This window comes from Ranitomeya variabilis, chromosome 3, assembly GCF_051348905.1.
Source record: "Ranitomeya variabilis isolate aRanVar5 chromosome 3, aRanVar5.hap1, whole genome shotgun sequence".
Taxonomy (NCBI): Eukaryota; Metazoa; Chordata; class Amphibia; order Anura; family Dendrobatidae; genus Ranitomeya; species Ranitomeya variabilis.
In genome coordinates this window covers 775,244,561-775,532,918 of record NC_135234.1, presented here as the reverse complement: position 1 = coordinate 775,532,918, position 288,358 = coordinate 775,244,561, and the positions used below count along the sequence as shown (strand labels likewise).

Below are 288,358 nucleotides of genomic sequence, written 5' to 3'. Positions count from 1 at the left end.
TATGAGTGACCCCCTCCATGGATGAGAAGCCCCCACACATTGTGAGTGACTCCCTCCATGGATGAGAAGCCCCCACATATTATGAGTGACCCCCTCCATGGATGAGAAGTCCCCGCACATTGTTAGTGACCCCCTCCATGGATGAGAAGCCCCCACACATTGTTAGTGACCCCCTCCATGGATGAGAAGCCCCCACACATTGTTAGTGACCCCCTCCATGGATGAGAAGCCCCCGCACATTGTTAGTGACCCCCTCCATGGATGAGAAGCCCCCACACATTGTGAGTGACCCCCTCCATGGATGAGAAGCCCCCACACATTGTGAGTGATCCCCTCCACGGATGAGAAGCCCCCACACATTGTGAGTGATCCCCTCCATGGATGAGAAGCCTCCACACATTGTGAGTGATCCCCTCCATGGATGAGAAGCCCCCACACATTGTGAGTGACCCCCTCCATGGATGAGAAGCCCCCACACATTGTGAGTGATCCCCTCCATGGATGAGAAGCCCCCACACATTGTGAGTGATCCCCTCCATGGATGAGAAGCCTCCACACATTGTTAGTGACCCCCTCCATGGATGAGAAGCCCCCGCACATTGTTAGTGACCCCCTCCATGGATGAGAAGCCCCCGCACATTGTTAGTGACCCCCTCCATGGATGAGAAGCCCCCACACATTGTTAGTGACCCCCTCCATGGATGAGAAGCCCCTGCACATTGTGAGTGACCCCCTCCATGGATGAGAAGCCCCCACACATTGTGAGTGATCCCCTCCATGGATGAGAAGCCTCCACACATTGTGAGTGATCCCCTCCATGGATGAGAAGCCCCCACACATTGTTAGTGACCCCCTCCATGGATGAGAAGCCCCCACACATTGTGAGTGACTCCCTCCATGGATGAGAAGCCCCCACATATTATGAGTGACCCCCTCCATGGATGAGAAGCCCCCGCACATTGTTAGTGACCCCCTCCATGGATGAGAAGCCCCCACACATTGTTAGTGACCCCCTCCATGGATGAGAAGCCCCCGCACATTGTGAGTGACCCCCTCCATGGATGAGAAGCCCCCACACATTGTGAGTGATCCCCTCCACGGATGAGAAGCCTCCACACATTGTGAGTGATCCCCTCCATGAATGAGAAGCCCCCGCACATTGTGATTGATCCCCTCCATGGATGAGAAGCCCCCACACATTGTGAGTGATCCCCTCCATGGATGAGAAGCCCCCGCACATTGTGAGTGACCCCCTCCATGGATGAGAAGCCTCCACACATTGTGAGAGACCCCCTCCATGGATGAGAAGCCTCCACACATTGTGAGTGATCCCCTCCATGGATGAGAAGCCTCCACACATTGTGAGTGATCCCCTCCATGAATGAGAAGCCCCCGCACATTGTGAGTGACCCCCTCCATGGATGAGAAGCCTCCACACATTGTGAGTAATCCCCTCCATGGATGAGAAGCCTTCGCACATTGTGAGTGATCCCCTCCATGGATGAGAAGCCCCCGCACATTGTGAGTGACCCCCTCCATGGATGAGAAGCCTCCACACATTGTGAGTGACCCCCTCCATGGATGAGAAGCCTCCACACATTGTGAGTGATCCCCTCCATGAATGAGAAGCCTCCACACATTGTGAGTGATCCCCTCCATGAATGAGAAGCCTCCACACATTGTGAGTAATCCCCTCCATGGATGAGAAGCCTTCGCACATTGTGAGTGATCCCCTCCATGGATGAGAAGCCCCCGCACATTGTGAGTGACCCCCTCCATGGATGAGAAGCCCCCACACATTGTGAGTGACCCCCTCCATGGATGAGAAGCCCCCGCACATTGTGAGTGATCCCCTCCATGGATGAGAAGCCCCCACACATTGTGAGTGACCCCCTCCATGGATGAGAAGCCTCCACACATTGTGAGTGATGCCCTCCATGGATAATAAGTCCCCACACAAGTGGTCTCAGGAGGCTTTACTGTCGGCAGACACAGCACTCATGTCGTGGCCTTCTCTTCTCTGGACAATCCTCTTCCAGACGTTTCTACAGTGTGAGGGGCTTCATCAGATGATCACAGTCCTCACTATATAGCGCGACACACGTCCATTGAGTACCACCTATAACCTAATGTGTCCAGAGGACGTTATAACCCCCATGGGGCAGATGCTGATTGTGTGACATTAGGGGAAGGGTTCTTTCCCAACTCCACACACGGTGATCAGTAAACGAGTGACCAGAATTCCAAGGAATATGAATAACACGAATGATGGAATCTGCAGTTTAGTTACATAATGATGAAAACCGCATTATGGTGCAATGTGTCGCTCTGCTGCTCAGTTACTGTGAAAGAGGATACTCTTGTAGTGAAGACCACGCGGGCAGTGCCATGAAGAGTCTTTATGAGGGGACATCACACCAGTCCTTCTCCTGGGATTATAGTGTGGGGGGTGATAAAGTCACTGGCAAAGTACTGGAGGGGAGATATGAGATATGTATCACTGAGGCTATTAGCTTCAGTGATTCGAAACCTGGAAGTTTGTTCCAGCACATTCCCGCGGTGTCGGCTCTCGCTCTCCCCAGGACTGTGATGCGGTGGAATGACATGTGATGCCCAGCACCCAATCAGCGCTGGCGCCACTGTCCCCACCTATGGAGAAATCGAATATGAAGAGGCAGTCCAGGCTGCAGGTGATCTCTGACTTCCTCTTCATGTTCGACTTGTCCGTAGGTGTGGACACCAGCGTCACGTGTCACGACACCGCACGAGAGCCCCGGGGAGAGCGAGTGCTGACAAGGTGGGACCGACGTCGGCACGGGAGGAGAATATAGGCTTTATTATTTCATGAGGGCCAAGCGACGGGTATGGCAACTTCTTGGAGAACTTCTTTAAGTGAACATCTGAAGAGCGGGTGGGAGGCTGCTCACCATGTCTCCTCCCAGGGTGGAATATGAGAAGGTAAATATTCGGCCTTCTGAGTCATTCAGTGTTCAATGTGGCTGGAGCCGGCAGCTCCAGAGAAGTGTTTTGTATTCACCCATACTGCAACCGGTTGTGGGATCCTGAGCGGTGGATCCACGCAGACATATGGCCCGTGCTATACTTTATCTTTTGTTTTCCCATTATGCCAGAAAGGCCTTGCTTATTTTGTTGAAGCTGCAGTGGTTTAGTCTCAGGCCACATGTTCCTCACACTCCTGCGTGGCCTGAACGTGCTCCCATGGCTGCAGCGTCTCCAGACTTGTCTCCATCGTGTGCAGGGAGGAGAAGGACTTCTCCACCTCCACCTTCTCCCTGCAGACACTGATCTGTCAGTCATGCAGTTGTGGGCGTGATACCAGAGTGACCGCTCCTGCACTCGTCTGGGCATACACATGCCGACATCTTTATTGTCATACATACTGTAGTTTGCACTGGAAAGGGAGATGTCTGCCTCAAATAAACAAAATCAGCGCAAATTGGTGCAAATTTTGCGGCTTTGCTGATACGTCCTGTGTGGATAAACCCTAAAAGGTGTTCTGAGAAGGCACAAAAATAGCAGTGAAATGTTAGATGTCCACAGCTCCAGCACCGACGCTCCGATCGCCTCCGCCAGTCGTGTTCTTGGCTGCCCTGTTCTTCTTGCACCTTCTTTATAGCAGCAAAGTAAGTTATGACCGGCAGAGATATGGGAGCACTGGAGCCGGAGGGGCGCGGACAGGGTGGTCTGAGGAACGTGGGATTTTGCTGTATCGCTTTTCATTCTCTTGTTTGTTTTTACAGTAATTCTGCTGATGTTTTCTGTTCTTCTCTTTATGACGAACATTGTGCGGGATTAATAACAGGGACTAATAATAATGGCACAGGTCACTGCAATTGTAGGACCACTGCAACCATCCGCCAACGGCAATCATCCACCCATGGAAATCACCCGCCCACGGCAATCACTCGCCCACATATTTACATGACTATATTGAGTTTAGAACACTGAATAGACTGTAACTGCAGGTGGAGTAGTTCAGGATTCTGGGCCATACTTTACATTTCTCAATGGCCACAATGTGTCTAGAAGAGTCCATGTATGTATACACTAGATGGTGGCCCGATTCTAACGCATCGGGTATTCTAGAATCTGTATGTAGTTTATTTATGAAGTTTTCAGAATAATGCCATTTACAGACAGGATTCGGCCGGCCGCGAGCAATTAGCGAAGCGTGGTTCAAATTGCCACATAGTATATTGCCCAGCCACGTATTATATTACCCAGCCACGTAGTATATAGCACAGACACATAGTATATAGCACAGACATATAGTATATAGCACAGACACGTAGTATATTGCCCAGCCACATAATATATTGTACAGCCACGTAGTATATAGCACAGCCACGTAGTATATAGCACAGCCACGTAGTATATAGCACAGCCACGTAGTATATAGCACAGCCACGTAGTATATAGCACAGCCACGTAGTATATAGCATAGCCACATAGTATATTGCACAGCCACGTAGTATATAGCACAGAGACGTAGTATATAACACTGCCCATGCAGTTTATAACACAGGCCACGTAGTATAGAGCACAGCGATGTAGTATATTGCACAGCCACGTAGTATATATCACAGCCCACATAGTACATAGCACAGAGATGTATATATATCACAGCCCATGCAGTATCTAACACAGCCCACGTAGTATATAGCAGTGTGGGCATCATATCCCTGTTAAAAAAAGAATTAAAATAAAAAATAGTTATGTACTCACCCTCCGTCGCCCCCCCGGATCCAGCCGAGGCGTTTACCGATGCTCCTCGCGATGCTCTGGTCCCAAGAGTGCATTGCGGTCTCGCAAGATGATGACATAGCGGTCTCGCGAGACCGCACGTCATCATCTCGCAAGACCGCAATGCATGGAGCCGTCACCGGAGCATCGCGAGGAGCGGGTAAGGCCTCGGCTGGATCCGGGGGGGCAAAGGAGGGTGAGTATATAATGATTTTTTATTTTTTTAATTATTTTTAACATTAGATCTTTTTACTATTGATGCTGCATAGGCAGCATCAATAGTAAAAAGTTGGTCACACAGGGTTAATAGCATTAACAGACTGTGTTACACTGCGGCATAACGTGGTGTAACGCAGCCATTAACCCTGTGTGAGCGCTGACTGGAGGGGAGTATGGAGCGGGCACTGACTGCGGGGAGGAAGGAGCGGCCTTTTTGCCACCGGACTGTGCCTGTCGCTGATTGGTCGTGGCCGTTTTGCCACGACCAATCAGCGACTTGGGATTTCCATGACAGACAGAAGGACAGACAGAAAGACGGAAGTGACCCTTAGACAATTATATATTAGATTTACTAAACCTGCACACTTTTAAAAAATACCACGTCGTCAGAGACCTCACAGGGTGAAGGGTGAATTATAATGCAGATTTCCAACGAAACCTTACACAACACAGATCCACATGTGATGAGTGAGTGTGACAGAGGTTACAGGAAGTCACTGACTACAAGAGGAGCAGAAAACCGATCACACACAACATCAGAGAGTGCAGCTCTGGAGTATAATACAGGAGGTAACTCAGGATCAGTAATGTAATGTATGTACACAGTGACTGCACCAGCAGAATAGTGAGTGCAGCTCTGGAGTATAATACAGGATGTAACTCAGGATCAGTAATGTAATGTATGTACACAGTGACTCCACCAGCAGAATAGTGAGTGCAGCTCTGGGGTATAATACAGGATGTAACTCAGGATCAGTAATGTAATGTATGTACACAGTGACTGCACCAGCAGAATAGTGAGTGCAGCTCTGGGGTATAATACAGGATGTAAGTCAGGATCAGTAATGTAATGTATGTACACAGTGACTGCACCAGCAGAATAGTGAGTGCAGCTCTGGGGTATAATACAGGAGGTAACTCAGGATCAGTAATGTAATGTATGTACACAGTGACTGCACCAGCAGAATAGTGAGTGCAGCTCTGGGGTATAATACAGGATGTAAGTCAGGATCAGTAATGTAATGTATGTACACAGTGACTGCACCAGCAGAATAGTGAGTGCAGCTCTGGGGTATAATACAGGAGGTAACTCAGGATCAGTAATGTAATGTATGTACACAGTGACTGCACCAGCAGAATAGTGAGTGCAGCTCTGGGGTATAATACAGGATGTAAGTCAGGATCAGTAATGTAATGTATGTACACAGTGACTGCACCAGCAGAATAGTGAGTGCAGCTCTGGGGTATAATACAGGAGGTAACTCAGGATCAGTAATGTAATGTATGTACACAGTGACTGCACCAGCAGAATAGTGAGTGCAGCTCTGGGGTATAATACAGGAGGTAACTCAGGATCAGTAATGTAATGTATGTACACAGTGACTGCACCAGCAGAATAGTGAGTGCAGCTCTGGGGTATAATACAGGATGTAAGTCAGGATCAGTAATGTAATGTATGTACACAGTGACTGCACCAGCAGAATAGTGAGTGCAGCTCTGGGGTATAATACAGGAGGTAACTCAGGATCAGTAATGTAATGTATGTACACAGTGACTGCACCAGCAGAATAGTGAGTGCAGCTCTGGGGTATAATACAGGATGTAAGTCAGGATCAGTAATGTAATGTATGTACACAGTGACTGCACCAGCAGAATAGTGAGTGCAGCTCTGGGGTATAATACAGGAGGTAACTCAGGCTCAGTAATGTAATGTATGTACACAGTGACTGCACCAGCAGAATAGTGAGTGCAGCTCTGGGGTATAATATAGGATGTAACTCAGGATCAGTAATGTAATGTATGTACACAGTGACTGCACCAGCAGAATAGTGAGTGCAGCTCTGGGGTATAATACAGGAGGTAACTCAGGATCAGTAATGTAATGTATGTACACAGAGACTGCACCAGCAGAATAGTGAGTGCAGCTCTGGGGGTATAATACAGGATGTAACTCAGGATCAGTAATGTAATGTATGTACACAGTGACTGCACCAGCAGAATAGTGAGTGCAGCTCTGGGGTATAATACAGGATGTAACTCAGGATCAGTAATGTAATGTATGTACACAGTGACTGCACCAGCAGAATAGTGAGTGCAGCTCTGGGGTATAATACAGGAGGTAACTCAGGATCAGTAATGTAATGTATGTACACAGAGACTGCACCAGCAGAATAGTGAGTGCAGCTCTGGGGGTATAATACAGGATGTAACTCAGGATCAGTAATGTAATGTATGTACACAGTGACTGCACCAGCAGAATAGTGAGTGCAGCTCTGGGGGTATAATACAGGATGTAACTCAGGATCAGTAATGTAATGTATGTACACAGTGACTGCACCAGCAGAATAGTGAGTGCAGCTCTGGGGTATAATACAGGAGGTAACTCAGGATCAGTAATGTAATGTATGTACACAGTGACTGCACCAGCAGAATAGTGAGTGCAGCTCTGGAGTATAATACAGGATGTAACTCAGGATCAGTAATGTAATGTATGTACACAGTGACTGCACCAGCAGAATAGTGAGTGCAGCTCTGGGGTATAATACAGGATGTAACTCCGGATCAGTAATGTATGTACAGTGACTGCACCAGCAGAATAGTGAGTGCAGCTCTGGGGGATAATACAGGATGTAACTCAGGATCAGTAATGTATTTTATGTACACAGTGACTGCACCAGCAGAATAGTGAGTGCAGCTCTGGGGTATAATACAGGATGTAACTCAGGATCAGTAATGTAATGTATGTACACAGTGACTGCACCAGCAGAATAGTGAGTGCAGCTCTGGAGTATAATACAGGAGGTAACTCAGGATCAGTAATGTAATGTATGTACACAGTGACTGCACCAGCAGAATAGTGAGTGCAGCTCTGGAGGATAATACAGGATAGGTGCAGTAATGTTTATTATCCCGCACCATTTGCTCTATACCTAGTTCCTTTTGCAGCCATGATTCATACTTTTTGGAGAACGTCTTGTGTCACGCACTGTTTCGCGTTCCTGTCACCCCCTTCCATCTCCCCGCCTTCCTCCCGTCACTCCTCCTGAGCTCACGCAGGTGACCGGACTCCTGTGCTGAGTAATAACGGTCATGAGACGGTGCTGGGAAATCGACCTTTGATCAGAGAGCAGCCGGTGTCACACGGAGGAGCCGCTGGCATCTGCCGTCATCGTTGTCACACAGTCTTGGATTTGCTCAACAGTAATAATAAGAGCGGGATTTCTGCCTGGAAAAAGCTACAAAAACCCGTCCAATCTGCAATGTGGGGACGTCATATATTGTGCAACGGAGTAAGGCGAAAATACAAAGGACGTCACGAAATAATAGAAAATGAGGCGAGAACTGAACAGTGTGTCCCCGACCGAAACATCAACTACTAATAGGAATGGCGGAAACACAGAGGCGGCTCGCACCCCGACTACAGGAGCGGCCAGAATATAGAGACCTGTACCGAACCCAGAACAGAGGGGAACGTGGAGATAAGACCAGGAGCGAAGGAGGAAATCCCCGACATTAACTGGAAATCATCATCAGAGCAAGAAGAGAAAGAGAAACTGCAACATCATCCAGAGAATAAACACAAAGTCACCGCACTAATCCCCATGTTACAGGTCACATACAGAGTAAACCTCCAGAAACAGCGAGTGCAAACATCACTGACTGCGACTTCTGTTATACCCCAGAGCAGTACTCACTATTCTGCTGGTGCAGTCTCTGTGTACATACATTACATTACTGATCCTGAGTTATATCCTGTATTATACCCCAGAGCTGCACTCACTATTCTGCTGGTGCAGTCACTGTGTACATACATTACATTACTGATCCTGAGTTATATCCTGTATTATACCCCAGAGCTGCACTCACTATTCTGCTGGTGCAGTCACTGTGTACATACATTACATTACTGATCCTGAGTTACCTCCTGTATTATACTCCAGAGCTGCACTCACTATTCTGCTGGTGCAGTCACTGTGCACATACATTACATTACTGATCCTGAGTTACATCCTGTATTATACTCCAGAGCTGCACTCACTATTCTGCTGGTGCAGTCACTGTGTACATACATTACATTACTGATCCTGAGTTACATCCTGTATTATACCCCAGAGCTGCACTCACTATTCTGCTGGTGCAGTCACTGTGTACATACATTACATTACTGATCCTGAGTTACATCCTGTATTATACCCCAGAGCTGCACTCACTATTCTGCTGGTGGAGTCACTGTGCACATACATTACATTACTGATCCTGAGTTACATCCTGTATTATACTCCAGAGCTGCACTCACTATTCTGCTGGTGCAGTCACTGTGTACATACATTACATTACTGATCCTGAGTTACCTCCTGTATTATACTCCAGAGCTGCACTCACTATTCTGCTGGTGCAGTCACTGTGCACATACATTACTGATCCTGAGTTACATCCTGTATTATACCCCAGAGCTGCACTCACTATTCTGCTGGTGCAGTCACTGTGTACATACATTACATTACTGATCCTGAGTTACCTCCTGTATTATACTCCAGAGCTGCACTCACTATTCTGCTGGTGCAGTCACTGTGCACATACATTACTGATCCTGAGTTACATCCTGTATTATACCCCAGAGCTGCACTCACTATTCTGCTGGTGCAGTCACTGTGCACATACATTACTGATCCTGAGTTACATCCTGTATTATACCCCAGAGCTGCACTCACTATTCTGCTGGTGCAGTCACTGTGTACATACATTACATTACTGATCCTGAGTTACATCCTGTATTATACCCCAGAGCTGCACTCACTATTCTGCTGGTGCAGTCACTGTGTACATACATTACATTACTGATCCTGAGTTACATCCTGTATTATACCCCAGAGCTGCACTCACTATTCTGCTGTAACAGTAGGGACCATTGATGTGGACGATCCTGGGAGGTCTCCCTTCATCAACCATGTACATCGCTGCTCTGACCTACACATTGTACGAGACCCTCAGCTGTGTGAGCAGGACAAGACTTTCCTGTGCATTCTGCTTGGTGGTCGTGTCGAGGGCCCCTCTTTGCTTTGGGGTGTCGGGTGCGGTTTTTGTGGTCTCCCTCCCGCTGGTTGTTTCCCGTAGGACGTCTCTGCCGCCCGCACTCTTCTGGAATGTAAACAAGAAAAATAAATATTTGCTGCGATGTCTTCAATCCCCAGAAGGAAAATGTCGTAATTTATGGGAAAAATAACTGAAGCATTTCAGCACGACAGAAGGAGGCGAATCCCGGGGGTCCGGGGTGAATTCTCTGCGCCCCTTACATCTCTGCAACCTTCATACAAACAGTAGAAATTTGAATTTTTGGAGCAAAACAAATAATACTTGTGGATTTCACAAAATATTTCTGCACTGATGACAACGGGCAAATCTGCTGCAAAGATGTGATCTGATCTGCAACCGACCCCCGATACAGCCAGCGGGAAAGTCAGGGGACCTGGTGGTGCACATAGCAATGAGGGAAAAGCCCGTTCAGCAGCTGCGGGACCCCACCGCACTTCGTGAGGACGGCATCGTGACCTATCTCTTACTCATCACTGAAGGGCATTTTACTTTCTTGTTTGCATTCTCCCAATCCATTCAGCAGCACATCTCAACTCGTCAATTAGGCAGCACGTCTCCCTCTGTAGTACCACATTTCACCCCGCCCATTCAGCAGCACAATTTCCTCTGCAGCAGTACATCTCCCTCTGTAGCAGCACATCTCCTTCCACCCATTCAGCAGCACATCTCCCCTTGTAGCAGCACATCTCCCTCTGTAGCAGCACATCTCCCCCTGTAGCAGCACATCTCCCAATGTAGCATCACATCTCCCCCTGTAGCAGCACATCTCCCAATGTAGCAGCACATCTCACCCCTTTCATTCAGCAGCACATCTCCCTCTGTAGCAGCACATCTTGCCCCTGCCATTCAGCAGGACATCTCCCTCTGTAGCAGCACAGCTCACCCCTGCCATTCAGCAGCACATCTCCCTCTGTAGCAGCACATCTCACCCCTTTCATTCAGCAGGACATCTCCCTCTGTAGCAGCACATCTCACCCCTTCCATTCAGGAGCACATCTCTCTCTGTAGCAGCACATCTCACCCCTTTCATTCAGCAGGACATCTCCCTCTGTAGCAGCACATCTCACCCCATCCATTCAGCAGCACATCTCTCTCTGTAGCAGCACATCTTGCCCCTGCCATTCAGCAGCACATCTCTCTCTGTAGCAGCACATCTTGCCCCTGCCATTCAGCTGCACATCTCCCTCTGTAGTGGTACATCTCCCCCCTTCCATTCAGCAGGACATCTCCCTCTGTAGCAGCACAGCTCACCCCTTCCATTCAGCAGCACATCTCTCTCTCTGTAGTGGCACATCTCACCCTTTCCATTCAGCAGCACATCTCTCTCTGTAGTGGCACATCTCACCCCTTCCATTCAGCAGCACATCTCTCTCTGTGTAGTGGTACATCTCACCCCTTCCATTCAGCAGGACATCTCCCTCTGTAGCAGCACAGCTCACCTCTTCCATTCAGCAGCACATCACTCTCTGTAGTGGCACATCTCACTGTCACGGTTCACGGGAAGGAGACCTTTATCATCCCCACCACTCACACCAATTTGTCATGAACCGGGGTTGTTTAGTTGCCCCTGGTTCTTTCTGAAGGAGATTTATCTATATCCCACTTCCCAGTTCTGGTTTGGAACTTGCAGCTCTCTGGCGCCCCCTTACCCTCAGGTCAGTCAGGGTACTGCACCAAGGATAATTAGTCACCAGAAAGGCTGCCTTACTTTGTACTGGCTAATGGGTACACTGCAGTGAGGGCGATATAACTACTCCCACTCAGGTGGGAACAATAATTATCAACGCCGCCGTTGCTACAAAGCCTCCCAAATGCACAGGACAAATTCCGCTGCCACCAGCTCCGATTTCGTAATTATTAATGGGTCCGGAGCCAACCCAGATTAGTAGCGTAATTCACTTCAGAGGACGTGACCGTACGTTATAGAGCAAGGAGAGACAAAGCTAGTAATTTTATATATTTTACTCCAAAAAAGGTAGGCAGTGTTTACAGAAGTATAAAAAGATATTATAAAGAAGACAAGTATTGTATGTACAGTACAATTACAAACAAAATGGGTTTAAAGTTGAAAAAAAACACTTACATTTCGTTCAGATAATTTCATCTCTTGGCTGACCATGTGCTCAGGCGACACATCAAGATGCATATCACACATCTGTATAGCAGCTAGACCCCAGACAAAAGACTGACTCACAACTCAGCAGGGTTAAGATATGAAATGCACTCTTTTCTCAGAGTTATGACAAACCATGTTTATACATAGCTCTCTGTATGAACCTCGTATATGAACAACACAATGATCAGGAGGTGCACCACGTTGGGGGATTCTTTTAAGTGTAAACACGGCGTAGTTACACGTACCGCTTATGGAGAAACCCGCTCCTTGCAGTCGTTGGGTTTAGCTTCTAGCGATTTCAGGGAGTTATAGATCTCTCGATGGACATCCGGAATATATAATCCTTATATCTCTAGCCCTGATCGGTGCCAATATACATAACCTTAAAAGAACAATAGAATCCCATGCTTTCTGTACCAGTTTTACCCAGTATCAGGTGGGAGGGGGGATGAGGGGTTTAAGGAGACCTGCTTTCGCAGCTCAAAGCCATAAAAATTCTTGAAGGAGGGGGGAAATGAGGGGTTTAGGATTCCAGCCTTCTGCTGGCAGGCACAGGAAACTGCAGCTGAGAGCTCTGTATGTGTAATTGAAATAATCAGAACTTCTTCCTATTTCCTGACACTCACCTTCTGTAGCAGAACATCTCACCCAGCACATTTTCCTCTAGCACCAAAAAAAGCTTTTTCGTTTGGATTTTCTGGCTGCAGCCGCCCAATCAGTGGAGTCCGGACGGTGAATATGGGGATCAACCTTGTACATGGTTGGGTTTCATTTCAATAAATCATAAGCTGCTAAGACTTGGAAAGTAGTAAATCCCGAGCCTGAGGCAGCACCTAGGATTCCTTGTCCGGTCCAGTCACTCCTTACAGATTTCTGCTCCTCGAAGACATTGCAATTTCACTGCAGGTTCGGAAAGTTTGAGAAATCTCTGAGCATCCGAGTAATTATTCCTCCACAGACAGATGAAACGTCCCATGTGGTCTCGAGACGAAGTCGCCGCAGGTGATGACAAGATACGAGCACCCGACCTTCACCACGAGGAATAACAAGACAGAAACTATAAAACTACGTTACTTAACGGACAGTAAGCAGAGGTACCCGCGTCCTCATCTGACAATTTGTTACAATGTAGCAGTCTAGACCACTGTCGGACACAGAAAAGGGCCCCTGAGCAAGAACAATATCTGGGCCCTTCTCAGCCCGATAGCTCCTCAGAGTGCACAATTCCACCTGCTCTGGAGGCGGTAGTGGCCCCTCACCTCTCAGGCCCCTGTGCGGCTACACAGGTTACCCCAATGGTCTGTCCGCTCCAGGTCTACACAGTCCTGTGTGAGCGCAACATGTCAGCCATAGAAATGAGGGAATCCATTGGCAGGACCTGGGACCAGGCCAGAGCTGTAATCTGCAGCTGTTGTACAAGAGCCCTGTACACCGTCTCCTACCTGCGGCATCCTGGCTCAGTGTCATTATTGTGGCATAACACACAAATGATGTCCACTAAACAGCTGATGGTGGTGCTGACATCACAGCCTGGAGTGAGGAGGTGGTGGTGACATCACAGCATGGAGCGAGGTGGTGGTTCTGACATCACAGCCTGGAGTCAGGAGGTGGTGACATCACAGCCTGGAGCGAGGTGATCCTAGTGACATCACAGCCTGGAGCGAGGTGGTGATTACATAACAGCCTGGAGCGAGGTGGTGATTACATAACAGCCTGGAGCGAGGTGGTCATGACAGAGATAGATTTTAGTCTAAGAGAGGATTCACAGGTTCCCATACAGATGAAGACTTTATTCTAAGAGAGGATTGGCATTGTTAGGTCCTGGTAAACAAGAAATGCCTTATCGTGGCTACCAGGTACACATAAATTGGCCAATTTATGTGCTAAACTTTCTAAATTTTTCATATTTCTAGTGCAGTAATGCAATTCAGTTTTCATGTTTCATGTTTGCAGGTTTTGGAGCTACAGTGTGCTGCCTTATTTATTTGAGTGTATATGAGTTGGTGACTCTAGGTTAGCATCTGTTCACACCTAGTCTATGTTTGGATGTGATGGTCAGTTTTTTTTTAAATTTGTGATGACATCACAGCCTTGAGTGAAGAGGTGGTGACATCACAGCCTGGAGTGAGGATGTGCTGACATTACAGCCTGGAGTGAGGAGGTGGTGACATCACAGCCTAGAGCATGGTGGTGGTGACATCAAAGCCTGGAGTGAGGAGGTGGTGACATCACAACCTTGAGTGAGGAGGTGGTGGTGACATCACAGCCTGGAGTGAGGAGGTGGTGGTGACATCACAGCCTGGAGTGAGGAGGTGGTGGTGAAATCACAGCCTGGAGTGAGGAGGTGGTGGTGAAATCACAGCCTGGAGTGAGGAGGTGGTGGCATCACAACCTGGAGTGAGGAGGTGGTGGTGACATCACAGCCTGGAGTGAGGAGGTGGTGACATCACAGCCTGGAACGAGGTGGTGGTGACATCACAGCCTGGAGTGAGGAGGTGGTGACATCACAGCCTGGAATGAGGTGGTGGTGACATCACAGCCTGGAGTGAGGAGGTGGTGGTGACATCACAGCCTGGAGTGAGGAGGTGGTGATGACATCACAGCCTGGCGTGTGGAGGTGGTGGTCACATCACAGCCTGGAGTGAGGAGGTGGTGACATCACAGCCTGGGACGATGTGGTGACATCACAGCCTGGAGTGAGGAGGTGGTGACATCACAACCTTGAGTGAGGAGGCGGTGGTGACATCACAGCCTGGAGTGAGGAGGTGGTGGTGACATCACAGCCTGGAGTGAGGAGGTGGTGACATCACAACCTGGAGTGAGGAGGTGGTGGTGACATCACAGCCTGGAGTGAGGAGGTGGTGACATCACAGCCTGGAGTGAGGAGGTGGTGGTGACATCACAGCCTGGAGTGAGGAGGTGGTGACATCACAGCCTGGAGCGAGGTGGTGGTGACATCACAGCCTGGAGTGAGGGGGTGGTGACATCTCTGCCTGGAGTGAGGAGGTGGTGGTGACATCACAGCCTGTAGTGAGGAGGTGGTGACATCACAACCTGGAGTGAGGAGGTGGTGATATCACAGCCTGGAATGAGGTGGTGGTGACATCACAGCCTGGAGTGAGGAGGTGGTGACATCACAGCCTGGAACGAGGTGGTGGTGACATCACAGCCTGGAGTGAGGAGGTGGTGGTGACATCACAGCCTGGAGTGTGGAGGTGGTGGTGACATCACAGCCTGGAGTGTGGAGGTGGTGGTGACATCACAGCCTGGAGTGAGGAGGTGGTGACATCACAGCCTGGAGTGAGGAGGTGGTGGCATCACAACCTTGAGTGAGGAGGTGGTGGTGACATCACAGCCTGGAGTGAGGAGGTGGTGGTGAAATCACAGCCTGGAGTGAGGAGGTGGTGGTGAAATCACAGCCTGGAGTGAGGAGGTGGTGGCATCACAACCTGGAGTGAGGAGGTGGTGGTGACATCACAGCCTGGAGTGAGGAGGTGGTGACATCACAGCCTGGAACGAGGTGGTGGTGACATCACAGCCTGGAGTGAGGAGGTGGTGACATCACAGCCTGGAATGAGGTGGTGGTGACATCACAGCCTGGAGTGAGGAGGTGGTGGTGACATCACAGCCTGGAGTGAGGAGGTGGTGATGACATCACAGCCTGGCGTGTGGAGGTGGTGGTCACATCACAGCCTGGAGTGAGGAGGTGGTGACATCACAGCCTGGGACGATGTGGTGACATCACAGCCTGGAGTGAGGAGGTGGTGACATCACAACCTTGAGTGAGGAGGCGGTGGTGACATCACAGCCTGGAGTGAGGAGGTGGTGGTGACATCACAGCCTGGAGTGAGGAGGTGGTGACATCACAACCTGGAGTGAGGAGGTGGTGGTGACATCACAGCCTGGAGTGAGGAGGTGGTGACATCACAGCCTGGAGTGAGGAGGTGGTGGTGACATCACAGCCTGGAGTGAGGAGGTGGTGACATCACAGCCTGGAGCGAGGTGGTGGTGACATCACAGCCTGGAGTGAGGGGGTGGTGACATCTCTGCCTGGAGTGAGGAGGTGGTGGTGACATCACAGCCTGTAGTGAGGAGGTGGTGACATCACAACCTGGAGTGAGGAGGTGGTGATATCACAGCCTGGAATGAGGTGGTGGTGACATCACAGCCTGGAGTGAGGAGGTGGTGACATCACAGCCTGGAACGAGGTGGTGGTGACATCACAGCCTGGAGTGAGGAGGTGGTGGTGACATCACAGCCTGGAGTGTGGAGGTGGTGGTGACATCACAGCCTGGAGTGTGGAGGTGGTGGTGACATCACAGCCTGGAGTGAGGAGGTGGTGACATCACAGCCTGGAGTGAGGAGGTGGTGGTGACATCACAGCCTGGAGTGTGGAGGTGGTGGTGACATCACAGCCTGGAGTGAGGAGGTGGTGGTGACATCACAGCCTGGAGTGTGGAGGTGGTGGTGACATCACAGCCTGGAGTGAGGAGGTGGTGACATCACAGCCTGGAGTGAGGAGGTGGTGGTGACATCACAGCCTGGAGTGAGGAGGTGGTGGTGACATCACAGCCTGGAGTGAGGAGGTGGTGGTGACATCACAGCCTGGAGCGAGGTGGTGGTGACATCACAGCCTGGAGTGAGGAGGTGGTGACATCACAGCCTGGAGCGAGGTGGTGGTGACATCACCAGATTGGCCATAACTTCCAGGATTCTTCTCAGTGGCGTTCACAATGTGGTATAACGTTATATTTTTGGCAGACCTCTGCGCTGTTTCGTTGCGTCCCGTTTTAGACTTTTAGCGCCGCTCATTTTTCAAGTCAACGTCATTTATTGCAGAAAATGAAGCAGAAAATTGGAAATAAAAGCATCGAAGGAACCAAGACGCTGCGTCGTTGACTGCTGAGCCGTGTATCTAATCCTCTCCTGTGTGATACTGTCTGCTGAGCCGTGTATCTAATCTTATCCTGTGTGATACTGACTGCTGAGCTGTGTATCTAATCTTATCCTGTGTGATACTGACTGCTGAGCCGTGTATCTAATCCTATCCTGTGTGATACTGTCTGCTGAGCCGTGTATCTAATCCTATCCTGTGTGATACTGTCTGCTGAGCTGTGTATCTAATCCTCTCCTGTGTCATACTGTCTGCTGAGCCGTGTATCTAATCCTATCCTGTGTGATACTGTCTGCTGAGCCGTGTATCTAATCCTGTCCTGTGTGATACTGACTGCTGAGCCGTGTATCTAATCTTATCCTGTGTGATACTGTCTGCTGAGCCGTGTATCTAACCCTATCCTGTGTGATACTGTCTGCTGAGCCGTGTATCTAATCCTATCCTGTGTGATACTGTCTGCTGAGCCGTGTATCTAATCCTCTCCTGTGTGATACTGTCTGCTGAGCCGTGTATCTAATCCTCTCCTGTGTGATACTGTCTGCTGAGCTGTGTATCTAATCCTCTCCTGTGTGATACTAACTGCTGAGCCGTGTATCTAATCCTCTCCTGTGTGATACTGTCTGCTGAGCTCTGTATCTAATCCTACCCTGTGTGATACTGACTGCTGAGCTGTGTATCTAATCCTCTCCTGTGTGATACTGACTGCTGAGCTCTGTATCTAATCCTACCCTGTGTGATACTGTCTGCTGAGCCGTGTATCTAATCCTCTCCTGTGTGATACTGACTGCTGAGCTCTGTATCTAATCCTATCCTGTGTGATACTGTCTGCTGAGCCGTGTATCTAATCCTATCCTGTGTGATACTGTCTGCTGTGCTGTATCTAATCCTCTCCTGTGTGATACTGTCTGCTGAGCCGTGTATCTAATCCTATCCTGTGTGATACTGTCTGCTGAGCTGTGTATCTAATCCTCTCCTGTGTGATACTGACTGCTGAGCCGTGTATCTAATCCTATCCTGTGTGATACTGTCTGCTGAGCTGTGTATCTAATCCTCTCCTGTGTGATACAGTCTGCTGAGCCGTGTATCTAATCCTCTCCTGTGTGATACTGACTGCTGAGCTCTGTATCTAATCCTATCCTGTGTGATACTGTCTGCTGAGCCGTGTATCTAACCCTATCCTGTGTGATACTGTCTGCTGAGCCGTGTATCTAATCCTATCCTGTGTGATACTGACTGCTGAGCTGTGTATCTAATCCTCTCCTGTGTGATACTGACTGCTGAGCCCTGTATCTAATCCTCTCCTGTGTGATACTGACTGCTGAGCTCTGTGTCTAATCCTATCCTGTGTGATACTGTCTCTTGAGCCGTGTATCTAATCCTCTCCTGTGTGATACTGACTGCTGAGCTCTGTATCTAATCCTATCCTGTGTGATACTGTCTGCTGAGCTGTGTATCTAATCCTATCCTGTGTGATACTGACTGCTGAGCTGTGTATCTAATCCTCTCCTGTGTGATACTGTCTGCTGAGCCGTGTATCTAATCCTATCCTGTGTGATACTGACTGCTGAGCCGTGTATCCAATCCTCTCCTGTGTGATACTGACTGCTGAGCTGTGTATCTAATCCTCTCCTGTGTGATACTGTCTGCTGAGCTGTGTATCTAATCCTCTCCTGTGTGATACTGACTGCTGAGCCGTGTATCTAATCCTCTCCTGTGTGATACTGACTGCTGAGCCGTGTATCTAATCCTCTCCTGTGTGATACTGACTGCTGAGCTGTGTATCTATTCCTCTCCTGTGTGATACTGACTGCTGAGCTGTGTATCTAATCCTATCCTGTGTGATACTGTCTGCTGAGCCGTGTATCTAATCCTCTCCAGTGTGATACTGACTGCTGAGCTGTGTATCTAATCCTCTCCTGTGTGATACTGACTGCTGAGCTGTGTATCTAATCCTGTCCTGTGTGATACTGACTGCTGAGCCGTGTATCTAATCCTCTCCTGTGTGATACTGACTGCTGAGCTGTGTATCTATTCCTCTCCTGTGTGATACTGACTGCTGAGCTGTGTATCTAATCCTGTCCTGTGTGATACTGACTGCTGAGCCGTGTATCTAATCCTCTCCTGTGTGATACTGACTGCTGAGCTGTGTATCTAATCCTCTCCAGTGTGATACTGACTGCTGAGCTGTGTATCTAATCCTCTCCTGTGTGATACTGACTGCTGAGCCGTGTATCTAATCCTCTCCTGTGTGATACTGACTGCTGAGCTGTGTATCTATTCCTCTCCTGTGTGATACTGACTGCTGAGCTGTGTATCTAATCCTATCCTGTGTGATACTGTCTGCTGAGCCGTGTATCTAATCCTCTCCAGTGTGATACTGACTGCTGAGCTGTGTATCTAATCCTCTCCTGTGTGATACTGACTGCTGAGCCGTGTATCTAATCCTCTCCAGTGTGATACTGTCTGCTGAGCCGTGTATCTAATCCTATCCTGTGTGATACTGACTGCTGAGCTGTGTATCTAATCCTCTCCTGTGTGATACTGACTGCAGAGCTGTGTATCTAATCCTCTCCTGTGTGATACTGACTGCGGAGCTGTGTATCTAATCCTCTCCTGTGTGATACTGACTGCTGAGCCGTGTATCTAATCCTATCCTGTGTGATACTGACTGCGGAGCTGTGTATCTAATCCTCTCCTGTGTGATACTGACTGCTGAGCCGTATATCTAATCCTATCCTGTGTGATACTGACTGCTGAGCCGTGTATCTAATCCTGTCCTGTGTGATACTGTCTGCTGAGCCGGGTATCTAATCCTGTCCTGTGTGATACTGTCTGCTGAGCCGTGTATCTAATCCTCTCCTGTGTGATACTGGCTGCTGAGCCGTGTATCTAATCCTGTCCTGTGTGATACTGTCTGCTGAGCCGTGTATCTAATCCTCTCCTGTGTGATACTGACTGCTGAGCCGTGTATCTAATCCTATCCTGTGTGATACAGACTGCTGAGCCATGTATCTAATCCTATCCTGTGTGATACTGACTGCTGAGCCGTGTATCTAATCCTATCCTGTGTGATACTGACTGCTGAGCTGTGTATCTAATCCTCTCCTGTGTGATACTGACAGCTGAGCCGTGTATCTAATCCTCTTCTGTGTGATACTGACTGCTGAGCCGTGTATCTAATCCTATCCTGTGTGATACTGACTGCTGAGCCGTGTATCTAATCCTATCCTGTGTGATACTGACTGCTGAGCCGTGTATCTAATCCTCTCCTGTGTGATACTGTCTGCTGAGCTGTGTATCTAATCCTCTCCTGTGTGATACTGACTGCTGAGCCGTGTATCTAATCCTCTCCTGTGTGATACTGTCTGCTGAGCCGTGTATCTAACCCTCTCCTGTGTGATACTGACTGCTGAGCCGTGTATCTAATCCTATCCTGTGTGATACTGACTGCTGAGCCGTGTATCTAATCCTATCCTGTGTGATACTGACTGCTGAGCTGTGTATCTAATCCTATCCTGTGTAATACTGTCTACTGAGCCGTGTATCTAATCCTCTCCTGTGTGATACTGACTGCTGAGCTGTGTATCTAATCCTATCCTGTGTGATACTGACTGCTGAGCCGTGTATCTAATCCTATCCTGTGTGATACTGACTGCTGAGCTGTGTATCTAATCCTATCATATGTGATACTGTCTGCTGAGCTGTGTATCTAATCCTCTCCTGTGTGATACTGACTGCTGAGCCGTATATCTAATCCTATCCTGTGTGATACTGACTGCTGAGCCGTGTATCTAATCCTGTCCTGTGTGATACTGTCTGCTGAGCCGTGTATCTAATCCTGTCCTGTGTGATACTGTCTGCTGAGCCGTGTATCTAATCCTGTCCTGTGTGATACTGACTGCTGAGCCGTGTATCTAATCCTATCCTGTGTGATACTGACTGCTGAGCTGTGTATCTAATCCTATCATATGTGATACTGTCTGCTGAGCTGTGTATCTAATCCTCTCCTGTGTGATACTGACTGCTGAGCCGTATATCTAATCCTATCCTGTGTGATACTGACTGCTGAGCCGTGTATCTAATCCTGTCCTGTGTGATACTGTCTGCTGAGCCGTGTATCTAATCCTGTCCTGTGTGATACTGTCTGTGAGCCGTGTATCTAATCCTCTCCTGTGTGATACTGGCTGCTGAGCCGTGTATCTAATCCTGTCCTGTGTGATACTGACTGCTGAGCCGTGTATCTAATCCTATACTGTGTGATACTGACTGCTGAGCTGTGTATCTAATCCCTTGCTGTGTGATACTGTCTGCTGAGCCGTGTATCTAATCCTCTCCTGTGTGATACTGACTGCTGAGCCGTGTATCTAATCCTGTCCTGTGTGATACTGACTGCTGAGCCGTGTATCTAATCCTCTCCTGTGTGATACTGTCTGCTGAGCTGTGTATCTAATCCTCTCCTGTGTGATACTGACTGCTGAGCCGTGTATCTAATCCTCTCCTGTGTGATACTGACTGCTGAGCCGTGTATCTAATCCTATCCTGTGTGATACTGACTGCTGAGCTGTTTATCTAATCCTCTCCTGTGTGATACTGACTGCTGAGCCGTGTATCTAATCCTGTCCTGTGTGATACTGACTGCTGAGCCGTGTATCTAATCCTCTCCTGTGTGATACTGACTGCTGAGCCGTGTATCTAATCCTCTCCTGTGTGATACTGACTGCTGAGCCGTGTATCTAATCCTATCCTGTGTGATACTGTCTGCTGAGCTGTGTATCTAATCCTCTCCTGTGTGATACTGACTGCTGAGCCGTGTATCTAATCCTCTCCTGTGTGATACTGTCTGCTGAGCCGTGTATCTAATCCTACCCTGTGTGATACTGTCTGCTGAGCCGTGTATCTAATCCTCTCCTGTGTGATACTGTCTGCTGAGCCGTGTATCTAATCCTACCCTGTGTGATACTGTCTGCTGAGCTGTGTATCTAATCCTATCCTGTGTGATACTGACTGCTGAGCCGTGTATCTAATCCCGTGCTGTGTGATACTGACTGCTGAGCCGTGTATCTAATCCTATCCTGTGTGATACTGTCTGCTGAGCCGTGTATCTAATTCTATCATATGTGATACTGACTGCTGAGCCGTGTATCTAATCCTATCCTGTGTGATACTGTCTGCTGAGCCGTGTATCTAATCCTATCATATGTGATACTGACTGCTGAGCCGTGTATCTAATCCTATCCTGTGTGATACTGTCTACTGAGCCGTGTATCTAATCCTATCATATGTGATACTGACTGCTGAGCAGTGTATCTAATCCTATCCTGTGTGATACTGTCTGCTGAGCCGTGTATCTAATCCTATCCTGTGTGATACTGTCTGCTGAGCTGTGTATCTAATCCTCTCCTGTGTGATACTGACTGCTGAGCCGTGTATCTAATCCTACCCTGTGTGATACTGTCTGCTGAGCCGTGTATCTAATCCTCTCCTGTGTGATACTGTCTGCTGAGCCGTGTATCTAATCCTCTCGTGTGTGATACTGTCTGCTGAGCCGTGTATCTAATCCTCTCCTGTGTGATACTGACTGCTGAGCCGTGTATCTAATCCTCTCCTGTGTGATACTGTGTGCTGAGCCGTGTATCTAATCCTCTCCTGTGTGATACTGACTGCTGAGCTGTGTATCTAATCCTATCCTGTGTGATACTGACTGCTGAGCCGTGTATCTAATCCTACCCTGTGTGATACTGTCTGCTGAGCCGTGTATCTAATCCTCTCCTGTGTGATACTGTCTGCTGAGCCGTGTATCTAATCCTCTCGTGTGTGATACTGTCTGCTGAGCCGTGTATCTAATCCTCTCCTGTGTGATACTGACTGCTGAGCCGTGTATCTAATCCTCTCCTGCGTGATACTGTGTGCTGAGCCGTGTATCTAATCATCTCCTGTGTGATACTGACTGCTGAGCCGTGTATCTAATCCTATCCTGTGTGATACTGTCTGCTGAGCCGTGTATCTAATCCTCTCCTGTGTGATACTGTCTGCTGAGCCGTGTATCTAATCCTCTCCTGTGTGATACTGACTGCTGAGCCGTGTATCTAATCCTATCCTGTGTGATACTGTCTGCTGAGCCGTGTATCTAATCCTCTCCTGTGTGATACTGTCTGCTGAGCCGTGTATCTAATCCTCTCCTGTGTGATACTGACTGTTGAGCCGTGTATCTAATCCTTTCCTGTGTGATACTGACTGCTGAGCTGTGTATCTAATCCTCTCCTGTGTGATACTGTCTGCTGAGCCGTGTATCTAATCCTCTCCTGTGTGATACTGACTGCTGAGCCATGTATCTAATCCTATCATGTGTGATACTGTCTGCTGAGCTGTGTATCTAATCCTATCCTGTGTGATACTGTCTGCTGAGCCGTGTATCTAATCCTATCCTGTGTGATACTGACTGCTGAGCTGTGTATCTAATCCTCTCCTGTGTGATACTGACTGCTGAGCTGTGTATCTAATCCTCTCCTGTGTGATACTGACTGCTGAGCCGTGTATCTAATCCTCTCCTGTGTGATACTGACTGCTGAGCTGTGTATCTAATCCCATCCTGTGTGATACTGACTGCTGAGCCATGTATCTAATCCTATCCTGTGTGATACTGTCTGCTGAGCCGTGTATCTAATCCTCTCCTGTGTGATACTGACTGCTGAGCCGTGTATCTAATCCTATCCTGTGTGATACTGACTGCTGAGCCGTGTATCTAATCCTATCCTGTGTGATACTGACTGCTGAGCCGTGTATCTAATCCTATCCTGTGTGATACTGTCTGCTGAGCCGTGTATCTAATCCTCTCCTGTGTGATACTGACTGCTGAGCCGTGTATCTAATCATCTCCTGTGTGATACTGACTGCTGAGCCGTGTATCTAATCCCATCCTGTGTGATACTGACTGCTGAGCCATGTATCTAATCCTCTCCTGTGTGATACTGTCTGCTGAGCCGTGTATCTAATCCTCTTCTGTGTGATACTGACTGCTGAGCCGTGTATCTAATCCTATCCTGTGTGATACTGACTGCTGAGCCGTGTATCTAATCCTCTCCTGTGTGATACTGTCTGCTGAGCCGTGTATCTAATCCTCTCCTGTGTGATACTGACTGCTGAGCCGTGTATCTAATCCTATCCTGTGTGATACTGACTGCTGAGCCGTGTATCTAATCCTCTCCTGTGTGATACTGTCTGCTGAGCTGTGTATCTAATCCTATCCTGTGTGATACTGTCTGCTGAGCCGTGTATCTAATCCTATCCTGTGTGATACTGACTGCTGAGCTCTGTATCTAATCCTATCCTGTGTGATACTGACTGCTGAGCTGTGTATCTAATCCCATCCTGTGTGATACTGACTGCTGAGCCGTGTATCTAATCCTCTCCTGTGTGATACTGTCTGCTGAGCCGTGTATCTAATCCTCTCCTGTGTGATACTGACTGCTGAGCCGTGTATCTAATCCTATCCTGTGTGATACTGACTGCTGAGCCGTGTATCTAATCCTATCCTGTGTGATACTGACTGCTGAGCCGTGTATCTAATCCTCTCCTGTGTGATACTGTCTGCTGAGCCGTGTATCTAATCCTCTCCTGTGTGATACTGACTGCTGAGCCGTGTATCTAATCCTATCCTGTGTGATACTGACTGCTGAGCCGTGTATCTAATCCTCTCCTTTGTGATACTGACTGCTGAGCTGTGTATCTAATCCTCTCCTGTGTGATAGTGACTGCTGAGCCGTGTATCTAATCCTATCCTGTGTGATACTGACTGCTGAGCCGTGTATCTAATCCTATCCTGTGTGATACTGTCTGCTGAGCCGTGTATCTAATCCTCTCCTGTGTGATACTGACTGCTGAGCCGTGTATCTAATCCTCTCCTGTGTGATACTGACTGCTGAGCCATGTATCTAATCCTCTCCTGTGTGATACTGACTGCTGAGCCGTGTATCTAATCCTCTCCTGTGTGATACTGACTGCTGAGCTGTGTATCTAATCCTCTCCTGTGTGATACTGACTACTGAGCTGTGTATCTAATCCTATCCTGTGTGATACTGACTGCTGAGCCGTGTATCTAATCCTCTCCTGTGTGATACTGACTGCTGAGCTGTGTATCTAATCCTATCCTGTGTGATACTGACTGCTGAGTCGTGTATCTAATCCTATCCTGTGTGATACTGACTGCTGAGCCGTGTATCTAATCCTCTCCTGTGTGATACTGACTGCTGAGCCGTGTATCTAATCCTCTCCTGTGTGATACTGACTGCTGAGCTCTGTATCTAATCCTATCCTGTGTGATACTGACTGCTGAGCTCTGTATCTAATCCTACCCTGTGTGATACTGTCTGCTGAGCCGTGTATCTAATCCTCTCCTGTGTGATACTGACTGCTGAGCCGTGTATCTAATCCTATCCTGTGTGATACTGTCTGCTGAGCCGTGTATCTAATCCTCTCCTGTGTGATACTGACTGCTGAGCCGTGTATCTAATCCTATCCTGTGTGATACTGACTGCTGAGCCATGTATCTAATCCTATCATGTGTGATACTGTCTGCTGAGCTGTGTATCTAATCCTATCCTGTGTGATACTGTCTGCTGAGCCGTGTATCTAATCCTATCCTGTGTGATACTGACTGCTGAGCTGTGTATCTAATCCTCTCCTGTGTGATACTGACTGCTGAGCTGTGTATCTAATCCTCTCCTGTGTGATACTGACTGCTGAGCCGTGTATCTAATCCTCTCCGGTGTGATACTGACTGCTGAGCTGTGTATCTAATCCCATCCTGTGTGATACTGACTGCTGAGCCATGTATCTAATCCTATCCTGTGTGATACTGTCTGCTGAGCCGTGTATCTAATCCTCTCCTGTGTGATACTGACTGCTGAGCCGTGTATCTAATCCTATCCTGTGTGATACTGACTGCTGAGCCGTGTATCTAATCCTATCCTGTGTGATACTGACTGCTGAGCCGTGTATCTAATCCTATCCTGTGTGATACTGTCTGCTGAGCCGTGTATCTAATCCTCTCCTGTGTGATACTGACTGCTGAGCCGTGTATCTAATCATCTCCTGTGTGATACTGACTGCTGAGCCGTGTATCTAATCCCATCCTGTGTGATACTGACTGCTGAGCCATGTATCTAATCCTCTCCTGTGTGATACTGTCTGCTGAGCCGTGTATCTAATCCTCTTCTGTGTGATACTGACTGCTGAGCCGTGTATCTAATCCTATCCTGTGTGATACTGACTGCTGAGCCGTGTATCTAATCCTCTCCTGTGTGATACTGTCTGCTGAGCCGTGTATCTAATCCTCTCCTGTGTGATACTGACTGCTGAGCCGTGTATCTAATCCTATCCTGTGTGATACTGACTGCTGAGCCGTGTATCTAATCCTCTCCTGTGTGATACTGTCTGCTGAGCTGTGTATCTAATCCTATCCTGTGTGATACTGTTTACTGAGCCGTGTATCTAATCCTATCCTGTGTGATACTGACTGCTGAGCTCTGTATCTAATCCTATCCTGTGTGATACTGACTGCTGAGCTGTGTATCTAATCCCATCCTGTGTGATACTGACTGCTGAGCCGTGTATCTAATCCTCTCCTGTGTGATACTGTCTGCTGAGCCGTGTATCTAATCCTCTCCTGTGTGATACTGACTGCTGAGCCGTGTATCTAATCCTATCCTGTGTGATACTGACTGCTGAGCCGTGTATCTAATCCTATCCTGTGTGATACTGACTGCTGAGCCGTGTATCTAATCCTCTCCTGTGTGATACTGTCTGCTGAGCCGTGTATCTAATCCTCTCCTGTGTGATACTGACTGCTGAGCCGTGTATCTAATCCTATCCTGTGTGATACTGACTGCTGAGCCGTGTATCTAATCCTCTCCTGTGTGATACTGTCTGCTGAGCCGTGTATCTAATCCTCTCCTGTGTGATACTGACTGCTGAGCCGTGTATCTAATCCTATCCTGTGTGATACTGACTGCTGAGCCGTGTATCTAATCCTCTCCTGTGTGATACTGTCTGCTGAGCTGTGTATCTAATCCTATCCTGTGTGATACTGTTTACTGAGCCGTGTATCTAATCCTATCCTGTGTGATACTGACTGCTGAGCTCTGTATCTAATCCTATCCTGTGTGATACTGACTGCTGAGCTGTGTATCTAATCCCATCCTGTGTGATACTGACTGCTGAGCCGTGTATCTAATCCTCTCCTGTGTGATACTGTCTGCTGAGCCGTGTATCTAATCCTCTCCTGTGTGATACTGACTGCTGAGCCGTGTATCTAATCCTATCCTGTGTGATACTGACTGCTGAGCCGTGTATCTAATCCTATCCTGTGTGATACTGACTGCTGAGCCGTGTATCTAATCCTCTCCTGTGTGATACTGTCTGCTGAGCCGTGTATCTAATCCTCTCCTGTGTGATACTGACTGCTGAGCCGTGTATCTAATCCTATCCTGTGTGATACTGACTGCTGAGCCGTGTATCTAATCCTCTCCTTTGTGATACTGACTGCTGAGCTGTGTATCTAATCCTCTCCTGTGTGATAGTGACTGCTGAGCCGTGTATCTAATCCTATCCTGTGTGATACTGACTGCTGAGCCGTGTATCTAATCCTATCCTGTGTGATACTGTCTGCTGAGCCGTGTATCTAATCCTCTCCTGTGTGATACTGACTGCTGAGCCGTGTATCTAATCCTCTCCTGTGTGATACTGACTGCTGAGCCATGTATCTAATCCTCTCCTGTGTGATACTGACTGCTGAGCCGTGTATCTAATCCTCTGCTGTGTGATACTGACTGCTGAGCTGTGTATCTAATCCTCTCCTGTGTGATACTGACTACTGAGCTGTGTATCTAATCCTATCCTGTGTGATACTGACTGCTGAGCCGTGTATCTAATCCTCTCCTGTGTGATACTGACTGCTGAGCTGTGTATCTAATCCTATCCTGTGTGATACTGACTGCTGAGTCGTGTATCTAATCCTATCCTGTGTGATACTGACTGCTGAGCCGTGTATCTAATCCTCTCCTGTGTGATACTGACTGCTGAGCCGTGTATCTAATCCTCTCCTGTGTGATACTGACTGCTGAGCTCTGTATCTAATCCTATCCTGTGTGATACTGACTGCTGAGCTCTGTATCTAATCCTACCCTGTGTGATACTGTCTGCTGAGCCGTGTATCTAATCCTCTCCTGTGTGATACTGACTGCTGAGCCGTGTATCTAATCCTATCCTGTGTGATACTGTCTGCTGAGCCGTGTATCTAATCCTCTCCTGTGTGATACTGACTGCTGAGCCGTGTATCTAATCCTATCCTGTGTGATACTGTCTGCTGAGCCGTGTATCTAATCCTCTCCTGTGTGATACTGACTGCTGAGCTGGGTATCTAATCCTCTCCTGTGTGATACTGACTGCTGAGCTGTGTATCTAGTCCTCTCCTGTGTGATACTGACTGCTGAGCCGTGTATCTAATCCTCTCCTGTGTGATACTGTCTGCTGAGCTGTGTATCTAATCTCATCCTGTGTGATACTGACTGCTGAGCCGTGTATCTAATCCTCTCCTGTGTGATTCTGACTGTTGAGCCGTGTATCTAATCCTCTCCTGTGTGATACTGACTGCTGAGCCGTGTATCTAATCCTCTCCTGTGTGATACTGTCTGCTGAGCTGTGTATCTAATCTTATCCTGTGTGATACTGTCTGCTGAGCCGTGTATCTAATCTTATCCTGTGTGATACTGTCTGCTGAGCTGTGTATCTAATCCTCTCCTGTGTGATACTGACTGCTGAGCTGTGTATCTAATCTTATCCTGTGTGATACTGACTGCTGAGCCGTGTATCTAATCCTCTCCTGTGTGATACTGTCTGCTGAGCTGTGTATCTAATCCTATCCTGTGTGATACTGTCTGCTGAGCCGTGTATCTAATCCTCTCCTGTGTGATACTGACTGCTGAGCTGTGTATCTAATCCTATCCTGTGTGATACTGTCTGCTGAGCCGTGTATCTAATCTTATCCTGTGTGATACTGTCTGCTGAGCTGTGTATCTAATCCTCTCCTGTGTGATACTGACTGCTGAGCTGTGTATCTAATCTTATCCTGTGTGATACTGACTGCTGAGCTGTGTATCTAATCCTCTCCTGTGTGATACTGACTGCTGAGCCGTGTATCTAATCCTCTCCTGTGTGATACTGTCTGCTGAGCTGTGTATCTAATCCTATCCTGTGTGATACTGACTGCTGAGCTGTGTATCTAATCCTCTCCTGTGTGATACTGACTGCTGAGCTGTGTATCTAATCCTATCCTGTGTGATACTGTCTGCTGAGCCGTGTATCTAATCCTCTCCTGTGTGATACTGACTGCTGAGCCGTGTATCTAATCCTCTCCTGTGTGATACTGACTGCTGAGCTGTGTATCTAATCCTATCCTGTGTGATACTGTCTGCTGAGCCGTGTATCTAATCCTCTCCTGTGTGATACTGACTGCTGAGCCGTGTATCTAATCCTATCCTGTGTGATACTGACTGCTGAGCTGTGTATCTAATCCTATCCTGTGTGATACTGTCTGCTGAGCCGTGTATCTAATCCTCTCCTGTGTGATACTGACTGCTGAGCCGTGTATCTAATCCTCTCCTGTGTGATACTGTCTGCTGAGCTGTGTATCTAATCCTCTCCTGTGTGATACTGACTGCTGAGCTGTGTATCTAATCTTATCCTGTGTGATACTGACTGCTGAGCTGTGTATCTAATCCTCTCCTGTGTGATACTGACTGCTGAGCCGTGTATCTAATCCTCTCCTGTGTGATACTGTCTGCTGAGCTGTGTATCTAATCCTATCCTGTGTGATACTGACTGCTGAGCTGTGTATCTAATCCTCTCGTGTGTGATACTGACTGCTGAGCTGTGTATCTAATCCTATCCTGTGTGATACTGTCTGCTGAGCCGTGTATCTAATCCTCTCCTGTGTGATACTGACTGCTGAGCCGTGTATCTAATCCTCTCCTGTGTGATACTGACTGCTGAGCTGTGTATCTAATCCTATCCTGTGTGATACTGTCTGCTGAGCCGTGTATCTAATCCTCTCCTGTGTGATACTGACTGCTGAGCCGTGTATCTAATCCTATCCTGTGTGATACTGACTGCTGAGCTGTGTATCTAATCCTATCCTGTGTGATACTGTCTGCTGAGCCGTGTATCTAATCCTCTCCTGTGTGATACTGACTGCTGAGCCGTGTATCTAATCCTCTCCTGTGTGATACTGACTGCTGAGCCGTGTATCTAATCCTCTCCTGTGTGATACTGACTGCTGAGCTGTGTATCTAATCCTATCCTGTGTGATACTGTCTGCTGAGCCGTGTATCTAATCCTCTCCTGTGTGATACTGACTGCTGAGCCGTGTATCTAATCCTATCCTGTGTGATACTGACTGCTGAGCTGTGTATCTAATCCTATCCTGTGTGATACTGTCTGCTGAGCCGTGTATCTAATCCTCTCCTGTGTGATACTGTCTGCTGAGCCGTGTATCTAATCCTCTCCTGTGTGATACTGTCTGCTGAGCTGTGTATCTAATCCTCTCCTGTGTGATACTGTCTGCTGAGCTGTGTATCTAATCCTCGCCTGTGTGATACTGACTGCTGAGCCGTGTATCTAATCCTACCCTGTGTGATACTGACTGCTGAGCTGTGTATCTAATCCTATCCTGTGTGATACTGACTGCTGAGCCATGTATCTAATCCTCTCCTGTGTGATACTGACTGCTGAGCCGTGTATCTAATCCTCTCCTGTGTGATACTGACTGCTGAGCCATGTATCTAATCCTATCCTGTGTGATACTGACTGCTGAGCCGTGCATCTAATCCTCTCCTGTGTGATACTGACTGCTGAGCCGTGTATCTAATCCTATCCTGTGTGATACTGACTGCTGAGCCGTGTATCTAATCCTATCCTGTGTGATACTTACTGCTGAGCCGTGTATCTAATCCTATCCTGTGTGATACTGACTGCTGAGCCGTGTATCTAATCCTCTCCTGTGTGATACTGACTGCTGAGCCGTGTATCTAATCCTCTCCTGTGTGATACTGATTAGGAGTGTAGCCCTTTTTCAGCATCGCCCGTACAGTCACACGTGGGGGAGGGTCGGGGTTTCCTATGATGACGTGTCCCCGCGGTGCTCCTATAAGTCACCGTCACCGCTGCTGTCAGTCACTGTCATGCAGCTGCCGATGGGGAGGACGGAGCGCGGCTCAGCACAAGGTGAGACGTCTGGACTTAGCTCTCGCTGTAGTGGCTGCTGTTGACTGTAGGAGGCGCCATTGCTGTTAGCTGTAAAGAAGGCTACAGAAACTGAACAACAAAAATCATGGAAATCCGTCGCTGCTGGAACAGAATCGTTTTTTGTTGTTTGTTTTATTTGTTGTTGCCGTTTTGAGCCTCAGCTGCTGTTATCGGTCAGTCTGGAGCTGGAGTCCCATAGACAAACCATAGGGTTCAGTGCGATCTGCGACCTCGCACCGACCACCATGGACAGCAACAAACGAGGCGGCTGGGGGTAGTCTGTTCTAATGATTGAAAATCGGCTTCTGCCTCTTTATATTGCACAGACTTGTCTTATATTCTCCATTCACATCCAAAGCTGCACTCAAATCTCTCTGGTGGTCCTAGGAAACAGACTGCAGTTCATTCACACTTTGCCTTACAACCTAGCAGAACAGATGACATGGAGTTACCAGCAGAATTATGAATGCAGCTCTGGAGTGTCAGACATTAATGAAGGTCCTATCACTCTGCTGAGCTGGGGTTTTACTAATTAGCTTCATAAGCGACATTTCCTTCATGCATTGTCATTGGAGGCATCTAGTGATGTCTGGGCACAGAGAGAAGCTAAAGAGGCTACTGCACAGGTCCTAATATGATGCGAGGTCCACTGAATGTTTCCCTCTGTTACAGGTCTGGAGAGGATTCTTGGCTCGTCTCTATTCTCTACACTTCTGCTCTACACTTTAATCAACATGACAGTAGGTAAGAATCACCTGAAAGCTCCAAAGTGTAAGCTCCATTATACTGTGACCTGCAACATACAGACACCCACGAAAGAGATTTACAGAGATCCCTGTATACAGAGATACAGGATAAAGTCCTGTCTGCAGTCACCACTAGGGGGAGCTCCCTGTATACAGAGATACATGATGAGATCCTGTCTGCAGCCACCACTAGGGGGAGCTCCCTGTATACAGAGATACATGATAAGATCCTGTCTGCAGTCACCACTAGGGGGAGCTCCCTGTATACAGAGATATATGATAAGATCCTGTCTGCAGTCACCACTAGGGGGAGCTCCCTGTATACAGAGATACATGATAAGATCCTGTCTGCAGCCACCACTAGGGGGAGCTCCCTGTATACAGAGATACATGATAAGATCCTGCCTGCAGCCACCACTAGGGGGAGCTCCCTGTATACAGAGATACATGATAATATCCTGTCTGCAGTCACCACTAGGGGGAGCTCCCTGTATACAGAGATACATGATGAGATCCTGTCTGCAGCCACCACTAGGGGGAGCTCCCTGTATACAGAGATACATGATAAGATCCTGCCTGCAGCCACCACTAGGGGGAGCTCCCTGTATACAGATACGTGATAAGATCCTGTCTGCAGTCACCACTAGGGGGAGCTCCCTGTATACAGAGATACATGATGAGATCCTGTCTGCGGCCACCACTAGGGGGAGCTCCCTGTATACAGAGATACATGATGAGATCCTGTCTGCGGCCACCACTAGGGGGAGCTCCCTGTATACAGAGATACATGATAAGATCCTGTCTGCAGTCACCACTAGGGGGAGCTCCCTGTATACAGAGATACATGATAAGATCCTGTCTGCAGTCACCACTAGGGGGAGCTCCCTGTATACAGAGATACATGATAAGATCCTGTCTGCAGTCACCACTAGGGGGAGCTCCCTGTATACAGAGATACATGATAAGATCCTGTCTGCAGTCACCACTAGGGGGAGCTCCCTGTATACAGAGATACATGATAAGATCCTGTCTGCAGTCACCACTAGGGGGAGCTCCCTGTATACAGAGATACATGATAAGATCCTGTCTGCAGCCACCACTAGGGGGAGCTCCCTGTATACAGAGATACATGATAAGATCCTGTCTGCAGCCACCACTAGGGGGAGCTCCCTGTATACAGAGATACATGATAAGATCCTGTCTGCAGCCACCACTAGGGGGAGCTCCCTGTATCTCTATACATGATAAGATCCTGTCTGCAGTCACCACTAGGGTGAGCTCCCTGTATACAGAGATACATGATAAGATCCTGTCTGCAGTCACCACTAGGGGGAGCTCCCTGTATACAGAGATACATGATAAGATCCTGTCTGCAGCCACCACTAGGGGGAGCTCCCTGTATACAGAGATACATGATAAGATCCTGTCTGCAGTCACCACTAGGGGGAGCTCCCTGTATACAGAGATATGTGATAAGATCCTGTCTGCAGCCACCACTAGGGGGAGCTCCCTGTATACAGAGATACATGATAAGATCCTGTCTACAGTCACCACTAGGGGGAGCTCCCTGTATACAGAGATACATGATAAGATCCTGTCTGCAGTCACCACTAGGGGGAGCTCCCTGTATACAGAGATACATGATAAGATCCTGTCTGCAGCCACCACTAGGGGGAGCTCCCTGTATACAGAGATACATGATAAGATCCTGTCTGCAGTCACCACTAGGGGGAGCTCCCTGTATACAGAGATACATGATAAGATCCTGTCTGCAGCCACCACTAGGGGGAGCTCCCTGTATACAGAGATACATGATAAGATCCTGTCTACAGTCACCACTAGGGGGAGCTCCCTGTATACAGAGATACATGATAAGATCCTGTCTGCAGCCACCACTAGGGGGAGCTCCCTGTATACAGAGATACATGATAAGATCCTGTCTGCAGCCACCACTAGGGGGAGCTCCCTGTATACAGAGATACATGATAAGATTCTGTCTGCAGCCACCAGTAGGGGGAGCTCCCTGTATACAGATATACATGATAAGATCCTGTCTGCAGCCACCACTAGGGGGAGCTCCCTGTATACTGAGATACATGATAAGATCCTGTCTGCAGCCACCACTAGGGGGAGCTCCCTGTATACAGAGATACATGATAAGATCCTGTCTGCAGCCACCACTAGGGGGAGCTCCCTGTATACAGAGATACATGATAAGAACCTGTCTGCAGCCACCACTAGGGGGAGCTCCCTGTATACAGAGATACATGATAAGATCCTGTCTGCAGCCACCACTAGGGGGAGCTCCCTGTATACAGAGATACATGATAAGACCCTGTCTGCAGCCACCACTAGGGGGAGCTCCCTGTATACAGAGATACATAAGATCCTGTCTGCAGTCACCACTAGGGGGAGCTCCCTGTATACAGAGATACATGATAAGATCCTGTCTGCAGTCACCACTAGGGGGAGCTCCCTGTATACAGAGATACATGATAAGGTCCTGTCTGCAGCCACCACTAGGGGGAGCTCCCTGTATACAGAGATACATGATAAGATCCTGTCTGCAGTCACCACTAGGTGGAGCTCCCCGTATACAGAGATACATGATAAGATCCTGTCTGCAGCCACCACTAGGGGAAGCTCCCTGTATACAAAGATACATGATAAGATCCTGTCGGCAGCCACCACTAGGGGGAGCTCCCTGTATACAGAGATACATGATAAGATCCTGTCTGCAGCCACCACTAGGGGGAGCTCCCTGTATACAGAGATACATGATAAGGTCCTGTCTGCAGCCACCACTAGGGGGAGCTCCCTGTATACAGAGATACATGATAAGATCCTGTCTGCAGCCACCACTAGGGGGAGCTCCCTGTTTGCAGGCCACACTAATGCTGGTCTTGTATTATAAGGTGTGGGGTGATATATATGGTATACAGGTATATAATCACTATATCACATGTAGGTGCACTTTGCTTTTGTAATTTCCTCTCATTTATTGCAGCTTCTCCAAAGATTCTGCACCCGGCAGACAACACAGTCATCACCAAGGATGGTACGTGCTTCCATTAGATCAGACGGCGCCCCCCGTGGTCACACTGCTTACTGCTTGTATAATAATATTTGTGAGATTAATATTTATTCGCCAGAGGGTGAATTTCTATCTCCTTCCACGTTATGTTTCCGGTCCCTGGCATCGCCGCGCCTGTAAAGGCCAATTTACCAAAATATCAAATTATTCACCCAAATAACAAACACAATCAGGAGGGAAAAAGTTTAGAGTTTTTTTTCTGCTGCGGCTCCTACAAAAAAAATAATAAAAGAAAAAAGAAAACGAGCAAAACTCTGAATCTGCTCCAAACTGATGTGATCGAAACCTCAGCGCAATAGAAAAATAGAACCGTTTGTGTCTCACAAAATGGCGACAGAATAACATCTTTCTGTTTTTTTTTTATAATTTTTTATTTTTTTTAAAACTATTTAAATGTTAGAAGAATCCCGTCCACGTTTGGGGTCTCGGTGTTAGAGGATCACGTGACTCCACACAATGGACACCGAGAAACATCCACCGGGGGAATCCCGAGTTTTTCCCATTTCGATGGAGTTTTTTCTTGTATTCTGCAGTTAAATTAATGATCTCACTCAGAACTACAACTCGTCCGGCAAACGACGACGGCGCAGAAAACACAAGAAAAGCGAGGACTCCGGAAATAAAGAACAAAAAAACCCACAAAAGAGCAAAATTAAAAACCCACCCAATCACGAAGGGGTTGGAAAGTAAGTGATGGGGTCTCCGCCGTCACATATAACTTCCTGTGACGCTCCGGCCACGGTGCTGACGACCCCGCACTCCGGCATCGGATATTTCCGCAGATCTGGCTCTCCGGGATTCCTTTCCACCGGATATTTCCTTGTAACTTTCCGATAATTCAGCACTGAGGACAGAGAACAGTAACAACATAAGTGTAGAAAAGTAATCACGTATGTCAGACTAATCCTGCATATTACTCCAGAGCTGAACTCCTAATTCTGCTTCGTTTGGTTTAGAAACTATTCGTCCACATGTTGTGTTGTCTCTGGAGCTGTCGCTCGCTCCATTCTTGCGCTCACCATTTATTCTACTGTCTCCAGGAAAAAGTCTTCAAATCCTGTGCAGCGCGCAGACGAAGTACACGAGGTTCTACAATATCTACTGGCTGGTGAATAAAACGTTTGTGGAGGACGCCTACCCCGATGGGCGAGTGACCGAGCAGAGCGGAGCGTAAGTGACTACTCAGTGACCAAGGGGCAAGGAAGCAATACATATCATAATGATCTGTTCTCCAGAGCTGCACTCTGTAATCAGCTCATAAAGGAGGTAACTCAGGATCAGTATGTACACAGTGATTGCACCAGCAGAATAGTGAGTGCAGCTCTGGGGTATAATACAGGAGGTAACTCAGGATCAGTAATGTAATGTATGTACACAATGACTGCACCAGCAGAATAGTGAGTGCAGCTCTGGGGTATAATACAGGATGTAACTCAGGATCAGTAATGTAATGTATGTACACAGTGACTGCACCAGCAGAATAGTGAGTGCAGCTCTGGGGTATAATACAGGATGTAACTCAGGATCAGTAATGTAATGTATGTACACAGTGACTGCACCAGCAGAATAGTGAGTGCAGCTCTGGGGTATAATACAAGATGTAACTCAGGATCAGTAATGTATGTACACAGTGACTGCACCAGCAGAATAGTGAGTGCAGCTCTGGAGTATAATACAGGATGTAACTCAGGATCAGTAATGTAATGTATGTACACAGTGACTGCACCAGCAGAATAGTGAGTGCAGCTCTGGGGTATAATACAAGATGTAACTCAGGATCAGTAATGTATGTACACAGTGACTGCACCAGCAGAATAGTGAGTGCAGCTCTGGGGTATAATACAGGAGGTAACTCAGGATCGGTAATGTAATGTATGTACACAGTGACTGCTCCAGCAGAATAGTGAGTGCAGCTCTGGGGTATAATACAGGAGGTAACTCAGGATCGGTAATGTAATGTATGTACACAGTGACTGCTCCAGCAGAATAGTAAGTGCAGCTCTGGGGTATAATACAGTATGTAACTCAGGATCAGTAATGTAATGTATGTACACAGTGACTGCACCAGCAGAACAGTGAGTGCAGCTCTGGGGTATAATACAGGATGTAACTCAGGATCAGTAATGTAATGTATGTACACAGTGACTGCACCAGCAGAATAGTGAGTGCAGCTCTGGGGTATAATACAGGATGTAACTCAGGATCAGTAATGTAATGTATGTACACAGTGACTGCACCAGCAGAATAGTGAGTGCAGCTCTGGGGTATAATACAGGAGGTAACTCAGGATCAGTAATGTAATGTATGTACACAGTGACTGCTCGAGCAGAATAGTAAGTGCAGCTCTGGGGTATAATACAGTATGTAACTCAGGATCAGTAATGTAATGTATGTACACAGTGACTGCACCAGCAGAATAGTGAGTGCAGCTCTGGAGTATAATACAGGATGTAACTCAGGATCAGTAATGTAATGTATGTACACAGTGACTGCACCAGCAGAACAGTGAGTGCAGCTCTGGGGTATAATACAGGATGTAACTCAGGATCAGTAATGTAATGTATGTACACAGTGACTGCACCAGCAGAATAGTGAGTGCAGCTCTGGGGTATAATACAGGATGTAACTCAGGATCAGTAATGTAATGTATGTACGCAGTGACTGCACCAGCAGAATAGTGAGTGCAGCTCTGGGGTATAATACAGGAGGTAACTCAGGATCAGTAATGTAATGTATGTACACAGTGACTGCACCAGCAGAATAGTGAGTGCAGCTCTGGGGTATAATACAGGATGTAACTCAGGATCAGTAATGTAATGTATGTACGCAGTGACTGCACCAGCAAAATAGTGAGTGCAGCTCTGGGGTATAATACAGGATGTAACTCAGGATCAGTAATGTAATGTATGTACACAGTGACTGCACCAGCAGAATAGTGAGTGCAGCTCTGGGGTATAATACAGGAGGTAACTCAGGATCAGTAATGTAATGTATGTACACAGTAACTGCACCAGCAGAATAGTGAGTGCAGCTCTAGGGTATAATACAGGAGGTAACTGTGTGTCGGTGCAGTGTATGGACCTTTGTATCCTGACGGTGGCGCTGTGTTTTGCAGAGCATTAGCAGTAAACATGACTGTGAAACAAACATTGAACTTCACATCGTTGCAGCCTGAGGACTTCAGGACGACGTTCACTTGTTTGGTTGTGGATCCGTCGGGAACGGACATGAGACACTTTTCTCTCTTTCCGGAGAACGACGGAGACATCAGACTAATAGTAATAAGAGATGATGAGGAACCAAAACAGGAGAGATGATGAGAGCAGCAGCGACCGTCCAATGTCAGCTCTGCAGGACGGGGAGAGGCGATGCAGACGGTGACTACAAACGGTGCGTTCACACTAAGCGGCCAATCCAAAGCAACAATCAAGAAATCATCAAAGACCGGGAGCAGAGAACGGACGATCAGGGAGCAGCGAACATATAATGTACAGAGAGGTCAATAAACACTACAACCCCCATTATCCACTCACTGAGCGAGAGACCCTGCTGTGTATACTGGGGAGTCAGAGGCGTAGCTAAGGGTTCAGCTCAGGGGGGGCGAACCATCTGAGTGGGCCCCTAACCCTTGATTACAACTATGGTGGCACACTTTAATCATGGTTATAGGGGGAACCTCAGCAGATGATCCTGCTGTAATCAAAAATGTATAATGGCCCCCGCATTGGCCCCCACGTTGTATCTCCCTTGGATTCAGGTCTCTGTCCCTTTCTGTGGGCTGCAAATTGCAGAAAATAAAAACAACCAGTAAGTGCATGTAGAGTCCATCATATGGGAATAGGTCCCTGAATGAATCCAGGTAACCCTAAAAGGAATACTCTTGTCTGGACAAGACCCAAAAGAGGTGAACGGAAAGAAAGAGGAAAGCAGAAGAAAGGGGGAGGTAAAATATCACACAATGAAAGAATAAAGTGCGCCCCCCCGGATGTCATCTCTTCTTTTTTTCCCTTCTCCCCATTTGCGGGCCATGTTATTCAGACTGAGTATACATATGCATCTATATGTGATTGTGATTATCTATACTCACCTACTGGCTGTTCCCATTTTTATTCTATTTGGCTTTTCATCATATATATTTATACTCAACTTTATGGGGATTTTTATTGTTTATAAAAATAGCATTTTCATGTTTGTTACCTTGTATTTACTGATATGAGATTACACACACTGGACTGATAGGACCCTGACCCCAGCTACAGGACCACATTACAAGAGATAGAGAGAGACTGAGAGATAGACTGAGAGACAGAGAGAGCGAGACTGAGAGAGACAGAGAGCGATACCGAGACAAAGAGACAGAGAGACTGACAGAGAGACTGAGAGAGACAGAGAGAGACAGAGAGCGAGACAGAGACTAACAGAGACAGAGAGAGAGACTGACACAGAGACTGAGAACAAGGCTGAGAGAGCAAGACAGAGAGAGAGCGAGACTGAGACAAACTGAGAGAGAGTGAGACAGAGACTGAGAGAGAGAGAGACTGCCAGAGACTGAGAGAGACAGAGACTGAGAGAGACAGAGAGAGACTGACACAGAGACAGAGACTCAGAGAGAGACTGAGACAGAAAGACACAGAGAGCGAGACTGAGACTAACAGAGACAGAGAGAGAGACTGACACAGAGACTGAGATCGAGACTGAGAGAGCAAGACAGAGAGAGAGCGAGACTGAGACAAACTGAGAGAGAGTGAGACAGAGACTGAGAGAGAGAGAGACTGCCAGAGACTGAGAGAGACAGAGACTGAGAGAGACAGAGAGAGACTGACACAGAGACAGAGACTCAGAGAGAGACTGAGACAGAAAGACACAGAGAGCGAGACTGAGACTAACAGAGACAGAGAGAGAGACTGACACAGAGACTGAGATCGAGACTGAGAGAGCAAGGCAGAGAGAGAGCGAGACTGAAGAGAGAGACTGACAGAGAGACAGAGATTGAGAGAGACAGAGAGACAGACAGAGAGAGACAGAGAGACTGACAGAGACTGAGAGCGAGACAGAGAGAGAGCGAGACAGAGAGCGAGACAGAGAGAGAGCGAGATTGAGAGAGAGAGACTAAGACAGAGACAAACTGAGAGTGAGACAAAGACTGAGCCAGAGAGAGACTGACAGAGACTGAGAGAGAGACAGAGACTGAGAGACAAACAGAGAGAGAGCGAGACAAAGACTGAAACAGAGAGAGACTGCCAGAGAGTGACAGAGAGAGACTGACAGAGACAGAGACTGACAGAGAGACAGAGACTGAGAGAGTGATTGACCCTGAGAGACTGAGAGAGAGCGAGACAGAGAGTAAGCAAGACAGACAGAGAGAGCGAGAGAGCGAGACTGAGAGCGAGACAGAGTGAGCGAGATAGAGAGTGAGTGAGACAGACAGAGAGTGAGCGAGACAGAGAGAGACAGAGAGTGAGAGAGAGCGAGACTGAGCGAGACAGAGTGAGCGAGACAGAGAGAGACAGACTGACAGAGAGCGAGACAGACTGAGAGAGAGCGAGACAGAGAGCGAGACAGAGTGAGCGAGATAAAGAGTGAGCGAGACAGAGAGAGACAGAGAGCGAGAGAGAGCGAGACTGAGAGCGAGACAGAGTGAGCGAGACAGAGAGCGAGACAGACTGACAGAGAGCGAGACAGACTGACAGAGAGCGAGACAGACTGAGAGAGAGCGAGACAGAGAGCGAGACAGAGACAGAGAGCGAACGAGACAGAGACAGACAGAGAGCGAGACTGAGCGAGAGACAGAGAGCGAGACAGAGAGCAAGCGAGACAGACAGCGAGATTGAGAGAGCGAGACAGAGAGAGAGACTGAGAGACTGACAGAGACAGAGCAAAACGGATGCAAGAAACCTCAGGGACATGTCAGGAGGGGAGCAGTGTCCTGCCTCTTCCTCACTACACAGTGCAGTCACCTCCAGCCCCTGCAGCCTGAGCTCCTACGTCGTCCTGTCTCCTGTCCTGCTCCTGTATGCAGGGCTCAGGGAGGGAAGAAGCAGCGTCCTGAAGTCTCTTCAGCAGACACCACACAGCCGGCAATGTGTGTGCATCTGCAGTATGCTGGAGGCAGCAGGTACAGTGCCGGCACCCAGCGTCCCCGGGTACATGCTCCTCTACAGGACAGACCGCAGCAGAGCAGGGAGATTCTGTCCCTGCTCTACTGCAGAGCTCAACTATATTGGCGTGCAAGTAGGCTAATATAGTTAAGGGTAGCGTAGCTCCAGGTGGGCCCCTCTGAGCTCGGGCCCGGGGAGACAGCACCCTCTGCCCCCCTGGTAGCTACGCTACTGTGGGGAGTGTTATATAGATAATGACTACAGGGTGATATAAGAGGAGCGGTGATATCACATCTTATTACAGTACAGGGGGATATAAGAGGAGCGGTGATATCACATCTTATTACAGTAAAGGGGATATAAGAGGAGCGGTGATATCACATCTTATTACAGTACAGGGTGATATAAGAGGAGCGGTGGTATCACATCTTATTACAGTACAGGAGGATATAAGAGGAGAGGTGATATCACATCTTATTACAGTACAGGGTGATATAAGAGGAGCGGTGATATCACATCTTATTACAGTACAGGGGGATATAAGAGGAGCGGTGATATCACATCTTATTACAGTACAGGGTGATATAAGAGGAGCGGTGATATCACATCTTATTACAGTACAGGGGGATATAAGAGGAGCGGTGATATCACATCTTATTACAGTACAGGGGATATAAGAGGAGCGGTGATATCACATCTTATTACAGTACAGGGGGATATAAGAGGAGCGGTGATATCACATCTTATTACAGTACAGGGTGATATAAGAGGAGCGGTGATATCACATCTTATTACAGTACAGGGGGATATAAGAGGAGCGGTGATATCACATCTTATTACAGTACAGGGGGATATAAGAGGAGCGGTGATATCACATCTTATTACAGTAAAGGTGATATAAGAGGAGCGGTGATATCACATCTTATTACAGTACAGGAGGATATAAGAGGAGAGGTGATATCACATCTTATTACAGTACAGGGGGATATAAGAGGAGCGGTGATATCACATCTTATTACAGTACAGGGGGATATAAGAGGAGCGGTGATATCACATCTTATTACAGTACAGGGGGATATAAGAGGAGCGGTGATATCACATCTTATTACAGTACAGGGGGATATAAGAGGAGCGGTGATATCACATCTTATTACAGTACAGGGGGATATAAGAGGAGCGGTGATATCACATCTTATTACAGTACAGGGGGATATAAGAGGAGCGGTGATATCACATCTTATTACAGTACAGGGTGATATAAGAGGAGCGGTGATATCACATCTTATTACAGTACAGGGGGATATAAGAGGAGCGGTGATCACATCTTATTACAGTACAGGGGATATAAGAGGAGCGGTGATATCACATCTTATTACAGTACAGGGGGATATAAGAGGAGTGGTGATATCACATCTTATTACAGTACAGGGAGATATAAGAGGAGCGGTGATATCACATCTTATTACAGTACAGGGGGATATAAGAGGAGAGGTGATATCACATCTTATTACAGTACAGGGTGATATCAGAGGAGCGGTGATATCACATCTTATTACAGTACAGGGGATATAAGAGGAGCGGTGATATCACATCTTATTACAGTACAGGGTGATATCAGAGGAGCGGTGATCACATCTTATTACAGTACAGGGGATATAAGAGGAGCGGAGATATCACATCTTATTACAGTACAGGGAGATATAAGAGGAGCGGTGATATCACATCTTATTACAGTACAGGGTGATATAAGAGGAGCGGTGATATCACATCTTATTACAGTACAGGGGGATATAAGAGGAGCGGTGATATCACATCTTATTACACTACAGGGTGATATAAGAGGAGCGGTGATATCACATCTTATTACAGTACAGGGGATATAAGAGGAGCGGTGATATCACATCTTATTACAGTACAGGGGAATATAAGAGGAGCGGTGATATCACATCTTATTACACTACAGGGGGATATAAGAGGAGCGGTGATATCACATCTTATTACAGTACAGGGGATATAAGAGGAGCGGTGATATCACATCTTATTACAGTACAGGGGGATATAAGAGGAGCGGTGATATCACATCTTATTACAGTACAGGGGGATATAAGAGGAGCGGTGATATCACATCTTATTACAGTAAAGGTGATATAAGAGGAGCGGTGATATCACATCTTATTACAGTAAAGGTGATATAAGAGGAGCGGTGATATCACATCTTATTACAGTAAAGGTGATATAAGAGGAGCGGTGACATCACATCTTATTACAGTACAGGAGGATATAAGAGGAGCGGTGATATCACATCTTATTACAGTACAGGGGGATATAAGAGGAGCGGTGACATCACATCTGATTACAGTACAGGGGGATATAAGAGGAGCGGTGATATCACATCTTATTACAGTACAGGGGGATATAAGAGGAGCGGTGATATCACATCTTATTACAGTACAGGGGGATATAAGAGGAGCGGTGATATCACATCTTATTACAGTACAGGGTGATATCAGAGGAGCGGTGATATCACATCTTATTACAGTACAGGGGGATATAAGAGGAGCGGTGATATCACATCTTATTACAGTACAGGGAGATATAAGAGGAGCGGTGATATCACATCTTATTACAGTACAGGGAGATATAAGAGGAGCGGTGATATCACATCTTATTACAGTACAGGGAGATATAAGAGGAGCGGTGATATCACATCTTATTACAGTACAGGGTGATATAAGAGGAGCGGTGATATCACATCTTATTACAGTACAGGGAGATATAAGAGGAGCGGTGATATCACATCTTATTACAGTACAGGGAGATATAAGAGGAGCGGTGATATCACATCTTATTACAGTACAGGGTGATATAAGAGGAGCGGTGATATCACATCTTATTACAGTACAGGGACATATAAGAGGAGCGGTGATATCACATCTTATTACAGTACAGGGGGATATAAGAGGAGCGGTGATATCACATCTTATTACAGTACAGGGTGATATAAGAGGAGCGGTGATATCACATCTTATTACAGTACAGGGGGATATAAGAGGAGCGGTGATATCACATCTTATTACAGTAAAGGTGATATAAGAGGAGCGGTGATATCACATCTTATTACAGTAAAGGTGATATAAGAGGAGCGGTGATATCACATCTTATTACAGTAAAGGTGATATAAGAGGAGCGCTGACATCACATCTTATTACAGTACAGGAGGATATAAGAGGAGCGGTGATATCACATCTTATTACAGTACAGGGGGATATAAGAGGAGCGGTGACATCACATCTGATTACAGTACAGGGGGATATAAGAGGAGCGGTGATATCACATCTTATTACAGTACAGGGGGATATAAGAGGAGCGGTGATCACATCTTATTACAGTACAGGGGATATAAGAGGAGCGGTGATATCACATCTTATTACAGTACAGGGGGATATAAGAGGAGCGGTGATATCACATCTTATTATAGTACAGGGAGATATAAGAGGAGCGGTGATATCACATCTTATTACAGTACAGGGGGATATAAGAGGAGCGGTGATATCACATCTTATTACAGTACAGGGTGATATCAGAGGAGCGGTGATATCACATCTTATTACAGTACAGGGAGATATAAGAGGAGCGGTGATATCACATCTTATTACAGTACAGGGAGATATAAGAGGAGCGGTGATATCACATCTTATTACAGTACAGGGTGATATAAGAGGAGCGGTGATATCACATCTTATTACAGTACAGGGGGATATAAGAGGAGCGGTGATATCACATCTTATTACAGTACAGGGAGATATAAGAGGAGCGGTGATATCACATCTTATTACAGTACAGGGACATATAAGAGGAGCGGTGATATCACATCTTATTACAGTAAAGGTGATATAAGAGGAGCGGTGATATCACATCTTATTACAGTAAAGATGATATAAGAGGAGCGGTGACATCACATCTTATTACAGTACAGGAGGATATAAGAGGAGCGGTGATATCACATCTTATTACAGTACAGGGGGATATAAGAGGAGCGGTGACATCACATCTGATTACAGTACAGGGGGATATAAGAGGAGCGGTGATATCACATCTTATTACAGTACAGGGGGATATAAGAGGAGCGGTGATATCACATCTTATTACAGTACAGGGGGATATAAGAGGAGCGGTGATATCACATCTTATTACAGTACAGGGTGATATAAGAGGAGCGGTGATATCACATCTTATTACAGTACAGGGGGATATAAGAGGAGCGGTGAAATCACATCTTATTACAGTACAGGGTGATATAAGAGGAGCGGTGATATCACATCTTATAACAGTACAGGAGGATATAAGAGGAGCGGTGATATCACATCTTATTACAGTACAGGGGGATATAAGAGGAGCGGTGATATCACATCTTATTACAGTACAGGGGATATAAGAGGAGCGGTGATATCACATCTTATTACAGTACAGGATGATAGAAGAGGAGCGGTGATATCACATCTTATTACAGTACAGGGGGATATAAGAGGAGCGGTGATATCACACCTTATTACAGTACAGGTGATATAAGAGGAGCGGTGATATCACATCTTATTACAGTACAGGGGGATATAAGAGGAGCGGTGATATCACATCTTATTACAGTACAGGGTGATATAAGAGGAGCGGTGATATCACATCTTATTACAGTAAAGGTGATATAAGAGGAGCGGTGATATCACATCTTATTACAGTAAAGGTGATATAAGAGGAGCGGTGATATCACATCTTATTACAGTACAGGAGGATATAAGAGGAGCGGTGATATCACATCTTATTACAGTACAGGGGGATATAAGAGGAGCGGTGATATCATATCTTATTACAGTAAAGGGGATATAAGAGGAGCGGTGATATCACATCTTATTACAGTACAGGGGGATATAAGAGGAGCGGTGATATCACATCTTATTACAGTAAAGGTGATATAAGAGGAGCGGTGATATCACATCTTATTACAGTACAGGGTGATATAAGAGGAGCGGTGATATCACATCTTATTACAGTACAGGAGGATATAAGAGGAGCGGTGATATCACATCTGATTACAGTACAGGGGGATATAAGAGGAGCGGTGATATCACATCTTATTACAGTACACTGATATAAGAGGAGCGGTGATATCACATCTTATTACAGTACAGGGGGATATAAGAGGAGCGGTGATATCACATCTTATTACAGTACAGGGGGATATAAGAGGAGCGGTGATATCACATCTTATTACAGTACAGGGTGATATAAGAGGAGCGGTGATATCACATCTTATTACAGTAAAGGTGATATAAGAGGAGCGGTGATATCACATCTTATTACAGTAAAGGTGATATAAGAGGAGCGGTGATATCACATCTTATTACAGTACAGGAGGATATAAGAGGAGCGGTGATATCACATCTTATTACAGTACAGGGGGATATAAGAGGAGCGGTGATATCATATCTTATTACAGTAAAGGGGATATAAGAGGAGCGGTGATATCACATCTTATTACAGTACAGGGGGATATAAGAGGAGCGGTGATATCACATCTTATTACAGTAAAGGTGATATAAGAGGAGCGGTGATATCACATCTTATTACAGTACAGGGTGATATAAGAGGAGCGGTGATATCACATCTTATTACAGTACAGGAGGATATAAGAGGAGCGGTGATATCACATCTGATTACAGTACAGGGGGATATAAGAGGAGCGGTGATATCACATCTTATTACAGTACACTGATATAAGAGGAGCGGTGATATCACATCTTATTACAGTACAGGGGGATATAAGAGGAGCGGTGATATCACATCTTATTACAGTAAAGGTGATATAAGAGGAGCGGTGATATCACATCTTATTACAGTACAGGGGGATATAAGAGGAGCGGTGATCACATCTTATTACAGTACAGGGGATATAAGAGGAGCGGTGATATCACATCTTATTACAGTACAGGGAGATATAAGAGGAGCGGTGATATCACATCTTATTACAGTACAGGGTGATATAAGAGGAGCGGTGATATCACATCTTATTACAGTACAGGGGGATATAAGAGGAGCGGTGATATCACATCTTATTACAGTACAGGGGGATATAAGAGGAGCGGTGATATCACATCTTATTACAGTACAGGGGATATAAGAGGAGCGGTGATATCACATCTTATTACAGTACAGGGGGATATAAGAGGAGCGGTGATATCACATCTTATTACAGAACAGGGGGATATAAGAGGAGCGGTGATATCACATCTTATTACAGTACAGGGAAATATAAGAGGAGCGGTGATATCACATCTTATTACAGTACAGGGGGATATAAGAGGAGCGGTGATATCACATCTTATTACAGTACAGGGGGATATAAGAGGAGCGGTGATATCACATCTTATTACAGTACAGGGAGATATAAGAGGAGCGGTGATATCACATCTTATTACAGTACAGGGAGATATAAGAGGAGCGGTGATATCACATCTTATTACAGTACAGGATGATATAAGAGGAGCGGTGATATCACATCTTATTACAGTACAGGGACATATAAGAGGAGCGGTGATATCACATCTTATTACAGTACAGGTGATATAAGAGGAGCGGTGATATCACATCTTATTACAGTACAGGGGGATATAAGAGGAGCGGTGATATCACATCTTATTACAGTACAGGGTGATATAAGAGGAGCGGTGATATCACATCTTATTACAGTACAGGGGGATATAAGAGGAGCGGTGATATCACATCTTATTACAGTAAAGGTGATATAAGAGGAGCGGTGATATCACATCTTATTACAGTAAAGGTGATAAAAGAGGAGCGGTGATATCACATCTTATTACAGTAAAGGTGATATAAGAGGAGCGGTGACATCACATCTTATTACAGTACAGGAGGATATAAGAGGAGCGGTGATATCACATCTTATTACAGTACGGGGGATATAAGAGGAGCGGTGACATCACATCTGATTACAGTAAAGGTGATATAAGAGGAGCGGTGATATCACATCTTATTACAGTACAGGGGGATATAAGAGGAGCGGTGACATCACATCTGATTACAGTACAGGGGGATATAAGAGGAGCGGTGATATCACATCTTATTACAGTACAGGGGGATATCAGAGGAGCGGTGATATCACATCTTATTACAGTACAGGGGGATATAAGAGGAGCGGTGATATCACATCTTATTACAGTACAGGGTGATATCAGAGGAGCGGTGATATCACATCTTATTACAGTACAGGGAGATATAAGAGGAGCGGTGATATCACATCTTATTACAGTACAGGGAGATATAAGAGGAGCGGTGATATCACATCTTATTACAGTACAGGGAGATATAAGAGGAGCGGTGATATCACATCTTATTACAGTACAGGGTGATATAAGAGGAGCGGTGATATCACATCTTATTACAGTACAGGGGGATATAAGAGGAGCGGTGATATCACATCTTATTACAGTAAAGGTGATATAAGAGGAGCGGTGACATCACATCTTATTACAGTACAGGGAGATATAAGAGGAGCGGTGATATCACATCTTATTACAGTACAGGGAGATATAAGAGGAGCGGTGATATCACATCTTATTACAGTACAGGGTGATATAAGAGGAGCGGTGATATCACATCTTATTACAGTACAGGGGGATATAAGAGGAGCGGTGATATCACATCTTATTACAGTACAGGGGGATATAAGAGGAGCGGTGATATCACATCTTATTACAGTACAGGGGGATATAAGAGGAGCGGTGATATCACATCTTATTACAGTATAGGGGGATATAAGAGGAGCGGTGATATCACATCTTATTACAGTACAGGGGATATAAGAGGAGCGGTGATATCACATCTTATTACAGTACAGGGGGATATAAGAGGAGCGGTGATATCACATCTTATTACAGTACAGGGTGATATAAGAGGAGCGGTGATATCACATCTTATTACAGTACAGGGGGATATAAGAGGAGCGGTGATATCACATCTTATTACAGTAAAGGTGATATAAGAGGAGCGGTGATATCACATCTTATTACAGTAAAGGTGATATAAGAGGAGCGGTGATATCACATCTTATTACAGTAAAGGTGATATAAGAGGAGCGGTGATATCACATCTTATTACAGTACAGGGGGATATAAGAGGAGCGGTGACATCACATCTGATTACAGTACAGGGGGATATAAGAGGAGCGGTGATATCACATCTTATTACAGTACAGGGGGATATAAGAGGAGCGGTGATATCACATCTTATTACAGTACAGGGGGATATAAGAGGAGCGGTGATATCACATCTTATTACAGTACAGGGGGATATAAGAGGAGCGGTGATATCACATCTTATTACAGTACAGGGGGATATAAGAGGAGCGGTGATATCACATCTTATTACAGTACAGGAGGATATAAGAGGAGCGGTGATATCACATCTTATTACAGTACAGGGGGATATAAGAGGAGCGGTGATATCACATCTTATTACAGTACAGGGGATATAAGAGGAGCGGTGATATCACATCTTATTACAGTACAGGGGGATATAAGAGGAGCGGTGATATCACATCTTATTACAGTACAGGAGGATATAAGAGGAGCGGTGATATCACATCTTATTACAGTACAGGGGATATAAGAGGAGCGGTGATATCACATCTTATTACAGTACAGGAGGATATAAGAGGAGCGGTGATATCACATCTTATTACAGTATAGGGGGATATAAGAGGAGCGGTGATATCACATCTTATTACAGTACAGGGTGATATAAGAGGAGCGGTGATATCACATTTTATTACAGTACAGGGGGATATAAGAGGAGCGGTGATATCACATCTTATTACAGTACAGGGTGATATAAGAGGAGCGGTGATATCACATCTTATTACAGTACAGGGTGATATAAGAGGAGCGGTGATATCACATCTTATTACAGTACTGGGGGATATAAGAGGAGCGGTGATATCACATCTTATTACAGTACAGGGTGATATAAGAGGAGCGGTGATATCACATTTTATTACAGTACAGGGGGATATAAGAGGAGCGGTGATATCACATCTTATTACAGTACAGGGGGATATAAGAGGAGCGGTGATATCACATCTGATTACAGTACAGGGGGATATAAGAGGAGCGGTGATATCACATCTTATTACAGTACAGGGGGATATAAGAGGAGCGGTGATATCACATCTTATTACAGTACAGGGGGATATAAGAGGAGCGGTGATATCACATCTTATTACAGTACAGGGTGATATAAGAGGAGCGGTGATATCACATCTTATTACAGTACAGGGGGATATAAGAGGAGCGGTGATATCACATCTTATTACAGTACAGGAGGATATAAGAGGAGCGGTGATATCACATCTTATTACAGTACAGGGGGATATAAGAGGAGCGGTGATATCACATCTTATTACAGTAAAGGTGATATAAGAGGAGCGGTGATATGACATCTTATTACAGTACAGGAGGATATAAGAGGAGCGGTGATATCACATCTTATTACAGTACAGGGGGATATAAGAGGAGCGTTGATATCACATCTTATTACAGTAAAGGTGATATAAGAGGAGCGGTGACATCACATCTTATTACAGTAAAGGTGATATAAGAGGAGCGGTGATATCACATCTTATTACAGTACAGGAGGATATAAGAGGAGCGGTGATATCACATCTTATTACAGTACAGGGGGATATAAGAGGAGCGGTGATATCATATCTTATTACAGTAAAGGGGATATAAGAGGAGCGGTGATATCACATCTTATTACAGTACAGGGGATATAAGAGGAGCGGTGATATCACATCTTATTACAGTACAGGGGGATATAAGAGGAGCAGTGATATCACATCTTATTACAGTAAAGGTGATATAAGAGGAGCGGTGATATCACATCTTATTACAGTACAGGAGGATATAAGAGGAGCGGTGATATCACATCTTATTACAGTACAGGGGGATATAAGAGGAGCGGTGATATCATATCTTATTACAGTAAAGGGGATATAAGAGGAGCGGTGATATCACATCTTATTACAGTACAGGGGGATATAAGAGGAGCGGTGATATCACATCTTATTACAGTAAAGGTGATATAAGAGGAGCGGTGATATCACATCTTATTACAGTACAGGGTGATATAAGAGGAGCGGTGATATCACATCTTATTACAGTACAGGAGGATATAAGAGGAGCGGTGATATCACATCTGATTACAGTACAGGGGGATATAAGAGGAGCGGTGATATCACATCTTATTACAGTACACTGATATAAGAGGAGCGGTGATATCACATCTTATTACAGTACAGGGGGATATAAGAGGACGGTGATATCACATCTTATTACAGTAAAGGTGATATAAGAGGAGCGGTGATATCACATCTTATTACAGTAAAGGTGATATAAGAGGAGCGGTGATATCACATCTTATTACAGTACAGCGGGATATAAGAGGAGCGGTGATATCATATCTTATTACAGTAAAGGGGATATAAGAGGAGTGGAGATATCACATCTTATTACAGTAAAGGTGATATAAGAGGAGCGGTGATATCACATATTATTACAGTACAGGAGGATATAAGAGGAGCGGTGATATCACATCTTATTACAGTACAGGGGGATATAAGAGGAGCGTTGATATCACATCTTATTACAGTAAAGGTGATATAAGAGGAGCGGTGACATCACATCTTATTACAGTACAGGAGGATATAAGAGGAGCGGTGATATCACATCTTATTACAGTACAGGGGGATATAAGAGGAGCGGTGATATCACATCTTATTACAGTACAGGAGGATATAAGAGGAGCGGTGATATCACATCTTATTACAGTACAGGGGGATATAAGAGGAGCGGTGATATCATATCTTATTACAGTAAAGGGGATATAAGAGGAGCGGTGATATCACATCTTATTACAGTACAGGGGATATAAGAGGAGCGGTGATATCACATCTTATTACAGTACAGGGGGATATAAGAGGAGCGGTGATATCACATCTTATTACAGTAAAGGTGATATAAGAGGAGCGGTGATATCACATCTTATTACAGTACAGGAGGATATAAGAGGAGCGGTGATATCACATCTTATTACAGTACAGGGGGATATAAGAGGAGGGGTGATATCACATCTTATTACAGTACAGGGGGATATAAGAGGAGCGGTGATATCACATCTTATTACAGTACAGGGGGATATAAAAGGAGCGGTGATATCACATCTTATTACAGTACAGGGGGATATAAGAGGAGCGGTGATATCATATCTTATTACAGTAAAGGGGATATAGGAGGAGCGGTGATATCACATCTTATTACAGTACAGGGGATATAAGAGGAGCGGTGATATCACATCTTATTACAGTACAGGGGGATATAAGAGGAGCGGTGATATCACATCTTATTACAGTACAGGTGATATAAGAGGAGCGGTGATATCACATCTTATTACAGTACAGGGGATACAAGAGGAGCGGTGATATCACATCTTATTACAGTACAGGATGATATAAGAGGAGCGGTGATATCACATATTATTACAGTACAGGGGATATAAGAGGAGCGGTGATATCACATCTTATTACAGTACAGGGGGATATAAGAGGAGCGGTGATATCATATCTTATTACAGTAAAGGTGATATAAGAGGAGCGGTGATATCACATATTATTACAGTACAGGAGGATATAAGAGGAGCGGTGATATCACATCTTATTACAGTAAAGGTGATATAAGAGGAGCGGTGATATCACATATTATTACAGTACAGGGGGATATAAGAGGAGCGGTGATATCACATCTTATTACAGTAAAGGTGATATAAGAGGAGCGGTGATATCACATATTATTACAGTACAGGAGGATATAAGAGGAGCGGTGATATCACATCTTATTACAGTACAGGGGGATATAAGAGGAGCGTTGATATCACATCTTATTACAGTACAGGGGGATATAAGAGGAGCGGTGATATCACATCTTATTACAGTACAGGGGGATATAAGAGGAGCGGTGATATCACATCTTATTACAGTACAGGAGGATATAAGAGGAGCGGTGATATTACATCTTATTACAGTAAAGGTGATATAAGAGGAGCGGTGATATCACATCTTATTACAGTACAGGAGGATATAAGAGGAGCGGTGATATCACATCTTATTACAGTACAGGGGGATAAAAGAGGAGCGGTGATATCACATCTTATTACAGTAAAGGTGATATAAGAGGAGCGGTGATATCACATCTTATTACAGTACAGGGGATATAAGAGGAGCGGTGATATCACATATTATTACAGTACAGGGGATGTAAGAGGAGCGGTGATATCACATCTTATTACAGTACAGGGGGATATAAGAGGAGGGGTGATATCACATCTTATTACAGTACAGGGGGATATAAGAGGAGCGGTGATATCACATCTTATTACAGTAAAGGGGATATAAGAGGAGCGGTGATATCACATCTTATTACAGTACAGGGGGATATAAGAGGAGCGGTGACATCACATCTTATTACAGTACAGGGGGATATAAGAGGAGGGGTGAAATCACATCTTATTACAGTACAGGGTGATATAAGAGGAGCGGTGACGTCACATCTTATTACAGTACAGGGGGATATAAGAGGAGCGGTGATATCACATCTTATTACAGTACAGGGGGATATAAGAGGAGCGGTGATATCACATCTTATTACAGTACAGGAGGATATAAGAGGAGCGGTGATATCACATCTTATTACAGTACAGGGGGATATAAGAGGAGCGGTGATATCACATCTTATTACAGTACAGGGGGATATAAGAGGAGCGGTGATATCACATCTTATTACAGTACAGGATATAAGAGGAGCGGTGATATCACATCTTATTACAGTACAGGGAGATATAAGAGGAGCGGTGATCACATCTTATTACAGTACAGGGGGATATAAGAGGAGCGGTGATATCACATCTTATTACAGTACAGGGGATATAAGAGGAGCGGTGATATCACATCTTATTACAGTACAGGGGGATATAAGAGGAGCGGTGATATCACATCTTATTACAGTACAGGGGGATATAAGAGGAGCGGTGATATCACATCTTATTACAGTACAGGGGATATAAGAGGAGCGGTGATATCACATCTTATTACAGTACAGGGGGATATAAGAGGAGTGGTGATATCACATCTTATTACAGTACAGGGGGATATAAGAGGAGCGGTGATATCACATCTTATTACAGTACAGGATATAAGAGGAGCGGTGATATCACATCTTATTACAGTACAGGGTGATATAAGAGGAGCGGTGATATCACATCTTATTACAGTACAGGGGGATATAAGAGGAGCGGTGATATCACATCTTATTACAGTACAGGGGGATATAAGAGGAGCGGTGATATCACATCTTATTACAGTACAGGGGGATATAAGAGGAGCGGTGATATCACATCTTATTACAGTACAGGGGGATATAAGAGGAGCGGTGATATCACATCTTATTACAGTACAGGATATAAGAGGAGCGGTGATATCACATCTTATTACAGTACAGGGGGATATAAGAGGAGCGGTGATATCACATCTTATTACAGTACAGGATATAAGAGGAGCGGTGATATCACATCTTACTTACAGGCCGCTCTGTGTCGGGGAGATCAGTGCCGACGTTATAAGCAGCTTAGTAACAACCATCTTCCTGTTAGAGCTTTTCACATTTATTGACTTTTCAGCAGGTCCCAGATATCCCTTTAGGCCGCGCTCACATAATCAGTATTTTTACATCAGTATTTGTAAGGCAAAACCAGTAGTAAAACAATCAGAGGAAAAGTATTATAGAGACACGTCACTTCTGTATTTATCACCCACTCCTGGTTTTGGCTACAAATACTGATGTCAAATACTGACCGTGTGAACGAGGCCTAAGGGTATGTTCACACGTTCCTGATTTCAATCCTTTTTTATGAGGACTAAAACCGCAGCTCTTGGCAGAAAACGCAGGTGCGTTTTTGGTGCGTTTTTTATGCGGTTTTTGATGCGGTTTTTTTATGCAGTTTTCTCTGCAGATTGTCTGTGTTTGACACAAATAAAGCTTTAACTGCAGTGGGGGGAAAAAAAAAAAAGAAATGATGTAATTTCCTTGTCCAACCCTTTTCTTCTTCCATCCTCCATTTTGGGACTAAACACCAAAATGAGTGGACGTGTTTTGAATGACAGCGCTCCGCAGAGTGCTGAGCGTAGGCCAGATCACAGCCCGCGGATCCAGCTCTATCCAGCTATTTAAGTCTACGTTCACATTTGCGGTCTGCGCCGCAGCGTCGCCGCATGCGTCATGCGCCCCTATATTTAACATGGGGGCGCATGGACATGCGTCGCACTTGCGTTTTGTGCCGCATGCGTCCCTGCGGCGCACGCGTCCGGGCGCAGAGGACGCAGCAAGTTGCATTTTTGCTGCGTCCACAATCTATCAAAAAAAGGACGCATGCGGCGCAAAACGCAGCGTTGTGCATGCGTTTTGCTGCGTTTTTGTTTGCGTTGTGTGTTGCGGCGCCGACGCTGCGGCGCACAACGCAAATGTGAACATAGCCTAAGTGCCACGTATTTCAGTGCCACATATTTCAGTGCCACGTATTTAAGTGCCACGTATTTCAGTGCCACGTATCACGTATTTCAGTGCCACGTATTTCAGTGCCACGTATTTCAGTGCCACGTATTTCAGTGCCACGTATTTCAGTGCCACGTATTTAACTGCCACGTATCGCGTATTTAAGTGCCACGTATTTCAGTGCCACGTATTTCAGTTCCACGTATTTCAGTGCCACGTATTTCAGTGCCACGTATCACGTATTTAAGTGCCACGTATTTAAGTGCCACGTATTTAAGTGCCACGTATTTCAGTGCCACGTATTTAAGTGCCACGTATCACGTATTTCAGTGCCACGTATCACGTATTTCAGTGCCACGTATCACGTATTTAAGTGCCACGTATCACGTGCCACATATCACACATATATATAACGTATAACACACTGACAGGAGCCATAGTTCCTGTCGGTGTGTCACTGCGCATGCGCGAGCGAGTTTACCGGCGGTCATTGACCCCGGCACTCTCGCTTAACGGCAGTGCTGCGTGGGAAAGTTCAACGCAGCTGTACTGCTGTTAACCGAGACGCCGGAGCCATTGAACTCCGGAACAGTACGCGATACACTGCTAGGAGCTTCGCTCCTGGCAGTGTATCGCCGGAGAGCAGCCGATCGGCGTGGGACACTCGTTTTATGGATTCTGCGGACAGGGAGTATGGATTTGATTTTTTATTTTGGGATTTTATCTAGGGGATCGAGGGCTTCGCCTACCAGTGTGCTGTTGGTGAGTATATACTCTATGTTATGTGTTGTATGTACTGTGTGTCATGTATGTGTATTGTGTGTAGGTGTTTTGTGTAACTTTACAATTGTGCTAAGTCGCCGGACACAGGGACAACTCTCCCATCCTAATACCGGATGGGAGTAGTAGTCCCATACGGCGACTTAGCACAATGGTGGCACTAGCGTCGCATGGGGACACGCACACACACACGCACACACACGCATACACACACACATATATACACACACACACACGCACACACACACACATACACACACACACACACACACATACCAAATCAATCAAACGGCTGACACGATCCCCATGCGACGCTATGCCTCCATGTCTCTCCGCCCAAGCACTTCCGCCCTCGCACTTCCGGCCGCTTCCCCGCACTTCCTGCTGCAGTGGTTCTGCACCACAAACCGCAATAAAACCCGCAGATATATTTGTGATCTGCGGGTTTTACTGCGGGTTTGACCTCACAATGGAGGTCTATGGGTGCAGAACCGCTGCTGTTTCGGGCAAAGAAGTGACATCCTCCTTCTTTTTTCCCGCAGCTATTCAGCGCGGCTTTTTTTGGAAATTCAGGATCATGTGCACAGCGGTTCCTGTTTTCCATAGGGTTACATTGTACTGTACCCTGCATGGAAAAAAGCTGCGGAACCGCAGCGGCAAAACCGCTGCGGTTCCGCGGTAAAAAACGCACTGTGTGAACATGGCCTAAAGGGGATGAGACTTTTGATGGGAGGGTGTTTATAAAGAATCCCACGTTTCCGTATCCCTTTCTCTATAACGGGGTCTGTGTAGTTTCCATTAGGACGTCTCCCAAATGCTGGAGATAAAACAGCCCCCATTATAGATGTAATATTAGTTCCCATGACCGTCGGGGGTCTGACATTATAATATAGGGGTCCGGGATGAATATCGCAATGTATCCCCCGTATTGTGTAAATGCTCCACAGATAATGGCGGATTCCATCTCTAACATTGCAGGCGCTCTCAGAGCCGACCCCTAAAGGACATCACTTTTTTTCACTTTTGTTGGTATTTTTGGGTTAATAAGGGGAGACTTTAGGGGTCCTGTTACCTTAGTCTCTGACTCATTTCTTTACTGAGGGTTCATGGGAGCGGTGGGAGAGGGGGCCGTCAGCTTCATCTGCCCAGCGCACCATTACACTGTGTACCAGGCCTGCTCCAGTCACCCCCAGAGCTGCATTCTTACTGCTGCTGGTCCTCACTTCAGTCTCTCACTAAGCTGCGTCTTATATAGGCTGGAAGTTTCCCATAATGCTGTGCAGTAGACACCGACCAGCAGGGGGCAGCGAGAAATCAGTCATAGCATGAAGGCGTCAGTCGTGAGCGCAGCTCTGGGGCATGAATATATAAACTGCAGTTGTTGCGCAGTGATAAATGATAAAGCCGCTACGTACATCAGTACAACATGTAATGACCAAAGAGGACTAGAAGCCGTGTGTCACTGATCTCACACCTGTATAGAATATGAAGAGATTTTAATTTAAAACCAAGAGATCAAAACTCCATAAAAGGAAAAAACAGATTTAAATCCTAAAAAGGATCCACATATAAATATGAGCGAGCAGAGAAACAACAGGAGTAAACTGAGGCAGCGGCAGTGGGGAAACCTCCCACATTTCGCTGGTCAAGCAGCTTCATCAGGGGAGGAGAAGAGAAATACAAGGAGATGATCAACATGTATATACGGCGCCTTGCGAAAGTATTCGGCCTCCTGGAACTTTTCAACCTTTTCCCACATATCATGCTTCAAACATAAAGATACCAAATGTAAATTTTCGGTGAAGAATCAACAACAAGTGGAACACAATTGTGAAGTTGAACGAAATTTATTGGTTATTTAAAATTTTTGTGGAAATTCAAAGACTGAAAAGTGGGGCGTGTAATATTATTCGGCCCCTGTAACTTAATACTTTGTTGCGCCTCCTTTTGCTGCGATTACAAGTCTCTTGGGGTTTGTCTCTATCAGTTTTGTACATGGAGAGACTGAAATTCTTGCCCGTTTTTCCTTGGCAAACAGCTCGAGCTCAGTGAGGTTTGATGGAGGTCGTTTGTGAACAGCAGTTTTCAGCTCTTTCCACAGATTCTCCATTGGATTGAGGTCTGGACTCTGACTTGGCCATTCTAACACCTGGATACGTTTATTTGTGAACCATTCCATTGTAGATTTTGCTTTCTGTTTGGGATCATCGTCTTGTTGGAAGACAAATCTCCGTCCCAGTCTCAGGTCTTTTGCAGACTCCAACAGGTTTTCTTCAAGAATGGTCCTGTATTTGGCTCCATCCATCTTCCCATCAATTTTAACCATCTTCCCTGTCCCTACTGAAGAAAAGCAGGCCCAAACCATGATGCTGCCACCACCATGTTTGACAGTGGGGATGGTGTGTTCAGGGTGATGAGCTGTGTTGCCTTTACGCCAAACATATCGTTGTTGCCAGAAAGTTTGATTTTGGTTTCATCTGACCAGAGCACCTTCTTCCACATGTTTGGTGTCTCCCAGGTGGCTTGTTGCAAACTTTAAACAACACTTTTTATGGAAATCTTTGAGAAATGGCTTTCTTCTTGCCACTCTTCCATAAAGGCCAGATTTGTGCAGTGTACGACTGATTGTTGTCCTATGGACAGACTGTCCCACCTCAGCTGTAGATCTCTGCAGGTCATCCAGAGGGATCATGGGCCTCTTGGCTGCATCTCTGATCAGTCTTCTCCTTGTTTGAGATGAAAGTTTAGAGGGATGGCCGGGTCTTGGTAGATTTGCAGTGGTATGATACTCCTTCCATTTCAATATGATCGCTTGCACAGTGCTCCTTGGGATGTTTAAAGTTTTGGAAATCATTTTGTATCCAAATCCGGCTTTAAACTTCTCCACAACAGTATCACGGACCTGCCTGTTGTGTACCTTGGTCTTCATGATGCTCTCGGTGCTTCAAACAGAACCCTGAGACTATCACAGAGCGGGTGCATTTATACGGAGACTTGATTACACACCGGTGGATTCTATTTATCATCATTAGGCATTTAGGACAACATTGGACCATTCAGAGATCCACAATGAACTTCTGCACTGAAAGTAAAGGGGCTGAATAATATTGCACGCCCCACTTTTCAGTTTTTGAATTTCCACAAAAATTTAAAATAACCAATAAATTTCGTTCAACTTCACAATTGTGTTCCACTTGTTGTTGATTCTTCACCAAAAATTTACATTTGGTATCTTTATGTTTGAAGCGTGATATGTGGGAAAAGGTTAAAAAGTTCCAGGGGGCCGAATACTTTCGCAAGGCACTGTAGTATATAATAGCACAGTGCAGGCAATCACCATCAGCTGACGCTGGATGTCACTGGCAGCCATACAGCAGCCTCACTGGATCCTCCGAGTGGAAGTTTCAGAGCATTTGCGCGCGCTCAGTACAGACCTGAATATAGTGATATTATTTCTGAGTGTGTGAGCGCGCTCAGTAGAGACAGGTCGAGACTTATCACAAATGATGGACGTCGTCCTTATCAGACAGTCGGCATGAAGTTTGCCAGCACAACACGCTGCGGGAGCGAATTGTGTCTTATCAATGGTGGGATTCATTGTTATTAGACTCCCAGAATATTAATACAAAATGTACAGTCATGGACGAAAGTGTTGGCACCCTTGAAATTGTCCCAGAAAATTAAGCATTTCACCCAGAACATTATTACAGTTTCCCACGTTTTGTTATACTACTGTTTATTTCCTTTATGTCTATTGTAACAACACAAAAAAAAACAAACAGAAAAAAAGGCAAATTGGACAGAATTTCACACAAAACCCACAAATTGTCGGCACCTTCAGCTTAATATTTGGTTGCCCCCTTTGGAATCAATAACTGTGATCAATCGCTTCCTATAACCATCACGAGCTTCTTCCTCCTCTCAGCCGGGATCTTGGACTCTTCTCACAATCTGCTCCCGATCTCATATTTCGCCGTCTCCCAACATCGATTGTGAGATCTCTCCACAGGTGATCAGTGGGGTTTACATCCGGACTCATCACTGACACTTCTGAACTCTCCAGAGCTTTGCTTCCATCCATGTCTGGAGGCTTTTGTTTGGGGTCATTGTCCCATGACCTAGGACATAAACCCAGCTTTCTGACATTGGGCACTACATTGCCACCCAAAATCCGTTGGTAATCTTCATATTTCATAATGCCTTGTACAAAGTCAGGGCCCCCAGTACCACAGGCAGCAAAACAACCCCAAAACATCTGTGACCCTCCACCTTATCTGACTGTAGGTACTGTGTTATTTTCTTTGTAGGCCTCATTCCTTTTTCAGTAAACAGTAGAATGATGCGCGTTACAAAAAATGTCATCTAGCCACAAGAATCTGCGGTACAACCTTTTATCAGTTTTTCTCTGCCATCCACATCCAGGGAAATTAGCTACAGTGCCATGGGTTGTAAACTTCTTGATTATGTTGCGCACCGTGGACAAAGGAACATCAAGATATCTGAAGATGGACTTGTAACTTTGAGATTGTTGAGATTTTTGAACAATTTTGCTTCTCAAGTCCTCAGACCGTTCTCTTCTCCTCTTTCTGTTTACCATGCTTAGTGTGGCACACACAGACACAATGCAAAGCTTAAGCCAACATCTCCCCTTCTTATCTGGTTTCAGATGGGATTTCCATATTGCCCACATCTGTTACTTGCCACAGGTGAGTCTGAACGAGCATCACATGCTTGACGCAAAGTTGTTTACCCACCGTTTTGGAAAGGTGCCAACAATTTTGTCCGGACCATTTTTGGAGTTTTGTGTGAAATTATGTCCAATTTTCATCTTTTCTCGTTTTGTTTTGTGTTGCTCCAATACACACAAAGGAAATAATCATGTGGGAATTGCAATAATATTCTGGGAGAAATACTTTATTTTCTGGAATGATTTCAAGGGTGCCAAAACTTTAGTCTTTCGGCCCAGATTGTATATATATATATATATATATTTGTCTGCGGACGTCCCAGTGTACTGCGCAGGCATCGGACACAATGTATTGGTTATATAGAGCTTATTCACTCATATTCTTGGCAATGATGTGTCAGACTCCGGCGTTCCCACACAGCGATCAGTCTGCCGCTTTACAATGTCCATATACAGAGAAATAGGAGCGCGGGTAATAGAGTCCCTGATATGTGCACAGATACATAGGGGGCTGTCAGTCTGCAGAGGGCACACTGCCATCTTATACAGATAGGTAAATGAGACAACTGTGTACAGAGAGAAAGATGGCAGTCTGCACAGTGTGAACAAGGAATCAATCCAAGTGACGTCTGTGATGAGGCAACAGCCGCCATCTTGGACGGGCATACTAACAGAGATTGGCGTGACTCCATTTTGTCTCCTGGTCACAGGTCTGCAGAGAGGAGTGCTCCTGGCCCCACCTTTTCTAATGAATAAAGTTTCTTTCAGTATGTTAATGGGATGAGCACAATGTGGCAGGCAGATAGCATTTCAAAGCCTGAGTGAGGAAGCCACCCCAGCAGGGGACATAGAGGTGCTGGGGGCTTAATTAAAACACGCATGTCAAGTGGCCACAGGATACACATCTATTATGGCCGTCCAGTCGTCTCCAACATGGAATCGTGAATTAAGGACGCATCATCTGAGGCACCGGCTCATAAAAAATATCCCCCTCGCCCTAAAGAAATTGCGCATCTAACAGTGCGACTCCCGTGCAGCGCCCCAGAGTCCTGGTCGTTGCAGTACTGTGGCTCCGCCGCTAAGGGGGGCTATGGTACGTCTGATGGCACTGAAGGAGTTCATCTGACCAGGTATCACAGACACCAATACACAGTCTGGCCTCCAGGGGGAGCTAAGGGTGCTATGTATTAGGCCACTCCTCACAGTCTGGTAAAACTGGGGGTTAGGCAGGAAGTTAGACAGAAAGCTGGCTGGGTTGGAACCAGGCAACACCTTGTGGCAGAGGGTGTTGTAGGGGAAGATTCAGAGGGGTCCCTGTCAGGGGTGGGATCCTGACAGAGACCTAGCGAACAGAGAGAACGTTACGGGACCGCGCCTGCACGATATAGCGGCGGTACCCCAAGAAAGGACAAGAAGCGAGATTTATTGTGCTGAGTGAGAAACGAGATCAACGCAACAAGGAGAATACCAGTAGGAGTCGTGCTGTAAGACAAGGCAACATCCTATTGAGGCGCATAACCGGTGGCCGGAACGCCGAGGAAGTATAGAGCTCCAGGCCAAACTTCAAACCTATGGCAGGACAGTCAGTTACAGGCGGGCTGTCTCACCCAGACCCAGGAAGACACAGGGGGGTAACAACAGGAGTGGGTCGACGCAAGAGTCCCGGAAGAGCTCCGAGCCTCCCGTCATACGGGTGCGTCCTAACCGTAAGATCAGGGGGACGTAGAGGAAGAACATCAGAATCGAGTTGTGAGGGAACACGAGTAACAGACACAACAGTTGTGGGGTACTATCCCGTAAGTACAGCAGGGGAGGACCACAACACAAGCGCAGGAAGGTAGGCACAGATTTCCACCTGCAAAGGGAACTCTGGAGGTGCCTTCGGACCGGCCGGACTTGCGCTGCCCTGTTAACCGTATTCCGGATTGAGGACTCAGAAGCCTTCAGTAAAGAGGTAAAGAGACTGCAACCTGGTGTCTTCGTTATTTACTGCACCGCACCTCCACCACCATCCACATCTATTATTGTACGCCCCTCAGCAGGGTCACGGACTGGGTCTAGCCACCGTGACAACCCCAGAGCAGAGACTCAGAGGCCCGGTACCGGGTACCCCTCGGCCCTGCGGCAGTGGGGGCGCTACAACTTGGCGTCACAAACAGGATCTACTTAAGCCTGAAGAATCAGGTCATGTGTGCCTTGGAACTGTGATATATTATACTTGGACTGTGATTTATTGCAAAGACTGTGCCGCGCCACTTGCCGCCAAAATCCGCCATTACAGCGCTGAGGAGAGCGCAGGAGAAGAAGAGGGGCGTGGAGTAGGCGTAAACAGGCTGGAGAGCGCAAAAGACAATGGCCGCCCAGTCTAAATATTTCTGCACTGTGAGGACGTGTCCGTCAGCAGCTGAGATCCGCCTCCTAATCCTCAATGGAGGGCGGAGACAACAAAAACGAAACCGCCCACGAAGGAGAGAGCGGGAAAAGGATCAGGAAGTGACCCACGTGGAGGACGCCATGGCCAGCAGCTCGGAACCCGAACGCGGGGTGGAAGCAGAAGACTCCCCCAACTACCCGGACGAGCACCGCAGCCAATTCTCCACGGACAGCGCTGATTTCTTGCAGGCTGAGATGGGAGACTTGATCCACCAGCTCCTTCAGCTGAATGTGAAGGCCCAGGTTCCGCACCAGGTAGCGCCAGAAGAAGGCTCTCTGGCATCGGATCCTGTACCGCTACCGGAGTCGCTGCTGAGACCCTCGCCAACACAGCCAGCGGAACCCGCCGCAGAGGAGGAGCCTGCATCGGCTGGTGAGTCCGCCGACCCCGTCCCGCTGGCAGAGGGCTTGTTAGTGGGCCCCGTTGCAGCACCCCCTCTCCCTGGGACCCATAGACGCCAGCGCCTGTTACCATGGGAGGAGACAACGGGAATGGAGCACCTCCTGAAGGCCCCGATTCTGCCAACCACCCTGCTGTGTGAAGCCCATGCAGAGCGCACAGTATGCCGTTGGGTGAACCCAGGATCCAACCGTATGGGGTTCCCCAGGGTGAAGACACAGGAAGGGGAGATGGTGCAGGCCCTGAGCTGGGAGGAATACCAGGCCCAGCTGGAACAGCGGTGGGAGGAGAAGGAAGAGGCGTACCAGGCCGGGCTGGAGGCCCACCATCAAAAAGACCTGGCGGTTAAGGACCGGGCCCGCAAGGACCCCGCCGCTCACCAGGCCCCGCGCAGGCAGGGCACCATCACCACCTTCAAGCTCCGCGGAGGCTGGGGCTTCATTAAAGAGCCGGGCCTGTATGCGGAGGTGTTTGTCAACCGAAGGGACGTGGAGTCGCATCTCAGAGAGGGCCACCCAGACCGGGATCTCTACCCGGGGGATGAAGTCTCGTACACTAGGCACTTTGGGGAAAAGGGGTGGTTTGCCCTGAATGTCCGCAAGAGGCAGAACCCTGTGATACCCCCGATTAAGGTGCCAGTGAAGCCGACCCCTGTAGCAAAGGTGCCCCCTTGTGGTCAGCCCATGGTCATTACCAGGACCACCGAGGTCACCCCCACGTGCACTATGGTCAAGACCACGACATGCAGCATTGTCACCTCCACCACCCTCGTGGCCCAGGAGGCACCTCTTCAGGTGGGTGGTGCCCGTGCTGCTCCAGAACTGAAGACAGTGGGTACTCAGACCCCCAGATGGGACAACACGTCCCCTTATGCAGTACCAGGCGGTGCGCAATACCCTAGGGGGTTGCCTCCGCCGGTGCTACCTCCTGAGTGGTTCAAGTAACTATACTCATACACTACAGAAATGCTTTATTGATTGTACATAGTTAATTGTTTCCACTGTTTTGCTGCTAAAACCCGTAGGGGTTAGTGGTGAGTCCTCTTAGGAGCCATATAGAGATGGCTCAGTGATCTTGAACTGAAAGAAAAATGATATGTTCTATACTGTGTATAGTAGTGGAAGGACAGTAGGCCCGGGCTGAAAGGGGCAGTCCTGTATAGAAAGGAGAGGCAGTAGGTCTGGAGCAGTTAGGACAGGCGGTCCTGCAGATGTAAAGAAGGAGAATGCATAAAAGTTAATTAGCCTTATATGTGATATAAGAAGGTCTTTAGTGGATTTAGCGAGTACGTCCTTAAAGGCAATGTTAAATTATTGTTCAAAGATTTTGCACTTAGAATACCCGGTTGGGTAAGAAAAGTTATTTAAAGTATTTAACTATGTTTGTAACGTTCAAGTGTCCTCACCTCCCATAAAGGGAAGCTCTGTTAAAAAGTTGACTTGTACTTGCATTTTCAAAATTGTATGTCTTTTTGCTGACATGTATTGTTGTTTTCTTCCCAGTCCAGGAGTACTGGATTTAACCGGGGGGGAGTGCAGCGCCCCAGAGTCCTGGTCATTGCAGTACTGTGGCTCCGCCGCTAAGGGGGGCTATGGTACGTCTGATGGCACTGAAGGAGTTCATCTGACCAGGTATCACAGACACCAATACATTTCACAGTCTGGCCTCCAGGGGGAGCTAAGGGTGCTATTTATTAGGCCACTCCTCACAGTCTGGTAAAACTGGGGGTTAGGCAGGAAGTTAGACAGAAAGCTGGCTGAGTTGGAACCAGGCAACACCTTGTGGCAGAGGGTGTTGTAGGGGAAGATTCAGAGGGGTCCCTGTCAGGGGTGCGATCCTGACAGAGGCCTAGCGAACAGAGAGAACATTACGGGACCGCGCCTGCACGATATAGCGGTGGTACCCCAAGAAAGGATAAGAAGCGAGATTTATTGTGCTGAGTGAGAAATGAGATCAACGCAACAAGGAGAATACCAGTAGGAGTCGTGCTGTAAGACGAGGCAACATCCTATTGAGGCGCATAACCGGTGGCCGGAATGCCGAGGAAGTATAGTGCTCCAAGCCAAACTTCAAACCCATGGCAGGACAGTCAGTTACAGGCGGGCTGTCTCACCCAGACCCAGGAAGACACGGAGGTAACAACAGGAGTGGGGCGACGCAAGAGTCCCGGAAGAGCTCCGAGCCTCCCGTCATACGGGTGCGTCCTAACCGTAAGATCAGGGGGACGTAGAGGAAGAACATCAGAATCGAGTTGTGAGGGAACACGAGTAACAGACACAACAGTTGTGGGGTACTATCCCGTAAGCACAGCAGGGGAGGACCACAACACAAGTGCAGGAAGCTAGGCACAGATTTCCACCTGCAAAGGGAACTCTGGAGGTGCCTTCGGACCGGCCGGACTTGCGCAGCCCTGTTAACCGTATTCCGGATTGAGGACTCAGAAGCCTTCAGTAAAGAGGTAAAGAGACTGCAACCTGGTGTCTTCGTTATTTACTGCACCGCACCTCCACCACCATCCACATCTATTATTGTACGCCCCTCAGCAGGGTCACGGACCGAGGCCTAGCCACCGTGACAACCCCAGAGCAGAGACTCAGAGGCCCGGTACCGGGTACCCCTCGGCCCTGCGGCAGTGGGGGCGCTACACCCGTGTCCGTGGGAGGTCTGAAACCCGAGATATAGGGATCAGCCTCCCACAGGGACCGAATGGGTCCAGGTTTGATCCCAGTACAACCGGCAGAAAAAACCACAGGCGCTGGTACTGCCCGTGTGCTGATCCGATCATCCTGAGAGAAGTTATCCCATTTATTAGATATTGGAATAAATCTTGCAGGGAGGCAGAGGGGTGGAGATTGCTAAGCCCACCCAGCTACAGGCGGAGGGACACAGCAAGGTTTAAGGTCTGAGGACACTTGGAGAGTGACACACAGAAGAAGATGACTAACTAAGGAACTAAGGAACAGGGCATATGCCAGCCAGAGGGGGGAAGCACGCGCTTTCTGGGGGCTGCCCGGCAACTAAGCTGTCTACCTGTGGAGCGCAGAGCCCCCCGGTTTCCACAAGCGACCTTCAACCTGGTAAATTGACCTCCAGCTTTATACCTTTAAGCCTTGTATTATTATTGTTATATTGTACTCTGACTGTTACTCTTGATATATTGTGATTGTATATTTCTTGTAATTACCTAGTGCGCCCTTAAGGCAATTAAATCATAAATTAATTTTGGGCTGATCCTTTTACTCTGATTGTGAATCTTAGAATACCCAGCGTGGGTAACAGAGCAGTCTCCCCGGTGGCCGTTTGCTCCAGGTGCAGTTACCTTACTGACCTGAGAGACAAAGGGGGCGCCGGAGAGCTGTGCCTGTGTAGTGACGTCACGGATTGGTGACGTGGGAGGAACTGGGTTTCCCTCACATTGGTGGCAGCGGGTGGGATCAGCGTAATAGTGTGCGTGGGACCCCTACTCCCAGACACTAAAGGCTACCAGTGGTAACTTTCACTGCTGGGGTCTTAAGGTCAGCCCAGCACTAGACAGTCAGAGTGTAAATATAATAAATTGTGTGCAAGGTCAGGGTTACAGCTGTGTCAGTAACCAGAGGTTCCAAAGATGGCAGAGGGCACCAGGAGTGCAGTGAGGGCGCAGGCCAGTGCTATGGTCGATGAGGAGGTGGTGGTGGACTTTACTGTTCAAGGCGAGGGGGAGCTCAGCCCAGACTCCCCAAGGAGCCAGCCACCCGTGCTTAGTCCGGCAAGGGACTACCCACCACCTACCCGCCCCAGCCTGTCCACCTCAGAGGCCCTTGTTGCAGCGGCAGTGGCACGTCTCAAGGCGGGTAATGAAGACGCCTATATGAGACTCATGGCAGCTGCAGAGAAGGCAGTGGAGGCCGAGCGTGCAGAATGCCATGAAGCGGCGGAGCAAGAGCGTGCAGAACGCCGTGGGGCAGCGGAGCAGGCAGAGAAAGCTGCAGAGCGGGCAGTGGAGCAAGCAGCAGCAGAGAGAGCAGCGGAGCGCCAGCACCGACTGGAGATGGCTTAACACGGGCTCCCGCTGGACGCCCCAGCACCACCAGAGTCCAGGGCTTCCAAAGTCCGGGCCGAGGACTTCCCTCTGCTTGAGAAGGATGGAGACCTGGATTCCTTCTTGCTGGCCTTTGAAAGGACCTGCCTTCAACACCATCTGGCCCCGGATCAGTGGGCAAGATACCTGACCCCCCGTTTGAGGGGTAAGTCCCTGGAAGTTTTGGGGGACTTACCTGCCAGGGCGGAGCAGGACTACAGCAGCATCAAGCGGGCCCTGATCCAGCACTACAACCTCACCCCGGAGTCCTACCGCCAGAAGTTCCGGAGCCTGCAGCGGGGCCCAAAGGACACCTGGACCGACCACATGCGGGCGTTGCTGAGAGCTGCAGAGCACTGGACCTCGGGTCTAGTACTCACCACCCGCCAGGAGGTCCAGGAACTGTTCGTCACAGAGCAGTTCTTGTGGAACTGCCCAGAGGACCTCCAGCAGTTCCTCCGTGACCGGAAACCGAAGGGGGCTTCTGCTACAGCCGCCCTGGCAGATGAGTATGCCAATAACAGGGTGCCTGTGTAGGGGACGGGGACCTGGTGAGCCGGGCAGACGGGTGGAACCATTGTTGCCAGGAGTCGGGGTTCCGAGAGATGGATTTGAGGGGCGGAGGGGAAGCCAGGCTCATGTGACAGGAGGCAGGGTGACGCAGGGAGAAGGGAGGATAAAAGGCTTTACGCGCGAGAGCAAGGGGAGAGAAGCGCGGGAAAACTCTGAGGAGAGGAAACTGCAGCGCAGTTGTCGTGTGTGTGCAGGCCGCAGTGAGACTTGCTGGAAGCAGGGGGAAAACGTGCAACAGACACTGCGGGCAATTACCAGAGCCCCCAAAAAGAGGCGCATTCGTCGTCAGCGACCCCCCAGGCAGAGGAGTAGTGCTGATCAGCTCAGGGACAGTATTACCGCGCTCCCCGGGAGCATCTTGCCACAGAGTGCTCCGGATCCTCCTGGGTTTTTCTTAGCTGTGACTGATACTGATAATTCTGCTAATTCTCCTCAAAAAGACTCCTCTCTGGACATGGAAACGGTTACCCCGGATCAACGTCCGCCTGCGGGAGGTAACGCAGCACCGCAAAAGACATTCTGGACTCGAATCTACACCTGGGTTCGACGTCGGAGGACACCGCCTTCCCTCACCACTAGTACTACGTCGCTGACGGAGCCTCACCACCGGGACTACATCGCTGAGACAGCACTGATAAGTGAACGTTGTTGACTTTACCTTAGTAGGGGAGGTACTAGTGAGGCGCTGCCGCGTTCTTCGGGTATAGTTCAGGCCTCCTATATAGTAGTTAGGATTTACTGTGATATTGTATACTTGTACTCAAGTTCCCTGCGTGGAAAACTGTTGTTATATTTTTGGGTTGGAAGTTAAATGAAAAGTTAAAAAGGCTGTTTGCTTTCTGGCTCCCATTTGTCCCTGCATCCTTCTTTACCTGCGGTCTCTTCACCTGAGCCGAAGAAGCCTGCCAGCAGCACCTGGAGAGGGGGTAAGCCCAATCCTGCCCCTGTTTCCCCAGCCCCCAGAGTGCAAGGGGTGTACCCCCCTGCTGCCCTCTCCAAGCCAGGCGCAGAACCCAGACGTTGTCATCACTGCAACCAGCTGGGACACTTCAAGTCTGCATGTCCCCAGCGTCTTAAGGCCCCATCCCTGTCCCCGAAACCGTCCACTGTTTTATGTGTGGGAGGGGGTGGTGGGAGGTCCCTGGACAATTACCAACCCGTCACTATCGGCCGCTCAGCGGTCATGGGACTGCGGGACACAGGCGCTGAATGAACCCTGGTACGTCCTGAGGTGGTGTCCCCTCAGGACTTGGTGCCGAGGAGAACCCTTTCCGTCTCCGGAATTGGAGGCGTGGAACCGGCGCTGCCTGTCGCCAAGGTGTTTTTGGACTGGGGTGCCAGGAGGGGAGTGCGGGAGGTGGGAGTAACGTCAAATATTCCTGCTAATGTATTACTTGGGACCGATTTGGGGCGGCTATTGTCTCAGTATGTGGCCACTGAACCCCCAAGTTCGGCTCCCCAAGAATGTCATGACTCTACTGTGAATGTTGATGTGTTGAATGTGCCTCCAACAGTGGGGGAGGGAGTGAAACCTGAGGGTAATCCATGCACTGACACCACACACACAGGGCTCACAGGGAGGACAGGTGAGGAGACTGTAGGGGAGAGCTCAGAGGTGGAGGGAGGGGCTGCTATGGGCAGCGTAGGGCCCCTAAGTGAATCCAGCCTGCTGAGTCTAGGGCCCCTGCAGGAAGAGGAACAGGCCATGGGGGGAGGAGGCGTCCCAGGAGAGGAGCCACCAGGTAAGACCCCAGGGCAGGAGTTCCCCACACCCGGGATGTCAGGAGGGCAGGGAAGTCTGCCTGACCCGGCGACTTGGTCAGGAGCCAGGGGGAAGCAGGCGCTACCCGTGGGCACAGCGGTCGAGGCCGCTGTCACCAGAAGTGGGAGCGCCGGGGCCCAAGGAGCCTTGCAGAGGTCCGACGGCTTCCCCCTGTCTGACCAAGTGGCGGCCGAGTCAGGCAGCGGCCAGGAGACAGATCCTGGGGAGCTGATAGCGGGTGTGGCAGTGTCGTCCATTCTCGCCACATTGAGTCAGGGATTTCAGGCAGTGTTGGAAGCTGACGCTAGCCTGAAAGTTCTCAAGGAGCAGGCGGAACAGCCTCCCGGGGAGTCAGACCACGAGCGGGTGGTCTGGGACCAGGGACGGCTGTACCGGGTAACGGTCCACCAGGGTTCACCGGAGGCGTGGCCCAGGGACCAACAGTTAGGGGTACCCTATCTGCTCAGAGAGAGAGATTAGGGGGCAGAGACAGCCTCAGAGAGAGAGGAGGGGACAGAGACAACCTCAGAGAGAGAGGAGGCAGAGACAGCCTCAGGGAAAGACAGAGGAGGAGGCAGAGACTGCCTCAGAGAGAGAGAGAGGAGGGGGCAGAGACAGCCTCAGAGAGAGACAGAGGAGGAGGCAGAGACAGCCTCAGAAAGAGAGAGGAGGAGGCAGAGACAGCCTCAGAGAGAGAAGGAGGAGGGGGCAGAGACAGCCTCAGAAAGAGAGAGGACGGGGCAGAGACGGCCTCAGAGAGAGAGGAGGGGGCAGAGACAGCCTCAGAGAGAGACAGAGGAGGAGGCAGAGACTGCCTCAGAGAGAGAGAGGAGGGGGCAGAGACAGCCTCAGAGAGAGAGAGGAGGAGGCAGAGACTGCCTCAGAGAGAGGAGGAGGCAGAGACAGCCTCAGAGAGAGACAGAGGAGGAGGCAGAGACAGCCTCAGAAAGAGAGAGGAGGAGGCAGAGAGCCTCAGAGAGAGAAGGAGGAGGGGGCAGAGACGGCCTCAGAGAGAGAGAGGAGGGGGCAGAGACGGCCTCAGAGAGAGAGGAGGGGGCAGAGACAGCCTCAGAGAGAGAGGAGGGGGCAGAGACAGCCTCAGGGAAAGACAGAGGAGGAGGCAGAGACTGCCTCAGAGAGAGAGAGGAGGGGGCAGAGACAGCCTCAGAGAGAGACAGAGGAGGCAGAGACTGCCTCAGAGAGAGAGAGGAGGCAGAGACGGCCTCAGAGAGAGACAGAGGAGGAGGCAGAGACAGCCTCAGAAAGAGAGAGGAGGAGGCAGAGACAGCCTCAGAGAGAGAAGGAGGAGGGGGCAGAGACAGCCTCAGAAACAGAGAAGACGGGGCAGAGATGGCCTCAGAGAGAGACAGAGGAGGAGGCAAAGACTGCCTCAGAGAGAGAGAGGAGGAGGCAGAGACAGCCTCAGAGAGAGACAGAGGAGGAGGCAGAGACATCCTCGAAAAGAGAGGGGAGAAGGCAGAGACAGCCTCAGAGAGAGAAAGAGGAGGGGGCAGAGACAACCTCAGAGAGAGAGAGGAGGGGGCAGAGACAGCCTCAGAGAGAGACAGAGGAGGGGGCAGAGACAGCCTCAGAGAGAGGAGGAGGGGGCAGAGACAGCCTCAGAGAGAGAGAGAGGAGGGGGCAGAGACAGCCTCAGAGAGAGACAGAGGAGGAGGCAAAGACTGCCTCAGAGAGAGAGAGGAGGAGGCAGAGACAGCCTCAGAGAGAGACAGAGGAGGAGGCAGAGACATCCTCGAAAAGAGAGGGGAGAAGGCAGAGACAGCCTCAGAGAGAGAAAGAGGAGGGGGCAGAGACAGCCTCAGAGAGAGAGAGGAGGGGGCAGAGACAGCCTCAGAGAGAGACAGAGGAGGGGGCAGAGACAGCCTCAGAGAGAGAGAGGAGGGGGCAGAGACAGCCTCAGAGAGAGATAGAGGAGGGGTCAGAGACAGCCTCAGAGACAGAGGAGGGGGCAGAGACAGCCTCAGAGAGAGAGGAGTGGGCAGAGACAGCCTCAGAGAGAGAGGAGGCAGAAACAGCCTCAGAGAGAGAGAGGAGGAGGCAGAGACAGGCTCAGAGAGAGAGAGGACGCGACCATGGTAATGCTGACGAGTTGTCCCGGCAAGCAGAAGGTGCGGAAGGGCGCATGGGGGAATACAGGAATGTGATGCCCCCTAGTGCCCTCTAAAGCAGGGAGGTGTGATGAGGGAACAGCCCCCATCGTGGACGGGCATACTAACAGAGATTGGACGTGACTCCATTTTGTCTCCTGGTCACAGGTCTGCAGAGAGGAGTGCTCCTGGCCCCCACCTTTTCTAATGAATAAAGTTCCTTTCAGTATGTTAATGGGCTGAGCACAATGTGGCAGGCAGATAGCATTTCAAAGCCTGAGTGAGGAAGCCACCCCAAATGGGGACATAGAGGTGCTGGGGGATTAATTAAAGCACGCATGTCAAGTGGCCACAGGATACACCTCTATTATGGCCGTTCAGTCGAACCGTCTCCAACATGGAATCGTGAATTATGGATGCATCATCCGAGGTACCGGCTCATAAAAAATATCCCCCTCGCCCTAAAGAAATTGCGCATCTATGAGTGCAACTCCTGTGTCCGTGGGAGGTGTGAAACCTGAGATATAGGGATCAGCCTCCCACAGGGACCGAATGGGTCCAGGTTTGATCCCAGTACGACAGGCAGAACAAACCACAGGCGCTGGTACTGCCCGTGTGCTGATCCGATCATCCTGAGAGAAGATATCCCATTTATTAGATATTGGAATAAATCTTGCAGGGAGGCAGAGGGGTGGAGATTGCTAAGCCCACCCAGCTACAGGCGGAGTGACACAGCAAGGTTTAAGAGCTGAGGACACTTGGAGAATGACACACAGAAGAAGATGACTAACTGAGGAACTACGAAAGAGGGCAGGCCAGTCAGAGGGGGGCAAGCACACGCTTTCTGGGGGCTGCCCAGCAACTAAGCTGTCTACCTGTGGAGCGCAGAGCCCCCCCGGCTTCCACAAGGGACCTTCAACCTTGTAAATTGACCTCCAGCTTTATACCTTTAAGCCTTGTATTATTATTGTTATATTGTACTCTGACTGTTACTCTTGATATATTGTGATTGTATATTTCTTGTAATTACCTAGTGCGCCCTTAAGGCAATTAAATCATAAATTAATTTTGGGCTGATCCTTTTACTCTGATTGTGAATCTTAGAATACCCAGCGTGGGTAACAGGGCAGTCTCCCCGGCGGCCGTTTGCTCCAGGTGCAGTTCCCTTACTGACCTGAGAGATAAAGGGGGCGCCGGAGAGCTGTGCCTGTGTAGTGACGTCACGGATTGGTGATGTGGGAGGAACAGGGCTTCCTTCACTATAGTAGCCTGGCAAAACCCTTGACGGACCTCACCAGGAAGAAGCTACCCCACATCGTCAACTGGACCGATGGCTGTGAGGGGGCCTTCCAGGCGTTGAAAACAGCACTGTGCAACGCCCTTGTGTTGAAAGCAGTTGACAGCAGTCGACCGTTCTTGGTACAGACTGATGCCAGCGAGTTTGGCCTTGGTGCTGTGCTCAGCCAGGTTGACTCGGAGGACCAAGAGCACCCCCGTGTTATACCTGAGCCGGTAACTTTTGCCGAGGGAAGTGGCTTACTCCACCATCGAGAAGGAGTGCCTAACCATAGTCTGGGCCCTGCAGCGCTTGCAGCCCTACCTGTACCGCCGTGCCTTCACTGTGGTGACCGACCTCAACCCTCTGCTCTGGCTAAACGCCATGTGTGGAACCAACGGCAGGTTGCTACGCTGGAGCCTTGCCCTTCAGCAGTTTGACTTCACCATTAAACACAAAATGGGCAGGGAGCATGGAAATGCAGATGGACTGTCCCGCCGGGGTGAACCTGCTGAGGTGCGCATGGAGGAACACCGAAAGGTCCTGCCTCCGTAGCGCACACCACAAGGGGGAGGTGTCACAATATTGTATGAAATAATATAAGTTAGTTTCTCTTGCTAGCATGCTGTGGGCTAAAGCCCCCCTTCTTGGAGTGATTCTGCAACAGCTTTTATGGCTTTAGCTGCAAATTCCTGACTTTCAGCTCCCAAATCCCTCATACCCCTCCCAAAAGAATTATTACGATCGGGATAGATGCAAAGACAGTTGTACTAGCAGAAACTGGTTTCATCTCGCTTTTAAAACATGCTTTCCTTTGTCCAATTATTGTAAGATATTGGACCAATGATTTAAGGTAGGAAAATACCAAATATATTTTGCAAATCTCCATCGGCGGATTTATCAGCCACTCTAAGCGTGAGCTTCTAACTCCATCAGGTAAAAAGTTTGGATTTCTCTGTAATTATGCATCACAAATAGGACATATTTGATCTCATTAGAATGCCAACGTTAATACGAGATGAATGCTGGGTTTGCCTGGTTGCCTGCAATGCTCTGAACACATGTAAGTGTTGATTTCTCATGTGCTCCCTGTTTTTTTTATAATTACCTTGTACATATTTGCAATTGTCTCTTTTTGTAACATCCTGGTAATATTTTTCTATAAACACTGCCTAAACTTTATGGAGTATAATATTTAATACTAGTTCGTTCTTCCTGTTCTAAAACGTATCCTGTCTCCTGAAGAGAATTACGCTACTGTGTTGGGTTAGCTTCGGACCCGTTTAATCGAAGCTGGTGGCACCATACCGTGCAGGCCTTTGTGTGTTGTTGTAGCGACTGCGGCGTTGATAATTATTGTTCCTGCCTGAGTGGGAGTAGTTTATCACGTCGCTGCAGCGTGCCCAATAGCCAGTACATAGCAGGCAGCCTTTCTGGCGACTAATTACCCAAGGTGCAGTACCTAATCTGACCTGACAGAAAGGGGGGTGCCAGAGAACTGCAAGTTTTAAGTGGAACTGTAAGCGGGATATTCATAGATCCCTGCAGTTCATGGTATATTGAAGAGCAGTGGGATACCTAGAATAAGCCCCTGCTGTAAACTAAGAGGTCAATAGCCTTGTGTGTGTTTTTCATCACATTGTGGAGTGGAGGGATAACTAAGATAAGCCTCTGCACATGTGATATTCGTCTGTTGGCCTAAAGTCACCCCAATCTGTGACGTAGGGGTGACGGTCACCGTGTGAATCGTGACAATTTCTTCATCACTGAACGGTGCCCACCATCCTCTATACAGTATACTGCTCATATACACGTGTCCGTCCCTGACGAGTGAGGACACAGGTCTGTACGTGGGAATATCTCGTACCACCGATGGGTATGTATCAGCCATATATGCATGGACACACGTGGGCAGCTCTGTCCCGCAGGTTATAGAGCTGCGGCTATGGGCAAATCAGTGACCAGCCTCTATACAGGAGGACACTGTGACGACTGGATCAAGCTGATCCAAAATGGCCACTGCAGAGGTTAGCCTGGCCTGCTGGGTGTTCCAAGATGGCTGCTGCAGAGGTAAGCCTGGCCTGCTGGGTGTCCTAAGATGGCTGCTGCAGAGGTAAGTCTGGCCTGCTGGGTGTCCTAAGATGGCTGCTGCAGAGGTAAGTCTGGCCTGCTGGGTGTCCTAAGATTAACGCTGCAGAGGTAAGCCTGGCCTACTGGGTGTCCTAAGATGGCTGCTACAGAGATAAGCCTGGCCTGCTGGGTGTCCTAAGATAGCTGCTGCAGAGGTAAGTCTGGCCTACTGAGTGTCCTAAGATTAACACTGCAGAGGTAATCCTTGCCTACTGGGTGTCCCAAGGTGGTCACTGCAGAGGTAAACCTGGCCCACTGGGTGTCCCAAGATGGCCGCTGTAGAGGTAAGCCTGGCCGCTGGGTGTTGCAAGATGACAGCTGCAAATGCAATCCTGGCCTACTGGGTGTCCCAAGATGGCTGCTGCAGAGGTAAACCTGGCCTGCTGGGTGTCCCAAGATGGCTGCCGCAAAGGTAAACCTGGCCTACTGAGTGTCCTAAGATGACCGCTTCAGAGGTAAGATGGCCGCTGCAGAGGTAAGCCTGGCCTGCTGAGTGCATATCGAATACCAAGCATATAACACCATGTGTCAGATACCAGCAGGTATATAGAGCAGGTAATACGCTCCGAGGGAAGACCCTGGCAACGAAAAAGCAACGCCAGTGTGTCAACCAAACAGCATGACCGATATACTGTATATACCACTACACAGAGACGTCCGATGATGACACCAGCATAATACAGCACGGGATCGTCCAATATGAGTGGTCCTCCAATAGGAGGGAACGTCCAATATGAGGAGTCGTTTAATATGAGGGGTCGTCCAATATCAGGGGTGGTCCAATTTGAAGGGTTGTCCAATAATAGGAGTCGTCAAATATGAGGAGTCGTACAATATCAGTGGTCATCCAATATCAGGTGTCTTCAATATCAGGAGTCGCCCAATATGAGGGGTCGTCCAATAGGAGGGGTTGTCCACCATCAGGGGTCGTCCAATATGAAGGGTCGTCCAATATCAGGGGTCGTCCAATATCAGTGGTCGTCCAATATGAAGGGTCGTCCAATATCAGTGGTCGTCCAATATGAAGGGTCGTCCAATATCAGTGGTCGCCCAATATCAGGTGTCATTCAATATCAGGAGTCGTCCAATATGAGGGGTCGTCCAATAGGAAGGGTCGTCCACCATCAGGGGTCGTCCAATATAAGGGGTCATCCAATAGGAAGGGTTGTCCAATATGAAGGATTATCCAATACGAAGAGTTGTCCAATATGAGGGGTCGTCCACTCTCAGGGGTCGTCCAATATGAGGAGTCGTCCACTATGTGGAGTCATCCAATATGAGGGGTCGTCCAATATGAGAAGTCGTCCAATATGAGGGGTCGTCCAATATGAGGAGTCGTCCAATATCAGATGTCGTCCAATATTGGGGTCATCCAATGTGAGGGGTTGTCCAATATGAAGGACTGCATGTGTTGCATATCCTGAGTGTTCGTTTCTGCCTGTAGCACTGTGCACATTGCAGTCTGTCTGGCAGATGAAGGTCATTGTAGGACTGAAACGTTTCTTTATTTTTGGATTGCCTGCACAAAATAAAATTATCTGCTTACAACATTTACCTGAGTGCCAAGTTTTCTATAAGATTTGCATGGGACAGGATCCTACTTGGGCAGCATTCACAGCATTGTCGTAATTACCATTTTTTATACTATCAGGGGTCGTCCAATATGAGGGGTCATCCACTATCAGGGGTCGTCCAATATGAGGGGTCGTCCAATATGAGGGGTCATCCACTATCAGGGGTCGTCCAATATGAGGGGTCGTCCACTATCAGGGGTCGTCCAATATGGGGGGGTTGTCCAATATGAGGGGTCATCCACTATCAGGGGTCATCCAATATGTGGGGTCGTCCAATATGGGGGGGTCGTCCAATATGAGGGGTCGTCCACTATCAGGGGTCGTCCAATATGAGGGGTCGTCCAATATGAGGGGTCATCCAATATGAGGGGTCGTCCACTATCAGGGGTCATCCAATATGAGGGGTCGTCCACTATCAGGGGTCATCCAATATGTGGGGTCGTCCAATATGGGGGGGTCGTCCAATATGAGGGGTCGTCCACTATCAGGGGTCGTCCAATATGAGGGGTCGTCCAATATGAGGGGTCATCCAATATGAGGGGTCGTCCACTATCAAGGGTCATCCAATATGAGGGGTCGTCCACTATCAGGGGTCGTCCAATATGGGGGGGTTGTTCAATATGAGGGGTCATCCACTATCAGGGGTCGTCCAATATGAAGGGTCGTCCAATATGAGGGGTCGTTCAATATGAGGGTCCGCTGTTGGAATAACAGGTTGTAGGATGCCACAGAAATCTAAACAAGGTCAATAAAGGCCAGAGACAGCCGGATATTGCCTTGTGCAGGCATGTACTACGGAGGACAGAGAATGAACTTCAATCCCATATTGCAGCCAGCATGCAGCCAACGGATAAGGAAAGGGTGAATCAAACACCCGAAAATCCCGCCCCTATGGCTAAAGATTGTTCCCTCCAAATTCAGGTGACAGTGTCCCTTTAAGGCCGCTGATGAGGTATGCCCGGCCTGTTGGGTGTCCCAAGATGGCTGCTGCAGAGGTAATCCAGGCTTGCTGGGTGTCCAAAGATGGCTGCTGATTAGGTAAACACAGCATGCCGAGTGTCCCAAGATCCAAGAGGGCCGCTTCAGAGGTAAGCCCGGCATGCTGGGTGTCCCAATATGGCTGCTGCAAAGGTAAGCCCAGCCTGCTGGGTGTCCCAATATGGCTGCACCAGAGGTAAGCCCAGCCTGCTGGGTGTCCCAATATGGCTGCTGCAAAGGTAAGCCTAGCCTGCTGGGTGTCCCAATATGGCTGTTGCAGACGTAAGCGCAGTCTGCTGGGTGTCCCAATATGGCTGCTGCAGACGAAAGCGCAGTCTGCTGGGTGTCCCAATATGGCTAATGCAGAAGTAAGCCCAGCCTGCTGAATGTCCCAATATGGCTGCTGCAGAGGTAAGCCCAGCCTGCTGAGTGTCCCAATATGGCTGCTGCAGAGGTAAGCCCGGCATGCTGGGTGTCCCAATATAGCTGCTGCAAAGGTAAGCCTGGCATGCTGGGTGTTCCAAGATGGCTGCTGCAGAGGTAAGCCCAGCCTGCTGGGTGTCCCAATATGGCTGCTGCAGAGGTAAGCCCAGCCTGCTGGGTGTCCCAATATGGCTGCACCAGAGGTAAGCCCAGCCTGCTGGGTGTCCCAATATGGCTGCTGCAGAGGTAAGCCCAGCCTGCTGGGTGTCCCAATATGGCTGCTGCAGACATAAGCCCAGACTGCTGGGTGTCCCAATATGGCTAATGCAGAGGTAAGCTCAGCCTGCTGGGTGTCCCAATATGGCTGCTGCAGAGGTAAGCCGGCATGCTGGGTGTCCCAATATAGCTGTTACAGAGGTAAGCCCGGCATGCTGGGTGTTCCAAGATGGCTGCTGCAGAGGTAAGTCTGGCCTGCTGGATGTCTCAAGATGGCTGCTGCATCGTTAATCCCAGCATGCTGGGTGTTCTAAGATGGCTGCTGATTAGGCAAACCCAGCATGCCGGGTGTCCCTAGATCCAAGATGGCCGCTGCAGAGGTAAGCCCAGCCTGCTGGGTGTCCCAATATGGCTGTTGGAGACGTACGCCCAGCCTGCTGGGTGTCCCAATATGGCTAATGTAGAGGTAAGCCCAGCCTGCTGGGTGTCCCAATATGGCTAATGCAGAGGTAAGACCAGCCTGCTGGGTGTCCCAATATGGCTGCTGCAGACGTAAGCCCAGCCTGCTGGGTGTCCCAATATGGCTAATGCAGAGGTAAGCCCAGCCTGCTGGGTGTCCCAATATGGAGGTAAGCCCAGCCTGCTGGGTATACCAAGATGGCCACCGCAGAGGTAAGTCTGGCCTGCTGGATGTCTCAAGATGACTGCGAAAGAGGTAAGTCTGGCCTGCTGGATCTCAAGATGGCCACCGCAGAGGTAAGTCTGGCCTGCTGGATGTCTCAAGATGGCTTCTGCAGAGGTATGTCTGGTCTGCTGGATGTCTCCAGATGGCTGCTGCAGAGGTAAACCCGGCCTACTGGATGTACCAAGATGGCTGCTACTGATGTATGCCATGCATGCTGGGTATCCCAAGATGGCTGTTGCAGAGGCACCTTGGTGTCACAAGATGGTCACTGCACAGGTAATCCCAGATGGCTGATGCAGAGGCGAGCCTGGTGTGTTGCATGTCTCAAGATGATTGCTGGGCTGGGCATGTGTGAGATGTCAGATTCCCATGAGGTTTTCAGCATTTTAGCAGCCCAGTTACATCCAGGTCCTCCTCTCTGTAAGCAGAGGCAAACATAGAAATCATGGGGCCCCAAAGCCATAGCTCCCAACCGTCCCTCATACTGCGGGACTGTCCCGATTTTGAGGCTGTGCCCTGCCGTCCCGCACAGCCAGCAGAAGAAGCAGCCGACACGTCCCCTTGATTAGACCACACCCCCTCCGACTTCTCCGGTGGTTCAGAGAGGATAATCTGAGGTACGTGTGTGTGGTAGAGCAATCCCCTGCAGCCCGTTAGCCATAGGCACTGTATGTATATATATATATATATATATATCCTTTATATACTGCAGCGGTTATGGAGTGGAGCCAGTAGATAGTGGTGTTGTCTGAGTGCATGCAGAGTTTGCAGAGCTGGGCTACATTGCAATGTGCGGGATCTGTGAGGCAGCAGTGTGGACAGCACTGTGTGGCCATTATACAGTATTGAGCATCATGTGGGGGCCATTATACAGTATGGAGCACTGTGTGGCCATTATACAGTATGGAGCATCATGTGGGACCATTATACAGTATTGAGCATCATGTGTGGCCATTATACAGTATTGAGCATCATGTGTGGCCATTATACAGTATGGAGCATCATATGTGGCCATTATATACTATGGAGCACTGTGTGGCCATTATACAGTATGGAGCACTGTGTGGCCATTATACAGTATGGAGCATCATGTGGGCCATTATACTGTACGCAGCATCATGTGGCCATTATACAGTATAGAGCATCATGTGGGACCATTATACAGTATGGAGCATCATGTGTGGTCATTATACAATATGGAGCATCATGTGTGGCCATTATACAGTATGGAGCATCATGTGTGGCGATTATACAGTATGGAGCACTGTGTGGCCATTATACAGTATTGAACATCATGTGTGGCCATTATACTGTACGCAGCATCATGTGTGGCCATTATACAGTATGGAGCATCATGTGTGACCATTATACAGTATGGAGCATTGTGTGTGGCCATTATACAGTATTGATCATCATGTGTGGCCATTATACAGTATTGATCATGTGTGGCCATTATACAGTATCGATCATCATGTGTGGCCATTATACAGTATGGAGCATCATGTGTGACCGTTTTACAGTGTAGAGCATCATGTGCAACCATTATACAGTATGTGGAGCATCATGTGTGGCCACTATACAGTATGGAGCATCATGTGTGGGCATTATACAGTATTGAGCATCATGTGTGAGCATTATACAGTATTGAGCATCATGTGTGGGCATTATACAGTATTGATCATCATGTGTGGCCATTATACAGTATGGAGCATCATGTGTGGCCATTATACAGTATGGAGCATCATGTGTGGCCATTATACAGTATGGAGCACTGTGTGGCCATATTTTTTGTTTATAATTATTGTTTAAGAAACAGTGTGATCAGCAGTGCTAAATGGCTGTGGTTGGGGCGTGGATATGGGTGTGACTAGTTGTGAAATGGGTGTGGTCAGATGCGTGGCCTAAAATTTGCTTTGTCCCTCTTTGCGTTCTTCAAAAGTTGGGAGGTATGCCAAAGCAGAAGTTCTAATGGGACCCACTCCCAAAAAATAGAATTAAGAAGAGCAGATCTCACAACTCTGCAGCCTTAACAAAACAATATTCCTTCTATTGAAGCCCCTGGATTCCTCTTTCATTTTAACCATATGGTATGATGCCTACAAAAGTGCCCCACAAGCACAGTATGATACCCCCACACATGGCACTATGAGGACCCCACCTCTAAACCCCAGAAAATAGTCACCCCAAAACAGTGTAATCCCCCAACTGTGAACAAAACACATCCCTCCATGCAGTACTGTATGTGACTGCATACAGTATAATGTGCCTGTATAGACCATAATGGCCCCCACACCTCACCACACTGTATAATGGCCAGCACACCTCACCACACTGTATAATGGCCCCCACACCTCACCACACTGTATAATGGCCAGCACACCTCACCACACTGTATAATGGCCCCCACACCTCACCGCACTGTATAATCTCACCACACTGTATAATGGCCCCCACACCTCACCACACTGTATAATGGCCCCCACACTGTATAATGGCACCCACACCTCACCACACTGTATAATGGCCCCCACACATTGTATAATGGCACCCACACCTCACCACACTGTATAATGGCCCCCACACCTCACCACACTGTATAATGGCCCCCACACCTCACCACACTGTATAATGGCCCCCACACCTCACCACACTGTATAATGGCCCCCACACCTCACCACACTGTATAATGGCCAGCACACCTCACCACACTGTATAATGGCCCCCAGACCTCACCACACTGTATAATGGCCAGCACACCTCACCACACTGTATAATGGCCCCCACACCTCACCACACTGTATAATCTCACCACACTGTATAATGGCCCCCACACCTTACCACACTGTATAATGGCCCCCACACCTCACCACACTGTATAATGGCCCCCACACCTCACCACACTGTATAATGGCCCCCACACCTCACCACACTGTATAGTGGTGAAGAGAAAGTCCAAACACAATGTATGAAAGTCAGCCAGCCTAAGTAGAGGACGGCAGGTGGACAGGTGAGCCGAGTGGGTGTGTGCGGAGGATTCCTGTAGACTGAAGCAAAATGCTTTCTTTTTTGTCTGCATAGAATCCTAGAATATTAGAGTTGGAAGGGACCTCCAGGATCGTGTCCAAACCCCTGCTCAATGCAGGAGTCACTAAACCACCTCTGAACCATACTTCATAAGTGGCGATCTGACATTTACCAGTAATTTATAGGTTCCAGGTTGCTAGAAAGAAAAGAGCGTCGTCCTCACAGCCTGTGTCCTCTTATGTAACGTCAGTTCTGACCACTCCGATGACGAAACTCCTGAGGATATTTATATATTAATAAGAGCAAAATTCCTAAATTGATTAAAGTCGAGGACATGAGGCCATGACACAGCTTTCCTGAAATATGAGGGCAGATGAGGCCATCAGCCCGACTCCATGTCCAACCTCTCCTACGTGATCATCAGCCTTTCGCTCAATTGGGGAATAGTCATCATCTGCATTTTCCCCCAGTTCCACTAAATCCTCAGATATCAACAAAGATCAAAAATGACCAGGAGGAAGTCATTGCAGTTTTTTACTTCTGGCCGTGCAGGGCTTGGTGTCCTGGAGACTTCTCTGCTACAAGGACCTTCTGTATCTCCCCCACCCAACCCAGAGTATCTACATCTTGTGGCATGGAGACTGAGCAGCAAGTTCTTATGGATAAAGGAAGGTCTCTCCGAGGAGGTGATAGACGTTTTCCTGGCCTCTAGGTCTTCTACTCTCAACGTCTATTCTCAAGTGTGGCACAGCTTTAACGAGTGGAGCTCCTCAATCAAGATGAAGTTGTCACCACAGGTCTACAATTTCTTGAGGAAGTTGTCAAATATGTCGTCAGTCCAGTACACTGAAAGTAGACTAGACTGCCATTAATTCAAATGCAGGAGGAAGGTTCTCCTACATCTCCATCATTTCTAGATCCTTCTAGGTTCTTTACAGCTATAAGGAAATTGAGGCCTTCACTACATCATCCTCTGCCTTCCTGGGATCTGTCTCTGTTTGAACCTCTGGAAAATGCCAGTCTAAAGCTTCTATCAATCTAAAAAAAACTATTTCTTGTAGATATAACATCTGCAAAGAGAGTTGGGTAACTACAAGCTTCGTTCTGCAAACAACCATATCTGAGACACTTCCCCCAACTACTTGGTTCTACACACAATGCTAGGTTTCTACCTAAAGGTGCTTTCCTGTGCAAATCTGAGTCTAGAGATCTCTCTACCAGTTCTCCCTTCCGATTTAGGTAGCTTACACCTCCAGGATGTGAAGAGCTGTCGACTACAATATCTTAATAGAACAAGGACCTTTACAGATTCAGATCTTTTTCTACAATATTAAGGTCCTAATAATGGGGAAAAACACCAGTGAAGGTTCTCTGGCAGGTGGATGAAGGAACTTTGGGACTGTTACCTTCTAGAAGGTCTGGACCTTGTTAGAATTTCTCTGACTGTGAAGACCTATGTTCCTTCACTTCAGCTACTTGGTCATTGGCGTCCACCTTTGTGAAACTCTTACCGGTTCGATGTCTTTCGACTCTGGGGATTCAGTCTTCGGCAGAGTTAATGGAGGCATCTAAACCACTAGTCGTGCACTTGTTTTCTTTGTGCTGCCTGAGGACGATGAAGAAGTGGAAAATTTACCTGTAATTTTTGTTTCTTGATTCCTCGACCGCACATATCGCCCATGATAGTCGCTGCTTCGCCCCAGACGTCACCCCTTTGCTTTGGTGGTATATTTGCAGAGAGTATGATTTTATAGTTGGTTAATTCTAATTCAAAGTGTCATTAACCCTTTCATGTGCTGCCAAAGGATGATCAGCAGGGAAGAGCGGAGCCGACCCAAACTTTAGTCCAGACTTGAACCAGAACCCCATTGAAAACAATGGGGTCCCAATTTCTGTACATTGCAATGGATGCACAGAAGTCCGTGTTTAGCACTGGACTCTTAACTGTCCGGTTCAAATAACGAACTCTTAAGTTCAGGTTCACTCATCGCGATGAGGAAACCCAAATTTCAGGTACATTTTCCACATATTGATGATCTTGTCTTTTACTACCCCACCCCTGATGAAGCTACTTGACCAGTGAAACATTGTAGGTTTCGCCACTGCCGATCCCCCTGGCTGCTATTGATCCCATATTGTGGGTTTGATACATTGAATACTATAAAAATCATTAATCGCCCCATCTATATACATTACACAGCCGGTCACTTTGTCTGTGACCATTATACCAGATTTCTTTATGGGCCTTATACTGTGATTTATGCCTCAGTTTATTCCTGCATTGTTGTTTGTCTGCTCCTGTTTATATGTTGGTTTTTCACATATTATTAGCTGTAACGTCTGCACTTTAATAAGAGCGGCCCCCAATATCCGGCACATCCCTCATATACTCAGGGGCTATTCTAGAATATATCGTCCCCCAATATCTGTGGATGGGATTCATGTACTTTCCTTGTGTATATATGAATCTGTGTTGTGGATTTTCTTTTTATGGTTTTTTCAATAATTCATATAATATTCCCTTGTGCACGTCCACATTGTCCTGATCCTTCTTCGGCAGCGCTGGAGGCGTCGGGAGTTCACCCGGCTGCATCTCTTGATCTCATCCTCGCGGGTTAAGTCACATGGAGTAAAGCCGCGCAGAAGCCGAGTCACGAGCATATATAACTTTATTTACAAAAATACAAATGACAACAGCGGGAATCTCAGAGATTACACCAGGACGGACAACAACCCCCATCATCCTCAGCGCTGCCGCCTGTACAGGAGCATGAGAAACTAACATGTAGAAAAATATCAAAGTCCTAAATCTTTCATCAGATTTCACATGGTCTGGACGCCCCCCAGCTGCACCTTCATTGACAAGGGGTCATCACCATGGGCAAAAGGGGGTACAGACTAAAGTGGACCCTGCTGTTCCGCAGGATGGGGGCGGGAGACCAAACGTGGGGCCCCTTCAACTCCTCTCCGTGCTGTCCGATTCAGACCAAGGTCCCAGCGGTCAATGATGTGCGGTGGTCCTTACTCTACCCAGCCAGCCCACATTACAGGATGTGGGGGACTCATCTTAAAGGAACAGTAAACTTAGAATGAATGGTAAAAGCAAATGGAAGATAAATAGTGGTGGGTGAACGTGCTCGGATATCGTGTTATCAGAGTATCTCTGGCGGGCTTGTGTATTATGTTCGAGACCCTGCGGCTGCATGGTTCACCGCGGTTAGGAAATCCCTTCATGTGTTGTGGCTGGCTAACAAATGGGGAATACTCACGGGTGTGGTGTCTAACCGATGGGGAATCCTCGCGGGTGTTGTGTCTAACAGACGGGGAATCCTCGCGGGTGTTGTGTCTAACAGACGGGGAATCCTCGCGGGTGTTGTGTCTAACAGACGGGGAATCCTCGCGGGTGTTGTGTCTAACAGACGGGGAATCCTCGCGGGTGTTGTGTCTAACAGACGGGCAATCCTCACGGGTGTGGTGTCTAACCGACGGGGAATCCTCGCTGGTGTGTGTCTAACAGACGGGCAATCCTCACGGGTGTTGTGTCTAACAGACGGGGATCCTCACGGGTGTTGTGTCTAACAAACGGGCAATCCTCGCGGGTGTTGTGTCTAACAAACGGGGAATCCTCGCGGGTGGTGTGTCTAACAAACGGGGAATCCTCGCGGGTGGTGTGTCTAACAAACGGGGAATCCTCGCGGGTGGTGTGTCTAACAAACGGGGAATCCTCGCGGGTGGTGTGTCTAACAAACGGGCAATCCTCGCGGGTGGTGTGTCTAACAAACGGGCAATCCTCGCGGGTGGTGTGTCTAACAAACGGGCAATCCTCGCGGGTGGTGTGTCTAACAAACGGGCAATCCTCGCGGGTGGTGTGTCTAACAAACGGGGAATCCTCGCGGGTGGTGTGTCTAACAAACGGGGAATCCTCGCGGGTGGTGTGTCTAACAAACGGGCAATCCTCGCGGGTGGTGTGTCTAACAAACGGGCAATCCTCGCGGGTGGTGTGTCTAACAAATGGGCAATCCTCGCGGGTGTTGCAACTGTCTAAAAGTTGTGAATCATGCAGCTTCAGGGTCTCAAACATGTTACTCGAGCACACCCAATATACTAGAGTAACACCCAGGCATACTCACTCTCTCACCACTAAAGAAACTTTTCTCGGTCTGCAGCGGTCGGCCCCGGCCTCTCCTGCTGTTACCAGAAATTGGGCAAACCCATGAGAACGGCGTAAACTCAGGACTCTCTGGGCTTTCTCTGCAACTTCCACGCTGTGTGAATGACTTTTCTCAGTCAGCCCCCGCTGCTTACGATCCGCTGATAGAGCTGCAGTGGACGGAGGAGGACGGGCGACATGACGACAAGCTCCACTTGGAGGGAGCGGTGATCTGCAATGGTCTGGGGTACTACCGTAGGGTCCCGGATGTGCAGATATCAGGAGGGGCACAAATATTTTTAATAAATAGAAAAAACAATTAGCTAAATTACAGAAGCCACAGCAATAAGGCACTAAATGTTTTCTTCGTATCCACCGAGTAAAATAAAACTGCCGCACACCGGAGGCGGGAGCACGAAATGCAAGCCTTAGTCCAGGGATCGAGGCCACCGGTCCCGCTGATGGAGAGGACTGCAGAGTGAGGGGTCCGGGGGCACAAAGCAGACAGCGTGCAGTGATCAGACACTACAAGACGGCCATTCTCCAACCCAGGGAAGAGTCAGTCCAGAGACATGGAGAGCTACTCCGTCCACAGCCTCACTTGTTCTTTTTCTAGGGAGGGAAAAACAAAAAAAAAAAAGTGTACCCACATATCAGCAGAGGACGGCGTCGCCCAGGCCCCAGCAGAGGACGGCACGGCAGAGGACGGTATCCCCCAGTCACAGAAGACGTATCATTACAATCAGGCAATGCTTGCGCCTGCGACCTCCACCCCCCAATGATGGCAGCTGCTGATATCTGGTGAGGACAGCTGTAACGAGGGGCTACAGTAGTGACCCTGAACCATGCACCCCCATCCAGTGCAGACACCTCTCCCTCCACCGTTACCTCTGCATTAAGATCCGGAGACTCCTGTATGGGAGAAAACTGACATTACACCCTGAGATAGCAGGTAAATAGCAGAGAAAAGTGAGGGGTCCAACGCCACAGTCACAGCTGGATGGGTAGAGGCAGCATCGTATATGTGTGATGAATGTCTGACACCGATCATACATGGTGGGAGCAGTACACATCCATAGATGCCGAGTTTTCAGTGTCCCCCCCGGCTCTCACAAATGCCCCCTCCTCCCCCGGTGTCACACAGACGCCCCCAAAGTCCCACAATCGCCCCCCTGGCATCAAAAAGCACTGACCTTTGTGTTCTTCGGGGACTTCCCGGACCCCCGCGGAGACTTTCTGTTGGGAGACTTGCGGATGCCAAGGAGCGAGGCCTTGCTGCTGCCTCCACGTCCCTGAGGTGTAGACTTGGGGGTGGACATTTTGCTTAGACCCCTCTTCAGTAAGCTGCTCCCCAGCTTTTTGGGGGTATTAAGAATGTTGAAGGCCATGGTCTGACGGCGGCTGGTGAGCGACTAATGGAGAAGGGAAAGAAAACATCTTCAGGAGACGGCGCAGCCTCCACGTGTGCCGTACGCGGTGAATGGTGCGCAGCCTCCACGTGTGCCGTACGCGGTGAATGGTGCGCAGCCTCCACGTGTGCCGTACGCGGTGAATGGTGCGCAGCCTCCACGTGTGCCGTACGCGGTGAATGGTGCGCAGCCTCCACGTGTGCCGTACGCGGTGAATGGTGCGCAGCCTCCACGTGTGCCGTACGCGGTGAATGGTGCGCAGCCTCCACGTGTGCCGTACGCGGTGAATGGTGCGCAGCCTCCACGTGTGCCGTACGCGGTGAATGGTGCGCAGCCTCCACGTGTGCCGTACGCGGTGAATGGTGCGCAGCCTCCACGTGTGCCGTACGCGGTGAATGGTGCGCAGCCTCCACGTGTGCCGTACGCGGTGAATGGTGCGCAGCCTCCACGTGTGCCGTACGCACATGCGCCGTACATGGCAGCTGCCCTCCTGCTGCCCCCACTGTCTGCCGTACACCGGCCGGGACTCACCTGCTGCTGGCTCACGCCAGCTTTGCTTTCTGCGGCGGACAATCTTCGTGTCTCAGATTTTTCTTTTGGGGTCATCGGCCGTGGGAAGCAGCTGGCAGACTTCTTAGACTGAGGAGGAAACAGAAGTCGGGTCGTGTTGGAAATAAATTATAAAAGGGAGGGAAAATAACCAGGGACCCCCAAACTCCCCTGTTACCTCCGGAGTGTCCGGCCCGTAATGAGAGTCCTCGGACACGCGCTTCCTTTGCTGCCTCGTGGTGATGCTGCTGCCGGCCGACGAATGCTCAGTCCCGGTGGATGCCAGTGTCATCCTCCTCGTGCTGCCCACAGACTCCTGGATTTGTGCAGGCAGCAGCGTGGCCCGTCGCAGCGTCTCCAGGGGGTCGCCGGTCTTCACCTCTTCATCAGTGATGGAGGAGGCCAGGAGAGTCGTCTGTGACATAGGCAGCTTTGTATGAGGGGAATGCAAGCACCTGGCGCCACCATCACCATACTAGAGACCACCACTCAGGAGACACCTACCCTGGATTCCAGGGGGTAGCTGGTCTTCAGGTGCGGGGGGCAGGCCTGGTTCCGCTGCTGCAGTTCGGCTATTCTACTCCAGTCCTCCTGGGGGTCCGGCTCATCCTGGCACGTGTTCAGGTAGAAGCTGCTCCGACCGGAGGCTACATGACATGGTGACAAGTGGCAATACTGAGGATTGTGTGTGGCTCCCGAGCAGCAGATGGGTGGTCTCAGACCCCCCCACATCCTCTGCATCACTAGGGAGGATGCTCAAACACGCGCAGTGCGGAGCGGCTGGCACTCACCTCCTGCCTGGGACAGGCGGGCAGAGCTGCGGGTGGTGGGCCGGTAGCCGGGCAGACTCATCAGCACAGAGTTGTTCAGGCTGTCGTCAGACGACGTGAGCTCGGGCTTTACCAGTGACTCCAGCGAGGGGAGGCTGGTGAGGGCAGGAGCGGAGGTGGCAGGCTGCGGCTTCCCTCCGCGGCGGTGGCTGTCCTGCGGCTGCTGCAGGTTCTGGTGCGAGGGCGCAGAGCGCAGGCTGTAGAACGAGGTGTTGGGGCTTTCTGGTTCTCCTTCCTCCTTGGTTTTCTGTGGAGTAAGAGTTGTATAATGGCTCCCAGCAGCACTACTACCACCAACAGATCCCTACGCTGGCACTGAGAACATGTGCACGCTCCCGGGTCCATGTGCGGCCTCCGCTCACCTTTGTCATCGTGATGTTGATGACCTGGGTGGTCCGCCTTCGGGCTGAGCGCGTCTTCTTTGAGGAGTCCAGGGACAGGTCGGGGATGGAGCCGATGCTGCTGTCCAGCTTGGAGCGCGTGCGGGTGGGGATGGGGGTGAAGTACAGGCTTTCCAGGGACTCCACTTTCCTAGGGAGCCGGTTAGACGCGGCGGCCGTGGGGCTACTGGACTTGGCAGTGGATTTGGAAGGGAGCTGATGAGAGCGACCGTTCTTGCTACAAAGGGAACACGCAGAAATGAGGCTACAGTCCACCAGCTTTCCACATAGTAACTGTCCCCCAATGTTCCCCGCATTGTACAGAAGGATGAAGTGATCTGCAGCTGTTGTAGAGCCGCTGTCCGGCTGTCACACGTACCTGGTGGAGTTCAGGGGGTCTTCCTCCTCGTCGCTCATGTCCAGGCTGTCTACACTAACGTCCGCGTGGCTCCGGGTAACTCGTGGTGGGCGCAGGCTCTCCCGGCTCTTCATGGCCTCAGTGGGAGCTTGAGCCTTCGTGAGCTCGCGGAGCTGACGATTGGCGTCCTCCACCTGTGGGAAGAAGACACGTTCTCCTGATGGTGCACAACCGGCGAAACCACCCGCCATACAAGAAGCAGACACGGGCTGCTGAGTCAGGCAGCGTTCACATGAGCGTGCTGCACCCTCGTGGGTGCGTCCGATGGCTGTGACTATGACACCAACATGTTCTCGGCCGAAAAAAACAGTCCAGACGAGAGCATCCTGTGATTTGCACATGGACTCAGTAATGGCATCTATATGCCGCCTGTTATGTCACTATCCGAGTCATGGCGGACCACAAGTGGAATAGTGCTGTAATACACTGAACATCCTGCCCAGAAGCACGGCGGCCTCACCTGGGCCTCCAGGCTCCGCACTTGGTAGCTTAGAGTCTTGCTGGTTTTCTGGGCCTCCTTGTTCTGCAGCAGTGAGCGCTGTAGTTCCTTACTCGCCCGCTCGGACTCTGCCTTGAGCTCTGCGTTCTCCTTGCGCAGCGCCTCCTGCTCCCGGGTGACGCTCTGCAGCTCCGCGCTCAGCTGCTGGTGCTGCTGCTTCTTCACATCATAGTGAACCTTCGCTTTCTCCATCTGCAAAGGAAGGACCAGACCTGGGTGAGAAGCGATGGAGACCGGGGGAGACGAGACACCGGGGGAGACGAGACACCGGGGGAGACGAGACACCGGGGGAGACGAGACACTGGGGGAGACGAGACACCGGGGGAGACGAGACACCGGGGGAGACAAGACGAGACCCTGGAGGAGACGAGACACCAGACGAGACAAGACGAGACCCTGGAGGAGACGAGACACCGGACGAGACAAGACGAGACCCTGGAGGAGTTTCATCTTCAGTTTATATTTATGGCACACACTTCATCAGTTACTTCATGAGATGACGGATCGTGCAGGGGGTGGAGGGTGAATCTGCCTGAGACAGGGGTCCGGGGGGGGGGGGGGCATAGACCCCTTCCTCTCAGACATGCTGTTTATGTCTTACAGGACTGCACCAGAGTCTGCCGGGAGGCCACCCAATTTGCTGCCGAGGACCCACCTGTGCCTTGTAGTGCTCCGCAGCCTGAGCCCCCTTGTCCATCTGTTTGTTCAGATCATGGACCTGCAAAACCAAAAGTGGAGAAGACATCAGTGACCGGACCAGAGACATGGAAGCGAATCACAACGTGGCGGCAGGTGCACTCGTGTCAGCGGCAGATCCACACTTCTAGGCCAGGAAGACTGACGTCTGCACAGCCACTATCCCAGCAGTGCCACACTGTGCTCTGCAGAACTACTACCCCCAGCATGCACTGGTCTTCACATCCTTCGTGTAAAACTACAACCCCCAGAATGCACAGATCCAATATACTTCCCCAGCCGCTATCCTAGTGGTCTTCGGCCTGGGAACCTCCAGCTTTTGCAGAACGAGCAACCCCCCATGCAAAATTACAGTCTCCACCATGTGCAGGAACTACACAGCTGGAGCCCACCAGGCTGCGGACCACTGCACTGCCCCATCCCGTGTTACCGTGCCGCGATCCTACGCTGACAGGAGCGCACCGTGTCCGCAGCCATGAGATTAATGCTGCATGTTCCAGCAGCCCTGCGCCCACTCCCAGCATGCACTGCCGCCTCCCCCTCCCCAACACAGGGGCCATGCTGACGTCTTCATTGAAAACTGTTTGCAGGTTCGTGCACGATTCTGCGTCCCACGTAATGATCAGGTCCACACAAGGGGGAGCGGAGGACGGGGGGGGAGCAGGGGGGTTGTGAGCAGAGGACGGGGGGGGGGGGGGGGGGGGGGGAGAGAGCAGAGGATGGGGGGGGAGAGCAGAGGATGGGGGGGAGAGCAGAGGACGGGGGGGGGGGGGGGAGAGCAGAGGACGGGGGGGGGGGGGGGAGAGCAAAGGACGGGGGGGAGAGCAGAGGACGGGGGGGAAAGCAGAGGACAGGGGGGGGGAAGCAGGGGAGGTGTTCATTCTGACATCGCTCGGGATATGGGGAGGGTCGGGCACAAAGCTTGTGAGCGGCTGCGGGCTCAGAATTACACGGAGGAATCATGGAGCAGGCATTGTGTAACATGTACTAGATGCCGGCCAGCCGCACCGGCCAGCCTACAATTACAGGGAATCACAGGGAGGAGATTCACGGCTTGGAAGCAGAAGATGCCGAAGAAATGGAACTTTTCTAACCTGCGTGAGATTTGGTCATTGGAGTTTTTTCTCTCCACAGCAGAATTTATTCAACTACAAGAGCGGGAGGAACGGGCGCGGCACATTCAGCCCACGCCGCAACGGGGTCCCGTGTTCTGCTGCGGCCCCGGGGCAAACAGTTCGCAAGGAAAAACCGCTGCGGAGCGAGAGCCCAGAGATGGCGCAGAGCGGGGATGTTAGCGGCATGCACAGTCACCGTTTAAGGAGCTGGAGGCGAGAGGAGGTTACACCCGTTACCTGGTCAGACTGCTCCTTCTTCGCTGCCTCCAACTGCTCCACCTGCGACACGAAGGGAGAGGTGAGGACGAGCTCCGCCATAGTGACCCCACACTCACAGCTAAGAGGACCCCGAATCTACAACGCGGCATTGAAGACCCCACGCTCACATCTAAAGGGACAGGAGTCCACCTGCCCCGGGACCCCAGAATCTGCAACACAGCATTGAAGACCCCACACTCACATCTAAGGGGACCCTGAATCTACAACGCGGCACTGAAGACCCCACGTCACATCCAAGGGGACAGGAGTCCAGCTGCCCCAGGACCCCTGAATCTACAACATGGCATTGAAGACCCCACGCTCACGTCTAAGGAGACAGGTGTCCAGCTGCCCCCCCGGGACCCCCAAATCCACAACATGGCATTGAAGACCCCACGCTCACATCTAAACTCTAGGGGACGGGATTCCCAAATCCCCTTGCTCACACCTAAGCACTAAGGCACCAGAGTCCTGTTGCCCCGGGACCCCCGAATCCCCTTGCTCACATCTAAGCACTAAGGCACTGGAGTCCTGATGCCCCATGTCCGCCGAATCATTAATGTGGGATTGAAGACCCCAAGCACACATCAAAGTGTAACCCCCAGGACCTCCGAATCTACAACATGGCATTGAAAACTCCACGCTCACATCTAAGGGGACCCCTGAATCCACAAAATGGCATTGAAGACCCCACGGTCACATCTAAGCACTAGGGGAAGAGAGACCTGCTGCCCCCGGGACCCCCAAATCCCCAGCTCACATCTAAGCACTAGGGGATGAGAGACCTGCTGCCCCCGGGACCCCCAAATCCCCAGCTCACATCTAAGCACTAGGGGATGAGAGACCTGCTGCCCCCGGGACCCCTGAATCCCCACGCTCACATTTAAGCAATAGAGAATGAGAGACCTGCTCTCCCCGGGACCCCTGAATCCCCAGCTCACATCTAAGCACTAGGGGACGAGAGCCCTGCTGCCCCCGGGACCCCCGAATCCCCACGCTCACATCTAAGCACTAGGGGACGAGAGCCCTGCTGCCCCCGGGACCCCCAAATCCCCACGCTCACATCTAAGCACTAGGGGACGAGAGACCTGCTGCCCCCGGGACCCCCGAATCCCCACGCTCACATCGAAGCACTAGAGAATGAGAGACCTGCTGCCCCCGGGACCCCCGAATCCCCACGCTCACATCTATGCACTAGGGGCGAGAGACCTGTTGCCCCGGGACCCCCGAATCCCCACGCTCACATCTAAGCACTAGGGGACGAGAGCCCTGCTGCCCTCGGGACCCCTGAATCCCCACGCTCACATCTAAGCACTAGGGGACGAGAGCCCTGCTGTCCCCGGGACCCCCGAATCCCCACGCTCACATCTAAGCACTAGGGGACGAGAGACCTGTTGCCCCGGGACCCCCGAATCCCCACTCTCACATCTAAGAACTAGAGAATGAGAGCCCTGCTGCCCCAGGAGCCCTGAATTCACAACGCAGCATTGAAGACCCCACGCTCACATCTTAGGGTCCGGGCGTCCTGCTGCCCCCGAATTTACACAACGTGGCATTAAAAAGCGTACACTGTGCAGAGCCATCACTACCACGGTCCTTCCTTTTGTCAGGAGCAGGGGGCTGTAATCAGAAGTGGGGGGCTGATCCCCTATGATCAGGGGGCCATTCATTATCTTGACATCAGACCATTTTGTTGTAGGTGGACGTCCCCCTTACACCGCTACGTTCTGTAGCCGTCAGTCAGACTGAACGGACGCCCAGAGCATTTTGGCTTTATATAGATCTCAGGGGCCCTGGAGCCGATTCTTAATGAAAACAAAAATTGCTTCTTTAGTCCTTAAACAGCGCCACCCCTGCACCCGTGTACATAGGTGGTATTGCAGCCTGTTCCAATTCGCTTTAATAAAGAAAAGCTGCAATATCAATCTCAGCCTGTGACGGGAATGAGAGGATAAAGAAGCCGCCATGTTTTTCAAATCCTGGACAACCACTAACACCTGCAGAAGATGGGCGATAATGCCAGCAGTGGGGTTACTGGGAAATTACTGGGCCACGATGTAAAAACTTAAAAGCACCTCCCCCGCTCCCAAACCATCACAGAAATAAAGGGGCTTCTCATATGGGCTGAAGGGACCTTATGGCCCCCAGATAACTACGACCCTTGCACCCACTACAGTTTAGCCCCTGAAAGGCAGCCACATTGGCTGTCTGTAGCAGTGGTTCGTAGCCTGCGGCCCCCCTGTGCAGGGCATGCTGAGAGTTATGGTGGCCCCCGAGTGTGCGACACAGGGTGTGAGCGCCAGGACTCACAAGAAGGAGCAGGATACCTGAGTCAGCAGTTTCTGCTTCTCCTCCTGGAGCTTCTGCCTCTCGTCCAGGATCTGGGCTTTGGCGTGCTCATACTTGCGGCTGAGGTCCTGCAGCTGCCCCTCGCCTTCAGAGGCCTTCTTCTCATACTGCAGCCGCAGCGTCTCCAGTTCCTGCGTGTGCTTCTTGGCCATCTCGGCCAGTTCGGTCTGCACCTTCTTCACCTCCTGCTCATAGGCCTGGGACAGGGTCTCATTCTCTCCTGTCTGGAGCTTGATCTCCTCCTGCAGCGAAGCAATCTGCTCCCGATGATCCTTCATCTCCTTCTGCAGAGTCTCCAACATCTTCTCCTTCTGATCCAGGGCTCCTCTCAGGGATAACACGGATGCCGCCTCCGCTTTGCTTTTCTCCAGCTCCCGCTGTAAACTCTCCGCCACAGTCTGGTTTTGCAGACGTTCCTCCTGGTGTTGGCTTTCCCGCCGACTCTGCTCGGCCTTCATTTCTTGGTAGAGGCTTTGAATGGACTCCAGTTCCTGGAGCTGGTGCTGGACGCCGGACATCTCTGCCTCCTTCTGGCTGAACTTCTCCTGCCAGGTCTTTATATCCTTCTCCAGATTTGCGGTACTTGTCTGGTAGGACAAGAGGGTCTTCTGAAGCCCCTCGACAGTTGCCCTTTGCTTTCCGGCTTCATCTTGGTAGGATGACGCCTCTGCTGTTAGACTTTGGATGGCAGCTTGCTTGTCAAGAAGTTCCTTGGAAGACGCTTCCAGCTTTTCCTTGACTGTCCTCAGCTGCTCTGTAAGCTCACTGCTCCGACTGGACTCTCTGACGAGAAGTTCCTTGGCTTCTCCGGAGCTGCGCTCACTGCTGGTCAGCTTGGTAGCCATGTCACTCAGCTCCTTCTGCAGACTTTTGATCTGCTCCACCTTGCTCTCCGCTTCATTCTGATGGTGGGCAGCTTGCTCCTTGGTTTCAGACAGCTCCTTCTCGTATTCCTGAGCTGCAGAGCGGGCACTAGACAGCTCTCGGCTCGATTCACTCGATGTCTTCTGGCTTTGCTCTAATTCTTGAACTTTATGGAACAGCTCTTTCTTTAAAGCTTCCAAAGAAGCTTCGGTCTCAGTTTGCAAAGCTCGAGACTCATCTAGCTGCTTCGAGAGCTCGAGGGTCCTCTGCCGCTCCTGCTGCACCTCCGCGGCCAGCGTCTGCATTCCCTTTTGATGCTGCTCAGATGCCGAAGCCTTTTCAGATGCATTGGTTTTAGCTTCGGCTGCTTCCTTACGAGCGGCATTTACTGCGTCTTCCAGCCCGCTGCATCTGCTCTCCAGCTCTGCAATCCTAGACTGAAGGGCTTGCACTTCGCCAACAGTCGCCTGGTACTGCTGCTGCACAGAAGCCACTTCTCGCACTTTACTCTGAACCTCTTGTTCCAAACGTGTAACCTGTCCGTGTATTCCAGGGAGGGCAGCTTTCAAGCTGTTAGTCTCCGTCTCCGCGGCCTTCACCTTTTGGATATAGTGTTTGATCTCCTCATCCTGAGTGTCGGAGCGTTTTTTTAAGATGTCGACCTCCTTTGTGAGGCCGTCTGCTTTGAGTTTTCCCTGTTGTATTTCTTCCTCCCTGGAGGCCACTTCCTTGGTCAGTCTCTCCAGCTCGCTCTCCTTAAGTGCGATAAGATCAAGAGAGCGCGACAGTTCGTTCTGTAGAGCGGAGAACTCGTTTTTGTGGCCGTCCACGTATTTCTGGAGCTGGGCCTCGGCCTCCTGCTTGGCCTCCTGCTCGGTCTTGAGCTCTCGTAGGACTTTATCCCGCTCTCCTGCCAGGCAGCGATGCTCGTCCTCCCTCCGGAGAAGCTCCTGCTGGTGCTTCTCATGAGCCTCTCTGATGCATGCTTTCTTCTCCTCCAAGTCTGCGGACAGTTCCCGGAGGGATTGTTCACTTTGCGTCCTTGCTTTTCTCATTGAACTTATTTTTGACTCCAAAGCCGCGATCTTCTCAGATTTCTGTTCTTCCAGACGCTTTATTTCAGCCTGTAAATCTACCACTTTTTGTTTCTCAGCAGAAAACTCGTTGGAGAGGGCCTGAAGCTCCTGCGCTTTGTTGCTGCAGGTCATTTCCAGCTGGGAGACGTGTTCTGCGTCCTCCTGCTGAGCGGAGCGCAGCTTCGCCTCGGTGGAGCGGATGTTATGAAGCAGCTTCTGCTCCTGCGCTTCCTTCTCTTCGAGCTGAGCCTTGGCTGCTGAGAGCTCGGACTCCAGGCGACGCACCTGACCCAGCTGCGCGGAGTTGGCGGCTTCTATACTCGATACCTTCAACCTCTCGTTCGCCAGCTGCTGACAGACCTCATCGTGCTCTTTTTTCAAGCTTTGGGCTTGCGCTTCCACCTGGCGGGAGCTGTCGGCTCGCTCTTTCCAGATGCATATTTCCTTTCTCAGTTTGTCGATTTGGTCCTCTCGCTGTCGGGTGGCAGCAGAGGATTCGGACAGCTTCTCCTGCAGGCTCTCAGTTTTTGCTCGCAGTTCTTCTCCTAGTTGTGTGACCCGAGATTCGAGTTTTCCAACGGCAGATTTCTCCTTGTCGAGCGTAGCGATGGCCTGGTCTCGTCGTTCCCGTAAGCTTTTCACTTTTCCTTCCAGCTCGGCACTTCTCTTCCGCTCGCTCTCTAGTGAAGCAGACGTTTCTCTCTCCTTTTCCAACATTTCCTTCAGGGACAGGAGTTGTTCTTTCATTTCTGCGTTTTCTTTGCCCACCAGCTCCATCCGGGACACTTTCTGCTGGTAGATTTTCACCTGCGCCTCTTTTTCGGAGATCTGCGTTTTCAGCGCCTCCAGAGAAGCCGCGTGAGACTTGTCCTGTGCGTCGTTTTCTGCGTCCAGGTTGTGACATTTGGCGAGCAGGTCCAGAATGGTGGCGTCTAGCTCCTGCACTTTCAGGGCCAACTCGGCTTTCTCCTTCTTCAGCTCTTCCACCGCTACCACACTGGCTTGGTGATCGCCTTGTAAGGCCTGGCATGTCTTCCCCAGGGCGGTCACTTCTTCCTCCTTGGCCTTCTTATACTCGTTGAGCATGGTGATGGTGGAGTCCCTCTCGTCGGCACATTTATCCCGCTCCTGCTGTAGACTGAGCATCTGTTGGGTGTTGAGTCCCAGCTGCTCATTTATCTCCAGCAGTTTGCCTTCCGTCTGCCTCAGCGTGCTGCCGAGATGTTCGACCTGATGGCTGAGTTCTGCGATGCTCTTTTTCGAGGACTCCTCTTGCTTCTGCAGGACGAGCTCCAGTTGTCCTCTCTGCCTCCTCTCCTCTTCCACTTCTGCCTGGAGACCAGAAAGCTCCTGATCCTTCCGCGTCACGGACACCTTCAGCTTGGAGATTTCCAGCTTCAGGGTGGTGATCTGACAGGTGAGCATCTCCTCCTGGCGCCGGGCATCCTGGTCCTGCTTCTCCTTCTGGAAGGTGATCTCCGACAAGGACGTCTGCAGGTTGGTGACAATGTCCTGGAGCTGTATCTTCTCAGATTCGAAGCGTGACCTCTGTGCCTCGGCGTCCGCCCTGGCCACCTTCTTCTCCTCTTCCAAGTTGGAGATCTGAGCTTCAAGCTCTGAAGATTTGGTGTTTAGAGAGACAACTTCTTGCTGTAAATTTTCCAGCTAAAAAAAAAAAAGGAAAAAAATGGTCAGCGAACAGCAATATCCCAGGATGAGGACATAAGTGTGCACCCAGCTTCACTCGTCCCCCCACGCCTTCCATCATGCATGCAATATGTCATACCTTGAGGACATCCCCCAATCTCTCCCCTTTCTCGATTTCTCCCATCTTCTTCAGTTGATCTTCCAACATTGAGATTTTTTCTTGAAGAATCTGGTTTCGTTCCTCCAGACTTTTCTGTAAAAGGGAAGGGAAAAAAAAAAAAAAAAAAAGGCATAAAAGTACAAAACTGTGGAAAAGACAAAAGGAGCCATTGCTTTGTACTGCTCTCCCTGGTCAGAGCGCCTGTATTCAGCCTGCAGCTGCATAGATTCTTGGTGACGTGCCCAGGAAGCCATGACTGACACAGATGAGCTGTGAAGAAGCAGCCGGTATAGGTCACAGTCCCTCTGTGCCATAATGACATGACGTGGTCTCCATACACGAGCACGCAGCATTCGCCAGTACTGGGCTCGGCTCCGATAAGGAGGAGACTGTGGATGGAATCATACGCTGCAGAATTTCAATGTGGATTCACAATGAGAATCCCTGGCACAATTTAGCAATGGGGTTATAAAAACACCACCCACATGTACAAGAAAAGGAAATATTAATGTGACAACTCGGGTGACTCATGTGCCACTGACCGCCTGTGAGCAGTAAGAGTCGGGCGTCCCCAGTACACATCACAGTTTTTTACCTTCTCAGTTATTGCCAAGTTCAGCTCGGACTCCAGACGATTCTGCTGCTTCTGCCACCCGGCCACCGACGCCTCGTGCTCCTCAGTGGTTTCATTCAGAGCCTCCTGCAGCTCAGCTAAGCGACCAGAAAAGTCCCGCACCTGGGGAGATCGGAAATGTCAGCGCAGTACAAGATGCCTCCCCGACAGGAGGAGAACGTGGCCCCCAGACAGGACGTGCACTGCTCACTGCCTGGATCTAATCTAGGATTAAAGACAAAAGCTAATCATCTAAAGGGATACTCCTACTACACGGTTATGTCAAGTCCCCAGACGATGTCACAACGTCATTGGGGTCTCGGTCCACTGAGAATATCCGTTCAGAACAGAGCACCAAGCAGGCGGAGAGCAAAACACTGCGGCACAGCGCTCCCACTGCAGGACTATCAATAATGTAGCCTGGCTGGTGGATGACTATTGGAGGAGCCCAGACAACGATCGCACAGCTCCAGCACGTAACGGAGGAGCCCAGACCACGATCCCACAGCTCCGGCACGTAACAGAGGAGCCCAGACCACGATCTCACAGCTCAAGCACGTAACGGAGGAGCCCAGACAACGATCTCACAGCTCCGGCACGTAACGGAGGAGCCCAGACAACGATCTCACAGCTCCAGCACGTAACGGAGGAGCCCAGACAACGATCTCACAGCTCCGGCACGTAACGGAGGAGCCCAGACAACGATCTCACAGCTCCGCCACGTAACGGAGGAGCCCAGACAACGATCTCACAGCTCCGGCACGTAACGGAGGAGCCCAGACAACGATCTCACAGCTCCGGCACGTAACGGAGGAGCCCAGACAACGATCGCACAGCTCCAGCACGTAACGGAGGAGCCCAGACCACGATCCCACAGCTCCGGCACGTAACAGAGGAGCCCAGACCACGATCTCACAGCTCAAGCACGTAACGGAGGAGCCCAGACAACGATCTCACAGCTCCGGCACGTAACGGAGGAGCCCAGACAACGATCGCACAGCTCCAGCACGTAACGGAGGAGCCCAGACCACGATCCCACAGCTCCGGCACGTAACAGAGGAGCCCAGACCACGATCTCACAGCTCCGCCACGTAACGGAGGAACCCAGACAACGATCTCACAGCTCCGGCACGTAACGGAGGAGCACAGACAACGATCTCACAGCTCCGGCACGTAACGGAGGAGCACAGACAACGATCTCACAGCTCCGGCACGTAACGGAGGAGCCCAGACAACGATCTCACAGCTCCGGCATGTAACGGAGGAGCCCAGACAACGATCTCACAGCTCCGCCACGTAACGGAGGAACCCAGACAACGATCTCACAGCTCCGGCACGTAACCGAGGAGCCCAGACAACGATCGCACAGCTCCAGCACATAACGGAGGAGCCCAGACAATGATCTCACAGCTCCGGCACGTAACGGAGGAGCCCAGACAACGATCTCACAGCTCCGGCACGTAACGGAGGAGCCCAGACAACGATCTCACAGCTCCGGCACGTAACGGAGGAGCCCAGACAACGATCTCACAGCTCCAGCACGTAACGGAGGAGCCCAGACAACAATCTCACAGCTCCGGCACGTAACGGAGGAGCCCAGACAACGATCTCACAGCTCCGCCACGTAACGGAGGAGCCCAGACAACGATCTCACAGCTCCGGCACGTAACGGAGGAGCCCAGACAACGATCGCACAGCTCCAGCACGTAACGGAGGAGCCCAGACCACGATCCCACAGCTCCGGCACGTAACAGAGGAGCCCAGACCACGATCTCACAGCTCAAGCACGTAACGGAGGAGCCCAGACAACGATCTCACAGCTCCGGCACGTAACGGAGGAGCCCAGACAACGATCGCACAGCTCCAGCACGTAACGGAGGAGCCCAGACCACGATCCCACAGCTCCGGCACGTAACAGAGGAGCCCAGACCACGATCTCACAGCTCCGCCACGTAACGGAGGAACCCAGACAACGATCTCACAGCTCCGGCACGTAACGGAGGAGCACAGACAACGATCTCACAGCTCCGGCACGTAACGGAGGAGCACAGACAACGATCTCACAGCTCCGGCACGTAACGGAGGAGCCCAGACAACGATCTCACAGCTCCGGCATGTAACGGAGGAGCCCAGACAACGATCTCACAGCTCCGCCACGTAACGGAGGAACCCAGACAACGATCTCACAGCTCAAGCACGTAACGGAGGAGCCCAGACAACGATCGCACAGCTCCAGCACGTAACGGAGGAGCCCAGACCACGATCCCACAGCTCCGGCACGTAACAGAGGAGCCCAGACCACGATCTCACAGCTCCGCCACGTAACGGAGGAACCCAGACAACGATCTCACAGCTCCGGCACGTAACGGAGGAGCACAGACAACGATCTCACAGCTCCGGCACGTAACGGAGGAGCACAGACAACGATCTCACAGCTCCGGCACGTAACGGAGGAGCCCAGACAACGATCTCACAGCTCCGGCATGTAACGGAGGAGCCCAGACAACGATCTCACAGCTCCGCCACGTAACGGAGGAACCCAGACAACGATCTCACAGCTCCGGCACGTAACCGAGGAGCCCAGACAACGATCGCACAGCTCCAGCACATAACGGAGGAGCCCAGACAATGATCTCACAGCTCCGGCACGTAACGGAGGAGCCCAGACAACGATCTCACAGCTCCGGCACGTAACGGAGGAGCCCAGACAACGATCTCACAGCTCCGGCACGTAACGGAGGAGCCCAAATGATCTCACAGCTCCGGCACGTAACGGAGGAGCCCAGACAACGATCTCACAGCTCCGGCACGTAACGGAGGAGCCCAGACAACGATCTCACAGCTCCGGCACGTAACGGAGGAGCCCAGACAACGATCTCACAGCTCCGGCACGTAACGGAGGTGTCCAGACAACGATCTCACAGCTCCGGCACGTAACGGAGGAGCTAAGTGACGGACCCCCATGTTAAAGAATAAGATGGCTGCAGATCAGTAACATTCCTTCTAGTGGGGGACGGGCGCTATGATGGAGGACGAGGAGCTCACCTTGTAGGAGAGGTCTCTGTGCTCCTCGGAGAGTTGGTCGTTCTTCCTCTCCAGCTGGATCCGGTCCGTCTTTAAGTCCTGACATTGCTTCAGGGTGTCCCGGAGGCGAATCATGAGGCTGACGGACAGAGACGTACAGTGAACACTATATACCTGGATCCCATGACATTAACCTATTAATGACCAGCGTTGCTCAGGCGTTAAGAACGTACTTTTTATTATTATTATTTGGTTCTGCATTTATGCAGCTCTGACATTTGTCAGGGACCTCGCTCTATGAGGCCTGGTCTTACGAGACACACATATTAATACAAAAAGGTGACAGTCGGCATGGTTGAGCTAATGGGTCAGGACCAGAGACCATCGCCTCACCTCTCATTCTTCTCCCGCAGCTCCTCCATCTCTTTGGGCTCCTGCTGATCCTCTTGCTTCTCGTTCAGGAGCATCAGACGCTCAATTCGCTGCTGCATAAGGTAAATTTGCGCTTCTGGAAATGACAAAGGAACACGGGTGTCGGTATCGCACAGCCGATCATGGTAAGGAGGCAGAAATAAGTGATACAATTTGGACACCGTGATCTCAACCTTCTCACATACAGGACAGACAACGGCGCCCTCCTGAGGCTCCTCCATGATTTACCTTTTTCTGCCATCCGCTTTTTAGTCTCTGAGAGCTCGAGCTCCAGTTCATCCCGCAAGTCTCGTCCCTCGATGAGCTGCTTCCGGAGCCTCCGAATCTGGAACTGCGGCATGTGCAGCACCTCGCTCATAGGAGAGGACGGAGAGTCCAGGGGAAAACTGCAGAGGACAGGAGAGACGTCATTACAGGACAGGAGAGAACAAGGACTGAGTGAAACGTCATTACAGGACAGGAGAGACCAAGGGCAGAGCGAAACGCCATCAGAGGACAGGAGAGACCAAGGGCCGAGCGAGACGTCATTCCTGGACAGGAGAGACCAAGGGCCCAGCGAGACGTCATTACAGGACAGGAGAGACCAAGGGCCGAGCGAGACGTCACCACAGGACATGAGAGACCAAGGACAGAGCGAGACATCATTACAGGACAGGAGAGACCAAGGGCAGAGTGAGACGTCATCACAGGACAGGAGAGACCAAGGGCCGAGCGAGACATCATTACAGGACAAGAGAGACCAAGGGCAGAGCGACACGCAATCGGAGAACAGGAGAGACCAAGGGCAGAGCGAGACGTCATTACAGGACAGGAGAGACCAAGGGACGAGCGAGACGTCATTACAAGACAGCCGAGCGAGACGTCATTACAGGACAGGAGAGACCAAGGGCCGAGCGAGACGTCATTACAGGACAGGAGAGACCAAGGGCAGAGCGAGACGTCATTACAGGAAAGGAGAGACCAAGGGCAGAGCGAGACATCATTACAGGACAGGAGAGACCAAGGGCCGAGCGAGACGTCACCACAGGACATGAGAGACCAAGGACAGAGCGAGACATCATTACAGGACAGGAGAGACCAAGGGCCGAGCGAGACGTCATCACAGGACAGGAGAGACCAAGGACCGAGCGAGACGTCATTACAGGACAGGAGAGACCAAGGGCAGGGCGAAACATCATTACAGGACAGGAGAGACCAAGGGCCGAGCGAGACGTCACCACAGGACATGAGAGACCAAGAGCAGAGCGAGACGTCATTACAGGACAGGAGAGACCAAGGGACGAGCGAGACGTCACCACAGGACATGAGAGACCAAGAGCAGAGCGAGACGTCATTACAGGACAGGAGAGACCAAGAGCAGAGCGAGACGTCATTACAGGACAGGAGAGACCAAGGGACGAGCGAGACGTCATTACAGGACAGCCGAGCGAGACGTCATTACAGGACAGGAGAGACCAAGGGCCGAGCGAGACGTCATTACAGGACAGGAGAGACCAAGGGCAGAGCGAGACGTCATTACAGGAAAGGAGAGACCAAGGGCAGAGCGAGACATCATTACAGGACAGGAGAGACCAAGGGCCGAGCGAGACGTCATCACAGGACAGGAGAGACCAAGGACCGAGCGAGACGTCATTACAGGACAGGAGAGACCAAGGGCAGGGCGAAACATCATTACAGGACAGGAGAGACCAAGGGCCGAGCGAGACGTCACCACAGGACATGAGAGACCAAGAGCAGAGCGAGACGTCATTACAGGACAGGAGAGACCAAGGGACGAGCGAGACGTCATTACAGGACAGGAGACACCAAGAGCAGAGCGAGACGTCATTACAGGACAGGAGACACCAAGAGCAGAGCGAGACATCATTATAGGACGGGAGAGACCAAGGACAGAGCGAGACGTCATCACAGGACAGGAGAGACCAAGGGCTGAGCGAGACATCATTATAGGACGGGAGAGACCAAGGGCAGGGCAAAACATCATTACAGGACAGGAGAGACGAAGGGCCGAGCGAGATGTCATTACAGGACAGGAGAGACCAAGGGCAGAGTGAGACGTCACCACAGGACAGGAGAGACCAAGGGCAGAGTGAGACGCCATCAGAGGACAGAAGAAACCAAGGGCAGAGCGAGACGTCATTACAGGACAGGAGAGACCAAGGGCAGAGCGAGACGTCATGATAGAGAACCGGTCATCAGATTCTTGCTGCCAGTATCGCAGGTTTCAGAGAATACTCAAGGGATCAAGTGGGTGGAGCAGCCAGGTGCCGGCCTTGGACTAGCTGGAGAACGCATCGTGCTCGGACAGCTTTTTAAAGCATGTTTTCTCTGAAATTCCCGCAAACATATCCGGCTGCCATCACTCAGCCACAGTGATTTGTGCTGCTTGTGGTTTGAGCAGTGCAAATCTGATGACAGGATACCTTTAACTTTACGGGCGAATATTAAACAGGGAATATTACCTTTTCATGGTGGACGATGAGGCAATGCGGTGCAGCTCCAGGAATCGCACCTGTGCCTTCCTAGCGGTCACATTGGGGGACATGGTCTCATCGGAGCTGGAGGCGCTGTCACCGGAGGAAAGGACCCGCTCTGCTCGGAGGAGAGAGGACAACACTCAGGTCACAGACCCGGAGGAACAGATAACAAGAGCAGCTACAGGGCAAAAAATAAAGAAATACTCCAAGACCTGAAGCATAGTTCTGCCACGTATCCCGGGAGTGCAGCAAGTGTGATAGATCAGGGTGTGCAGGACACAGTATGGGGGACAGACTGATATTTGGTAGGTCGGACTGTCATGGACGCAGGGAGACACCGAATACGTTTAACCTTTTACATTTCTTTAATGTTTTGTTGGCGAAAGCGGTGGAGTAACTTTTATATATTCTTGTTTGAAGCTTTTTTTCTTTTAACCTACACTTTATTTTTTAGCCCGCCTAGGGGACATGAACCGTCCCTTGTGCCACGTACTGCAGTGCTTTATATAATTACTGACGCCCCACGAGCCTCTGGTAGACCCCCGGTAGTAATGGCCACACACACCGGCTCCTTATGATCTCATCTCAGGCGGTTCAAAGGCATCTGGAAGATTACACAATGATGCCTTTAAATGCCGTGATCAGAGATGGAAAGTTGCATGTACACGGCTAATCAGTAGTACTGACTGCACTACACAGCCCCGGGCCTCTCATAGGACACACCGGGGTGTGCTGTCAGGAAGGGGTTAAGCAACATGCAAGGTGCAGATCACCTTTCCCCAGGTATCATCAGCGGGCACACAGCAGAAGGCAGACCGCTCCGTCAGGATGTTGGCTTCATCACGAGGGACCCCGGGGTTTACATGGGGCTGCGGATCACCCGACTCATATAATGGGGCTGCAGATCACCAGACTCATATAATGGGGCTGCAGATCACCAGACTCATATAATGGGGCTGCGGATCACCCGACTCATATAATGGGGCTGCGGATCACCCGACTCATATAATGGGGCTGCGGATCACCAGACTCATATAATGGGGCTGCAGATCACCAGACTCATATAATGGGGCTGCGGATCACCAGACTCATATAATGGGGCTGCGGATCACCAGACTCATATAATGGGGCTGCGGATCACCAGACTCATATAATGGGGCTGCGGATCACCAGACTCATATAATGGGGCTGCGGATCACCAGACTCATATAATGGGGCTGCGGATCACCAGACTCATATAATGGGGCTGCGGATCACCAGACTCATATAATGGGGCTGCGGATCACCAGACTCATATAATGGGGCTGCGGATCACCAGACTCATATAATGGGGCTGCGGATCACCAGACTCATATAATGGGGCTGCGGATCACCAGACTCATATAATGGGGCTGCAGATCACCAGACTCATATAATGGGGCTGCAGATCACCAGACTCATATAATGGGGCTGCAGATCACCAGACTCATATAATGGGGCTGCAGATCACCAGACTCATATAATGGGGCTGCAGATCACCAGACTCATATAATGGGGCTGCAGATCACCAGACTCATATAATGGGGCTGCAGATCACCAGACTCATATAATGGGGCTGCAGATCACCAGACTCATATAATGGGGCTGCAGATCACCAGACTCATATAATGGGGCTGCAGATCACCAGACTCATATAATGGGGCTGCAGATCACCAGACTCATATAATGGGGCTGCGGATCACCCGACTCATATAATGGGGCTGCGGATCACCCGACTCATATAATGGGGCTGCGGATCACCCGACTCATATAATGGGGCTGCGGATCACCCGACTCATATAATGGGGCTGCGGATCACCCGACTCATATAATGGGGCTGCGGATCACCCGACTCATATAATGGGGCTGCGGATCACCCGACTCATATAATGGGGCTGCGGATCACCCGACTCATATAATGGGGCTGCGGATCACCCGACTCATATAATGGGGCTGCGGATCACCCGACTCATATAATGGGGCTGCGGATCACCCGACTCATATACACTGTGTTCCAAATTATTATGCAAATTGGATTTAAGTGTCATAAAGATTTAATTGTTTTGTTTTTCAAATAAACTCGTGGATGGTATTGTGTCTCAGGGCTCAATGGATCACTGAAATCAATCTTAAACACATGTGATAATTGGTTTTCCAGGTGATTCTAATTAAAGGAAAACTACTTAAAAATGATGTTCCACATTATTAAGCAGGTCACAGTTTTCAAGTAACATGGGAAAGAAAAAGGATATCTCTGCTGCTGAAAAGCATCAAATAGTGCAATGCCTTGGTGAAGGGATGAAAACATTAGAAATTTTCCAAAAACATAAGCGTGATCATCGTACTGTTAAGAGATTTGTGGCTGTATCTGAGCACAAATGTGTTTGTGCTGATAAAGGCATAATGAGGAAGATTTCTGCCAGGCAAGTTCATCGGATTAAGAGAGCAGCTGCTAAAAAGCCATTACAAAGCAGCAAACAGATATTTGAAGCTGCTGGTGCCTCTGGAGTTCCTCGAACCTCAAGGTGTAGGCTCCTTCAAAGGCTTGCTGTGGTGCATAAACCTACTATTCGGCCACCCTTAAACAGTGTTCACAAGCAGAAATGGTGGCATTGAGCCCACACATACATGAAGACTAATTTCCAAACAGTCTTGTTTACTGATAAGTGTTGAGCAACCCTGGATGGTCCAGATGGATGGAGTAGTGGATGGTTGGTGGATGGCCACCATGTCCCAACAAGGCTGCAACGTCAGCGAGGAGGTGGAGGAGTCATGTTTTGGGCCGGAATCATGGGAAACAGCTGGTAAGGCCCTTTAAGGTTCCTGAAGGTGTGAAAATGACCTCTGCAAAGTATATAAAGTTTCTGACTGCCAACTTTCTTCTATGGTCTAAAAAGCAGAAACGTGCCTTCAGGAGCAAAATCATCTTCATGCTGACAATGCACCATCTCATGCGGCAAAGAAAACCTCTCAGTCATTGGCTGCTATGGGCATAAAAGGAGATAAACTCATGGTGTGGCCACCATCTTCCCCTGACCTCAACCCTATAGAGAACCTTTGGAGTATCATCAAGCAAAAGATCTATGAGGGTGGGAGGCCGTTCACATCAAAACAGCAGCTCTGGGAGGCTATTCTGACTTCATGCAAAGAAATACAAGCAGAAATTCAATGGATGCAGGACTTGTGAAGGTGACATCAAAGAAGGCTCCTATGTTAACATGTAACTTGGCCTGTTGGGATGTTTTGGCGTTAAATAGCTTTTTTGTTCAGTGAATGTGACCTCCTAATGCTGCAAATTCCACAAATGAGCATTTTCAGTTCTTTAAAACATATCAAATGTTTAGAAATTCTACTGTGCCTAATAATTTGGAGCAGTGCATTTTGAGTTTTTATTCATTTTGGAGATTATACTGTTATCATTGGGAGGTTTCTTCAATAAAATAAGATGTATAATCTAACAGGTGATTACTTTTATTAGACTGACTGTCATTTGCACCGACCATTTAAGAAAATCTGATAAAAATGTAATTTGCATAATAATTTGGAACATAGTGTAATGGGGCTGCGGATCACCCGACTCATATAATGGGGCTGCGGATCACCCGACTCATATAATGGGGCTGCGGATCACCCGACTCATATAATGGGGCTGCGGATCACCCGACTCATATAATGGGGCTGCGGATCACCCGACTCATATAATGGGGCTGCGGATCACCCGACTCATATAATGGGGCTGCGGATCACCCGACTCATATAATGGGGCTGCGGATCACCCGACTCATATAATGGGGCTGCGGATCACCCGACTCATATAATGGGGCTGCGGATCACCCGACTCATATAATGGGGCTGCGGATCACCCGACTCATATAATGGGGCTGCGGATCACCCGACTCATATAATGGGGCTGCGGATCACCCGACTCATATAATGGGGCTGCGGATCACCCGACTCATATAATGGGGCTGCGGATCACCCGACTCATACAATGGGGCTGCGGATCACCCGACTCATACAATGGGGCTGCAGATCACCCGACTCATACAATGGGGCTGCAGATCACCCGACTCATACAATGGGGCTGCAGATCACCCGACTCATACAATGGGGCTGCAGATCACCCGACTCATACAATGGGGCTGCAGATCACCCGACTCATACAATGGGGCTGCAGATCACCCGACTCATACAATGGGGCTGCAGATCACCCGACTCATACAATGGGGCTGCAGATCACCCGACTCATACAATGGGGCTGCAGATCACCAGACTCATATAATGGGGCTGCAGATCACCCGACTCATATAATGGGGCTGCAGATCACCCGACTCATACAATGGGGCTGCAGATCACCCGACTCATACAATGGGGCTGCAGATCACCCGACTCATGAGCCCTGTGCTCATCTACCCTGCTCCATACAATGGGACACGTGACCTGCCGCCCCCTCCTACCTTTTCTCTGCAGGAAGCTGATCAGTTTATCATCCAGCGACAGATCGTCTTCATTATCCAGCACAAACCTCAGGATGGAGGCGAGCGCGGTCTGTGGGAGAACACGGGGGCGTTAGCATCAGCTCACACTCACCCCTACTGTACAGGGACGGCGACTCACCTGTGTCTTGTGATCGAACGTCTCCCACTCCTGAGCGTCCTTACTCTTCATGTTGGAGACGTAGAAAAGAAGAACAATGACCTGCAGAGAGGACGGAGGCGACAGAGTCAGTGCTACTCACAATCAGGAGAAGAGCGCCACCTGGTGGTCCTGGATACTATGTGGATATCTGCACACTGTAGAGCACAGCGCCACCTGGTGGTCCTGGATACTATGTGGATATCTGCACAATGTAGAGCACAGCGCCACCTGGTGGTCCTGATACTATGTGGATATCTGCACACTGTAGAGCACAGCGCCACCTGGTGGTCCTGGATACTATGTGGATATCTGCACACTGTAGAGCACAGCGCCACCTGGTGGTCCTGATACTATGTGGATATCTGCACACTGTAGAGCACAGCGCCACCTGGTGGTCCTGATACTATGTGGATATCTGCACACTGTAGAGCACAGCGCCACCTGGTGGTCCTGGATACTATGTGGATATCTGCACACTGTAGAGCACAGCGCCACCTGGTGGTCCTGATACTATGTGGATATCTGCACACTGTAGAGCACAGCGCCACCTGGTGGTCCTGGATACTATGTGGATATCTGCACACTGTAGAGCACAGCGCCACCGGGTGGTCCTGATACTATGTGGATATCTGCACACTGTAGAGCACAGCGCCACCTGGTGGTCCTGGATACTATGTGGATATCTGCACACTGTAGAGCACAGCGCCACCTGGTGGTCCTGATACTATGTGGATATCTGCACACTGTAGAGCACAGCGCCACCTGGTGGTCCTGATACTATGTGGATATCTGCACACTACAGAGCACAGCGCCACCTGGTGGTCCTGATACTATGTGGATATCTGCACACTGTAGAGCACAGCGCCACCTGGTGGTCCTGGATACTATGTGGATATCTGCACACTACAGAGCACAGCGCCACCTGGTGGTCCTGATACTATGTGGATATCTGCACACTGTAGAGCACAGCGCCACCTGGTGGTCCTGATACTATGTGGATATCTGCACACTACAGAGCACAGCGCCACCTGGCGGTCCTGATACTATGTGGATATCTGCACACTGTAGAGCACAGCGCCACCTGGTGGTCCTGATACTATGTGGATATCTGCACACTGTAGAGCACAGCGCCACCTGGTGGTCCTGATACTATGTGGATATCTGCACACTACAGAGCACAGCGCCACCTGGTGGTCCTGATACTATGTGGATATCTGCACACTACAGAGCACAGCGCCACCTGGTGGTCCTGATACTATGTGGATATCTGCACACTGTAGAGCACAGCGCCACCTGGTGGTCCTGATACTATGTGGATATCTGCACACTGTAGAGCACAGCGCCACCTGGTGGTCCTGATACTATGTGGATATCTGCACACTACAGAGCACAGCGCCACCTGGTGGTCCTGGATACTATGTGGATATCTGCACACTGTAGAGCACAGCGCCACCTGGTGGTCCTGATACTATGTGGATATCTGCACACTACAGAGCACAGCGCCACCTGGTGGTCCTGATACTATGTGGATATCTGCACACTGTAGAGCACAGTGCCACCTGGTGGTCCTGATACTATGTGGATATCTGCACACTACAGAGCACAGCGCCACCTGGTGGTCCTGATACTATGTGGATATCTGCACACTGTAGAGCACAGCGCCACCTGGTGGTCCTGATACTATGTGGATATCTGCACACTACAGAGCATAGCGCCACCGGGTGGTCCTGATACTATGTGGATATCTGCACACTACAGAGCACAGCGCCACCTGGTGGTCCTGGATACTATGTGGATATCTGCACACTACAGAGCACAGCGCCACCTGGTGGTCCTGATACTATGTGGATATCTGCACACTGTAGAGCACAGCGCCACCTGGTGGGCCTGGATACTATGTGGATATCTGCACACTGTAGAGCACAGCGCCACCTGGTGGTCCTGATACTATGTGGATATCTGCACACTGTAGAGCACAGCGCCACCTGGTGGTCCTGGATACTATGTGGATATCTGCACACTACAGAGCACAGCGCCACCTGGTGGTCCTGGATACTATGTGGATATCTGCACACTACAGAGCACAGCGCCACCTGGTGGTCCTGGATACTATGTGGATATCTGCACACTACAGAGCACAGCGCCACCTGGTGGTCCTGGATACTACATGAATATCTGCACACTACAGAGCACAGCGCCACCTGGTGGTCCTGATACTATGTGGATATCTGCACACTACAGAGCACAGCACCACCTGGTGGTCCTGATACTATGTGGATATCTGCACACTACAGAGCACAGCACCACCTGGTGGTCCTGATACTATGTGGATATCTGCACACTGTAGAGCACAGCGCCACCTGGTGGTCCTGATACTATGTGGATATCTGCACTCTACAGAGCACAGCGCCACCTGGTGGTCCTGATACTATGTGGCTATCTGCACACTACAGAGCACAGCGCCACCTGGTGGTCCTGATACTATGTGGCTATCTGCACACTACAGAGCACAGCGCCACCTGGTGGTCCTGGATACTATGTGGATATCTGCACACTGTAGAGCACAGCGCCACCTGGTGGTCCTGGATACTATGTGGATATCTGCACACTGTAGAGCACAGCGCCACCTGGTGGTCCTGATACTATGTGGATATCTGCACACTGTAGAGCACAGCGCCACCTGGTGGTCCTGATACTATGTGGATATCTGCACACTACAGAGCACAGCGCCACCTGGTGGTCCTGGATACTATGTGGATATCTGCACACTACAGAGCACAGCGCCACCTGGTGGTCCTGATACTATGTGGATATCTGCACACTACAGAGCACAGCGCCACCTGGTGGTCCTGATACTATGTGGATATCTGCACACTGTAGAGCACAGCGCCACCTGGTGGTCCTGGATACTATGTGGATATCTGCACACTACAGAGCACAGCGCCACCTGGTGGTCCTGATACTATGTGGATATCTGCACACTACAGAGCACAGCACCACCTGGTGGTCCTGATACTATGTGGATATCTGCACACTGTAGAGCACAGCGCCACCTGGTGGTCCTGATACTATGTGGATATCTGCACACTACAGAGCACAGCGCCACCTGGTGGTCCTGGATACTATGTGGATATCTGCACACTACAGAGCACAGCACCACCTGGTGGTCCTGATACTATGTGGATATCTGCACACTACAGAGCACAGCGCCACCTGGTGGTCCTGATACTATGTGGATATCTGCACACTACAGAGCACAGCGCCACCTGGTGGTCCTGATACTATGTGGATATCTGCACACTACAGAGCACAGCGCCACCTGGTGGTCCTGGATACTATGTGGATATCTGCACACTGTAGAGCACAGCGCCACCTGGTGGTCCTGATACTATGTGGATATCTGCACACTGTAGAGCACAGCGCCACCTGGTGGTCCTGATACTATGTGGATATCTGCACACTGTAGAGCACAGCGCCACCTGGTGGTCCTGATACTATGTGGATATCTGCACACTGTAGAGCACAGCGCCACCTGGTGGTCCTGATACTATGTGGATATCTGCACACTACAGAGCACAGCGCCACCTGGTGGTCCTGATACTATGTGGATATCTGCACACTGTAGAGCACAGCGCCACCTGGTGGTCCTGGATACTATGTGGATATCTGCACACTGTAGAGCACAGCGCCACCTGGTGGTCCTGATACTATGTGGATATCTGCACACTACAGAGCACAGCGCCACCTGGTGGTCCTGATACTATGTGGATATCTGCACACTACAGAGCACAGCGCCACCTGGTGGTCCTGATACTATGTGGATATCTGCACACTACAGAGCACAGCGCCACCTGGTGGTCCTGATACTATGTGGATATCTGCACACTACAGAGCACAGCACCACCTGGTGGTCCTGATACTATGTGGATATCTGCACACTACAGAGCACAGCGCCACCTGGTGGTCCTGATACTATGTGGATATCTGCACACTACAGAGCACAGCGCCACCTGGTGGTCCTGATACTATGTGGATATCTGCACACTACAGAGCACAGCGCCAACTGGTGGTCCTGATACTATGTGGATATCTGCACACTACAGAGCACAGCGCCACCTGGTGGTCCTGGATACTATGTGGATATCTGCACACTGTAGAGCACAGCGCCACCTGGTGGTCCTGATACTATGTGGATATCTGCACACTGTAGAGCACAGCGCCACCTGGTGGTCCTGATACTATGTGGATATCTGCACACTACAGAGCACAGCGCCACCTGGTGGTCCTGATACTATGTGGATATCTGCACACTACAGAGCACAGCGCCACCTGGTGGTCCTGGATACTATGTGGATATCTGCACACTACAGAGCACAGCGCCACCTGGTGGTCCTGATACTATGTGGATATCTGCACACTGTAGAGCACAGCGCCACCTGGTGGTCCTGGATACTATGTGGATATCTGCACACTACAGAGCACAGCGCCACCTGGTGGTCCTGATACTATGTGGATATCTGCACACTACAGAGCACAGCGCCACCTGGTGGTCCTGATACTATGTGGATATCTGCACCCTGTAGAGCACAGCGCCACCTGGTGGTCCTGATACTATGTGGCTATCTGCACACTACAGAGCACAGCGCCACCTGGTGGTCCTGATACTATGTGGATATCTGCACACTACAGAGCACAGCGCCACCTGGTGGTCCTGGATACTACATGAATATCTGCACACTACAGAGCACAGCGCCACCTGGTGGTCCTGATACTATGTGGATATCTGCACACTACAGAGCACAGCACCACCTGGTGGTCCTGATACTATGTGGATATCTGCACACTACAGAGCACAGCGGCACCTGGTGGTCCTGATACTGTGTGGATATCTGCACACTACAGAGCACAGCGCCACCTGGTGGTCCTGGATACTATGTGGATATCTGCACACTACAGAGCACAGCACCACCTGGTGGTCCTGATACTATGTGGATATCTGCACACTACAGAGCACAGCGCCACCTGGTGGTCCTGATACTATGTGGATATCTGCACACTACAGAGCACAGCACCACCTGGTGGTCCTGATACTATGTGGATATCTGCACACTACAGAGCACAGCGCCACCTGGTGGTCCTGATACTATGTGGATATCTGCACACTACAGAGCACAGCGCCACCTGGTGGTCCTGGATACTATGTGGATATCTGCACACTACAGAGCACAGCGCCACCTGGTGGTCCTGATACTATGTGGATATCTGCACACTGTAGAGCACAGCGCCACCTGGTGGTCCTGATACTATGTGGATATCTGCACACTGTAGAGCACAGCGCCACCTGGTGGTCCTGATACTATGTGGATATCTGCACACTACAGAGCACAGCGCCACCTGGTGGTCCTGATACTATGTGGATATCTGCACACTACAGAGCACAGCGCCACCTGGTGGTCCTGATACTATGTGGATATCTGCACACTGTAGAGCACAGCGCCACCTGGCGGTCCTGATACTATGTGGATATCTGCACACTGTAGAGCACAGCGCCACCTGGTGGTCCTGATACTATGTGGATATGTGCACACTGTAGAGCACAGCGCCACCTGGTGGTCCTGGATACTATGTGGATATCTGCACACTACAGAGCACAGCGCCACCTGGTGGTCCTGATACTATGTGGATATCTGCACACTGTAGAGCACAGCGCCACCTGGTGGTCCTGGATACTATGTGGATATCTGCACACTACAGAGCACAGCGCCACCTGGTGGTCCTGATACTATGTGGATATCTGCACACTGTAGAGCACAGCGCCACCTGGTGGTCCTGATACTATGTGGATATCTGCACACTACAGAGCACAGCGCCACCTGGTGGTCCTGGATACTATGTGGATATCTGCACACTACAGAGCACAGCGCCACCTGGTGGTCCTGGATACTATGTGGATATCTGCACACTGTAGAGCACAGCGCCACCTGGTGGTCCTGATACTATGTGGATATCTGCACACTGTAGAGCACAGCGCCACCTGGTGGTCCTGGATACTATGTGGATATCTGCACACTGTAGAGCACAGCGCCACCTGGTGGTCCTGGATACTATGTGGATATCTGCACACTACAGAGCACAGCGCCACCTGGTGGTCCTGATACTATGTGGATATCTGCACACTGTAGAGCACAGCGCCACCTGGTGGTCCTGGATACTATGTGGATATCTGCACACTGTAGAGCACAGCGCCACCTGGTGGTCCTGATACTATGTGGATATCTGCACACTGTAGAGCACAGCGCCACCTGGTGGTCCTGATACTATGTGGCTATCTGCACACTACAGAGCACAGCGCCACCTGGTGGTCCTGATACTATGTGGATATCTGCACACTACAGAGCACAGCGCCACCTGGTGGTCCTGATACTATGTGGATATCTGCACACTGTAGAGCACAGCGCCACCTGGTGGTCCTGGATACTATGTGGATATCTGCACACTACAGAGCACAGCGCCACCTGGTGGTCCTGATACTATGTGGATATCTGCACACTGTAGAGCACAGCGCCACCTGGTGGTCCTGGATACTATGTGGATATCTGCACACTGTAGAGCACAGCGCCACCTGGTGGTCCTGGATACTATGTGGATATCTGCACACTACAGAGCACAGCGCCACCTGGTGGTCCTGATACTATGTGGATATCTGCACACTACAGAGCACAGCGCCACCTGGTGGTCCTGATACTATGTGGATATCTGCACACTACAGAGCACAGCGCCACCTGGTGGTCCTGGATACTATGTGGATATCTGCACACTACAGAGCACGGCGCCACCTGGTGGTCCTGATACTATGTGGATATCTGCACACTACAGAGCACAGCACCACCTGGTGGTCCTGATACTATGTGGATATCTGCACACTACAGAGCACAGCGCCACCTGGTGGTCCTGATACTATGTGGATATCTGCACACTACAGAGCACAGCGCCACCTGGTGGTCCTGATACTATGTGGCTATCTGCACACTACAGAGCACAGCACCACCTGGTGGTCCTGATACTATGTGGATATCTGCACACTACAGAGCACAGCGCCACCTGGTGGTCCTGATACTATGTGGCTATCTGCACACTACAGAGCACAGCACCACCTGGTGGTCCTGATACTATGTGGATATCTGCACACTACAGAGCACAGCACCACCTGGTGGTCCTGATACTATGTGGATATCTGCACACTACAGAGCACAGCGCCACCTGGTGGTCCTGATACTATGTGGATATCTGCACACTACAGAGCACAGCGCCACCTGGTGGTCCTGATACTATGTGGATATCTGCACACTGTAGAGCACAGCGCCACCTGGTGGTCCTGATACTATTTGGATATCTGCACACTGTAGAGCACAGCGCCACCTGGTGGTCCTGGATACTATGTGGATATCTGCACACTACAGAGCACAGCGCCACCTGGTGGTCCTGATACTATGTGGATATCTGCACACTGTAGAGCACAGCGCCACCTGGTGGTCCTGGATACTATGTGGATATCTGCACACTACAGAGCACAGCGCCACCTGGTGGTCCTGGATACTATGTGGATATCTGCACACTACAGAGCACAGCACCACCTGGTGGTCCTGATACTATGTGGATATCTGCACACTACAGAGCACAGCGCCACCTGGTGGTCCTGATACTATGTGGATATCTGCACACTACAGAGCACAGCGCCACCTGGTGGTCCTGGATACTATGTGGATATCTGCACACTGTAGAGCACAGCGCCACCGGGTGGTCCTGATACTATGTGGATATCTGCACACTACAGAGCACAGCGCCACCTGGTGGTCCTGATACTATGTGGATATCTGCACACTACAGAGCACAGCGCCACCTGGTGGTCCTGATACTATGTGGATATCTGCACACTACAGAGCACAGCGCCACCTGGTGGTCCTGGATACTATGTGGATATCTGCACACTGTAGAGCACAGCGCCACCTGGTGGTCCTGATACTATGTGGATATCTGCACACTACAGAGCATAGCGCCACCGGGTGGTCCTGGATACTATGTGGATATCTGCACACTGTAGAGCACAGCGCCACCTGGTGGTCCTGATACTATGTGGATATCTGCACACTACAGAGCACGGCGCCACCTGGTGGTCCTGATACTATGTGGATATCTGCACACTACAGAGCACAGCGCCACCTGGTGGTCCTGGATACTATGTGGATATCTGCACACTACAGAGCACGGCGCCTCCTGGTGGTCCTGATACTATGTGGATATCTGCACACTACAGAGCACAGCGCCACCTGGTGGTCCTGATACTATGTGGATATCTGCACACTGTAGAGCACAGCGCCACCTGGTGGTCCTGGATACTATGTGGATATTTGCACACTACAGAGCACAGCGCCACCTGGTGGTCCTGATACTATGTGGATATCTGCACACTACAGAGCACAGTGCCACCTGGTGGTCCTGATACTATGTGGATATCTGCACACTACAGAGCACAGCGCCACCTGGTGGTCCTGATACTATGTGGATATCTGCACACTACAGAGCACAACGCCACCTGGTGGTCCTGATACTATGTGGATATCTGCACACTACAGAGCACAGCGCCACCTGGTGGTCCTGATACTATGTGGATGTCTCCAGGTCGCAGCACAGAACCGTCACATGATGCTCCCGTGAATCCAGCGTTTATGTTGCTGCATGTGACCTGACATCAGCCACAAGCGGCGGCAATTTCCAGGCTCCCGGTCCTGACCCCCTCCATTATTTAGAGGCTTTACAGAACATTCCAGATTTGACATTAACCCTGCAGCAGCCGGATCTCAGCGCTCACCTTACATATCTCCAGATCACTGCTCTCTGCTTGTAAGATCTTCTGCCACTGCACCAAATCCTCAGCTCTAGAGCCGCATCTGCAGTGTCCTGTGCGAGGAGCAAGAGGGAAACACGCTCAGCCTCCTAATATCAGCCACAAAGCACGATGTCAGCAGATCTATAGTGTATGCACCTGCAGCTCGGGTTATACTCCAGAGCCGCAATCACAATGCTGCAGACAATTGATATGAAATAACCCAGGATTTCCAACTCACTCTGCGGCTGCAAAACCTTCTCAGGCGACTTATCCACTGAGAATTGTAGTCTTTACTCCGGGTAACACAACAGGACACAGTGACTGCACCAGCAGAATAGTGAGTGCAGCTCTGGAGTATAATACAGGATGTAACTCAGGATCAGTAATGTAATGTATGTACACAGTGACTGCACCAGCAGAATAGTGAGTGCAGCTCTGGAGTATAATACAGGATGTAACTCAGGATCAGTAATGTAATGTATGTACACAGTGACTGCACCAGCAGAATAGTGAGTGCAGCTCTGGGGTATAATACAGGATGTAACTCAGGATCAGTAATGTAATGTATGTACACAGTGACTGCACCAGCAGAATAGTGAGTGCAGCTCTGGGGTATAATACAGGATGTAACTCAGGATCAGTAATGTAATGTATGTACACAGTGACTGCACCAGCAGAATAGTGAGTGCAGCTCTGGGGTATAATACAGGATGTAACTCAGGATCAGTAATGTAATGTATGTACACAGTGACTGCACCAGCAGAATAGTGAGTGCAGCTCTGGAGTATAATACAGGATGTAACTCAGGATCAGTAATGTAATGTATGTACACAGTGACTGCACCAGCAGAATAGTGAGTGCAGCTCTGGAGTATAATACAGGATGTAACTCAGGATCAGTAATGTAATGTATGTACACAGTGACTGCACCAGCAGAATAGTGAGTGCAGCTCTGGGGTATAATACAGGATGTAACTCAGGATCAGTAATGTAATGTATGTACACAGTGACTGCAGATTACCCCGCTATATACACAATTTGTACACATTACCCCCTTCTATATCACTGTCACTAATCATCCATTGATCTTACTCTGTAAGAACTTCAGTCTTTCCTCCGGCGGCTGCTTCAGGATCCGGGCCGCCTCCTCCACGTTCCCGTTCCTGTAACACATGTACACGGTTGATCGGCACAGACCACATACACCGGGTCTCCAGCTCTGCTTCATCTCATGTGTGACCATCATTTATAGAGGCCCCGGTGATTGCGCTGTGTCTAGGGTATCATGATTGAATTACTTTCTATTGGGGGGAACCAGTCTGTTGGAACATCTATGGGACAGGAGCCAAGACGTTACCACAGCGTTGGGCAGCCGCGGCTGAGAACATGCAGAGGACTACAACTCCCAGCGCACATGATGGGTAATAGGAGAAAAATCTACACAAAACCCACAACATAAGGCTCCAATAGGACAGCGCCCCCTAGAGGGGGAATGGGGGACGACTTACAGTTTAGTAATGATTTTGATGAAGATGCTGAGATCCTGCATCTGGGAGAGACGCTCGATGGGCTCATCCACCTTCAAGCTGTTCACCTGGAGGAAATATGGACAGTTTAGGAGGTGGACACGACCCCGTTATATCAGGACCCCAAATATCCATGACAGGATGACGTGAGGCACCGGCGCCCATCACAGGGGGCGTCCAACAGTGACTGTAGGGGAAGGTGGGGAGGCTGCCGCCGGCCTTCATTCTCCAGGTAGAAGTCCTCACTGGAGACAACTCGTTCTCGCTGGTCGTCCCGAGCCATCCGTCTGGTGACAACTCACTATCAATGGGGTCTGAACACTGTGACTTGCGTTGATCTAAAGATCGGGGGTCTTTTATCGCTAATACTATGAGGCAGCAGAACGCACGGTCGACCAACTCACTCCCCATGGGGAAAGACGCACGGCCGACCGCGGCTCCACACACTCCCCAAGAGGCAGAACGCACGGCCGACCGCAGCTCCACTCCCTCCCCACGGGGCAGAACGCACGGCCGACCGCAGCTCCACTCCCTCCCCACGGGGCAGAACGCACGGCCGACCGCGGCTCCACTCCTTCCCCACGAGGCAGAACGCACGGCCGACCGCGGCTCCACTCCTTCCCCACGGGGCAGAACGCACGGCCGACCGCAGCTCCACTCCCTCCCCACGGGGCAGAACGCACGGCCGACCGCAGCTCCACTCCCTCCCCACGAGGCAGAACGCACGGCCGACCGCAGCTCCACTCCCTCCCCACGGGGCAGAACGCACGGCCGACCGCGGCTCCACTCCTTCCCCACGAGGCAGAACGCACGGCCGACCGCGCCTCCACTCCTTCCCCACGGGGCAGAACGCACGGCCGACCGCGGCTCCACTCCTTCCCCACGGGGCAGAACGCACGGCCGACCGCGGCTCCACTCCTTCCCCACGGGGCAGAACGCACGGCCGACCGCGGCTCCACTCCTTCCCCACGAGGCGGAACGCACGGCCGACCGCGCCTCCACTCCCTCCCCAGGATGCGGAACGCACGGCCGACCGCGGCTACACTCCCTCCCCACGAGGCAGAACGCATGGCCGACCGCGCCTCCACTACCTCCCCACGAGGCAGAACGCACGGCCGACCGCGGCTCCACTCCCTCCCCACAGGGCAGAACGCACGGCCGACCGCGCCTCCACTCCCTCCCTACGAGGCAGAACGCACGGCCGACCGCGGCTCCACTCCCTCTCCAGGGGCAGAACGCACGGCCGACCGCGGCTCCACTCCCTCACCACAACGCACGGCCGACCGCGGCTCCACTCCCTCCCCACAGGGCAGAACGCATGGCCGACCGCGGCTCCACTCCCTCCCCACGAGGCAGAACGCACGGCCGACCGCGGCTCCACTCCCTCCCCACAGGGCAGAACGCACGGCCGACCGCGGCTCCACTCCCTCCCCACGAGGCAGAACGCACGGCCGACAGCGCCTCCACTACCTCCCCACAGGGCAGAACGCACGGCCGACCGCGCCTCCACTCCCTCCCTACGAGGCAGAACGCACGGCCGACCGCGGCTCCACTCCTTCCCCACGAGGCAGAACGCACGGCCGACTGCGGCTCCACTCCCTCCCCACGAGGCAGAACGCACGGTCGACTGCGGCTCCACTCCTTCCCCACGGGGCAGAACGCACGGCCGACCGCGGCTCCACTACCTCCCCACAGGGAACGAACGGAGAGTAGTCGGGCGTCAGATCGGCCACTTCACTGTGTAACGTGGTAAGAACTCCCTGTTCCGACAGCTGATCAATCGGACCCTCGCTGCTCTCCACCGCTGGGAACAGACACTGTGGTTTGTGAAGTCACCTTTGCAGCTTCCCAATATCTCCAGAGCCGGACGACAAGCGATAGCAAGTCATCGCACAACACCGGAGAATACGGAGACGACTCCAGCCAAACACAAGGTGCTCAAGCGGGATTGTAGGATGCATGGACCGGCAGACAGCTGCCAAGCCCCAGCAGACGGATCACAGCTGACTATGTACCGGGTCAGGTGGAGCAGCATGCGGTGTAACCTCTATACCGCCAGACAATCCTGATCACAGGTGGAGCAGCATGCGGTGTAACATCTATACCGGCAGGTCAGACAATCCTGATCACAGCTGACGCAGGTACCGGGTCAGGTGGAGCAGCATGCGGTGTAACATCTATACCGACAGGTCAGACAATCCTGATTCACAGCTGACGCAGGTACAGGGTCAGGTGGAGCAGCATGCGGTGTAACCTCTATACCGCCAGACAATCCTGATCACAGCTGACGCAGGTACAGGGTCAGGTGGAGCAGCATGCGGTGTAACATCTATACCGCCAGACAATCCTGATCACATCTGACGCAGGTACAGGGCTCAGGTGGAGCAGCATGCGGTGTAACATCTATACCGGCAGGTCAGACAATCCTGATCACAGCTGACGCAGGTACCGGGTCAGGTGGAGCAGCATGCGGTGTAACCTCTATACCGCCAGACAATCCTGATCACAGCTGACGCAGGTACCGGGTCAGGTGGAGCAGCATGCGGTGTAACATCTATGCCGCCAGACAATCCTGATCACATCTGACGCAGGTACAGGGCTCAGGTGGAGCAGCATGTGGTGTAACATCTATACCGGCAGGTCAGACAATCCTGATCACAGCTGACGCAAGTACAGGGCACAGGTGGAGCAGCATGCGGTGTAACATCTATACCGGCAGGTCGGACAATCCTGATCACAGCTGACGCAGGTACCGGGTCAGGTGGAGCAGCATGCGGTGTAACATCTATACCGACAGGTCAGATAACCCTGATCACAGCTGACGCAGGTACAGGGTCAGGTGGAGCAGCATGCGGTGTAACCTCTATACCGGCAGGTCGGACAATCCTGATCACAGCTGACGCAGGTACCGGGTCAGGTGGAGCAGCATGCGGTGTAACATCTATACCGACAGGTCAGATAACCCTGATCACAGCTGACGCAGGTACAGGGTCAGGTGGAGCAGCATGCGGTGTAACCTCTATACCGCCAGACAATCCTGGTCACAGCTGACGCAGGTACAGGGTCAGGTGGAGCAGCATGCGGTGTAACCTCTATACCGCCAGACAATCCTGATTACAGCTGACGCAGGTACCGGGTCAGGTGGAGCAGCATGCGGTGTAACATCTATGCCGCCAGACAATCCTGATCACATCTGACGCAGGTACAGGGCTCAGGTGGAGCAGCATGCGGTGTAACATCTATACCGGCAGGTCGGACAATCCTGATCACAGGTGACGCAGGTACAGGGCTCATGTGGAGCAGCATGCGGTGTAACATCTATACCGGCAGGTCGGACAATCCTGATCACATCTGACGCAGGTACAGGGCTCAGGTGGAGCAGCATGCGGTGTAACATCTATACCGGCAGGTCAGACAATCCTGATCACATCTGACGCAGGTACAGGGCTCAGGTGGAGCAGCATGCGGTGTAACGTCTATACCGGCAGGTCGGACAATCCTGATCACAGGTGACGCAGGTACAGGGCTCAGGTGGAGCAGCATGCGGTGTAACATCTATACCGGCAGGTCAGACAATCCTGATCACAGGTGACGCAGGTACAGGGCTCAGGTGAAGCAGCATGCGGTGTAACGTCTATACCAGCAGGTCGGACAATCCTGATCATGGTGCAGTCACTGCAGGTGTGTTGTGACCATCAGGACTTACCCATGTGAGCAGAGACTCCATCAAGGTCCCGTGCAGCGACATCTTCACAAGCTCTGGGAGTTCTGGAATCTGTGATCTCCTGCGGGGAGAGAAGCGGCCGTCAGATTACGTAGATCTTACCAGTCAGATCACTGCACCAACAGTCTGGGACGGCTCCTGAAATCCTCAGTGCTGCTGGGAGGCTGGCCTGCACATGTGGCGTTCAGCTGCTGATCCCATTGCTGGTTCTGGCAGCCCACGATGGAGCGCGCTCTCCATTTATACAAAGTCCACCCAGTAATGTGATAAGAGCAGTAACCCCTTCACTGCTGCACCTACAGGATCAGGCAATAGCCACCATTCCCAAGAGCTCTGCTTGCTACCAGTGACTGGAGACCTTGTAATCTATGCACCGTGAAAGCTTGTGGAGGCCGTGCAGAGTGCTCCCGCTCATGGACACTAATCAGATACGTAAAAAAAGGAAATGAAAAGCAAAGTTTCTCAGAACGTTGCAGAACTTTCCACTGCAGTGATGCAGCTTGGCGTACACAGCGCCCCCTGCTGCCTCGGAGGCCGCACTCACCATCACATCGTTACACAATTCAGTTGGGTCAAAGTTGCACAATTTTCATTATTCAGGATTTTCTGATTAAACAACAACAAAAAAAACTGCAGGAAACACTGAATCTGATTGGTCATTAGTGGCGGATCAGCGAAAAGACGGCTGCGGTCACAAGGCAGGTTTCACAAGAATTCTAGGTTTTACTCTAGGTTTGTGAAATATCAAGAGAAACCGAGCAGGATGACCACGGAGCGGGCGGATGGATGGGCGGACCTGGTCACACACAGACTGCGGGGGACGATCGTCACCAGAGATCACCGGGAACGTCACGGACGGACAGTAAGGAAAGGTCATCTCCCTGCCCCCCGGGATCTCCGCCACTAATGATTGGCCGAGAGACGGCCCCCCCGGTATCTCCACCTGTACCCCCCATTATTCACCCCCCATGATTGTCAGCACCCTGTCCCCTCCCCCAGTAATGATTGTCAGCACCCTGTCCCCTCCCCCAGTAATGATTGTCAGCACCCTGTCCCCTCCCCCAGTAATGATTGTCAGCACCCTGTCCCCTCCCCCAGTAATGATTGTCAGCACCCTGTCCCCTCCCCCAGTAATGATTGTCAGCACCCTGTCCCCTCCCCCAGTAATGATTGTCAGCACCCTGTCCCCTCCCCCAGTAATGATTGTCAGCACCCTGTCCCCTCCCCCAGTAATGATTGTCAGCACCCTGTCCCCTCCCCCAGTAATGATTGTCAGCACCCTGTCCCCTCCCCCAGTAATGATTGTCAGCACCCTGTCCCCTCCCCCAGTAATGATTGTCAGCACCCTGTCCCCTCCCCCAGTAATGATTGTCAGCACCCTGTCCCCCCCCCCAGTAATGATTGTCAGCACCCTGTCCCCTCCCCAGTAATGATTGTCAGCACCCTGTCCCCCCCCAGTAATGATTGTCAGCACCCTGTCCCCCCCAGTAATGATTGTCAGCACCCTGTCCCCCCCAGTAATGATTGTCAGCACCCTGTCCCCCCCAGTAATGATTGTCAGCACCCTGTCCCCCCCAGTAATGATTGTCAGCACCCTGTCCCCCCCCCAGTAATGATTGTCAGCACCCTGTCCCCCCCCCCAGTAATGATTGTCAGCACCCTGCCCCTCCCCCCAGTAATGATTGTCAGCACCCTGCCCCTCCCCCCAGTAATGATTGTCAGCACCCAGCCCCCCCAGTAATGATTGTCAGCACCCAGCCCCCCCAGTAATGATTGTCAGCACCCAGCCCCCCCAGTAATGATTGTCAGCACCCTGCCCCTCCCCCCAGTAATGATTGTCAGCACCCTGTCCCCCCCCCCAGTAATGATTGTCAGCACCCTGCCCCTCCCCCCAGTAATGATTGTCAGCACCCAGCCCCCCCAGTAATGATTGTCAGCACCCTGTCCCCCCCCCCCAGTAATGATTGTCAGCACCCTGTCCCCCCCCAGTAATGATTGTCAGCACCCTGCCCCTCCCCCCAGTAATGATTGTCAGCACCCTGTCCCCCCCCCAGTAATGATTGTCAGCACCCTGTCCCCTCCCCCAGTAATGATTGTCAGCACCCTGTCCCCTCCCCCAGTAATGATTGTCAGCACCCTGTCCCCTCCCCCAGTAATGATTGTCAGCACCCTGTCCCCTCCCCCAGTAATGATTGTCAGCACCCTGCCCCCTCCCCCAGTAATGATTGTCAGCACCCTGCCCGCAGTCTCGCGCACACCTGTACCCGGAGACTTTGCAGCATTAACCCCTTTTTCTCCACCACCTCAGGAGCAGAGAATGGCGGCAGGCACTCACCGTGCGGCTGTGACCGGGGAGGCGGCAGCGGGAGGGGCGCGGTCACTTCACGGCGCCGAGTCCGCCTCACAGCGCAGCGCGGCCGCCCGGGGCCAGCAGGACCCCCGGAGCAGCCTCCATGGAGGATCAGCTTGTATTTGCATGCCAACTCCCAGCATGCTCCGGGGCAGTGACGCAGCGGGGACGTGGTGGATTGTGGGAGGATGGAGAATCCCTGACTGGCGGCAACTACCCGGACTACAGCTCCCAGCATGCCCCGCGCCGTGCAGGGCGGCGCACACCATAGCGGTCTGCAGGCGGAGGGGCGGCGCCGCGGCCGGGGCATGCTGGGAGTTGTAGTGCCGCAGAGAAGGGCAGACCCCCGAGGTCAGGGCTCACAGGCAGACGGCCCCCAGAGCCGACATGCACGGACTGGTGACCAGAGGACCGGACCTGGCGGGTGTGCTCACTAGGACTGACAGCTGCCGGGATTACCGTCCCGAGGCCGGACCTGCGCGCTCTGCCCACACACACTGCATTAACCCCTTAACCACCGGGGGGATTTGTCTTCCCAGAGCCATCACTTTTTTATTTTCCGTCATTACGGCCATGTGAGGGCTTGTTCTTTGCGGGACGAGTTGTACTTTTCAATGATCATTGGTTTTACCATGTCGTGTACTGGAAACCAGAATTAAAAAATTCTAAGCGGTGAAATTGCAATAAAAGTGCAATAATCCCACCGTTGTGTCTGGTTTGGCTCTTTTGCTCGGTTCAGTAAATGCTGATCCTGAGGGGCCATGGTGATCCTCCAGGTCAGTGCGGGGTCACAGGCACCGGACAGGTCTCTAAGTGGTAAAAACAAACAATTGCGCCACTTCCCGATCCCCACAGTGTCTCTATTTTTCGTGATCTCAGGTCGGGTGACGGCTTTTTTTTCCCGCGCCGACGTTTTTAGCCCCTTCACCCCCAAGGGTGGTTTGCACGTTAATGACCGGGCCAGTTTTTACAATTCTGACCACTGTCCCTTTATGAGGCTATAACTCTGGAACGCTTCAACGGATCCCGGTGATTCTGACATTGTTTTCTCGTGACATATTGTACTTCATGATAGTGGTAACATTTCTTTCATATTACCTGCGTTTGTTTGTGGAAAAAAAAATTGAAATTTGGCAAAAATTTGGAAAATTTCGCAATTTTCCAACTTTGAATTTTTATGCCCTTAAATCACAGACATATGTCACACAAAATACTTAATAAGTAACATTTCCCACATGTCTACTTTACATCAGCACAATTTTGGAACCAAATTTTTTTTTTGTTAGGGAGTTATAAGGGTTAAAATTTGACCAGCAATTTCTCATTTTTACAACACCATTTTATTTTAGGGACCACATCACATTTGAAGTCATTTTGAGGGGTCTATATGATAGAAAATACCCAAGTGTGACACCATTCTAAAAACTGCACCCCTCAAGGTGCTCAAAACCACATTCAAGAAGTTTATTAACCCTTCAGGTGTTTCACAGGAATTTTTGGAATGTTTAAATAAAAATGAACATTTAACTATTTTTCACAAAAAATTTACTTCAGCTCCAATTTGTTTTATTTTACCAAGGATAACAGGAGAAAATGGACCCCAAAAGTTGTTGTACAATTTGTCCTGAGTACGCTGATACCCCATATGTGGGGGTAAACCATTGTTTGGGCGCATGGCAGAGCTCGGAAGGGAAGGAGCGCCATTTGACTTTTCAATGCAAAATTGACTGGAATGGAGACCGGACGCCATGTTGCGTTTGGAGAGCCCCTGATGTGCCTAAACATTGAAACCCCCCACAAGTGACACCATTTTGGAAAGTAGACCCCCTAAGGAACTTATCTAGATGTGTTGTGAGAGCTTTGAACCCTCAAGTGTTTCACTACAGTTTATAACGCAGAGCCGTGAAAATAAATAAATCCTTTTTATTTTTTAGCCCCCAGTTTTGTATTTTATTAGTATGCTGATACCCCATATGTTGGGGTAAACCCCTGTTTGGGCACATGGCAGAGCTCTGAAGGGAAGGAGCACTGTTTTACTTTTTCAACGCAGAATTGGCTGGAATTGAGATCGGACGCCATGTCGCGTTTGGAGAGCCCCTGATGTGCCGAAACAGTGGAAACCCCCCAATTATAACTGAAACCCTAATCCAAACACATCCCTAACCCTAATCCGAACGGTAACCCTAACCACACCCCTAACCCTATTCCCAACCGTAAATATAATCCAAACCCTAACCCTAACTTTAGCCCCAACCCTAACTGTAGCCTTAACCCTAACCCTAGCCCCAACTCTAACCCTTGCCCCAACCCTAGCCCCAACCCTAACCCTAACCGGAAAATGGAAATACATTTTTGTAATTTTTTAATTTTTCGCTAACTAAGGGGGTGATGAAGTGGGTTTGACTTACTTTTATTGCGGGTTTTTTTAGCGGATTTTTATGATTGGCAGCCGTCACACACTGAAAGACGCTTTTTATTGCAAAAAATATTTTTTGCGTTACCACATTTTGAGAGCTATAATTTTTCCATATTTTGGTCCACAGAGTCATGTGAGGTCTTGTTTTTTTGCGGGACGAGTTGACGTTTTTACTGGTACCATTTTTGGGCATGTGACATTGTTTCATCGCTTTTTATTCCGATTTTTGTTAGGCAGAATGAACAAAAAACAGCAATTCATGTATTTCTTTTAGGGGGGGCGTTTATACCGTTCTGCGTTTGGTAAAATGGATAAAGCAGTTTTATTCGTCGGGTCAGTACGATTACAGCGATACCTCATTTATATAATTTTTTTATGTTTTGGCGCTTTTACACAATAAAAACTATTTTATAGAAAAAATAATTATTTTGGCATCACTTTATTCTGAGGACTATAACTTTTCTATTTTTTCTTTGACGCTGTATGGCGGCTCGATTTTTGCGGGACAAGATGACGTTTTCAGCGGTATCATGGTTATTTATGCACCGCTCCTGGAGGCTTCCCGGCGCCTGCTCTGAGCAGGCGCTGTGAAGCCACCTCCCTGCAGGACCCGGATGCCGCGGCCATCTTGGATACGGGCCTGCTGCAGGGAGGAGGAGGTAAGAGACCCTCGGAGCAACACGATCACATCGCGTTGCTCCGGGAAGCCCGCAGGGAGCCCCCTCCCTGCTCGATGCTTCCCTATACCGCCGGAACACTGCGATCATGTTTGATCGCAGTGAGCCAGGGGTTAATGTGCCAGGGGCGGTCCGTGACCGCTCCTGGCACATAGTGCCGGATGTCAGCTGCGATAGTCAGCTAACACCCGGCCGCGATCGGCCGCGCTCCCCCCGTGAGCGCGGCTGATCGTGCTGGGCGTATTATTCCGTCCTTGGGAAGTAAGGCCCACCCCACATGGACGGAATAGTACGTCCAATGGCAGAAAGGGGTTAGGCTACGTTCACATTTGCGGTCAGCGCCGCAGCGTCGGGCGCCGCATGCGTCATGCGCCCCTATATTTAACATGGGGGCGCATGGACATGCGTTGTGCTGCGTTTAGCGCCGCATGGCCGCAAGCGTTGGACGCAAGAAACGCATCAAGTTGCATTTTTTTTGCGTCCAACTTGCGGCCAAAAACGACGCATGCGGCGCAAAACGCAGCGTTTTAGCGTGCGTTTTGCCGCATTTTTGTTTGCGTTGTGCGCTGCGGCGCCGACGCTGCGGCGCACAACGCAAATGTGAACGTAGCCTAAATGAGACCATTTTGGTGCAGATCTTTTGATCTTTTATTAAATTGTTGCAGCGACAAAAAAAACAAACGTAATTCTGCAGTTTTTTTTCCTCGTTATGCCGTTTACCGATTGGATTAACCCCTTCATGACCCAGCCTAGTTTGGCCTTAATGACCTTGCCGTTTTTTGCAATTCTGACCAGTGTCCCTTTATGAGGTAATAACTCAGGAACGCTTCAACGGATCCTAGCGATTCTGAGATTGTTTTTTCGTGACATATTGGGCTTCATATTAGTGGTAAATTTAGGTTGATAATTTCTGCGTTTATTTGTGAAAAAAATGGAAACTTGGCGAAAATTTCGCAATTTTCACATTTTGAATTTTTATTCTGTTAAACCAGAGAGTTATGTGACACAAAATAGTTAATAAATAACGTTTCCCACATGTCTACTTTACATCAGCACAATTTTGGAAACAACATTTTTTTTTGCTAGGAAGTTATAAGGGTTAAAATTTGACCAGTGATTTCTCATTTTTACAAAAAAATTTACAAAACCATTTTTTTTAGGGACCACCTCACATTTGAAGTCAGTTTGAGGGGTCTATATGGCTGAAAATACCCCAAAGTGACACCATTCTAAAAACTGCACCCCTCAAGGTGCTCAAAACCACATTCAAGAAGTTTATTAACCCTTCAGGTGTTTCACAGCAGCAGAAGCAACATGGAAGGAAAAAATGAACATTTAACTTTTTAGTCACAAAAATGATCTTTTAGCAACAATTTTTTTATTTTCCCAAGGGTAAAAGGAGAAACTGGACTACGAAAGTTGTTGTCCAATTTGTTCTGAGTACGCTGATACCTCATATGTGGGGGTAAACCACTGTTTGGGCGCACGGCAGAACTCAGAAGGGAAGGAGCGCCATTTGACTTTTTGAATGAAAAATTGGCTCCAATCTTTAGCGGACACCATGTCGCGTTTGGAGAGCCCCCGTGTGCCTAAACATTGGAGCTCCCCCACAAGTGACCCCATTTTGGAAACTAGACGCCCCAAGGAACTTATCTAGATGCATAGTGAGCGCTTTAAACCCCCAGGTGCTTCACAAATTGATCCGTAAAAATGAAAAAGTACTTTTTTTTCACAAAAAAATTATTTTAGCCTCAATTTTTTAATTTTCACATGGGCAACAGGATAAAATGGATCCTAAAATTTGTTGGGCAATTTCTCCTGAGTACGCCGATACCTCATATGTGGGGGTAAACCACTGTTTGGGCGCATGGCAAGGCTTGGAAGGGAAGGCGCGCCATTTGACTTTTTGAATGGAAAAGTAGCTCCAATCGTTAGCGGACACCATGTCGCGTTTGGAGAGCCCCTGTGTGCCTAAACATTGGAGCTCCCCCACAAGTGACCCCATTTTGGAAACTAGACCTCCCAAGGAATTAATCTAGATGTGTGGTGAGCACTTTGAACCCCCAAGTGCTTCACAGAAGTTTATAACGCAGAGCCATGAAAATAAAAAATAATTTTTCTTTTCTCAAAAATTTTTTTTTAGCCCTGAATTTTTTATTTTTCCAAGGGTAACAGGGGAAATTTGACCCCAATAGTTGTTGTCCAGTTTCTCCTGAGTACGCTGATACCCCATATGTGGGGGTAAACCACTGTTTGGGCACATGCCGGGGCTTGGAAGTGAAGTAGTGATGTTTTGAAATGCAGACTTTGATGGAATGCTCTGCGGGCATCACGTTGCGTTTGCAGAGCCCCTGATGTGCCTAAACAGTAGAAACCCCCCACAAGTGACCCCATTTTGGAAACTAAACCCCCAAGGGAACTTATCTAGATGTGTGGTGAGCACTTTGAACCCCTAAGTGCTTCACAGAAGTTTATAACGCAGAGCCGTGAAAATAATAAATACGTTTTCTTTCCTCCCAAAAAATTTTTTAGCCCTGATTTTTTTATTTTCCCAAGGGTAACAGGAGAAATTTGACCCCAAGAGTTGTTGTCCAGTTTCTCCTGGGTACGCTGATACCCCATATGTGGGGGTAAACCACTGTTTGGGCACATGCCGGAGCTCGGAAGTGAAGTAGTGACGTTTTGAAATGCAGACTTTGATGGAATGCTCTGCGGGCATCACGTTGCGTTTGCAGAGCCCCTGATGTGCCTAAACAGTAGAAACTCCCCACAAGTGATCCCATTTTGGAAACTAAACCCCCAAGGGAACTTATCTAGATGTGTGGTGAGCACTTTGAACCCCCAAGTGCTTCACAGAAGTTTATAACGCAGAGCCGTGAAAATAAAAAATCATTTTTCTTTCCTCAAAAATAATTTTTTAGCCCGCAATTTTTTATTTTCCCAAGGGTTACAGGAGAAATTGGACCCCAAAAGTTGTTGATCAGTTTCTCCTGAGTACGCTGGTACCCCATATGTGGGGGTAAAGCACTGTTTGGGCACACGTCGTGGCTCGGAAGGGAGAGAGCACCATTTTACTTTTTCAACGCAAGATTGGCTGGAATCAATGGTGGCGCCGTGTCGCGTTTGGAGACCCCCTGATGTGCCTAAAAAGTGGAAACCCCTCAATTCTAACTCCAACACTAACCCCAACACACCCCTAACTCTAATCCCAACCCTAACCACAACCGTAACCCCAACACACCCCTAACCCTAGTCTTACCCCTAATTCCAACCCTAAGGCTATGTGCTCACGTTGCGGATTTGTGTGGATTTTTCCGCAGTTTTTGAAAAATCTGCAGGTAAAACGCACTGCGCTTTAGCTGCGGATTTACCGTGGATTTCCAGTGTTTTTTTGTGTGGATTTCACTTGCGGATTCCTATTATGGAGCAGGTGTAAAACGCTGCGGAATTGCACAAAGAATTGACATGCTGCGGAAAATACAACGCAGCGTTTCCGCGCTGTATTTTCCGCACCATGGGCACAGCGGATTTGGTTTTCCATAGGTTTACGTGGTACTGTAAACGTGATGGAAAACTGATACGAATCCGCAGCGACCAATCCGCTGCGGATCCGCAGCCAAATCCGCACCGTGTGCACATAGCCTAATTCTAACCCTAATTCCAACCCTAACCCTAATTCTAACCCTAATTCTAACCCTAGCCCTAAGTGCAACCCTAGCCCTAAGTGCAACCCTAAGTGCAACCCTAAGTGCAACCCTAGCCCTAAGTGCAACCCTAAGTGCAACCCTAGCCCTAAGTGGAACCCTAAGTGCAACCCTAGCCCTAAGTGCAACCCTAAGTGCACCCCTAGCCCTAAGTGCACCCCTAAGTGCACCCCTAAGTGCAACCCTAGCCCTAAGTGCAACCCTAAGTGCAACCCTAGCCCTAAGTGCAACCCTAAGTGCAACCCTAGCCCTAAGTGCACCCCTAAGTGCAACCCAAGCCCTAAGTGCAACCCTAAGTGCACCCCTAAGTGCAACCCTAAGTGCAACCCTAGCCCTAAGTGCAACCCTAAGTGCAACCCTAAGTGCAACCCTACCCCTAATGGAAAAACAAAAATAATTATATTTTCTGTATTTTATTATTGTCCCTACCTATGGGGGTGATAAAGGGGGTGATTTATTTACTATTTTTTTTATTTTGATCGCTGTGATAGAACTTATCACAGCGATCAAAATGTGCAGGAATGAATCTGCCGGCTGGCAGATTCGGCGGGCGCACTGCGCCAGCCATTTTCCAAGATGGCGGCGCCCATGAAGCAGACGGCCGGACACCGGGAGGGACATCGGAGCTAGGTAAGTATGGGGGGGTGGGACCGGAACACGGGGGAGGGGGGGGGGGAATCGGAGGACCTGGGGAGCAGACAGGAGGACCGGGGGAGCCGACAGGAGGGAGGAGGGGAGCGGAACGGAGATCGGGGCAAAAAGGACGACTGGGGAGGCGATCGGTGGGGTGGGGTGGGGGCAGATCGGGGTCTCCAGCCATGGCAGATGCTATTGCAGCATCGGCCATGGCTGGATTGTAATATTTCACCATTTTCATAGGTGAAATATTACAAATCGCTCTGATTGGCAGTTTCACTTTCAACAGCCAATCAGAGCGATCGTAGCCACGGGGGGGTGAAGCCACCCCCCCTGGGCTGAAGTACAACTCCCCCTCTCCCTGCAGATCGGGTGAAATAGGAGTTAACCCCTTCACCCGATCTGCAGGGACGCGATCATTCTGTGACACAGCATATGCGTCACAGGTCGGATTGGCACCGACTTTCATGACGCATACGCTGTGTCACAGGTCGGGAAGGGGTTAATCCTTTTTAGATATTAATAGATTGGGCGATTCTGAACTCCGCGATACCAAATGAGTTTGATTTTTTATTGTTTTATTTTGAATGGGGCAAAAGGGTGGCGAGTTGAACTATTATATTTTTAAAACTTTTTTTTTTTTTTAACCTGCTTCACTAATCTCCATGACAGACCAGAAGCTGCGATCCTCCGATCACTTGTGCTGCAGCCCTGCCCGATGTAGCAGAAATGCTCACTAGCTATCTGGCTAGGACAACCATGGGGGTCTCCTGCAGACCCCAAGCTGTCATGCCAACCTGAGGTCATGTGACACAGGCACCGTGTGCCTCCGTCAAAGTTTAGCGGCATTTAAGATGTTAACAGCTGCGGGTGGATCGCGATTCCACCTGCAGCTGTTAGGGGCACATGACAATTCATCAGATCAGTGGCACCAAACGGGGGAGGCGTCCGATGTCGGATACATCCGTCACTGGAGGTTACAGGATTAATGCCGAGTTCACAGTTATCCTGCTCGCTGCAGTGAGCGCTCCCTGCCGGGTGTACAGTCATAAACACGGTGCGCGCCTCTGAAAAGATGGAGACCGCTGAAAGGAGGCAAAACAGAGGCCGGGGAAACCTTGTAGTGAGTGATCTGTCTGGATCATTTATTTCAGAAATTTGGATGGACTACACGGGACCAGAGGCCACTACACCATGCGGGGGGACGGGGAGGGAGCCACTATACTGTGCAGGGGGTCACTACACCGTGCGGAGAACCAGTACACCGTGGGTGGACCACTACAGTGACATATTTGTTATTTCCACTCTGCGATATCCATTGTTTATGTCCAGAACACGACCAAACCGTGCCCCTTCCTTTTATCAACCCAATTTTACCACTAAAAGCACAACATGTCATGAAAAACAAAATGTCACGATCCCAGGGATGTGTAGAAAGGCCACAGGTAATGCCATATAATCGGACGTCAGATCTGAAGTGGGGGCTCTCCAGGAAGGCGCGGACCCCACTGCAGGGCTGGCTCACAATGGTTATCCCACCTAACCGCACAAAAAACCGCAGGTGCGTTTTCTGCCAGGAGAGACAGAATCCGCACCAGAAATTCCTAAGCCTAATCCGCAACGTGTGCACATAGCCTAAAGAATAGAAGATTCCGGGCTGTCAGATACTGATGTAGGAATATGGGAAGGTAAACCTTCGGTCTATAGAGCTAACAAATCTGCATAGAAGGCGTCTCTGACCAAACCCTGCAGACCACGAGCTACACACGGGGTGAGCGGGAGAGCTGCCAACTACAATACAGAAAGCACAGGTCACACCAAGAGCAGCAGCACAGGGAGATCAACCAGCGAGAGCACCCCCTGCAGCACAAAGCTGGTAATGCAGCCGCTAGTCAGGATATAGCCACACATTGCAGGAGGACAGAGCAGCACCACACATTGCAGGAGGACAGAGCAGCACCACACATTGCAGGAGGACAGAGCAGCACCACACACTGCAGGAGGACAGAGCAGCACCACACATTGCAGGAGGACAGAGCAGCACCACACATTGCAGGAGGACAGAGCAGCAAATATAAAACAACAAAAGCGTCCAGAGCACAGAGGCTCCATCATCGGCTGAGGACGTAGAGAAGAGCACAACAGAGATGTGACAGCAGGCGGGTGCACGGGGCGATGGGTAAACAGGCTGCCGATCACCCGATTATTTCTCATCTCTTGTGCAGCAGAGATCATGGTTCTCGTTGGAGCACTGTCCAGTGTGACAAGACTGACGGCGGTCGGTGTGAATGCACCCGCAGGAGAGGTGTGATCCGGGGTTTGCTGGAGCCGTGAAGCCTCCATGTAGTGACTGACAGAAGGGCTGAATATGAGGGAAGAGTCAGGCGGCCGCATACAAACACACAGACCGGCACACTCAGGTCTGAAGAGCCACCGGCCAGTCCAAGCACTGCAATCACCCCCCCCGAGCTGCACGGCCGGCTCCCCCCTAACACTGGGATTAATCACAGACCTAAACCTGCTTAGCTTCAATGTCCCAGATTTTATCTGTGGCTCTTACATTGGCGTTTCTATATTATGACCTTCAGTCGTGGCCGAAAGTGCTGGCACCCTTGAAATTGTTCCAGAAAATGAAGTATTTCTCCCAGAACATTATTACAATTACACGTTTTGTTATATACATTTATTTCATTTATGTGAATTGGAACAACACAAAAAAAAACCGAGAGAAAACTAAAAAAAATAAAAAGGCAAATGATATCAATTTTACCCCCAAAACGGGCTGGACAAAATTGTCGGCACCCTCAATGTAATATTTGGTCGCACTTGTTGGAATAAATAACTGCAGTCGCTTCCTATAACCATCCACGAGCTTCTTCCTCCTCTCAGCCGGAATCTTGGACTCTTCTCACAATCTGCTCCCGATCTCATATTTCGCCTTCTCCCAACATCGATTGTGAGATCTCTCCACAGGGGATCAGTGGGGTTTACATCTGGACTCATTGCTGATTACCTTGCTCCAGCACTTTGGTTCCATCCATGTGGCTGCAATGGGCATGAGTAGAATCGCGATCCGCCAGCGCCCATTAACTAGTGAAATGCCACTGTCAAACTCTGACAGCGGCATTTAACAAGCGCTGCCGGCCACGCGGCCGAAGTACGCCACCGCTGACCCCATTACGTGATCGGGGGTCATCGGTGCGTTTCCATCACAACCAGAAGTCTCCTGAAGACCTCCATGGCTGTTGATGACAGATTGCTATGAGCGCCCCCCTGTGGTCGGCGCCCATAGCAATGCTGTAATTCAGCTACATAGAGGTGATCTGAGCATCGCTCCTATGTAGCTGAGCCGATCAGGTTATCGCACACTTCTAGTCTCCCACGGAAACTATTGAAGCATGCCAAAATTAAAAAAAAAAGTGTTTAAAAATATAAAAAAAAATATAAAAGTTCAAATCACCCCCTTTCGCCCCAATCAAAATAAAATAAAACATCAAACCTACACATATTTGGTATCGCAGTGTTCAGAATCACCCGATCTATCAATAAAAAAAAAGGATTAACCTGACGACAAAATTACGTTTTTATTGGTCGCTGCGTCATTGCATTAAAACGCAATAACGGGCGATCAAAAGAACGAATCTGCACTAAAATGGTATCATTAAAAACGTCAGCTCGGCACGCAAAAAAATAAGCCCTCACCCGACCCCAGACCACAAAAAATGGAGACGCTACCGGTATCGAAAAATTGTGCAATTTATTTTGTTTTTTTAAAGCACAGTTTGGAATTTGTTTTTACCATTTAGAAGAGAACATAGACATGTTTGGTGTCTATGAACTCGTAATGACCTGGAGATTCATAATGGCAGAGCAGTTTTAGAATTTAGTGAACCTAGCAAAAAAGCCAAACAAAAAACATGTATGGGATTGCACTTTCTTTGCAATTTCATCGCACTTGGAATTTTTTTTCCGTTTTCTGTTACACAACATGGTAAAACCAATGGTGTCGTTCAAAACCACAACTCATCCCGCAAAAAAATAAGCCCTCACATGGCCATATTGACGGAAAAATAAAAAAGTTATGGCTCTGGAAACAAGGGGAGCGAAAAACAAAAAGCTCCGGGGGTTAAGGAGTTAAGCCTCTACCATATCTGACTGTAGGTACTGTGTTATTTTCTTTGTAAGTCTCATTCCATTTTTGGTGAACAGTAGAATGATGTGCTTTACCCAAAAGCTCTATCTTGGTCTCATCTGCACACTACACGCTTTCCCAGAAGAATTTTGGCAAACTGCAATCTAGGTTTTTATGTCCCTGTGTCAGCAGTGGGGTCTTCCCGGGTCTCCTGCCATAGTTTTATTTCGTTCATAGAATCCTAAAATATTAGAGTTGTAAGGGACCCCCAGGGTCATCGTGTCCAACCCCCTGCTCAATGCAGGAGTCACAAAAAATCTCAGATGTCTGTCTAGCCTCTGTGTGAAGACTTCTGTTGATGGAGAACTCACCACCTCTCGTGGCCGCCTGTTCCACTCATTGATCACCCTCACTGTCAAAAAGTGTTTTCTAATATCTAATCTGTGTCTCCTCCCATTCAGTTTCGCAAAAAAGGGGAGGCACCAAGCGCACTACTATGGCATAAAGTTATATCCTACGGGGTGCAAAACAGAGGTGAGAACCAAATCCTATAATTTGAAAAAAGCGTCACTGTAATGATGCACACCACGCAATATGTGCAAAATACAAAAAAGAGGTTTTATTAGTACACCACACACGTTAAAACATAACTAAAATGCAACAACAGCAAAGAACATAGTCCATTAAAGATGAGATCCACATAACAATCCGTACATAGTGTAATACCCGAACAACAGCCTATACATCTACTGGCTCATGGGACTGCTAATAATAGACAAAATAACCAGTCAAAAAAACGACCCCACAGAAAATATCCTAAAAAGGATATATAGGGCACAGCTTTTCCCAGGACACTTGAGCCCTTAACCGGGAAACATACCGTATATAGAATAACAAGAAGGCCCATGAAGCAGACACCAAAGAGTTCAACAGAATATAGATTACCTGTTGTAGATATTGGCAGGGTAAGGTATCCCCATGCACCGAATGGATGGACCAAGGCCCTATATTCTGTTGAACTATATCTACCGCATTTCCCTGATCCACCCAGTCAGTGATTCCATCATAGAGACAGATGAGTCTGAACAAATGATTGAACAGCATTGAACAAGACATGCCAGAGATCTTTTCTGGTATAGAAGTAAGGCTCACTGGCCTGTAATTTACTGTCTCCGTCTTCTTTCCCTTTTTAAGATAGGGACAACATTTGCCCTTCTCCAATCTTCTGGGACTTCTCTGGTTCTCCAGGATTTTTCAAAGATTCTGGCTAGTAGTTCTGCAATTTCCTCTGTCAACTCTTTCAGTCCCCTAGGATCTAATTCATCTGGACCAGGAGATGTAAATTCATGTAAATTAGCTAAGTGTTCCCTCATTATCTCGTTTATGGATAGTGTGGATTCTTTTATTCCTTCGATGGTACTATGAAGATCCGTTGATGTTACAATTGCTTTCTTAGAGATAACAGAAGCAAAATAGGAATTTAAAAGTTTGACTTTCATCACTTCTGATCACTTCACCCTTTTCATCCTGTAAAAATCCTATAGCATCTTTGACATTTATTTTGCTTTTCACATACCCCCCTCACCCAAATCCTTTTTGAGACTTTTAGTCTCCCTTGCATGCCTCATTTCATTACTGGCTTTAGCTCTTCTAACTCTTGCCCTGCAGACAGCATTATATTCTTCTTTAGATATGACTCCGTTTGATATACAATTCTTTTTTTCCTTTTTAACAAGTGATTAAGTTCTGTGATTATACATCCTGGTCTCTTTAAATGCTTCCAATTCTTTTTCGGGATTGTTACCGATTGTGCGGTGAGAATTTCGTTTAGTAAAATCTCCCATCCTTCTTGGACATTTCTGTCCTTTAGAACATCCGGCCATTGGACCTTTCCTACCCTCTTGCAGAGTCCATTAAAATTTGCCTTTCTGAAGTACAACCTTAAAGTCTGAGTCCTCACTGGTCTTCCATCTCTTGTAATCCAAAATTCGAGGATAGCATGATCGTTGCCTCCTAAATTCCCAGCCAACTTTACTTCCTCAACCATTTCCTCCCTGTTGGTAAGAATTAGGTCCAAGATTTCAGATCCTCTTGTTCTCTCTTCTACCTTTTGAAAGATAAAGTTGCCAGCAAGAGAAGATAAAAATTTTCTGGATCTAGTACATTTGCTTGAAAGAGATTTAAAACAAATATCTAGATAGTTAATATCTCCCATGATCATTATGTCGTACGTTTTTTTGAGAATAGAGACATCGATGTAAAAACAGTTCATCCATATCTTCAGTCTATCCAGGTGGGCTATAGTAAACACCTACAATAGTGTCCTTTCTGTTCTTCTCTCTGAGTTTTTACCCAAACAGTTCTACAGAGCTACCAGTCTCTGAAGCTTGGATCTCTGTGTAGATATTTGTTTTCCTAACATACAATGAAATACCTCCTCTCCGCTTCTTCATCCTGTTTCTAATAAATAAGTTTTAGCCTTCAAGCCTCATACTCCAAGCATGTGTATCATCCCACCAAGTTTCAGTGATGACTGACATATCTCTCTTCCTGCGTTAGCAGCTGCAATTCTCCTTGTTTGTTTTCCAAGCTCTGTGCAATTGTAGAGACACATTTTAGTTTGTAGTCTGTTTCTCCTGCTCCTCTATTTTCATTCAGCATTTGTTTTTTTGTTCTTTATTTCCACTTCTAATAGGGTTCTCAAAAGAATTCATTAGCTGCATACTTTTTCCTGGCCGTATATTTCCCATCCCATCTCCTGATGAGTGTAGCAAGGCATCCACCAAATATGTGTTTTCCTCTTTTTGTAAGATGCAACCCATTTCTAGCAAGGAGTCCATCATACAGATATTTCACTGCATGGTCAAGACGTAGACAGTTGTTCACCAGTAGAATCCTGTTCAATCTCCTTGGTCCACGTCCATCTACTGGGAGGATGGATGAGAAGAAGATCTGCGCTCCCAGTTTATTCACTTTCCGGCCAAAATCTTCAAAGTCTCTGCCTATAGTTTCCAGGTCCTTTCTTGCGGTGTCATTTGTTCCTGCATGAATTTGTAGACATGGATGGTCGTCTGTAGCTCCGGAGAGTCTTGATGCCCTATAAGACACCTTTGATTTGGGCACCAGTAAGACAGCGCACTTCTTGTGAGGTAATGTCCGGTCGCAGATAGCGGCTTCTGTTCCTCTGAGTAGAGAATCCCCCATGACCACCACTCTCCTTTTCTTCTTCACCACGGCGCTTCTTCTTCTCCCTTCAATAGGCTTCCGATTTCTTACTGAGGTGTTCTTTGTGGGCAAAACTTTTTTGATGAACATCTTCTCCGTTGTCCTGCGTGAGAGTTTTTCAGTGGTATGGGTGCTGACTGCGTCCTCACCCTCCTGCTTCTTTGGGTCACATGCTTCAATTTCTCTTCTGCAGGTACATTGAAAGCTGCTTTTCTTCCAAAATTCTGAACAGTGATTTCTACTCTGTCATTATCTTCTGCAGGAACACTGAGAAGTTCTTCTCTTGGAACATTCCGAAGAGATTCTTCTGTTCTGTGAAGGAAATCCTCATCTTCTTCGATGAGCTTCAGTGTAGATATTCTCGCCTGAAAACTTTGCACCTTTTCCTCTACTAAGAGTCACAAGCTTGTAAAGTTTGTCTTTTCCTCTGGAAAGTCTGTAAACATATAGCGCACATTGCAGCACCATGTGGGTGATCTTCTTTTCCATGCTGAACAAAACAAATTTGTGCCGAATCGCCGTAAAGATTATTATGCAAATTATCTTCCTCAAGCTTCATTCCTTGTTTCATGATTTCCTCCAAGCAGCTTGATCCCGCTACACCCAAAGATCCTCAGACTCACGGCGACTCTTCACTCTTCCCGAATTGCACCAGGAATATGCAAAGTGGACATTAGACGCTGACACTGATGCCCCCTGAGGCGGCAGGACAGCTTGAATTTCTTAGGAACTTGATTGGGGCTTATCCTCCATCTGGACTATCCTGCGTTCAACATTTCATCAATTATTCACTGCCGTCCACATCCAGGGAGATTAGCTACAGCGCCATGGCTTGTAAACCTCTTGATTATGTTGCACCATGGACAAAGGAACATCCAGATCTCTGGAGATGGACTTGTAACCTTGAGATTGTTGATATTTTTCAACAAATGTGGTTCTGAATTCCTCAGACCATTCTCTTCTCCTCTGTTCTCTATGCTTAGTGCCGCACACACAGACACACAATGCAAAGATTGAGTCAACTGTCTCCCCCTTATTATCTGGTTTCAGTGTGATTTTCATATTGACAACACCTGTTGCTTGCCACAGACGAGTTTGAACAAGCATCACATACATGTTTGTAACAAAGTTGTTTACCCACAATTTTGTCTGGCCCATTTTGGGTGTTTTGGAAGATATGTCCAATTTGTCTTTTTCTCTGATTTTTTGTGTTGCTCCAATACAAAGGAAATAAACGTGTATACCGACGTGTATAACAAAACATGTGTAATAGTAATAATTTTCTAGGAGAAATACTTCATTTTCTGGAACAATTTCAAGGGTGCCAACACTTTTGACCGCAGGTCTGTCATTCTGCGTCCCGATGCATTGGTGTTCTCCAGCTGATTCCTTATCGTGGGTCTGTAGATTACTCCTGCCTTGTATTCCTGTGTCGTGGGCACCACATATTAGGATGCACAGGAGAAGCCAACCTTTCATAGTCCGGTATTGTGATGGTGAGAGGTGGGTGCAGCTGGTGCATGTTTCCTTTGCCCGGCTCCTATGGTGAAGACGGGACACTTCTGGTGAGGAGAGTCTCTATATTAGGTGGCTGGGAAGGGGTGAATCTGGGAATATTTCCTCCCGCCTATGGAACATGGGCAGAAGCTCAGCACTAATCTTCCTTAGGATGCTGATGTGGGGGTTGTATGTGACCACAGGAGGCGCTGTTACCCACTCACTCCAAGAGGTGGCTCCTCGGAGATGTACCTCTGAACCTCTGACTGTAGATTTTGTGGGTGTCTTGGATGAAAGTGCCTCCATCTCACATACAGGAACTTGCTGACAGTCTGCCACTTGATTTTTGGAGGTTACTTGCAATCAGCTGCCGAATTTCATGCACAACTTTCATCCTGAATGATGGAGGCCAATGTGATGCAATTTCTGAACACAACATTGAGCTGGGAACTCGCCGCCTCTCGCATTTACATAATTGACCCACAGTCACTATCCGCTGCTTCGGGGAGATCACCATCTTAGAAGGACTGGACGGAAAGGCAAAATAAATCCAGGACGCTTCACACGGGGGCGACACCGAGCAACAACCTCCTCCAAACAGCGAGCCTCCAGTATTGGGGCCGGCTACTGTTCCATGCGCCACAAACGAGGCCGAATCTACAGACACCCCATAAGGAGTGAGCTGGAAGCCTCCGCCCGCACCCGGAAAGATCTATAGATCCAAGTACTGAAAGGCAAGAATGACACAGAGAAATCTGGGACTTGTAGTGGACATTCAGGTCTGTGACAGAAGACCTGAGGGTAACAGAGGGAGCCGTCACTACGTGGACACCTCCCAACTCCAATCACCTTGCCACAAAAACATTATAAGCCACAACAATTCTGTAATTTGCATCATGTGAACATTCCTCACGGTAATCTCTGCACAGCTATTTGTTACAAGCTTATATATCGCCAACATATGCCGCAGTGCTGTACAGTCCATTACTGGGGCTCATCTACAACCCCCCATCATTCTCACTAGATAATGTCTTCACTTTATTTTCTGTTTTGTTTCATTTGGAGGGGGTCTCACACGGGGCGTCACAGGAAGCCGAGGCTGCACTCCCCGCAGCTTCTATCACCCCCTGTAACAGGACGCCCTTCGGGGGCCCTGCGGTCACTCAACACAGCTTTTGCCACCAAACTGACATCATTAGGGGGCAGTGACAGAAGCAGGCGAGTGACAGCAGCGCCGCCCCCGAGGACGATCTGTTTCAGTAGTATGGTGACTGACCGCAGTGCTGGTCCTTAAGGATGTCCCAGTTCTTGCAGGGTAATGAGTGCAGCCCCAGCTTCCTGTGACGTCACCTGAGACACCAACAAACGGACGCGCGCTAAGAAAACTCGTCTTTGGGTGCAAAAGTAAAGGGGTCTGCCCACACTTCACACATACCGATGTACCAGGGTCTCCTATCCCCCCTCACACACACCGGGGGTCTCCGCTCTCCCCTCCTCACACACACCAGGGGTCTGCTCTCCCCACCCCGCTCATATACCGGGGGTCTCCTCTCTCCCCTCACACACACCGGGGGTCTCCTCCCCTCCTCACACACACCGGGGGTCTGCTCTCTCCCCTCACACACACCGGGGGTCTGCTCTCTCCCCTCACACACCCCGGGGGTCTCCTCCCCTCCTCACACACACCGGGGGTCTCCTCTCTCCCCTCACACACCCCGGGGGTCTCCTCTCCCCTCACACACACCGGCGGTCTCCTCTCCCCTCACACACACCGGGGGTCTCCTCTCTCCCCTCACACACACCGGGGGTCTCCTCTCTCCCCTCACACACACCGGGGGTCTCCTCTCTCCCCTCACACACCCCGGAGGTCTCCTCTCTCCCCTCACACACCCCGGGGGTCTCCTGTTATGATCCGGTGACCCTGGAGCCACATGAGACTATCTCTGGAGTAGGTGGTACCTGTACTGACCGCAATCCTAATACTGACACCGCAACTAGAAATAGCCGTGGGATGTACCTAACCAGGCCTAGACACCTCGACACAGCCGGAGGACTGTTGTGAACTATACTTCTTGGCTCCCTCTTGTGGTCACTAGTGGTTGGTACTTGGATTGTCTTTCCCCAGGTTGGTACTCACCTGGTTCGTTAGGCCTGGGGTGTTGCTATTTAAACTTCCTGGATTCTCAGTCCAGTGCCTGGCATCGTTGTAATCAGTTCATTTCTGTTTGCTCCTGTCTTCAGGTCCTGGTTCCTTGCAAGATAAGCTAAGTCCTGCTTTCTTATTTTTGTTTATTTGCATTGTTCTTATTTTTGTCCAGCTTGTACAATATGTGATTCCTGATATCGCTGGAAGCTCTAGGGGGCTGATATTCTCCCCCCTCACCGTTAGTCGGTTCGGGGTTCTTGGATATTCAGCGTGGATATTTTGCAGGGTTTTTTGCTGACCGTATAAGTCATCTTACTATCTTCTGCTATTAGTCAGTGGGCCTCTCTTTGCTAAAATCTAGTTCATTCTTACGTTTGTCTTTTCTTCTTACCTCACCGTTATTATTTGTTGGGGGCTTGTACTATAACTTTGGGGTCTTTCTTCTTGAGGCAAGAGAGGTCTTATTTTCCCTGACAGGGTTAGTTAGTTCTCCGGCTGGCGCGAGACGTCTAGGATCAACGTAGGTACGTTCCCCAGCTACTGTTAGTTGGTTGTGCTAGGATCAGATATACGGTCAGCCTAGTTACCCCTTCCCTATGAGCTGGTATTTATGTTTGCAGACTTTGCTGAAATCTCTGAGATCCTCTGCCATTGGGATCATAACAGTATGCCAGGCCAAGTGAATAGTTAATGCATTGCAGAAGCGGGATTAAAAGAAAAGAAGTTCTGTTGTTTTTTTTTGTTTGTTTGTTTTTTTTTCTTCCTTCCCCTTTTTCTCTGAGTGGCTTGAAGCTTTGCTGCAGACATGAATGTCCAGACCTTGATTACTAGTGTGGATCAGCTTGCTGCACGAGTGCAGGGCATTCAGGATTTTGTTGTTAGCAGTCCTATGTCAGAGCCTAAGATACCTATTCCTGAGCTGTTCTCTGGAGATCGATTTAAATTCAGGAATTTTAGGAATAATTGTAAATTGTTTCTATCTTTGAAACCTCGTTCGTCTGGAGATTCAGCTCAGCAAGTTAAAATTGTTATCTCCTTCTTGCGCGGCGACCCTCAGGATTGGGCTTTCTCGTTGGCGCCAGGAGATCCGGCATTGGCAAATATTGATGCGTTTTTTCTGGCGCTCGGATTGCTTTATGAGGAGCCTAATCTTGAAATTCAGGCAGAAAAAGCTTTACTGGCTATCTCTCAGGGCCAAGATGAAGCTGAAGTGTATTGCCAAAAATGTCGGAAATGGTCCGTGCTTACTCAATGGAATGAGTGTGCTCTGGCCGCAAATTTCAGAAATGGCCTTTCTGAAGCTATTAAGAATGTGATGGTGGGTTTCTCCATTCCTACAAGTCTGAATGATTCTATGCCGCTGGCTATTCAGATTGATCGGCGTTTGCGGGAGCGCAAATCCGCTAATCCTCTGGCGGTGTTGTCTGAACAGACACCTGTTTCAATGCAATGTGATAGAATCCTGACTAGAACCGAACGACAAAATCATAGACGACAGAATGGGCTGTGTTTTTACTGTGGTGATTCTACACGTTATATCAGCATGCTCTAAACGCCTAACCAAGGTTGTCAGTCCTGTCACCATTGGTAATTTGCAGCCTAAATTTATTTTGCCTGTGACCTTAATTTGCTCATTGTCTTCTTACCCTGTTATGGCTTTTGTGGATTCAGGTGCTGCCCTGAGTCTTATGGATCTGTCGTTTGCCAAGCGCTGCGGTTTTGTCCTGGAGCCTTTAAAAATTCCTATTCCTCTTAGAGGAATTGATGCTACGCCACTGGCGGAAAATAAACCGCAGTTTTGGACACAAGTGACCATGTGCATGACTCCTGAACATCGGGAGGTGATTCGTTTTCTTGTTCTGCATAAAATGAATGATTTGGTCGTTTTGGGTCTGCCATGGTTACAGACCCATAATCCAGTTTTGGATTGGAAGGCTATGTCTGTGTCGAGTTGGGGTTGTCGGGGAATTCATTGCGATTCTCCGCCGGTGTCTATTGCTTCCTCTACTCCTTCAGAAGTTCCTGAGTATTTGTGTGACTATCAGGATGTATTCAGTGAGTCCAGGTCCAGTGCTCTTCCTCCTCATAGGGACTGTGACTGCGCTATAGATTTGATTCCTGGTAGTAAATTTCCTAAGGGACGATTATTTAATTTGTCTGTACCCGAGCATGCCGCAATGCGTTCTTATGTCAAGGAGTCTTTGGAGAAGGGGCATATTCGTCCATCCTCTTCCCCTCTTGGTGCGGGATTCTTTTTTGTGGCCAAGAAAGACGGATCTTTGAGACCTTGTATTGACTATCGGCTTCTGAATAAAATCACTGTTAAATTTCAGTATCCTTTGCAACTATTGTCGGACTTGTTTGCTCGGATTAAGGGTGCCAAGTGGTTCACCAAGATAGATCTTCGTGGTGCGTACAACCTTGTGCGCATTAGGCAGGGAGATGAATGGAAAACTGCATTTAATACGCCCGAAGGTCATTTCGAGTACTTGGTGATGCCCTTTGGGCTCTCTAATGCTCCTTCAGTGTTTCCGTCCTTTATGCATGATATCTTCCGGAAGTATCTAGATAAATTTATGATTGTTTATCTGGATGATATTCTGTTTTTTTCTGCTGATTGGGATTCTCATGTAAAGCAGGTCAGGATGGTGTTTCAGGTTTTGCGTGATAATGCTTTGTTTGTGAAGGGCTCAAAGTGTCTCTTTGGAGTGCAGAAGGTTTCCTTTTTGGGTTTTATTTTCTCCCCTTCTGCTGTGGAGATGGACCCAGTTAAGGTCCGAGCTATTCATGATTGGACTCAACCCACGTCTGTTAAGAGTCTTCAGAAGTTCTTGGGGTTTGCTAATTTCTACCGTCATTTTATCGCTAACTTTTCTAGCGTTGTTAAACCTTTGACGGATATGACCAAGAAAGGTTCTGATGTGGCTAATTGGGCTCCTGCAGCCGTGGAGGCCTTCCAGGAGCTGAAGCGCCGATTTACTTCGGCGCCTGTTTTGTGCCAGCCTGATGTCTCACTTCCCTTTCAGGTTGAAGTGGATGCTTCTGAGATCGGTGCTGGGGCTGTTTTGTCGCAGAGAGGCTCTGGTTGCTCTGTGATGAGACCATGTGCTTTTTTTCTCTAGGAAGTTTTCGCCTGCTGAGCGGAACTATGATGTTGGTAATCGGGAGTTGTTGGCCATGAAGTGGGCATTTGAGGAGTGGCGTCATTGGCTTGAGGGTGCTAAGCATCGTGTGGTGGTCTTGACTGATCACAAAAATCTGATGTATCTCGAGTCTGCTAAGCGCCTGAATCCTAGACAGGCTCGTTGGTCATTGTTTTTCTCTCGTTTTGACTTTGTGGTCTCGTACCTGCCTGGGTCGAAGAATGTGAAGGCTGATGCTCTTTCTAGGAGCTTTGTGCCTGACTCTCCTGGAGTCTCGGAGCCAGCTGGTATTCTTAAAGAGGGAGTAATCGTGTCGGCCATATCTCCTGATTTGCGACGTGTGTTGCAGAGATTTCAGGCTGGTAGACCTGACTCTTGTCCACCCGACAGACTGTTTGTTCCTGATAGATGGACCAGCAGAGTTGTTTCCGAGGTTCATTCCTCGGTGTTGGCAGGGCATCCGGGGATTTTTGGTACCCGAGATTTGGTGGCCAGGTCCTTTTGGTGGCCTTCCTTGTCGCGGGATATGCGGTCATTTGTGCAGTCCTGTGGGACTTGTGCTCGGGCTAAGCCTTGTTGTTCTCGTGCTAGCGGGTTGCTTTTGCCCTTGCCCGTCCCGAAGAGGCCTTGGACACACATTTCCATGGATTTCATTTCTGATCTTCCGGTGTCTCAAGGAATGTCTGTCATCTGGGTGGTGTGTGATCGTTTTTCCAAGATGGTCCATTTGGTGCCCTTGCCTAAGTTGCCTTCCTCTTCCGATCTGGTTCCTTTGTTTTTTCAGAATGTGGTTCGTTTACACGGCATTCCTGAGAATATCGTGTCCGACAGAGGATCCCAGTTTGTGTCCAGATTCTGGCGATCTTTTTGTGCTAAAATGGGCATTGATTTGTCGTTTTCATCTGCCTTTCATCCTCAGACTAATGGCCAAACGGAGCGAACTAATCAGACACTGGAGGCTTATTTGAGATGTTTTTTTTCTGCGGACCAGGATGATTAGGTGACCTTCTTGCCATTGGCTGAGTTTGCCCTTAATAATCGGGCTAGTTCCGCTACTTTGGTTTCGCCATTTTTCTGCAACTCTGGTTTTCATCCTCGTTTTTCCTCGGGTCATGTTGAGCCTTCTGACTGTCCTGGGGTGGATTCCGTGGTGGATAGGTTGCAGCGGATTTGGAATCATGTGGTGGACAACTTGAAGTTGTCACAGGAGAAGGCTCAGCGTTTTGCCAACCGCCGCCGCGGTGTGGGTCCCCGACTTCGTGTGGGGGAGTTGGTTTGGTTGTCTTCTCGTTATGTCCCTCTGAAGGTTTCCTCTCCTAAGTTTAAGCCTCGCTTTAATGGTCCTTATAAAATTTTGGAAGTTCTTAATCCAGTATCATTTCGTTTGGATCTTCCGGTGTCGTTTGCCATTCACAACGTGTTCCATAGGTCTTTGTTGCGGCGGTACGTTGTGCCTGTGGTTCCTGCTGTTGAGCCTCCTGCTCCGGTGTTGGTTGAGGGCGAGTTGGAGTACGTGGTGGAGAAGATCTTGGATTCTCGTCTCTCTAGACGGAGGCTTCAGTATCTGGTCAAATGGAAGGGCTATGGTCAGGAGGATAATTCCTGGGTGGTCGCTTCTGATGTTCATGCGGCCGATTTGGTTTGTGCCTTCCACGCTGCTCATCCTGATCGCCCTGGTGGTCTTGGTGAGGGTTCGGTGACCCCTCCTTAAAGGGGGGGTACTGTTGTGAACTATACTTCTTGGCTCCCTCTTGTGGTCACTAGTGGTTGGTATTTGGATTGTCTTTCCCCAGGTTGGTACTCACCTGGTTCGTTAGGCCTGGGGTGTTGCTATTTAAACTTCCTGGATTCTCAGTCCAGTGCCTGGCATCATTGTAATCAGTTCATTTCTGTTTGCTCCTGTCTTCAGGTCCTGGTTCCTTGCAAGATAAGCTAAGTCCTGCTTTCTTATTTTTGTTTATTTGCATTGTTCTTATTTTTGTCCAGCTTGTACAATATGTGATTCCTGATTTCGCTGGAAGCTCTAGGGGGCTGATATTCTCCCCCCTCACCGTTAGTCGGTTCGGGGGTTCTTGGATATTCAGCGTGGATATTTTGCAGGGTTTTTTGCTGACCGTATAAGTCATCTTACTATCTTCTGCTATTAGTCAGTGGGCCTCTCTTTGCTAAAATCTAGTTCATTCTTACGTTTGTCTTTTCTTCTTACCTCACCGTTATTATTTGTTGGGGGCTTGTACTATAACTTTGGGGTCTTTCTTCTTGAGGCAAGAGAGGTCTTATTTTCCCTGACAGGGTTAGTTAGTTCTCCGGCTGGCGCGAGACGTCTAGGATCAACGTAGGTACGTTCCCCGGCTACTGTTAGTTGGTTGTGCTAGGATCAGATATACGGTCAGCCTAGTTACCACTTCCCTATGAGCTGGTATTTATGTTTGCAGACTTTGCTGAAATCTCTGAGATCCTCTGCCATTGGGATCATAACAGAGGACTAAATACCCCTAAAGATGGAAATGGGAAATCCTATCTTGCCTCAGAGCTGAGCCCCAAAGGATAGGCAGCCCCCCACAAATATTGACTGTGAGTTTAAGAGGAAATACATACACAGGCAGAAAAAACAGAGTTTAGCAAAAGAGGCCCTTCTAGCTAGATAGAAAGGATAGGACAGAGTTCTAAGCGGTCAGTATTAAAACACTAGAAAATTCCACAGCAGAAAATACTATATACTACATCTAACTAAAGACATAGGATGTATATCTGCATCTCCAGAGAAACCAGCATGACAGAAAAATCCAAACAAGTCAAGCTGGACAAAAACACAATAGATTGCACTGCACATAAAAGCACACTGCATGCGTGCTACAGAGAACCAAAACAAGGCACTTATCTTAGCTGAAATGACAGCAGGGCAGTGGAGGCAGACAGAGATGCAATCCCTCCAAGATACAATGGACAACTGGCAGGGATTGATGGATCCTACAAACCTAAATACCTAATAGAGCTGCAATAAGCAGAAACACCTGCCCTGGCCTATAATCCAGAGACCACTGCACTACCACTAACAACCACCGGAGGGAGCCCAAGAGCAGAATTCACAACAGTACCCCACCCCCCCTTGAAGAGGGGTCACCGAACCCTCACCAGAGCCCCCAGGCCAATCAGGACGAGCCAGATGAAAGGCTCGAACCAAATCAGCAGCATGGACATCAGAGGCAAAAACCCAAGAATTATCCTCCTGGCCGTAACCTTTCCATTTGACAAGGTACTGAAGCTTCCGTCTCGAAAAACGAGAATCCAAAATCTTCTCAACCACATACCCCAACTCCCCATCAACCAACACAGGAGCCGGAGGATCAACAGAGGGAAGAACGGGCACCACATATTTCCGCAATAAAGATCTATGGAAAACATTATGGATAGCAAAAGAGGCTGGAAGGGCCAAACGAAAAGACACTGGATTGATAATCTCAGAAATCCTATAAGGACCAATAAACCGAGGCTTAAACTTAGGGGAAGAAACCTTCATAGGAACATGACGGGAAGACAACCAGACCAAATCCCCAACCCGAAGCCGGGAACCCACACGCCGACGACGGTTGGCAAAACGCTGAGCCTCCTCCTGAGACAACACCAAATTGTCCACCACATGAGCCCAAATTTGCTGCAACCTGTCCACCACAGAATCCACACCAGGACAATCAGAAGGCTCAACCTGCCCTGAAGAAAAACGAGGATGAAAACCAAAATTAAAAAAAAAAGGCGAAACCAAGGTGGCCGAACTGGCCCGGTTATTAAGGGCGAACTCGGCCAATGGCAAGAAAGCCACCCAATCATCCTGATCAGCAGACACGAAGCATCTCAAATAAGTTTCCAAAGTCTGATTAGTTCGCTCGGTTTGGCCATTTGTCTGAGGATGAAATGCGGAAGAAAAAGACAAATCAATGCCTAGCCTAGCACAAAAGGACCGCCAAAACCTAGAAACAAACTGGGAACCTCTGTCGGACACAACATTCTCCGGAATACCATGCAAACGAACCACATGCTGAAAAAACAATGGAACCAAATCAGAAGAGGAAGGCAACTTAGGCAAAGGCACCAAATGAACCATCTTAGAAAACCGGTCACAGACCACCCAGATAACTGACATCCTCTGGGAAACCGGAAGGTCTGAAATAAAATCCATAGAAATATGCGTCCAAGGCCTCTCAGGGACCGGCAAAGGCAAAAGCAACCCACTAGCGCGGGAACAACAAGGCTTAGCCCGCGCACAAGTCCCACAGGACTGCACAAAAAGAACGCACATCACGTGACAACGAAGGCCACCAAAAGGACCTACCAACCAAATCTCTGGTACCAAAAATACCAGGATGGCCAGCCAACACAGAACAATGAACCTCAGAAATCACTCTACTAGTCCATCTATCAGGAACAAACAGTTTTCCCACTGGACAGCGGTCAGGTTTGTCAGCCTGAAATTCCTGAAGGACCCGTCGTAGATCAGGGGAGATGGCAGAAAGAATCACCCCTTCCTTTAGAATGCCGACCGGTTCAAGGACCTCCGGAGAATCAGGCAAAAAGCTCCTAGAGAGGGCATCAGCCTTAACATTCTTAGAACCCGGAAGATACGAGACCACAAAATCAAAACGGGAGAAAAACAAAGACCATCGAGCCTGTCTAGGATTCAGCCACTTGGCAGACTCGAGGTAAATCAGATTTTTATGATCGGTCAAAACCACAATACAGTGCTTGGCTCCCTCAAGCCAATGTCGCCATTCCTCGAACGCCCACTTCATAGCCAACAATTCCCGATTGCCGACATCATAATTACGTTCAGCAGGCGAAAACTTTCGGGAAAAGAAGGCACATGGTTTCATTAAGGAACCATCAGAATTCCTCTGAGACAAAACGGCCCCTGCCCCAATCTCAGAAGCGTCAACCTCAACCTGAAATGGAAGAGAAACATCTGGCTGACGCAACACTGGAGCAGAAGTAAATCGGTGTTTAAGCTCCTGAAAGGCAGATACCGCCGCAGAGGACCAATTAGCTACATCAGCGCCCTTCCTCGTCAAATCGGTCAGGGGTTTAACCACACTGGAGAAGTTAGCAATGAAACGGTGATAAAAATTAGCAAAGCCCAAAAATTTCTGAAGGCTCTTCACGGATGTGGGCTGGACCCAATCATGAATGGCCTGAACCTTAACCGGATCCATCTCAATAGATGAGGGAGAAAAAATAAAGCCCAAAAAAGAAACCTTCTGCACTCCAAAGAGGCACTTAGACCCCTTCACAAACAAGGCATTATCATGAAGGATCTGAAATACCATCCTGACCTGTTTCACATGAGACTCCCAATCATCGGAAAAAATTAAGATGTCATCCAAATATACAATCATAAATTTATCAAGATAATTCCGGAAGATATCATCCATGAAGGACTGAAAAACAGATGGAGCATTAGAGAGTCCGAATGGCATCACAAGGTATTCAAAATGGCCTTCGGGCGTATTAAGCGCAGTTTTCCATTCGTCACCCTGCTTAATACGAACAAGATTATATGCCCCTCGAAGGTCAATCTTAGTAAACCAACTAGCCCCCTTAATCCTGGCAAACAAATCGGAAAGCAAAGGTAAAGGGTATTGAAATTTTACCGTGATCTTATTCAAAAGGCGATAATAAATACAAGGTCTCAAGGAGCCATCCTTCTTGGCAACAAAAAAAAATCCCGCTCCCAATGGTGAAGAAGATGGCCGAATATGCCCTTTCTCCAAGGACTCCTTAACATAACTCCGCATAGCGGTATGTTCAGGCACCGACAGGTTGAAAAGTTGGCCCTTAGGGAACTTACAGCCTGGAATCAAGTCAATAGCACAATCACAGTCCCTATGCGGTGGAAGGGAACTGGACTTGGGCTCCTCGAAAACATCCTGAAAATCAGACAAGAACTGTGGAACTTCAGAAGGGGGGGGGGGGGGGGAGGAGGAAATTGACATCAAAGGAACGTCATTATGAACCCCCTGACAACCCCAACTAGTCACAGACATAGATTTCCAATCCAACACCGGATTATGCACCTGTAACCATGGAAAACCTAGCACAATAACATCATGCAAATTATGCAACACCAAAAAACGACAATCTTCCTGATGGGCTGGCGCCATGCACATGGTTAACTGTGTCCAAAACAGAGGTTTATTTTTAGCCAAAGGTGTAGCATCAATGCCCCTTAAAGGAATAGGGTTCTCCAAAGTCTGCAAGGGGAAACCACAACGTCTAGTGAATTCAAAGTCCATTAAATTCAAAGCGGCGCCAGAATCAACAAACGCCATGACAGAAAATGACGACAATGAGCAGATCAATGTCACAGATAACAGAAATTTAGGTTGTACAGTTCCGATGGTAACTGAACTAGCGATTCTCTTTGTACGCTTTGGGCAGACTGAAATGACATGAGAAGCGTCGCCACAGTAAAAACACAACCTATTCTGACGTCTGAATCCTTGTCGTTCAGCTCCAGACAGAATCCTATCACACTGCATAGGCTCAGGCATCTGCTCTGAGGACAACGCCACAGCGCGCACAGTTCTGCGCTCCCGCAAGCGCCGATCAATCTGAATGGCCAGAGACATAGAATCACTCAGACCTGCAGGCGTGGGAAACCCCACCATAACATGTTTAACAGATTCAGAAAGACCCTTTCTGAAAATTGCCGCCAAAGCATCCTCATTCCATTTAGTCAGCACAGACCATTTTCTAAACTTCTGACAATACAATTCTGCTGCTTCTTGACCCTGAAACAGGGTCAACAAGGTCTTCTCAGCATGATCCACAGAATTTGGTTCATCATGTAATAACCCTGGAGCCTGAAAAAAGGCATCTACATTAAGCAAGGCCGGATTCCCAGATTCCAGGGAAAATGCACAATCCTGAGGATCGCCACGCAGCAGGGAGATTACTATTTTAACCTGCTGAATGGGATCACCAGAGGAATGAGGTTTCAGAGCAAAAAACAGTTTACAGTTATTTTTAAAACTCAAAAATTTAGACCTGTCCCCAAAAAATTACTCAGGAGTAGGAATCTTAGGCTCTAAAAGCGGAGTCTGAACAATATAATCTGCAATACCCTGTAGCCTAGCAGCAAGTTGGTCTACACAAGAAGCTAATCCCTGAACATCCATACTAGCACACAGCTCCTCAGTCACCCAGAGGAAAAGAGGGAAGGAAAGACAAAACAGACTGCAGAAAAAAAAAAATGGCTCAGGACTTTTCTTCCCTTCTTCTGAGATGCATTTAACTCATTGTTGGCCAGTTGTACTGTTATGATCCGGTGACCCTGGAGCCACATGAGACTATCTCTGGAGTAGGTGGTACCTGTACTGACCGCAATCCTAATACTGACACCGCAACTAGAAGTAGCCGTGGGATGTACCTAACCAGGCCTAGACACCTCGACACAGCCGGAGGACTAAATACCCCTAAAGATGGAAATGGGAATTCTATCTTGCCTCAGAGCTGAGCCCCAAAGGATAGGCAGCCCCTCACAAATATTGACTGTGAGTTTAAGAGGAAATACGTACACAGGCAGAAAAAACAGAGTTTAGCAAAAGAGGCACTTCTAGCTAGATAGAAAGGATAGGACAGAGTTCTAAGCGGTCAGTATTAAAACACTAGAAAATTCCACAGCAGAAAATACTATATACTACATCTAACTAAAGACATAGGATGTACAGGTCCTTCTCAAAAAATTAGCATATAGTGTTAATTTTCATTATTTACCATAATGTAATGATTACAATTCAACTTTCATATATTATAGATTCATTATCCACCAACTGAAATTTGTCAGGTCTTTTATTGTTTTAATACTGATGATTTTGGCATACAACTCCTGATAACCCAAAAAACCTGTCTCAATAAATTAGCATATTTCACCCGTCCAATCAAATAAAACTGTTTTTTAATAACAAACAAAAAAAACATCAAATAATAATAATGTTCAGTTATGCACTCAATACTTGGTCGGGAATTCTTTGGCAGAAATGACTGCTTCAATGCGGCGTGGCATGGAGGCAATCAGCCTGTGACACTGCTGAGATGTTATGGAGGCCCAGGATGCTTCAATAGCGGCCTTAAGCTCATCCAGAGTGTTGGGTCTTGCGTCTCTCAACTTTCTCTTCACAATATCCCACAGATTCTCTATGGGGTTCAGGTCAGGAGAGTTGGCAGGCCAATTGAGCACAGTAATACCATGGTCAGTAGACCATTTACCAGTGGTTTTGGCACTGTGAGCAGGTGCCAGGTCGTGCTGAAAAATGAAATCTTCATCTCTATAAAGCATTTCAGCCGATGGAAGCATGAAGTGCTCCAAAATCTCCTGATAGCTAGCTGCATTGACCCTGCCCTTGATGAAACACAGTGGACCAACACCAGCAGCTGACATGGCACCCCACACCATCACTGACTGTGGGTACTTGACACTGGACTTCAGGCATTTTGGCATTTCCTTCTCCCCAGTCTTCCTCCAGACTCTGGCACCTTGATTTCCGAATGACATGCAAAATTTGCTTTCATCAGAAAAAAGTACTTGGGACCACTTAGCAACAGTCCAGTGCTGCTTCTCTGTAGCCCAGGTCAGGCGCTTCTGCCGCTGTTTACCTGGGGAATGCGGCACCTGTAGCCCATTTCCTGCACACGCCTGTGCACGGTGGCTCTGGATGTTTCCACACCAGACTCAGTCCACTGCTTCCTCAGGTTCCCCAAGGTCTGGAATCGGTCCTTCTCCACAATCTTCCTCAGGGTCCGGTCACCTCTTCTCGTTGTACAGCGTTTTCTGCCACATTGTTTCCTTCCAACAGACTTACCATTGAGGTGCCTTGATACAGCACTCTGGGAACAGCCTATTTGTTGAGAAATTTCTTTCTGGGTCTTACCCTCTTGCTTGAGGGTGTCAATGATGGCCTTCTTGACATCTGTCAGGTCGCTAGTCTTACCCATGATGGGGGTTTTGAGTAATGAACCAGGCAGGGAGTTTTTAAAAGCCTCAGGTATCTTTTGCATGTGTTTAGAGTTAATTAGTTGATTCAGAAGATTAGGGTAATAGGTCGTTTAGAGAACCTTTTCTTGATATGCTAATTTATTGAGACAGGTTTTTTGGGTTATCAGGAGTTGTATGCCAAAATCATCAGTATTAAAACAATAAAAGACCTGACAAATTTCAGTTGGTGGATAATGAATCTATAATATATGAAAGTTTAATTGTAATCATTACATTATGGTAAATAATGAAATTTAACACTATATGCTAATTTTTTGAGAAGGACCTGTATATCTGCATCTCCAGAGAAACCAGCATGACAGAAAAATCCAAACAAGTCAAGCTGGACAAAAACACAATAGATTGCACTGCACATAAAAGCACACTGCATGCGTGCTACAGAGAACCAAAACAAGGCACTTATCTTAGCTGAAATGACAGCAGGGCAGTGGAGCCAGACAGAGATGCAATCCCTCCAAGATACAATGGACAACTGGCAGGGATTGATGGATCCTACCAACCTAAATACCTAATAGAGCTGCAATAAGCAGAAACACCTGCCCTGGCCTATAATCCAGAGATCACTGCACTACCACTAACAACCATCGGAGGGAGCCCAAGAGCAGAATTCACAACAGTCTCCTCTCTCCCCTCACACACCCCGGGGGTCTCCTCTCTCCCCTCGCACACCCCGGGGGTCTCCCCTCTCCCACCCCGGGGGTCTCCTCTCTCCCCTCGCACACCCCGGGGGTCTCCTCTCTCCCCTCGCACACCCCGGGGGTCTCCTCTCTCCCCTCGCACACCCCGGGGGTCTCCTCTCTCCCCTCGCACACACCGGGGGTCTCCTCTCTCCCCTCACACACACCGGGGGTCTCCCCTCTCCCCTCACACACCCCGGGGGTCTCCTCTCTCCCCTCACACACCCCGGGGGTCTCCTCTCTCACACCCCGGGGGTCTCCTCTCTCCCCTCACGCCCCCCGGGGGTCTCCTCTCTCTCCTCACGCCCCCCGGGGGTCTCCTCTCTCCCCTCCTCACACACCCCGGGGGTCTCCTCTCTCCCCTCCTCACACACCCCGGGGGTCTCCTCTCTCCCCTCCTCACACACCCCGGGGGTCTCCTCTCTCCCCTCCTCACACACACCGGGGGTCTCCTCTCTCCCCTCCTCACACACACCGGGGGTCTCCTCTCTCCCCTCCTCACACACCCCGGGGGTCTCCTCTCTCCCCTCCTCACACACCCCGGGGGTCTCCTCTCCCCTCCTCACACACCCCGGGGGTCTCCTCTCCCCTCCTCACACACCCCGGGGGTCTCCTCTCCCCTCCTCACACACCCCGGGGGTCTCCTCTCCCCTCCTCACACACCCCGGGGGTCTCCTCTCCCCTCCTCACACACCCCGGGGGTCTCCTCTCCCCTCCTCACACACCCCGGGGGTCTCCTCTCCCCTCCTCACACACCCCGGGGGTCTCCTCTCCCCCCTCACACACCCCGGGGGTCTCCTCCCCTCCTCACACACCCCGGGGGTCTCCTCTCCCCCCTCACACACCCCGGGGGTCTCCTCTCTCCCCTCACACACCCCGGGGGTCTCCTCTCCCCCCTCACACACCCCGGGGGTCTCCTCTCTCCCCTCACACACCCCGGGGGTCTCTCCTCTCTCCCCTCACACACCCCAGGGGTCTCCTCTCTCCCCTCACACACCCCGGGGGTCTCCTCTCTCCCCTCACACACCCCGGGGGTCTCCTCTCTCCCCTCACACACACCGGGGGTCTCCTCTCTCCCCTCACACACACCGGGGGTCTCCTCTCTCCCCTCACACACACCGGGGGTCTCCTCTCTCCCCTCACACACACCGGGGGTCTCCTCTCCCCTCACACACCCCGGGGGTCTCCTCTCTCCCCTCCTCACACACCCCGGGGGACTCCTCTCTCCCCTCCTCACACACCCCGGGGGTCTCCTCTCTCCCCTCCTCACACACCCCGGGGGTCTCCTCTCTCCCCTCCTCACACACCCCGGGGGTCTCCTCTCTCCCCTCCTCACACACCCTGGGGGTCTCCTCTCTCCCCTCACACACCCCGGGGGTCTCTCCTCTCTCCCCTCACACACCCCGGGGGTCTCTCCTCTCTCACACACCGGGGGTCTCCTCTCTCCCCTCACACACCCCGGGGGTCTCCTCTCCCCCCTCACACACCCCGGGGGTCTCCTCTCCCCTCACACACACCGGGGGTCTCCTCTCTCCCCTCACACACCCCGGGGGTCTCCTCTCTCCCCTCACACACCCCGGGGGTCTCCTCTCTCCCCTCACACACCCCGGGGGTCTCCTCTCTCCCCTCACACACCCCGGGGGTCTCCTCTCTCCCCTCACACACACCGGGGGTCTCCTCTCTCCCCTCACACACACCGGGGGTCTCCTCTCTCCCCTCACACACCCCGGGGGTCTCCTCTCTCCCCTCACACACCGGGGGTCTCCTCTCCCCTCACACACACCGGGGGTCTCCTCTCTCCCCTCACACACCCCGGGGGTCTCCTCTCTCCCCTCACACACACCGGGGGTCTCCTCTCTCCCCTCACACACCCCGGGGGTCTCCTCCCCCCCGGTATCTCCCGCTTTTCGCTCTCGGTGATGACGCAGATACAGGCTCGGGCCCTCTTGGCGCCTTTACACGACGTCAGACCGCACCGGGCGCCGCCTCCGCTCACCTGCACCGGGAATCCCCGCTCTTCGCCGTCCGCAGTCCCCTCACAGTCTCGGCCCGAATATTATTCAAACCATGAGACGCCGGCGGGCCCGGCCGCCATTGGCTGCACTCCGTCCGCTCGCGCCTACACGTGACGTCACCAACATCGCCCCGCCCCCTGAAAGACGCCTCAAAGCAACACGCCCCTCACTGGGGACACGCCCCCCTGCCGCCTGAAAAGCAAATCAGCGCTCGACGGAGCGGAGCCACAGAGGACGGGGCGGAGCCACAGAGGACGGGGCGGAGCGACAGAGGACGGAGCGGAGCCACAGGGCACGGGGCGGAGCCACAGAGATCCGAGAACGGGGCGGAGCCACAGAGGACGGTGCGGAGCCAGAGAGAACGGGGTGGAACCACAGAGACCCGAGAACGGGGCGGAGCCACAGAGGGCGGTGCGGAGCCAGAGAGAACGGGGTGGAACCACAGAGACCCGAGAACGGGGCGGAGCCACAGAGGACGGTGCGGAGCCAGAGAGAACGGGGTGGAACCACAGAGACCCGAGAACGGGGCGGAGCCACAGAGGACGGTGCGGAGCCAGAGAGAACGGGGTGGAACCACAGAGACCCGAGAACGGGGCGGAGCCACAGAGGGCGGTGCGGAGCCAGAGAGAACGGGGTGGAACCACAGAGACCCGAGAACGGGGCGGAGCCACAGAGGACGGTGCGGAGCCAGAGAGAACGGGGTGGAACCACAGAGACCCGAGAACGGGGCGGAGCCACAGAGGACGGTGCGGAGCCAGAGAGAACGGGGTGGAACCACAGAGACCCGAGAACGGGGCGGAGCCACAGAGGACGGTGCGGAGCCACAGAGAATGGGGCGGAGCCACAGAGAACAGAGCGGAGCCACAGAGGACGGGGCGGAGCCACAGAGGACGGGGCGGAGCCACAGAGATCCGAGAACGGGGCAGAGCCACAGAGGAAGAAGCGGAGCCACAGAAAATAGTGGACTGGGCGGAGCCACAGAGAACGGAGCAGAGCCTCAGAGGACGGGGCGGAGCCCCGAAGCCCGGAGAGCGGCGGGGAAGGCTATAGGGCGTGCACAATTGAGCTGGGGATACAGATATATTACAGTATAACATTACAGGGAACCTGTCACCATATTTGATATTAAACTGATCTCACATTATCTCCTAACTAGCCTCAATACAGTATAATGCACCTCCCCATAGGCAGACTATAGTATAATGCACCCCCCATAGGCAGACTGTATATAGTATAACGCACCCCCCATAGGCAGACTCTATATAGTATAAAGCACCCCCATAGGCAGACTGTATATAGTATAACGCACCCCCCATAGGCAGACTATAGTATAATGCACCCCCCATAGGCAGACTCTATATAGTATAACGCACCCCCATAGGCAGACTCTATATAGTGTAACGCACCCCCCATAGGCAGACTCTATATAGTATAACGCACTCCCCATAGGCAGACTCTATATAGTGTAACGCACCCCCATAGGCAGACTCTATATAGTCTAACGCACCCCCCATAGGCAGACTCTATATAGTGTAACGCACCCCCATAGGCAGACTCTATATAGTGTAACGCACCCCCCATAGGCAGACTATAGTATAATGCACCCCCCATAGGCAGACTGTATATAGTATAACGCACCCCCCATAGGCAGACTCTATATAGTATAACGCACCCCCATAGGCAGACTCTATATAGTGTAACGCACCCCCCATAGGCAGACTCTATATAGTATAACGCACCCCCCATAGGCAGACTGTATATAGTATAACGCACCCCCAATAGGCAGACTGTATATAGTATAATGCACCCCCCATAGGCAGACTGTATATAGTATAACGCACTCCCCATAGGCAGACTATAGTATAACGCACCCCCCATAGGCAGACTGTATATAGTATAACGCACCCCCCATAGGCAGACTGTATATAGTCTAACGCACCCCCCATAGGCAGACTCTATATAGTATAACGCACCCCCCATAGGCAGACTGTATATAGTATAACGCACCCCCCATAGGCAGACTATATATAGTATAACGCACTCCCCATAGGCAGACTGTATATAGTATAACGCACCCCCCATAGGCAGACTATATAGTATAACGCACCCCCCATAGGCAGACTGTATATAGTATAACGCACCCCCCATAGGCAGACTGTATATAGTATAACGCACCCCCCATAGGCAGACTATATATAGTATAACGCACTCCCCATAGGCAGACTCTATGTAGTATAACGCACCCCCCATAGGCAGACTCTATATAGTATAATGCACTCCCCATAGGCAGACTCTATATAGTATAACGCACCCCCCATAGGCAGACTCTATATAGTATAACGCACTCCCCATAGGCAGACTCTATATAGTATAACGCACCCCCCATAGGCAGACTCTATATAGTATAACGCACCCCCCATAGGCAGACTCTATATAGTATAACGCACTCCCCATAGGCAGACTCTATATAGTATAACGCACTCCCCATAGGCAGACTCTATATAGTATAACGCACCCCCCATAGCCAGACTGTATATAGTCTACCGCACCCCCCATAGGCAGACTGTATATAGTATAACGCACTCCCCATAGGCAGACTGTATATAGTATAACGCACTCCCCATAGGCAGACTCTATATAGTGTAACGCACCCCCCATAGGCAGACTCTATATAGTGTAACGCACCGCCCATAGGCAGACTCTATAAAGTATAACGCACTCCCCATAGGCAGACTCTATAAACTATAATGCACTCCCCATAGGCAGACTCTATATACTGTAACGCACCCCCCATAGGCAGACTCTATATAGTATAACGCACTCCCCATAGGCAGACTCTATAAAGTATAACGCACTCCCCATAGGCAGACTCTATATACTGTAACGCACCCTCCATAGGCAGACTCTATATAGTATAATGCACTCCCCATAGGCAGACTCTATATAGTATAACGCACCCCCCATAGGCAGACTGTATATAGTCTACCGCACCCCCCATAGGCAGACTGTATATAGTATAACGCACCCCCCATAGGCAGACTCTATATAGTATAACGCACTCCCCATAGGCAGACTCTATATAGTATAACGCACCCCCCATAGGCAGACAGTATAATGCACCCCCCATAGGCAGACTCTATATAGTATAATGTGTCATGATCTCTGCAGGCAGAGATCATAGCAAGCCTATAGAGGGACAAGCTCTCGGAAGATGGAACTATACTGACCATGAACTAAGCCTGCCGCGCAACTAGAAATAGCCAGGTAGCATTTCCTATTTATCGCTAGATGCCCAGCTCTGGCCTAAGACCTAAATAGCTAGCAGAGGGAAATATAAGACCTGGCTCACCTCTAGAGAAATATTCCAAAGAAGACAGTAGCCCCCCACATATAATGACGGTGAGTTCAGATGAAACAACAAACGCAGCAGGAAAATAGTCTTAGCAAATTTGAGGTCCGCTTACTAGATAGCAGAAGACAGATAGTATACTTTCATGGTCAGCAGAAAAACACTAACAAAACACCATCCAGAGATTACCTTAAACTCTGGCATTAACTCATAACGCCAGAGTAGCAATCCCTGATCAACGAGAGCTTTCCAGACACAGTAACAAAACTTCAGCTGTGAACTGGAACAAATAAGCAAAACAAAACATGGACAAAAGTCCAACTTATCTAGAAGTTGTCTAGAAGCAGGAACAAGCACTGAGAGGCATCAGATAACATTGTTGACCGGCAAGAAACCACCAGAGAAATGAGCTTAAATAGCGACACCCACTACTGATGGAACCAGGTGAAACAGGAAAGAGGATGACACGTCCAATTCCACAAGCGGCCACCGGGGGAGCCCAGAATCCAAATTCACAACAGTACCCCCCCCTCAAGGAGGGGGCACCGAACCCTCACCAGATCCACCAGGGCGACCAGGATGAGCCCTATGGAAGGCACGAACAAGATCAGAAGCATGAACATCAGATGCATTGACCCAAGAATTATCCTCCTGGCCGTAACCCTTCCAGTTGACCAGATACTGGAGTTTCCGTCTGGAAACACGAGAGTCCAAAATTTTCTCCACAACGTACTCCAACTCACCCTCAACCAACACCGGAGCAGGAGGCTCAACTGAAGGTACAACAGGTACCTCATACCTGCGCAATAACGACCGATGAAAAACGTTATGAATGGAAAAGGACGCAGGGAGGTCCAAACGGAAAGAAACAGGATTAAGAATCTCCAATATTCTATAAGGGCCGATGAACCGAGGTTTAAACTTAGGAGAAGAGACCCTCATAGGGACAAAACGAGAAGACAACCACACCAAATCTCCAACACAAAGCCGAGAACCAACACGACGATGACGGTTGGCAAAACGCTGAGTCTTCTCCTGGGACAACTTCAAATTGTCCATAACCTGCCCCCAGATGTGATGCAATCTCTCCACCACCGCATCCACTCCAGGACAATCCGAGGATTCCACCTGACCGGAGGAAAATCGAGGGTGAAACCCCGAATTACAGAAAAACGGGGACACCAAGGTGGAAGAACTGGCCCGATTATTGAGGGCGAACTCTGCCAATGGCAAAAAAGCAACCCAATCATCCTGGTCAGCAGAGACAAAACACCTCAGATATGTCTCAAGGGTCTGATTAGTCCGCTCGGTCTGGCCATTAGTCTGAGGGTGAAAAGCAGATGAAAAAGACAAATCTATGCCCATCCTAGCACAGAATGCCCGCCAAAATCTAGACACAAATTGGGTACCTCTGTCAGAAACAATATTCTCAGGAATACCGTGCAATCGGACAACATTCTGAAAAAACAGAGGAACCAACTCAGAAGAAGAAGGCAACTTGGGCAGAGGAACCAAATGGACCATTTTAGAGAAACGGTCACAGACCACCCAGATGACAGACATCTTCTGGGAAACAGGCAGATCTGAAATAAAATCCATCGAGATGTGTGTCCAAGGCCTCTTAGGAATAGGCAAGGGCAACAGCAGTCCGCTAGCCCGAGAACTACAAGACTTGGCCCGAGCACAAACGTCACATGACTGCACAAAGACTCGCACATCTCGTGACAGGGAAGGCCACCAGAAGGATCTTGCCACCAAATCCCTGGTACCAAAAATTCCGGGATGACCTGCCAAAGCAGAAGAATGTACCTCAGAGATGACTCTGCTGGTCCAATCATCCGGAACAAACAGTCTATCAGGCGGACAACGATCCGGTCTATCCGCCTGAAACTCTTGCAAGGACCGCCGCAGATCAGGAGAAACGGCCGACAAAATTACTCCCTCCCTAAGGATACCTGTGGGTTCAGAATTACCAGGAGAGTCCGGGTCAAAACTCCTAGAAAGGGCATCTGCCTTAACATTCTTAGAACCCGGTAGGTATGACACCACAAAATTAAAGCGAGAAAAAAATAAAGACCAGCGCGCCTGTCTAGGATTCAGGCGTCTGGCAGTCTCAAGATAAATCAAATTTTTGTGGTCAGTCAATACCACCACCTGATGCCTAGCCCCCTCGAGCCAATGGCGCCACTCCTCAAACGCCCACTTCATGGCCAAAAGCTCCCGATTCCCAACATCATAATTCCGCTCTGCGGGCGAAAATTTGCGAGAAAAGAAGGCACAAGGCCTAATGACGGAGCAGTCGGAACCTTTCTGCGACAACACTGCCCCAGCTCCGATCTCCGAAGCGTCAACCTCAACCTGAAAAGGTAGAGCAACATCAGGCTGACGCAACACAGGGGCAGAGGCAAAACGGCGCTTAAGCTCCTGAAAGGCCTCTACAGCATGAGGGGACCAATTAGCAACATCAGCGCCTTGTCTGGTCAAATCAGTCAGTGGTTTAACGACATCCGAAAAACCAGCAATAAATCGGCGGTAAAAGTTGGCAAAGCCCAAAAATCTCTGAAGACCCTTAAGAGAGGAGGGCTGAGTCCAGTCACAAATAGCTTGCACCTTGACGGGATCCATCTCAATGGAAGAGGGAGAAAAAAATATACCCCAAAAAGGAAATTTTCTGGACCCCAAAAACGCACTTAGACCCCTTCACACATAAAGAATTAGACCGCAGAACCTGAAAAACTCTCCTGACCTGCTGGACATGAGAGTCCCAGTCATCAGAAAAAATCAGAATATCATCCAGATATATTATCATAAATTTATCCAGAAAATCGCGGAAAATATCATGCATAAAAGACTGGAAAACTGAAGGGGCATTAGAAAGACCAAAAGGCATGACCAAATACTCAAAGTGGCCCTCGGGCGTATTAAATGCGGTCTTCCACTCATCCCCCTGCCTGATCCGCACCAAATTATACGCCCCACGAAGATCAATTTTAGAGAACCACTTAGCACCCTCTATACGAGCAAACAAATCAGTAAGCAATGGCAATGGGTATTGATACTTAACAGTGATCTTATTCAGAAGCCGATAATCAATACATGGTCTCAAAGAGCCGTCTTTTTTTGAGACAAAGAAAAACCCAGCTCCCAAGGGAGAAGAAGATGGACGAATATGTCCCTTTTCCAAAGACTCCTTTATATATTCCCGCATAGCAGCATGTTCCGGCACGGACAGATTAAACAAACGACCCTTTGGATATTTACAACCCGGTATCAAATCTATGGCACAATCGCACTCACGGTGCGGAGGTAACGACCCAAGCTTGGGTTCGTCAAAGACGTCTTGATAATCAGAGAGGAACTCAGGGACTTCAGAGGGAATGGACGACGAAATAGAAACCAAAGGTACGTCCCCATGAATACCCTTACATCCCCAGCTCAACACAGACATTGCTCTCCAGTCCAAGACTGGGTTGTGAGACTGCAACCATGGCAATCCCAGTACCAAATCGTCATGTAAATTATACAGCACCAGGAAACGAATAATCTCCTGGTGATCCGGATCGATACGCATGGTTACTTGTGTCCAGTATTGTGGTTTATTATTAGCCAATGGGGTGGAGTCAATCCCCTTCAGAGGAATAAGAGTCTCCAAAGGCTCTAAATCAAAACCACAACGATTGGCAAAGGACCAATCCATAAGACTCAGAGCGGCGCCAGAGTCAACATAGGCGTCCGTGGCAATGGATGACAAAGAACAAATCAGGGTTACAGACAAAATAAACTTAGACTGAATGGTGCCAATGGAAACAGACTTATCAAGCCTCTTTGTACGCCTAGAGCATGCTGATATAACATGAGTAGAATCCCCACAATAGAAACACAATCCATTCTTCCGTCTAAAATTCTGTCGCTCGCTCCTGGACAGAATTCTATCACACTGCATACTTTCTGGCGTCTTTTCCATAGACACCGCCAGATGGTGCACCGGTTTGCGCTCCCGCAGACGCCTATCAATCTGAATAGCCATTGTCATGGACTCATTCAGACCTGCAGGCAAAGGGAACCCCACCATAACATCCTTAACGGCATCAGAGAGACCTTCTCTGAAAGTTGCCGCCAAGGCGCACTCATTCCACTGAGTAAGCACAGACCATTTACGGAATTTTTGGCAGAAAACTTCAGCTTCGTCTTGCCCCTGAGATAGTGCCATCAAAGTTTTTTCTGCCTGAAGTTCCAAATGAGGTTCCTCATAAAGCAAGCCCAAGGCCAGAAAAAACGCATCCACATCGCGTAACGCAGGATCCCCTGCTGGCAATGAGAAGGCCCAATCTTGAGGGTCACCCCTGAGCAAGGAAATCACAATCCTAACCTGCTGAGCAGGGTCTCCAGCTGAACGAGACTTCAGGGACAAATAAAGCTTACAATTATTTCGGAAATTCTGGAAGCTAGCTCTATTCCCTGTGAAGAACTCCGGCAAAGGAATTCTCGGCTCAGATACCGGAGCATGTACCACAAAATCTTGTAAATTTTGTACTTTCGTGATGAGATTATTCAAACCCGCAGTTACACTCTGGAGATCCATTATTGTCAGGTGCACACAGAGCATACAGAGATTAGGAGGAGAGAGAGAAAAAAAACTGCAGCAAGGCAGACTGGAGGAAAAAAAAAAAAAAAATTCCAGCAGACTTCTTATAACTCTCCTTTCTCAACCTGGGTCTTTAACACTTTATGGCCGGTCAAACTGTCATGATCTCTGCAAGCAGAGATCATAGCAAGCCTATAGAGGGACAAGCTCTCGGAAGATGGAACTATACTGACCATGAACTAAGCCTGCCGCGCAACTAGAAATAGCCAGGTAGCATTTCCTATTTATCGCTAGATGCCCAGCTCTGGCCTAAGACCTAAATAGCTAGCAGAGGGAAATATAAGACCTGGCTCACCTCTAGAGAAATATTCCAAAGAAGACAGTAGCCCCCCACATATAATGACGGTGAGTTCAGATGAAACAACAAACGCAGCAGGAAAATAGTCTTAGCAAATTTGAGGTCCGCTTACTAGATAGCAGAAGACAGATAGTATACTTTCATGGTCAGCAGAAAAACACTAACAAAACACCATCCAGAGATTACCTTAAACTCTGGCATTAACTCATAACGCCAGAGTAGCAATCCCTGATCAACGAGAGCTTTCCAGACACAGTAACAAAACTTCAGCTGTGAACTGGAACAAATAGGCAAAACAAAACATGGACAAAAGTCCAACTTATCTAGTAGTTGTCTAGAAGCAGGAACAAGCACTGAGAGGCATCAGATAACATTGTTGACCGGCAAGAAACCACCAGAGAAATGAGCTTAAATAGCGACACCCACTACTGATGGAACCAGGTGAAACAGGAAAGAGGATGACAAGTCCAATTCCACAAGCGGCCACCGGGGGAGCCCAGAATCCAAATTCACAACAATAATGCACCTCCCCATAGGCAGACTCAATATAGTATAACGCACCCCCCATAGGCAGACAGTATAATGCACCCCCCATAGGCAGACTCTATATAGTATAATGCACCTCCCCATAGGCAGACTCTATATAGTATAATGCACCCCCATAGGCAGACTCTATATAGTGTAACGCACCCCCCATAGGCTGACTCTATATAGTGTAACGCACCCCCCATAGGCAGACTCAATACAGTATAACGCACCCCCCATAGGCAGACTGTATATAGTATAACACACACCCCATAGGCAGACTGTATATAGTATAACGCACCCCCCATAGGCAGACTCTATATAGTATAAAGCATTCCCCATAGGCAGACTCTATATAGTATAACGCACACCCCCCATAGGCAGACTCTATATAGTGTAACGCACCCCCCCATAAACAGACTCTATATAGTGTAACGCACCCCCCATAGGCAGACTCTATATAGTATAACGCACCCCCCATAGGCAGACTCTATATAGTATAATAAACCCTCTCCCCATAGGCAGACTCTATGTAGTATAGTAAAAAAACAAACACACACACACACATACATTACTCACCTCTCCTCCTCGTTACCCCACTGCTCTGAGCACCCGCACATCTCAGGACAGCGGGCACCTGCTGTCAGTGTCTGCCTCATGGACATCAGACGCTGAGAGGGGGATGATCTTAGAAGCAGCGTAACGCTCCCACTTCCATCAGCATTTAGCAGATACAGTTGACCCTGCGATGACGGCGGCGCGGCAGATCGATTCTCTGTGCTCTGCGGCAGAGAATAACTGTATGGCCACGCTGTGCACACCGATACAGTTACAGTAGCGTGGCTCCGGGTGGGCCCCCTCAGACAGGTTTCATTTAAGGATTTTTTTTTTCGTGGATTTCTTGGTTCTGAGGATATTCAGTCCCTGCTTCGTTATGATCCTTAGGGCTTCTACAATATTAATCAGCAGGACAGAGTCACAGGAGAGTGCCATCATCTGGACGGGCAGCGCCATTCTGGGCCCCAGACATAAAACTACAAAGGAGAACAGAACTAATCAGCAAAAGACCCCGAACCACAAGGGTTAAATAAGAAGAGCGCCCCCTCTCTGCCCAGAACAGAATTCTCTACAGTGAGAGCAGTGGCCTCCTGCGCCATCTGTACATGGAGATTTATCCAGCCGGATCACTATTTCTGAATTTCTCCCATTTTAGGGCAGATTGCGTCACATTGGTGTCTGGGGTCCACACCGGCCCCCCGGACTAACAATATTGCGTCTGTGAAGGTTTTCAGCTTTAGGACGTAAAGAGAATACACCGGCAGCAAGAAGAGATTGTATAGAATAATAATGGAAAACCCGGCTCCATCACGGTATAATCACGGAGGAGGGGGCCGCGCGTCCCACTCACCGCCGCCGCATAGATCAGGGGAAGATCCCGGCTGTAGAGACGCCGGCAGATTGGTCCACATGGCTCCCTGTGACGTCCCAGATGGATTCCTCAGGGGTCTGTGCAAAGATTCCCAGATCCGAATGTGCTGCCTAATTCACAGGCAGCACGTATCAGACACCTGCCCGTATACAGAGACCCGTCACTCCGGGGCAGCACATATCAGACACGTGCCCGTATACAGAGACCCATCACTCCGGGGCAGCACGTATCAGACACGTGCCCGTATACAGAGACCCGTCACTCCGGGGCAGCACGTATCAGACACGTGCCCGTATACAGAGACCCGTCACTCCGGGGCAGCACATATCAGACATGTGCCCGTATACAGAGACCCGTCACTCCGGGGCAGCACGTATCAGACACGTGCCCGTATACAGAGACCCGTCACTCCGGGGCAGCACGTATCAGACACGTGCCCGTATACAGAGACCCGTCACTCCGGGGCAGCACGTATCAGACACGTGCCCGTATACAGAGACCCGTCACTCCGGGGCAGCACGTATCAGACACGTGCCCGTATACAGAGACCCGTCACTCCGGGGCAGCACGTATCAGACACGTGCCCGTATACAGAGACCCGTCACTCCGGGGCAGCACGTATCAGACACGTGCCCGTATACAGAGACCCGTCACTCCGGGGCAGCACATATCAGACACGTGCCCGTATACAGAGACCCATCACTCCGGGGCAGCACGTATCAGACACGTGCCCGTATACAGAGACCCGTCACTCCAGGGCAGCACGTATCAGACACGTGCCCGTATGCAGAGACCGTCACTCCAGGGCAGCACGTATCAGACACGTGCCCGTATGTAGAGACCCGTCACTCCAGGGCAGCACGTATCAGACACGTGCCCGTATGCAGAGACCGTCACTCCGGGGCAGCACGTATCAGACACGTGCCCGTATGCAGAGACCCGTCACTCCGGGGCAGCACGTATCAGACACATGCCCGTATACAGAGACCCGTCACTCCAGGGCAGCACGTATCAGACACGTGCCCGTATGTAGAGACCTGTCACTCCGGGGCAGCACATATCAGACACATGCCCGTATACAGAGACCCGTCACTCCAGGGCAGCACGTATCAGACACGTGCCCGTATGCAGAGACCGTCACTCCGGGGCAGCACGTATCAGACACGTGCCCGTATGCAGAGACCCGTCACTCCAGGGCAGCACGTATCAGACACGTGCCCGTATACAGAGACCCGTCACTCCGGGGCAGCACGTATCAGACACCTGCCCGTATGCAGAGACCCGTCACTCCGGGGCAGCACATATCAGACACGTGCCCGTATACAGAGACCCGTCACTCCGGGGCAGCACGTATCAGACACGTGCCCGTATACAGAGACCCGTCACTCCGGGGCAGCACGTATCAGACACGTGCCCGTATACAGAGACCCGTCACTCCAGGGCAGCACGTATCAGACACGTGCCCGTATACAGAGACCCGTCACTCCGGGGCAGCACGTATCAGACACGTGCCCGTATGCAGAGACCCGTCACTCCAGGGCAGCACGTATCAGACACGTGCCCGTATGCAGAGACCCGTCACTCCAGGGCAGCACATATCAGACACGTGCCCGTATACAGAGACACGTCACTCCAGGGCAGCACGTATCAGACACGTGCCCGTATACAGAGACCCGTCACTCCAGGGCAGCACGTATCAGACATGTGCCCGTATACAGAGACCCGTCACTCCGGGGCAGCACGTATCAGACACGTGCCCGTATGTAGAGACCCGTCACTCCGGGGCAGCACGTATCAGACACGTGCCCGTATACAGAGACCTGTCACTCCGGGGCAGCACGTATCAGACACGTGCCCGTATACAGAGACCCGTCACTCCGGGGCAGCACGTATCAGACACGTGCCCGTATACAGAGACCCGTCACTCCGGGGCAGCACGTATCAGACACGTGCCCGTATGCAGAGACCCGTCACTCCGGGGCAGCACGTATCAGACACGTGCCCATATGCAGAGACCCGTCACTCCAGGGCAGCACGTATCAGACACGTGCCCATATACAGAGACCTGTCACTCCGGGGCAGCACGTATCAGACACGTGCCCGTATGCAGAGACCCGTCACTCCGGGGCAGCACGTATCAGACACGTGCCCATAGGCAGAGACCCGTCACTCCAGGGCAGCACGTATCAGACACGTGCCCGTATACAGAGACCCATCACTCCAGGGCAGCACATATCAGACACGTGCCCGTATACAGAGACCGTCACTCCAGGGCAGCACGTATCAGACACCTGCCCGTATACAGAGACCCGTCACTCCGGGGCAGCACATATCAGACACGTGCCCGTATGTAGAGACCCGTCACTCCGGGGCAGCACGTATCAGACACGTGCCCGTATACAGAGACCCGGCACTCCAGGGCAGCACGTATCAGACACGTGCCCGTATACAGAGACCCATCACTACAGGGCAGCACGTATCAGACACGTGCCCGTATGCAGAGACCGTCACTCCGGGGCAGCACATATCAGACACCTGCCCGTATGTAGAGACCCGTCACTCCAGGGCAGCACATATCAGACACGTGCCCGTATACAGAGACCCGTCACTCCGGGGCAGCACATATCAGACACGTGCCCGTATACAGAGACCCGTCACTCCGGGGCAGCACATATCAGACACGTGCCCGTATACAGAGACCCGTCACTCCAGGGCAGCACGTATCAGACACGTGCCCGTATACAGAGACCCATCACTCCAGGGCAGCACATATCAGACACGTGCCCGTATGCAGAGACCCGTCACTCCTGGGCAGCACATATCAGACACGTGCCCGTATGTAGAGACCCGTCACTCCGGGGCAGCACGTATCAGACATGTGCCCGTATGTAGAGACCCGTCACTCCAGGGCAGCACGTATCAGACACGTGCCCGTATGTAGAGACCCGTCACTCCGGGGCAGCACGTATCAGACATGTGCCCGTATGTAGAGACCCGTCACTCCAGGGCAGCACGTATCAGACACGTGCCCGTATACAGAGACCCGTCACTCCGGGGCAGCACGTATCAGACACGTGCCCGTATACAGAGACCCATCACTCCAGGGCAGCACATATCAGACACGTGCCCGTATGCAGAGACCCGTCACTCCTGGGCAGCACATATCAGACACGTGCCCGTATGTAGAGACCCGTCACTCCGGGGCAGCACGTATCAGACACGTGCCCGTATGTAGAGACCCGTCACTCCGGGGCAGCACATATCAGACACGTGCCCGTATGTAGAGACCCGTCACTCCGGGGCAGCACATATCAGACACGTGCCCGTATGTAGAGACCCGTCACTCCGGGGCAGCACGTATCAGACATGTGCCCGTATGTAGAGACCCGTCACTCCAGGGCAGCACGTATCAGACACGTGCCCGTATACAGAGACCCGTCACTCCGGGGCAGCACGTATCAGACACGTGCCCGTATGTAGAGACCCGTCACTCCGGGGCAGCACATATCAGACACGTGCCCGTATGTAGAGACCCGTCACTCCGGGGCAGCACATATCAGACACGTGCCCGTATGTAGAGACCCGTCACTCCGGGGCAGCACGTATCAGACATGTGCCCGTATGTAGAGACCCGTCACTCCAGGGCAGCACGTATCAGACACGTGCCCGTATACAGAGACCCGTCACTCCGGGGCAGCACGTATCAGACACGTGCCCGTATACAGAGACCCGTCACTCCAGGGCAGCACGTATCAGACACGTGCCCGTATACAGAGACCCATCACTCCAGGGCAGCACATATCAGACACGTGCCCGTATACAGAGACACGTCACTCCAGGGCAGCACGTATCAGACACGTGCCCGTATACAGAGACCCGTCACTCCGGGGCAGCACGTATCAGACACGTGCCCGTATGCAGAGACCGTCACTCCAGGGCAGCACGTATCAGACACGTGCCCGTATGCAGAGACCAGTCACTCCGGGGCAGCACGTATCAGACACGTGCCCGTATGCAGAGACCCGTCACTCCGGGGCAGCACATATCAGACACGTGCCCGTATGCAGAGACCTGTCACTCCGGGGCAGCACATATCAGACACGTGCCCGTATACAGAGACCCGTCACTCCGGGGCAGCACGTATCAGACACGTGCCCGTATACAGAGACCCGTCACTCCGGGGCAGCACATATCAGACACGTGCCCGTATGCAGAGACCTGTCACTCCGGGGCAGCATGTATCAGACACGTGCCCGTATACAGAGACCCGTCACTCCGGGGCAGCACGTATCAGACACGTGCCCGTATACAGAGACCCATCACTCCGGGGCAGCACGTATCAGACACTTGCCCATAGGCACAGACCAGTCACTCCGGGGCAGCACGTATCAGACACATGCCCGTATGCAGAGACCCGTCACTCCAGGGCAGCACGTATCAGACACGTGCCCGTATACAGAGACACATCACTCCGGGGCAGCACATATCAGACACGTGCCCGTATGCAGAGACCAGTCACTCCGGGGCAGCACGTATCAGACACGTGCCCGTATGCAGAGACCTGTCACTCCGGGGCAGCACGTATCAGACACGTGCCCGTATGCAGAGACCCGTCACTCCAGGGCAGCACGTATCAGACACGTGCCCGTATGCAGAGACCCGTCACTCCGGGGCAGCACGTATCAGACACGTGCCCGTATACAGAGACACATCACTCCGGGGCAGCACATATCAGACACGTGCCCGTATACAGAGACCCATCACTCCGGGGCAGCACATATCAGACACGTGCCCGTATACAGAGACCCGTCACTCCTGGGCAGCACATATCAGACACGTGCCCGTATACAGAGACCCGTCACTCCGGGGCAGCACGTATCAGACACGTGCCCGTATACAGAGACCCATCACTCCGGGGCAGCACGTATCAGACACGTGCCCATAGGCAGAGACCTGTCACTCCGGGGCAGCACGTATCAGACACGTGCCCGTATGCAGAGACCCGTCACTCCGGGGCAGCACGTATCAGACACGTGCCCGTATGCAGAGACCCGTCACTCCGGGGCAGCACTTATCAGACACGAGCCCGTATACAGAGACCTGTCACTCCGGGGCAGCACATATCAGACACGTGCCCGTATGCAGAGACCTGTCACTCCGGGGCAGCACATATCAGACACATGCCCGTATACAGAGACCCGTCACTCCGGGGCAGCACGTATCAGACACGTGCCCGTATACAGAGACCCGTCACTCCGGGGCAGCACATATCAGACACGTGCCCGTATGCAGAGACCTGTCACTCCGGGGCAGCACATATCAGACACGTGCCCGTATACAGAGACCCGTCACTCCAGGGCAGCACATATCAGACACGTGCCCGTATACAGAGACCCGTCACTCCGGGGCAGCACATATCAGACACGTGCCCGTATGCAGAGACACGTCACTCCGGGGCAGCACGTATCAGACACGTGCCCGTATGCAGAGACCCGTCACTCCTGGGCAGCACGTATCAGACACGTGCCCGTATGCAGAGACCCGTTACTCCTGGGCAGCACGTATCAGACACGTGCCCGTATGTAGAGACCCGTCACTCCGGGGCAGCACGTATCAGACACGTGCCCGTATACAGAGACCCGTCACTCCGGGGCAGCACATATCAGACACGTGCCCGTATACAGAGACCCGTCACTCCGGGGCAGCACGTATCAGACACGTGCCCGTATACAGAGACCCATCACTCCGGGGCAGCACGTATCAGACACGTGCCTGTATACAGAGACCCGTCACTCCGGGGCAGCACGTATCAGACATGTGCCCGTATACAGAGACCCGTCACTCCGGGGCAGCACGTATCAGACACGTGCCCGTATACAGAGACCCGTCACTCCGGGGCAGCACGTATCAGACATGTGCCCGTATACAGAGACCCGTCACTCCGGGGCAGCACGTATCAGACACGTGCCCGTATACAGAGACCCATCACTCCGGGGCAGCACGTATCAGACACGTGCCCGTATGCAGAGACCCGTCACTCCGGGGCAGCACATATCAGACACGTGCCCGTATACAGAGACCCGTCACTCCGGGGCAGCACATATCAGACACGTGCCCGTATGTACAGACCCGTCACTCCGGGGCAGCACGTATCAGACACGTGCCCGTATACAGAGACCCGTCACTCCGGGGCAGCACATATCAGACACGTGCCCGTATGTACAGACCCGTCACTCCGGGGCAGCACATATCAGACACGTGCCCGTATGCAGAGACCCGTCACTCCGGGGCAGCACGTATCAGACACTTGCCCATAGGCAGAGACCCGTCACTCCGGGGCAGCACGTATCAGACACGTGCCCGTATGTAGAGACCCGTCACTCCAGGGCAGCACATATCAGACACGGGCCCGTATGTAGAGACCCGTCATTCCAGGGCAGCACATATCAGACACGTGCCCGTATACAGAGACCCGTCACTCCGGGGCAGCACATATCAGACACGTGCCCATAGGCAGATCCTGTCACTCCGGGGCAGCACGTATCAGACACGTGCCCGTATGCAGAGACCCGTCACTCAGGGGCAGCACGTATCAGACATGTGCCCGTATGTAGAGACCCGTCACTCCAGGGCAGCACATAGACACGTGCCCGTATGTAGAGACCCGTCACTCCGGAGCAGCACGTATCAGACATGTGCCCGTATGTAGAGACCCGTCACTCCGGGGCAGCACATATCAGACACGTGCCTGTATACAGAGACCCGTGCCTGTATACAGAGACCCGTCACTCCGGGGCAGCACATATCAGACACGTGCCCGTATGTAGAGACCTGTCACTCCTGGGCAGCACGTATCAGACACGTGCCCGTATGTAGAGACCTGTCACTCCTGGGCAGCACGTATCAGACACGTTCCCGTATGTAGAGACCCGTCACTCCGGGGCAGCACGTATCAGACACGTGCCCGTATGTAGAGACCCGTCACTCCGGGGCAGCACGTATCAGACACTTGCCCGTATGCAGAGACCCGTCACTCCTGGGCAGCACGTATCAGACACGTGCCCGTATGTAGAGACCCGTCACTCCGGGGCAGCACGTATCAGACACGTGCCCGTATGCAGAGACCCGTCACTCCTGGGCAGCACGTATCAGACACGTGCCCGTATGTAGAGACCCGTCACTCCTGGGCAGCACGTATCAGACACGTGCCCGTATACAGAGACCCGTCACTCCAGGGCAGCACATATCAGACACGTGCCCGTATGTAGAGACCCGTCACTCCAGGGCAGCACATATCAGACACGTGCCTGTATGTAGAGACCCGTCACTCCGGGGCAGCACGTATCAGACACGTGCCCGTATGCAGAGACCCGTCACTCCTGGGCAGCACGTATCAGACACGTGCCCGTATGCAGAGACCCGTCACTCCGGGACAGCACATATCAGACACGTGCCCGTATACAGAGACCCGTCACTCCAGGGCAGCACATATCAGACACGTGCCCGTATGTAGAGACCCGTCACTCCAGGGCAGCACATATCAGACACGTGCCTGTATGTAGAGACCCGTCACTCCGGGGCAGCACGTATCAGACACGTGCCCGTATGCAGAGACCCGTCACTCCTGGGCAGCACGTATCAGACACGTGCCCGTATGTAGAGACCCGTCACTCCTGGGCAGCACGTATCAGACACGTGCCCGTATGCAGAGACCCGTCACTCCGGGACAGCACATATCAGACACGTGCCCGTATACAGAGACCCGTCACTCCAGGGCAGCACATATCAGACACGTGCCCGTATGTAGAGACCCGTCACTCCGGGGCAGCACATATCAGACACGTGCCTGTATACAGAAACCTGTCACTCCTGGGCAGCACGTATCAGACACGTGCCTGTATACAGAGACCCGTCACTCCGGGGCAGCACGTATCAGACACGTGCCCGTATACAGAGACCCGTCACTCCGGGGCAGCACGTATCAGACATGTGCCCGTATACAGAGACCCGTCACTCCGGGGCAGCACGTATCAGACACGTGCCCGTATACAGAGACCCATCACTCCGGGGCAGCACGTATCAGACACGTGCCCGTATGTAGAGACCCGTCACTCCGGGGCAGCACGTATCAGACACGTGCCTGTATGCAGAGACCCGTCACTCCGGGGCAGCACGTATCAGACACATGCCCGTATACAGAGACCCGTCACTCCGGGGCAGCACATATCAGACACGTGCCCATAGGCAGAGACCGGTCACTCCGGGGCAGCACGTATCAGACACGTGCCCGTATGTAGAGACCCGTCACTCCGGGGCAGCACGTACCAGACACGTGCCCGTATACAGAGACCCGTCACTCCGGGGTAGCACATATCAGACATGTGCCCATAGGCAGAGACCCGTCACTCCGGGGCAGCACGTATCAGACACGTGCCCGTATGCAGAGACCCGTCACTCCGGGGCAGCACGTATCAGACACGTGCCCGTATACAGACAACCGTCACTCCGGGGCAGCACGTATCAGACACGTGCCCGTATGTAGAGACCCGTCACTCCGGGGCAGCACGTATCAGACACGTGCCCGTATACAGAGACCCGTCACTCCGGGGCAGCACGTATCAGACACGTGCCCGTATGCAGAGACCCGTCACTCCTGGGCAGCACGTATCAGACACGTGCCCGTATGTAGAGACCCATTAATTCTGGGCAGCACGTATCAGACACGTGCCCGTATGTAGAGACCCGTCACTCCGGGGCAGCACGTATCAGACACGTGCCCGTATGTAGAGACCCGTCACTCCGGGGCAGCACGTATCAGACACGGGCCCGTATGCAGAGACCCGTCACTCCGGGGCAGGAGGTATCAGACACGTGCCCGTATGCAGAGACCGTCACTCCTGGGCACCACATATCAAACACGTGCCCGTATACAGAGACCAGTCACTCCGGGGCAGCACATATCAGACACGTGCCCGTATACAGAGACCCGTCACTCCTGGGCAGCACGTATCAGACACGTGCCCGTATGCAGAGACCCGTCACTCTGGGGCAGTACATATCAGACACGTGCCCGTATACAGAGACCTGTCACTCCGGGGCAGCACATATCAGACACGTGCCCGTATACAGAGACCCGTCACTCCAGGGCAGCACATATCAGACACGTGCCCGTATACAGAGACCCGTCACTCCAGGGCAGCACATATCAGACACGGGCCCGTATGTAGAGACCTGTCACTCCGGGGCAGCACATATCAGACACGTGCCCGTATGCAGAGACCCGTCACTCCTGGGCAGCACGTATCAGACACGTGCCCGTATGTAGAGACCTGTCACTCCGGGGCAGCACATATCAGACACGTGCCCGTATACAGAGACCCGTCACTCCAGGGCAGCACATATCAGACACGTGCCCGTATACAGAGACCCGTCACTCCGGGGCAGCACATATCAGACACGTGCCCGTATGCAGAGACCCGTCACTCCGGGGCAGCACGTATCAGACACGTGCCCGTATACAGAGACCTGTCACTCCGGGGCAGCACATATCAGACACGTGCCCGTATACAGAGACCTGTCACTCCGGGGCAGCACATATCAGACACGTGCCCGTATACAGAGACCCGTCACTCCAGGGCAGCACATATCAGACACGTGCCCGTATACAGAGACCCGTCACTCCAGGGCAGCACATATCAGACACGGGCCCGTATGTAGAGACCTGTCACTCCGGGGCAGCACATATCAGACACGTGCCCGTATGCAGAGACCCGTCACTCCTGGGCAGCACGTATCAGACACGTGCCCGTATGTAGAGACCTGTCACTCCGGGGCAGCACATATCAGACACGTGCCCGTATACAGAGACCCGTCACTCCAGGGCAGCACATATCAGACACGTGCCCGTATACAGAGACCCGTCACTCCGGGGCAGCACATATCAGACACGTGCCCGTATACAGAGACCCGTCACTCCAGGGCAGCACATATCAGACACGTGCCCGTATGCAGAGACCCGTCACTCCGGGGCAGCACGTATCAGACACGTGCCCGTATGTAGAGACCCGTCACTCCGGGGCAGCACGTATCAGACACGTGCCCGTATGCAGAGACCCGTCACTCCTGGGCAGCACGTATCAGACACGTGCCCGTATGTAGAGACCTGTCACTCCAGGGCAGCACATATCAGACACGTGCCCGTATACAGAGACCCGTCACTCCGGGGCAGCACGTATCAGACACGTGCCCGTATACAGAGACCCGTCACTCCGGGGCAGCACATATCAGACACGTGCCCGTATGTAGAGACCCGTCACTCCGGGGCAGCACGTATCAGACACGTGCCCGTATGCAGAGACCCGTCACTCCTGGGCAGCACGTATCAGACACGTGCCCGTATGTAGAGACCTGTCACTCCGGGGTAGCACATATCAGACACGTGCCCGTATGCAGAGACCCGTCACTCCGGGGCAGCACGTATCAGACACGTGCCCGTATACAGAGACCCGTCACTCCGGGGCAGCACATATCAGACACGTGCCCGTATGTAGAGACCAGTCACTCCGGGGCAGCACATATCAGACACGGGCCCGTATGTAGAGACCCGTCACTCCGGGGCAGCACGTATCAGACACGTGCCCGTATGCAGAGACCCGTCACTCCGGGGCAGCACGTATCAGACACGTGCCCGTATACAGAGACCCGTCACTCCGGGGCAGCACATATCAGACACGTGCCCGTATGTAGAGACCCGTCACTCCGGGGCAGCACATATCAGACACGGGCCCGTATGTAGAGACCCGTCACTCCGGGGCAGCACGTATCAGACACGTGCCCGTATGCAGAGACCCGTCACTCCGGGGCAGCACGTATCAGACACGTGCCCGTATACAGAGACCCATCACTCCGGGGCAGCACGTATCAGACACGTGCCCGTATGCAGAGACCCGTCACTCCGGGGCAGCACGTATCAGACACGTGCCCGTATACAGAGACCCGTCACTCCAGGGCAGCACATATCAGACACGTGCCCGTATACAGAGACCCGTCACTCCGGGGCAGCACATATCAGACACGTGCCCGTATGCAGAGACCCGTCACTCCAGGGCAGCACATATCAGACACGGGCCCGTATGTAGAGACCTGTCACTCCGGGGCAGCACGTATCAGACATGTGCCCGTATGCAGAGACCCGTCACTCCTGGGCAGCACATATCAGACACGTGCCCGTATGCAGAGACCCGTCACTCCTGGGCAGCACATATCAGACACGTGCCCGTATGTAGAGACCTGTCACTCCGGGGCAGCACATATCAGACACGTGCCCGTATGCAGAGACCCGTCACTCCGGGGCAGCACATATCAGACACGTGCCCGTATGTACAGACCCGTCACTCCGGGGCAGCACGTATCAGACACGTGCCCGTATACAGAGACCCGTCACTCCGGGGCAGCACATATCAGACACGTGCCCGTATGTACAGACCCGTCACTCCGGGGCAGCACATATCAGACACGTGCCCGTATGCAGAGACCCGTCACTCCGGGGCAGCACATATCAGACACGTGCCCGTATACAGAGACCCGTCACTCCGGGGCAGCACGTATCAGACACTTGCCCATAGGCAGAGACCCGTCACTCCGGGGCAGCACGTACCAGACACGTGCCCGTATGTAGAGACCCGTCACTCCAGGGCAGCACATATCAGACACGGGCCCGTATGTAGAGACCCGTCATTCCAGGGCAGCACATATCAGACACGTGCCCGTATACAGAGACCCGTCACTCCGGGGCAGCACATATCAGACACGTGCCCATAGGCAGATCCTGTCACTCCGGGGCAGCACGTATCAGACACGTGCCCGTATGCAGAGACCCGTCACTCAGGGGCAGCACGTATCAGACATGTGCCCGTATGTAGAGACCCGTCACTCCAGGGCAGCACATAGACACGTGCCCGTATGTAGAGACCCGTCACTCCGGAGCAGCACGTATCAGACATGTGCCCGTATGTAGAGACCCGTCACTCCGGGGCAGCACATATCAGACACGTGCCTGTATACAGAGACCCGTCACTCCGGGGCAGCACATATCAGACACGTGCCCATAGGCAGAGACCCGTCACTCCGGGGCAGCACGTATCAGACACGTGCCCGTATGTAGAGACCCGTCACTCCAGGGCAGCACGTATCAGACATGTGCCCGTATATAGAGACCCGTCACTCCGGGGCAGCACATATCAGACACGTGCCTGTATGTAGAGACCCGTCACTCCGGGGCAGCACATATCAGACACGTGCCCGTATACAGAGACCCGTCACTCCGGGGCAGCACATATCAGACACGTGCCCGTATGCAGAGACCCGTCACTCCGGGGCAGCACGTATCAGACACGTGCCCGTATGTAGAGACCCGTCACTCCGGGGCAGCACGTATCAGACACGTGCCCGTATGTAGAGACCCGTCACTCCGGGGCAGCACGTATCAGACACGTGCCCGTATACAGAGACCCGTCACTCCGGGGCAGCACATATCAGACACGTGCCCATAGGCAGAGACCCGTCACTCCTGGGCAGCACGTATCAGACACGTGCCCGTATGTAGAGACCCGTCACTCCTGGGCAGCACGTATCAGACACGTGCCCGTATGCAGAGACCCGTCACTCCGGGACAGCACATATCAGACACGTGCCCGTATACAGAGACCCGTCACTCCAGGGCAGCACATATCAGACACGTGCCCGTATGTAGAGACCCGTCACTCCAGGGCAGCACATATCAGACACGTGCCTGTATGTAGAGACCCGTCACTCCAGGGCAGCACATATCAGACACGTGCCTGTATGTAGAGACCCGTCACTCCGGGGCAGCACGTATCAGACACATGCACGTATACAGAGACCCGTCACTCCGGGGCAGCACATATCAGACACGTGCCCATAGGCAGAGACCGGTCACTCCGGGGCAGCACGTATCAGACACGTGCCCGTATGTAGAGACCCGTCACTCCGGGGCAGCACGTACCAGACACGTGCCCGTATACAGAGACCCGTCACTCCGGGGCAGCACATATCAGACATGTGCCCATAGGCAGAGACCCGTCACTCCGGGGCAGCACGTATCAGACACGTGCCCGTATACAGACAACCGTCACTCCGGGGCAGCACGTATCAGACACGTGCCCGTATGCAGAGACCCGTCACTCCGGGGCAGCACGTATCAGACACGTGCCCGTATGTAGAGACCCGTCACTCCGGGGCAGCACGTATCAGACACGTGCCCGTATACAGACAACCGTCACTCCGGGGCAGCACGTATCAGACACGTGCCCGTATACAGAGACCCGTCACTCCGGGGCAGCACATATCAGACACGTGCCCATAGGCAGATCCTGTCACTCCGGGGCAGCACGTATCAGACACGTGCCCGTATGCAGAGACCCGTCACTCCGGGGCAGCACGTATCAGACACGTGCCCGTATGTAGAGACCCGTCACTCCGGGGCAGCACGTATCAGACACGTGCCCGTATACAGAGACCCGTCACTCCGGGGCAGCACATATCTGACACGTGCCCGTATACAGAGACCCGTCACTCCGGGGCAGCAGGTATCAGACACGTGCCCGTATACAGAGACCCGTCACTCCGGGGCAGCAGGTATCAGACATGTGCCCATAGGCAGAGACCCGTCACTCCGGGGCAGCACGTATCAGACACGTGCCCGTATGCAGAGACCCGTCACTCCGGGGCAGCACGTATCAGACACGTGCCCGTATACAGAGACCCGTCACTCCGGGGCAGCAGGTATCAGACATGTGCCCATAGGCAGAGACCCGTCACTCCGGGGCAGCACGTATCAGACACGTGCCCGTATGCAGAGACCCGTCACTCCTGGGCAGCACGTATCAGACACGTGCCCGTATGTAGAGACCCATTAATTCTGGGCAGCACGTATCAGACACGTGCCCGTATGTAGAGACCCGTCACTCCGGGGCAGCACGTATCAGACACGTGCCCGTATGTAGAGACCCGTCACTCCGGGGCAGCACGTATCAGACACGTGCCCGTATACAGAGACCGTCACTCCGGGGCAGCACGTATCAGACACGTGCCCGTATGCAGAGACCCGTCACTCCGGGGCAGGAGGTATCAGACACGTGCCCGTATGCAGAGACCGTCACTCGTGGGCACCACATATCAAACACGTGCCCGTATGCAGAGACCCGTCACTCCGGGGCAGCACGTATCAGACACGTGCCCGTATACAGAGACCAGTCACTCCGGGGCAGCACATATCAGACACGTGCCCGTATACAGAGACCCGTCACTCCTGGGCAGCACGTATCAGACACGTGCCCATAGGCAGAGACCTGTCACTCCTGGGCAGCACGTATCAGACACGTGCCCGTATGCAGAGACCCGTCACTCTGGGGCAGCACATATCAGACACGTGCCCGTATGCAGAGACCCGTCACTCCGGGGCAGCACGTATCAGACACGTGCCCATAGGCAGAGACCTGTCACTCCTGGGCAGCACGTATCAGACACGTGCCTGTATACAGAGACCCGTCACTCCGGGGCACCACGTATCAGACACGTGCCCGTATGCAGAGACCCGTCACTCTGGGGCAGCACGTATCTCACACGTGCCCGTATGCAGAGACCTGTCACTCCGGGGCAGCACGTATCAGACACCTGCCCGTATGTAGAGACCCGTCACTCCGGGGCACCACGTATCATACACGTGCCCGTATGTAGATACCGTCACTCCTGGGCAGCACGTATCAGACACGTGCCCGTATGTAGAGACCCGTCATTCCGGGGCAGCACGTATCACACGTGCCCGTATGCAGAGACCCGTCACTCCGGGGCAGCACGTATCACACACGTGCCCGTATACAGAGAACCGTCACTCCGGGGCAACACGTATCACACACGTTCCCGTATGCAGAGACCCGTCACTCCAGGGCAGCACGTATCAGACACATGCCCGTATGTAGAGACCCGTCACTCCTGGGCAGCACGTATCAGACACGTGCCCGTATGCAGAGACCCGTCACTCCGGGGCAGCACGTATCAGACACGTGCCCGTATGCAGAGACCCGTCACTCCGGGGCAGCACGTATCAGACACGTGCCCGTATACAGAGACCCGTCACTCCGGGGCAGCACATATCAGACACGTGCCCGTATGTAGAGACCCATCACTCCGGGGCAGCACGTATCAGACACGTGCCTGTATACAGAGACCCTTCACTCCGGGGCAGCACGTATCAGACATGTGCCCGTATATAGAGACCCGTCACTCCGGGGCAGCACGTATCAGACACGTGCCCGTATACAGAGACCCGTCACTCTGGGGCAGCACGTATCAGACACGTGCCCGTATACAGAGACCAGTCACTCCGGGGCAGCACATATCAGACACGTGCCCGTATGTAGAGACCCGTCACTCCGGGGCAGCGCATATCAGACATGTGCCCGTATATAGAGACCCGTCACTCCGGGGCAGCGCATATCAGACACGTGCCCGTATACAGAGACCCGTCACTCTGGGGCAGCACGTATCAGACACGTGCCCGTATACAGAGACCAGTCACTCCGGGGCAGCACATATCAGACACGTGCCTGTATACAGAGACCCGTCACTCCGGGGCAGCACGTATCAGACATGTGCCCGTATACAGAGACCCGTCACTCCGGGGCAGCACATATCAGACACGTGCCCGTATGTAGAGACCCGTCACTCCGGGGCAGCACGTATCAGACACGTGCCTGTATACAGAGACCCTTCACTCCGGGGCAGCACGTATCAGACACGTGCCCGTATACAGAGACCCGTCACTCCGGGGCAGCACATATCAGACACGTGCCCGTATGTAGAGACCCATCACTCCGGGGCAGCACGTATCAGACACGTGCCTGTATACAGAGACCCTTCACTCCGGGGCAGCACGTATCAGACATGTGCCCGTATATAGAGACCCGTCACTCCGGGGCAGCACGTATCAGACACGTGCCCGTATGCAGAGACCTGTCACTCCGGGGCAGCACATATCAGACACGTGCCCGTATGTAGAGACCCGTCACTCCGGGGCAGCACGTATCAGACACATGCCGGAATGCAGAGACCCGTCACTCCAGGGCAGCACGTATCAGACACGTGCCCGTATACAGAGACCCGTCACTCCGGGGCAGCACATATCAGACACGGGCCCGTATGTAGAGACCCGTCACTCCAGGGCAGCACATATCAGACACGGGCCCGTATGTAGAGACCCGTCACTCCGGGGCAGCACATATCAGACACGTGCCCGTATATAGAGACCCGTCACTCCGGAGCAGCACGTATCAGACACGTGCCCGTATGTAGAGACCCGTCACTCCGGAGCAGCACGTATCAGACATGTGCCCGTATGTAGAGACCCGTCACTCCGGGGCAGCACATATCAGACACGTGCCCGTATACAGAGACCCGTCACTCCTGGGCAGCACATATCAGACACGTGCCCGTATACAGAGACCTGTCACTCCTGGGCAGCACATATCAGACACGTGCCCATAGGCAGAGACCCGTCACTCCGGGGCAGCACGTATCAGACACGTGCCCATAGGCAGAGACCCGTCACTCCGGGGCAGCACGTATCAGACACGTGCCCGTATGCAGAGACCCGTCACTCCGGGGCAGCACGTATCAGACATGTTCCCGTATGTAGAGACCCGTCACTCCTGGGCAGCACATATCAGACACGTGCCCGTATGTAGAGACCCGTCACTCCTGGGCAGCACGTATCAGACACGTGCCCGTATGTAGAGACCCGTCACTCCGGGGCAGCACGTATCAGACACGTGCCCGTATGCAGAGACCCGTCACTCCTGGGCAGCACGTATCAGACACGTGCCCGTATGTAGAGACCCATCACTCCGGGGCAGCACGTATCAGACACGTGCCCGTATGCAGAGACCCGTCACTCCTGGGCAGCACGTATCAGACACGTGCCCGAATGCAGAGACCCGTCACTCCAGGGCAGCACGTATCAGACACGTGCCCGTATGCAGAGACCCGTCACTCCTGGGCAGCACATATCAGACACGTGCCCGTATGCAGAGACCCGTCACTCCGGGGCAGCACATATCAGACACGTGCCCGTATACAGAGACCCGTCACTCCTGGGCAGCACATATCAGACACGTGCCCGTATACAGAGACCCGTCACTCCGGGGCAGCACGTATCAGACACGTGCCCGTATGTAGAGACCCGTCACTCCAGGGCAGCACATATCAGACACGTGCCCGTATGTAGAGACCCGTCACTCCAGGGCAGCACATATCAGACACGTGCCCGTATACAGAGACCCGTCATTCCGGGGCAGCACATATCAGACACGTGCCCGTATACAGAGACCCGTCACTCCGGGGCAGCACATATCAGACACGTGCCCGTATACAGAGACCCGTCACTCCGGGGCAGCACGTATCAGACACGTGCCCGTATACAGAGACCCGTCACTCCGGGGCAGCACGTATCAGACACGTGCCCGTATACAGAGATCCGTCACTCCTGGGCAGCACGTATCAGACATGTGCCCGTATGCAGAGACCTGTCACTCCTGGGCAGCACGTATCAGACACGTGCCCGTATGTAGAGACCCGTCACTCCGGGGCAGCACGTATCAGACACGTGCCCGTATGTAGAGACCCGTCACTCCGGGGCAGCACGTATCAGACACGTGCCCGTATGCAGAGACCCGTCACTCCGGGGCAGCACGTATCAGACACGTGCCCGTATACAGAGACCCGTCACTCCGGGGCAGCACATATCAGACACGTGCCCATAGGCAGAGACCCGTCACTCCGGGGCAGCACGTATCAGACACGTGCCCGTATGAAGAGACCCGTCACTCCGGGGCAGCACGTATCAGACACGTGCCGTATGTAGAGACCCGTCACTCCGGGGCAGCACGTATCAGACACGTGCCCGTATACAGAGACCCGTCACTCCGGGGCAGCACATATCTGACACGTGCCCGTATGCAGAGACCCGTCACTCCGGGGCAGCACGTATCAGACACCTGCCCGTATGTAGAGACCCGTCACTCCGGGGCAGCACGTATCAGACACGTGCCCATAGGCAGAGACCCGTCACTCCGGGGCAGCACGTATCAGACACGTGCCCGTATGCAGAGACCCGTCACTCCGGGGCAGCACGTATCAGACACGTGCCCGTATGCAGAGACCCGTCACTCCGGGGCAGCACATATCAGACACGTGCCCGTATACAGAGACCCGTCACTCCGGGGCAGCACGTATCAGACACGTGCCCGTATACAGAGACCCGTCACTCCGGGGCAGAACGTATCAGACACGTGCCCGTATGCAGAGACCCGTCACTCCGGGGCAGCACGTATCAGACACGGGCCCGTATGTAGAGACCCGTCACTCCGGGGCAGCACGTATCAGACACCTGCCCGTATGTAGAGACCCGTCACTCCGGGGCACCACGTATCATACACGTGCCTGTGTACAGAGACCCATCACTCCGGTGCAGCACGTATCAGACACGTGCCCATAGGCAGAGACCTGTCACTCCGGGGCAGCACGTATCAGACACGTGCCCGTATGTAGAGACCCATCACTCCGGGGCAGCACGTATCAGACACGTGCCCGTATGCAGAGACCCGTCACTCTGGGGCAGCACGTATCAGACACGTGCCTGTATACAGAGACCCGTCACTCCGGGGCAGCACGTATCAGACACGTGCCCGTATGTAGAGACCCGTCACTCCGGGGCAGCACGTATCAGACACGTGCCCGTAAGTAGACACCCGTCACTGCGGGGCAGCACGTATCAGACACGTGCCCGTATACAGAGACCCGTCACTCCGGGGCAGGAGGTATCAGACACGTGCCCGTATGCAGAGACCCGTCACTCCTGGGAAGCACGTATCAGACACGTGCCCAAAGGCAGAGACCCGTCACTCCGGGGCAGCACGTATCACACACACAATTTAAAGGGAAAAAAAAATCTTAAAATCCACCAAACTGCGCTCCGGAATAAGAAATATTTGAGTTACGCTCTCAAACACAGAAAAAAACCTAAAAAACAAACAAACAATAAAGTGTAAACACATGGAGCCTCCTGGCTCTACCTGATTGATGAAGCCGACCTCTAGTTTCGCCCACAATTTTGTCTCTTTCTGGGCGCCAGCGGCACGTATGCACCTGTAGATTTTAATGCAAGAAACACAATTTCCATAACCATTATAGTTCCCAGCTGCAGTTATAAATGTGGAAATTAAGTGCATTTTTTATTTCGATAATTCTCATAGATTTGCAGCTGGGAATGAAAATATTTATGCAAATTGTGTTTCTTGTATTTAAATCAATGGGTCCGTACACCGCCATCACATCAGAAAAGCAGCCGAAATTGTGGGCAAAATCAGGGATCGCAGGCGGCTCCGTACGTTTACATTGAAGCTTTTGTTTGTTATCAGTTTTTGAATGTGTAACAAACATTTGCTAAAAAGAAAAAAAATGTGGCTTACCGCGTTCCAATAGAATTGATGCTCGGACCAGCTTTATACCACGGGGCGAATCGTGCTGGGGAGAAGGGACAAGATTCGGCACTTACACCGGGGACATAATAAAGCTTTATTGTGGATACATTAAAAACCGTATGTCCAGGTGATAGAAAAACCCTGATGTGTCTCTGCCGCGGAGCACGTCCTTAGTCGTAGTTATTCTTTAGGATCGTGGGAAGGAAAAAGACATAAGAGCGATCACATGAGAACAGCAATAAGTAATGATCATGTGTGCAGGATAGAAATGACAGGGAAACTAACATTTATTCACAATTATTAACAAGCCAGACAATCTATGAAGGTCAATCTTACATTCCCTGCAATGTGGAGGTTTAGGCTGTGCGCACACGTTGCATTTTTGCTGCGTTTTTTTCAGTGATGCCAGCAAAGTGGAGGAGAATCCTGAAGTCTCACGCACGCGTTTGTGTCTTGCAGATTTACATCTACAATTTATCAATTTGTTCAGTGTTTTTGCAGCAGAACTAACGAGTGTGAAAAATCTGCACCAAAACAACTGCAAAAACGAGCATTTTGTTGCCGTGTTTGTTTTTTGCCAATCGATGCAGAAACGGGCCACATTTTCTGCACCAAATGCTGAACACGCACAATGCGCCTCCCTCGGACGAGCGGCTTCTGCTGGTTTCTTCCTCTGGGTGTTTTTTTTTTAACCCTCTCTATACAATAAATCCGCTGTGTTCCAGCAGCAGGATCTGCCGCGCTGTACGGACGGATGTTGCAGCCTGCGGCTCTGCAGCTTTCTCCTTTCTTGCCCTTTTTGCACTGGACACAACGCTCCGCGCGTCTCTGATGTGATCTCCGCCCGGCAGGTGATGGAACACGGGTTTTCTTTGCAATGATCTCTGTAACATAAAAATCACGATCTTTGTGCTCGTCCTGTGATAACAGAAGGGTCAGGAGAAAGTCTCCTCTATGTGCAGTTACTGTGCAGAGTGATCTGCATCCACACCGACCGTCTCTATGTACGGCGCGGCCACCATGCTGAGCAATGCATGGCACTTGTAGTTCACCGGCACCAAACTCTGCGCTTTAACATTACAGAAAAGCCATAATCCTCAGTCAGAGCACCGGCAGCAGAGCACCGGCAGGACGCAGCAGCCCCATGATAAAGGTGCACAATACTGAGGAGCAGCCCCTCACACCCCGACCTGGTGGTCACAATGCCCCGGTACCGGTCGCCAGTCACACAGGGACGTGTGCTGCGGTCAGGCGTACGACTCCTGGGCTATAGAAGTGCACCCCATAAGGACAGACGCCCCACATCCCCCAGCAATGATCACACGGGGCCCGGCTGCATCCTGCAGAAACCAATGTGCAATAAAAGGGAACATATAAGATACCCGAGGACCGGACGGATATTACTTAGTGCCAGGAGCGCGTCGCTTTTCTCTATACTTTTAACCAATGTAAATGCTGATTTTTCTCACGTAACATCTTACTCCAGAGCAGTCGGATGGATTTCCGCAGTTTTCCCGTCATCTGGACGTTTGCTGCCGCCTCCGTTCGTCACCTGGATCCGAGCTCTTTCCAGAGACCCCTGAGGAAGCGTCCAGGAGCGAAACGGGACCGTCTGCCGGCGTCGCTCCATCCAGACCTCTGGGGCGAGGGGACACTGCCCCGCTGGGGGGTCTGATCCGGGATTGGACAACGTCCCCCTATGTAGAGGGTCTTATATAGATGGCCTCCATGGGGGGCGACACCCATCACCGCTGTCACCGATCACCGCTGTCACTCAGCTTATTCCACGGTCACATGCGAAGTGGAAGAACAGCACAGCTCGGGCTCCGGGGTCTGCAGTACCTGCCTCGGCCTCCATACAGCGGGGGCGCTGTGCATGTGATCGCTACCAGACAGGCCAGGACTACAAATACCGCAGCCCTCTGATCTGCTCAGTGTGACCAGGAGCGGAAGATTCCCACTGTGCGGTATCCAGCACTGCGGGGAACACAACGTGCCCTATGGGAAGAGCCCTGACCACAGGCACAAAAACACACTATGCGCTCCTGACGGAGGACTGCTGGCACTAGTAGTTCTACAATGACTGGAACACACCAGAGCAGCCACAGGGGGCGGTGTTACTTCCGGTCTGTTCTTTCGGCATCTTCCGGTCAGGTGTTGCGATGCTTCCTGTTGGCGAGCCTGTTGTGTTCGGTTGCCATGGTGAGCTGTCGCTAGGTTACAGGACGTGTCTGTGAGTAGAACGGAGGCAAAGAGCGGCTGTGCCCGGTGCTGGAGTATTAGGCGGTCACTGCTGTGCGCCGGGATTATAGGCTGTGATTATAGGCTGTGCACAGGGATTATAGGCTGTGATTATAGGCTGTGCGCCGGGATTATAGGCTGTGATTATAGGCTGTGATTATAGGCTGAGTGCCGGGATTATAGGCTGGATTATAGGCTGTGATTATAGGCTGAGTGCCGGGATTATAGGCTGTGATTATAGGCTGAGTGCCGGGATTATAGGCTGTGCACCGGGATTATAGGCTGTGATTATAGGCTGTGATTATAGGCTGTGATTATAGGCTGTGCGCCAGGATTATAGGTTGTGATTATAGGCTGAGTGCCGGGATTATAGGCTGTGATTATAGGCTGAGTGCCGGGATTATAGGTTGTGATTATAGGCTGTGATTATAGGCTGAGTGCCGGGATTATAGGCTGTGCACCGGGATTATAGGCTGTGATTATAGGCTGTGATTATAGGCTGTGCGCCGGGATTATAGGTTGTGATTATAGGCTGAGTGCCGGGATTATAGGCTGTGATTATAGGCTGTGCGCCGGGATTATAGGCTGTGATTATAGGCTGTGCGCCGGGATTATAGGCTGTGATTATAGGCTGAGTGCCGGGATTATAGGCTGTGCACCGGGATTATAGGCTGTGATTATAGGCTGTGATTATAGGCTGAGTGCCGGGATTATAGGTTGTGATTATAGGCTGTGATTATAGGCTGTGCGCCGGGATTATAGGCTGTGATTATAGGCTGAGTGCCGGGATTATAGGTTGTGATTATAGGCTGTGCGCCGGGATTATAGGCTGTGATTATAGGCTGAGTGCCGGGATTATAGGTTGTGATTATAGGCTGTGCGCCGGGATTATAGGCTGTGATTATAGGCTGTGCGCCGGGATTATAGGCTGTGATTATAGGCTGTGCGCCGGGATTATAGGCCGTGATTATAGGCTGAGTGCCGGGATTATAGGCTGTGATTATAGGCTGAGTGCCGGGATTATAGGTTGTGATTATAGGCTGAGTGCCGGGATTATAGGCTGTGATTATAGGCTGAGTGCCGGGATTATAGGTTGTGATTATAGGCTGAGTGCCGGGATTATAGGCTGTGCGCCGGGATTATAGGCTGTGATTATAGGCTGAGTGCCGGGATTATAGGCTGTGATTATAGGCTGTGATTATAGGTTGAGTGCCGGGATTATAGGCTGTGATTATAGGTTGTGATTATAGGCTGAGTGCTGGGATTATAGGCTGAGTGCCGGGATTATAGGCTGTGATTATAGGTTGTGATTATAGGCTGAGTGCCGGGATTATAGGCTGTGATTATAGGCTGAGCGCCGGGATTATAGGCTGTGATTATAGGCTGTGCGCCGGGATTATAGGCTGTGATTATAGGCTGAGTGCCGGGATTATAGGTTGTGATTATAGGCTGTGCGCCGGGATTATAGGCTGTGATTATAGGCTGAGTGCCGGGATTATAGGCTGTGATTATAGGCTGTGATTATAGGCTGTGATTATAGGCTGAGTGCCGGGATTATAGGTTGTGATTATAGGCTGTGCGCCGGGATTATAGGCTGTGATTATAGGCTGAGTGCCGGGATTATAGGCTGTGATTATAGGCTGTGATTATAGGCTGTGATTATAGGCTGAGTGCCGGGATTATAGGCTGTGATTATAGGCTGTGATTATAGGCTGAGTGCCGGGATTATAGGCTGTGATTATAGGCTGAGTGCCGGGATTATAGGCTGTGATTATAGGCTGTGCGCCGGGATTATAGGCTGTGAATATAGGCTGAGTGCCGGGATTATAGGTTGTGATTATAGGCTGTGCGCCGGGATTATAGGCTGTGATTATAGGCTGAGTGCCGGGATTATAGGTTGTGATTATAGGCTGTGCGCCGGGATTATAGGCTGTGATTATAGGCTGTGCGCCGGGATTAGAGGCTGTGATTATAGGCTGTGCGCCGGGATTATAGGCTGTGATTATAGGCTGTGCGCCGGGATTATAGGCTGTGATTATAGGCTGAGTGCCGGGATTATAGGTTGTGATTATAGGCTGAGTGCCGGGATTATAGGCTGTGATTATAGGCTGTGCGCCGGGATTATAGGTTGTGATTATAGGCTGAGTGCCGGGATTATAGGCTGTGATTATAGGCTGTGCGCCGGGATTATAGGCTGTGATTATAGGCTGTGATTATAGGCTGTGCGCCGGGATTATAGGCTGTGATTATAGGCTGAGTGCCGGGATTATAGGCTGTGCACCGGGATTATAGGCTGTGATTATAGGCTGAGTGCCGGGATTATAGGTTGTGATTATAGGCTGTGATTATAGGCTGTGCGCCGGGATTATAGGCTGTGATTATAGGCTGAGTGCCGGGATTATAGGTTGTGATTATAGGCTGTGCGCCGGGATTATAGGCTGTGATTATAGGCTGAGTGCCGGGATTATAGGTTGTGATTATAGACTGTGCGCCGGGATTATAGGCTGTGATTATAGGCTGTGCGCCGGGATTATAGGCTGCGATTATAGGCTGTGCGCCGGGATTATAGGCTGTGATTATAGGCTGTGCGCCGGGATTATAGGCTGTGATTATAGGCTGAGTGCCGGGATTATAGGTTGTGATTATAGGCTGAGTGCCGGGATTATAGGCTGTGATTATAGGCTGAGTGCCGGGATTATAGGTTGTGATTATAGGCTGAGTGCCGGGATTATAGGCTGTGATTATAGGCTGTGCGCCGGGATTATAGGCTGTGATTATAGGCTGAGTGCCGGGATTATAGGCTGTGATTATAGGCTGTGATTATAGGCTGTGATTATAGGCTGAGTGCTGGGATTATAGGCTGAGTGCCGGGATTATAGGCTGTGATTATAGGTTGTGATTATAGGCTGTGATTATAGGCTGAGCGCCGGGATTATAGGCTGTGATTATAGGCTGTGCGCCGGGATTATAGGCTGTGATTATAGGCTGAGTGCCGGGATTATAGGTTGTGATTATAGGCTGTGCGCCGGGATTATAGGCTGTGATTATAGGCTGTGCGCCGGGATTATAGGCTGTGATTATAGGCTGTGCGCCGGGATTATAGGCTGTGATTATAGGCTGAGTGCCGGGATTATAGGCTGTGATTATAGGCTGTGATTATAGGCTGAGTCCCGGGATTATAGGCTGTGATTATAGGCTGTGATTATAGGCTGTGATTATAGGCTGAGTGCCGGGATTATAGGCTGTGATTATAGGCTGAGTGCCGGGATTATAGGCTGTGATTATAGGCTGTGCGCCGGGATTATAGGCTGTGATTATAGGCTGAGTGCCGGGATTATAGGCTGTGCACCGGGATTATAGGCTGTGATTATAGGCTGTGATTATAGGCTGAGTGCCGGGATTATAGGTTGTGATTATAGGCTGTGATTATAGGCTGTGCGCCGGGATTATAGGCTGTGATTATAGGCTGAGTGCCGGGATTATAGGTTGTGATTATAGGCTGTGCGCCGGGATTATAGGCTGTGATTATAGGCTGTGCGCCGGGATTATAGGCTGTGATTATAGGCTGTGCGCCGGGATTATAGGCTGTGATTATAGGCTGTGCGCCGGGATTATAGGCTGTGATTATAGGCTGAGTGCCGGGATTATAGGTTGTGATTATAGGCTGAGTGCCGGGATTATAGGCTGTGATTATAGGCTGTGCGCCGGGATTATAGGTTGTGATTATAGGCTGAGTGCCGGGATTATAGGCTGTGATTATAGGCTGTGCGCCGGGATTATAGGCTGTGATTATAGGCTGTGATTATAGGCTGTGCGCCGGGATTATAGGCTGTGATTATAGGCTGAGTGCCGGGATTATAGGCTGTGCACTGGGATTATAGGCTGTGATTATAGGCTGTGATTATAGGCTGAGTGCCGGGATTATAGGTTGTGATTATAGGCTGTGATTATAGGCTGTGCGCCGGGATTATAGGCTGTGATTATAGGCTGAGTGCCGGGATTATAGGTTGTGATTATAGGCTGTGCGCCGGGATTATAGGCTGTGATTATAGGCTGAGTGCCGGGATTATAGGTTGTGATTATAGGCTGTGCGCCGGGATTATAGGCTGTGATTATAGGCTGTGCGCCGGGATTATAGGCTGTGATTATAGGCTGTGCGCCGGGATTATAGGCTGTGATTATAGGCTGAGTGCCGGGATTATAGGCTGTGATTATAGGCTGAGTGCCGGGATTATAGGCTGTGATTATAGGCTGAGTGCCGGGATTATAGGTTGTGATTATAGGCTGAGTGCCGGGATTATAGGCTGTGATTATAGGCTGTGCGCCGGGATTATAGGCTGTGATTATAGGCTGAGTGCCGGGATTATAGGCTGTGATTATAGGCTGTGATTATAGGCTGAGTGCCGGGATTATAGGCTGTGATTATAGGTTGTGATTATAGGCTGAGTGCTGGGATTATAGGCTGAGTGCCGGGATTATAGGCTGTGATTATAGGTTGTGATTATAGGCTGAGTGCCGGGATTATAGGCTGTGATTATAGGCTGAGCGCCGGGATTATAGGCTGTGATTATAGGCTGTGCGCCGGGATTATAGGCTGTGATTATAGGCTGAGTGCCGGGATTATAGGTTGTGATTATAGGCTGTGCGCCGGGATTATAGGCTGTGATTATAGGCTGTGCGCCGGGATTATAGGCTGTGATTATAGGCTGTGCGCCGGGATTATAGGCTGTGATTATAGGCTGTGCGCCGGGATTATAGGCTGTGATTATAGGCTGAGTGCCGGGATTATAAGTTGTGATTATAGGCTGTGATTATAGGCTGTGCGCCGGGATTATAGGCTGTGATTATAGGCTGAGTGCCGGGATTATAGGCTGTGATTATAGGCTGTGCGCCGGGATTATAGGCTGTGCGCCGGGATTATAGGCTGTGCGCCGGGATTATAGGTTGTGATTATAGGCTGAGTGCCGGGATTATAGGCTGTGATTATAGGCTGTGCGCCGGGATTATAGGTTGTGATTATAGGCTGAGTGCCGGGATTATAGGCTGTGATTATAGGCTGTGCGCCGGGATTATAGGCTGTGATTATAGGCTGTGATTATAGGCTGTGATTATAGGCTGTGCGCCGGGATTATAGGCTGTGATTATAGGCTGAGTGCCGGGATTATAGGCTGTGCACTGGGATTATAGGCTGTGATTATAGGCTGTGATTATAGGCTGAGTGCCGGGATTATAGGTTGTGATTATAGGCTGTGCGCCGGGATTATAGGCTGTGATTATAGGCTGAGTGCCGGGATTATAGGTTGTGATTATAGGCTGTGCGCCGGGATTATAGGCTGTGATTATAGGCTGAGTGCCGGGATTATAGGTTGTGATTATAGGCTGTGCGCCGGGATTATAGGCTGTGATTATAGGCTGTGCGCCGGGATTATAGGCTGTGATTATAGGCTGTGCGCCGGGATTATAGGCTGTGATTATAGGCTGAGTGCCGGGATTATAGGTTGTGATTATAGGCTGAGTGCCGGGATTATAGGCTGTGATTATAGGCTGAGTGCCGGGATTATAGGTTGTGATTATAGGCTGAGTGCCGGGATTATAGGCTGTGATTATAGGCTGTGCGCCGGGATTATAGGCTGTGATTATAGGCTGAGTGCCGGGATTATAGGCTGTGATTATAGGCTGTGATTATAGGCTGAGTGCCGGGATTATAGGCTGTGATTATAGGTTGTGATTATAGCCTGAGTGCTGGGATTATAGGCTGAGTGCCGGGATTATAGGCTGTGATTATAGGTTGTGATTATAGGCTGAGTGCCGGGATTATAGGCTGTGATTATAGGCTGAGCGCCGGGATTATAGGCTGTGATTATAGGCTGTGCGCCGGGATTATAGGCTGTGATTATAGGCTGAGTGCCGGGATTATAGGTTGTGATTATAGGCTGTGCGCCGGGATTATAGGCTGTGATTATAGGCTGTGCGCCGGGATTATAGGCTGTGATTATAGGCTGTGCGCCGGGATTATAGGCTGTGATTATAGGCTGTGCGCCGGGATTATAGGCTGTGATTATAGGCTGAGTGCCGGGATTATAGGTTGTGATTATAGGCTGAGTGCCGGGATTATAGGCTGTGATTATAGGCTGAGTGCCGGGATTATAGGTTGTGATTATAGGCTGAGTGCCGGGATTATAGGCTGTGATTATAGGCTGTGTGCCGGGATTATAGGCTGTGATTATAGGCTGTGATTATAGGCTGAGTGCCGGGATTATAGGCTGTGATTATAGGTTGTGATTATAGGCTGAGTGCTGGGATTATAGGCTGAGTGCCGGGATTATAGGCTGTGATTATAGGTTGTGATTATAGGCTGAGTGCCGGGATTATAGGCTGTGATTATAGGCTGAGTGCCGGGATTATAGGCTGGATTATAGGCTGAGTGCCGGGATTATAGGCTGTGATTATAGGCTGTGATTATAGGCTGAGTGCCGGGATTATAGGCTGAGTGCCGGGATTATAGGCTGTGATTATAGGTTGTGATTATAGGCTGAGTGCCGGGATTATAGGCTGTGATTATAGGCTGAGTGCCGGGATTATAGGCTGTGATTATAGGCTGTGATTATAGGCTGAGTGCCGGGATTATAGGCTGTGATTATAGGCTGTGATTATAGGTTGTGATTATAGGCTGGATTATAGGCTGTGATTATAGGCTGCGCGCCTGGATTATAGGCTGTGATTATAGGCTGAGTGCCGGGATTATAGGCTGTGAATATAGGCTGTGCGCCGGGATTATAGGCTGTGATCAGTGTCGGACTGGGGTGTCTGGGGCCCACCAGAGGAATGGACTCTAGGGGCCCACCCTACAGCTATATGCAAATATCAGTCATTATAGTGGAGCATCGGCTGTAAAACACCGGCGGCTGCCGCACATCTACCGTGTGCCCCAATAACTGGGATGTATAATTACTGTAGTTTACATTAATGTGGTTCTTGGTAAAACAAGTTATCACTGATCCATGGGCTCCACAGGATTGGTGATCGCTTAGATCCGACCATTAGAAACTGGGGAAGTTTTATCCCTGACAGGACACTTTTATCACTATTTTAAAATGCAGCGGCAGGTGGGATTTCTGACCGCAGCTCCATTCATTCTCTTTGGGGCTTCCAGAAAAAAACAAGTGCAGCCACTGAGGGAATGAATGGATCAGTGATCTAGTCGGACATGCCACTCCAGTCTAAAGGGGATAAAAAGTTCCACATTTTGCTGAGTGGGTCCAAGCAGTCAGACCCCCACCAATCAATACGTTATCACTTATCCTGTGGAGAGGTGATTACTTTTTTCCACAGGAAACCCCCTGTAAGTGCATCTCCGCCGCTGTGTACAAAGCATTACAACTCTAATGGAAATAAAGAATCTTCTCCTAATTAATATCAGAGAGAACAAATGACTGCCATACACAACACAATCCACTATACCAAGACCAATATTACCACATACAGGAAGAAATACCACCACACCATGACCAGAGCACATAGTGACCGAATAATACTACATACAAGGGACAAATACCACCGCACCATGTCAAGACCACATATTACCACCACTTGGTGACCAAATAGCACATACAAGGGACAAATACCACAACACCATTTCCAGACCACATATTACCACCACATAGTGACTGAATACTACTATACTGATCAGAAATAAAACAAAAAACAAAAAAAAACCCACAATACTATCATCATAAGGCTGCTGTCACACTAGCAGTATTTGGTCAGTATTTTACATCAGTATTTGTAAGCCAAAACCAGGAGTGGAACAAGCAGAGGCAAAGTATAATAGAAACATCTGCACCACTTCTGTATTTATCACCCACTCCTGGTTTTGGCTACAAATACTGATGTAAAATACTGACCAAATACTGAATGTGTGACGGCAGCCTAAGTGACATTATACACAGGAGATCTGTACTTAGTATGCAGTGTCTGTGTAGAGGTAATACAGAGATCACTGGTGACATTATACACAGGAGCTCTGTGTATAATGTATAGGTAATACAGTGATCACTGGTGACATTGTACACAGGACCTCTGTATATAGTATACAGTGTATAGTGTCAGTGTATAGGTAACACTGACTCACCAGTGACGTCTCTAGGTGAAGTCCTTCATCTTTCATCCAGCACAGACCGCCGTCACTTCATCCAGCCAGGACTCGTTTCTGCAGGAAATAACACAGTTATCTCGAGCTCCGCTTGTAGAACACTTTACTTAATACTTCCCAACTTCTACATTACACCACATGGAGAAAAAAAGGCGATATAGTGTCACTCTGCACAGTAACAGGACCGCCCCCCCATTTAAAACAGTATCCTCAAAAAATAAAATAAATACATCACTGCAGTAATAATATCCCTTAATTAGCCCCTATGGTAATAATATTCCCCACCCTGGCCCCGTGTGTCTCATTCCTGGCTCCAGCCATATGTTCTCCCATCCTGCACTCATGAGTATCCATTCTACCCCATATGATCTCCCCATCCTGCTCCATCTGTCTCCATTGTATCCATCCTGCCCCATGTCTTTCATTATGCCCCGTGTCTCCAATCATGCCCCGTGTCTACATTCTGCCCATGCCTCCAGTCCTGCCCCCAGTGTGTCCAGCAATCTGCCCCAGTATGTCCAGCATTGCCCCCAGACAGTGTGTCCAGCAATCTTCCCCAGTATGTCAAGCATATTGCCCCAGTGTGTCCAGAAATCTGCCCCAGTGTGTCCACCATATTACCCTAGAGTGTCCAGCATTGCCCCCAGTCAGTGTGTCCAGCAATCTGCCCCAGTGTGTCCAGCATATTACCCCCAGTGTGTCCAGCAATCTGCCCCAGTATGTCCAGCACTGCCCCCAGTGTGTCCAGCAATCTGCCCCAGTGTCCAGCATTGCCCCCAGTGTGTCCAGCAATCTGCCCCAGTGTCCAGCATTGCCCCCAGTGTGTCCAGCAATCTGCCCCAGTGTCCAGCATTGCCCCCAGTGTCCAGCAATCTATCTGCCCCATTGTCCAGCAATCTGCCCCAGTGTCCAGCATTGCCCCCAGTGTGTCCAGCAATCTGCCCCAGTGTCCAGCATTGCCCCAGTGTCCAGCATTGCCCCAGTGTCCAGCATTGCCCCAGTGTCCAGCACTGCCCCCAGTGTGACCAGCAATCTGCCCCAGTGTCCAGCAATCTGCCCCAGTGTCCAGCACTGCCCCCAGTGTGTCCAGCAATCTGCCCCAGTGTCCAGCATTGCCCCAGTGTCCAGCACTGCCCCCAGTGTGACCAGCAATCTGCCCCAGTGTCCAGCATTGCCCCCAGTGTGTCCAGAAATCTATCTGCCCCATTGTCCAGCAATCTGCGCCAGTGTCCAGCATTGCCCCAGTGTACAGCACTGCCCCCAGTGTGACCAGCAATCTTCCCCAGACTTACCCCCGCCGCCGCCCCCGCACCGCGCTCCGGCTTATATGTCCTCCTTCAGCCCCCAGTACCCCTGTCCTCATACTCACCTGTCCCACACACTGCACGGCTGTGCCGACATCTCTCGCGCTCTGTCCCGACTCCCGGCGGCGGCGCAGCATCGCATCTGCTTCCTGCTTGTGCGGTCATGTGATACTGTCATTAAGGTCATGAATATGCGCATATTCATGGCCTTAATGAGCGGTACCACGTGACCGCACAAGCAGGACGAGCTGCAGTGTAGACGCCGAGACCATCGCTGGAGCAGGGTCCTGGTGAGTATCGTCTTCAAGGGGGGTCGGGCGGGAGGGCCCTGGAGCAGTGGGGGCCCTGGAGCAGTGGGGGCCCTACCAGCAGGTGTCTGTGCCTGGGCCCACCGGAGAATCCTCCGGTTCTCCGGTGGGCCAGTCCGAGCCTGGCTGTGATTATAGGCTGTGATTATAGGCTGTGATTATAGGCTGTGATTATAGGCTGTGATTATAGGCTGCGTGTCAGGATTATAGGCTGTGATTATAGGCTGTGATTATAGGCTGAGTGCCGGGATTATAGGCTGTGATTATAGGCTGAGTGCCGGGATTATAGGCTGTGAATATAGGCTGTGCGCCGGGATTATAGGCTGTGATTATAGGTTAAAAAGACAAAAAAGAGAGAGAAGCCAGCTCACCAGACAGCCATGGACAGGTGCACGGAACCTCCACGCCGATCCACGTGGTAATTTGCAATAGTAGAAAACGAAAGTTGATTCCAGCTCCAAGATGTTTGTATAAAATTCAATCCTTTATTGGAAAATTATTAAAACACAGGCTGCAATGCTCTCCATGACAACGGGAAACGAGCTACGCGTTTCGATCTATTACAGATCTTTGTCAGAGCTACACATAGACAAACATGCTGACAATATAAAACTACCACCAACCAATAGGCATAGGATACAAAATCATGTGACTTAAGGTCCTCCTAATGCAAAACTAAATCATTAAAAACAACATTAATGTGAATAATATATCAGTTATAAATATATATATACATACAAAAAGGGAAAAAACATGAAAAATATATAAAGCTCATGAAAATGATGTTAATAATGATACATTAACTCATTGCGTTTATTAAGACCGGCTGGAAACCGGGTATTCAAGTAGTAAATCCAGAAGGCTTCACGTGTGAGAAGACAGCGTTTAAGATTCCCACCTCGCTGAGGTTTGTTAACACGTTCAATGCCGTATGCCAAGAAGGATTTGGTGCTGCATGCATGTTGAGAAATAAAATGTTTAGATGCAGCTGAAACAGATCGGGACGAATTGCCCGCATTTTCAATGTCATATAAATGTTCATTGATCCGTGTCTTCAGCTTACGTGCAGTACATCCAACATAAGACAATTGGCAAATGGTGCAATCAATTTTATATACCACAAAGGCAGTATTGCAGTTAATATATTGCTTAATTATGAAACTTTTCGTTTTATCTGAATTCATAAATGTCTTATTGGTTCCCGTATGAGCACACATTTTACATCTATTGCTACCACATTTATAAGACCCATTATAATTCAACCATGTTTTATTTGTGCCTTTTTCTGGACAAAACATACTGGGAGAAATTCTATTGCCTATAGTAACAGCCCGTCTGGATACTATATTGATCCCTGTATCCAGAATTTTGGCCAGACTTGGGTCCTCATAAAGAATAGGCAGAAATTTGTTGATAAGATTTTTTATATAGCTAAATTGAGGACTATGTTGAAAACAAATAAAGGGTTTTTTATTGCTAGTTTTTTCTATCAATTTTGAAACAGGCTCATTTGTAGCAGTAGATGGAATTAATTCGTCACGATCCTTATGTTCAACAATTTTACGTGCCCTATTTAACATCCAATGTGGATAACTACGGCGTTTCAATTTATTAGATACTAAATCAATCTCGTTCTTTAATACTATATTATTACTACAGTTTCTTTTAACCCTGATGAATTCACCGACTGGTATGGACTGAATGGTATGCATAGGATGTTCACTGTGCGCATGTAAAATGGAGTTACCACTAAATGACTTGTGATGGGTTTTCGTTTCAATCAATTGATTGGCAAATCCAACCAAATTGAGATCCAAAAAATTAATTTCTTTTTGATTAAATTTGTGAGTAAACCGTAAATTACAATCATTTAAGTTCAGGTAATTAATGAAATCTGGTATGGCAGATACATCGGCAGACCAAATGATGAGTAGATCGTCGATGTATCTGCCATACCAATGTATGCAGGACAAAAATGGATTGGAAACAGAAAAAATAAAATTATACTCCCAATGTGCCATGACAATGTTGGCTAAAGAAGGTGAAAATTTCGCACCCATGGCCACACCTGTTTTCTGTGAATAATAACGAGAATCAAATGTGAAAAAATTATGAGTCATAAGAAAAAAAGTGACCTGTAAAATATATTGTTTAAGGTCCAACGAATAATTACTAAATTTATCCAAATGAAACTGAAGTGCCTGCATAGCTAAGTGGTGTGGAATACATGAATAGAGTGAAACTACATCGCAGCAGAGCCACGTGAATGTTGCTGACCATTTTTTATTGGAAAAAATTCCGAGGATTTCTCTTGAGTCCTTAATGTAGCCAGGAATTAAACTCACAAAAGGCTGCAACAAGGAATCCACCCATTCACAAAGATGCTCATTGGCTGAGCCAATACCAGAAACTATTGGTCTTAATGGAGGGACAACATCATTTTTGTGTACTTTTGGTAAGCCATGGATGATAGGACATACGGGATTTTGTACAATTAAATAATCTGATTGCTTTTTGGTTAAAACTCCTAAGCTAACACCCTCTTCAATTATTTTAATTGCCTCTTCTTTGAAATCCATAGATGGATTTCCTTTTAATTCAATATAAGTAGATGAATCAGACAATAATTCCATGATTTTGAGATGGTAATCAGCTATATTAAGGACCACCACCAAACCCCCCTTATCTGACATTTTGACTATTATGTCCTTCATGTCCTGTAACTGATGTAAAGCCTGCCATTGCTTACGTGAGAAGTTGTTACTTAGTTCAAACCTATTGCGGGTTAAATCTATGTCCAAATTCCGTAATTCTCGCTCCATCACTTCCTGAAATCTATCCATACATTCAGATCTAGATTGGATGGGATAGAAATCAGGATTTTTTGTTGTAAAATTATGTGATTGATTAATTGTCATTGTGTCAGCTTGATTCTCATTGTGTAAAGATTGTAAAACAACTAAAGAAACCTGGTCCGAAAAATCCATTCCATGAAACTCATTCGTATGAATAGAAATGTCCTGCTGTGGTTCACTATCAGCTGGATTATCCACATTATTCAAAAAGTGTTTTTTAACTGTTAAGTTTCGAATAAATTTATTGATGTCCAGAAGAGTGGAAAATAAATCAAATTTTTGACTGGGGGCAAAATTTAAGCCCAAAGATAAAATTGCCAGTTGATCTTCAGTTAGAACTTTAGATGATAGATTTAAGACGTTGTCGTTTCTATTCACTTGTAGAGGCGCCTCCTGTTGCGTGTTGTAACACCCTGATTTTCTGCGATGTTTTCTGCCCCCCCGCCTTTGGCGTTTTTTGAATGTCGAAAAAACTTTTTTCTTCCAGCGGCTTCTACATCATTGACAGATACATCCGATATGCTGTGGTTACCATCCGAAGAATCAGGATCAGAGGAGGTAAAATTGACGTGCGTTTTTACTGCCATCTGTTTTTGGTGAGACTGATTACGTTTCAAAATAGATTTAGGCGTTCTATTTATGTTCTCCCATTGCCCCCATTCGTAAACTTTATTAGTAGCATAGTCATTCATATCTCTGGTAAATTTTCTCTTTTTTCTTTCCATGATGTTATCCTCTAATGCAGAGATGTTTTCATGCATTTTCTTTATCAATGAATCAAACTGAGACAGACTCTTATATTGTACCAGTGATGAGTTTACATCCTCCATTTGTTTCTGTATTTCATTTAATTTAATTTCTTCATATTTGACAATAAGTCTCATTAAATTCAAGGAGCAATTACTTAAAATGTTATTCCACTCCTCCTGAAACTCAGGCGAAAACATAGTCGTGGGTATCTTTTTAATGCGTAATCCACGAGGAACCATGTCCTTAGCTAAATAATTATTCATTGTGGTCTGATCCCACCAGACTTTAGTTTCCTGTGATAAAAGTTTCTCCAGACTGGTCACATTGTCCTGCAAATCAGGTGCTGTTATGGGATCTACCCCATCTTGGGAAAACACATGTGCCGCCTTCTGGGATCTATCGCGAGATAGGATGGTAGCCATAATAAAATAATTGATTCAAATGTTTGTATAAACAATCCCGTTAGTATCCTCAAATGAGAAAATAACTTTGTATTAGAGTATGGGAGCAATGTTCGGAGCACGGCAATCGATATTTTGGGTAAAAAGACAAAAAAGAGAGAGAAGCCAGCTCACCAGACAGCCATGGACAGGTGCACGGAACCTCCACGCCGATCCACGTGGTAATTTGCAATAGTAGAAAACGAAAGTTGATTCCAGCTCCAAGATGTTTGTATAAAATTCAATCCTTTATTGGAAAATTATTAAAACACAGGCTGCAATGCTCTCCATGACAACGGGAAACGAGCTACGCGTTTCGATCTATTACAGATCTTTGTCAGAGCTACACATAGACAAACATGCTGACAATATAAAACTACCACCAACCAATAGGCATAGGATACAAAATCATGTGACTTAAGGTCCTCCTAATGCAAAACTAAATCATTAAAAACAACATTAATGTGAATAATATATCAGTTATAAATATATATATACATACAAAAAGGGAAAAAACATGAAAAATATATAAAGCTCGTGAAAATGATGTTAATAATGATACATTAACTCATTGCGTTTATTAAGACCGGCTGGAAACCGGGTATTCAAGTAGTAAATCCAGAAGGCTTCACGTGTGAGAAGACAGCGTTTAAGATTCCCACCTCGCTGAGGTTTGTTAACACGTTCAATGCCGTATGCCAAGAAGGATTTGGTGCTGCATGCATGTTGAGAAATAAAATGTTTAGATGCAGCTGAAACAGATCGGGACGAATTGCCCGCATTTTCAATGTCATATAAATGTTCATTGATCCGTGTCTTCAGCTTACGTGCAGTACATCCAACATAAGACAATTGGCAAATGGTGCAATCAATTTTATATACCACAAAGGCAGTATTGCAGTTAATATATTGCTTAATTATGAAACTTTTCGTTTTATCTGAATTCATAAATGTCTTATTGGTTCCCGTATGAGCACACATTTTACATCTATTGCTACCACATTTATAAGACCCATTATAATTCAACCATGTTTTATTTGTGCCTTTTTCTGGACAAAACATACTGGGAGAAATTCTATTGCCTATAGTAACAGCCCGTCTGGATACTATATTGATCCCTGTATCCAGAATTTTGGCCAGACTTGGGTCCTCATAAAGAATAGGCAGAAATTTGTTGATAAGATTTTTTATATAGCTAAATTGAGGACTATGTTGAAAACAAATAAAGGGTTTTTTATTGCTAGTTTTTTCTATCAATTTTGAAACAGGCTCATTTGTAGCAGTAGATGGAATTAATTCGTCACGATCCTTATGTTCAACAATTTTACGTGCCCTATTTAACATCCAATGTGGATAACTACGGCGTTTCAATTTATTAGATACTAAATCAATCTCGTTCTTTAATACTATATTATTACTACAGTTTCTTTTAACCCTGATGAATTCACCGACTGGTATGTCAGGAGGAGTGGAATAACATTTTAAGTAATTGCTCCTTGAATTTAATGAGACTTATTGTCAAATATGAAGAAATTAAATTAAATGAAATACAGAAACAAATGGAGGATGTAAACTCATCACTGGTACAATATAAGAGTCTGTCTCAGTTTGATTCATTGATAAAGAAAATGCATGAAAACATCTCTGCATTAGAGGATAACATCATGGAAAGAAAAAAGAGAAAATTTACCAGAGATATGAATGACTATGCTACTAATAAAGTTTACGAATGGGGGCAATGGGAGAACATAAATAGAACGCCTAAATCTATTTTGAAACGTAATCAGTCTCACCAAAAACAGATGGCAGTAAAAACGCACGTCAATTTTACCTCCTCTGATCCTGATTCTTCGGATGGTAACCGCAGCATATCGGATGTATCTGTCAATGATGTAGAAGCCGCTGGAAGAAAAAAGTTTTTTCGACATTCAAAAAACGCCAAAGGCGGGGGGGCAGAAAACATCGCAGAAAATCAGGGTGTTACAACACGCAACAGGAGGCGCCTCTACAAGTGAATAGAAACGACAACGTCTTAAATCTATCATCTAAAGTTCTAACTGAAGATCAACTGGCAATTTTATCTTTGGGCTTAAATTTTGCCCCCAGTCAAAAATTTGATTTATTTTCCACTCTTCTGGACATCAATAAATTTATTCGAAACTTAACAGTTAAAAAACACTTTTTGAATAATGTGGATAATCCAGCTGATAGTGAACCACAGCAGGACATTTCTATTCATACGAATGAGTTTCATGGAATGGATTTTTCGGACCAGGTTTCTTTAGTTGTTTTACAATCTTTACACAATGAGAATCAAGCTGACACAATGACAATTAATCAATCACATAATTTTACAACAAAAAATCCTGATTTCTATCCCATCCAATCTAGATCTGAATGTATGGATAGATTTCAGGAAGTGATGGAGCGAGAATTACGGAATTTGGACATAGATTTAACCCGCAATAGGTTTGAACTAAGTAACAACTTCTCACGTAAGCAATGGCAGGCTTTACATCAGTTACAGGACATGAAGGACATAATAGTCAAAATGTCAGATAAGGGGGGTTTGGTGGTGGTCCTTAATATAGCTGATTACCATCTCAAAATCATGGAATTATTGTCTGATTCATCTACTTATATTGAATTAAAAGGAAATCCATCTATGGATTTCAAAGAAGAGGCAATTAAAATAATTGAAGAGGGTGTTAGCTTAGGAGTTTTAACCAAAAAGCAATCAGATTATTTAATTGTACAAAATCCCGTATGTCCTATCATCCATGGCTTACCAAAAGTACACAAAAATGATGTTGTCCCTCCATTAAGACCAATAGTTTCTGGTATTGGCTCAGCCAATGAGCATCTTTGTGAATGGGTGGATTCCTTGTTGCAGCCTTTTGTGAGTTTAATTCCTGGCTACATTAAGGACTCAAGAGAAATCCTCGGAATTTTTTCCAATAAAAAATGGTCAGCAACATTCACGTGGCTCTGCTGCGATGTAGTTTCACTCTATTCATGTATTCCACACCACTTAGCTATGCAGGCACTTCAGTTTCATTTGGATAAATTTAGTAATTATTCGTTGGACCTTAAACAATATATTTTACAGGTCACTTTTTTTCTTATGACTCATAATTTTTTCACATTTGATTCTCGTTATTAGGTGTGGCCATGGGTGCGAAATTTTCACCTTCTTTAGCCAACATTGTCATGGCACATTGGGAGTATAATTTTATTTTTTCTGTTTCCAATCCATTTTTGTCCTGCATACATTGGTATGGCAGATACATCGACGATCTACTCATCATTTGGTCTGCCGATGTATCTGCCATACCAGATTTCATTAATTACCTGAACTTAAATGATTGTAATTTACGGTTTACTCACAAATTTAATCAAAAAGAAATTAATTTTTTGGATCTCAATTTGGTTGGATTTGCCAATCAATTGATTGAAACGAAAACCCATCACAAGTCATTTAGTGGTAACTCCATTTTACATGCGCACAGTGAACATCCTATGCATACCATTCAGTCCATACCAGTCGGTGAATTCATCAGGGTTAAAAGAAACTGTAGTAATAATATAGTATTAAAGAACGAGATTGATTTAGTATCTAATAAATTGAAACGCCGTAGTTATCCACATTGGATGTTAAATAGGGCACGTAAAATTGTTGAACATAAGGATCGTGACGAATTAATTCCATCTACTGCTACAAATGAGCCTGTTTCAAAATTGATAGAAAAAACTAGCAATAAAAAACCCTTTATTTGTTTTCAACATAGTCCTCAATTTAGCTATATAAAAAATCTTATCAACAAATTTCTGCCTATTCTTTATGAGGACCCAAGTCTGGCCAAAATTCTGGATACAGGGATCAATATAGTATCCAGACGGGCTGTTACTATAGGCAATAGAATTTCTCCCAGTATGTTTTGTCCAGAAAAAGGCACAAATAAAACATGGTTGAATTATAATGGGTCTTATAAATGTGGTAGCAATAGATGTAAAATGTGTGCTCATACGGGAACCAATAAGACATTTATGAATTCAGATAAAACGAAAAGTTTCATAATTAAGCAATATATTAACTGCAATACTGCCTTTGTGGTATATAAAATTGATTGCACCATTTGCCAATTGTCTTATGTTGGATGTACTGCACGTAAGCTGAAGACACGGATCAATGAACATTTATATGACATTGAAAATGCGGGCAATTCGTCCCGATCTGTTTCAGCTGCATCTAAACATTTTATTTCTCAACATGCATGCAGCACCAAATCCTTCTTGGCATACGGCATTGAACGTGTTAACAAACCTCAGCGAGGTGGGAATCTTAAACGCTGTCTTCTCACACGTGAAGCCTTCTGGATTTACTACTTGAATACCCGGTTTCCAGCCGGTCTTAATAAACGCAATGAGTTAATGTATCATTATTAACATCATTTTCATGAGCTTTATATATTTTTCATGTTTTTTCCCTTTTTGTATGTATATATATATTTATAACTGATATATTATTCACATTAATGTTGTTTTTAATGATTTAGTTTTGCATTAGGAGGACCTTAAGTCACATGATTTTGTATCCTATGCCTATTGGTTGGTGGTAGTTTTATATTGTCAGCATGTTTGTCTATGTGTAGCTCTGACAAAGATCTGTAATAGATCGAAACGCGTAGCTCGTTTCCCGTTGTCATGGAGAGCATTGCAGCCTGTGTTTTAATAATTTTCCAATAAAGGATTGAATTTTATACAAACATCTTGGAGCTGGAATCAACTTTCGTTTTCTACTATTGTGATTATAGGTTGTGCACCGGGATTATAGGCTGTGATTATAGGCTGTGATTATAGGCTGAGTGCCGGGATTATAGGCTGTGATTATAGGCTGAGTGCCGGGATTATAGGCTGTGATTATAGGCTGAGTGCCGGGATTATAGGCTGTGATTATAGGCTGTGCACCGGGATTATAGGCTGTGATTATAGGTTGTGCACCGGGATTATAGGCTGTGATTATAGGCTGTGATTATAGGCAGAGTGCCGGGATTATAGGCTGGATTATAGGCTGAGTGCCGGGATTATAGGCTGTGATTATAGGCTGAGTTCTGGGATTATAGGCTGTGATTATAGGCTGTGCACCGGGATTATAGGCTGGATTATAGGCTGTGATTATAGGCTGAGTGCCGGGATTATAGGCTGTGATTATAGGCTGAGTGCCGGGATTATAGGCTGTGATTATAGGCTGAGTGCCGGGATTATAGGCTGTGATTATAGGCTGAGTGCCGGGATTATAGGCTGTGATTATAGGCTGAGTGCCGGGATTATAGGCTGTGATTATAGGTTGTGCACCGGGATTATAGGCTGGATTATAGGCTGTGCACCGGGATTATAGGCTGGATTATAGGCTGTGATTATAGGCTGAGTGCCGGGATTATAGGCTGGATTATAGGCTGTGCACCGGGATTATAGGCTGTGATTATAGGCTGTGCACCGGGATTATAGGCTGTGATTATAGGTTGTGCACCGGGATTATAGGCTGTGATTGTAGGCTGTGATTATAGGCTGTGATTATAGGCTGAGTGCCGGGATTATAGGCTGAGTGCCTGGATTATAGGCTATGCACCAGGATTATAGGTTGTGATTATAGGTTGTGCACCGGGATTATAGGCTGTGATTGTAGGCTGTGATTATAGGCTGTGATTATAGGCTGAGTGCCGGGATTATAGGCTGTGATTATAGGCTGAGTGCCGGGATTATAGGCTGTGATTATAGGCTGTGATTATAGGCTGTGATTATAGGCTGAGTGCCGGGATTATAGGCTGTGAATATAGGCTATGATTATAGGCTGTGATTATAGGCTGAGTGCCGGGATTATAGGCTGTGATTATAGGCTGTGATTATAGGCTGTGATTATAGGCTGTGATTATAGGCTGAGTGCCGGGATTATAGGCTGTGATTATAGGCTGAGTGCCGGGATTATAGGCTGTGATTATAGGCTGCGCGCCGGGATTATAGGCTGTGATTATAGGCTGCGCGCCTGGATTATAGGCTGGATTATAGGCTGAGTGCCGGGATTATAGGCTGGATTATAGGCTGTGATTATAGGATGTGATTATAGGCTGAGTGCCGGGATTATAGGCTGTGAATATAGGCTGGATTATAGGCTGTGCGCCGGGATTATAGGCTGTGATTATAGGTTGTGCACCGGGATTATAGGCTGTGATTATAGGCTGCGCACCTGGATTATAGGCTGGATTATAGGCTGAGTGCCGGGATTATAGGCTGGATTATAGGATGTGATTATAGGCTGAGTGCCGGGATTATAGGCTGTGAATATAGGCTGGATTATAGGCTGTGCGCCGGGATTATAGGCTGTGATTATAGGTTGTGCACCGGGATTATAGGCTGTGATTATAGGCTGTGATTATAGGCTGAGTGCCGGGATTATAGGCTGTGATTATAGGCTGTGCGCCGGGATTATAGGCTGTGATTATAGGCTGTGCGCCGGGATTATAGGCTGGATTATAGGCTGTGCGCCGGGATTATAGGCTGTGATTATAGGCTGTGCGCCGGGATTATAGGCTGGATTATAGGCTGTGATTATAGGCTGAGTGCCGGGATTATAGGCTGGATTATAGGCTGAGTGCCGGGATTATAGGCTGGATTATAGACTGAGTGTCGGGATTATAGGCTGGATTATAGGCTGAGTGCCGGGATTATAGGCTGGATTATAGGCTGAGTGCCGGGATTATAGGCTGGATTATAGGCTGAGTGCCGGGATTATAGGCTGGATTATAGGCTGTGCACCGGGATTATAGGCTGGATTATAGGCTGTGCACCGGGATTATAGGCTGGATTATAGGCTGTGCACCGGGATTATAGGCTGGATTATAGGCTGTGCAGCGGGATTATAGGCTGTGATTATAGGCTGTGATTATAGGCTGTGCACCGGGATTATAGGCTGTGATTATAGGCTGCGCGCCTGGATTATAGGCTGGATTATAGGCTGTGCACCGGGATTTTAGGCTGGATTATAGGCTGTGCACCGGGATTATAGGATGGATTATAGGCTGTGCATCGGGATTATAGGCTGTGATTATAGGCTGCGCGCCTGGATTATAGGCTGTGATTATAGCCTGGATTATAGGCTGTGATTATAGGCTGTGCGCCGGGATTATAGGCTGTGATTATAGGCTGTGCGCCGGGATTATAGGCTGGATTATAGGCTGTGCGCCGGGATTATAGGCTGTGATTATAGGCTGTGCGCCGGGATTATAGGCTGGATTATAGGCTGTGATTATAGGCTGAGTGCCGGGATTATAGGCTGGATTATAGGCTGAGTGCCGGGATTATAGGCTGGATTATAGGCTGAGTGTCGGGATTATAGGCTGGATTATAGGCTGAGTGCCGGGATTATAGGCTGGATTATAGGCTGAGTGCCGGGATTATAGGCTGGATTATAGGCTGAGTGCCAGGATTATAGGCTGGATTATAGGCTGTGCACCGGGATTATAGGCTGGATTATAGGCTGTGCACCGGGATTATAGGCTGGATTATAGGCTGTGCACCGGGATTATAGGCTGGATTATAGGCTGTGCAGCGGGATTATAGGCTGTGATTATAGGCTGTGATTATAGGCTGTGCACCGGGATTATAGGCTGTGATTATAGGCTGCGCGCCTGGATTATAGGCTGGATTATAGGCTGTGCACCGGGATTATAGGCTGGATTATAGGCTGTGCACCGGGATTATAGGCTGGATTATAGGCTGTGCATCGGGATTATAGGCTGTGATTATAGGCTGCGCGCCTGGATTATAGGCTGGATTATAGGCTGTGCACCGGGATTATAGGCTGGATTATAGGCTGTGATTATAGGCTGTGCATCGGGATTATAGGCTGTGATTATAGGCTGTGCGCCTGGATTATAGGCTGAGTGCCTGGATTATAGGCTGAGTGCCTGGATTATAGGCTGAGTGCCTGGATTATAGGCTATGCGCCTGGATTATAGGCTGCGCGCCTGGATTATAGGCTGAGTGCCTGGATTATAGGCTGTGCGTCTGAATTATAGGCTGATTGCCTTTATTATAGGCTGTGATTATAGGCTGCGCGCCTATATTATACACTGTGCTGGGATCTGTTGTGTCCTATTTTTCAGCAGATACATGAGGCTTCCGCTGGGTGTCGGGATCCGCTGGGTGTCGGGATCCCCTGAGTGTTGCGAGATCCCCTGGGTGTCGGGATCCGCTGGGTGTCTGGGTCCCCTGAGTGTTGCGGGATCCCCTGGGTGTCGGGATCTCCTGGGTGTCGGGATCCCCTGGGTGTCGGGATCTCCTGGGTATCGGGATCCGCTGGGTGTCGGGGTCCGCTGGGTGTCGGGGTCCACTGGGTGTTGCGGGATCCCCTGGGTGTCGGGATCTCCTGGGTTTCGGGATCCGCTGGGTGTCGGGGTCCCCTGAGTGTTGCGGGATCCCCTGGGTGTCGGGATCTCCTGGGTATCGGGATCCGCTGGGTGTCGGGATCCCCTGGGTGTCGGGATCTCCTGGGTATCGGGATCCGCTGGGTGTCGGGATCCGCTGGGTGTCGGGATCCGCTGGGCGTCACCATCTGTCAGTTCCGCTTCCCTCCTCCAGGTCTCTGGCTGCTCAGCGCTGTCGGCTCCGGTGCAGGCTCGTTCCCCTCTTCATAGATGACGGCGTCAGATGCAGCGTGTCGCTACAGTGTGGCTACAGGAGCTTCTGACATTTTGCTGTTTCTTTCCTTTTCCAGCCGTTCTTGAGATATAAACACTTTTGTCTTTAGCATACTGTTTGTTGCCTAGGAGACCGACCACCGCTGCTGTGAACACTGCGCTGGAGCTGGATTAGGAGGCTCCACTGCTCCTGGCAGCTTTATGTCAGCGCTAACCATATTGATAGCAAAGAGCACTGCGCAGGCTCTGCTGTCCAGCCGTGGTGGTCGGTCTCCAAGGCAACAAGTTGTAAACAAAAAAGTATTTTTGAGGAGATAAAAAGCCAGGATTTTTCTAGTGGAATCCACGTCGGGAAATGTTCTTTACGTTTTGGGGAATTGTTCACGGCCTGATAATACGCACAGGACAGTAGCCGCATGGTGCTGCCCTCTGCAGGCAGCTGCCGGTAACACGTGAAGTCACATTCACACTGTATAGTTGGGGGTTTCTGGGGTCCTCTCAGATATCAGGACTATACAGGGATGGGGAAAATTCGGGGGCTGCCATGGTGGACCCCAGATATTTAGATATTTGGGTGGATACATGTGGTGCTAACTTGTTTCCTGTGTCTCATCTGCAGGTCTCACAATGAGTAAACGCATCGACAATGACTGCGATTCGGGGCCCCCCATAGACCTGGCGTTCAAGTGCATCACCTGCATGGAAGGTAATGGGCGATCTCTAAACACTTCAGTAATATAATACTGTGTAAGTAATAACCAGGAATGTTCAGGGTGAACCATGAGAGCCACATGCCCGACAATGACCTCTGCGGAGGAAAGGGGTCTACGCTGCAGGGCCAGCTAAGGGGGTCTGCCCTTCATGTCATCACATGCCCCAGTTCTGATCATCTCATCTACCTAAACCTCCAGGAGCTTTCTGGCAACTTTCATCCTATCACCAAAGATCCGCCAACATCTCCAGGAGATCTCCCCATTAATGTCAAGGGTGTGTCCACCACTCAGATTCCATCACTGTGACCCCCCGTATTATGTACTCGCCTCCGAGGTCTGCACTGCCCAGCGGTGCCAGCACTGACTCTGTTATTCCACGAACGTCAGGGGAGCCGGTGCCGACACTGCTGATGGCACCGATGACGGAGGCGAGTGTAGCTGCTACTATAAGGGGAACCCACTGACTGAGAAAAGGTGGTCTGAACTTCTAAAGGGGCTCTGTACAAGAGACACGTATAACAGATCCACTGGATCAATTCTGCAACCTGCATCTAACTCCAGAATGGGGTCTTGTGATCCCGCTGACATCAGACCACCGGTGACTAGTCAGGTGGGGGTCCGTGTGCCGCCTCTCCCCATCCCTCTGATCACCGGTGACTAGTCAGGTGGGGGTGCGTGTGTCGCCTCTCCCCATCCCTCTGATCACCGGTGACTAGTCAGGTGGGGGTGCATGTGCCGGCTCTCCCCATCCCTCAGATCACCGGTGACTAGTCAGGTGGGGGTCCGTGTGCCGGCTCTCCCCATCCCTACGATCACCGGTGACTAGTCAGGTCGGGGTCCGTGTGACGGCTCTCCCCATCCCTCTGATCACCGGTGACTAGTCAGGTGGGGGTCCGTGTGCCGGCTCTCCCCATCCCTCTGATCACCGGTGACTAGTCAGGTGGGGGTCCGTGTGCCGGCTCTCCCCATCCCTACGATCACCGGTGACTAGTCAGGTGGGGGTTCTTGTGCCTGCTCTCCCCATCCCTCTGATCACCGGTGACTAGTCAGGTGGGGGTCCATGTGCCGGCTCTCCCCATCCCTCCGATCACCAATGACTAGTACGGTGGGGGTCCGTGTGCTGGCTCTCCCCATCCCTCCGATCACCAGTGACTAGTCAGGTCGGGGTCCGTGTGACGGCTCTCCCCATCCCTCTGATCACCGGTGACTAGTCAGGTGGGGGTGCATGTGCTGGCTCTCCCATCCCTCTGATCACCGGTGACTAGTCAGGTGGGGGTCCGTGTGCCGGCTCCCCCCATCCCTCCGATCACCAGTGACTACTCAGGTGGGGGTCCATGTGCCGGCTCTCCCCATCCCTCTGATCACAGGTGACTAGTCAGGTGGGGGTCCGTGTGCCGGCTCTCCCATCCCTCTGATCACCGGTGACTAGTCAGGTGGGGGTCCGTGTGCCGGCTCTCCCATCCCTCTGATCACCGGTGACTAGTCAGGTGGGGGTCCGTGTGCCGGCTCTCCTCATCCCTCTGATCACCAGTGACTAGTCAGGTGGGGGTCTGTGTGACGGCTCTCCCCATCCCTCCAATCACCAGTGACTAGTCAGGTGGGGGGTCCGTGTGCCGGCTCTCCCCATCCCTCCAATCACCAGTGACTAGTCAGGTGGGGGTCCATGTGCCGGCTCTCCCCATCCCTCCGATCACCAGTGACTAGTCAGGTGGGGGTCCGTGTGACGGCTCTCCCATCCCTCTGATCACCGGTGACTAGTCAGGTGGGGGTCCGTGTGCCGGCTCTCCTCATCCCTCCGATCACCAGTGACTAGTCAGGTGGGGGTCCGTGTGACGGCTCTCCCCATCCCTCCAATCACCAGTGACTAGTCAGGTCGGGGTTCGTGTGACGGCTCTCCCCATCCCTCCGATCACCAGTGACTAGTCAGGTGGGGGTCCGTGTGACGGCTCTCCCCATCCCTCCGATCACCAGTGATTAGTCAGGTGGGGGTCCGTGTGCCGGCTCTCCCCATCTCTCTGATCACCGGTGACTAGTCAGGTGGGGGTCCGTGTGCCGGCTCTCCTCATCCCTCCGATCACCAGTGACTAGTCAGGTGGGGTCCGTGTGACGGCTCCCCTCATCCCTCCAATCACCAGTGACTAGTCAGGTGGGGGTCCGTGTGCCAGCTCTCCCATCCCTCTGACCGGTGACTAGTCAGGTGGGGGTCCATGTGCCTGCTCTCCCCATCCCTCTGATCACCGGTGACTAGTCAGGTGGGGGTCCATGTGCCGGCTATTTTTAAATCTTAAAATACTTCTCCACCCCCCGCAGATGTTTTACAGGAGGACCCCCGTGAGGGACCAAAACCCATAAAACGCTGTGAAAATGGGAAGCTGACGAGTCGGGCGCTGCGGCTGAACAATAACACCCTGACGGACCTTCACGGCTTTGGAGAAATCGTGGAGAAACTGCTGAGCGACCCGTCCCAACTGTGCTGGATAGACCTGTCCTTCAATGACCTTCCCAGCATTGACCCCGTAAGTCGCAGCGTACAGAGCCTGTTATTGCCAGCAGCACAGAGTATTACAGTAACGTGTGACTGTGCCCTGGAAGGTCCTGACCTCGTACCGGCGTCTGTCGGTGCTCAACCTGCACGGAAACGGCATCAGTGACCTGAGCGAGGTGCACAAGCTGGCCGCTCTGCCCGACCTGAGGAGCCTCAGCCTGCACGGAAACCCCATCGAAACCGAGCGAGGCTACAGGTGAGACCGCCGGCAATAAGGGGCCGCAGAGGCGCAAACCCAAGTGGTCAACGCGCTCACATGACACCGTGATTGTGCCGCGATCCAACCGGAGATCGGCTGCAAAGCAAAGTTCAATGTTATTGCTTTACTTTTTGTAAGAATGGCGTCTCCAGAGCGATGGAGGCTCCGGCGGTCGATCCCCCCATGTGATATTAGGGTGAGAAATGGTGCAGGCCGGATCACCACCACCCATAACAGGGCGAGGATGGCAGAGTCCGTAACCACCGCTCTGTGCCCCTCACAGGTCCTACATCCTGTCTCTTCTGCCCAATCTCAAGACCCTCGACTTCAGCGCAGTCACCCATCAAGATCGGGTCACAGCCGACGTGTGGAGACGAATGACCCCGAAGCCCAGACCTGGGAAAAGATCCAAGAAGCAGTGACGGACCTGAAGCCATTGGGTCAGATATGTGATAGGCGGAGCTGCAATAAATGGCCTCAGAGCAGAACTCGTCTGGCAGCAATAAATGCCCTCAGAGCAGAACTCACTCCGCAGCAATAAATGCCCTCAGAGCAGAACTCGTCCTGCAGCAATAAATGCCCTCAGAGCAGAACTCACCCCACAGCAATAAATGCCCTCAGCGCAGAACTCGTCCTGCAGCAGTACATGCCCTCAGAGCAGAACTAGTCTAGCAGCAATAAATGCCCTCAGAGCAGATCTCGCCCCGCAGCAATGCCCTCAGAGCAGAACTCGCCCCGCAGCAATAAATGCCCTCAGAGCAGAACTCGCCCCGCAGCAATAAATGCCCTCAGAGCAGAACTCGCCCCGCAGCAATAAATGCCCTCAGAGCAGAACTCGCCCCGCAGCAATAAATGCCCTCAGAGCAGAACTCGCCCCGCAGCAATAAATGCCCCCAGAGCAGATCTCGCCCCGCAGCAATAAATGCCCTCAGAGCAGACAGATCTCGCCCCGCAGCAATAAATGCCCTCAAAGCAGAACTCGCCCCGCAGCAATTAATGCCCTCAGAGCAGAACTCGCCCAGCAGCAATAAATGCCTTCAGAGCAGAACTCGTCTGGCAGCAATAAATGCCCTCAAAGCAGATCTCACCCCGCAGCAATAAATGCCCTCAGAGCAGATCTCACCCCACAGCAATAAATGCCCTCAGAGCAGATCTCACCCCACAGCAATAAATGCCCTCAGAGCAGAACTGGTCCTGCAGCAATACATGCCCTCAGAGCAGAACTCGCCCCACAGCAATAAATGCCCTCAGAGCAGAACTCGTCCAGCAGCAATAAATGCCCTCAGAGCAGATCTCACCCCACAGCAATAAATGCCCTCAGAGCAGAACTCGTCCAGCAGCAATAAATGCCCACAGAGCAGAATTCGCCCCGCAGCATTAAATGCCCTCAGAGCAGAACTCGCCCCACAGCAATAAATGCCCTCAGAGCAGAACTCGTCCAGCAGCAATAAATGCCCTCAGAGCAGATCTCACCCCACAGCAATAAATGCCCTAAGAGCAGAACTCGCCCCGCAGCATTAAATGCCCTCAGAGCAGAATTCGCCCCGCAGCATTAAATGCCCTCAGAGCAGAACTCGCCCCGCAGCAATAAATGTCCTCAGAGCAGAAATTGTCCGGCAGCAATAAATGCCCTCAGAGCAGAACTCGCCCCACAGCATTAAATGCCCTCAGAGCAGAACTCGCCCCGCAGCAATAAATGTCCTCAGAGCAGAACTCGCCCCGCAGCATTAAATGCCCTCAGAGCAGAACTCGCCCCGAAGCATTAAATGCCCTCAGAGCAGAACTCGCCCCGCAGCATTAAATGCCCTCAGAGCAGAAATCGCCCGCAGCATTAAATGCCCTCAGAGCAGAACTCGCCCCGCAGCATTAAATGCCCTCAGAGCAGAACTCACCCCGTGGCAATAAATGCCCTCAGAGCAGAACTCGCCCCCCAGCAATAAGCGCCCTCAGAGCAGAACTCGCCACGCAGCTCTGCCCTCAGTCTGCAGATCTGTGGATGCTTCTATTCACAGGCCGCCAGCAGAGATCTTAAAAATGGCTGAAACCCTGTGCCCGAGTCATACTTGTGAGACAGAATTTTGGCATAATACTGTTGAAATATCTCAATTATTTTGTGCAATTTGTGGTCCCAAACCGCCCGCTCTGCGATTTCAGAAGTGGGCAGAATTTATTGTGAAAAGGGTGCGGCCGACAAACTCACAATGTACACTAAAAGTGCCGTAGTCCGGGCCCTGGCGGGCGCACCATTCCTTAATAAAGCCGCCACATGTCGCTGCAGCCGGCGCTTTCTTTATGAATCCGGTCTATTTGGCAGGTCCTTTGTACAGGGAGGCAGGTGTTCCTGATAGATGGGTCTCACCGATGTCCCCGCTCCCCTGCCCAGCACATCTCCCATAGAAGTGATCGGTGAGAGCGATGGCCGTTACCTCCCCAGGCCATGGGTGGGTGGGGGGCGCAGTGCGGGTCGCACAGATGGGCCCCCTTCTATCAGACATACTGAGATCCTACAGGTGCCTGATAGGGTTCGGCCCTTTAGGTTCAGGTTTCATTCTCGGCAAATACTTTTTTTTTTTTTTCTCATCTTTGAGACGACAGACGAGAAATAAAGAGCAGTAGGGATTAAACTGCAGGACGGGGGCTCTGCTAATGTTTATTACTGCAAAAGTGCCTGCCCCCGTGTAGCTGCCACCAGCGCCTCCTGCCTTTACAGGGCAGATGTGACCGTCCGCTGTAGATCGTAGTCAGGCAGCAGCCACAGGGTTAATAGAGACCGTTGTACGATGTAGGAAGAGGTTCTGTGGCTCCTGAGGCCTTATTTCATCAGCCGCTCCGAATAAGGAGGGCGAGAGGCGGAGAGGAGGCAGAGAGCGAACCAGAGAGGAGGCAGAGAGCGGCCAGAGAGGAGGCAGAGAGCGGCCAGAGAGGAGGCAGAGAGCGGCCAGATAGGAGGCAGACAGCCGCCAGAGAGGAGGCAGAGAGCGGCCAGATAGGAGGCAGAGGAGGCAGAGAGCGGCCAGAGAGGAGGCAGAGAGCGGCCAGATAGGAGGCAGAGAGCGGCCAGAGAGGAGGCAGAGAGCGGCCAGAGAGGAGGCAGAGAGCGAACCAGAGAGGAGGCAGAGAGCGGCCAGAGAGGAGGCAGAGAGCGGCCAGAGAGGAGGCAGAGAGCGGCCAGATAGGAGGCAGACAGCCGCCAGATAGGAGGCAGAGAGCGGCCAGATAGGAGGCAGAGAGCGGCCAGAGAGGAGGCAGAGAGCGGCCAGATAGGAGGCAGACAGCCGCCAGAGAGGAGGCAGAGAGCGAACCAGAGAGGAGGCAGAGAGCGAACCAGAGAGGAGGCAGAGAGCGGCCAGAGAGGAGGCAGAGAGCGGCCAGAGAGGAGGCAGAGAGCGGCCAGATAGGAGGCAGAGAGCGGCCAGAGAGGAGGCAGAGAGCGGCCAGATAGGAGGCAGACAGCCGCCAGATAGGAGGCAGAGAGCGGCCAGATAGGAGGCAGAGAGCGGCCAGAGAGGAGGCAGAGAGCGGCCAGATAGGAGGCAGAGAGCGGCAGATAGGAGGCAGACAGCCGCCAGATAGGAGGCAGACAGCCGCCAGATAGGAGGCAGACAGCCGCCAGATAGGAGGCAGAGAGCCGCCAGAGAGGAGGCAGAGAGCCGCCAGGGAGGAGGCAGAGAGCCGCCAGAGAGGAGGCAGAGAGCCGCCAGAGAGGAGACAGAGAGGAGGCAGAGAGCTGCCAGAGAGGAGGCAGAGAGCCGCCAGAGAGGAGGCAGAGAGCCGCCAGAGAGGAGGCAGAGAGCCGCCAGAGAGGAGGTAGTGTCACCAGAGAGGAGGCAGTGTCACCAGAGAGGAGACAGTGTCACCAGAGAGGAGACAGTGTCACCAGAGAGGAGGCAGTGTCACCAGAGAGGAGACAGAGAGCCGCCAGAGAGGAGGCAGAGAGCCGCCAGAGAGGAGGTAGTGTCACCAGAGAGGAGACAGTGTCACCAGAGAGGAGGCAGAGAGCCGCCAGAGAGGAGGCAGAGAGCCGCCAGAGAGGAGGCAGAGAGCAGCCAGAGAGGAGGCAGAGAGCCGCCAGAGAGGAGGTAGTGTCACCAGAGAGGAGGCAGTCACCAGAGAGGAGGCAGAGAGTCGCCAGAGAGGAGGCAGAGAGCCGCCAGAGAGGAGTTAAGTGTCACCAGAGAGGAGGCAGTGTCACCAGAGAGGAGGCAGTGTCACCAGAGAGGAGGCAGAGAGCTGCCAGAGGAGGCAGTCACCAGAGAGGAGGCAGAGAGCCCCAAGAGAGAGGAGGCAGAGAGCCGCCAGAGAGGAGGCAGAGTCACCAGAGAGGAGGCAGAGAGCTACCAGAGAGGAGACAGTGTCACCAGAGAGGAGACAGTGTCACCAGAGAGGAGGCAGAGAGCCGCCAGAGAGGAGGCAGAGAGCCGCCAGAGAGGAGGCAGAGTCGCCAGAGAGGAGGCAGAGAGCTGCCAGAGAGGAGGCAGTCACCAGAGAGGAGGCAGAGAGCCCCAAGAGAGAGGAGGCAGAGAGCTGCCAGAGAGGAGGTAGTTACCAGAGAGGAGCCAGAGAGCTGCTAGAGAGGAAGCATTCAGAGCCCGTCACACCCTCCCGTCCCCCCATCATGAACGTCGTCCATGTGCAGCTTCTGACAACTTATTGTGACACGACAGAGCGAGACGGCTCTATCATCAGTTGTGGTTTCAGGAGCTCGATCTTGTCACCCCAACCCAATGTGCAGAGGCCTCTCCTATAATATCCTGACGCTCACTGTATCCCCTCCTCTTGTATCACATTCCTCCCCTCTTATCGCATTTCCTCCCCTCGTATAGAGTGCCTTTGTATCACATCCCTCCCCTTATATCGCATCCTCTTGTATCTCATCCCTCCCCTCGATTCACATCCTCTCCTGTGACAACACAGCATTTTATCTTAATTAACCAGACGTCTATTTTCAGTAAGCCAGGAGGAATAGACTGTTATCTATATTTTGACTTTTGAGTTTGTGTGTTTCTTTCTGGTTGGTCGAGAAAACACAGACTTTTGCTTTTGTAAGCCCGTAATACTGATTAGTAAGTTGACATTTGATGGAACATGTGCTGTTATCCTGGATTACTAGTAATGTTTGCTGATATGCTGATTAAACATTGTCCAGGCCAGCTAGTTTGTTGACTTGCAAAGCAGAGGGGGAAAAACTATAGAAATAGATTAAATAATCAAACAATGCGAGTTGGTCTCATCAGTATTCTTCCCCTTTACCTGTGAATACTGGCTGAATGACACTTGCTAACTATAATAAGAGGTTATATGCCTCTATAACATGACACACACAGATAAACCTCCAGACGGAGATTCAGCCATGACATCCAAAGAACCATAGACTGTCTACAGGACAGCAGCCAATACATCATGTCTCCATCACAGGGAACACAGATTTATTATTCTACAGGATGCCAGTTTAGGGGACCTCGGCTGAAAGAATACAGATCTGCTCCATTGACCATCACTGCACTGTGGATACGTTTGGGATAGTCAGAGGATTTGGACCCACCAGTCACTTGAGCTCCATGGACAGGATTGGAGTACTGAGGATTGGGCACCGCCGGTCGCCTGACTCCATGGAGATGTTCGGAGAAGTCTGGATTGGGCACCGCCGGTCGCCTGACTCCATGGAGATGTTTGGAGAAGCCAGGTTGTGACCCTCCAGTTACCTGGCCTTGTACCTCAATGGACTGTCACCTTCTTAAGCTTGTCGTTACCTCCTCTCTGTGTGTGTGCCACAGGTGGGGTAGTCGGCCCTGGAAGCTCTGAAGTATTATCCCAGCGAGTCAGCAGAAGGGTGAGACTCTGTAATATGCACCATCTTGTGTATTTGCTGGGACTGTTCTATGTGTTATTGGCTGTTTTGTGGTTCAATAAAGTGTTGCCGCAGTGTGTTACCCTCACCCTGTGTTGTCCAAGTAGTATTCTGCCCACGGTGAAAGGAGAGCGGGATGATCCTTGGTTATTACAGTCTTTCTAAAGACAGCCAGGCTTGGGATGGTCCCAACCTCTGAACGTCTCCATGGGGGCAGTTGACCGGATGGTCCGAACCTGGCTTATCCAAACATCTCCATGAGTTTAGTGATGGGCAGTGGATCAGATCTGTTTTCCTCCATTTGGAGCCATGGTGCCTCGGCTGCTGTCCTGTAGAGTCTCACTGGAAACAGAGGCAGATGCCCCTTTAATATTCCACAGCACATCATCCACAGAATTATGGGAAGGTAAGAGGAGGTAATCCCTCATTGTGCGAGTGTTAAATTAATTTGTAGGATGGGTAATCAGCAGGCATTCACATTAACCCCTTCATGACATAGGTACGTCACGTGACATGTATCTTCCTTTGGTGCTGGCTCCGGTTCAGAGCCCACAAGTTTTCCGGCACAGGACACCTGATCAGAAGTCATGTGCTTCTAACAGCCGCAGGTGGAATCGTGATCTACCTACAGCTGATAACATTAAATGCCACCAATCTGACACATGATTGCGGGGCGCTGATGGGTTGGCAGTGACAACTGGGGGTCTGCTGGAGACCCCCATGTGTGACACCTCCGATCTGCTATACACGCTGCCTCTTGGCCTACGTTCATAGCAGATAATCATTTCTTCTCCATTAGCAGGGCTATGCTCAATAACGGCGAGCAGACCCATGAAACTCTCAAAGAGAACAAAAAAAAAAAAAAAGTGAAACAAATTAAATTATATATTTTCTAAATCATAAAATAAGAAAAAAAGGAAGACAAAACACACAGACTTGTATTTTTATGTAAAAAAAATAAATAAGTACACATATTTGGCATGAGCCTGTAAAACAATCCCCCCAATTCACCCTTTCAGTGACAACCAAGAATACTATAGGGGAAAAAAAACAAAAACAACAACAACGATGTTTCTACATGATACCACTGAACAAAAAGTGGAATAAAACAATGAAAAAGATAAATGTAGATAAATATTGTATCACTGAAAACGTTGTCCGGTAAAAACAAGCTGCCACACAGCTCCGTCAGTGGGAAAACAAAAAGTTATTCTCAAAGCAATGCAAAAATAATTCTTTTTTTCTATAGAAAAAAAAAAAAATCAGAAGCAATTAAAAAAATGAAATAACTGTGGTATTGCTGTAATCGTACTGACCTGAAGTGTAGAGCTGTGTCATCAATTTTACCACACGTGGAATGGTATATAAAGAAAAATTCCTGAATTGCTGTTTTTGTTCATGCTACCTCCAAAATTCAGAATAGAAAGCGATCAAAAAAAAAAAAAAGTCATGTGCCTGAAAATGGTACCAATAAAAATGTCAGCTCGTCCCACAAAAATCAAGACCTCACATGACTCTGTGGGCCAAAGTATGGGAAAATTATAGCTCTCAAAATGTGGAGATGCAAAAACTATTTTTTACACTAAAAAGCTTTATTGTGTGGCAGCTGCCAAACATAAAAAAGGGATATAAATCTGGTATTGCTGTAATTGCACCTACTCTAAGAATAAAGTCGCCTAATCACTTATACCACACGAGAAAAGGCAAAATATAAAACCAATTCTCACATGCTGTTGATTTTTTATTCTGCCTCCCAAAGAGCGCAGTAAGGCTAGGCGCACATCTGTCCTGAGCGCTTAATCTGGCTTTCCGTGTAAATCTCTGAAATACATGATTCAGATGGAACCCCTGGAGGAAGATTCCCTATAAATGAGGCAGATGGAGGCACTGTGGACGCCGTCTGACCTGTGAGTCGGCCGTGTCCGTCTTTTTAGGATTGCATAAAAGTGCTGTCAGCCAGTTTTGTGAAAAGGAGGACACCGCGGAACAGAGGCCAGATGGAGTCCAGAGTAACTCTGCTGCCTCATTATAGTGCATGGATCCCTCTGGGCTTTCATCTGAATCTCGTCACTTAGAGATTTAGATGTCAACCCCAAGGTGCTCAGCATAGAGTGCAGATATATGTGATCCCAAACGTTATATAAAATGTTCCCAATAAAAGCTTCAACTCAATCCTCAAAAATAGCAAGTCCCCACTCAGGTCCGTCATCTGTTCATGGAAATATAGGGGGCTTCCACGTTACTGGTAGCACAAAAGCTCTGGAAAAGTGACATGGCTCCTCACCCCGCAAAAGAAATTCAGCAAATTCTCCACTCTCAAATCCAAATGCCCCCCTCCCTTCTGAGCCCCAGTGTGCCTAAACCACATATAGCGCGCCCACATGATTGACATTTCTGAAGCGATGAGAGCCCGCCTTATTTACAGGTGTGTGTCTCCAGAAGCACCAGCTGGGCATAACGCACTACAACGTACTGGTCACTATGACGGCAGTTTGCAATTTTCTAAAAGCAACATCCACTGCTGCTTGTTTCTGGAAAACACCCATGGAGTCCAAATAGTCACGACATCTGTAGATAAATTCCCAAAGGGTTATAGCTTCCAAAATGTGATCACTTGAGGGGGGAATTCTGCTTTTCTAGCACTTAGCTCTGTATATGGCGTCTGCAAACTATTTGAAGAAAATCTTATGGGCGGGGGGCTCTGCCAATGTTACATGGCACCCTCAAACTATAGCAGTATGTTCTGAATTCCAGTATTGTTCCCCCCTTCTGAGCTTTGCACTGTGCCTCAAAAGTAGTTGTCGACCACATATGTGGCATTTGTGTACTCAGGACAAATTGCACAACAAATTTTGAGGTCCATTTTCTTCTGCTATCCTTCTGAAAATGAAAAGATTTGGGACTAAAGCATTTTTTTTGGGGGGAGGAATAAATGTAAAATTCTGTGAAGCACCTGGGGGTTCAAGGTGCTCACCACAATGGGGTCACTTGTGGGGCTGTCCAAAAGCAAAATGACACCCACAGACCATTCCATCAAACTCTGCGCTCCAAAATGTCATTCCTTCCTTTCTGAGAACTGCCGTGCACCCAAACCGTAGTTTTCCTCGACATGTGTGGTATCTGTGTATTCGGAAGAAATTGCACAACAAATTGAGGTATATTCTCTCCTGGTAATCCTTGTAAAAGTAAAATAAATATAAAAAAAAAAAAATAGTTCTAAAGTAAAGTTTGTTAAAAAAAAAAGTTAAATGTTCATTTTTTTTCCTTCCACATTCCATTAATGGGGATGCTATTTTCTTATATCACAGGTCAGTAAAAAAAAAGACATATTGGCGTAATTAAGGGGTTAACCCTTATAACTTCCTAACAAAAAATATATATTATACACAATATGTCCAACCATATAGCTTAAATGGTACTTCTAACAAATGTCATAAACAACCACAGGATGGTAGCAAAATAACTATCATCCAAAAAGAAGCCAACCATAGATAAAGTGAAAATTTTATTCCACATGAAAACAAAATAACACGAAATATCATACATTAAAAATGGCTACTGAATAAATTCCAGATAGTACCCCATGGGAAGGCAGAAGGAAGTCCACCTGCTGATGATCCCCCATACAACTGTGCATCCACTCTTCGCAGTGGATGCACAGTTGTATGGGGGATGCTACATGCACCGTATATAGTCTCTCTGTACTGTGTTCAGAGGATATTGGGTTCTTGTGATATTTTACACTTGATATTGTGGTCATCAGCAGGTGGACTTCCTTCTGCCTTCCCATGGGGTACTATCTGGAATTTATTCAGTAGCCATTTTTAATGTATGATATTATTTCGTGTTATTTTGTTTTCATGTGGAATAAAATTTTCACTTTATCTATGGTTGGCTTCTTTTTGGATGATAGTTATTTTGCTACCATCCTGTGGTTGTTTACAAAAAAAAAAAATATATATATATATATATATATTTCCACAATTGTGTTTATTTAACGTAGATACTGAACAAATTTTACCACTAACATGAAGTACGATAAGGTCACGAAAAAAAAATCTCAAACACTGGGATCCGTTGAAGTGATCCAGAGTTATTACCACATAACGTGACAGTGGTCAGAATTGTGAAACTAGGACTGGCCAGAAAGTTGAAAACAGGCTGGGTGGTGAAGGGGTTAACAAACATCGATTGTTCAATTAACCTTGGAGGACAAAGATGCAGGTTAACAAAATAATTTTCATGGGTGATACAAAAAGAGTCAACGTTAAGGCCCATATGAACAATGGCTCACGTCTCTGGACCTACTGAATAATATGTCTATTAAGAATAAATGCTTTGTCACAGGGGGTTACAGTTTTTAACAAAGGGGGCTCTAGTAAAATTAGGTGCATGACACGCTGTTCTCTAAAATTCACCCTTTTCCCAGTTAAACATCCTGGTTCAGAGGACGGATGTAATACGAAACGGAGAACTAAAACTATCACTACAAAGAAGCCGCAGACGAAGAGTCAGAGGAAACCATTTAATCTACAGTGTCAGAAAGTAAAGAAAAACAAAAGGAAGAACAAAGAGGGGCCAAACGTCTATTACTCCAACTGCTCAGAGATTCACGTTGATTTATTACAATTATGCCTGAAATTAGATATAGAAGGAAAGAAAAAAAAACTGAGTCCATCCGGTCTCCTCATCCGGCATCTCACCCGCCGCGCGCTGGAGTCGCGCATTATTCGAGCGCAGATTTTAGAAAATAAGTCACTTGTAATATCCCACATTGGCCCGATATCGTATCCTGTGCTGGGCGTAGGGGAGGGGGATACAAGTCTGTACTTCATGGACTTTAAAGGCCACACAACATAAGTGTCCCTGGATAGATATGTGCACGGAGAAGTAAGGGTTAATGAGAAGTGATCAGAGTGATGACAGCCAGTCACAGGATTATTACTCCGCAATCCCAGGCTCCTGTACGGGCTGTTAACCCCTTTGTGACAGTGGTAAACCTGTCCCGATGTGCAGTCGAAGACATGACATCATTTTACACATCAGTCTGCAACCACAACTAAAAATCAGTTGGGGCAGAAGGTTTAAAGGCAAGGGTTAATTAATCAGGCCCTGCCGCCTGCTCCATCAGCAGCTTTATACAGTACTGCCCAGTGCAGGAGACAATGCAGAGGGGTGAAGAGTCAGTGCGGTGTATGGTGGGGGAGGGGGGTGACAAGATATGATGAGGAGGGGTGAGGAGGAAGGGGGTAGACAAACTAGGGAATCCCAAACTGTACAACCAGGTCCTCCTTGGCATCCACGCGGATCTGTGAAAGTGCACTGAAGGCGTAAGCTGCTGTCTTTGAAACCTGAAAAACAAGGAAGATGTTCACTTATTGGGCCACATCCCATGGAGAACGTCCATGTCAGGTCCTCGGGCTGTTTGGGGAGCAGCACTCCATATGCTGCATGCTACCGTCACTCGCTGTACTGAGGGGTCACATAGGGCCATGTTACAGGAGTTACACCCCGTGGGCAGCGTCCATGCACGAGCTGCCGTCAAGTCATCCAATTGTTAAAATGGGCTTCCCCAATGTAAGAGCACCGGACCCCAAAAGCTTTTATACATGTAAAGTAACCGCAGAATAGTGTAGACCTGCCCACTCTATACTTCATAGTAGATACCGGCGCTAGGACCGACATACGGAGGATGGAGGGCCACAAACGCCGGCGCTAGGGCCACCACAACTACGGGACGTGCGTGGGATTACAGCTGATCTTCATTCACTTTAACAGGACAGAGTTGTAATACCATACACAAACTCATTGGTCAGGGGTGGCGCTAGTTCTAATCAAGGACACCCTCTTAATGTAAACACATCCTGTTATTCATCGACAGCATGCAGAGATCTAAATAATGGCAGGAATACAAAATATTGAGTAGAGCGTTGCGCACGTACCTGCTGTATGTCTGCATAAGGGACTGGCTCGCTGGCAAGTATTTGGTGTGGTTGGGCCGTGAGCGAGGGCAGAGGGGGCACCTTCCTCCAGTGCGTCAGGTTACTGCTTAGTTTTGCTAGTTTTGTGCTGAAGGAAACAAGAGAACGATTAAGCATCAGAAGAATCAAGTCTGACATTGACTCCTGGAGGACGGGGTAACAAAAGGAAAGAAGATACAGAAAACAGCCAAGAAACAAGATAAATCTTGAGATGCAGCGAAACAGAGGAAAGAAGAGATAGCCGCGAGGAGATGTACCAGTCTGCAGACAGCGTGTGCACCTCCGGATCACACCTCCTGCACCGGCTGCTCACCTGTACTGTCGGGCCCGGTCCATACATTCATGCTGCTCCATCCCCTGCGACTCTACGGCCGACACATCAATAATGTTCCTGCGGAGAATAGAGAAGGGTTAAGGAACGAGCACGGCCAGTAGTCGTGGGGCAACTCTCCTGCCCCCTACAGGAGTAGAACAGTACTGCCCTCCTCACACTTACTGCGCGGTCCTCGCCAGGATATGGGACAGTAGGGCCTGTTCATCTGTCCGAGCAGACGGGTTATTCGTAGAATTGGGTTCAGATCCATTTGGTGTCCTGTTGGGAAGGGTCTCGTTGGGGGGTAACAAGTGTTGCCTTTCTCCCTGGTCCTAGAGAAGAAAAAAAAATGAATATGAAAGGCCGCAGTGATCAGAATACCAACATCGCGCCGTCCGTTCGCTCCTCACACACACACACTGCTCCCTAGTGGTCATTTCACAATCAGACGCGCCAAGGCTCAGAACTAAAACGCAGCAGAAGACAACGAACACAAGTGGAAACATTGACACCACCGTCCGAAGGATTCACACAGGGAACCCCTAATGCACAGACTGCGGTGCCTGCACCACGCTGGAAAAGTAACACTATCTGTCAGTATCCCTCCTGTAGCAGGAGGACAAATATAAAGCCCACCCCACTGAGACCCCAATAGAAGATAACAGCTGAGGATCAGGATGCAGCTCCTTGTAAACCAAATGAGCAACGATGACCGGATGTGTGCACTAAGGGCAATGGCAGGGTGTATAGGGGCCGGCGGGAGAGGGACCCCAAGATAGAGGGGAGCCCTGAGGGGGGACGCAGGGAATGAGGGGGTGGGGAGAAGACCCAAGGGAGATGCCAGGATATAGGGAAGAAGGGGGGGGGACACCAAGATAGAGGGGGGGAGGAGAAGACCCAAGGGAGATGCCAGGATATAGGGAAAGGGGGGGACACACCAAGATAGAGGGGGGAGCTCCGAGGGGGGGACGCAGAGAATGAGGGGGGTGGGGAGAAGACCCAAGGGAGACGCCAGGATATAGGGAAGAAGGGGGGGACACCAAGATAGAGGGGGGGAGCTCGGGGGGGGGGGGGGGGGGGGAAGACCCAAGGGAGACGCCAGGATATAGGGAAAGGGGGGGACACACGCCAAGATAGAGGGGGAGCTCCGAGGGGGGGGAGGACGCAGAGAATGAGGGTGGTGGAGAGAAGACACAAGGGAGCCGCCAGGATATAGGGAAGAAGGGGGAGGGGGGGGCACCAAGATAGAGGGGGGGCTCCGAGGGGGGGGAGAGAATGAGGGGGGTGGGGAGAAGATACAAGGGAGACGCCAGGACAGAGGGGGGGGGACGCCAGGATAGAGGGAAGGGGGGGGGGGGGGACACCAAGATAGAGGGGGGAGCTCTGAGGAGGGACACAGAATGAGGGGGGTGGGGAGAAGACACAAGGGAGACGCCAGCATGGAGGGAAGGGGGGGGGGGACACACCAAAATAGAGGGGGAGCCCTGAGGGGGGGACGCAGAGAATGAGGGGGGTGGGGAGAGAAGCCCCGAGGGAGACACGGGGCTAGAGGTAAGAGGGGTGACACCAAGATAGAGGGGGAGGCCTGAGGGGGGGACGCAGAGAATGAGGGGGGTGGGGAGAAGCCCCGAGGGAGATGCTGGGCTAGAGGTAAGGGGGGGACACCAAGATAGAGGGGTGCCTGCGCCTTACTCTACCTCAACAGGTCTCATAGAAAAGCGGGGGACAGTGTCACCCCAAAAGAATTAAGCAAGAAGTCACAACAATGAGAGCGGGGCTGGCGCGTCACATGACATGAAGTGTCCAGGTCACAGGGTCCTGTGCTGAGGAGGCGGGGGCACAGCTCGCATCACACAGGACCCGTCTCCTCCAATGATGACGTCACCACTGTAACCCGCGCCCGGCTCCGCCATTCTCCTGGGAGGCTGAAAAGGAGGAAAATAAAATGCAAAAAAAACAAGGGTCCAAAACAGCCTGAGAGGGGCCCAAAGTCACGTGTCCTCCTGCCCCCCCACAGCCCTAGAGCTCACCCGGCCGCAGTATCGCCCTCCCCGGGCTCCGCCGGACCTCACCCCGCTCCCTCCGTCACACACAGGACCCCCGACCCCGGCACTCACCCCCTTGCCGTTCTCTGACTCCCCGCTGTAGCAGCAGCCCATGTCCGCTCGGGGCAGCTCGGTGAGACCGACAACACTTCTCTATCACATGACCACCGGAAACCGCAGCACATCACAGCACTTCCGCTTCCGGCCTGCTCGAGTCATGTGACGACTTGCCATGGAGATCAAAATCCACGCGGGCGGGGCGCAGAGAAGCTATAACATGAGAAGGGGAGGAGTCACCCACAAGCACCCAATCACATCACTGCTTTCATTTTGGAACTAGGCGGTTGTGTGGAGGCCGATGATTGGTTGCTATGGGTTACAGTCCCTCCCCCTGGACTGCTGAAGGAGATGTTTAGGACTATTGGATTTTTATTACTCAATTGGCCGAAACCTGAAAAGTTTTATAGTTTTGTTCTTGGGTCACACGGTCAGTATTTGTATTAGGGCCCCGGTCACACGGTCAGTATTTGTATTAGGCCCCGGTCACACGGTCAGTATTTGTATTAGGGCCCCGGTCACACGGTCAGTATTTGTATTAGGGCCCCGGTCACACAGTCAGTATTTGTATTAGGGCCCCGGTCACACGGTCAGTATTTGTATTAGGGCCCGGTCACACAGTCAGTATTTGTATTATGGCCCCGGTCACGCGGTCAGTATTTGTATTATGGCCCCGGTCACACGGTCAGTATTTGTATTAGGGCCCCGGTCACACGGTCAGTATTTGTATTATGGCCCCGGTCACACGGTCAGTATTTGTATTAGGGCCCGGTCACACAGTCAGTATTTGTATTATGGCCCCGGTCACACGGTCAGTATTTGTATTATGGCCCCGGTCACACGGTCAGTATTTGTATTAGGGCCCCGGTCACACGGTCAGTATTTGTATTATGGCCCCGGTCACGCTGTCAGTATTTGTATTAGGGCCCGGTCACACGGTCAGTATTTGTATTAGGGCCCCGGTCACACAGTCAGTATTTGTATTATGGCCCCGGTCACGCGGTCAGTATTTGTATTATGGCCCCGGTCACACGGTCAGTATTTGTATTATGGCCCCGGTCACGCGGTCAGTATTTGTATTAGGGCCCCGGTCACACGGTCAGTATTTGTATTAGGGCCCCGGTCACACGGTCAGTATTTGTATTAGGGCCCCGGTCATACGGTCAGTATTTGTATTAGCGCCCCGGTCACACGGTCAGTATTTGTATTAGGGCCCCGGTCACACGGTCAGTATTTGTATTAGGGCCCCGGTCACGCGGTCAGTATTTGTATTATGGCCCCGGTCACACGGTCAGTATTTGTATTAGGGCCCCGGTCACACGGTCAGTATTTGTATTATGGCCCCGGTCACACGGTCAGTATTTGTATTAGGGCCCCGGTCACACGGTCAGTATTTGTATTAGGGCCCCGGTCACACGGTCAGTATTTGTATTAGGCCCCGGTCACACAGTCAGTATTTGTATTAGGGCCCCGGTCACACGGTCAGTATTTGTATTAGGGCCCCGGTCACACGGTCAGTATTTGTATTAGGGCCCCGGTCACACGGTCAGTATTTGTATTAGGCCCCGGTCACACAGTCAGTATTTGTATTAGGGCCCCGGTCACACAGTCAGTATTTGTATTAGGCCCCGGTCACACGGTCAGTATTTGTATTAGGGCCCCGGTCACACGGTCAGTATTTGTATGATGGCCCCGGTCACACGGTCAGTATTTGTATTAGGGCCCCGGTCACACGGTCAGTATTTGTATTAGGCCCCGGTCACACGGTCAGTATTTGTATTAGGGCCCCGGTCACACGGTCAGTATTTGTATTATGGCCCCGGTCACACGGTCAGTATTTGTATTATGGCCCCGGTCACACGGTCAGTATTTGTATTAGGGCCCGGTCACACGGTCAGTATTTGTATTAGGGCCCCGGTCACGCGGTCAGTATTTGTATTAGGGCCCGGTCACACGGTCAGTATTTGTATTAGGGCCCCGGTCACACGGTCAGTATTTGTATTAGGGCCCCGGTCACACGGTCAGTATATGTATTAGGGCCCCGGTCACACGGTCAGTATTTGTATTAGGGCCCCGGTCAGTATTTGTATTAGGGCCCCGGTCACACGGTCAGTATTTGTATTAGGGCCCCGGTCACACGGTCAGTATTTGTATTAGGGCCCGGTCACACGGTCAGTATTTGTATTAGGGCCCCGGTCACGCGGTCAGTATTTGTATTAGGGCCCCGGTCACATGGTCAGTATTTGTATTAGGGCCCCGGTCACGCGGTCAGTATTTGTATTAGGGCCCGGTCACACGGTCAGTATTTGTATTAGGGCCCCGGTCACACGGTCAGTATTTGTATTAGGGCCCCGGTCACACGGTCAGTATATGTATTAGGGCCCCGGTCACACGGTCAGTATTTGTATTAGGGCCCCGGTCAGTATTTGTATTAGGGCCCCGGTCACACGGTCAGTATTTGTATTAGGGCCCGGTCACACGGTCAGTATTTGTATTAGGGCCCCGGTCACGCGGTCAGTATTTGTATTAGGGCCCCGGTCACGCGGTCAGTATTTGTATTAGGGCCCCGGTCAGTATTTGTATTAGGGCCCCGGTCACACGGTCAGTATTTGTATTAGGGCCCCGGTCACACGGTCAGTATTTGTATTAGGGCCCCGGTCAGTATTTGTATTAGGGCCCCGGTCACACGGTCAGTATTTGTATTAGGGCCCGGTCACACGGTCAGTATTTGTATTAGGGCCCCGGTCACGCGGTCAGTATTTGTATTAGGGCCCCGGTCACGCGGTCAGTATTTGTATTAGGGCCCCGGTCACACGGTCAGTATTTGTGTTAGGGCCCCGGTCACACGGTCAGTATTTGTATGATGGCCCCGGTCACACGGTCAGTATTTGTATTAGGGCCCCGGTCACACGGTCAGTATTTGTATTAGGGCCCCGGTCACACGGTCAGTATTTGTATTAGGGCCCCGGTCAGTATTTGTATTAGGGCCCCGGTCACACGGTCAGTATTTGTATTAGGGCCCCGGTCACACGGTCAGTATTTGTATTAGGGCCCGGTCACACGGTCAGTATTTGTATTAGGGCCCCGGTCACGCGGTCAGTATTTGTATTAGGGCCCCGGTCACGCGGTCAGTATTTGTATGATGGCCCCGGTCACACGGTCAGTATTTGTGTTAGGGCCCCGGTCACACGGTCAGTATTTGTATGATGGCCCCGGTCACACGGTCAGTATTTGTATTATGGCCCCGGTCACACGGTCAGTATTTGTATTAGGGCCCCGGTCACACGGTCAGTATTTGTATGATGGCCCCGGTCACACGGTCAGTATTTGTATGATGGCCCCGGTCACACGGTCAGTATTTGTGTTAGGGCCCCGGTCACACGGTCAGTATTTGTATTATGGCCCCGGTCACACGGTCAGTATTTGTATTATGGCCCCGGTCACGCGGTCAGTATTTGTATTAGGGCCCCGGTCACACGGTCAGTATTTGTATTAGGGCCCCGGTCACACGGTCAGTATTTGTATTATGGCCCCGGTCACGCGGTCAGTATTTGTATTAGGGCCCCGGTCACACGGTCAGTATTTGTATTAGGGCCCCGGTCAGTATTTGTATTAGGGCCCCGGTCACACGGTCAGTATTTGTATTAGGGCCCCGGTCACACGTTCAGTATTTGTATTATGGCCCCGGTCACACGGTCAGTATTTGTATTAGGGCCCCGGTCAGTATTTGTATTAGGGCCCCGGTCACACGGTCAGTATTTGTATTAGGGCCCCGGTCACACGGTCAGTATTTGTATTATGGCCCCGGTCACACGGTCAGTATTTGTATTAGGGCCCCGGTCACGCGGTCAGTATTTGTATTAGGGCCCCGGTCAGTATTTGTATTAGGGCCCCGGTCACACGGTCAGTATTTGTATTAGGGCCCGGTCACACGGTCAGTATTTGTATTAGGGCCCCGGTCACGCGGTCAGTATTTGTATTAGGGCCCCGGTCACACGGTCAGTATTTGTATTAGGGCCCGGTCACATGGTCAGTATTTGTATTAGGGCCCCGGTCACGCGGTCAGTATTTGTATTATGGCCCCGATCACACGGTCAGTATTTGAATTAGGGCCCCGGTCACACGGTCAGTATTTGTATTAGGGCCCCGGTCACACGGTCAGTATTTGTATTAGGGTCCCGGTCACACGGTCAGTATTTGTATTAGGGCCCCGGTCACACGGTCAGTATTTGTATTAGGGTCCCGGTCACACGGTCAGTATTTGTATTAGGGCCCCGGTCACACGGTCAGTATTTGTATTATGGTCCCGGTCACACGGTCAGTATGTGTATTAGGGCCCCGGTCACGCGGTCAGTATTTGTATTAGGGCCCCGGTCACACGGTCAGTATTTGTGTTAGGGCCCCGGTCACACGGTCAGTATTTGTATGATGGCCCCGTTCACACGGTCAGTATTTGTATTAGGGCCCCGGTCACACGGTCAGTATTTGTATTAGGGCCCCGGTCACACGGTCAGTATTTGTATTAGGGCCCCGGTCAGTATTTGTATTAGGGCCCCGGTCACACGGTCAGTATTTGTATTAGGGCCCCGGTCACACGGTCAGTATTTGTATTAGGGCCCGGTCACACGGTCAGTATTTGTATTAGGGCCCCGGTCACGCGGTCAGTATTTGTATTAGGGCCCCGGTCACGCGGTCAGTATTTGTATGATGGCCCCGGTCACACGGTCAGTATTTGTGTTAGGGCCCCGGTCACACGGTCAGTATTTGTATGATGGCCCCGGTCACACGGTCAGTATTTGTATTATGGCCCCGGTCACACGGTCAGTATTTGTATTAGGGCCCCGGTCACACGGTCAGTATTTGTATGATGGCCCCGGTCACACGGTCAGTATTTGTATGATGGCCCCGGTCACACGGTCAGTATTTGTGTTAGGGCCCCGGTCACACGGTCAGTATTTGTATTATGGCCCCGGTCACACGGTCAGTATTTGTATTATGGCCCCGGTCACGCGGTCAGTATTTGTATTAGGGCCCCGGTCACACGGTCAGTATTTGTATTAGGGCCCCGGTCACACGGTCAGTATTTGTATTATGGCCCCGGTCACGCGGTCAGTATTTGTATTAGGGCCCCGGTCACACGGTCAGTATTTGTATTAGGGCCCCGGTCAGTATTTGTATTAGGGCCCCGGTCACACGGTCAGTATTTGTATGATGGCCCCGGTCACACGGTCAGTATTTGTATTAGGGCCCCGGTCACACGGTCAGTATTTGTATTATGGCCCCGGTCACACGGTCAGTATTTGTATTATGGCCCCGGTCACACGGTCAGTATTTGTATTAGGGCCCCGGTCACACGGTCAGTATTTGTATTAGGGCCCTGGTCACACGGTCAGTATTTGTATTATGGCCCCGGTCACACGGTCAGTATTTGTATTAGGGCCCCGGTCACACGGTCAGTATTTGTATTAGGGCCCCGGTCACACGGTCAGTATTTGTATTAGGGCCCGGTCACACGGTCAGTATTTGTATTAGGGCCCCGGTCACACGGTCAGTATTTGTATTAGGGCCCCGGTCACACGGTCAGTATTTGTATTATGGCCCCGGTCACACGGTCAGTATTTGTATTAGGGCCCGGTCATACGGTCAGTATTTGTATTAGGGCCCCGGTCACACGGTCAGTATTTGTATTAGGGCCCGGTCACACGGTCAGTATTTGTATTAGGGCCCCGGTCACACGGTCAGTATTTGTATTATGGCCCCGGTCACGCTGTCAGTATTTGTATTAGGGCCCCAGTCACGCGGTCAGTATTTGTATTATGGCCCCGGTCACACGGTCAGTATTTGTATTATGGCCCCGGTCACACGGTCAGTATTTGTATTATGGCCCCGGTCATACGGTCAGTATTTGTATTAGGGTCCCGGTCACACGGTCAGTATTTGTATTATGGCCCCGGTCACGCGGTCAGTATTTGTATTAGGGTCCCGGTCACACGGTCAGTATTTGTATTATGGCCCCGGTCACACGGTCAGTATTTGTATTAGGGCCCCGGTCACGCGGTCAGTATTTGTATTATGGCCCCGGTCACGCGGTCAGTATTTGTATTAGGGCCCCGGTCACATGGTCAGCATTTGTATTATGGCCCCGGTCACACGGTCAGTATTTGTATTAGCGCCCCGGTCACACGGTCAGTATTTGTATTAGGGCCCGGTCACGCGGTCAGTATTTGTATTATGGCCCCGGTCACGCTGTCAGTATTTGTATTAGGGCCCCGGTCACGCGGTCAGTATTTGTATTATGGCCCCGGTCACGCTGTCAGTATTTGTATTAGGGCCCCAGTCACGCTGTCAGTATTTGGTCAGTATTTTGCATCAGTATTTAAAACCAAAACCAGGAGAGGAACAATCTGGAACAATATAATAGAAACTCGTCACCACTTCTGTATAATCTCCGGCTCCTGGTTGCAGACACTGCTGTAATTACTGACCAAACACTGAGCGTGTGAATGAGGCCAAGAGCACGCGGCGTCTGTGGAGACGCTTCACGGTCGTCCCCTTCAAGAACTGTTACTGTTCATGTCTTTGGGAAATCCACGTTGTCGCTCATGTCAGGGGGTTTGGAGATTTATTTTTTTTTGCTTCCAGTTTTGAAAAATCCCTGGTGTGAAAAGACAAAGAAAGTGCGGTCACTTCATAGATCACATCCTGACGGGATCAGCTGCCGACCAAGCCCCGTCCAATCAGAAGGCTGTACAGAGCGCTCCAGAAAGCCAGAGAAGGAGCCTGTGCTGAAGAGAAGTCTGCCTGGGAAAGGTATTATATGATCCCGACCGAGAATGACAACACCTCATACACCCCCCAACGTACACCCCCTGTACACCCGACATACACCCGACATACACCCCCCCATACACCCGACATACACCCCCCTGTACACCCGACATACTGTACATCCTCCGTACACCCGACATACACCCCCTAAACACCTGACATACACCCCCCGTACACCGACATACACCCCCTGTACACCCGACATACACCCCCCCATACACCCGACATACACCCCCCCCGTACACCTGACATACACCCCCCCTGTACACCGGACATACACCCCGCCTGTACACCGGACATACACCCTGCCTGTACACCGGACATACACCCCGCCTGTACTCCGGACATACACCCCGCCTGTACACCCGACATACACCCGACATACACCCCCCCTGTACACCGGACATACACCCCGCCTGTACACCGGACATACACCCCGCCTGTACACCGGACATACATCCCGCCTGTACACCGGACATACACCCCGCCTGTACACCGGACATACACCCCGCCGGTACTCCGGACATACACCCCCCCTGTACACCGGACATACACCCCCTGTACACCCGACATACACCCCCCCTGTACACCGGACATACACCCCGCCTGTACACCGGACATACACCCCGCCTGTACACCGGACATACACCCCGCCTGTACACCGGACATACACCCCGCCTGTACTCCGGACATACACCCCCCTGTACACCGGACATACACCCCCCTGTACACCCGACATACACCCTGCCTGTACTCCGGACATACACCCCGCCTGTACACCGGACATACACCCCGCCTGTACACCGAACATACTCCCCCCCTGTACACCGGACATACACCCGACATACACCCCGCCTGTACTCCGGACATACACCCCCCTGTACACCGGACATACACCCCCCTGTACACCGGACATACACCCCGCCTGTACACCGGACATACACCCCGCCTGTACACCGGACATACACCCCCCCCCCGTACACCCAACACAGTCAAATAAATAAGGCAGCACACTGTAGCGCTAAAATATGCAAACATGAAATTTGAAAGTTGAACTGCATTACTGCACCAGAAATATGAAAAAATGAGAGCGTTTAGCGCATAAATTGGCCAATTCATGTGTACCTGGTAGCCACATTACGGCATCTCTCGTATACCAAGAGCTAAACGCTCTCATTTTTTCATATTTCTAGTGCAGTAATGCAGTTCAACTTTCAAATTTCATGTTTGCATGTTTTAGCGCCGCAGTGTGCTGCCTTATTTATTTGTCTGTGTACGAGTTGGTGACTCTAGGTTCAGCACCTGTTCACACTTGATCGATGTTTGGATGTGACGGTCAGTTTTTTTGAAATTTGTACCCCCAACGTACACCCCCCCATACACCCCCCCATATACCCAACATACACCCAACATACACCCCGGTACACCCGACATACACCCCCTAAACACTTGACATACACTCCCCTGTACACCCGACATACACCCAACATACACCCCCCATACACCCAAGATACACCCCCTGTTATACACCCCCCTAAACACCTGACATATGCAGCGCCCCAGAGTCCTGGTCGTTGCAGTACTGTAGCTCCGCCACTAAGGGGCGCTATGGTACGTCTGATGGCACTGAAGGAGTTCACCTGACCAGGTATCACATACACCAATACACTTCACAGTCTGGCCTCCAGGGGGAGCTAAGGGTGCTATTCATTAGGCCACTCCTCACAGTCTGGTAAAACTGGGGGTTAGGCAGGAAGTTAGGGAGAAGCTGACTGGGTTGGAACCAGGCAACATCCTGTGGCAGAGGGTGTTGTAGGGGAAGATTCAGGGGGGTCCCTGTCAGGGGTGGGATCCTGACAGAGGCCTAGCGAACAGGAAAGAACGTTACGGGACCGCGCCTGCACGATATAGCGGCGGTGCCCTAAGAAAGGACAAGAAGCGAGGTTTATTGTGCTGAGTGAGAAACGAGATCAACGCAACAAGGAGAATACCAGTAGGAGTCGTGCTGTAAGACCGAGGCAACATCCTACTGAGGCGCGTAGCCGGTGGCCGGAACGCCGAGGAAGTATAGAGCTCCAAGCCAAACTTCAAACCTACGGCAGGACAGTCAGCTTTAGGCGGGCTGTCTCACACAAATCACCTACGAAGACACAGGGGGCAACAACAGGAGAAGGGCGACACTAGGGTCCAGGAAGAGCTCCGAGCCTCCCCGCCATACGGGTGCGTCCTAGCCATATCATCTGGGGGACGGAGAAGAACATCAGAATCGAGTTGTGAGGGAACTTTAGAAACAGACACAACAGTTGTGGGGACTATCCCGTAAGCACAGCAGGGGAGGACCGCAACACACAAGCGCTAGAAGGTAGGCACAGATTTCCACCTGCAAAGGGAACTCTGGAGGTGCCATCGGACCGACCGGACTTGCGCAGCCTGGTGAACCGTATTCCGGACTGAGGACCCAGAGACCCTCAGTAAAGAGGTAAAGAGACTGCAACCTGGTGTCCTCGTTATTTACTGCACCGCACCACCACCACCATCCACAACTATCATTCACTGTGCGCCCCTCAGCAGGGTCACGGACCGGGCCTAGCCACCGTGACAACCCCAGAGCAGACACTCAGAGGCCCGGTACCGGGTACCCCTCGGCCCTGCGGCAGTGGGGGCGCTACACATACACCCCCCGTACACCCGCCAAACAAGACAAAAAACACACCCCCGTCGTACACCTGACATATTTAGGATGAATATGTGTGCACTACTAATAGTGGTGCTCAGGTAGGTTCCCACATCACGTGATAATAGATATGTCAGGTACACCTGACATAAACCGCCCCCAGTGGACCTGGCATACACCTCCCCCCCTACACCCGACATACACCTCCCCCCCGGTATGATGATATACCGGCTGGTGTGTATACGCTTTTTCTGGTGATATACCGCCTGGTGTGTATATACTTTTTTATGGTGATATACCTGCCGGTCTGTATACACCACTGTATGATGATTGTGGAGACACAGCATTGAATCTTAATTAACCAGATGACTATTTTTTAGCAAGCCAAGAAGAATAGACTGTTACCTATGTGTTGACTTTGGAATTTATGTGTTGGTCAAGAAAACAGCCTTTTGCTTGTGTAAGCCTGTAATATTGACTTGTACATTGTACGAGTTTCAGTGCTCCTTTCTTTTGGGGTCGGTGCTGTGTTGCAGCCATTGTTGCTGTGGTTTTGTGCTGGTGGTGCAGCACGGTCTGGAGACACCAGGCCGTCTGCGTTGCTGGTGCATTGCCGCTGTGGCGGTGGTCAGCGCACAACTCCACTACGTTAGGTCAGTAGACGCACTACGAGGTTCGCCGTGACGTGGCAGTGGGCTTCATACTGTCTGATCAGAACGTTAAAATAAGATCATGTTCAGTTATATACAGCTCTGGTAAAAATTAAGAGACCACCACATCAAATCCCTGTCATGGCCGCCCAATCTCCAGACCTGAACCCCAATGAAAACCTCTGGAATGTAATGGAGAGGATGATGGATTGTCACAAGCCATCACACACAGAACTGCTGACATTATTGTACCAGGAGCCGTGTGAGAGACTGGTGGAAAGCTGCCAAGACGCAGGAAAGCTGTGATTAACAATCATGGTTATTCCACAAAATATTGATTTCTGATCTCTTCCTGAGTTACAACATTAGTATTGTTGTTTCTAAATGATTATGAACTTGTTTTTTTGCATTATTTGAGGTCCGAAAGCACTGGGTTTTTGTTATTTTGACCATTTTTCATTTTCAGAAAATAAATACAAAATTTATTGCTCGGAACTTCGGAGACATGTTGTCAGTAGGTTATAGAATAAAAGAACAATTTACATTTCACTCAAAAATATAAATAGAAAAATCAGACAAACTGAACATTTTGCACTGGTCTCTTTTTTGCCAGAGCTGTATATTTTTGCCCAGCGGCTTTAGATTAATGTATGATTTGTGGAGGTGCTGTTTATTCTCTTTTTCAGCAGACAGCCAGAGATTCTGCCAAGACATCCAAACCTCCAAAGGACCCGACAGGACTGCTGCTAATACATCACGAGGGACACGGATCTATCATTCTACAGGAAACAACCTAGGGGACCTCGGCCCCTGCTGGAAGAATACAGACAATCGCTGAACCTTTGGGTAATGTGCTGAGACTGTTCTATGTGTTAACTGCCTGTTTTGTGATTCAATAAAGCATTGCCGCCCTGTGTTCCTCTCACCCTGTGGTGTCTGAGTAGTGCTGTGCCCATGTTAAAGGGAGAGCGGGCGATCTGCGGGACCATCCCTGGTCCATGCGGTTTCGGCTAGCGGACCTGTGCGCCCACCGACCCAACACCCCCCCCCCCCCCGTGTCTCCACAATGATATACCCCTTGGTCTGTATACACCCCTGTATGATGGGATGTCTGCTGGTCCGTATACACCCCGGTATGATGGGATGTCTGCTGGTCTGTATACACCCCGGTATGATGGGATGTCTGCTGGTCTGTATACACCCCGGTATGATGGGATGTCTGCCGGTCTGTATACACCCCTGTATGATGGGATATCTGCTGGTCTGTATACACTCCTGTATGATGGGATGTCTGCTGGTCCGTATACACCCCGGTATGATGGGATGTCTGCCGGTCCGTATACACCCCGATATGATGGGATATCTGCTTGTCTGTATACACCCTGGTATGATGGGATGTCTGCTGGTCCGTATACACCCCGATATGATGGGATGTCTGCTGGTCTGTATACACCCCGGTATGATGGGATGTCTGCCGGTCCGTATACACCCCGATATGATGGGATGTCTGCTGGTCCGTATACACCCCGGTATGATGGGATGTCTGCCGGTCCGTATACACCCCGATATGATGGGATATCTGCTGGTCTGTATACACTCCTGTATGATGGGATGTCTGCCGGTCCGTATACACCCCGGTATGATGGGATGTCTGCCGGTCCGTATACACCCCGGTATGATGGGATGTCTGCCGGTCCGTATACATCCCGGTATGATGGGATGTCTGCCGGTCTGTATACACCCCGATACCTGTTAGGTTCCATGATTCAGATACAGTGATGCCACCTTTATTATCGGTCACAGATCCATACTGAACATTGACTGGACTCAGTGATGGATTTTAGCATTTAGGAGCCATAAATCGGCTCATAACGACTTCCTGTCTGACTCTTTCATCCTCCCCAGGACACACTTTGAAGTTTATTGTGTAGTTTGGGGGAGGAGGATCCTGCAGAGGAGGCCTCAAATGTGAGGAATTCACTATTTCCTTATAGTATTCAATTATAGGTCACAAGTCACCAGAAGAGCGGCCTACTCCACTCACCGCCAGAGCTGCAGTCACTATTCTGCTGTTACATCGTGTCTTATCCTCCAGTCACCTCCAGAGCTGCGGTCACTATTCTGCTGTTACATCGTGTCTTATCCTCCAGTCACCTCCAGAGCTGCAGTCACTATTCTGCTGTTACATCGTGTCTTATCCTCCAGTCACTTCCCGAGCTGCGGTCACTATTCTGCTGTTACATCGTGTCTTATCCTCCAGTCACCTCCAGAGCTGCACTCACTATTCTGCTGTTACATCGTGTCTTATCCTCCAGTCACCTCCAGAGCTGCAGTCCAGAGTATGATTCCACTAACATAGGGGTTCACATACTTCACGTAGCGGCAGATGAATGGTTCCTAGTGCGGTATTTGTGAGGATGTGTTCATCCGCTCTAGGGCGTGCTGAGACTTGTAGTCCCCTCTGCTCGCAGGTAATGGGCTGAGTGCCTGTAGTGTCAGGTGTGGGGGTCACAGATGCTATGTGTCTGCGTCCTGTCTGACCCCAGGCAGTTTCCTGCCTTGTCTGGAGCACAGAGCCCCCTCTGTCCTGTGTGGCCCCCACAGCTGCTGCAATAAAAAGGCGAATATTGTGTCCCTTGCTGTGCGCCAGCCCCCCATAAGCCGCCTGAGCCCCCCTGTCCGAGCTTCAAACTGCAGGAAAATGCTCAATTTCATCTCCTCCGATGTAACTGGAGCCCCAAGTCCGGGGAGACGGGGGTCACTGATTATTGGACCTCACAGCCCGCAGTGGGCTTACAGCATTGTCCCCACTGTATCTTATGTCCGTGGTCTCGTAAATAATGAGGGTCCATCTTGGCATGTAGAGGGCAGCGGTGGTCCCCGGGGGCAGTGTGATCGCTGCAGTGACTGGATCACGGACCTGGCTCATGATCAGATGAAGGGTCCGCCGTCCCCCCAAGATCACAAAACTAATCCCCTACAGCAGAGGTGGGGAACCTCCAGCCCTGGGCCGCGTGGCCCGCGATGACCTTCTCTGCAGATTCCCGGGGGGCCGCAGTGCTCGAGCCCGCAGCTGTGTCTTCCCGGCTGTCGGCCCTTTATACCCACGCGGGCCTGCGAGCGCACAAAGGATTGTGTCCTCACACCGAACGGGGCAGCACGAGGGCGCAGTACGTGGCCGGAGTCAGCGAGCGATGAAGAGAGCAGCCGCCCCGCTGTCCGCAGTGATGTCTGTGCCGCAGCCTCCTCAGTCATCTACAGCCGTGTCATAAAGTATCTGCCCCCTTCCTGGTCTCCCGATTCTTTTCCATGTTTGTCACTTTAATGTTTCCGATCACCAAACAAATGTAAATATTAGACAGATAACAAAAGTAACACAAAGCGCAGTTTATAAATGAAGGTCTTTATTATTAAAAAGAAATCCAAACCTCCAGGGTCCTGTGCGAAAAATTGATTGCCCCTACACCTAATATCCGGTTGGGCCCTTAGCAGCAACAACTGCAATCAAGCGCTTGTGATAACTGGCAATGAGTCTTTACAATGATCTGGAGGAGTTTTGGCCGCTCATCTTTGCAGAATTGTTGTAATTCAGCCGCATTGGAGGTTTCTGAGCATGACCTGCCTTTTTAAGGTCATTACATCATCTCAATGAGATTAAGGTCAGGACTTTGACTAGGCCACTCCAAAGTCTTAATTTTGTTTTCCTTCAGCCATTCACAGGTGGACTTGCTGATGTGTTTTGGATCATTGTCCTGCTGCATAACCCAAGTGAGGTCACGAACAGATGGCCGGACACGTTCCTTCAGAATTTTTCGGTAGACAGCAGAATTCATGGTTCCATTTACCACAGCAAGTCTTCCACATCCTGAAGCAGCAAAACAGCCCCAGACCATCACATTACCACCACCATATTTTACTGTTGGTATGTTGTTCCTTTTCTGAAATGTTGTGTTACTTCTACTGCAGATGTAATGGGACATACACCTTCCAAAAAGTTCAGTTTTTATCTCGTCAGTCCAAAGAGTATTCTCGGGGATCATCATAACGTATTCGAGGAAAACTGAGAAAAGCCTTTATGCTCTTATTGCTCAGCAGTGGTTTCCATCTTGTAACTCTGCCATGCAGGCCATTTTTGCTCAGTCTCTCTTTCTTATGGTGAAGTCATGAACACTGACCTTAACTGAGGCCTACAGTTCTTTGGATGTTGTTGTGGGGTCTTTTGTGACCACTTGGATGAGTTGTCGTGCTCTTGGGGTAATTTTGGTCGGCCGGCCACTCCTGGGTAAGTTCACCATTGCTCCATGTTTTCACCATTTGTGACTAATGGCTCTCCCTGTGGTTCACTGGAGTCCCAAAGCTTTAGAAATGTCTTTATAACCTTTTCCATGCTGATAGATCTCAATTACTTTATTTCTCATTTGTCCCAAAATTTATTTGGATCGCAGCATGATGTCTGGCTTTTGAGGATCTTTTGGTCTACTTCACTTTGTCAGGCAGGCCCTATTTAAGTGATTTCCTGATTGAGAATAGGTGTGGCAGTAATCAGGCCTCTGTGTGGCTGGGGAATGTGAACGCAGCTTCCAAAAGATGTGATAAACCACAGTTAATTTATGTTTTAAGGGGGAGCAGCAATTACTTTTTAAAACAGGGCCCTGTAGGTTTGGATTTCTTTTTCCCTTAATAAGCATCTCCTATGTGATGTATATGGCAGTCTCAGCATCTCCTATGTGATGTATTATACAGCAGTCTCAGCGTCTCCTATATGATGTATTATACAGCAGTCTCAGCGTCTCCTATGTGATGTGTATACAGCAGTCTCAGTGTCTCCTATGTGATGTGTATACAGCAGTCTCAGCGTCTCCTATATGATGTATTATACAGCAGTCTCAGCGTCTCCTATGTGATGTGTATACAGCAGTCTCAGTGTCTCCTATGTGATGTGTATACAGCAGTCTCAGCGTCTCCTATATGATGTATTATACAGCAGTCTCAGCGTCTCCTATGTGATGTGTATACAGCAGTCTCAGTGTCTCCTATGTGATGTGTATACAGCAGTCTCAGCGTCTCTTATGTGATGTGTATACAGCAGTCTCAGCATCTCTTATGTGATGTATATACAGCAGTTTTAGCATCTGACAGAGATCATCATGAATCTAATCTACCAGATGACGTCCCAAGTAACCAACCACACCACAAAATGGTCCTCAATAACCCATCAACCTATATGGAGGAAGCGGTGTTTGATGGATAGCAGGGAGGCAACCAGGGACCTGTCAGACAGTGGAAAGGCAGCAAGGGACCTGTCTGACTGCGATGAGACAGACAGGGACCAATGAAACAGCAGGGAAGGTGGTGAGGTGGCGAAGGACCAACCGGAAAGTGGTGAGGAAGGCAGGGACCTGCCGGACAGCGGTGAGGTGGCGAAGAATCCGCCGGACTGTGGGGATGGTCTTGGAAAAGCAAAAGCCTGAAGGAGAGTGACTGACCCATACAAGGAAGGTCCTATATATACCGGCTGGATGTGCGGACCCCTGACTAACCCACCAGACTGGCCCTCGCTCTGGACAGCAAAGAGGCCCCCAAAAAAGAAAAGGTCCTGGTTAGTAGGGAGACATCGTCTGGTCCCCCTGGCTGCTGCTCCCCCTGGCTGCTGCTCCCCCTGGCTGCTGCTCCAGCTCTTCCTCATGCTTTACACTGCAGCTCTGCTTGTTCAGATTGATGTGTAGCAGCAGCAGGTCCGTACATGGAGCGATGATGGGGGTGATAGTCCTAGAATCCAGGGGACAGGGGTGGGATTACACAGAGTCCTCTCCTCGGTCCGCTGCGGCTTGTTATCACACTGCTGCCATTGTGTGCGCCGCCTGCAGGCAGAACCGAGCGCAGCACAGCTGAGGGGCACAGCTGAGGGGCAGAGCTGAGGGGCAGAGCTGAGGGGCAGAGCTGAGGGGCAGAGCTGAGGGGCAGGAGCCGACACGTCCCACCCGGGGGAGCGGCACAGGGGGGCGGCACAGGGGGGCAGCCAGGGAGGCGCCGGGTCCGGGCAGTGAGCTGTGCCGGCCGTCTCCTCCACATCTGCCCGACACCGGGGGTCGCCTGCAGGTAAGACCCCGGCTCTGAGCGACGCTTTGTAGCTGGGACTTTCAGCCCGGGGCTTTCCTGCTGTTGCAAACTACAACTCCCAGCATGCTGAGGCCCGGGCACGCTGAGGGTTGTAGTTCTGCCGGAGTGTTCCTGGGCTGCAGACCTCGTACAGGCTTCTCCTGGGGGGAGGTTGGGTGAAATCCTGCGTGGATCTGACCCCACAGCCCCGGGTGATCCCGGACTGACACAATGGAGCGAACTCTCCGCACAGCGCAGTGTGACGGACCCGCAGCTGTGGACGGTTCAGCAGCTCCATGCGGAATCCTGGGGGGAAACCATAAGGACTTTTCTTGCTCCGGATTTACTAAAAACCTGTCCTTCTGTCCCATTATCGTCCGTCTGCGGTGTGGGGGCAGCGGGGTCCGACCCCATAGATCTGCAGCACTCTGTACCAGGAGGAAGCCCCCAATTATAGCAGGGCTCTAGTAGTATTGGGGGTCTCCAGGGCTCGGGGTGACCGCAGCCCCTGCGCCTATAGTGTTGTCGCCCCGATCTCCGGTCTGATCCCCTCCTATGTTCCTCTGAGGGTCTGTGCAGATATCGGCAGCGCTCTGGACGCAGCACGTGTCCGCTGCCGCAAAGTGACTGCGGGCGACTGCTCCGTGACCACTGAGCCGCGCGGAATCACCGCGTCCCACACATTGTACAGAGACTCGCTGCAGTCTGGAGAGACGCGCCGCATGTCCGTGTCCGCGGGTGAGCTACAGGCGTCTGGGCACACATGGCGGGCATGGGATTTCTGTATATCCCCTCCACTATACTGTAACGTCTGGACGCAGCACAAGTACAGTGTCCGGCCCGCAGACTGACCGTGGGAATGTATCCTTAGAGGTGTTAGCCGATTATCCGCAGCACAGACACCCGAAGACTGTACTGCAGGGAACAAGGCGGCGTCCTGCTCTGCACTCTCGTCCCTCCCCTCCCTATCACCCCACGCTCTCTTCCCACCCCTGCTGTCTCGTCCCTCTCGGCGCTCTCGTCCCTCCCCTCCCTATTGTCCCTCTCCGCGCTCTCGTCCCTCCCCTCCCTATCACCCCGCGCTCTCTTCCCACCCCTGCTGTCTCGTCCCTCTCCGCGCTCTCGTCCCTCCCAGCGCTCTCGTCCCTCTCCACGCTCTCGTCGCTCCCCTCCCTATAGTCCCTCTCCGCGCTCTCGTCCCTCCCCTCCCTATCACCCCGCGCTCTCTTCCCACCCCTGCTGTCTCGTCCCTCTCCGCGCTCTCGTCCCTCCCCTCCCTATTGTCCCTCTCCGCACTCTCATCCCTCCCCTCCCCTCCCCATCACCCCGCGCTCTCTTCCCACCCCTGCTGTCTTGTCCCTCCCCGCGCTCTCGTCCCTCCCAGCGCTCTCGTCCCTCTCCACGCTCTCGTCGCTCCCCTCCCTATAGTCCCTCTCCGCGCTCTTGTCCCTCCCCTCCCTATCACCCCGCGCTCTCTTCCCACCCCTGCTGTCTCGTCCCTCCCCTCCCTATCGTCCCTCTCCGCATTCTCATCCCTCCCCTCACTATCACCCCGCGCTCTCTTCCCACCCCTGCTGTCTCATCCCTCCCCGCGCTTTTGTCCCTCCCCTCCCTATCACTCCGCGCTCTCTTCCCGCCCCTGTTGTCTCGTCCCGCCCCGCGCTCTCGTCCCGCCCCGCGCTCTCGCCCCGCCCCGCGCTCTCGCCCCGTCCCGCGCTCTCGTCCCGCCCCGCGCTCTCGTCCCGCCCCGCTCTCTCGTCCCGCCCCGCTCTCTCGTCCCGCCCCGCGCTCTCGTCCCGCCCCGCGCTCTCGTCCCGCCCCGCTCTCTCGTCCCGCCCCGCGCTCTCGTCCCGCCCCGCCCCGCGCTCTCGTCCCACCCCGCGCTCTCGTCCCGCCCCGCGCTCTCGTCCCTCCCCTCCCTATCACCCCACGCTCTCTTCCCACCCCTGCTGTCTCGTCCCTCTCGGTGCTCTCGTCCCTCCCCTCCCTATTGTCCCTCTCCGCGCTCTCGTCCCTCCCCTCCCTATCACCCCGCGCTCTCTTCCCACCCCTGCTGTCTCGTCCCTCTCCACGCTCTCGTCCCTCCCCTCCCTATTGTCCCTCTCCGCGCTCTCGTCCCTCCCCTCCCCATCACCCCACGCTCTCTTCCCACCCCTGCTGTCTCGTCCCTCCCCGCGCTCTCATCCCTCCCTATCACCCCGCGCTCTCTTCCCGCCCCTGCTGTCTTGTCCCTCCCCGCGCTCTCGTCCCTCCCAGCGCTCTCGTCCCTCTCCACACTCTCGTCGCTCCCCTCCCTATAGTCCCTCTCCGCGCTCTTGTCCCTCCCCTCCCAATCACCCCGCGCTCTCTTCCCACCCCTGCTGTCTCGTCCCTCCCCTCCCTATCGTCCCTCTCCGCATTCTCATCCCTCCCCTCACTATCACCCCGCGCTCTCTTCCCACCCCTGCTGTCTCATCCCTCCCCGCGCTTTTGTCCCTCCCCTCCCTATCACTCCGCGCTCTCGTCCCGCCCCGCACTGTTGTGAATTAGACTTTTTGGCTCCCTCTTGTGGTCACTAGTGATATGACTCTGGGATTGTCTTTCCTCAGTTTGGCACCCACCTGGGTCGATAGTCCAGGGGTGTTGCTATATAAACTTCCTGGATTTTCAGTCCAGTGCCTGGCATCGTTGTAATCAGTTCCTTTCTGTTTGCTCCTGTCTGCTGGTCCTGGTTCTTGCAAAATTAAGCTAAGTCCTGCTTCCTTGTTTTTTGTTTTTTTGCATTGCTCTTATTTTCTGTCCAGCTTGTACTAAATGTGATTCCTGATTTTGCTGGAAGCTCTAGGGGGCTGGTGTTCTCCCCCCGGCCGTTAGTCGGTTCGGGGGTTCTTGAATATCCAGCGTGGAAATTTTGATAGGGTTTTTGCTGACCGTATAAGTCATCTTACTATATTCTGCTATTAGTCAGTGGGCCTCTCTTTGCTAAATATCTAGTTCATTCTTACGTTTGTCTTTTCTTCTTACCTCACCGTTATTATTTGTTGGGGGCTTCTATCCAACTTTTGGGGTCTTTTCTCTGGAGGCAAGAAAGGTCTATCTTTTCCCTTCTAGGGTTAGTTAGTTCTCCGGCTGGCGCGAGACGTCTAGAACCAACGTAGGCACGTTCCCCGGCTGCTGCTATTTGTGGTGCTAGGATTAGTTATATGGTCAGCTCAGTTACCACTGCCCTATGAGCTGTTTTTTTGTGTTTGCAGACTTGGTATGTACTTTTGAGACCCTCTGCCATTGGGGTCATAACAGTGTGCCAGGCCAAAGTTGAATGTTTAATGCATTGCAGAAGTGGGATAATAAGAAAGGAAAGTCTGAGTTTTTTTTTTTTTCCTTTCCTCTCTTTTTTCCTCCCCTTTACCTCTGAGTGGCTTGTGCTTGCTGCAGACATGAATGTCCAGACCTTGATTACAAGTGTAGATCAGCTTGCTGCTCGTGTGCAGGGCATACAAGATTTTGTTACCAGTAGTCCAATGTCTGAACCTAAAATACCTATTCCTGAACTGTTCTCTGGAGACCGATTTAAGTTTAGGAATTTCAGGAATAATTGTAAATTGTTTCTATCTCTGAGACCCCGTTCATCTGGAGATTCAGCTCAGCAAGTTAAAATTGTTATCTCTTTCTTACGGGGCGACCCTCAGGATTGGGCCTTCTCGCTAGCGCCAGGAGATCCGGCATTGGCGAATATTGATGCGTTTTTTCTGGCACTCGGATTGCTTTACGAGGAACCCAATCTTGAGGTTCAGGCAGAAAAAGCCTTGCTGGCTATTTCTCAGGGCCAGGATGAAGCTGAAGTGTATTGCCAAAAATTTCGGAAATGGTCCGTGCTTACTCAGTGGAATGAGTGTGCTCTGGCCGCAAATTTCAGAAATGGCCTTTCTGAAGCCATTAAGAATGTGATGGTGGGTTTCCCCATTCCTACAAGTCTGAATGATTCCATGGCGCTGGCTATTCAAATTGACCGGCGTTTGCGGGAGCGCAAAGCCGCGAATCCTCTGGTGGTGGTGTCTGAACAATCACCTGATCTAATGCAATGTGGTAGAATTCAGACTAGAAATGAACGGAAAAATCATAGACGTCAGAATGGGTTGTGTTTTTACTGTGGTGATTCTACACATGTTATATCAGCATGCTCTAAACGCCTAACAAAGGTTGTTAGTCCTGTCGCCATTGGTAATTTGCAACCTAAATTTATTTTGTCTGTGACTTTAATTTGCTCATTGTCCTCTTACCCTGTTATGGCGTTTGTGGATTCAGGTGCTGCCCTGAGTGTTATGGATCTGTCATTTGCCAAGCGTTGTGGTTTTGTTCCTGAGCCGTTGGTAAATCCTATTCCTCTTAGAGGTATTGATGCTACACCATTGGCGGAAAATAAACCGCAGTTTTGGACGCAGGTAACCATGTGCATGACTCCTGAACATCGGGAGGTGATTCGTTTTCTTGTTCTGCATAAAATGCATGATTTGGTCGATTTGGGTCTGCCATGGTTACAGACCCATAATCCAGTCTTGGATTGGAAGGCAATGTCTGTGTCAAGTTGGGGCTGCCATGGAATTCATGGTGATTCCCCGCCGGTGTCTATTGCTTCCTCTACTCCTTCGGAAGTTCCTGAGTATTTGTCTGATTATCAGGATGTTTTCAGCAAGTCCAGGTCCAGTGCTCTGCCTCCTCATAGGGACTGTGACTGCGCTATAGATTTGATTCCAGGCAGTAAATTTCCTAAGGGAAGATTATTTAATCTGTCTGTACCTGAGCATACCGCAATGCGTTCGTATATCAAGGAATCTCTGGAGAAGGGGCATATCCGTCCTTCCTCTTCCCCTCTTGGTGCGGGATTCTTTTTTGTGGCCAAGAAGGACGGATCTTTGAGACCTTGTATTGACTATCGGCTTCTGAATAAAATCACTGTTAAATTTCAGTATCCTTTGCCTCTGTTGTCGGACTTGTTTGCCCGGATTAAAGGTGCCAAGTGGTTCACCAAGATAGATCTTCGTGGTGCGTACAACCTTGTGCGCATTAAGCAAGGAGATGAATGGAAAACTGCATTTAATACGCCCGAAGGTCATTTTGAGTACTTGGTGATGCCTTTCGGGCTCTCTAATGCTCCTTCAGTGTTTCAGTCCTTTATGCATGATATTTTCCGGAAGTATCTGGATAAATTTATGATTGTTTATCTGGATGATATTCTGTTTTTTTTCTGATGATTGGGACTCGCATGTAGAGCAGGTCAGGATGGTGTTTCAGGTTTTGCGTGAGCATGCTTTGTTTGTTAAGGGCTCAAAGTGTCTCTTTGGAGTACAGAAGGTTCCCTTTTTGGGTTTTATTTTTTCCCCTTCTGCGGTGGAGATGGACCCAGTCAAGGTCCGAGCTATTCATGATTGGACTCAACCCACGTCAGTTAAGAGTCTTCAGAAGTTCTTGGGTTTTGCTAACTTCTACCGTCGTTTTATCGCTAATTTTTCTAGCGTTGTTAAACCTTTGACGGATATGACCAAGAAAGGTTCTGATGTTGCTAACTGGGCTCCTGCAGCCGTGGAAGCTTTCCAAGAGTTGAAGCGCCGGTTTACTTCGGCGCCTGTTTTGTGCCAGCCTGATATCTCACTTCTCTTTCAGGTTGAAGTGGATGCTTCTGAGATTGGGGCAGAGGCCGTTTTGTCGCAGAGAGGCCCTGGTTGCTCTGTAATGAGACCATGTGCTTTTTTCTCTAGGAAGTTTTCGCCTGCTGAGCGGAACTATGATGTTGGTAATCGGGAGTTGTTGGCCATGAAGTGGGCATTTGAGGAGTGGCGTCATTGGCTCGAGGGTGCTAAGCATCGTGTGGTGGTCTTGACTGATCACAAAAATCTGATGTATCTCGAGTCTGCTAAACGCCTGAATCCTAGACAGGCCCGTTGGTCATTGTGTTGCAGAGATTTCAGGCTGGTAGACCTGACTCTTGTCCACCTGACAGACTGTTTGTTCCTGATAGATGGACCAGCAGAGTCATTTCTGAGGTTCATTCCTCGGTGTTGGCAGGGCATCCGGGAATTTTTGGCACCAGAGATCTGGTGGCCAGATCCTTTTGGTGGCCTTCCTTGTCATGGGATGTGCGGTCATTTGTGCAGTCCTGTGGGACTTGTGCTCGAGCTAAGCCTTGCTGTTCTCGTGCCAGCGGATTGCTCTTGCCCTTGCCTGTCCCGAAGAGGCCTTGGACACACATTTCCATGGATTTCATTTCGGACCTTCCGGTGTCTCAAGGAATGTCTGTCATCTGGGTGGTATGTGATCGCTTTTCCAAGATGGTCCATTTGGTATCTTTGCCTAAGCTGCCTTCCTCTTCCGATCTGGTTTCTTTGTTCTTTCAGAATGTGGTTCGTTTACACGGCATTCCTGAGAATATTGTGTCTGACAGAGGATCCCAGTTTGTTTCCAGGTTCTGGCGATCCTTTTGTGCTAAGATGGGCATTGATTTGTCGTTTTCATCTGCCTTTCATCCTCAGACTAATGGACAAACGGAGCGAACTAATCAGACACTGGAGGCTTATTTGAGGTGTTTTGTTTCTGCAGATCAGGATGATTGGGTGACCTTCTTGCCGTTGGCTGAGTTTGCCCTTAATAATCGGGCTAGTTCCGCTACTTTGGTTTCGCCATTTTTCTGCAACTCTGGTTTCCATCCTCGTTTTTCCTCGGGACATGTGGAGTCTTCTGACTGTCCTGGGGTAGATTCTGTGGTGGATAGGTTGCAGCAGATTTGGAATCATGTGGTGGACAACTTAAAGTTGTCACAGGAGAAGGCTCAGCGTTTTGCCAACCGCCGCCACGGTGTGGGTCCCCGACTTCGTGTTGGGGATTTGGTATGGCTGTCTTCTCGATTTGTTCCTATGAAGGTCTCCTCTCCTAAATTTAAGCCTCGCTTCATCGGTCCTTACAAGATATTGGAAATCCTTAATCCTGTGTCCTTTCGCTTGGACCTTCCGGTGTCGTTTGCCATTCACAGCGTGTTCCATAGGTCTTTGTTGCGGCGGTACGTTGTACCTGTGGTTCCTTCTGTTGAGCCTCCTGCTCCGGTGTTGGTTGAGGGCGAGTTGGAGTACATGGTGGAGAAGATCTTGGATTCTCGTCTCTCCAGGCGGAGGCTTCAGTATCTGGTCAAGTGGAAGGGCTATGGTCAGGAGGATAATTCCTGGGTGGTTGCCTCTGATGTGCATGCGGCCGATTTAGTTCGTGCCTTTCACGCTGCTCATCCTGATCGCCCTGGTGGTCTTGGTGAGGGTTCGGTGACCCCTCCTTAAAGGGGGGGTACTGTTGTGAATTAGACTTTTTTGGCTCCCTCTTGTGGTCACTAGTGATATGACTCTGGGATTGTCTTTCCTCAGTTTGGCACCCACCTGGGTCGTTAGTCCAGGGGTGTTGCTATATAAATTTCCTGGATTTTCAGTCCAGTGCCTGGCATCGTTGTAATAAGTTCCTTTCTGTTTGCTCCTGTCTGCTGGTCCTGGTTCTTGCAAAATTAAGCTAAGTCCTGCTTCCTTGTTTTTTGGTTTTTTGCATTGCTCTTATTTTCTGTCCAGCTTGTACTAAATGTGATTCCTGATTTTGCTGGAAGCTCTAGGGGGCTGGTATTCTCCCCCTGGGCCGTTAGACGGTTCGGGGGTTCTTGAATATCCAGCGTGGAAATTTTGATAGGGTTTTTGCTGACCGTATAAGTCATCTTACTATATTCTGCTATTAGTCAGTGGGCCTCTCTTTGCTAAATATCTAGTTCATTCTTACGTTTGTCTTTTCTTCTTACCTCACCGTTATTATTTGTTGGGGGCTTCTATCCAACTTTTGGGGTCTTTTCTCTGGAGGCAAGAAAGGTCTATCTTTTCCCTTCTAGGGTTAGTTAGTTCTCCGGCTGGCGCGAGACGTCTAGAACCAACGTAGGCACGTTCCCCGGCTGCTGCTATTTGTGGTGCTAGAATTAGATATACGGTCAGCCCAGTTACCACTGCCCTATGAGCTGTTTTTTTGTGTTTGCAGACTTGGTATTTATTTCTGAGACCCTCTGCCATTAGGGTCATAACACCGCACTCTCGTCCCGCCCCGCGCTCTCGTCCCGCCCCGCTCTCTCGTCCCGCCCCGCTCTCTCGTCCCGCCCCGCTCTCTCGTCCCGCCCCGCTCTCTCCGCCCGCCCCGCGCTCTCCGCCCGCTGCGCACTTTCAGCATCAGTGTGGGGGGTGAGCGCTGTAAGATCCTAGGAGTCTCGCTCCCCCGGAGATATAAAACTGAATACACCGTACGGTCCTGACTCCTGCGCTATAATAATGTTTCTGTTGAGAGTGGAGATACGCTGTCATTATAGCACAAACCATAATGTGGATGGGGACAGGCAGAGGGATGGAAGAGGAGGAAAGCGTTATGGACGAGAGAGAACAGAGGGGTCTGGAGGTGGGCAGGAACCTGGAGGGGAGGACATGGGGGGGCTGGAGGAGGATAGAGAAAAACAGAGGAACCTTTATTAAGATGAGGACAGAAAATCCTAGGGTCTGGAGTAGGAGGAGGACCGACGATTCTGGAGGAGGACTGAGGAATACGGAGGAGGACAGAGTTACCTGGAGAAGGAAGAGAATGGAGGAGGACAGAGTGGTCTGGAAGAGGACAGCGGAACAAGGAGGAGGACTGAGTGGTTTGTAGGAGGAAGGAGGGGTCTGGAAGAGGACAGAGTAAGGCTATTTTCACATTTGCGTTGTGCTGCGCAGCATCGGCGACGCAACGCATGCAAAACGCATGCACACAACGCAGCGTTTTGTGACGCATGCGTTCATTTTTTGCATGATTTTTGGCGCAGAAAAAACTGCATCATGCAGCGTCCTCTGCGCCCTGACAGTTGCGCCAAAATGACGCATGCGTCAGAAAACGCAAGACAACGCATGTCCATGCGCCCCCATGTTAAATATAGGGGCGCATGACGCATGCGTCGCCGCAGCTGCGCCCGACGCTGCGCCGCACAACGCTAATGTGAACGTAGCCTAACCTGGAAAAGGAAGAGAATGGAGGAGGACAGAGTGGTCTGGAAGAGGATGGAGGTACCTTCAAGAGAACAGAGAAACAAGGAGGACAGAGGTACCTAGGGTCTGGAGTTGGAAGAGGACTGAGGAATCTGGAGGAAGATTAAAGAACCTAGAGGAGGACAGAGGGGTATGGAGGAGGACATAGAGGTGTGGAAGAGGATGGAGGAGAACAGAGGAGCCTGGACGAGGGTGAGGACAGAGGAACTTAGGGTAGGAATAGGGCAGAGAGGTCTGGAGGAGGGGAATGGAGGTGTTTGGAAGAGGAGGTGGACAGAGAGGTCTGAAGTAAGAGGAAAGGGGAACCTGGGGTCAGGAGAAGGGGTCTAGAGGAGGACAGAGGAACCTTGAGGAGGTGGTGGATAGAGGAACCTGGGGTCTGGAGTAGGAGGAGAGGTCTGAAGGAGGACTGAGGAGTTTGGAAAAGGATGAAGGAACCTGGCGGACGAGGTGGATAGGGGAAACTGAAGTCTAGTAGGAGGAGAGGGACAGGGGTCTGGAGGAGGGTAGAGACACCTGCAGAAAGACAGAGGAGTAGGACAAGGACAGAGGACTCTGGAGGAGGAGGGGGATAAAAGAGACAGTGCGGGATTTTGGTGAGTAAGGAGGTGAGGTCAGGTCCAGGTAAGTAGATCTGCGTGTCATCGGCGTAGAGATGGTACTGCATACCGTGGGATTCTATGAGCGGTCCCAGGCCGAAGGTGTAGATGGAGAAGAGCAGGGGTCCTAGAGCTGAGCCCTGGGAACACCAACAGATAGGGGAGTGAATGGATGTGGAGACCACCCTACGTCAGGGGCCAGGAGTCTGCGTCTGGTGTGTACATCGGTGACATATGTTATGAGTGTTTCCCCATTTTCTGCAATCGTTGAGGAGATAGGTATTTATGCAGAAATATTGGAAACAGTCAGCAATCTGGTGGCCAGAAGTTCCCCTTAGCTGAGCTCCTATAATGCAGGGTGCTGCTGTCAGATCTCAGCTCTGGAGCTGCAGCATTGTGGTCTTCTGTGCTCTCGGGGTCACTCCGGTCTATGCCGCTGCTCAGCTGCGAGATGACTGAGGTCCTTGTACAGTGGTGGGTTAGTGAGGATCTGCCATGGTAGGAGATGAGGGTGTTCTCCAACAAATGGCGGCCATGTTTCCATATACCATTGCTGTGTCAGGGTGCACTGCTGTACTGACCTTCTGCTCATGAATCTGGAAGCTCAGGGTTAACACAGGTGCTCTAATGCTTGTGGGTTTTTATTTGTTGTTTCCTAGGTTTCCCTGTGAACCATAGAATATCATTGCCTAGATGATGAGGGCCCTTTTGTCCGCCGAGCTCCTGATGGGGGTGGTCATCCTCCTGCACCCCGCCTCAGGATTTCCTTTTATTCTCACCCAGTTGAGCACCCGTAAAAGCAGCTGCAAGCCGGTACCAAGCAGTATGACGCTGTGCCATGGGGTGGGCTACAGCGAGATGCGCCTGCCCAACCTGCTAGGACATGACACCATGAAAGAGGTTCTGCAGCAGGCGGGCTCCTGGGTGCCCCTTCTCACCAAGCAGTGCCATTCAGACACCAAGAAGTTCCTGTGCTCCCTGTTTGCCCCGGTGTGCCTCAGTGACCTGGAGGAAGCCATTCATCCCTGCCGATCCCTATGTGAGGAGGTCCGAGACGGCTGCACACCCGTCATGGCTGCTTTTGGGTTTCCTTGGCCGGAGATGTTTAACTGCTCCCAGTTTCCAGAAGGGAACGAGCTGTGTGTGCCCCCTGCTGGCATGGAGGACAAGATGCCAGTGTCAAAGGAAGGTAAGTGGCCGTGGGGATGTGAGGGTGGCACGGCCGGTAGGTGGCTAGGAGGATGTGAGGGTGGCACGGCCGGTAGGTGGCTGGGAGGATGTGAGGGTGGCACGGCCGGTAGGTGGCTGGGAGGATGTGAGGGTGGCACGGCCGGTAGGTGGCTGGGAGGATGTGAGGGTGGCACTGCCGGTAGGTGGCTGGGGGGATGTGAGGGTGACACGGCCGGTAGGTGGCTGGGAGGATGTGAGGGTGGCACGGCCGGTAGGTGGCTGGGAGGATGTGAGGGTGGCACGGCCGGTAGGTGGCTGGGGGGATGTGAGGGTGACACGGCCGGTAGGTGGCTGGGAGGATGTGAGGGTGGCACGGCCGGTAGGTGGCTGGGAGGATGTGAGGGTGGCACTGCCGGTAGATGGCTGGGGGGATGTGAGGGTGACACGGCCGGTAGGTGGCTGGGAGGATGTGAGGGTGGCACAGCCGGTAGGTGGCTGGGAGAATGTGAGGGTGGCACGGCCGGTAGGTGGCTGGGAGGATGTGAGGGTGGCACAGCCGGTAGGTGGCTGAGAGGATGTGAGGGTGGCACGGCCGGTAGGTGGCTGGGAGGATGTGAGGGTGGCACGGCCGGTAGATGGCTGGGAGGATGTGAGGGTGGCACGGCCGGTAGGTGGCTGGGAGGATGTGAGGGTGGCACTGCCGGTAGGTGGCTGGGAGGATGTGAGCGTGGCACGGCCGGTAGGTGGCTGGGAGGATGTGAGGGTGGCACGGCCGGTAGGTGGCTGGGAGGATGTGAGGGTGGCACGGCCGGTAGGTGGCTGGGAGGATGTGAGGGTGGCACGGCTGGGAGGATGTGAGGGTGGCACGGCTGGTAGGTGGCTGGGAGGATGTGAGGGTGGCACGGCTGGGAGGATGTGAGGGTGGCACGGCCGGTAGGTGGCTGGGAGGATGTGAGGGTGGCACGGCTGGGAGGATGTGAGGGTGGCACGGCTGGTAGGTGGCTGGGAGGATGTGAGGGTGGCATGGCTGGGAGGATGTGAGGGTGGCACGGCCGGTAGGTGGCTGGGAGGATGTGAGGGTGGCACGGCCGGTTGGTGGCTGGGAGAATGTGAGGGTGGCACGGCCGGTAGGTGGCTGGGAGGATGTGAGGGTGGCACGGCCGGTAGGTGGCTGGGAGGATGTGAGGGTGGCACGGCCGGTAGGTGGCTGGGAGAATGTGAGGGTGGCACGGCCGGTAGGTGGCTGGGAGGATGTGAGGGTGGCACGGCCGGTAGGTGGCTGGGAGGATGTGAGGGTGGCACTGCCGGTAGGTGGCTGGGAGGATGTGAGGGTGGCACGGCCGGTAGGTGGCTGGGAGAATGTGAGGGTGGCACGGCCGGTAGGTGGCTGGGAGGATGTGAGGGTGGCACGGCCGGTAGGTGGCTGGGAGAATGTGAGGGTGGCACGGCCGGTAGGTGGCTGGGAGGATGTGAGGGTGGCACTGCCGGTAGGTGGCTGGGAGGATGTGAGGGTGACACGGCCGGTAGATGGCTGGGGGGATGTGAGGGTGGCACGGCCGGTAGGTGGCTGGGAGGATGTGAGGGTGGCACGGCCGGTAGGTGGCTGGGAGGATGTGAGGGTGGCACGGCCGGTAGGTGGCTGGGGGGATGTGAGGGTGGCAGGGAGGATGTGAGGGTGGCACGGCCGGTAGGTGGCTGTGGGGATGTGAGCGTGGCACGGCCGGTAGGTGGCTGGAAGGATGTGAGGGTGGCACGGCCGGTAGGTGGCTGGAAGGATGTGAGGGTGGCACGGCCGGTAGGTGGCTGGGAGGATGTGAGGGTGGCACGGACGGTAGGTGGCTGGGAGGATGTGAGGGTGACACGGCCGGTAGATGGCTGGGGGGATGTGAGGGTGGCACGGCCGGTAGGTGGCTGGGGGGATGTGAGGGTGGCAGGGCCGGTAGGTGGCTGTGGGGATGTGAGCGTGGAACGGCCGGTAGGTGGCTGGAAGGATGTGAGGGTGGCACGGCCGGTAGGTGGCTGGGAGGATGTGAGGGTGGCACGGCCGGTAGGTGGCTGGAAGGATGTGAGGGTAGCACGGCCGGTAGATGGCTGGGGGGATGTGAGGGTGGCACGGCCGGTAGGATGTGAGGGTGGCACGGCCGGTAGGTGGCTGGGGGGATGTGAGCGTGGCACGGCCGGTAGGTGGCTGGAAGGATGTGAGGGTGGCACGGCCGGTAGGTGGCTGGAAGGATGTGAGGGTGGCACGGCCGGTAGGTGGCTGGGAGGATGTGAGGGTGGCACGGCCGGTAGGTGGCTGGGAGGATGTGAGGGTGGCACTGCCGGTAGGTGGCTGGGAGGATGTGAGGGTGACACGGCCGGTAGATGGCTGGGGGGATGTGAGGGTGGCACGGCCGGTAGGTGGCTGGGAGGATGTGAGGGTGGCACGGCCGGTAGATGGCTGGGGGGATGTGAGGGTGGCACGGCCGGTAGGTGGCTGGGAGGATGTGAGGGTGGCACGGCCGGTAGATGGCTGGGGGGATGTGAGGGTGGCACGGCCGGTAGGTGGCTGGGGGGATGTGAGGGTGGCAGGGCCGGTAGGTGGCTGTGGGGATGTGAGCGTGGAACGGCCGGTAGGTGGCTGGAAGGATGTGAGGGTGGCACGGCCGGTAGGTGGCTGGGAGGATGTGAGGGTGGCACGGCCGGTAGGTGGCTGGAAGGATGTGAGGGTAGCACGGCCGGTAGATGGCTGGGGGGATGTGAGGGTGGCACGGCCGGTAGGATGTGAGGGTGGCACGGCCGGTAGGTGGCTGGGGGGATGTGAGGGTGGCACGGCCGGTAGGTGGCTGGATGTGAGGGTGGCAAGGCCTGTAGGATGTGAGGGTGGCACGGCCGGCACCTGTCCATCATTTTCATGATCTCCTGTCCACTTTCAGAGCTCCCGTGCTCGGCCTGTCACAGTCCCGCGGACACTGAGAAGGAGTTCCTGCAGGATTTCTGCTCCCGAGACTTTGGTGAGTTGTTACAAATAAAGTTTATTTAACTGCGGATCTGTGAATCCCTACAATAATATTAGAGGGATCCTCTGACCCGGCCGCTCCAGTCTCCTTACAAATCCTGAAAATGTTCTTGTCTATGGAATAAACAGAGAGCGACCCAGAGAGCATCAGACAGGAGCCCAAGAGGAGTGAGACCACCTCCACAGGCTCTGCCTCCCTGCTGTACAGAGCGGAATCATGTGACTTCTGTCCGCTCTGCTGAATGGCTGAGAGGTGGTAGGGAGGAGCGAGAGGGGGCAGCGGCCAATCACCTGACCTGTTTATTGGTGTGATGCATGAACAGTATCTAATCCTATCCTGTGTGATACTGTCTGCTGAGCTGTGTATCTAATCCTATCCTGTGTGATACTGACTGCTGAGCTGTGTATCTAATCCTCTCCTGTGTGATACTGACTGCTGAGCTTTGTATCTAATCCTATCCTGTGTGATACTGACTACTGAGCTGTGTATCTAATCCTCTCCTGTGTTATACTGACTGCTGAGCCGTGTATCTAATCCTATCCTGTGTGATACTGTCTGCTGAGCTGTGTATCTAATCCTATCCTGTGTGATACTGTCTGCTGAGCCGTGTATCTAATCCTCTCCTGTGTGATACTGACTGCTGAGCCGTGTATCTAATCCTCTCCTGTGTGATACTGACTGCTGAGCCGTGTATCTAATCCTCTCCTGTGTGATACTGACTGCTGAGCCGTGTATCTAATCCTATCCTGTGTGATACTGTCTGCTGAGCCGTGAATCTGATCCTATCCTGTGTGATACTGTCTGCTGAGCCATGTATCTAATCCTCTCCTGTGTGATACTGACTGCTGAGCCGTGTATCTAATCCTCTCCTGTGTGTTACTGACTGCTGAGCTGTGTATCTAATCATCTCCTGTGTGATACTGACTGCTGAGCCGTACATCTAATCCTCTCCTGTGTGATACTGTCTGCTGAGCTGTGTATCTAATCCCACCCTGTGTGATACTGCTGAGCTGTGTATCTCATCCTCCTGTGTGATACTGTCTGCTGAGCTGTGTGTTGTGAATTCCGCTCTTGGGCTCCCTCCGGTGGTTGTAAGTAGCACTTTTGTGAATTCTGCTCTTGGGCTCCCTCCTGTGGTTTTGAGTGGTATAGCTGCTTCTTGGATTTAGTATCAGCAGCTGCGTCCATTGATCTTCTTTCTGCTCGGCTATATTAGTCTGGCTTTATCACTCAATCAATGCCAGTTGCCAATTGTTCTTGCCTGGAGGCACGGCTCTTGGATTTCCCTGACACTCTGACTCGTTCAGCAAACATAAGTTCTTGCGTGTCCTTTTGCAGTCCACTTGTTGTGGACTTATTGTTCAGCACATTCTATGTTTTGCTCATTTGTCCAGCTTATCAGTATGTATCTATTTAGCTAAGCTGGAAGCTCTGGGCTGCAGATTTTGCCCTCCACACCTTTAGTCAGGTGTGGAGATTTTTTGCATATCTCTGCGGTGGACTTTTACTAGTTTTTATTACTGACCGTACAGTATTCTTTCCTGTGCTATCTATGTAGCTAGAATTGGCCTCCTTTGCTGAATCTTGTTTCATACTACGTATGTAATTTCCTTCTCCTCTCACAGTCATTATTTGTGGGGGGCTGTCCTATCCTTTGGGGATTTTCTCTGAGGCAAGATAGCTTTCCTGTTTCTACCTTTAGGGGTAGCTAGTTCTCCGGCTGTGGCGAGGTGTCCGGGGAGTGACAGGAACATCCCACGGCTACTTCTAGTGTTGTGTTAAGATCAGGAACTGCGGTCTGCATAGTTACCACCTGCCCAGAGCTAGTCGCATGTCGCTCCTAAATTACCAGACCATAACAGTGCAACTGGCCAAGAATGAGTTTAATGCATCTCAAAAGAAGGAAAAGAAAAAAAGTTCTGAGCCATTTTTTTTTTCTTTAGTCTGTTTTGTCTTTTTCCTTCCTCTTAATCTCTGGGTGATTCAGGATTTTGGCGCCGACATGGATGTTCAGGGTTTGTTTTCTCGTGTGGATCAGCTTGCTGCAAGAGTTCAGAGTATTCAAGATTATGTTGTTCAGACTCCGGCCTTAGAGGCTAGAATTCCTACTCCAGATTTGTTTTACGGGGATAGATCTAAGTTTTTGAACTTTAAAAATAACTGCAAATTGTTTTTTGCTCTGAAACCCCGTTCCTCTGGTGACCCCATTCAGCAAGTAAAAATAGTTATTTCTCTGCTGCGTGGTGACCCTCAGGACTGGGCATTCTCCCTTGAGTCAGGGGATCCGGCATTGCTTAATGTAGATGCATTTTTTCAATCGCTCGGATTATTGTATGACGAACCTAACTCTGTAGAGCATGCTGAGAAAACACTTTTGGCCCTGTGCCAGGGTCAGGAAGTGGCAGAATTGTACTGCCAGAAATTTAGAAAATGGTCTGTGCTCACTAAATGGAATGAGGACGCTCTGGCAGCAATTTTCAGAAAGGGTCTTTCAGAAGCCCTTAAAGATGTTATGGTGGGGTTCCCCACGCCGGTTGGTTTGAGCGAATCTATGTCCCTAGCCATTCAGACTGATCGGCCTGGGGGCTCTGGTGAGGGTTCGGTGACCCCTCCTCAAGGGGGGGTTACTGTTGTGAATTCTGCTCTTGGGCTCCCTCCTGTGGTTTTGAGTGGTATGGCTGCTTCTTGGATTTAGTATCAGCAGCTGCTTCCACTGATCTTCTTTCTGCTTGGCTATTTTAGTCTGGCTTTATCCCTCAATCAATGCCAGTTGTCAATTGTTCTTGCCTGGAGGCACGGCTCTTGGATTTCCCTGACACTCTGACCCGTTCAGCAAAGCTAAGTCCTTGCTTGTCCTTTTGCAGTCCACTTGTTGTGGACTTATTGTTCAGCACATTTATGTTTTGCTCATTTGTCCAGCTTATCTGTTATGATCCCTAGTGGCGGAGGATCACAAATAGATCAGCAAGTGATTAAACTAAGGACGAGCTCTAGGGAGATGGTAACTGGACTGATCGCAAATCTGAACCTATCCAAAATAACTAGAGGTAGCCGGTGAACGTGCCTAAAAAATTCTTAGACGTCTCGAGCCAGCCTGAGGAACTAGCTACCCCTAAAGAGAAAGAAAGACCTCGCTTGCCTCCAGAGAAATAATCCCCAAAGATATAGAAGCCCCCAACAAATATTAACGGTGAAGTAAGAAGAAGGCACATACATAGGGATGAAATCAGATTCAGCAAAAGAGGCCCACTAGTACTAGAAAGCAGAAAATAGAGCAGGGGTCTATGCGATCAATAAAAAACCCTTACAAAATATCCATCCCGAGATTTCAAGAACCCCCACACCAACTAACGGTGTGTGGGGAGAAACTCAGCCCACTAGAGCAACCAGCAAGCGAGGGAATTACATTTTAGCAAGCTGGACAAGAAAACATGATAAACACTGCTGATCAAAAAATGAGCAAACAAAACTTAGCTTATCCTGGATGGACTGGGAGCAAGGTAGTCAGAAGGAATCTGAGTAGCACTGATTACATCGACAGCCGGCAACAAGAGGAAGTAAAACAGAGCTATATAGGAACCTCCCAGAGGATAACGAACCAGCTGATAGCCAGAGACCAGCAGGATAACAAACAAAGCCACCAGGGGGAGCCCAAAGCAAAAGTCACACCATACCACCAGTGACCACAAGAGGGAGCCCGAAAACAGAGTTCACAACACTTATCAGTATGTATCTATTTAGCTAAGCTGGAAGCTCTGGGCTGCAGATTTTGCCCTCCACACCTTTAGTCAGGTGTGGAGATTTTTGCATATCTCTGCGGTGGACTTTTTCTAGTTTTTATTACTGACCGCACAGTGTTTCTTTCCTTACTGTCTATCTAGCTAGAAGTGGCCTCCTTTGCTAAATCTTGTTTCATACTACGTATGTTATTTCCTTCTCCTCTCACAGCCAATATTTGTGGGGGGCTGTCCTATCCTTTGGGGATTTTCTCTGAGGCAAGATAGCTTTCCTGCTTTTACCTTTAGGGGTAGCTAGTTCTCCGGCTGTGACGAGGTGTCCAGGGAGTGACAGGAACATCCCACGGCTACTGCTAGTGTTGTGTTAAGATCAGTGACTGTGGTCTGTATAGTTACCACCTGCTCAGAGCTAGTCGCATGTCGCTCCTAAATTACCAGTCCATAACAGCTGTGTATCTAATCATCTCCTGTGTGATACTGACTGCTGAGCCGTGTATCTAATCCTCTCCTGTGTGATCCTGTCTGCTGAGCCGTGTATCTAATCCTATCCTGTGTGATACTGTCTGCTGAGCTGTGTATCTAATCCTATCCTGTGTGATACTGTCTGCTGAGCTGTGTATCTAATCCTCTCCTGTGTGATACTGTCTGCTGAGCCGTGTATCTAATCCTATCCTGTGTGATACTGACTGCTGAGCCGTGTATCTAATCCTCCTGTGTGATACTGACTGCTGAGCTGTGTATCTAATCCTCTCCTGTGTGATACTGTCTGCTGAGCCGTGTATCTAATCCTATCCTGTGTGATACTGACTGCTGAGCCGTGTATCTAATCCTCCTGTGTGATACTGACTGCTGAGCTGTGTATCTAATCCTCTCCTGTGTGATACTGACTGCTGAGCTGTGTATCTAATCCTATCCTGTGTGATACTGACTGCTGAGCTGTGTATCTAATCCTCTCCTGTGTGATACTGACTGCTGAGCCGTGTATCTAATCCTCCTGTGTCATACTGACTGCTGAGCCGTGTATCTCATCCCACCCTGTGTGATACCTCTGAGCCGTGTATCTCATCCTCAGCACTACCTCCCCATCATTGCTTGTTGCTCTCCTCCTCAGCCATGAAGGTGACGCTGCGCTCGGTGTCGTCCGTGGAGGGGGGCGCTATGGTGGTCCCGGAGGCGAGGAGCCGCACGGTGTATAAAGCCAAGGGCTGGACGGAGGAGGAGCTGAAGAGGACGGTCCTGTGGCTGACGGACGGGGAAAGCTGCGTGTGCCCGGAGCTGCAGGAGTCGGGGGCCACGGTGCTGGTCATGGGGCATCGGGCAGACGAGCGGCTCGTCATCTCCTGGGTCCGGAAATGGCAGAAGAGCGAAAAGGAAATGAAGAAATTCTCCCGGACGGTGCGGAAGCTGCAGTGTTAGACGGAGCGGAGGAGGGGGCACCATCATGTCTGACGTCCACTCATCATCCTCACGAGGGCCCGCAGGGGGTGGACTATGACCCCGGATCATTATAATGTCCCCGCCTACACGTCATCATAGCTCCTCCCTATAGGATGGTGCCGTGGGTGTGGCCATTATGGGAGGAGCCTGTTTATAGTTCTGGAGGCAGAAAAACGGAACAAAAATGATTTTTTTTTCAGTGTCTGAGCGCCGCTGCCTCCGGTGGCCACGATGAGTATTTGCACTCCTTGCCGCCCATGTTTCCTGCACCGATGAGACGATTGCTGCGGGAGGAGTCTGTGCACCACGCGGTCTGCGGAAATGTATCGGTGCAGGGTTTGAATTATTGAGGGGAAAAGTCGCCTATTTAAACGGCTAATTATTTTATATTTTATGTAATAATGGAAATAAGCAGGAGGGGGATATGAAGATTTACAATATTTATGTGTGCCTGTCCCTTTAAGAGACATTTCTCCCTTTATAGGAGGAGCCTCATGACCTGACTCTTTAAGGCTAGAGAACCAATATATAAATACCCAATAAGGGACTGGCACTCGCTGGAGGACTCCGCCCGGTTTGTACATAGACCTCCAGTTGTGTCATACTCCATCTTACCTGCAGGGGCGCTGCAGTGGAACTGAAAACTTCCTGCTGGGTTCTTCCAAAAATTACAGCCGATGACTGGAGTCACGGTACAGAAGGTCCTGTGAGCGGCGCAGTATTGGGGCACTCTGCAAATGAAAAAGGGATTCTGACAAGGGCCATGGAGAGATGCACTTTCATGGTCTTCGGGGACCTTCCTGCATGGGGTCCGTGGTCCCTAGAATAGAACGTCACCAGGTTTACATACGACCTCCCGGTTATACACCTCACCTGCTCCTGCTCACTGTCAGGGAATGGTAACATTGTTATTTACATCCAAAGCCTGAAAACCCCTGGTCCTAAGAGATACCACAGCGAGGGTTTGTTACAATGGATCAGTGTAGAGGAGAGCTGTTAGTCCAGAACAGAAGAGAGATTCGCACTGCTCCTCCATCCCTGGGGCCTAGTGGTCAGAGCTCCTCCATCCGGGGTGGTCATGGCAGTTCTGTCCCTGGAGCAGGGTGGTCAGGACTCCTGGGTGTTTGGTAGTCAGGAATTCTCTGTCATGACTGCTCATAGCTGTTGGGTGCTGTGTGGTCAGGGATATTCTGTCCTAGGTGCCAGATAGTCAGGACTTCCCCTGTCCCGGGTTCCTGGTGGTCTGGGCTCCTCCGTCCCGGGTTCCTGGTGGTCTGGGCTCCTCCGTCCCAGGTTCCTGGTGGTCTGGGCTCCTCCGTCCCGGGTTCCTGGTGGTCTGGGCTCCTCTGTCCCGGGTTCCTGGTGGTCTGGGCTCCTCCGTCCCGGGTTCCTGGTGGTCTGGGCTCCTCCGTCCCGGGTTCCTGGTGGTCTGGGCTTCATCTGTCCCGGGTTCCTGGTGGTGTGGGCTTCCTCTGTCCCGGGTGCCTGGTTGTTTGGGCTTCCTCTGTCCCGGGTGCCTGGTTGTTTGGGCTTCCTCCGTCCCGGGTGCCTGGTAGTCTGGGCTTCTCCGTCCCGGGTTCCTGGTGGTCTGGGCTCCTCCGTCCCGGGTTCCTGGTGGTCTGGGCTCCTCCGTCCCGGGTGCCTGGTGGTGTGGGCTTCCTCTGTCCCGGGTGCCTGGTTGTTTGGGCTTCCTCTGTCCCGGGTGGCTGGTGGTTTGGGCTTCCTCTGTCCCGGGTGCCTGGTGGTTTGGGCTTCCTCTGTCCCGGGTGCCTGGTGGTTTGGGCTTCCTCTGTCCCGGGTGCCAGGTAGTCTGGGCTTCTCCGTCCCGGGTGCCAGGTGGTCAGGGCTCCTCCAACCCACGTGGTCAGGACTCTTCCTTCCTGGGTGACAGGTGGTCAGGGCTCCTCTGTCCTTGGTGCCGGGTGGTCTGAGCTCCTCTGACCCGGGTTCCCTGACACAAGTGTTGGGAAGTTTGGACTCTGCTCTTTTCCTACGTTTAAACCTCATTTCTTTGTTATACTAGAAGATTAGTAACCATTTCTTATTATTTTCAATAGCCGGAGATTTCTAGAACGTTCCCTGGATTGAATCCATCTTGCTTTCAGGGTCATCCTGGGACCATAGAAACAATGTGAATGTCGGCGGCCAGTGGTGTGCTGACACCCTGGCACTACATGGGTTAAGTCCAGTCCTGGTAGTGCCCCTTTCTTGCTGTGTGATACAATGTAACGCCTTGTCTCCAGTTTGAGGTTAATATTCCATATTTTGTGGGTTGGGGGGCGCTCGGCTGCAGGTCCCGGCCCGGGCTGAGTGGCTCCTGGGGCTTATTAAACTTCCTCTCCTTTCCATATTACATTGGTTCCTTCGGCTGCCGCCCCTCCCCCACACCTCACCCCTCTTATATTTGGGATATTAATTTGGAGCAGATGTTTGGCTGAACAGACGCCACTTGTGATGTCACCCAGACAACAACACTGGGCCAGTGATCGGCGGAGGAGGGGGTCTTACATATATTTCCAAAACAGGATCGCACCCTTTGGGACGCATTGGCCCCTTCAGCTTCCTGAAATTAACCCCCCTCCCCAAATAGAGGTGCAAAACGGGCCACAACATGTGACTTTATGGATGATTCCAGCCCCACCCTACTCTGGTCACAGAACGCTAACCTTAGCGCCCCTAGTGTCCTGTGGGGGTAATGTCTCCGGATAATGCCGCCACCTTGTGTTCTCCATCTGTTATTATTATTATAGCGCCATTTATTCCATGGCGCTGTACGTGTGAGGAGGGGTGTACATAATAAAGACAAGTACAGTGATCTCCCCGGATAATGCCGCCACCTTGTGTTCTCCATCTGTTACTATTATTATAGCGCCATTTATTCCATGGCGCTGTACGTGTGAGGAGGGGTATACATAATAAAGACAAGTACAGTAATCTCCCCGGATAATGCCGCCACCTTGTGTTCTCCATCTGTTATTATTATTATAGCGCCATTTATTCCATGGCGCTGTACGTGTGAGGAGGGGTGTACATAATAAAGACAAGTACAGTAATCTCCCCGGATAATGCCGCCACCTTGTGTTCTCCATCTGTTATTATTATTATAGCGCCATTTATTCCATGGCGCTGTACGTGTGAGGAGGGGTGTACATAATAAAGACAAGTACAGTGATCTCCCCGGATAATGCCGCTACCTTGTGTTCTCAATCTGTTATTATTATTATAGCGCCATTTATTCCATGGCGCTGTACGTGTGAGGAGGGGTATACATAATAAAACAAGTACAGTGATCTCCCCGGATGAAGCCGCCACCTTGTGTTCTCCATCTGTTATTATTATAGCGCCATTTATTCCATGGCGCTGTACGTGTGAGGAGGGGTGTACATAATAAAGACAAGTACAGTGATCTCCCCGGATGAAGCCGCTACCTTGTGTTCTCAATCTGTTATTATTATTATAGCGCCATTTATTCCATGGCGCTGTACGTGTGAGGAGGGGTATACATAATAAAACAAGTACAGTGATCTCCCCGGATGAAGCCGCCACCTTGTGTTCTCCATCTGTTATTATTATTATAGCGCCATTTATTCCATGGCGCTGTACTTGTGAGGAGGGGTATACATAATAAAGACAAGTACAGTAATCTCCCCGGATGAAGCCGCCACCTTGTGTTCTCCATCTGTTATTATTATTATAGCGCCATTTATTCCATGGCGCTGTACGTGTGAGGAGGGGTGTACATAATAAAGACAAGTACAGTGATCTCCCCGGATAATGCCGCCACCTTGTGTTCTCCATCTGTTATTATTATTATAGCGCCATTTATTCCATGGCGCTGTACGTGTGAGGAGGGGTGTACATAATAAAGTACAGTGATCTCCCCGGATAATGCCGCCACCTTGTGTTCTCCATCTGTTATTATTATTATAGCGCCATTTATTCCATGGCGCTGTACGTGTGAGGAGGGGTGTACATAATAAAGACAAGTACAGTAATCTCCCCGGATAATGCCGCCACCTTGTGTTCTCCATCTGTTATTATTATTATAGCGCCATTTATTCCATGGCGCTGTACGTGTGAGGAGGGGTGTACATAATAAAGACAAGTACAGTAATCTCCCCGGATAATGCCGCTACCTTGTGTTCTCAATCTGTTATTAGTATAGCGCCATTTATTCCATGGCGCTGTACGTGTGAGGAGGGGTGTACATAATAAAGACAAGTACAGTGATCTCCCCGGATAAAGCCGCCACCTTGTGTTCTCCATCTGTTATTATTATTATAGCGCCATTTATTCCATGGCGCTGTACGTGTGAGGAGGGGTATACATAATAAAGACAAGTACAGTGATCTCCCCGGATAATGCCGCCACCTTGTGTTCTCCATCTGTTATTAGTATAGCACCATTTATTCCATGGTGCTGTACGTGTGAGGAGGGGTGTACATAATAAAGTACAGTGATCTCCCCGGATGAAGCCGCCACCTTGTGTTCTCCATCTGGTGACTGGTCCTATTAATAAGGATCAGGAGTCCTAGAACCATGCCAATGGAGTCCTAGGAGTGACGGCGGGCACCGGAGTACTAGACGTGGCCCCTGTGGCCCCAGAGCCTCCGAGCTGCCCGCGGCTCCACCGTGCGACTGTTTGATGCCCAGAAGGAAGCTGCTTTTGTTCGTTTCCCAAGGATCTGACAACATAGTCCAGATTATGGTGGAAAACCATGGCTGCGTCCTCCAGTACACAGCTCCTCCTGGCCACAGGTTGTGTGGTGTCACCGCTGACCACTCACCTCAGTGCAGCTGAGCTGCTATACCGCACACAACCTGTGGACTTGGGTGGCGCTGTTTATAGAAGAAACCAGCCATGTTCCTGTAACATTGGTCAGCCCCTTTCGCTCCACCGGGCCCTGCTGCCGTCAGTGCACTGCTGAGGTGCTATATTTTCCAGGTTTTAGTTGTTGGGGGTCTGGGAGGCGAGACCCCTAGCGATCAATGAAATAAATGAGCAGAAATGATCGTTGAGGGCTAAAAACTCCTTTTATTTCCACATAATCCTTCGTCTCGGGAGAGAGCAGACCTCCACTGAAAACTTCTGATCATTTGCTTTTTCGATTGCTGGGGGGTCTCAGCTCCCAGACCCCTCCCCATCCAAAATCTCTGACGTACTTGTGTAACTTGTAATACGTGTTCTAACGCTGCATGAATGGTTTAATAAACAAATTATTCACCTCCAAGTGCCAAAAGGGCGGAGCATAACATGGAAATATCATTTTGGGGGGTCCTTGTCTCATGCTCAGCCCCCCTCAAGTTCTGTGTCTGGTATTAAACAATGTATCAGTTTTCTTTACGAACATTTTCTTAACCCTTTCCTAATTTCCAGACTTACTATACACAATCCCAAATCCTAGATATCTCTGAATGAAATATTCCAGCTGTAAATCTTTATTCATTACATAGTGGAATGTGTTGAGAACAATACAACCTAAAATTGATCAATGTAAATCACAACTAATATCCCACGGAGGTCTGGAGTTGGAATGATACTCAAAATCAAAGTGGAAAATGAAGTTACAGGATGATCTAACTTCAGTGGAAATGTCTCATGACAAGGAAATGATGCTCAGTAGTGTGTGTGGCCTTCACGTGCCTGTATGACCTCCCTACTGTACAACGCCTGGGCATGCTCCTGATGAGGTGGCGCATGGCCTCCTGACGGATCTTCTCCCAGACCTTGACTAAAGCATCTGCCGACTCCTGGACAGTCTGTGGTGGAACGTGACGTTGGTGGATGGAGCGAGACATGATGTCCCAGATGTATTCAGGTCTGGGGAACGGGCGGGCCAGTCCATAGCTTCAATGCCTTCATCTTGCAGGAACTGCTGACACACTCCAGCCTCATGAGGTCTGGCATTGTCCTGCATTAGGAGGAACCCAGGGCCAACCGCACCAGCATATGGTCTCACAAGGGGTCTGAGGATCTCATCTCGGTATCTAACGGCAGTCAGGCTACCTCTGGCGAGCACATGGAGGGCTGTGCGGCCCAAAAAAGAAATGCCACCCCACACCATTACTGACCCACTGCCAAACCGGTCATGCTGAAGGATGTTGCAGGCAGCAGATCGCTCTCCACGGCGTCTCCAGACTGTGTGCCGTCTGTCACATGTGCTCAGTGTGAACCTGCTTTCATCTGTGAAGAGCACAGGGCGCCAGTGGTGAATTTGCCAATCCTGGTGTTCTGTGGCAACTGCCAAACGTCCTGCACGGTGTTGGGCTGTGAGCACAACCCCCATCTGTGGACGTCGGGCACTCAGACCATCCTCATGGAGTCGGTTTCTAACCGTTTGTGCAGACACATGCACATTTGTGGCCTGCTGGAGGTCATTTTGCAGGGCTCTGGCAGTGCTCCTCCTGTTCCTCCTTGCACAAAGGCGTAGGTAGCGGTCCTGCTGCTGGGTTGTTGCCCTCTTACGGCCCCCTCCACGTCTCCTGGTGTACTGGCCTGTGTCCTGGTAGTGCTTCCAGCCTCTGGACACTATGCTGACAGACACAGCAAACCTTCTTGCCACAGCTCGCATTGATGTGCCATCCTGGATGAGCTGCACTACCTGAGCCACTTGTGTGGGTTGTAGAGTCCGTCTCATGCTACCACGAGTGTGAAAGCACAACCAACATTCAACAGTGACAAAAACATCAGCCGGAAAGCATTGGTACTGAGATGTGGTCTGTGGTCCCCACCTGCAGAACCACTCCTTTATTGAGGGGGTCTTGATAATTGCCAATAATTTCCATCTGTTGCCTATTCCATTTGCACAACAGCATGTGAAATTGATTGTCAATCAGTGTTGCTTCCTAAGTGGACAGTCTGATTTCACAGGAGTTTGATTTACTTGCATTATATTCTGTTGCTTTAGTGTTCCCTTTATTTTTTTTTGAGCAGTGCATTTGATCAAACCTATAATTAATCTGACGTCGCCCTGAACTTTGTTCGGTCAATATTCCCTGACAATAAAAGGTACAACAGGTCGGTTTATGATGGACTCTGGGCCGACACTTCACAAGTGCTGTGCAGGAGGGACGATCAACAGAATGGCAGCACGGTGGCTCAGTGGTTAGCACTGCAAGGTGGCTCAGTGGTTAGCACTGTTGCTTTGCAGCACTGGAATCCTGTGTTCACATCCCGCTAAGAACAACATTTGCAAACAGTTTGTATGTTCGCTCAGTGTTTTGAGTGTGTTAACACCAGGTACTATGGTTTTCTCCCATACCCCAAACACATACTGATAGGTAATCTATATTCTGAGTCCCAATGGGGACAGCGATGATAATGTATGTACAGCGCTGTGGAAATATTAGCACCTTTATAAGAAAGTAACATAAATAGTGATTGTAGCTCTGGGGTATAATACAGGATGTAACTCAGGATCAGTAATGTATGTACACAGTGACTGCACCAGCAGAATAGTGAGTGCAGCTCTGGGGTATAATACAGGATGTAACTCAGGATCAGTAATGTAATGTATGTACACAGTGACTGCACCAGCAGAATAGTGAGTGCAGCTCTGGGGTATAATACAGGATGTAACTCAGGATCAGTAATGTAATGTATGTACACAGTGACTGCACCAGCAGAATAGTGAGTGCAGCTCTGGAGTATAATACAGGAGGTAACTCAGGATCAGTAATGTAATGTATGTACACAGTGACTGCACCAGCAGAATAGTGAGTGCAGCTCTGGGGTATAATACAGGATGTAACTCAGGATCAGTAATGTATGTACACAGTGACTGCACCAGCAGAATAGTGAGTGCAGCTCTGGGGTATAATACAGGATGTAACTCAGGATCAGTAATGTAATGTATGTACACAGTGACTGCACCAGCAGAATAGTGAGTGCAGCTCTGGGGTATAATACAGGATGTAACTCAGGATCAGTAATGTAATGTATGTACACAGTGACTGCACCAGCAGAATAGTGAGTGCAGCTCTGGAGTATAATACAGGATGTAACTCAGGATCAGTAATGTATGTACACAGTGACTGCACCAGCAGAATAGTGAGTGCAGCTCTGGGGTATAATACAGGATGTAACTCAGGATCAGTAATGTAATGTATGTACACAGTGACTGCACCAGCAGAATAGTGAGTGCAGCTCTGGAGTATAATACAGGATGTAACTCAGGATCAGTAATGTAATGTATGTACACAGTGACTGCACCAGCAGAATAGTGAGTGCAGCTCTGGAGTATAATACAGGATGTAACTCAGGATCAGTAATGTAATGTATGTACACAGTGACTGCACCAGCAGAATAGTGAGTGCAGCTCTGGGGTATAATACATTACTGATCCTGAGTTACATCCTGTATTATACCCCAGAGCTGCACTCACTATTCTGCTGGTGCAGTCACTGTGTACATACATTACTGATCCTGAGTTACATCCTGTATGTACACAGTGACTGCACCAGCAGAATAGTGAGTGCAGCTCTGGAGTATAATACAGGATGTAACTCAGGATCAGTAATGTATGTACACAGTGACTGCACCAGCAGAATAGTGAGTGCAGCTCTGGAGTATAATACAGGATGTAACTCAGGATCAGTAATGTAATGTATGTACACAGCGACTGCACCAGCAGAATAGTGAGTGCAGCTCTGGGGTATAATACAGGATGTAACTCAGGATCAGTAATGTAATGTATGTACACAGTGACTGCACCAGCAGAATAGTGAGTGCAGCTCTGGGGTATAATACAGGATGTAACTCAGGATCAGTAATGTATGTGCACAGTGACTGCACCAGCAGAATAGTGAGTGCAGCTCTGGAGTATAATACAGGATGTAACTCAGGATCAGTAATGTATGTACACAGTGACTGCACCAGCAGAATAGTGAGTGCAGCTCTGGGGTATAATACAGGATGTAACTCAGGATCAGTAATGTATGTACACAGTGACTGCACCAGCAGAATAGTGAGTGCAGCTCTGGGGTATAATACAGGAGGTAACTCAGGATCAGTAATGTAATGTATGTACAGAGTGACTGCACCAGCAGAATAGTGAGTGCAGCTCTGGAGTATAAAACAGGATGTAACTCAGGATCAGTAATGTATGTACACAGTGACTGCACCAGCAGAATAGTGAGTGCAGCTCTGGAGTATAATACAGGAGGTAACTCAGGATCAGTAATGTAATGTATGTACACAGTGACTGCACCAGCAGAATAGTGAGTGCAGCTCTGGGGTATAATACAGGATGTAACTCAGGATCAGTAATGTAATGTATGTACAGAGTGACTGCACCAGCAGAATAGTGAGTGCAGCTCTGGAGTATAAAACAGGAGGTAACTCAGGATCAGTAATGTATGTACACAGTGACTGCACCAGCAGAATAGTGAGTGCAGCTCTGGAGTATAATACAGGAGGTAACTCAGGATCAGTAATGTATGTACACAGTGACTGCACCAGCAGAATAGTGAGTGCAGCTCTGGGGTATAATACAGGATGTAACTCAGGATCAGTAATGTATGTACACAGTGACTGCACCAGCAGAATAGTGAGTGCAGCTCTGGAGTATAATACAGGAGGTAACTCAGGATCAGTAATGTATGTACACAGTGACTGCACCAGCAGAATAGTGAGTGCAGCTCTGGGGTATAATACAGGAGGTAACTCAGGATCAGTAATGTAATGTATGTACACAGTGACTGCACCAGCAGAATAGTGAGTGCAGCTCTGGGGTATAATACAGGTTGTAACACAGGATCAGTAATGTAATGTATGTACACAGTGACTGCACCAGCAGAATAGTGAGTGCAGCTCTGGAGTATAATACAGGATGTAACTCAGGATCAGTAATGTAATGTATGTACACAGTGACTACACCAGCAGAATAGTGAGTGCAGCTCTGGGGTATAATACAGGAGGTCACTCAGGATCAGTAATGTAATGTATGTACACAGTGACTGCACCAGCAGAATAGTGAGTGCAGCTCTGGAGTATAATACAGGATGTAACTCAGGATCAGTAATGTATGTACACAGTGACTGCACCAGCAGAATAGTGAGTGCAGCTCTGGGGTATAATACAGGATGTAACTCAGGATCAGTAATGTAATGTATGTACACAGTGACTGCACCAGCAGAATAGTGAGTGCAGCTCTGGGGTATAATACAGGATGTAACTCAGGATCAGTAATGTATGTACACAGTGACTGCACCAGCAGAATAGTGAGTGCAGCTCTGTAGTATAATACAGGAGGTCACTCAGGATCAGTAATGTAATGTATGTACACAGTGACTGCACCAGCAGAATAGTGAGTGCGGCTCTGGGGTATAATACAGGAGGTAACTCAGGATCAGTAATGTAATGTATGTACACAGTGACTGCACCAGCAGAATAGTGAGTGCAGCTCTGGGGTATAATACAGGATGTAACTCAGGATCAGTAATGTAATGTGTGTACACAGTGACTGCACCAGCAGAATAGTGAGTGCAGCTCTGGAGTATAATACAGGATGTAACTCAGGATCAGTAATGTATGTACACAGTGACTGCACCAGCAGAATAGTGAGTGCAGCTCTTGGGTATAATACAGGAGGTAACTCAGGATCAGTAATGTAATGTATGTATACAGTGACTGCACCAGCAGAATAGTGAGTGCAGCTCTGGAGTATAATACAGGATGTAACTCAGGATCAGTAATGTAATGTATGTACACAGTGACTGTACCAGCAGAATAGTGAGTGCAGCTCTGGGGTATAATACAGGATGTAACTCAGGATCAGTAATGTATGTACACAGTGACTGCACCAGCAGAATAGTGAGTGCAGCTCTGGAGTATAATGCAGGATGTAACTCAGGATCAGTAATGTAATGTATGTACACAATGACTGCACCATCAGAATAGTGAGTGCAGCTCTGGGGTATAATACAGGAGGTAACTCAGGATCAGTAATGTAATGTATGTACACAGTGACTGCACCAGCAGAATAGTGAGTGCAGCTCTGGGGTATAATGCAGGATGTAACTCAGGATCAGTAATGTAATGTATGTACACAGTGACTGCACCAGCAGAATAGTGAGTGCAGCTCTGGGGTATAATTCAGGATGTAACTCAGGATCAGTAATGTAATGTATGTACACAGTGACTGCACCAGCAGAATAGTGAGTGCAGCTCTGGGGTATAATGCAGGATGTAACTCAGGATCAGTAATGTAATGTATGTACACAGTGACTGCACCAGCAGAATAGTGAGTGCAGCTCTGGAGTATAATACAGGATGTAACTCAGGATCAGTAATGTAATGTATGTACACAGTGACTGCACCAGCAGAATAGTGAGTGCAGCTCTGGGGTATAATACAGGAGGTAACTCAGGATCAGTAATGTAATGTATGTACACAGTGACTGCACCAGCAGAATAGTGAGTGCAGCTCTGGAGTATAATACAGGATGTAACTCAGGATCAGTAATGTAATGTATGTACACAGTGACTGCACCAGCAGAATAGTGAGTGCAGCTCTGGGGTATAATACAGGATGTAACTCAGGATCAGTAATGTAATGTATGTACACAGTGACTGCACCAGCAGAATAGTGAGTGCAGCTCTTGGGTATAATACAGGAGGTAACTCAGGATCAGTAATGTAATGTGTGTACACAGTGACTGCACCAGCAGAATAGTGAGTGCAGCTCAGGGGTATAATACAGGATGTAACTCAGGATCAGTAATGTAATGTATGTACACTGTGACTGTAAAGCCTTAGCAAAGCTCTTTCATTATGGGATTGGTTCTCGCTATTATCAGTAAACATCAATATATAAGACTGAATATTATAAGTGGGTAGAGCAGATAGTGAGCGGTCTGTATCTTCACCCCATAACACCTGGCACCCGTTGCAACCTGAGTAATGCCTCTCGTGTGTTGTCCCCTAACTGGCTGCACCCACTCATTAATAATGGAGAATAGAAGACAAACAACGCAGATCAGAGGAACACAAGAGAGAAGAAACTGCCAGACACCGAACAAGGTAACGATAACGATGCAATAATACACATCTATTCCAACATGTTTCACACAGGAAAATGGGCAAATGTAAGAAAGACACAGAAAAAGGTCGTAAAGTGACGGAAGTATAACTGATTCATAACATGACAAAGTATATTCTTGTACATAGGGGCAGTATTATAGTAGTTATATTCTTGTACATAGGGGCAGTATTATAGTAGTTATATTCTTGTACGTAGGAGCAATATTATAGTAGTTATATTCTTGTACATAGGAGCAGTATTATAGTAGTTATATTCTTGTACATAGGAGCAGTATTATAGTAGTTATATTCTTGTACGTAGGAGCAATATTATAGTAGTTATATTCTTGTACATAGGGGCAGTATTATAATAGTTATATTCTTGTACATAGAGGCAGTATTATAGTAGGTATATTCTTGTACATAGGAGCAGTATTATAGTAGTTATATTCTTGTACATAGGGGCAGTATTATAGTAGTTATATTCTTGTACATAGGGGCAGTATTATAGTAGTTATATTCTTGTACATAGGGGCAGTATTATAGTAGTTATATTCTTGTACATAGGGGCAGTATTATAGTAGTTATATTCTTGTACATAGGGGCAGTATTATAGTAGTTATATTCTTGTATATAGGGGCAGTATTATAGTAGTTGTGATATTTCTCTGGTGAAGGAGGATTATGATTAGTTTTCACACCATCCCGTCTTCTGTTGTGCAGGTTGGATCATGGTGTCTCCCGCCATTGCTTTGGCCTTCATCCCCTTCATTATCACCGTGATCATCCGGTACCGTCATTACTTTCTGCTCTTCTATCGTGCCGTCATAGTGCGCCGTATTCAGGACTATCTCACCGGTATCCCCCGGGAGGAGAGGGCCTTTCAGTACGTTATCACCCATGCCATCCCTGGAGACCCCCAGCACGTGCTCAACACGTTTGACCAATATTGCTATCACTGCGAATATCTAAGTAACATCGGGCCCCAGAAAGGTAAAAGTTACATAGAGCCCCCTGGACTGAGAAATGTCTATTCTTCAACCTTATGGGGCCCTTCCCTGTGAGTTGTCACTTTTGGGTCTGTATTTTTCTTTTCAGGGAAGGTCCTGGACCGGCTGATTTATGAGAACGCGCCGCTCAATGTGCTGGAGCTGGGCACTCAGTGCGGATACGCCACCATAATAATGGCGCAGGCGCTGCCCCTGGGCGCCAGACTCTACACTGTGGATGCCAACCCTGGGAAAGCTGCGGTGGCCGAGAAGGTGATCCGACTGGCCGGGTTTGATGACGACACGGTGAGATATATAGATTTATTCTGTGCGGCCGAATCACACTAGTTGTCGTGATTATTGGAAAGTTGGGACCAAACTTTGCTCCAATTCTTATTTTCACAAATTATCTGCTAAGGAGGGTTCTGATCGGGGCACTGGGGACATCTGTGATGGCACATTGGGGCACATGGTTGATGATGCTGCGGTATGTCTTATGCCGCCACTGACGGCTCCGCGCTCTGCTCCGCGCCTGCAGGTGGAGCTCCTGGTTGGGCCGTCCAATGACGTCATCGCGCAGCTGAAGGACAAGCACGGGGTGCAGAAGCTGGACTTCATCTTCATGGACCACGGCAAGCGCTGCTACCTGCGAGACCTGCAGCTGCTGGAGGAGGTGGGACTGCTGCAGGAGGGGACCGTGGTCCTGGCGGACAACGTGCTCTTCCCCGGGGCCCCCCATTTCTTGCAGTACGTCAAGACGTCCGGGAAATATCAGCTGAAGATGCACCGCGGCCACCTGGAGTATTTCCGGTACATCCGGGACGGGATGGCGGAGCTGACCTTCTCCAAACTGCAGGACTGAAGACAATAAAGACGGTTTTCCTAATATCTACGCTTCATTCATTTTTTTGTGGGGGGAGGGGGTACCGCTGTTACGCTAAAATCCAAAACCTAATGACAACAAAGTCTGCAGATAAAATCCGACCACGTCGTCCACCAACGTAGACACATATTATGGGGGTGCGATGTTATAGCGACACGGATGTTCATCCACAGCCGCATTAGTCTGTAGGAGAGGACTGTGGAAAAGCCGATGCAACTGTAACAAATGCTCAGCTGTGACAAGTATTAGATCTGAACACATTTCCATCCTCTAAATGTGAACAAGGAGGTTTCTGTTCACTGACAGCAAGCAGAGATTGAAAATGAAGGCATAAAATACATGAGATCACAGGACTATTCAGTCAAATCCGTTCTCATGCTTTGCACTGACGAGATCCAACAGCCCGAAACACCGAGTCTGCGGATTGAGATACTGATTTGGCTTTTATCCTAAGTCATATTGCACGACTCGTTAGAGGGTTGATTGTGACTTGTAGGATCGCTACTTCCAACAGGTGGCGCTATAGAGTTAAGTCCTCTTTTTCTCAGAAGAGGCAATTTGCATATTAGTACTATTGATTAACATTCATTCCGGGGGTCCGATTCCCAGCAGACCAACCAAGTAAATGCCATATATGTGGTTCTGGTTGCACCCTGTCCTGTAGCTGCGCCCGTTCTCATAGTCACTGAGCCACGTCTCCTCATAGTCACTGAGCCATACCCGATCATAGGCACTGAGCCACGTCCGATCACAGTCACTGAGCCACGTCTGCTCATAGGCACTGAGCCATAACCGATCATAGGTACTGAGCCACGTCTGCGTATAGGCACTGAGCTATACCCGCTCATAGGCTGTGAGCCATACCCGCTCATAGTCACTGAGCCATACCCGATCATAGGCACTGAGCCACGTCCGATCACAGTCACTGAGCCACGTCTGCTCATAGGCACTGAGCCATACCCGATCATAGGCACTGAGCCACATCCCCTCAGTCACTGAGCCATACCCGATCATAGGCACTGAGCCACGTCCGATCACAATCACTGAGCCACGTCTGCTCATAGGCACTGAGCCATACCCGATCATAGGCACTGAGCCACGTCCGATCACAGTCACTGAGCCACGTCTGCTCATAGGCACTGAGCCATAACCGATCATAGGCACTGAGCCACGTCTGCTCATAGGCACTGAGCCACGTCTGCTCATAGGCACTGAGCTACGTCTGCGTATAGGCACTGAGCTATACCCGCTCATAGGCTGTGAGCCATACCCGCTCATAGTCACTGAGCCACGTCTCCTCATAGTCACTGAGCCATACCCGATCATAGGCACTGAGCCACGTCCAATCACAGTCACTGAGCCACGTCTGCTCATAGGCACTGAGCCACGTCCCCTCAGTCACTGAGCCATACCCGATCATAGGCACTGAGCCACGTACCCTCAGTCACTGAGCAACGTCCGATCACAGTCACTGAGCCACGTCTGCTCATAGGCACTGAGCCATACCCGATCATAGGCACTGAGCCACGTCCCCTCAGTCACTGAGCCATACCCGATCATAGGCACTGAGCCACGTCCCCTCAGTCACTGAGCCATACCCGATCATAGGCACTGAGCCACGTCCCCTCAGTCACTGAGCCATACCCGATCATAGGCACTGAGCCACGTACCCTCAGTCACTGAGCAACGTCCGATCACAGTCACTGAGCCACGTCTGCTCATAGGCACTGAGCCATACCCGATCATAGGCACTGAGCCACGTCCCCTCAGTCACTGAGCCATACCCGATCATAGGCACTGAGCCACGTCCCCTCAGTCACTGAGCCATACCCGATCATAGGCACTGAGCCACGTCCCCTCAGTCACTGAGCCATACCCGATCATAGGCACTGAGCCACGTTCGATCACAGTCACTGAGCCACGTCTGCTCATAGGCACTGAGCCATAACCGATCATAGGCACTGAGCCACGTCTGCTCATAGGCACTGAGCCACGTCTGCTCATAGGCACTGAGCCACGTCCCCCCATAGGCACTGAGCCACGTCCCCCCATAGGCACCGAGCCACGTCCCCCCATAGGCACTGAGCCACGTCCCCCCATAGGCACTGAGCCACGTCCCCTCATAGGCACTGAGCCATGTTTCCTCATAGGCACTGAGCCACGTCCCCTCATAGGCACTGAGCCATACCTGCTCATAGGCACTGAGCCACGTCCCCTCATAGGCACTGAGCCACGTCCCCTCATAGGCACTGAGCCACGTCCCCTCATAGGCACTGAGCCATGTTTCATCATAGGCACTGAGCCACGTCCCCTCATAGGCACTGAGCCACGTCCCCTCATAGGCACTGAGCCACGTCCCCTCATAGGCACTGAGCCACGTCCCCTCATAGGCACTGAGCCACGTATTATCTTGCACATGGGCGTTTTCTATCAATTTGCTCTTTAACCCTTTTCTAACATAGGACATAATAAATATTACCGCACTGTAGCCACCTGGTGCCGTTACTGCAGCGACCCTTGTGAGCACCCATCGCTGCTGTTTAACCATTTAAATGCCACTGCCTGTCTGGAGGACCCCGGCCCAGCTCGTCTTACACATCATGATGCAGTCATGGCCGGATTGTTGCCCTTTGTTTTCACCGCATTTGGATTTTCCCCAGTTGAGTACATTATAGTAGCGCCAATATCAGTCGTCGGGGCCCCGCACCGGCCTCATCTGGCTCGGTGAACATGAAATCTTATGGCTTTTTGAAAGCAAGGGATGCAAAAACAGAAGAGCGAAAGTCGAACACTGTCTGGTCATGAAGTGGTTAATTTAGTGCCATGTTTGACAGATGGTCGATCCTGGGCACTGACACCAGAGTCCCCGGCCACTGACAACCCTGAGGCCAAGTGTCGCCATATTGTGCCACATGAAAGCTCCAATTCACTGACAGCAAACGGAGATCTGGACCATAACTGGACTGCGAGAGGTGAACTGCTGAGGGTTCGTTACAGTTGTACCCAGTGATGCACAAGTCTCCAGACTGTCACATCCCCTGCGCTGATACATTGTAACAGACTCTCAGCACAGGAGAGAACATTGTCAGGACTGGATACAATTGTTCCAAATCCTCAGCTCTGAGAACTCACGTGTGCAAATCATCAGTGAAATTGGTGACAGCCGCCATTCTGGAGCCTTGTTCGGGTTTGTCCGGATCCCGTAAAGCGCTGCGGAATATGTTGGCGCTATATAAATTATTATTATCCCGCACACCTAGGGGTTATTGGCTCTACAATTTGACGCCTCTTTACAGGTTTAGCTTTTATCATTTCCACATTATTGACTTATAGAGAAGCCTATAGGACTATGCAGGGGGTCTCCGGCTGGGACCCTCCAGGATGCCCCCACACAATGGTGGGATACGTCCATCCTCCTCTGAGCCGGCCTGGAAGGACACGTTCAGGATCTGATAAATGATCTCCATTCACTTTGGTGGAGCCGAGCTGTAATACCAGTCACAACCTTTGGTCAGGAGGGGGCGCTTTTTCTGATGAAGTATTTTTTGTGTGTAGTTTTATTAAGTTATTAATGGGGTGTCTTATACTACCCCCAGGGGTTGATGGCAGATATGATTTGACATCACAGCTGTCACCCACTACCATTACCCCGAGTGTCACCGCACCAGGGCAAGCGGCTGTCTGCTTCACCTTGGCTGGTTATCACATTAGGGAGACCCCGCGCCAGTAAACGACACACCAGTGATCGGTCTCACGGGTATCTATCGGCTCCGTATCTTTAATCTAACAATCCATAGAGATGGTCGCCCGCGAGCGGCGGAGTCAGCGGGAAATTCAGCCGTGCGAGACCCTGAACAAACACGATGGCGGACCAACCACATTGGGGGGATTCTCCACACAAAGAAGCCTCATATTTATGCCATGTGTACAGCTTGTTCCACCAAAAATAAGAGGACAATATATATATATATATATATATAACATCACCATATAGATAACATCACCATATAGATAACATCACCATATAGATAACATCACCATATAGATAACATCACCATATAGATAACATCACCATGCAGAATGTGCGCAAGGCTAAAACCTGCAGGTGTGAACATCCCCTGTGCCGTCCGCCAGCAGAGGGCAGGAGCGAGTGACCCGAGCTCAGGGCCGGGCGGGTCGGGGCGGCCTTGTCTGCTACGTTGTTAACAGAATCTCTGCTCTCAAGACCCCCATACTGGTAAGAGTTGTGATAGAGCACAAAGTCGCTGCCTCCGTCACTTACCCCACCGGTGTCATTAGAAATATCGGTCTTTCCTCCATCCAGGGTAATATTAGTGATGTATCCCATCTGGTGCTGGGGGACAACATGGGCCTGTGTGATTTCACATGATGCCAGGACTGAATTTCAGCCCCAGTCCGCACCTGCTGAGCAGCACACGGATCCTTCCGACATCAGCACATTGGCTAAAGATTAATGCAGATGGCGACTCGCACTTTGCTCCCAGCAGCGGAGAATCGCAGGATATTCTCTGAGCGACAGTCATTACTCTGCACATTCTAGCGGGGACAGGAGACGGGGAAAGCGCTCTGCCGGACCCTGAATCCTGGAGTCTGACACCAGTGGGACCCCCGCACCTGATCCCTGCCAGCTGTGGGACCCCCGCACCTGATCCCTGCCACCTGTGGGACCCCCGCACCTTATCCCTGCCACCTGTGGGACCTCTGCACCTGCCCACCTGATCCCGTCCACCTGTAGGACCTGCCCACCTGATCCCTGACACCAGTGAGACCCCCACACCTGATCCCTCAGACCACCTGTGGGACCTCTGCACCTGCCCACCTGATCCCGTCCACCTGTAGGACCTGCCCACCTGATCCCTGACACCAGTGGGACCCCCACACCTGATCCCTCAGACCACCTGTGGGACCTCTGCACCTGCCCACCTGATCCCGTCCACCTGTAAGACCTGCCCACCTGATCCCTGACACCAGTGGGACCCCCACACCTGATCCCTCAGACCACCTGTGGGACCTCTGCACCTGCCCACCTGATCCCGTCCACCTGTAGGACCTGCCCACCTGATCCCTGACACCAGTGGGACCCCCACACCTGATCCCTCAGACCACCTGTGGGACCTCTGCACCTGCCCACCTGATCCCGTCCACCTGTAGGACCTGCCCACCTGATCCCTGACACCAGTGAGACCCCCACACCTGATCCCTCAGACCACCTGTGGGACCTCTGCACCTGATCCCGTCCACCTGTTGGACCTGACACCAGTGGGACCCCCACACCTGATCCCTCAGGCCACCTGTGGGACCTCTGCACCTTCCCACCTGATCCCGTCCACCTGTAGGACCTGCCCACCTGATCCCGTCCACCTGTAGGACCTGTCCACCTGTAGGACCTGTCCACCTGTAGGACCTGCCCACCTGTAGGACCTGCCCACCTGTAGGACCTGCCCACCTGTAGGACCTGCCCACCTGTAGGACCTGCCCACCTGTAGGACCTGCCCACCTGATCCCTGCCACCTGTGGGACCTTAGCACCTGTGCGCTTCTGATCCCATCCACCTGTGGGACGTCAGCACCGGCCCCTAGATCCCCTGAAGCCTCCGCTCCATGCTCACAAGGTCCCAGAATTGACAAGTCCCCTGTTGTGGTAAGTACAAGACACTTCTGACATTCAGACAATGCGTCATATACTGTATCTGTAATTGTGGAACTACAAGACCCAGAAAATCCCGGTATTTCTTATGCAGTGCATAATGAGACTTGTAGTGTTAGGCCCATGGCTGTTGATATAGGTTTTGTACAGGTAACGAATGTCATTGGATCCTACAGCATTGGTGGTGGTTGGGGGGCTCCTCTGCCATATCAGACCCCTGTATTGTAGGTGGTACTGGTTCTGCATTAGGACCCAGAAGTCTCAATTTTCCTCCTTGGTTCTATCAGTTGGTAGGAAAGCTGGGTGATCACTGATGGCCGTTGTTACAGCTGTGAGGACTCCGCTTTCCCACTCTGTGACCTAGGAGTCTGGCATAGACTGATCGTTAGCGGCAGACTGACCATTCAGGGTCTGGGAAAGCTGGGTGATCACTGATGGCTGTTGTTACAGTTGTGAGGACTCCGCTTTCCCACTCTGTGACCTAGGAGTCTGGCATAGACTGATGGTTAATGGCAGACTGACCAATCAGGGCTCTGGGAAAGCTGGGTACATTCAGAAAACCCTTATGTAAGTGACCAACATCGCAATAATTTTGTTGTAACTGTTTGCTGTCAATGAATGGCGACGTTCACCTAAGGGTGTGTGCAGGCGGTCAGGAGTCGGCAGCACTTTGGCTGCAGCACATCGTCGCTGTGTTCTGTGAACGCCGGTCACTCCTCGATTACCTGAACCGTGCAGATTTACTGCATTCAATACAGTCTATTTTTTGTAACTTCTGATTTGCGTCTCCACAAGCGA

General features: G+C 50.2%; 7 protein-coding genes and 1 long non-coding RNA gene across 23 annotated transcripts in view; 5 read left to right on the top strand and 3 right to left on the bottom strand.

Moving 5' to 3' along the window:
• Nucleotides 1-31,321: 31,321 nt before the first annotated feature.
• IL18BP (interleukin 18 binding protein) lies at nt 31,322-39,416 on the top strand. The gene is made up of 5 exons (XM_077299895.1): nt 31,322-31,364; nt 32,058-32,129; nt 35,139-35,189; nt 36,266-36,395; nt 38,341-39,416. Exons 1-5 carry the CDS (start codon nt 31,322-31,324, stop codon nt 38,540-38,542), a joined length of 498 nt encoding a protein of 165 aa, XP_077156010.1. The 3' UTR covers nt 38,543-39,416.
• A 46,336-nt stretch (nt 39,417-85,752) lies between these two features.
• Nucleotides 85,753-160,641, bottom strand: NUMA1 (nuclear mitotic apparatus protein 1). Of its 4 annotated transcripts, none has more exons than XM_077298875.1 (26): nt 160,485-160,641; nt 124,822-124,900; nt 121,098-121,183; nt 120,682-120,752; nt 119,573-119,661; nt 110,683-110,763; nt 110,523-110,613; nt 106,033-106,162; nt 103,799-103,956; nt 103,532-103,646; nt 103,160-103,277; nt 100,097-100,237; nt 99,481-99,594; nt 95,733-99,359; nt 93,385-93,426; nt 91,992-92,054; nt 91,298-91,528; nt 90,799-90,971; nt 90,402-90,657; nt 90,001-90,286; nt 89,714-89,856; nt 89,388-89,624; nt 89,192-89,299; nt 88,445-88,663; nt 88,140-88,163; nt 85,753-87,863 (listed from the first exon to the last, which is right to left on the bottom strand). In XM_077298875.1, exons 2-26 carry the CDS (start codon nt 124,861-124,863, stop codon nt 87,849-87,851), a joined length of 6,660 nt encoding a protein of 2,219 aa, XP_077154990.1. In that variant the 5' UTR covers nt 124,864-124,900; nt 160,485-160,641; the 3' UTR covers nt 85,753-87,848. The 4 variants fall into 4 exon arrangements, with proteins under 4 accessions (XP_077154990.1, XP_077154991.1, XP_077154992.1 ...); XM_077298876.1 differs by lacking the exon at nt 160,485-160,641 and adding an exon at nt 127,175-127,347; XM_077298877.1 differs by lacking the exon at nt 88,140-88,163.
• LRRC51 (leucine rich repeat containing 51) lies at nt 125,493-221,499 on the top strand. 3 transcript variants are annotated; one of them, XM_077298880.1, is made up of 5 exons: nt 125,493-125,701; nt 215,671-215,757; nt 218,075-218,280; nt 218,357-218,505; nt 218,792-221,499. In XM_077298880.1, the coding sequence occupies exons 1-5, from the start codon at nt 125,626-125,628 to the stop codon at nt 218,928-218,930; spliced, it is 657 nt and encodes a 218-aa protein (XP_077154995.1). In that variant the 5' UTR covers nt 125,493-125,625; the 3' UTR covers nt 218,931-221,499. The 3 variants fall into 3 exon arrangements, with proteins under 3 accessions (XP_077154995.1, XP_077154996.1, XP_077154997.1); XM_077298881.1 differs by lacking the exon at nt 125,493-125,701 and adding an exon at nt 190,391-192,507; XM_077298882.1 differs by lacking the exon at nt 125,493-125,701 and adding an exon at nt 192,467-192,538.
• Nucleotides 221,500-228,867: 7,368 nt separating this feature from the next.
• On the bottom strand, nt 228,868-232,965 carry LAMTOR1 (late endosomal/lysosomal adaptor, MAPK and MTOR activator 1). Its single transcript, XM_077298874.1, has 5 exons — nt 232,768-232,965; nt 230,834-230,982; nt 230,651-230,728; nt 230,299-230,425; nt 228,868-229,707 (listed from the first exon to the last, which is right to left on the bottom strand). The coding sequence occupies exons 1-5, from the start codon at nt 232,807-232,809 to the stop codon at nt 229,615-229,617; spliced, it is 489 nt and encodes a 162-aa protein (XP_077154989.1). The 5' UTR covers nt 232,810-232,965; the 3' UTR covers nt 228,868-229,614.
• A 10,642-nt stretch (nt 232,966-243,607) lies between these two features.
• Nucleotides 243,608-268,558, top strand: LOC143817449 (secreted frizzled-related protein 2-like). Of its 2 annotated transcripts, none has more exons than XM_077298870.1 (4): nt 243,608-243,750; nt 259,318-259,847; nt 262,744-262,821; nt 267,676-268,558. In XM_077298870.1, the coding sequence occupies exons 2-4, from the start codon at nt 259,352-259,354 to the stop codon at nt 267,978-267,980; spliced, it is 879 nt and encodes a 292-aa protein (XP_077154985.1). In that variant the 5' UTR covers nt 243,608-243,750; nt 259,318-259,351; the 3' UTR covers nt 267,981-268,558. The 2 variants fall into 2 exon arrangements, with proteins under 2 accessions (XP_077154985.1, XP_077154984.1); XM_077298869.1 differs by lacking the exon at nt 243,608-243,750 and adding an exon at nt 248,776-249,003.
• An 11,372-nt stretch (nt 268,559-279,930) lies between these two features.
• Nucleotides 279,931-281,881, top strand: LOC143818638 (transmembrane O-methyltransferase homolog). 2 transcript variants are annotated; one of them, XM_077299893.1, is made up of 4 exons: nt 279,931-280,022; nt 280,745-281,014; nt 281,120-281,316; nt 281,549-281,881. In XM_077299893.1, exons 2-4 carry the CDS (start codon nt 280,753-280,755, stop codon nt 281,870-281,872), a joined length of 783 nt encoding a protein of 260 aa, XP_077156008.1. In that variant the 5' UTR covers nt 279,931-280,022; nt 280,745-280,752; the 3' UTR covers nt 281,873-281,881. The 2 variants fall into 2 exon arrangements, with proteins under 2 accessions (XP_077156008.1, XP_077156009.1); XM_077299894.1 differs by lacking the exon at nt 279,931-280,022 and having other exon boundaries at nt 280,607-281,014.
• Nucleotides 281,882-286,466: 4,585 nt separating this feature from the next.
• LOC143817451 (uncharacterized) lies at nt 286,467-287,532 on the bottom strand. 8 transcript variants are annotated; one of them, XR_013224156.1, is made up of 7 exons: nt 287,404-287,532; nt 287,165-287,284; nt 287,004-287,083; nt 286,838-286,972; nt 286,692-286,795; nt 286,605-286,660; nt 286,468-286,573 (listed from the first exon to the last, which is right to left on the bottom strand). It is a non-coding gene; the product is annotated as an uncharacterized LOC143817451 (long non-coding RNA). The 8 variants fall into 8 exon arrangements; XR_013224157.1 differs by lacking the exon at nt 286,605-286,660 and having other exon boundaries at nt 286,467-286,573; nt 286,748-286,795; nt 286,869-286,972; XR_013224155.1 differs by having other exon boundaries at nt 286,527-286,660; nt 286,734-286,795.
• The window catches only part of LOC143817450 (folate receptor alpha-like), a 4,730-nt gene continuing 3,775 nt past the window's right edge, over nt 287,404-288,358 (top strand). For both annotated transcript variants that reach the window (XM_077298873.1, XM_077298871.1), the window contains exon 1: nt 287,404-287,554. The gene's annotated coding sequence lies outside the window, so the exon portion shown is untranslated. The remainder of the gene's footprint in view (nt 287,555-288,358) is intronic.

Excerpts from the sequence above, each read along its gene's own strand:
- IL18BP (XM_077299895.1), top strand. The coding sequence starts at position 31,322 with ATGCAGCTGCCGATGGGGAGGACGGAGCGCGGCTCAGCACAAG. Across the intron at positions 35,190-36,265 it reads CACAGTCATCACCAAGGATG|GAAAAAGTCTTCAAATCCTG; the intron begins GTACGTGCTTCC and ends TACTGTCTCCAG. Across the intron at positions 36,396-38,340 it reads GTGACCGAGCAGAGCGGAGC|AGCATTAGCAGTAAACATGA; the intron begins GTAAGTGACTAC and ends TGTGTTTTGCAG.
- NUMA1 (XM_077298875.1), bottom strand. The coding sequence starts at position 124,863 with ATGTCGCTGCACGGGACCTTGATGGAGTCTCTGCTCACATGG. Across the intron at positions 119,662-120,681 it reads AAGACTGAAGTTCTTACAGA|GACACTGCAGATGCGGCTCT; the intron begins GTAAGATCAATG and ends CTCCTCGCACAG. Across the intron at positions 106,163-110,522 it reads CAGCTTCCTGCAGAGAAAAG|AGCGGGTCCTTTCCTCCGGT; the intron begins GTAGGAGGGGGC and ends TCCTCCGAGCAG.
- LRRC51 (XM_077298880.1), top strand. The coding sequence starts at position 125,626 with ATGGGCGGACCTGGTCACACACAGACTGCGGGGGACGATCGTCACCAG. Across the intron at positions 125,702-215,670 it reads GGGAACGTCACGGACGGACA|GTCTCACAATGAGTAAACGC; the intron begins GTAAGGAAAGGT and ends TCTCATCTGCAG. Across the intron at positions 215,758-218,074 it reads GTGCATCACCTGCATGGAAG|ATGTTTTACAGGAGGACCCC; the intron begins GTAATGGGCGAT and ends CACCCCCCGCAG.
- LAMTOR1 (XM_077298874.1), bottom strand. The coding sequence starts at position 232,809 with ATGGGCTGCTGCTACAGCGGGGAGTCAGAGAACGGCAAGGGG. Across the intron at positions 230,729-230,833 it reads ATCCTGGCGAGGACCGCGCA|GAACATTATTGATGTGTCGG; the intron begins GTAAGTGTGAGG and ends TATTCTCCGCAG. Across the intron at positions 229,708-230,298 it reads CTTATGCAGACATACAGCAG|GTTTCAAAGACAGCAGCTTA; the intron begins GTACGTGCGCAA and ends CTTGTTTTTCAG.
- LOC143817449 (XM_077298870.1), top strand. The coding sequence starts at position 259,352 with ATGATGAGGGCCCTTTTGTCCGCCGAGCTCCTGATGGGGGTGGTCATC. Across the intron at positions 259,848-262,743 it reads GATGCCAGTGTCAAAGGAAG|AGCTCCCGTGCTCGGCCTGT; the intron begins GTAAGTGGCCGT and ends GTCCACTTTCAG. Across the intron at positions 262,822-267,675 it reads TTTCTGCTCCCGAGACTTTG|CCATGAAGGTGACGCTGCGC; the intron begins GTGAGTTGTTAC and ends TCTCCTCCTCAG.
- LOC143818638 (XM_077299893.1), top strand. The coding sequence starts at position 280,753 with ATGGTGTCTCCCGCCATTGCTTTGGCCTTCATCCCCTTCATTATCACC. Across the intron at positions 281,015-281,119 it reads TAACATCGGGCCCCAGAAAG|GGAAGGTCCTGGACCGGCTG; the intron begins GTAAAAGTTACA and ends TTTTCTTTTCAG. Across the intron at positions 281,317-281,548 it reads CCGGGTTTGATGACGACACG|GTGGAGCTCCTGGTTGGGCC; the intron begins GTGAGATATATA and ends CCGCGCCTGCAG.